Below are 288,358 nucleotides of genomic sequence, written 5' to 3'. Positions count from 1 at the left end.
TTAACATGGACATTGCAGAGCACTCAGTCATGGATGATCCAATTGCTATTGGTGGTGACTTGTATGTTGTAGAGAGTTTGGAATTTTTTGATGGAGATCTAGATATTGTTTTTGAAGTGGAGTTTTTGTTGGTGTAGATTCACTAATTACTGATGTGGATGTGGATTTACTGATGAAGCATTATGATCAATTTGTTCTTGGGAGTGAGCATGTTGATTAGATGAGTGAGATTCTAGTATTTGACATATAGATGTAGATGTGGATGATTTTCATGTTTGTTTTATTGTCTGTGATGGACTGGAAGCCTTTGTTGAAGATTAAGATGGTTACAGATATTTCTTTTGGCATCAAAGTGTGGGACACACTTTTCTATCTACCTTGGGAGTCTAATGCAAGAGCATCTTGCATCAGAAAATAAAGTGGGAAATATTTTTTATTTCTTTTTTAAAAAATAATTAGAGAGAAAAAAAACTTAAATTTTAAATTGAAAAAATTTGTGGAGAGAGAAAGTGATGAAAATTAGAAGAAATTTTTTTAATTAAAATAAATAAATAAATGGAGAAAAGAGGGAAAAGGCATTTAATAGGTGGCATTATTAAATGTAACTTGTGGCTAGAGGATCTATTTAATGTGAGGATTTATTTAATGTAACTTGCTAAGTTGACTTGTGGCTTAAGGTTTTACTTAATGTAACTTGCTAGTATCCAACTTGTGGCTTGGTTTGGTATAAGTAGAGGGCCTTGTCTTGTCATTATTAGTTATCTATCTTGGAGAAGAGGATGTGGAGGAGGAGAGAACTTTGAAGAGCTAGTAGTTGTGGCTTGGAAAATAAGGGGATTGCTTGGTGGGCTTGCAAGAACAAGTTTTGATCTTCCTTAGAGGTTTCTACTAGAGTACAAATTTAGACTAGCTAGTGTTTGGGTTGGATCTTGAGGGATCTTATAGAATTGTTATTGTAATTTCTTTTGTATTTTGATCATAACTGAGAGGGTCTTACAACCCAACACATTGCATGTAAATAGTTATTTTATGAATAAAGTGTTATGAATTGGTATCATACCTTGCATTTTTGTTGTGTTTTTGCTATGTGGTTTTTTTTGGGGGCTAGGACATCTCCTTTAGAGATTCTCCTTCCTTTCTATGCAGTAGAAAGTTAGACAACAATCTAGTAATTTTCTCTGTATTTTGATCAAATTCCCTTATATTATATGACATAATCCTTCTACATAGGAATAACATATTCTTGTACTCTTATTGTACTTAATGTTTATATCTACACATATGATTTTGAAAGAAAAATTTAATGTAATTAATGTGTATATTTGCAAAAATATTTGATGTGTTGTACTTAATGTTTATATCTACACATATGGCTTTGAAAGAAAAAATTGGTGTAATTAACATGTATATCTACAAAAATATTGGATGTCATACTTAATGCTTACATATACACATATGGTTTTGAAAGAAAAATGTGGTGTAATTAATGTGTATATCTGCAAAAATATTGGACATGTTATACTTAATGTTCATATCTGCATATATAGTTTTGGAAAAAAAATTGGTCACCTCACTCAAATTTACCATTATTCCTTTACAACATTCTACCTTTGCATTTCATCCCTACTCATCACATTTCTCACTCAATTATCAACCCATCACACCCCTATAAATATGCTCCATTCATATCTCCATCTACCATAATAGAACAACTCCAATTTCATATTGATTACTTATTTGGAATATCTTTCTCCCATTGATAAGTTTTGATAGTGGAAGAGAACTAATTATCTTAGTTGTTGACAAGATCCAATAGACATTATTGTTTAGCTTAGGGATATAACAAGAAGATACAGGAGCAATGAGGAAATGCCATAATTTGTGTTTCATTTATGCCTCTTCATTTTCATTTTTTCAAGGGAAGTTTGTCAATGCTAATAGAAAACAACAAAGAATTTTATAATAGTTTAAAATTGTTCAACAAAATAAATGTTTCAAAAGAAAATGCACCTGAAGAACTATTATCTCAAAAGCAAGAACACAATGTTGAAATAGTATAGAAAGTGATTGACATGAGAGGTTTGCAAGTGAGGGTGTTGACCAATCTTGAAAACTTGAATGCTAAAATGAAAGCTATTAAGGATCAAACACCTATGCCAGAGTTACAACACAATGTGAAGTTGATTTTAGATATGGTAGAGGCACATATTAATAATTTTGATCAAAATTTAAGGCATGAGAGAGAGTTTTTGGAAATACACGAGAAGGAGAAGGAGGGACTTTAGAAAGAGACTACATGGCTTAAACAATAGCTAGACAACATAGAGGATATTATGGGAACTGGATAAAATCCAAGAAAGTGTTGCAATAGGTACTATGAAAATGGAATCACTTGCAAGTTTCTTTGACAATTTACAGTCCAAATATCGAGAGGACTACAAGTTGTGCAATTTGTCATGTATTGCATCTACATTTTCTTTGTCATTTCTAATAAGAGTGTTTCAAGGTCTGGAACCACTCCAACATCCTTAGCATGGTTTAGAGGTAATGTCATTATTGCAAAGGCTTTTGCAAGAGAATGAGCCTCATGATTATGGAATTTACATAGAAGTAGAATATGCTTCTTCAATTCCTTACACTCAACTCTTCACTAAAGTTATTCTTCTAGTAGTGAGAATAACTGCTACAAACTCCCTAGAGCTAGGGGACCTTGAACCTATGCTATAATTTTTGGAGATATGGGAGAATTTACTACCATATTTAGTACTTCATAACATACTGGATCATATAGTGATGCCTAAATCAATAGTAGTAGTAGATACTTGGGATCCTTATAGAGAGAATGTGCCAATACATGCATGGTTACATCATTGGCTTCCATTGTTGGGCCAACATATGGAGCCTTTATATCCAACTATTCACAATAAGTTGGGGAATGTGCTTCATGCCTAGCATGCAAGTGATGCATCTGTATATGCAATTTTATTACCTTGGAAAACTATATTTGATCCTACTAGCTAAGAATAACTAATTGTTCATTTTATTGTACCTAATCTAATGACAATTCTACCAGAATTCCTAATCAACCTAGCTAATCAACTACTTGACCAATTTAACTAGTTTATGACTTGTTTCTTTCTAAAAATATCTACTATGATTTATTTTTGTAAAAAAATTGTGAACTTTACCCATTTTCCCTGGTCTACATTATTTTTGTATAGGATCTTGAGGTGAGTCACTTAGCACGGGTTGAGTGAGTTTTATTATTTTATTATTTAGATTCTAAAATATCTATGCAGTTGGATCAATTTTTCTATTGTGCTAATATGTACTAAGCACCTTTAAAAAGATCTCTTTGTATATATAAAGAGATACATGTTTAGAAGGAAAAGAAAAGAACATTTGCATAGGTACCTCTCCTCCCCTTGAAAAAAATCATAGAGCAAGGGCACAAAGATCACAAGGACATGACATGAAAATGAAATCATATAGGAAGGGCAATGCAACAAAATGTAGTGATCACAAGGGCACATAAATGAAATCTCCACTAATCTCCACCCTCATTCAGAGCTCTCCACCCTCTTTCATGTGCAGCTCTCCACAATCAAACAAAACAAATAATGAATTATTAGTGTCTAGTTTTTTTCTTATAATCACATTGACATCACAATTACGATGCTAATTTTGATATCATGATGATGTCGGGGATAATAAAAAATAGAAGACATGAAAATACTCAACATATTACATCATCATTACAAATTTGATCCCCACATGTTGTAGTGAATTTTTGAAAACTCACCAGGGTCTCATAGCTGGTAGGTCAGTATACAACCAATTTTGCTTGAAATGGTGCTTGTGGGTCAAAAAACCTACTAGAGCCATCAATCTCTCTCAAAATAACTCAAAAGCTCTCAAGAATCATAAAAGAAAAATTAATTGAAAATGACCCTTGGACCCCTTATATAGTCCTTTGACCTCAATTTGACCCTTTTTTTGAACTCCTCAAAATTTGACAAAAATTGTACCATTGGCTAATTTTGACATCCTATTTCTACTTTATAGATCAAAATTGAAATCCAAGTTCATCTTTATCGTTCAAATCATTGTTGGGGCATCTCCCTTTTTCCATCTCTTCATCATTTATACACTCTAAACTAACTTAAATTCACATCTTTCTCTTCTAGATCATCTTTCTACTTGAGTTGACCTAATTTTCATGCTTTATCACTCTTTGTCAACTCTAGTCAAACCAGGGCATCCTATCACTTGCTTATGGTCACTCTTTGGTTGCAATCACTTGTCTTTCATCTAGATCTTTATATATATATATATATATATATATATATCAATTTTCTCATATCTTGTCATCATCAACCTCTCCTAGTGTTTAGTTCTAGATCACTATCAGGTTGTACACTCAGGACTTATTATCTCATTCTATATTTTTGTTCTTCAAAATTAGATCTCTCTATATATTATTGCCTACTTGGCTTTTGTATTCATTGACATAATTTTTTCCCAAATTGATCACACATTACTCAAATAAGAGAAAATGTAATCACCTAAAAATGGTCATCTAGACTATTAGGCCCCTTCTCAACATTTTTGCTAAATTAATTAGTCATTTACCTAGACCAAATTGCTAAAAATAAATCTATTTGATTTTAACCTATAGTTTAAGTGTTATTTGATTAAAGGAAAATGTCCTCTTTTAATGAAATAAAAGACCAAATTCTTCTAACCCAGTCAATGTGCACACATAAATTCTTTTTTCCTATTTACAAATTTTTAAGAAAAACTATCTCGCATTAAAAGTCAACTCTCTCTTATTGTTAGACTTTATCGTACACATGGATCATGTCAAAAGTAAACCCCCACCCTTGGTCATCCATTTCTTGATCTTGATCTCAACCATCTATATAAATTTAAAAGAGAGCTCTCTCCTCCTCTAAGGATCCCCTTTTTGAGCTATTGTTATGTTGTAGGTTTCTTAATAGGTTTTTTTGGACCTTTGTGGAGAACTTCTTTGTTCTTGTCTCATTCTTGCATTATTATCCTCATTCTAGTTTAGATGCATTGCAAAAAGCTTATCTTTCTATTTACATTAGTGTAGATCATATGGCTTAATTAAAATGATTATAATACTCTCATCTTGCTTAGCCTAATTACATTGTGCATTTTATTATATTTTAGCTCATTTCTTGCATTGCATGTTTGAGAACCCCTTTGACATTTACACTCTTGCTCTTGTCTAAGGAATCTCCCATTTCATGGTTTAGTAACAAGGGTTGTATCTCTAAGGCTCAGCTAAGAGCTCTTTATATGCTTATGTACACAACTATGTACTCCATGGATAGGGAGTTCTAAGCCATAATTCAAGCATTCCAATCTATGGAATACCTTGGATAGAAGGGTGTAGAGTAGTGCACTTTCTTAGTGTACACATATCTCCTCCATAGCCTAAAAAAACTCAGGGACTTATCTATGCAAGAAGACCATTGTTAGGTGTAATAAATGGTGATGTGGATTCATTCTCCACTATTTCCTAATGTTTGATCCCAACCTCAAAAGTAAATACATCAACTCTTCCTATATCTTCATCAGCTCCTCCCATTTTAACAACTAAATAATGTGAACACTTGGAAATGTGTTTGAGGATTTTCCAACCCTCACAAAAGGTTAATTATTTTTAGATTGATACATCCTTGATTGGTTTTGATTTTTTCATGAAAGAATCCTCATATCATGCACCTATGAGTCTAGATATACAAACTGAAACATGCTTGGTCACAATAGAGATACAATCAAGATCAATGCTTATTATCTCCATTGTAACTATTTCTATAGATGAAAATTTTAGTTTGTATCCATGGTTGAGAAAGATTACAATGAAGAGAAGTGTAAAAATTTGGTATAGCTTTGATACCATATAAGAATTTTTCTTAAGGAAAAATTCACCTAAGACGAAGGAACTCAAGCACAAGCACAATAGTAGACCAAAAAAGTATGATCAGAATAACAATATAATATTCAATTTAATGTAATTGATATGAAAGTACACTAGAGTCACCTTTATATAAAGGCCTCTATGATGCATCTAGAATGCCTAGGAGTTAGCAATATGATAAGCTCCCCAACTAAACACACATCCATCGAGAGTGGGTTATCCTCCATTAAACACATGAGTTAGTACAATGATGAGAGGATAAGCCTACAAAGGTGTGTCATGTAAAATTATGTTGTAGACACCATGTACTTAATTAAGAGTGCAAACAAATATGTTGTCTACATGACAACTTAGTTAATTATGAAAACTTCAATGTTGTAGACACTATGTGTTGAATTAGAGTTGCTTACTCTAGTGTTGTCAACATGACAACTCATAAGAGTATGCAAACTCCTAAGTGTCTTACCTAATAAATAATAAAATAATGCATTGACCTAAGTAAACTTAAGTACAGTATAAATAGTAAATACTTATTTACACCAACACCCCCCCCCCCCCCTTAAGTGCAACTTAGGGGAATGCACTTAAGCTTACAAAAGCTAGGATGAAAGGCATGATGGGTCCTAGCTACTAGGCCATGTTAGGTACCCATGTACATAATGCAATGAAATCTCTCATAAAGTGGAGAAAGAGGGAAAACCTCATGGAAAAAACCTTCCCCCAAAAAGAGAGATGAAAAAATAAGATGCATGGATGGATGGAGTAATCAAAACCCCCCTCCCCATTACACCATATATCAAGTATATACAAAAGAGAAGTATGAGAATGACAAAACCCCATAAGAGGAAAAAATCCTTCCATAAAGAGAAGAAGAAGGAAACAAGGTATTGCCCCCCCTATATGTAGAGTGTTGATCAGTGATAGCTGCTCCAATGTAGAAGTTGATCCAATGTTACTGAATAATGTTCCTCCCCTTTGGAAGAAATAATGGTAGAGGTACAAATGAGATGCTTCCCCTATGGGTAGAAAGAATCTTGATGATGAATGGTGTCTTTGAAACTTGCTCAATTGTCCCTGTGTTGATGCTGATGGTCACCAATTCCAATACTGTAGAAAAGAACATGTGCAAATCAAGCAAGGATGGATGTAGAACATGCCCCAAAGAACCAACTATCTCCTTGAATGATAAAGATATCTTCTACAACTATTGTACATAGGGATCCACAATCACATTAACCTATGAAGACTGATCATATAGAGAACAAACAAGAGGGTCAAAGTGAGAACTCACAATAATTGAAGAAGGATCTACTTCATCAAAGAGAAGATGTAGATCATCAATGAAGTCTCCCAAATCTGCTATGTGTGACTCCATGAACAAACCTAAAATATATGTCAAGAAGTCATCCACTAATGTTGGAACTAGAAGACAAGGTGTACCCTGTTGTGCTAGACTATTCACTATGGAAATGGATGAAGTATTCACCTCAACAAAGAGAAGACAAATATCATTGATAATGTCTCCCACATCTTCAATGTGAGACTCCACAAATAGACCTACAATATTTGGAAGGAAGTCATCCCATGAAGCTGAAGTAGGAAGACATAGTGTATCCAACTGCATTAAATCAAAAGCATCTATGGCTAGAACTAGATCAATAGTAGCAATAGGAGTATCAGGAGGTGTGATCTCACCTAGAGTTGGAGGAACCATAGCTGAAGTGACTAATAACAGAATGTCTTCTAGAAAAGGAGGAACTGTGGGATTTCCATATTCTTTCGAAAGACCCATCCACATATCATAAGGGTGAATGTGCTTTTTAATGATAGGCCAACAATCTGAACTAATATTCAATATAATGATATCCAAGAGTCTATTAATAGGTGGTTGTTCTTTAGTGTCAAAGATTAGTTTTTTGGAACATAAATAAAGAAATATTTCCTTATGCTCACTTCGTAGATGATCAATGATTAAAGCACTCCATTTGTGATAGTTCCTTTTTGTCAACAGGGGTCTTATTCACTGACATGTGTGAAAAAACTCCTCCATGAGATCAATAAATGTATGCACCCCCCCAAAATATAGAAATAATCAATCAACCCCCTCAATGTATGATTTGGCACTTTATACTCAGTGTGTTTACAATAGCCAATTTAAGGCCTATTTCTGAAAGTAATATTTTTGTCCATAGAAGCCTATAATATAATTGTAGATCTAGAAAGTAGACAAAAAAATTATGCACTTTCAAAAAAATAGAACTTGATTATGTGTCTAGATGAGCCCGTATTAAGCATTTAAAGTGGGAAAAATTTGGATTTGCAACTTGTAGAAAAATTCAAGAATAGAGAGCTTGAACATCCTGCACCAATGTGTAGATCACAAAATTCTACTCCAAAACAAAAAAATTTCTCACAAAAAAGAGTCCATATGAGGGAGATATTGTTGTTTCAAAATCACCTCTATAATTATTTTTCCTAAATCACCATTGGCATGCCTCCAAAAATCAAATGATTCTAATTTTAACCTCAAATGTCCAATTTTGGTGAAACAAAAGTCAATTTGGGGGTTTTTTGACCTTCTAAATATGATGCCAATATAGGATTGGCACCATCAAGCTCCAATCTTCACCTAAAAAAAAATATTCTATTGGCCTGATGGCCAAAAAAAATTCGGACAAAATATAAAGATCCAAAAAATAATGTAGAGAAATTGTAGAGACTAAAATAATAAAATATGTAGATCTAAAACATAAATCAATAGACCTAATAGATGATCATACCAAATTTTTAAATTGGGCTTTCGGGTGCCTATTTGCAAAAACTTTTTCCCCAAAAATTGACTTTTGCCCAATATAGGCAAATTTATAGTCAATTTTCATCGAATTGATGCTCCAAATAGAATGGTGAGATCCACTTTGGCTCTAGATGCTCCCAATATCTGTGGATACTCTGGATCTGAGTCAAGGTGTCCTTAGAGAGATGAAGTAAGAATAGTTTCCAATGGCTATGAAATGATGCCTTTATGGCTTTGATAACATGTAAGAATTTGGTATAGCTCTGATAACATGTAAGAATTTTCCTTAGGGAAAAATTCATCCAAGACCATGGAACTCAAACAAAAGCACAACAATAGACCAAAAGAGTATGATCAGAATAATGATATAATATTCAATTCAATGTAATTGATGTAAAAGTACACTAGAGGTGTCTATATATAAAGGCCTCTATGATGCATCTAAAATGCCTAGGAGTTAGCAATATGATAAACTCCCCAACTAAGCACATGTCCACCCAAAGTGGGTTATCCTCCATTAAGCACAAAATTTAGTGTGATGATGAGAGGAAAAGCCTACAAAGGTGTGTTACATAAAATTATGTTGTAGATACCATGTACTTAATTAAGAGTGCGAACAACTATGTTGTCTACATGACAACTCAATTAATTATACAAACTCCAATGTTGTAGACACCATGTACTAAAGTAGAGTTGCTTACTATAGTGTTGTCAACATGAAAACTCATTAGAGTACACAAACTCCTAAGTGCCTTAGCTAAGAAATAACAAAATAATGCATTGACCTAAGTAAACTTAAGTAAGGTTTAAATAGTAAATACTTATTTACACCAATAAGAAGAAAGGTTTTTTACCCCTAGATGACCTTCTTATTAAGAAAACTAAACCCAAATATTTGAAAGATAAGATTTTTTCAAGGAGCTTAGTTGATTTTGAAAGGACTAATTTTTTAGAGATTGATGAGCCATTGGTGGGTAAACTAGTTGAAGAACTCACTCATTCTTATTTCAACTTCACTAAAGTAGAAATTGTTAAGCATTCATGACTAGGTTGTTTACAAAATACTCAACATGCACTTACCAATGTGTTAAAGAGAAATCATGAAATATGGGAAATGAAAAATCAGCTCAAGTGGGAGGTTTCTCACTTAAATGAGGTTATTTGACAACAATACTCACAATATGAAATTATTGTATCTAAAATGCCTAAAGAGAGAAGGATAGTAGAAGATACAAAGTCTTGGATAGGAGAAGCCATTTCTGAAGGGGTACATGCCACTATAGATATGATCAAATTTATTGGACATATCAAAGGTATTGAAGAATTGGTACATGATTTGATTACATCTTTAGCTTAGAAATTCTAAATGACGAGGATGAGATTTCCAAATCTGATCTAGATGCTATGGTAACACATGAGATTCTTCCATCTTATGAAATGTTCTACAGATGCCATGGACTCATGGGTTAAAAAGAAGACATGGTAAGAAATCTTGTAGAAAATTTATAGGAAAACTTAGAAGATTGTTAGAAAATAGAAACTGTAATCATGTGCAAATTGGAGCCAATGTGATGCCAAATTCTTGAAGAACATGGTAACTTGGTTGCAATAGAAGGGATAACTTCATAATATACAATAAGGATCAATGAGGATTTAGATTTAAAATATTTTGGTTCTCATACAATGAACATTTTTTCTTTATAATCTTTAAGAAAACACTTACAAGATTCTCTAGAGGCAAATTCCAATATTGTGAAATCAGCATATGTTGATGCAATAAGAATAGAAGCCATATCAAAGATAATGGAAATTTGTTATATTCTTATAGTGTGTGATGTCATTATCAAATTCAAGGCACTAAAGAACAATCTTTAAGATTGTTTCTTTGTTTTTATGTTTGTAGATTGAAGAGGATGTATTGCATGAAATTGTGTAATTACATGTAATATGATTTGCATGTGTAGTGACATGTAATCCAATAGTTTCTCTTTTAATTTGGACTAGGTCAAAGCTGGTTGAGTTGCTCCCACTTTTTCCTTCATCTTTTTCTCGACATCTTTGCTTAAATAAAGGAGTGCTCTCTCATTGTAAAATTCATCTTTTATTAAATGCAAGAGAGCTCAAGAGAAATTATGCAACAATAAGTTTGATTATGTAGCACCATTTTGAAAGAAAAGTGAATACAAAGAATCATTTGAAACTGAACTTTGATAGAGTGAAATTGTTAGTTTTTCAAGTTAGAAGCTTTGACTATGATTTAAATTTTTATCTTTGATTTGCATGTTGTTTTGAATTAGTGATGATTTAGTATAAAAATAATTAGGAAGAAATCAAAGCCAAAGCTTTGACTATGACCAGTTGTAGAGATATATAGACTTGAAGCTTATATATCTTTCTTGATTCACAAAATAGTTAGAATCCTTTTAATTCTTGCATTTTTTGTGCCCCAATAGTAAATATTATTCTTATAGAATATATTATGACAAGAATTAGAGCCAAATTTGTACACTTTTAGCTAACCTTAGACTTAATGTTAGTTTATTGACATCATTTTTTCTAGCTATTAGATAGAAGAGTAGTTAGAGATTTAATCATGCCCATTACTCACTCTATGGGTAAGTTAATTCTTTCCTAAAAGCTAAGAGGAAAGAATATTGGTAACGCCCCTTGAAAAATCTGTAAGTTTTTTTCTTACCTTGATTTGATACAAGGAACAGTGAGAATGAGGAGCCTTCCCTTTAAGGTAGGAGAGACTGTCTCACATGATGTGGTTGGTCATCTTATTTTGTGACTGGATTTTACCCAACACTATTGGTTACAAAATATCCATCCAATAGTTTTTTGATGACTCTATTGGGGATCAAACACATTTTAAAGCCTCTTGCTTTTGTTTGAAGTTTAATTTGTTGTTCTAATTAGCATTATGGGTTATCACACTAGCAAGTTTTGGGAATGTATATCCATGAAGAAAGATGGGTGATAGTTCATCACATTCGATGGGATTATTTTGGGCACAATGGGCTCATTTTGATTTTCGTACCAAAATTCCTTCTCTCTCATGTACTATAATATATCCTCTTTCTAAAGAGAAGGCTTCTATGTTTAGTGAAGATTCTCAATTTTTCTTTAAACACCTTGTTTTTGCTACATAGTTAAACCTTGCTAATCATACTATCCATACCCAAAATTTCAATGGATACTAGTTCATGGGGAGTATCTTTTGGTCCATTAAATCGTGCAGCACCCTTGCATGCCTCACCACAATTTTCTTGTAGGAATTTTCCTAAGTTCAATGGGGATGGAAAGTAACATCCAGATAAACACATTAAAGCCTTCTACATTGTTGTAGGAATATTTGGTATTGAACATGAAGACATATCTATAAGGGTTTTTATTGAGACCTTACAAGGTATAGCAACTCATTGGTTCTATAACTTGGAACCCAATTTCATCATAGATTGGACATCTTTGCACTTCGAGTTTCTTGAAAGGTTCAAGAATATGGAAGATGAGCATGCTCTCCTAGCACATCTTACATAGATGAAGAAAGAAGAAAATGACAAAATATGAGCATTTAGTGCTAAATTTAATAAATTAGCCAATCAAATTCATGTTGCTTCTTAACCTACTACTATAAATTTGAAGTGTTTCTTCATCAATACTTAATTTCCTAAAGAAATATTTTTACTGAGAAGAGTTTCCCTACAATTTTATCTCTTGCACAATCTATGGCAATTGAGATTGAAGATGATCTGATACCTGCGAGAAAATTTTGTAAAGATTCCAATTGATTTAAGAAAAATTATGTTCTGAAATCTTCTTCATCAAGTGCATCTAATTTACTAGTATAGAAGTTAGAAAATGAACTTCCTGCACTCAAAAGGAAACTATCTCAAGGCTTATTTGCAGCACCATACAAGGATATTCCAAGGTGACCATATCCTAATGCTACAAATAATTATGCAGCTCAAAATCAAAGTAAGCTTCCTCCCTTGGAGAGGTATGCACTTGAAGCACCATGAAGTATTTCAGCTACTAGTTACTCTAAAGTTGATCCAACTAATGATAATCTAGAATAATATCCTTCTAAGGATATTGCTGTTTTATATCATGAAGATCATCAAGAAATTGGTGACTCTACTATTGGGCACATATAGTACAAGGATGAAGATCATGAAATTGATTTTGCACAAGCTTATGTGGTTATGACACATTCACAAACTCAATTGGTTCAACAATAAGTAACTAAAAATAATTTGGATACTCCTCAAATGCATGTTACCATTGCAAAGAGAGGAACAACTTTACCTATCCTACTTAATGATCCAATTAGAAACCAAGTAAGTGCTAATCAAACTTCTACTACATCTAGTATTTCTAAGTTCAATATGCCTAATACTAGTATTAAGACCCATGCTTACAATTTCAATTCTTCTTTAGCTAATTCTCTCCAAGCTTTTGATATTATAGATCATGCTAAGAAGACTAAAATTTAGATTTCTAAGGTAGAATATTTACAAGCCTATCCAAATCAGCTAGATAGACTTACCAAATTTGTCAAAGAATCTCAGCCTACTCATACTCATGTAGTTACCCTTGAACCTAAAAGTATACCAAATAAACTAGTCACCATTCCATCCTTAGTCCCAAGAAGATTGAGCCTTTCCACCTTTCCCTACTAATTAATGGTTTCAAGTTAAGCAATTCTGTCATAGATTCTAATGCCTCTAGTAATGGTATGCTAGCCAAGGTTACAGATTCTTTAGGGTTGACTTTAACTAAGTCTTTTGGTAATTTATATTCTATGGAGAATAAACAAGTTCCTCTGAAAGGACAAATTAAAGAAACTCAATTTTTCTTTGTATATTTCCTAGACAAAAAGATAAAAATGATAGTTCTGGTTACAAATGTACTAGCTTCTTCTTGTATGTTACTTGGTCATAATTTTTGTAAAGATGTGGAAGGTGAACTCAATATGGATGTGACTAAAGCCGGGATACCAGATAAGGGTATTATGTAGAAGTTGTATCCTGGAAGAGAAACAAAGTATGTGGTGGTCAAGTCCAATGACCCACATGCTTAAATCTTGTTTGAGTCAGTCAAAATGGGTAACTACTACCTACATGTTAATGAAGTGTTTGAATTTGCCAAAGATTTGATTGATTTTGAGAGTTCTTCATTACTATTACACACTAAAAGGTTTTTTGTTTTTTTTGAAGTCATAGGAGAAGATATCATTCCTAATCAACTATCAATAAAGGCAAAGGAAGGAGTTATTCTTGAAGATGATCATGTGGATTGTCTTAAAGAAGAAGATTTTTTTCCTAAAAGTAATTACATTGATTCCCTTGAAGGAAAAATCATTCTTAATGATTGTTGAGCATGTTTAAATAGTTCTAGTGTTGTTTGGATTATGGAATTTGATGAAAGTTGTGCTTCCATGGGATTCGAGGTGGAGGATTTGTGTTTATCTCAACTAAAGGTGATTTTTTTCCTTTTTCTTACAATTTTTTATTTCTTAATACCAATAACATGGCTGAATATGAAGCCTTGATATTGGGTTTGAACATGGTCCAAGCCAAAGGAATCCAATATTTGCATGTAAAGGGAGATGTTGAGTTGGTAGTATGTCAAGTCAAAGTTCAATAGCAAGAAAGAAATTATCAACTTATGTTACTATGATTTAGCTTGGGATTACATCAAGTTGTTTAATGCTTTCAATATTTCAATAATCCCTAGAGAGATGAATGATAGAATTGATTCACTCATTGTTTTAGCTACCAAATAATTGTGAGAATTGGCAACTATTCAATGATGATACCTAGATCATCAATTTTAGTCAAACTAAGGAGGTTTTTGATGATATATACTTTGAAGGAAGTGAAAATGCCTTGAATGATTTAATTTTTGATATAGATCCTGAAACTAGTCATGAAGTCATTCAACTAAAAGGAAATAAGATTCTCAAAGGTCTAATTTCTTTTTTTTAAATGTGGGATCTAGAGATCCTTGGAACACAAGGATAAAAATGCACTAAATAACTTTTTTCTCAAGATAAGTTACTTAACAACAATTCATACAATAACAAAGCATAGGTATGAAACATCTATATAAGATAATAAAATAGGGAACACGAATAAACTCACATGTTCACTACACCAACAAAAGTCTTACAAACACTTCCAAAGATCCCCAAGCACTAAACCATAACTTATAACTACAAATACTATGAATCATGAGAATACACAAGGAGAGATGTTCTTTTTAAGTCCCAAAGAACAACTTCCTAGCATGGTTAAACATACAAGTTCATTTCGAACTAACCATAGCATAATCAAGAATTATAGTTAGAGACCATCAAATGGTCATGCACAAGATGAGAACTCATTATTACAACTACTCATCTACTAGACACCATGTTGAAAGATAGATGTTGAATCATGGAGTTGGCTAAGTTTAGATTCATGAAGCCCTAAAATCTAACTAAGTCTAAATTCCTAAAGCCCTAAAATTTTCTAGATTGAAATATTTTATATATAGGAAGCAAGAACCCCAAAAAGGGTACCCAAATCTCCTTCAAGACCACATCTAACAAGTTATCTGAAAGTGCTCATTGTTTTCCCAAGTAGAATTTTCCACAAACCTTGTATGATACTTCTTATTGTAGCCATGTGATAATTTTTACCCATGTGCTACTATATACTATAGACATGTGATACTTCTTACTATAGTCATGTGATATTGTAATGCCCCACTAGGGAACCAAAAACAAATCAACAAATCATGTCACTAAGTTTGCTAAACATTTTTTTTTTAAGATTACAACAAGAAAAGATAATATAGTAGAAGCAATAACTCACATACATACAAAAAATACATAAATAGATTTTTTCTCATAAGGGTTCCATGACATTGAATCACATACATAATTTTTATTAATAATTTTTTTTAAAGATTAAAACAACAAGAGACAATATAGCAGAAGTAATAACTCACATACATACATAAGCAATACATTAACAGTTACATTCCTTAAGGGTTCTATGGTGTTGAATCACATACATAAGTTTTATTAAGATTAAATATGATACATAACAAAGTCATGTTGTAGAATAACCATGTGTACAAAAACACACTTGAAAGAATATACAAGTACATAAGATGCCACACGGCAAAACTAGAATGCATAATCATCCTTTGTACATCACATGGTATGAGATGCTAAAATAATAAACTTCATGATAAGATATAACATCCCATAGGATCTCAAATAATCAATGTACAATAAATTAGAATATGACCATAGAACATAATCACAAGATCAGAAGAGTAGAACAACTATACAAGTACATCCACCAATGACATCCATCTATTAGATATCAATGGTATAAGAAACACTACTGGCTAACCTCATGGAACCTAAATGGCCCACTCCAATTGTGCTAAGGAGATAATCATATGTCCCATATAAATATCAATCCTAAAATTTATAATCAACATCTAGGTCAAGGAAACACTTGATAACAATCTATCTCAGAGGGTATGAAGACACAAATAATATCTAAACTCAGAGGTAGCAAAGACATGTAGGAAATATATTATGTAAGTGGGAAAGTGTCATTGCATCAGTCAACTCTAAGGTTACCCTAGCAGCCTCTTGGACTCTAATCCCCTAGTGAATCTATGTGGCATCAGTATCCTTTCGTATGGATAAGGCATATTAACTAGGCAAGGTCACAACCAAGCATCCTCTCTACTCCCATCGTAGTCTATACTAGCACTCGAGGTATGGTCAAGGTAAAACACTAACTCTTGTTAATTTATTTAAAACTCATTTAATGAAATGATATCACTTATTAATACAACTTACAATGGTTAACCAGGTAGCCTCTTTAGGGCTCTAGCCTCCATCGCATGTCACTTCCCACCATACATAAAGATTGTCATGCCCTAAATTTAACAAGACAAAACACAACCAACAATTTTTTGTTTTTTGTTTAAAGATGAACTAAAAGATAGCACATAAAATCTATTTTGTTATTAATATTCTATCAAACTATGGGGTGCTTTGTGGTATGTCAACTATTATTCCTCATGAGCATTAGAATGTTTATTTAATAGGTCATTAATTTTAGATGATGTCAAAGAATTTTGTTTAATCTAATTATTGTGTTTCAAGTTTCCAAGGGCAAGGGGGAACCGATTGGTTTCTAAAAATCATCGAAAGCATAAAAGGTAGATGATGTGTCATTCCAAGTTTCATATGTTATCCTTAAAATTTAAGACATCTAGTATGAATGTGAAGATATTTTGTAATTGTCCTAGATGTTCTATTTCAAGTCATCATGCCATATATGTGTTCCTATTCCTAACTCATTATATTCTATTCCCAGTTCCATTCTAATTTATCATTACAAGGGTATAACTGTTTAAATGCATTTTCTTACATTTTATCCTTTACTAAATTTAAACTTTGATGTATTTTGACCAGACACTACTAACTAACATTTCAAAACTACTACGATGTATTATCATATATCCTAACTACCATTCCTAATCAAATTAATAGCCAATGGTGTCAATTATACCACTTATTGTGACATTAATTTAGATTCTTTATGCCATCATGCCATATATGTGTTCATAATCCTAACTCATTATATTCTATTCCCAATTCCATTCTACTTTATCATTACAAGGGTATAACTGTTTAAATGCATTTTCTTACATTTTATCCTTTACTAAATTTTAACTTTGATGTCTTTCGACCAAATGTTATTAACTAACATTTCAAAAATACTATGATGTATTATCATATATCCTAACTACCATTCCTCATCAATCTAATAACCACTTATGGTGCCCTGCATTATTAATATAGACACATATCATTACAATATTAATGGTGTCAATTATACCACTTATTGTGTCCTTAATTTACATTCTTTCATATCCTAAACACATTTACGTAGCATTGGCATTATATAGATAATTTATTAGAATATGTAGTCCAAACATAATTGTTATACATACTACTCTTTATTTATTTTATTTTTTATTGTTATTTATATATTATTATTATTTTAAATTGTTTTATTTACTAATTACGCATTAATTATTAGTTTAAAAAAAGACTATCATATGTTCCTAATTCTACCATCCCAAGGCTAAACCTTTTCCCCACTAACACATGGGTTTAAATAATATTCTAACTTCCATATTACCAACCTCCTATTCATTTACGCTATGCTTAATCCCAACTACTATTTATCCTAATTCAAAATAAATAAAGAGCTTATACATCTACCTACACTTGACTCCACATAAAACCCAAAGTATTAATAATTATCCCTAATAATAATATGCCTTTCCCTTTCCATACAAAGTTCCCTCCCTCATGAATCATGTTCCCTTTATCATCTTTCCAAGGTGGGGTGACAAGGGTCCCATCCTTCCCTTGGATGCCTAGGAGACAACATGACAAGGAGGGAGCATGGATCCCAATGTGAGGTGACTAGTACTTCACAAATTAGACATGGAACACTTTCCAAAATTCTTATCTACTCCCTAGGTGTGAGCTGGTTGGGTGAAGTGCCAAAAACTTATACCCTTTCTCATTTCAAAAAGGTAGGTGCTTAGGAGAAGGTTTCTAACTTATGTAAGAACAAAAAGTCATTATTTTTTCCTTTTACCTAAGCCGAGGTGTGACTAAAGAAATGGGCTTCCTAGTGGGGACTACTACCTCTCTTTTTTCATGTTGAACATAGTATCTTCTCCCTCTAAAAGGTGACGCCTAGGTAATATGGATTGGTCAATATTTTAGTTTGGTATATATATATATATATATATATATATACATATATATGTACATACATATGTATGTACATATATATGTACATACATATGTATGTACATATATATGTACATACATATGTATGTATATATATATATATATATAATTCTTTATATATATATATATATATATATAATTCTTTATTTGGCTTTAGTTCAAGTGTTTTGAATTTATATTTTCTTTTATTTGGTTTACTTTAATTGTGAGACACACCTCTACTCATGTGACTACCCTTGGAGGGTGAAGTGTTTTGTAACATCCCAAGGTGAGTAGACATAGTTAAGGTACCTAGGTAGGTCCATAGGTTAGTTTAATATTATTATGTTTCTTTTTCTCCAAAGTGTTTATTTCTAATTGTACCATATAGAAAAGATTCTGGGTATATGCTTCTTGAATAAAATATTGGTCTGTAATAGGCATCAACACATTTTATTTTTCCTCATACAAATTCTAGAGATGTGAAGTGCACCTACAGCTAACTTTTCCTATTGATTTTTAAGCCAAGTCATACAAGGTGTTATTTTCTTTCACTTTAACTATGAAGCTAAGGTGATTGGTTGATGATGAAATTGATGTTATCCCCAAATCTATATAACCTTAGAGGTTTCAAAGTTTATCACTCCAATGTATAGGTTCTATTAGAACTTGAAAACCCAATGTATCCATTTCCATTCATGTACAAAAGAACTATAAAAAAAATTACTATAACTTTCTTTCATTGTATCAAATGCATATATATATATATATATATATATATATATATATATATATATATATATGATTTTATAATTCAATCACCTATGTTTTCAATTTAAACCAACTGTACCAATATGAATTTTACACACAACAACTATGAAATATTTATACCAAATAATTTATAGAAAAACATAAGGAGGAGTGTCTAATTCACATGACTTTGCCATATTACATCCAATCACATAATTGTGAACTTACAATGATTTATTCAATCTACCCTGCATGATTTTAACAAGAATTATCCTACATGAAGACCTCATAAGATTTAACTATAAACCAAATGCATAGATCTTCATATTTGAAAAAGCTTGATCATCTATTTTTATTATGCCTTTCCTTACAATGAACATTTCCATTCAAGGACAACTATACTCATTTTTCTCAAGACTTCACTTTATATAATTACAACAATATCCAATTAGAAGTAAATCTTTTATTTTTTCTTTGCATTAAAATGAAACAACAAAGAAGCTTAACATAACAACACACTGAGAGGTGACAATGGAAAATTTGTCTCTACACACACTTGACTTTCAACATTTCAAAAGTGAAACCCTAATATCTTCATAGGAACCATCCTTTCAAAACTTGCAAAACAACACAAATTTGGAACCATGGAATCTCACTTCCCATCCTAGGCTTCCATGAAGCCACCCATTGAGCAAGGGAAACAAGGTCCAAATAGGATACACACACTCATCACTTGCTAATGCATGAAACACACAACATAACACCAAATAATCCCTTCCATGGCTTGCACATTGAGTCACCATTGGAATCATAAAATTTTGGGTGAAGGTGGGCTCTTCAAAGAGGAGATTTGAGATGTCAATACAACTCACAGACATTAAATTTCACCACACCTCTACAATGCTTGCATCATACATGCTTCTCTCCACAATTTCTACTTATCACCCAAATCACAATATCAAGACAATGGCTTCAATGGAGCTAGTCCATACTCACTTCACCACCCCCACCACCTTCTCTCCAAGAGAAGAGACTCTCTACTACATTGTTGAGCCCAACTAACTCCTTCACCCAAGACTTCTCTTCCCTCCCAAGGGTGAGTGAATTCTTCACACCCATTAACTCTTGACATTTAAATCAATAAAAAACAAGAAGATCAAGAAGATAAGCCAAGAAAGTTACATGAACACAATATACCTTCACACTTGCTACTAAAATTATATACATGCTGAATTTTAGTTTAATAGAAAACATTACAAAAGGAAATATTCATTTTGTCATGCCCAAAACTTACGTGGCAAAAACACAACTATATATTTATTTATTTTTTATTTTTTATTTTTTTTTACAATATTTAAATCATACATCAAATATTTTCAGGGACAATGATAATCAGATAAAATGTTCATACTAACATTAGGTTAAGGTTATCTTAAGGGTAGGATTATTATGACTAAGTGTATAAGTATCAAGTTTCAAGGACACATCAGTCCTTGATCGACCCCCTGCTACGATTCACAGTTGTCTTGTATATCCATCTGGTGGTAAGGAACTTCATCGATACATCTCCAAATAATTTAATTCTTCATCAAATGTGGCGATCATGATAGGGTAATCTCGTATGTTTCTTTTTGAATCTAATCCCAAAGAGGATAGGTTCATTCACTATCATTAGTATCACTAACTTACCAATTATACCCTAACTTCACTGGGTAATGGTAGATTAATAGTTGTTCTCCAATGCTCATCAAATAAAGTTTGTATCCATAATCTACTATAATTGTATGTTATAGTTCTAGTAGTGGAATAATATAGATGACTTAGAATCTACAATTTAAGAAAGGATATATCTAGTTACATAATTAAATATCAATCAAGTACCTTAGCAACATGGTCTAATGCATATGTGTGAAATGACCCCTTTGGTGTATATACATTTTACATTAGATGAAATGTAGCATTAAGATAATACATATTAGTCTCCTAACATTAACATCTCTATACAAAGAACATAAATAATGTTCATAGATAGTAATATTTAGAAAATTTATAGTATTAGCCTTTATGCAAGTATCACAATACACTTTATATTAACTATTACTACTACCAGAATTGTTAATGTTAATCACCCATCAACCAATTTCATCCTTTCAACTATTACTAGATTTCTAAGATTGAACACAATAATCATCGATCAACTTCCTAGTGGAACACTTATCAATTTTACTGATCCTCCAACTTTAAACTCTAATAACATGAATTAGTTAAACATCTAATATGTAATTTAATACCTAAAATTCTTCGTCTTTTGACTCCTCTAGTCATGCTCTCTCTAACACTTATTATATTAATTGAATTTCCAAAACATATGTATACTTCTTATCTAATTATCTTGCTTGGCAATTCTACAATTTAATACCTTATTATAAGTTAACACTAATTACACATTGAACCTAGTTACTAACTAATTTAATTACAACATTCCTAATTAAGCAATTAATTAATTAGCTAATTATTCTATTAATTAATGTTACATGCTAACTACAATAGTTAAATAAATATGTTTATTCTAAATATTAACTATTTACTTGCTACTCACACAAGTATTACCATCCATCCTGTACTATCTAACTTTAACATTACTTATCCCCCCCATAAACAACTTCTCACTAGAACACATTTCCTAACTCTACTTACTAACTTACATCTAAAAAAATATTCAATACTTCTAACATCACACAATATCTAAATTTATAAGTTTATTAGTATTAACTAACACCCAACCCATATCTTTATCCTATCAACTAACACATATTAAATTAACAATATACTATGCACATGACATTTTCTACTAACCAAATCTACCCTATACTACTTCCATCCCATCCTACATGTCTCTCTAACCCAAGTACTACCCTTAATCCCTGCTAGGTGACATCATGGAAGATAGGCATACTTCCCAAGTGGGTCACCTTTACCATTCTCACAAGGCACAAGGAGGGAGGTCTGTCTAACATAAAGTCAGATCAAAGACAAGCTAAATACCTACCAATATATTAGGGAGTTTAAGGCACCTAGGCAAGAGCCAATATCCACATAGAAAACTATGCCTAGCACTCCCAAGCATGATGGAATGGTGGAATGGGGACCACTATCCTCCCAACAAATGAAAGCCCTTCTTCCTTTCTTAATCACTAGAAGATGGTCACCTAGTAAAAGGTAAGAGGTTCAAAATTTATTTCAGCATTTAAGTTCCCAAGTACCCCTTTTGTTACATGCCCAAGATGAGGGCGCTTAGCGATGATTAAAGATTTAGTTTTATTATTATTTATTTGCTTCTTTAATGCCATAAAAAGATGGCGCTTTAGCTCTCACAAGTCTATTTAGGGGTTAAGTGTAACATTTATATTTTAGTATTATTATATATATATGGTTATTTCTTGATCCCATGGTGATTTGACATACATGTCTCCTAGGAATTTGCTTTTTTTGAATTTGTTCCTAGCCTCATAGGTAGGGTGTTCATTTAATTAGAGTCCTAGGTATGTTTCTATTTAATAATATATTACTCTATAATTTAGAGGAAGATATTTTCTTAGTTTCCATACAAATTCCAGAGAGGTAAAATGAGAACCTACAGCAAGTTATTTCTTATGCTCTATACATTTTATATCTCCTATTTGATTTTCTTCTTCTATAGTCTAGAGTACCCATCCTAGATTATTGCAATGATACAATAGAGGCTACTGGATATGTTATGATAGTCAAAATCAATGTAATTATTGATTCATTTCACAATAAACTCAATACAAAGGCACATATAGAAAGCACGACAAAAGTCTTAGATGAACAAACTGATTTAATCTAATTTGTGAGTAATGACATGTGGTAAACCATCTTCTCAAGATCTAACATTGCATTCACATGCAAGGATCCAATACAATGATGCATATACACTTATTATTCAAGAGAGTTCAAATGGTAATATCATTACATGGAACTAATTCTCCTAATATGATTATTCTTCCATGATAATTAAATTCAATCTTGCAATTTGCATAGAAGTAAAAGAGCTCAATAACTTTAAGATCCAAGATAACTTATCTTCCTACACACAATACATGCTTACTCCAATCATTCTTACAATGCACAAAAGGTGGTGAAATCTTTATAGTATGACAACATAATGAAAATGCTATTCACTAAGCACAAATGTTTCACCAAATCTCCTTGTCAATGAGAAGCAACAATACTATTTTTGTAATACATTTAAATACCACAACAACATGGAGTTTGCTCATAGCCTCAACTCTAATACAAAAAAGAATGTCTTCATATCCTATGCACATGTAAAGACATTAAAAGCTCCAAGTTTTCAAGACCACCCAATAAGGACCTGAAAATGAGAGATAAAAATGATGAACCATGGATGCTCACCTCCCAACCTAGGCCTCAAGGAGACCACCCCTGCACTAGGGGAAACAAGGCTCAACCGGGACACATTCAAACAACATCACAACAATAAGAACTAACATGATCACAACATTTTGCAACACATTTACAACCCCAACCCAGGTTTGCACAATGATTCACAAACAGAATCATAAACATTGGGTAAATGTGGGCTTTCAATTAGGAGACTTTCCATATCATACCATTTCTGCAACAACAATTTTCATGCCCTTTCTTTCACAAATCAAAAACTTCCATGCGCTTTCAAGGCTTTCACAAAACAACAAATTCCATGCCCTTTCGAGGCTTTCATAAACTTCCTCTTGTATATGTGAAAATGCAGCCTATGCTAACACACACACTTCAACATGGTCCTTATTTGTGGATTCATCCCAGAATGAACATTGGATTGTTCATCCAAAAATCAGCCGGCAAGGTGACCTATTGCCTTCTATCTAAAGGGAATTGCTTGTTAGATATCCTCATATTTGAGGTGTTTAAGCAACCAGACCCATTAAGAATGAAGGATTTAAGAAATAATATAGAAATACCTATAGATAAGTGCAAAATAATCCAACATCACATAATTCGCATTAACATATACAATTAACTTTCATCTAATCATTTCCATTAAATATCCAAAACATTGAAATATCAAATATGTGTATCAACAGTTATCTTTCTTAACATAACCAATTATTATTCTAAATATTATCACAACTCTTTCCAATATAACAATGAAACTCTAAGGTCCTCTTTACTAAATCATGAAAACATATAAAATGGATCTTAGCATATATGCCCTAAGTGAAAATCACTAATATGCAGACTTGTTAGCTAGTATCCTTCAAATCAAGTTAAGCATAGTGACATTCCTAGCAATATTCCTTTATCACATTACGAGGGGTTTGTGTTTGAGTTTCTAGGGTTAATTCCTCAAATTGTTAGAATGTTCCCATAATTATGTCATAATAATTTAAAACAAATTTTTGAATACAACCATATGTCTTGTTGTCTTTATAACCTACATTCATTGTTGTTCTCACTAGAGTGAATGTTAGTTTATCTTTCCTAATAACCTTGTAGATCATACCTTGAATCGCGTGACCAGGTTCTCATCTTGAACATATTGAGTCTCATTTTCATGTGTTCTTATCTTATCGACCTAATGTTATTAAATGATTTTTCCACTTATATTAACCTAAATCTGCTTCAGTCTCTAATAGGATCTCATAAATCATTATTAGTAACAAAAATGTCCATCATAACTTAATTAACTCCTAATCATATTTATTCATCATCTATAATAGGTTACTAGTGTGGGCCTTACACATTTACATTTCATCTTTTTTTGAAATCATATAAAAATCATGAGCAAATGGAGAAATAATGTTCATTGTATAAATCATCACTGATATATACAATTTTCATTTTTTTAAAGTATGAAATGAATGGAAAAATGTTGGAAAATAAATATCTCACACAAGCTGTGAGTCTAACTACTATCTCTCATACATATTGAGAATAAGAAAAATACAACACAGGATGATAGAGTTAGAGGTAACCAGTCATTGCCTTTTCAGTGTTTGACTAGTTATGTGATCTTCAATGCTACTCCCGGTCTAGCCCTCAATCTAAAAACTCCAAGTCTTTGATCTCCTACATGGGAAAAAGTGGGGTTAGATCTTTTAAGATCTAAGCAAAGACTGATTATCTACAACTATGTACTCACACATGTGATATTCTTCCGATTCTGAATACATATAAAAAATAGCACAATGTATTCTAAGTGCTTTAATGCAAAAAAGTAGAAAATATAATGTTAAAGGGACATATTAATTATGATATAAAACCTTCCATTATAATCAAGAATGAGCTTGCAATCACAGAAGGGTAATTTATGAGTGTCACAAGCCTATGCTTGAACCTCATGGAATACACATTCAAATACCATAGAATCGAATAATTCAACACTCAATCAGTTGTTTTAGAATATGATGAAGAGTTTGAATATTTTATTGTAGGAAGGTTTATGAAAATAGAACTTTACTTATGAGTGAAAGTGGAAGGTCAAGGGAGAGATGTAGGAAGAATTAGGAATAACACTTCTAGATGAAGCAGTTGAATTACTCTTTGAGTTTCTTGACTATTCAGTTGCAAACAATGGCACCTATAATAATGAGTTTAATGATTTTTATTTGGTGACAACATTGGAACCAATTCCATTGAAAGCATTTACACTTTAGGATGAAGAACTTTTAGAAGTTTGATATGTTTCATGGAAAGAGCTTAAAGAGTTTTTGTTAAAGGAAAATGTAGCTTATGCTCCATATGACATAAAGGGAAACTATGGTCAGCTTTTTAGAATACTTGATGATAGGTACAAAGAAAGATTGCTAAGTCTACAAAAGATGCTCAATATATATGAACCAGTGAATCTTACTGTAGAGTTAATTGTACTTATCAAAGGAGACAAAGAGGCACTAGTATTTATAATTGAGGTTGCTAAGGTCTTGGACTGCATATTCTATCAACAAAAACATATCAAAGTTATTTGAAGGATGTAGCTGATTTACTCTGTAAAGTTGGAGATATTACTAATATGTCCAACCTAAAGCAATTGTTGAAAGCTAAGGTTGATGCTTTTCTTATAGATGACTACTAAAATTTAGATATTACCTGGCTAGACTTGTAGATATGACACTTATTGATCCAGATAGGACCATTATTAAAGATTAATATTGTTCAAAGGTGTTGTTGGATGTGATAAGGTCATGCAAGAGGTTGTAGTGGGCCTGGATCAAATGAATAGAATCTCATTAAAAGAGAGAGCACACCTAATCAATTACTTGTAGAGATGGATGAATTTGTAACAACTACAAGTGTTGTAGTTCTTGTAGGGGTCCGTTGGAGCTGATATCACAAATATTGTAATGAAGCAGCCTATATTGCTACAAGGCATGATGAGAAACAAATATCCATAAAATTCTTTGAATCTGCTATTGACCGAGTTATTAATGGATTGGAGAAATATGATAAGGGATGCAAACAATAAATACCAAAGTCAAGCAACAACATGCAAAAAAAGATTCTATAATAAACCAACTAAAAGAGGAATTGCTACTCCCTTGGAGTCTAAACCTTTTCTCCAGAAAGGTAGATGAATAAGTCTAGGAACTAAATCAAAAGGTTCTAAGTCAAAATGGGTTTTTGTAGCCATTGATAACATGGAGAATGTCAGTGGCAATCAAACTAATAGTTCATATGGAGAAGATGCACTAAAAGAATTGGGTGATGTTTTAGAACCACTAAATATTGGCAAGCTATTTTCAGCGAAGAAGCTTAAAATTTATGATAGAAGAATTTCTAGTATTTACAGTAATCATAGAAGAATAGATGGAAAACACTCTTGGTGCCATCAATAATCAACACAAACCCTCAATACCTAGGTTTGTCTAACCAAATGTTGGAAATGGTCATTGATGTTGTTCAAAACTTGAAACAACTACTTAAAGACCAAGGTTCTGATTTAATCATCAGTTATGGAAGAGTTGAAGACATCTTACTTGCATTATTAAAAGAGATTAATGCTACTCATATTATCAAAAAGAAGGTGGTAGAGTATGACTGGCCCAACTTAGTTCCTTCAGTCTCAAAATATCTCTTGCAATGGTTCTCTCTAACTCTAGTATATGATAATGATAGCTATCAACAAAATAACTAGCAAATCCTTTAAAATGTATAGCACAGTTACTGCCAGCAAAAGAGAAATTTGGAAAAACCTAGAAGAACACATGGTATATAGCTTTCAGTAGGTATAGCTATAATGAAAAGAAAAATTTCATGTTTCCAATAAGAGCATAAATCCATAGGTAAAAAATAGTGTAAATCTCTCATGGCATCTTCAAGATGGCCAAACTTTTAAAAAACAAAACAACAAACCTTCGAATGGTGGCATTACAAGATTACCAACAAAAAAAAACCAACAAATCCATGTTTTAGATTATGGTAAAAGAAAGTTTTGAAGGGACCCCGAAACCCTTTCACAAAAAGCAGAAAGATAAAGCATTATAGCCCAACCAGGAAAAAGAAACCTGCAACAAACTATAGCACAGTATCAAAATCAAGTTTTACAGGGACCTGAAACCACTAGAAAAGTCCAAAAACAAACTAACCCAGGTTTTATAGGGACCTAGAACCACAAATAGTCAAAATGATAAAATCCAAAGACCAAGACCAGAGACCCCAACTAGTAACCAAACCAGACAGAAACTAAACTAGGGAACCCGACCTAGAGCCACTATTGTAGCTCCAAGATCATTTTGGTAGCTTCCTTACCAATTTTTGTAGTCTCTTGAATGGTATAAGTAGTCGAAGTAGCAGCAACTTTCATTGCACTCTTCCTCGAACTTTGCCTATTCTTTTTCTCAGACCCTCAGTCGGAGTGATATCTTCATTAGCCCTTTTTCCCAGGCTTGCAGCAGCTGCACATATACTCGAGGTGACCTATTCCATCTTAGTGCCACTCTCCTTGATTAGCATTCTGAGGTTCTACTCATAGTTGTTAAGTTTGTTAGGGATGTCTCCCATCTGCCCTTCCAGTTGGCTAAGTTTGACATTGATTGTATCCAGGTTATGTTGGAGAATTTCCACCTTTTTCTTAAAACCCATCATTTCATTGTAGATCCAGGAATCTACTTTGAGCATGGTGTCAGCTTTATCCTTTGTAGAATGTAGGAAGGTGAGCATGGTATCCCTCTGATCCGGTGGGTATTTTTAGTGAAAATTGAAGTGTCTTCAAATCTCCAATTTTTTGCACCATCAGAAAGATCTCAGCATCCTGATTCCAACACAACTTGAATGGAGTAAAAAGGATTCTATTCATGCAAGTTATGTTTGGTCAAAGTTTGGTCAAATCGGGACTAGAGGCCATAAAAGGGTGAAAAAGTAATCATCTCAAAAGTATTTGAACATGCATTTCAAATGAAAGAGCTCATCAAAAGCTTTCCAATGGTGTTCATTTCATCAAGAACGGAGATTGGATGTAAAAGTTATGATGGTTTCAAATTCAGGTAAAAGTATGGATTTTGATGATGTCATCATGACATCACAAAATCATAAAGAGAGGGAAAACATTCAAATTCAAATTTAAATGGTTATTTAATTTGAATTAAAAGAATGAGATAATGGGAGTTGAACTCCTAACCATTGGCCTCCTAAAATTAAGGCCAACCAATGGGCTATTTATGGTACATGCAATATTAAGGGAAAAGTTGTTATCTATCCATAACAGATCTGCCCAATTTTATCTAAATAAGGGTATTTGTTGAAAACAAACCCTTAATTTTGGTATGAGATCATAACAAAATAATGGTAAAAGGGGCAAATTCGAAAATATGTAATCAAAATAGGGGATTATGTTTGTTAATTGTTTTAGCCCATTTTTGGCTAAATTTGATGTATAAAATGGGGGTAGTAGGCTTTGGAAAGACATTCAAGTGGTGAGAATAGGAGAATGTTTAAGAGATTTTTGAAGACTATTCTGCATGTCGAGGACATGTTATGTTGATGTGTTTAAGGGACTAAGTCTTGGTGCATTTGTAATTGATTTTGGAGAATAATCGGATCAATCATACTCTATTGGAGCCGACCTAAAGATGTAGTCACATTTGTGGAAAACTCTAAAATCAAACTTTGTTTGCACTCTCTATCTTCTTCTCTCTCAATTCTGTTTATTTTACCTTAAATTCTTAAGTTTTGATGCATAATTTCATTTATGTATGCATGTAATAAGAATTCCGCTAAAATTTGATTTTATTTAAGCATTCAATACTGCAATTAGTCTAGATCCGTTCATCAGATCAAGTGGTATCAGAGCCTAGTTGACTATTATTGCAATTTTTTTTTTTTTGAATGCTAACAAGGTCTAGGATTCAGAAGGGTGAAGGCAAGCTTGAAGAATTTAATCCTAAGATTGGGAAGCGAAGAACTTTTCCAAAGATGTCTATTTCTGGAATGGAGGTTCCTGATGAGATCAGTGAGAAGGAATTCTAAAGAGCATTCATCAAGATGAAGGCTAAGGTGAACATTCTTTTTCAGGAGAGACAAGAGCAAAAAGAATGTGAAGACAAGAAAGGGAAACATCATGGAGATGGTGAAAAGAAACCAGATCCACCCTCTTCTTCTTCTCCTCCCTCTCCTCTTTCTTCTCCATCTTCTCCTCATTCTACTTCTTCTAATCTGTTTAAGGGTGGATATAAGCCTAAGTTCAAACTGGATGTAAAATTTGACTTACCTAAGTATTGTGGTGAACTTAATGCTGAAAAATTAGATGATTGGATTCAGCAACTAGAAGTCTACTGTAGAGTCTAGAACCTATTAGATGATGTTGATAGGATTCAATTAGCTAATCTTAGGTTAGGGGGTACAGATTTAACCTAGTGGGAGAGTAAGACTAAGGCAGAAGTTTCACAACATGGTAAAGTTAGTTTAACTTGGGCAGGGTTTGTTAATGCTCTTAAGAAGCCGTTTTATCCCCTAGGACATATGTAACAGTTAATGATGGACTAGCAAATGTTTAGGCAAGGGAAAGATCAAACTGTCCAAGAGTGCACCCATGAATTTAGGAAAAGGGCTATTGCTTTAAATGTTCCTTTGTACACCCAGGATACATTGTTGAAGTACATAGGGGGTCTGTATTCCTACCTTAGACATTCTATTTTGGTATTGAACCCTTGTAATTTGGATGAAGTGTCTATTCAAGCTACACACTTAGAGTCAAGGGGTAAAGGATCTTTTATTGATAAGTTTGATGATGAAAACTCTGTAAAGAAATCTTCTAAGGTTGTAGAGATAGGGAAAGGAAAGAAGACAACTATAGTCAAGAAGGATGATAAACTTTCTTGCACTCATTGTGATAGGAAGGGTCATGATGAAGAGCATTGTTGGCAGTTGCATCATGAACTGAAGCCTGAGTGGGCTCAAAGACGTAATCAAAAATAGAAAGGTAAGGAGAAAGCTGCAAATGTTGTTATGGATCTTGGTTCAAATTTAGATGATGAGACTAAGATAACAGCTATGGGTTTGAAAGGTAAAGCTCCTATTTCCAGTGTTTTTGTTGCTAGTTGTGCTTCTACTTCTACAGTAAATGATTTCTCTGAAGATAAGAAAAGGAATGAGCTATTTCATTTAAGGGTTGTTGCTAAGAACACTAAAATTGATGCACTCATAGATGGTGGTTCTCAAGTGAACTTGATTTCTGAAAGTATTGTAAGAAACTTGGGATTGAAAACCACATTACATAAGAAACCTTATCCACTAGGCTAGATTTGTGAAAATGATAAGTTGCAAGTAACAAGACAATGCACCTTAAGATTCACAATCACTAGTAAATTTGTGGATGAAGTACAATTTGATGTGGTTCCACTAGATATCTGTGGGATAGTGCTTGGTAGCCCTTATCTTTATGATAGAAAAGCAATTTTCTACAGGAAAAAGAATCATTATCACTTATTTAAAGATAGCATTTAGTATATTGTACATTCTCACAGGATTAAGACTGATCATTCTTTTGCAAACACAAGGCAGTTAAAGAGGGTAATTGATGCAAGTAAAGAGTTAACTCTTATGTCTTTTAGTACAGGTCATTCTACACTTGAACTTGGAGTAGCTAACCAGGGTCAGATGTTGTAGGATGCACCCACAAAACAACATGAGGGAATGATGATTGAAAGCATTAATGGTTCCTTGGGTAAAAATGTTCCTGTTGTTAAGGATCGATATGTTGTTGACTTATTCTCTTTCATTTTTGCATTATTGTTCAGCTTGATGCTAGTCAATGTTTGTTGGTTAGTGGCTATGACAATTGATGTAGATGCTTATGGAAATGATAGAATAATGTTTATGATCAACAATGTTGTTGCAGTCTTTATTGTGCTTGTGAGCCAGGTATTCAGATGTATAGATGATACAGGACAAGTGGGGAGGCCAAGTCCTTACTTTATGTCAGAGTAAATGTCACTTTTGGAGGTCCAAAAGGTCTTCAATGGGGAGGCCTGATCCAATGGGTATTTTCAGTAAAAATTGAAGTGTCTTCAAATCTCCAATTTTTTGCACCATCAGAAAGATCTCAGCATCTTGATTCCAACGCAACTTGAATGGAGTGAAAAGGATTCTATTTGTGCAAGTTATGTTTGGTCAAATTTTGGTCAAATCAGGACTAGAGGCCGTAAAAGGGTGAAAAAGTAATCATCTCAAAAGTATTTGACCATAGATTTCAAATGAAAGAGCTAGTCAAAAGCTTTCCAATGGTTTTCATTTCATCAAGAACGGAGATTGGATGTAAAAGTTATGATGGTTTCAAATTCAGGTAAAAGTATGGATTTTGATTATGTCATCATGACATCACAAAATCATAAAGAGAGGGAAAACATTCAAATTCAAATTAAAATGGTTATTTAATTCGAATTAAAAGAATGAGATAATGGGAGTTGAACTCCTAACCATTGGCCTCCTAAAATTAAGGCCAACCAATGGGCTATTTATGGTACATGCAGTATTAGGGGAAGAGTTGTTATCTATCCATAACAGATCTGCCCAATCTTATCTAAATAAGGGTATTTGTTGAAAATAAACCCTTAATTTTGGTATGAGATCATAACAAAATAATAATAAAAGGGGCAAATTCGAAAATATGTAATCAAAATAGGGGATTATGTTTGTTAATTATTTTAGCCCATTTTTGGCTAAATTTGATGTATAAAATGGGGGTAGTAGGCTTTGGAAAGACATTCAGGTGGTGAGAACAGGAGAATGTTTAAGAGATTTTTGAATACTATTCTGCACATCGAGGGCATGTTATGCTGACGTGTTTAAGGGAATAAGTCTTGGTGCATTTGTAATTGATTTTGGAGAATAATCAGATTAGTCATACTCTATTGGAGCTGACCCAAAGATGTTGTCACATTTGTGGCAAACTCTGAAATCAAACTTTGTTTGCAATCTCTATCTTCTTCTCCCTCAATTCTATTTATTTTAACTTAAATTCTTAAGTTTTGATGCATAATTTCATTTATGTATGCATGTAATAAGACTTTCGCTAAAATTTGATTTTATTTAAGCATTTAATACTGCAATTAGTCTAGATCCGTTCATCAGATCACCCTCTGCATTGAATTGCTATCTTCTTCAACAGTCCCGTGTGGGGGGGAGCGGACATTGTCATAGTTTTTCTCAATTTCCATTTGATCCTCCTTTCAAACCCCAGCAAAGTCTTCTATGTGAGCAGAGTCCTTTTTTTCTTCCTCTATCCCGATGATAGGAGAAGCAGTCTTAGCCATATGGTCCTCCTTACTCTTCTCAATAGGGTTCCCAACAGTGTTATCTTCCGCTTTATCACCCCCACTAGATATAGCCTGGTTAGCCTCATTAACAGATTTACTTTGTTCAGAATTACCTTCACTACTAGCTTCCTCTTTCCCTTTTTCATTATTACCTTCAGTCTCTAGGTACCCGTCCAAATTAGAGCTTAAATCCTTGGTGTTAGTATCTTCCTCATCCTTAGGGTTAATATTCTCACAGCTTTCCAATTTCTTGATCTCAGACTCCTCATCCTCATGTTTTTGAGAAGCCGAGGGTTTCTAATTCAGGGATTTATCTTTACCTTTAATAGAGTCACCCTTCTTACTCTTAATGGAGTCCTTCTTCTTGTCCTTTGAGGGAGTAGAGGCAATATGTTTATTTTTACAATACCTCTCAATAAGAAGAATCAGCCCTTCATGTAAAATGGGTTTGGACTCCTTCTTATGAGCTTCTAAACTATGAAGTAAAGAAAACCACAAAAAGAAGGGGAAAGATATTCTATCTTTGTGTCTGAAGTGATTTAAAAAAACAAAGTGGCATTTATGAACTCTTTTATTTCTTCCATCAAGTATGAAATACTCACGGATACAACAAAGAACATCCCTCCAGATCTCCTTTATCTGATGCACATCGAAGAAATCACCACTCTTTTTTAGTTGCTTCTCCTCGTCTTCTATTTTCGAAAACTTTTTATAGGCTGCATTTGAAATACTAGTTTTCTTGGTGAATTTTATGCCCACCTTGGGGAGCCCCATGATCTCTACAATAAAATCCTCCATAAGTTTCACAGTAACACCATGGAGAGTGACTTTTTCATTGGATCAGTTCTTAAAGAAAGTCATAGTGATGTGTGGCTTAAAACCATTAAGTCGCTCCAAATAACAAGTCACATTTCCTTTCTACAAAATTTTCCATACATCCTCACGAGCCTTCCAGGCATCACAATTTTTTGGTTCCTACTTGTGCGGTTCGCCCCCCATCTGTAGAGAATAGAGAATGCACTCAAACCAGAGTAACCAGACGTAGAGAGTGAAAGGGTTAAAATGAAAACTATTTTTCATCCCATCAAAAGAGACTCCCTTTTTTGGAGATATGTGCGAAAACCACATCGCATTCATTTGAGTGTACTTCCTTAGGGAATAAAATTTGGCAATAATATGCTCACTCCACGAAATCATTAACTTTCTAATCTTTACAAATCTTTTCCACTTGCGCATGGATGGCTATATAATGAATAATTTCTTTGAGATCAACTTGGTCAGTTAAATCATCGGTCCACCTCACCATTTTCCCTGTTAGGATAGCATAGTTGACAATCCAATCAGCAACACCATTGGCCTCCCGAAAGGTATGGGATATGACAACTTTTTCAAATTTTTGAATAAGGTATTTGATCTCCTTGATTGTGGCCTCTATCGACCATGAGATAGAACTTTTATTATTTAGGATATTAACAATATTTAGAGAGTCACCTTCCAACCATAAATTCGAACATCCCAACTCCACGACAATTTTCATAGTATAAAGGGTAGTCGTTGCTTCAGCAATGTGACTATTAGTCCTGCATATAGGGATTGTTATAGCATCTTTAACATTTCCCATATGATCTCTCAACACACCTCCACAACTCGCACTTCCCGGGTTGCCCTTAACAGCACCATCAAAGTTTCCTTTAATCCAACCATAAGGGGGGGAACTCCAAGTGATGGTCAATCTTGGGTTATCAATTTGAAGTTTAGGATTTTCAGAATGCATTAAATTATCAACAGGAAAGGTTTTATCAGGGTTCTTCAGAGATCTAAAATTCTCCTTAAAAGCTCTAATAATATTCTGACCAAGTACCCATCCAAGAACCTCTCTATTTCTAAAAATTCTATTATTTCTTTCTTTCCAAATACCCCACCAGAGATGAGGAAGAGTAATTTTCCATGGGAATTGAACATCAAAATTCTTAGAAGGGCATTGCCAGCTTTTAAAAGAAGATTCCACATTGTTTTGATGAACCCGGGTCAAATTCCAATACATAAGGATCTCAGTCCAGACTTGCTGGGTATAAGAGCAGTTCAAAAATAGGTGGTCTCTATCTTCAAATCCATTCTTGCATAAAATACAACTATTCACCAAATTTATACCTCTTTTCTACAAGTTATCAAGGGTCAAAATTTTATTTTGAAGCAGGACCCAAAAGAAGATGTTAATTTTAGGAATGAGACCCTTAGTCCAAGCCTGAGACCAAAAGGGAAGATTTTCCTTCTCCTTAGAAACAAAGAAAGAAGAAACTTTGAATTTCCCACTAGGATCAGCATACCAAATAATATCATCCTCAAAAGAAGGATGGAGAGAAATAGCATTGAGAGATAATTGGATGTGATTGAAGCATTGATCAATGTCCTTCAAGTTCACCCAAGAGTCATTCTGCCAGTAATGACTAACAAGAGTGTCATATCTTTGCTTGCATAAGTCAACTTGAGTCATATCTTGAACATATTCAATCAAGAGGTAATCCTTAAGCCAGACATCTTCCCAAAATCTCACCCTAATCCCATTACCAATTTTCCAAGAGCACCCTTCTCCAAGAATTTTCTTTGTTCCCTGCACAGCTCCCCAAATGGAGGAAGGATGAGAAACATCAGAAGAGGAGAAGAAATTAGAAAGAGAAATAGAATTAAGAAGGTACTTGTGTTTCCAAATGGTACTCCACTCTTTGTTTTCATGGAAAACACGCCATCCTTGTTTAGCTAGAAGAGCTTTATTCATGCTTCTAATTTTTTAGATGCCCAGTCCACCTTCCCTGACCGGTTTACAAACTTGGTCCAAAGCAATTAAAAGCATTCTCTCTTTTTCTTCTGAACCAGTCCATAAAAAATTCCGTTAAATTTTGTCAATAGCCTTAGCAAATTTAGTGGGGATTTTAAAAAGACTTAAAGCATAAGTTGGTATACTTTGGAGAGAAGCTTTAAGAAGAATTAATTTCCCAAAGTTTCCCTTTCCAACCAGCCAACTTCTTGCTGAATTTGTTAATAAGGTCTTCCCAGAAGGAATCCGAAGCCTTCAAGCCTAAAGGAAGACCCAGATAGGAAGAAGGGAAAGAACCTATAGAACATCCAAGGATTTTGGCAATTTTATGTTGTCTAAGAATAGGGGTATTGAGAAAAAACATAGCACTTTTATTCCAATTAACCAGTTGGCCTAAGGCAGAAGAATAACGATTTATTGCTTGCTTCAAATTTTTGGCTTCCCTAACTTCAGATTTCCCCATAAAGATGGTATCATCAAAAAATTGGCCATGAGAACATATAAGAGGATGGGAAGAGGGTTGCAAACCCTTAATAACTCCTTTATGCACCAAATCCCCAATGTACCTCCCCAAACAATCAACCATAATAACAAAGAGGATGGGGGATAAAGGGTCCCCTTGTCTCAATCCCCAAGAGGGATTAAAAAAATGAGAAGAGCTACCATTAACCAGGATAGCAATAGAAGAAGTAGAGATCAACTGATGTATCAATCCAACTACCTTGTTGTCAAAGCCAAAGGCAATCAAAATGTTTGAGATGAAAGACCAATCAACTCTGTCATAAGCCTTAGCAACATCCACTTTCATTACAAATCCTTGATTGTTAGAACAAGATAAGGAATGAATATTCTCATGAGCAAAAATAATAGAATTGAGGATTTGTCTACCTGGAGTGAAGCCATTTTGTTGGTCAGCAATGATCAAAGGGGTCACCAGAAGCAATCTAGAAGTAAGCACTTTGGAGATAATTTTATAGAAAGAATTACAAAGGCTGATTGACCTAAACTGATCAGGTGAATCAGCTCCAATTTTCTTAGGAATCAGGCACAGGAAGGTGGAATTGACTTCCTTCAGCATTTTTTTTGCCCCAAAGAATTCCTTCACCGCATCACAAACATCTTTTCCAACAAGTTTCCAAAATTTTTGAAAGAAAAACATGGGAAAGCCATCAGGACCAAGAGCTTTCTCTCCTCCTAGAGAACAAACAACTTTGAAAATTTCATCATTCTTAGGAATTGAGCTTAAAAATTTGTTCTGATCCTTTAAAACCAGAGTGGGGATCACTCTGAGGAATTCAACCTGGTGTTCCATATTGATCTTGGGGTCAGCTATCATAAGACCAAAGAAAAAAGTCACCATTTCATCCACGATGTCCTTATCCTCCTCAATCTTCAAATTTCCCTTAATAAGATGTGACATGTGAGATTTGGCTCTACACTTCAAAATGGATAGATGGAAAAATTTGGTATTTTTATCTCCTTCAGTCAGCCATATCAATCTTGATCTTTGCCTCCAATAGATCTCTTCTTTAGTAATGATGTCATGATATTGAGTCAGCTTTTCATTTTCTTCTAAAAGAAGGTCTGGGGTATATCCCTCCTTCTAAATTATATCCTGGATTTTTTGGATATCCTCTTTCAAAATAGATTTATCCTCAAAAATGTTCCCAAAGTATTTTTTGTTCCAAATTTTGACTTTCTTTTTGACATTTTTAAGTTTAGAAGTCACTCTGAAGAGAGCAGTACCATCAATTTTGATGTTCTACCATTCTTCCATTTTTCTTTCAAACTGAGGGTGTTGCATCCACATCTTCTCAAATCTAAAAGGAAAATTCATCTTAAGACTAAGCTTATTAGCAGTGAAAATAAGGGGGAAATGATCAAAACCAATTTTCTGGTGGGCTTCCAACTTGTCGATGAAATCTTTTGTCCAATCAGAAGAGATAAGAGCATGGTCAAGCCTTGCCTGAATACAATCATTTCCAACTCTCTTATTACTCAAAGTAAACTAAATTCCTTGAAGATCCATATCCATTAGGCCCTCTTTTTTTATAAACTCCCTAAGGTCCATTCTTCCTTCAAGCTGGGTAGCAGTACCTCCCATTTTTTCATGGTCATAAAGAGGGACATTGAAGTCTCCCATGATTATCCACCGTCCAGAGTAATCCATACTTTTAAAATTGGATATAGAGTCCCAAACCTTCTTCCTTTGGCTTTTCATGTTGGGCGCATATATATTCACAATATACTAGTCCTCTTTTTGATTAGCACTAGTTATTTTAGCAATCATAAAGTATTTACTAGCACTCAAAATAGTCTCAGCGAAGCAATTTTTTTTCCATAGCATCAGGGTTCCCCCTGAAGCACCTTTTGAACTACTAGCATTTATAGAGTAATTTTTAAAATCTTTTATCTGCTTTGCTTTCTCTTTGTTCATCTTAGTTTCCTGTAGTAGAAGAAAATTAGGTTTATGTTCTCTAACAAAATTCCTAACAACATCTAGTTTATGGTAACTGTTCAGCCCCCTAATATTCCACGTAATAATTCTCATTTCCATATTTTAGGGGTATAATCCAGAATAGTTGCTTGACAAGCATCAGCAATATTCTGCAAGCTTTCTAACTCCCTATTTTTCTTAGAAGATTTCCTTCCACATCCATTCGGAGACCCAACATCTGGTTTCACCTTGGACTACTGGTCTATTTTTTTTCTAGGTTTTATCGGGGTTGAAGCTTTGGGATTCCCTTTAGTATGCAATTCTAATTTACTGCTTCGAGTCTCAACCCCCTTTATGTTATTCTTTTTTTAGCCCTTTTCCTTGAATTTGGTTTAAGCTTTGAGATTACTCCATCTTCTTTGACAGCTTCTAGGACAGGAGGGTCCTTAATAAGGGTATCCTGGGACAATAAAGGGGCAAAAACCTACATCTCCCTGGGCTGAGTTTCATCAGCCTCACTATGAGCTGCAGATTCAGCCAAGAATTCTCCTTCCTCAAGCTCTATCATCTCATCAAGATCACCCCATTTATCCTCCATCTTTTGATAAAGAACAATTTTCTTTGATAAATCTGGCAGGTCATCTATACCTTATTCAGGCAAGATGGGATCTAGTTGTAAGCCATTCACTTCTTTTTCTTCTCCATCTCAGGCATGAGCCTAGCCTCATCCTCAAGAAGAAGCTTGGAGACAATATCCACTACTACTAGTGGAGCTTTTGAGTTCTCATTCTCTTTCTTCTCTTTGAGATGAACGTCTTTAGGTTTCCAAACTTTCTTTTGCTTAACCTTAGTCTTTTTCACTTCCTTGTCACTACTCAAGTGGATTTTACTCTTGGAGGGGTAGTTTCTAACCAAATGATCCTATTTCTTACAAGCATAACAAGCATTAGGAATATCTTCAAAAATGATTACTTGGGTTTTCTTACCAAGCTTAGAAATTAAATCCACCTTTTCTGGGAGATGATTCAGATTCGCCAACTTCACATGCAGCCTAGCACTCTGGAGTTTGGATCTAGTCACAATAGCATTATCCAAAGCCACTAGTTCACCAAAAGAACTAGCTATACCCTTAAAAATTTCCTCATGCCAGAATTCAAGAGGGAGTCCAGGAAGTCTGGCCCAAATCGAGGTAGTTAGGAAAAAGGAATCTGATAAAACCATATTAGGCTCCCATTTTTTGATTGTAAGAGAACTTTTTCCAAAAGACCAAGGACCTCCATAGAGAACTAGATTCATATCTTCCTTACAGTTAAAAATAAATAGAAAGAAACCATTTAGCATGGGAGCTATGTCCACCTCCCCGCGTATAGCCCATTTCCTCTTAACCATTTTCCTTAAAGAATCTAGATCTAGTCTTGCCCCCAAAAATTTTCCCATCGGCATGAAATCCATGGAGGAAATAGAGAAATCCACTAAGGGTTCAGGGATAAAGACTTGGAACTCACCTTTCTCCCAACTAATCTTAGAAGTCACCGGTGGGAAAGAAGATTTTCCAGTTGGTTTCTTGTCAAAAAGTGAAGACCAGGTCTTCTGTTCTAAGGACCCTACCTTCTCTCCAATAAAGGAATTAACTTTATTAGATTCCACATTATCTTTCTTTTCCTCTTTGTCTTGACCCGACACAAGAGAAGCAAAGGCAAAATCCAAAGGCGGGTCACAGACCCCACAAAAAGTGTCTGAAACATGTCCAGACTTACCATCATGCCCAAAAGCCATGAAACTTGACCCAGCATTCTTCCCAGGTCCCCCCATAGTTCCTCTAGGGTCTGTAACTCCTACCAAGTTCTCCCCAACTAGTTTCTTGCCTAAATGTGAGCCTGCTAATTCAAAAACTGTTAGAGCGCCCATTTTGTCCTCACCAACAAATCCATGTTTCTAGCAAGATTCAACTAAAATAATCATGGCAAATGCTTCACAATAAATTTCTTACCATGCTTCCAACAAGTTCTAGCAGATGTATTTCATGGTGGCTTCATCAAAAAACCAATAAATCTTAATGGCATATACAGAAATCCTTGATATCAAATGCTCTAGCAACTCAAACATGGCAGCTTCAAAATCAACAGGGCTCATTCAATGGAACCCTCGACATCTCTTGAGGTTTCCAAATGCCATTGAAAGGGAAAAAAAAAACAAAAAATAAGACTTTAGGGTTGTGAAAGGGTATAATAAACTCTTTTCTATTTTCCATAAATTTTGAAGTCTGTAAGGTTTATGTGTGGGATTTTTAATCCCTTTGCAAATATTTATATTTGTATTGTGTAAAAGGGGTTTTTGTTAAGTTATTTCTTTTTTCATAATATTTATTGTAAAGAAGAATATTTAAATGATATGATTATGAATCATTTAACATTTTTCTATTTTTAATGCAAAAAGAGGTAAGTCATTATATGCATATGTCATGATCTTTTAAGTGAGAAATCAGTTGGAAACATCTGGAGGGAATATAGGCTTTTGGGGTCAAATTTGACTTCTCCCTGGTAGTTAAATAGCCTTTATTGATTGGTAGAGCATTTTTAGGGCCATTTTGAGTGATTCATGGGGTTCATTATGAGGTAGTGGGACTTTCTTAGGGATAGGACTTAATTTCATGTGTCTTTAAATCCTCTTTTTTATGTTATCTTTCTACACTCGACCCAAGGGTTGGGTTTGTGTTTAGTGAGTTTTTTCAACTCATTTGTGGAGTTTTGATTATGTAGAGGAGTTTTTGTGACTATTTTTTGAGTCCTCAACTTTATTTGTAGAATTTTGTCATTCATTTTGGAAATACAATACAGATGATAGCAGTTGTGATTATGCTATTTGTGTCAATTTTAAGCCTTCTTTCTTCTTCCAATTCTGTGTGTAGTATTAGAATGAGTTGATAGAATAATGTGTAAACTATCATTATTCCTTGTTATTTTGTCTCATTCTAGCACCTAGTTGTAGGAGAGTAAGTCTATTTGTAGGTTATAATTTGTATTTTAAATAGTGATATTGGTTAAAGAGAGGTGTCTATATTCCTCCTTTTACTAATTCATTCTTAAAGCCTTCTTATAAATTATTTATGCAGATCTTTACAGAAAGATGTGTTTTGTTGTACGTCAAGTAGCTTTATAATCCTTCTCTATCAAGTGTATCTGAATTTCCATTATCACTTTTGGTGTATCACCCATCTCTTAGTTTAGACTTTAGGTTTTTGGTTTATTTTTAGTAATTTCTCTCCTTTTTCCTACAAGTCTAAATTAAGTTCATGAAGATTTCACTAAATATTTAATAGGAGCCAGCTTAGAACCCAGAGGTCTCACTTTATTTGCATGTCCCATGTAGTGAAGTGGTTCCCATGTTAGGTCAAAATCAATGAACTTTTTCAATTCAGCACTAGGTGCAAATTCTGATACTTAATAGTTTTGGCATGCCCGATGGGACATGAAGGTCATAGTTCTCATAGTTCTTGTTGGTTTTTATATGCATCCAATAGGTTGTAGACCTTTGTGAGGTCCTTTTTTTGCATATCTGGCGACTCAGAGATCATATCTACTAGTTTTAAGTAGATTCAACACTTTAAATGGATTACCATCCTCCATTTCATGAAATTCTTCCTCCATTCTCTGAATTTTAGTCATCTCAAAATGGTTGTATTATTGGTTTCATGCCATAATTTGAAGGACAACATTCTTATCATGCTTACCATCCACCCATCCCTGGTGAAGGATTTTGGAAGCATTAACATGCATACCAGTAGCCTCATGAAGAGATGCATCACTTAGAAAAGCAACACAGATTTGATATGCAACAAAAAGAGCCTAGTTTTCAAGCTCATACCCAATAGCAAGAGATGTTGGTTATTCAGAAGAAACATAATAAAGAGATGGAAGAGCAAAGAAAATACTATGAAGAGCTATTGGAGACATAGAAAAAGCATATGTGAATGCAAGCTAAGGAGCAATTTGATGCCAGATGGAAGTAGTATGAAGAGGTCATTATAGGACAACAACAAAGTCAAGCAGACCTTACAACCACTCTCACAACATTGCAAAAATTTTATGAGGAAGAAATGATAAAGGTTACTAATACTATAGCTGCAAATGAAGAAGATTTTCAAAGAACATTAATAGCCAGTGAAGAGTTTTGTGCAATAGAGTTAGAAGCACAAAATTTGCAGCATGAAAAGAATGTTCACCAAGCATTAAGAGTTCATGAAGAATTTCATGATAAAAATCCAGAGGAGTGTAGTGAGAAAATGGAACTCCTAGTTAATGAATTCATGAAGAACAAGGAGGTGCAAGCTCATCGTGAAGAAGTACTTGCTCAGCAAATTTGAGAGAAGGAAGAGAAAATGAGATTGCTACTTGCACGAGTACAAGTGCTAAGGGCTCAATCAGTAGTCCATTTTCCTATTCATCTGGCTCATAGTTTAGCTAATCCAAGATAGCATCCCCTGAAAGAACCCTTGAGTGAGCATAGACATCCAAGCCATCAAGAACCTATTAGTAATCAAAGTGTCCAGCAAATATGTCATCTTTCATGGACTAGGTATCCTAGTTATGAAATGCCAAATCTTGTCAAGGATACTCCATATGAGCTAATCCAAAGTCAAGAGATTCAAAATGTGGTCACTAAAAGTCATGTTGAATAGCATAATGGAGACATAACTATGCAAGCTCAGTTGGAATAGTAAGTTTCTAAATAGCATGATGAAGAAGCTCTATTAGTTGCAGGAGAAGACATGGGTAAAGAAGAAACCATTATGTGTTTCTCTAATGAGTTGCCCCTATTTATAGAGCAAGAGGGGAGTATTGACTTTCAAAACATATTCATCCAATATTTTCAATAGGACATAAATGATGAAGTTATACCTGACAAAGTATCCACTCAAGATATAGAAGATGAAGAGTTTCTAGGAGAGGAGTGTTTTGATAGCATTATCAAAGATTTTTGTGAAAATTTTGGTGTTGAAATTTTAGGTTGTGAGCCTATTAACAAAATCCCTATATTGGAAAACACTCTTCTTGAAGATTTTATACCTGAGTTCAAATTTGAACCTATTGTCAAGAATGCTCTATAGGTTGATAGCTTATTGAACATTTTGATAGAAGATGGTGAACCTCTAACTCATGAGGAGGAGATGAAATGGAAAGAAATTATGCATGGGAGTCATGATGAACTGCAACAAGGAGCCAATAGGTTAAGTGCAAAGTTTTTCATCTCTAGAGGTTGTCCCATTAGGCACTTAGTAAGAATGGAAGCCAGCTAAGAAAAACCAGTCATGTTTGTGTTCAAACATGAATAGTCAAATGAAGCTAAAGCTGAAGGTCAACTCACTTATCTACCCTCAGACAATGGAAAGAAGAATCTATTGGTGGAGGTGAGTCAATTTGTTTATGTTTTTCAAGAGATAGTGCATCAGCTCTTTACACAACTACATGTACTTCATTTCTTATTAGCTATCCTCATGCATGTATAGTATTATATCCTAAAGAGGAAGGGTAGCTATTTTAACTATCCAATGAATGGATTTGTTTGATCATTTTTTGTGCTAGTTAGTTTAGGGTAGGTTAGGTGTTTTTTTTGTTTTTCCTAAGTGTTGTCGAAGTACATGTTAGTTTTTGTTTTTTGTCCTAGGTTAGTTTCTTGTTTTGTTTTCTAGTTTGAGATTAGTCAAGTTTCTAGTTTATGTTGTTAAGCAGTCATATTTTTCCCATTTCATTTATGCATACACAAATGTATGTGTTTGAATGCCTACTTGTATCTAGTACACACATACATATGCATATACATACTATTACAAATAAACATGTATGGCTACTAACCATACATACATGCATATCCATGTATTTGCTGCATACATTCATCCATTCAAACCCATAGATTCATTCACACATTAAAAAAAAATTGATCAAATAATGAAGGTTTTGACTCCTAAAGTTGATACTTGAATTTTGACCCTGCATACCCATCAACCCAATAAGAGTTTTAAGTCCTATTGAGCTCATGTGCATGCATTCAAAACTTAACCAGCAAGTTTAGAAGTCACTTTGTGTCAAGGCTAGGTCCTAGGGATGTATAATTTTAGACTTTATGACCAATGAATAAAGCAAACTGGTCATATGTCTAGCAAGCAAACATATAGCAGAGGTTGCCAAAAATGTTACTAAAATTCTATACATGTTGAATTTTAGTTTAATAGAAAACATTGCAGAAGGAAATATTCATTTTTTATTCATTTACATTTCATCATTTTTTACAATCATATAAAAATCATGAGCAAAAGGATAAATAATGTTCATTGTATAAATCATCACTAATATGTACAATTTTCATTTTTACAGAGTATTAAATGAATCAAAAAATGCTAGAAATGAAATATCTCACACAAGGTATGAGTCTAACTACCGTCTTTCATACATACTGAGAATAAGAAAAATACAACACAAGAAGATAGAGTTAGAGGTAACTAGTCATTGCCTTTTTAGCATTTGACTAGTTATGTGATCTTTGATGCTGCTCCTAGTCTGGCCCTCAATCTAACAAATCTGGGTCTTCGATCTCCCGCATGGAAAAAAGTGGGGTTAGATCTTTTAAGATCTAAGAAATGACTTATTATCTGCAACTATGTACCCACACATGTGATATTCTTCCTATTCTAAATACATATAAAAAATAGCACAATGTATTCTAAGTGCTCTAATGCAAAAAAGTAAAAAAATATAATTTTAAAGGGACATATTAATTCTGATATGAAACCTTTCAATATAATCAAGAACAAGCTTGCAATCATAGAAAGATAATTTATGAGTGTCACGAGCTCATGCTCAAACCTCATGGAATACTCTTTCAAATATCATAGAATGGGATAATTCAGCACTTAGTCAGTTGTTTCAGAATATGATGAAGAGTTTGCATATTTTGCTGTAGGAAGGTTTAATGTGAAAATAGAACTTTATTTATGAGTGAAAGTAGAAGGTCAGGGGAGAGATGCAAGAAGAATTAGGAATGACACTTCTAGATGAAGCATTTGAATTACTCTTTGAGTTTCTTGACTATTTAGTTACCAACAATGGCACCTATAATAATGAGTTTAATGATGTTTATTTGGTGACAACATTGGAGCCAATTCGATTGAAAGCATTTACACTTCAGGATGAAGAACTTTCAAAAGTTTGATATGTTTCATGGAAAGAGCTTAGAGAGTTTTTATTAAAGGAAAATGCAACCTATGTGCCATATGACATAAAAAGAAACTATCATCAACTTTGATGATAAGTACAAAGAAATATTTTTGAGTCTACAAAAGATGCTCAACAAATATGAACTATGTGAGCAATGTTTCTGGATTAGATTGTGTAAGTTTTTTTAGCATCAACGTTTCGGATCATACTACATGATCCATCATCAGGACAAGAGAACATCAGAATATGGAATGAGCAGACCAGGACACCACAAGCAGTCCTAAAAGGAGAGGGGGGGGAAGGCACAAAGACCAAGAGGACCAAAATTAAGACATAACCACCCAGAGAACCGGTACAGAATAACCAATCACATGAAAAAATGTGATTAGTTATTCTGTACCGGTTCTCTGGGTGGTTATGTCTTAATTTTGGTCCTCTTGGTCTTTGTGCCTTTCCCCCCCCCTCTCCTTTTAGGACTGCTTGTGGTGTCCTGGTCTGCTCATTCCATATTCTGATGTTCTCGTCCTGATGATGGATCATGTAGTATGATCCGAAACGTTGATGCTAAAAAAACTTACACAATCTAATCAAGAAACATTGCTCACATACTAATGGATTGTGGAAATCTGATTATGTTAATAAATATGAACTAGTGAATCTTACTGCAGAGTTAATTGTACTTATCAAAGGAGACAAAGAGGCACTAGTATTTATAATTGAGGTTGCTAAGGTCTTGGACTGCATATGCTATCAGCAAAAACATATCAAATTTATTTGAAGGATGTAGCTAATTTACTGTATAAAGTTGGAGATATTACTTATATGCCCAGCTTGAAAAAATTGTTGAAAGCTAAGGTTGATGCTTTCCTTACAGATGACTACTACAATTTAGATATTACCTGGCCAAACTTGCAGATATGATTCTTATTTATCCAAATAGAACAATTAATAAAGATAAATATTTTTCAAAGATGTTGCTAGATGTGATAAGGTCGTGCAAGAGGTTGTAGTGGGCCTTGATCAAATGAATAGAATCTCATTTAAAGAGAGAGTACACCTAATTAATTACTTGTACAGATGGATGAATTTGGAACAATTGTAGGTGTTGTAGTTCTTGCAGGGGTTTGTTGGAGTTGATATCACAAATATTGTAATGAAGCAGCCCTTATTGCTACAAGACACGATGAGAAACAAATATCCATGAATACTTTGAAGCTGATATTGATCAAGTTATTAATGGATTGGAGAAATATGATAAGGGACTCAAACAAGAAATACCAAAGTCAAGCAAGAGCATGCAAAACAAGAATCTATAATAAACCAACTAAAAGAGGAATTGCTAATCCCTTGGATTCTAAACCTTTTCTCCAAAAATGTAGAGGAATAAGTCTAGGAATTATATCAAAAGTTTTCGAGTCAAAATGGGCTTTTGCAACCATTGATAACATGGAGAATGTCAGTGGAAATCAAAGTAATAGTTCATATGGAGAATATGCGTTGAAAGAATTCAGTGATGTTTCAGAAAGATCAAATACGTGCAAGCTATTTTCAACAGAGAAGCTTAAAATTTGTGACAGAGGAATTTCCAGTATTTACAATAATCACAAAAGAATAGATGGAAAACACTCTTGGTGCCTTCAATAATCAACACAAACCCTCAATACCTAGGTTTGTTTAGCCAAATGCTAGAAATGCTCATTGATGTTGTTGAGAACTTGAAACAACTACTCAAAGACCAAATTTCTAATTTAATCATTAGATATGGAAGACCTGAAGACATCTTACTTGCATTAGTAAAAGAGGTTAATGCTACTCATATTATCACAAAGAAGGTGGTGGAGTATGATTGGCCCAACTTAGTTCATTCAGTCTCAAAATCTCTTGCAACGGTTCTCTCTAACTCCAGTATTTAACAATGATGGCTATCAAAAAAAAAAATAGAAAATCCTTCAAAATGTATAGCAAAGTTGTTGCCAGCAAAAGAGAAATTCGAAAAAACCCAGAAGAACACATGTTATACAGCTTTGAATAGGTATTACTGTAATGAATAGAAAAATTTCATGTTTCCAATCAAAGCATAAATCCATAGGTAAAAAAAGTGTAAATCTCTCATGGCATCCTCAAGATGGCCAAACTTTTAAAAAACAAACAAAAAACCTTCCAATGGTGGCATTACAAGATTGCCAATAGAAAAAAACCAACAAATCCATGTTTCTAGCAAGATTTAGCAAAAATAATCACGGCAATTGCTTCACAATAACTTTCTTACCATGCTTTTGGCAAGTTCTAGCAAATGTATTTCATGGTGGCTTCATCAAAAAACTAGTAAATCTTGACAGCATATACATAAACCCTTGATATCAAATGCTCCAGCAACTCAAACATGGAGGCTTCAAACAACCATGGTGGCTTCAAAATCAGCAAAGCTCATTCAATGGAACCCTCAACATCTCTTGAGGCTTCCAAATGCCAGTGAAAGGGAAAAAGAAAAAATGAAGACTTTAGGGTTACAACAGGGTATAATAGACTCTTTTCTATTTTCCATAAATTTTGAAGTCCGCAAGGTTTATGTGTGGGATTTTTAATCCCTTTGCAAATATTTATATTTGTATTTTGTAAAAGGGTTTTTTGTTAAGTTATTTCTTTTTGCATAATATTTATTGTAAAGAAGAATATTTAAATGATATGATTGTAATTTATTTAATATTTTTTTGGTTTTAATGCAAAAAGAGGTAACTCATTATATGCATATGTCATGATCTTTTAAGTGACGAATTAGTTGGAAACACTTTGAGGGAACATAGGCTTTTGGGGTCAAATTTGACTTCACCCTTGTAGTTAAATAGCCTTTATTGACTGGTAGAGCATTTTTAAGGCCATTTTGACTGAGTCATGGGGTTCATTATGAGGTAGTGGGACTTTCTTAGCGATAGGACTTAATTTCATGTGTCTTTAAGTCCTCTTTTTTATGTTATCTTTCTACATTCAACCCAAGGGTTAGGTTTGTATTTAGTGAGTTTTTTCAACTCATTTGTGGAGTTTTGATTATGCAGAGCAGTTTTTGTAACTATTTTCTAAGTCCTCAACTTTATTTGCATAAAATTTTGTAATTCATTTTGGAAATACAATACAGGTGACAAAAGTTGTGATTATGCTATTTTGTGTCAATTTTAAGGCTTATTTCTTCCTATAGTTTTGTGTGTAGTATCATAATGATTTCATAGAATAACTTGTGAACTATCATTATTCGTTGTTATTTCATCTCATTTCAACACCAAGTTGTAGGAGAGTAAGTCTATTTGCAAATTATAATTAGTGTTTTAAAAAGTGCTATTGGTTAAAGAGAGGTGTCTATATTCTTGCTTTTACTAATTCATTCTTAAAACCTTCTTATAAATTATTTATGCAGATCTTTACAAAAAGATGTTTTTTGTTGTACATCAACTAGCTATATAATATTTCTATATCAAGTGTATCTGAATTTCCATTATCACTTTTGGTGTATCACCCATCTCTTATTTTAGACTTTAGGGTTTTGGTTTATTTTTAGTAATTTATCTCCTTTTTGCTGCAAGTTTAGATTAAGTTCATTCAGATTTCATGAATATTTAATAGGAGCTATCCTAGAACCCAGAGGTCTCATTTTATTTGCATGTCCAACATAGTGAAGTGATTCCCATGTTAGGTCAAAATTATTGAACTTTTTTAGTTTAGTATTGAGTGCAAATTCTAATACTTAACAACACCATCACAACACAATGCCAAAATTTACAATACAAAGATTCACAATACAATGCATTTGATCCTATAGCAATTATTCCATACTTGCAAATTAATTATGCAATGCTAAAAGAAAGAAAATTGGCCATAGTTTGAACACCAACCTTGGTCTAAGCTAAAAGCAATGATAGTTGTTGTAGAGCTCCCTTGGTTTTCATTCCAAACCCTAACTATCTCTAAACTTAGAGAGTGGGTGAACAAAACACTAGTTTGTCCAAAACTCTCTAATAAGGCCTTCCCAGTAGCTATTTTAGCAAAGACACCAAGCCACTTCTTCTTACAAACTTGTATCCCTCTAATTTTTCTATATTTGACTTAGTGGAAACATTGGAGAGAACACATGTGACAACTCCATTTTCCAATTGGTAAAAGAATGCATGGGTAAAGGGGTGTCCTAGGCTATCTAGTCACTATCATGGTTAAAATTAGGTCCCTAACATGTTATACTATCATATGGGTAGCTCATTTTTACATCAAAGACACTTTGGGACCACCTGATGACCCCCTCAAAATCCTAGTCAAGTCTAAATTCGAATTTCCTTTGATTGTGACCCATCCTACCCTTTGTCAAGTGGGTTTACTTACTCATTAACAAGGTAATTAGTTTTAAGGTAAAATGCCACCAGGACCAAAACCCTAAATGACATGTCATTACACACAAAATCCACAAGTGTCAAGTGACACATAAAACCACATTCCACATCACCATGACATGTTCCTAATGTATCTTTATGATTAAAAATTTCCACATACAAGAAAACTTACATTTAAAAAATAAAATACATCACAATGAGGCTTTTGAATCTTCCAAAGATTCGCCTTGGTTAAACTATGTTCACATAGGTTTGGATCTTGTTTGCCCCAAAATTTCCATTTTTCCACTTCCTGCACATTAAACTCAAGCATTAGTAGTCTAAGGAGGTCATAATATGTATCAAACATGCATATAATTTCAAATGTTCTAAAATACATATCAACATAATTCAACTAAATTTCTTTTCTTAATCATTTCAAATAAATCATTCAAAATGTCAAACTATCAAACTTTGCATATCATGAATCATCATAATCAAATTAATATTTATCTACATATCACATTAAATCATAAATCATCATTATCAAATTAACATTTATCTACATATCACATTAAATCAAAATCATCATAATCAAATTAATGTTTCACGCCACATCATAATTGAATTTACATCCTATCATAAAGTTACATGCATATGTGTTTGATCATTACATTTCACAATATCAGGTTCTTAGTACATATCATAGATGCAAAATACTACTATAATGTCAAAATCAATAGATAAAACAAGCCACTTTCTGCCTAAGTCTGGAATATATTTCAAAATATTGAAGTCTTGAGTATCAAAATGCAACAATACATATGCTATGACAGGTTAGTGTGAGGCCTCACAAAGATAACCTACCCTAAGCTCAAAATAGTAGAAAGTCTCATAAGGTCACAATAACCACATCAATTCTATACACACAACTAGAAATCATAATATAATCACTAATCCATAACTCAAAGATCAATTCACAAAATCATGACATCACATATCACATCATAAAATAATAACTCCCAAGCCTCTAGTAAACATTCAAAACTAGTCAACATACTAAGTCAACCCCAAACCCAACACAAAGTAAAACATACATCACAACAAGTGTAGTTTCCTAATTTGTTTGGTTTTAAAAACATAAGATTTTGATTTAAAGATAGGGTTCAAGTTTTTATTTTCCAAGTGTCAGATTTGCTAAGGGTTTCAAGTCCACAAGAATCTCAAAAGACTCAACAATTCATTAAAAATCATCTAAATATAAAAACTATTTTTTAATATAAAAATGAACTACCACTTAGTAAATTTCAAACTTCATTAAAATTTCCCCAAATCAAACATTAAGTTATATTACAAATTTATTATAACTATAAAATTTAATTTCAAATAATAATTATTAAAATAATAACTATTCAATCATTAACAAATAATATTAATTTATTTATTACTAATCAATAATTACAAAAATTAATAATATAATAAATATTATTTAACATTAATAATATTATTAATTTTTAATTTTTAAAAATAAGTTAAATCATATTTCTATGTTTTAGGCCTGTCGGTTGGCTTTGACAAGCCACAATAGCACCATTGCTATAGCAGTAACAACAACATACTGCCTGATGACAATACGGTAGCAGGAGGCTGTCATGCAGATTGCAGAATGTAGCCATAGTGTGGGGTTCGAATTTGGTGGCCTCCGCCCCCCTTCAAACTTTTTCCTATATATATATATATATATATATATATATATATATATATATATATATATACATATATATATATATATATATATATACATATATATATATACACATATGTATATATATACACATGTATATATATACATATATATATATACACATATGTATATATACACATATGTATATATATACATATATATACATATGTATATATATACATATATATACATATGTATATACATATATATATATGTATATATATATATATAATTTAATTTTTATTAAAAACAAATAAAAAACAATACCCACTACATTTTTATATATAATATAATTATCATGGTAATTATTAATTATTGTGGTTATTATATTATATTATTTAATTTTATTAATAAATTTCCATAATATCTAATAGGGAGAATAATCACAACCAGTCAAATTTTTAAATCTAAATTCTGAATTTCTTTTCCAAACCCTATCTCAAATTCATACTTATCCTAAGTCAATCCAATTACAAATTACAAGATTCCTCACATAAGGGTTTCCAATTTGATTTTGTGCATAGATGTTTTTAATAACGAAGAACAGTAAATTTAATAAGGGTTGCAACTAGAATTATTTCTGAAAACATATCCATAACAAACATGGAGAAGATAAAAAAATTTGAAGGGAAATTAGTATGCAAAACTCAACTAGATCCTACCTCGATCTAATGCTAACCAAACAAATGCTCAGAACTCATAAGAATTCCTCTCTTCATGAAAACTCTCTTTATCAAAATTCGCTCCTCCAAACTTGTGTGTGGAGAAATGAGCTCTAATTTTTTAATAAAGAGCTTTCTCCTCTAAGGTTGCAGTTTTGCAAACATGCAAACCCCTTTTCTTTATTATTTTATTTTATTTTAGTTTCTTGTGCAAACTTTTTGCATTTTAATTAAAATAAAACTTATTAAATTTATTTTCTTTCTCTTTTATTAAATCATAAGAGGTCTTTAATAGTATATTTATCAATTTAACTAATAATAATATTTAGAGTTTCTTACAAAAATGAAACTCGTAAATCAATTATTATTAAATTAAATAAATATAATTAAGTCAAAATTAGAACTTTAATTAAATCTTTTAAATTTAATTCTTCTATTTAATTAATTTCTCAATTAATTAAATTAATTAATTTTCTTTATAAAAAAATCATTAAATTAAATCATTTAACATTATCTTAATTTGATTTAATTATAACTAAAAATACAATAGACCCACAAAACTGAATATGAAAACCCATTTTAAAGACAAGCACCGAAACAAGCTCAAGGGTCAAAATCTTGAATTCTCATCATCTGGTGAACTTGAAAGGTTAACTAACTCAATTTCTTGCCTTATTTTCTAGGAAAATTGGCTTAGGGTTAGGATTTGGACTCAAGGACTATCTCCTCTCTTTACTATTGAGATATTATGATAGGGGACATTCATCCTTGCAATTCAGGGAATTTGATGCCTAGTACCTACAATCTACATAAAATTCAAGCATGTACATATACAAATAAATCTAAATTAAATAGGCAATGGTGTGGAGTGGTGCATCATGTAGATCCCGACTAGTAGGTGACTATAACTCCCTCCCTCAACCACATTAGAAATGTCAAACATAAAATAAAACATACATGTACCCATACACATGCAAGTATGGGGTAAATATCCATAGAATCTGCATATAAATCATCCATCTAACTATCATCATGAAATAATTAAAATCACTATAAGAATCATCATTGAATAAGTAATTATGAACATATGAAATAACTAAGTATCAAGTAGCTCATCACATATACCAATGGAGTATGAATTAACATCCACTCAAATCAAGTAACCAAGTAAGACTAATCATAAACATAACCATAAAGCTTGTCTAAAATAATTCGGCAATATAACATGAAAAGTAAACTAGGGGTAGACACTGTAGATACTTTCTACTATGGCCATGTGATAATTTACCAATATCATACGATATTGTTCACTACTATAGTGTAATACTTTTTAGTATTGTCCAATGTTGAACAAGTATCACCTAGGTTTTGAACATAAGGCCAATTATCCATTTCAGAGGTAAATTAGGGTTAGAACCTCTACATCAAGGAGTATCAGAACCACCAAGCTCAAGGAATGATCACTCGAGATCATCAAAATCATAGAGAAGATCTAGGTAACTCACATAAACAACATGCTACTTTAAACCATGATAAATAACATTACAATGAAGTAAAACAACATCCTCAAAGGATACATGTACATAATCAACATCCCAAGAAGGAAAATACAAGAAAATAAGCCACTAAACTAAAAACAATTGTCCTCATTTCCTCCCTACCATAATGGTATCATGAGACCTAAAATGCCCTAACCATACCCCCCAGCATGAATCTCAAATTACCAATAAGATAGTTGGAGTTATCTCATGAGATCATTCTTACCAATAACCAACAAATAACATCGTAAGAACAAGTATATCCAACATGCTAATCTACTAACAACATCACTAATCCAAGGTAGTAATAGGAAACATCATCTAGAAATATGATACAACATCGTGATAAAGGAGCGCATAAAGTAAAAAAAGTAAACATCATATAAAACATGATATCAATGCACCCAAGATAAACCATAAATCACAAGAGAACATACTCCAGATACATTGAAGTGCTAAGTGAATATCCACTACCAACCTCAAATTAGAAGTAGACCATCTTTGCACACCATTCCCTAGCAATCGTATAGGTAGCTACACCTCCAAACCATGTGATACCTATAGTATACACCCACCATGCTCATGGAGATAATGATCTTACCACAACCACATGTCATATAGTCATCCAAGGCTAACACTCACTCCAAATAGCACAGAGGACTAGAACCAAGATCATGAGACAATGCAATACAAAAGGTCTTGATTAGATGCTCTTTGAGTCTACTATGTAGGTACTCTAGTGGAGTGTAAGTTTCTTAGCATCAGAAAGCCCAAGCTAAACATCATGTAGAAACTCTCCCTCACAAGGCCATCGCATTGTATCCTAGGTAAACCCATACAAACACTTACCCTCAAAAATCCCATAGAGGCACATAACCTTATATCAATATATATGAGTATTCTCTTATCTTATCTTGATTTTATTACCCATTAATTCATTTATTTATCACTTATTAGAGTATAGGGTAAAATATGGATGAAAAGGATTTTAGAATAATGCACATAAAAGAGACCCTAAACCCATATTTTATACATAAATTTAAATTATTATGATATGAGATGTAAATATAGTAGATTAATATTGAAATGAAGAAATAAAATGTACTTACCTCCGAAAAAGAATTGGCTAAAAATCTTGTAAAACAATCTCAAAAACTGTCAATTTTTGCATGCCTGAACTGAAATTGTGAGTTCTACTAAACCCAAAAATACTTTCCTTTTCTGAGGGTAGATCAACCTTGACCCAAATAGTGGGGCACAATTTTCCCCAAAAATTTGATCTTGACCTGCACTACTCCAATGAAATTTCTATTCGTGGATCCTGCAAGTTTGACGAAAAGGGTATCCAAATCTATAGTGATATTTGTTGTTCTGCACCTGTACCTACAAGAAAAATGGTTTTTTTTGTTTGATGGGAGCTTTGCCTTAGTCAAACCCTAGTTTGGAATTAACCTTGAAATTGAATTGTGTAAGAATTTGGTGTAGTTCTGATACCATATAAGAATTTTCCTAAGGCAAGAATGATATGCCAAGATCTAGAAGCTCAACAGATAGCACAAGAGAGACAAGATATGAGAAAATGAGAATGGATTAATTAGATAATTGGATGAATACAACATAGAAGTGCCTTGTATATAAAGGTAACTAATATGACTAGGAATCAACAAAGAGATAAGCATTCCAACTAAGCACATGTCCACCAAGAATGGATTATCCTCCATTGTGCATAAATGTAAGTGCAACAATGAGAGGATAGGAATGTAAAGGTATATCTCATAAAGAGATGTAGTAGACAACATGTGCTCAATTGGAGTGAAAACTACTATGTTGTCAACATGAAAACTTGTATGAATATGCAAACTTCTAGGTGTCTACATGACAACTAATATGAATATACATTAACATAAGTAAACTTAAGTAAAGTGTAAATAGTAAATACTTATTTACACCAACAACCCCCATTAAGTGCAACTTAGGAAAATTTACTTAAGCTCACAATAGCTATATAATAATGCAAGATGGGTCCCAACTACTAGGCCATGTTAGGTACCCATGGACAATATGCAAGTGCAAAAGATAGATGCAATGCAATCTCTCATGAAGTGGAGAAAGAGGGAAAACCACATGGGAAAAAACCCCCTCCAAAAAGAGAGATAAGTAAAATAAAATAAAATGAGAGATAAGAATACCTTACATGAGGAAAAGCCCCCCCCCCCCCGCCCCCCCCACCCCCGCACCCCCCCACCATAAGAGAGAAGAAGAAGAAGATAGACCAAGTAACCACCCCTCAATGTAGAATGTAACCTATGGTAGATGCAAAAAGGCTCAATGTAGAAACTCCTCCATGAGTGTAGAACAACATTCCTCCCCTTAGGAAGAAAAAAAACCAAAGGTGTATCAATGAAGCCTCTCCCATCTATGGAAGAAACCTCAAAATTTATGAAATCTCTAAAACTTGCTCAAGTGTCCCCATGTCAATACTAAAAGGTGCCTCCTCCAAATCATGTGTACTATGTCACTCTACTGAAGAAGATAACTTAGGCTCAACTAAGGATAAATGTAGAACGTGTATCAAAGACTCAAATATCTTCTCTAAAAATAAAGTAACCTCCTCTAACTACTGTATCAAAGGATCTACAATCATGCCAACTTTGAAAGATTGATCAAGTAGAGAATAAAGATGAGGTTTAGCATGCTCCCTCACAACAACTAAAGAAGGATCATCTTCACCAATGAGAAGATGAATGTCATCAATAATGTCTCCCAAATCTGTAATGTAGGCTTGAGACAAGAAGAAAATGAATATCTTACGGCACTGACTCACTTGAATCCATGTCTATGTGAATACAAATATCATTAGGAACAATAGTAGATGGAATATCAGTAGGAGGAGAAGAAATGGAAGGCTTAAGAACTTGATCATATGTGAGAACACCTAAGTTCAAGTAGCAGAATTTCTCCTCAAAGTTTGAATCAACAATAGAAGTGTAATCAAAATATGCTAAATAATCATTGTCATCATCATGACCAAAGATTGAAAAGTAGTATAACTAAGATGCATGATCAACCACCCCTATAGAAATGATTTTTATAGTCTCTAAGTCTTTGAGAAAAGCTAAATTAGGTGTGAATTCCATAGTCCTTCTTCTATCTCCATGAGTGAGCTAATAGATAGAAAGAAGATTATGACTTAGGTGAGGTACACACAACACATCTTTGAAGTATCCCTCCCCCTTATCAATAGTTCCTTTCCCAATCACATTCATGTAAGTATTATTTCCCATCAAAATAGGTGGAGTATGACAAGGATCAAATGATGAAAACATAGACCTTGACCTTTGCCTATGTGATCCTTTCCTTTATTAAAATCTGAATGTGAAGAAGATGATGAAGTAGTCATTCTTGATGGTAGACCAATTTGATACTTCTTAAGATGATTCTTGAATTCATCTATCTCCTTCTTATAATAGTGATGTTCGTCATGTCTACTCTTCTTGCAATATACACAAGTAAGAAACTCCTTCTTGAATGTTTTACTTGTATTGTTGGAGTTTTCTTGTGGTGAGGAGGTTAATCTTTCTTTCTCTTCTTGTGAATTTTGTTGCTATGATTTATGCTTATTGTTAGACCCTTTTTCTTGATTCTCTTTACTAGCCACCAATGCTTTGGACTTTGAAGACTTGAGAATACTCTTGCTCATCAAATTTGATTATTCTACCATAAACATATCTATGAAGGAATCAAATGAAGACATGGTGTAGGAAGAACCTAAGGTCAGCTTATGAGTGTTGAAGCTTGAAACAAATGATGCATGCTCTAGAGGAATTTTTCTCATCAAATTATAGATCAATTTTTCATCCTCTACAATAATTCCACAATCCTTAACCATTGACCTTATCTCATGTGCCTTGGTGATATAGTCTTGAATTGTGTCAAACTCCTATGGATCTAATGACATGATATTTTCATCGAGTTCAAAACCCCTAGCTTTATCTACTTTTACATACAAGCGAGCAAACATATCCCATGCTTCCTTTACTATTTTACAATTATCAATATGGAAGATAAGATCTTCATGTACATAATTCCTCAAAGTACCAATAGAAACCTTATTGTTATGATTCCATTCATTTAGTTTGTTAGGATGAGATGGTGCAACCATGGTTCCATCAACATAATCAATTAAACCTTTTTCCAGCATTTTACTCCATTCTCTAATTCTCCATGTGGCATAATTATGTGGAGTTAAAAGTGGAAACCTAGGAGAACCCATGATGCAAAATAAAAGAACACAAGAGAAAGATAAGTGCAAACACTCAAGACACCCCCTCCTCAAATCACTCAATCAAAGAAACACCCAAAATAGATGATTTTGGCACTTTATACTTAGTGCGTATACAACTTCCACTGAACCAAAGTGGACTTCTAATTTTGATGGCTACAACAACAAATATGAAGCTATATTAGACTCAACAAGATAAGACATAAGACATCTTGTGGATCTAATCAATTACAAGTGTCCATAGGCCAAAATGACCAAATGTTGAACGTATTGTGTCTACTAAAAATTACTCCAAACTAATACCAAATCTGGAATGTAAAAAAAAAATGCACTTTTAAAAAAAATAGCACTTCAATATGTGTCCATATGAGCCCAAATGAAGCCTTTGAAGTTGCAAAAATTGGGATTTGTGATTTTCAAAAATATTCAGGAACAACTATTGCAAACAACATGCAACAATGTGTAGATCACAAAAGTCTAACCCAAAACCAAAAAAAATTGCTCAAAAAAAGGAATCCGTATGAGGGAGATATCATTGTTTGAAAATCACCTCTCTAATTATTATTTTTGAATCACTGTCATTCCATTTCCAAAAATCAAATGACTCTATATTTCACCTCAGATGTCCAATTTTGATGAAACAAGAGTCAATTTGAGGGTTTTTTGACCTTCTAAATGTGATGCCAATATCTGATTTGCACCAACAAGCTCTAATCTTGACCTACAAAAAAAAGTCTCTAATGGCTATGCAATGAAAATCCTATGGTTATGATACCATGTAAGAATTTAGTATAGATCTGATACCATGTAAGAATTGCCTAAGGCAAGAATGAAATGCCAAGTTCTAGAAGCTCAAGAGATAGCACAAGAGAGACAAGATATGATCAAATGATAATGGATTAATTAGATAATTGGATGAATACAACATAGAAGTGTCTTGTATATAAAGGTAACTAATATGACTAGGACTCAGAAAAGAGATAAGCATACCAACTAGGTACATGTCCACCAAGAGTGGATTATCCTCCATTGTGCATAAATGTATGTGCAAAAATGAGAGGATAAGAATGTAAAGGTGTATCTCATAAAGAGATGTAGTAGACAACATGTGCTCAATTGGAGTGAAAACTACTCTATTGTCAACATGACAACTCATATGAATATGCAAACTCCTAGGTGTCTACATCACAACTAATATGAATATGCATTAACCTAAGTAAACTTAAGTAAAGTGTAAATAGTAAATACTTATTTACACCAACAAATTGAAATTGTAATATGAATAAACAAAGTAAATGGAACTATTCATCTTGCTTATGTAGAAATCCTTGTGGAGGATTCGAATCCTTGAATCCACAAATATGGATGCTCCAAATGAATGTAGAATTGAATGTAGGATGTCTCAAATCAATTTTCTTAGATCTTCAACACCGATCATTAATGGATCTTAGATTAGGAAAAGGCTTGAATGGAAATGGATAAATCTTCAATAAGAGGGCTCCATAGAGCTTGAATCCTTCAATGGCTACTAATGGATCTCCTTGATAAATTGAATGCTTAAAGATGGATGCTTTCTTGAATGCTTGATCATGAAAGAGTATAACTTTTTCTCATCTCCTTATGCCTTGTTATTCATCCATAGGTTTGTCTTATCATCATATGCCTTAGAGAAAATGAGAGGAGGAGGCTTCCATATATAGAGATCTAGAGCACAAAGTTCTAGAGAAGGCTAACATGGGAGCATTAAATCCTAATTAACCTTAACCCTTAGAAATGGATATATATTAAATGTAATTTATGAGTTTACCATTTTGGATACCAAAATTGCCAACCTAGAAGTAGGAAAACAATTCTTTCTAAAACATAACATCCAAAAATCATGAAACCTTGAAATTTGAACCTAGGGTCAAGGGTGAGGTCAACCCTAACCTAAGTTAGGGTCAAGGTCATCCTTGATCTAGGTTAGGGTTGAGGTTGACCTTGACCTAAAAGGTCATCCTTGGCCCTAAGGTCAAAAATCTCAAGATCCTAGTCCAAAATGCTTGAAAAGTGTAGAAAGAAAGTGGAAAAGGGAGAAGAATAGGAGAAAAAGCTAGATCCAATTCAAAGACCCATTAAAAGCACTTGACATGACCCTAGACCACTTACTCAAAGGGATAAACTCTCTTAACATGGAAGTGCTTCCATTTTAAGATGATACAATTAGAAACTTCTTCACATTTATGTTTTCAGAGATGTTACTTGGGGTAACAAGAGAAATCACTCCACACATCTACCCTACATACCCATGCTCATCACATGATGAATGCCCAAAGGAAATACAAGTTCCAAACCCATCCCCCAAATGAACAATCTCTCAACCGACCTATATCCAAGAGTTTGGGTCTCACAAGATCTTGTCATATATATGGGTATTTTCTCATGTGTGAGCTCAACCAACTTCACAAATATAACCAGTAAAATCAAAATAAGGGTTGGATATGAGAAATGCAATAATAAAACAAGGATAAAAATCATACTCAACCAGCCTATATTTGAATGTATGGATTCCATACAAATCCTAATGAAGCAACAAAACATCCCAACCTCATGAACACACTCAACTAGCCTAAATTTGGGAGTATGGATTCCACATGAATCCTAATATCCATGAATTAGAAGCATAACATACAAGGAAACATGGAACACAGTCCATTTACACAATCCAAGAAAATGATGCCAAAACCCCAACCAAGTATGGGTGGCACACAAAATGAGGCAAGAATAAAAGCCCAAAATACTAACTTCTCAAAAAGAGATGAAATTGAAATCCCAAATCAAGAATAAGGTTAGAAGATCAAGGGTCCAATCAAATTCACAAAATAGTCTCAAATTCATAATCTGGTAAATTGGCAAAAGATAGAAGTCCATAAAATCCACTATGGAAGAATGAGTTTGGATTGGAAAATAAAATATCCCAAAATGTCATGTAATCATTCTAATTCCACAATCCTAATCATTGAGGTAAGGACTACAAGATCTAACCTCTAACTAGGCCAAATAGAGAAATGGGCAAAAATTGCATAGCATGCAAAAAGAGACAATGTCAAAACACTCAAAATTCAAATGTCAAATAAATTGATGAGATTAAAACCCATTGGTCTAAATCTACCCAAGACGACACTTTTTAATAAAATCATGGACCAAGACACTTCATAGAAACCCAACAACATAACAATAGCAAAACCCCCCAATCCCACATTCTAAAAACCTCAAATTCTCACACCTATCAAATTGGATGATTGAATTGCATAAAAATTGATGGGAACATTAGTTCTCCACTCCCTAACATTTAACAACAAGAATCAAAATCTAAAATGGAGTAGAACCATTAAACCAGAAGGCCCTACCTCACAGCCAAAAGGACTAAAACAAGAAATGATGCCATGAAATAATAAACCCATTAAATGTACCAAAATGCATATGATAACAACACCTCCTAGCTATGAAACAAACAAGACCAACCTCATGATGACCCATCAAGCCAATCTCACCCAACAAGCAACAAAAGAAAATGCCATGAAGGGTTTTGTGAATTTTCTCTCCAAGCATGAAATAACATAGTGAAAAGTGAACAATAAAGTTCCTTTTTGCCATTATAAGCACTTTTCCAAAGTGACTCATAAATTAAGTTATTAAATTGACTTAATAAAAAACTAGCCCCTTAATCCATATATATTAGGAAATTGCATTGCTTCGAATTTAACTACAAAAAATTAGCCAGCAATAAAATAAAGATTAAATCAACTAATTAAAATCCCTCTAACCCATTAAACATTAATTAATTTAATCTTTTCTGAGACCACTGTAAAATCCTAAATGAATAGACACACTCATAAGTCTAATCACATAAGTTGCTAACTCATGTGTTGTCAACAAGACAACTCATATGACTATGCATATTCCTAAGCGTCTACATGAAAACTACTATAAAAATGCATTATCCTAAGTAAACTTAAGTAAAGTATACTAATAATTAATTAATTACACTAACAATCCTAGGGATGTTCTAGAGCTCAGAGACATACAAGGCATGGAGAAAAGAAGTGCCCAAGTAGACAATTTTGTAGAGGTAATGAAAGAAATTCACCAAAATGCATTATGAACCTGGATTTACCAATTACCAGAGAGTTAAAATAATAGTAAAAGATACATCACCCATATAGGGATGATATTGGCTCAACATGAAAGGTTTGATCAATCACTTCATGTGCTAATGGTGAGGATATAAATCCTACACAATAAACAACCCAATTAAGTATAGATACACAAAAATAATAGCCAAAGCAATATTTACATCAAATCATGTAATTAAATAATTTTATTAATTTTATATAAATAATCATTTAAATAGTCCATTTTGCTTAAATTGTTGAAATGAACAAGGTGAATATCCAAAGCACATAATTCCAATAGTCTATTTTGCATAAATTGTTGAAATGAACAAGGTGAATATCCAAAGCACATAATTCCAATAGTCTATTTTGCATAAATTGTTGAAATGAACAAGGTGAATATCCAAAGCACATAATTCCATGAATCTAATACGAATAGATCATTCTCTAATTCATTAAGCATTCAATAATGGAATTAATAGTATTTACTCAACAATGGAAAAAGGTACCATAAACATATAGGTTAACTTGGTCCAATAAATGAGTAAAAATTGATGTAGGAACCTAGTAAGTGCAACAAGATAATAATGCACCATGAAATCAATGTACACATCTCAGGGTAATCACATAACAACATCATGATACTACAACATTCTAGGTAACCACTAGTACAAACCTTAGTGCAACTATCAAATACGTCATAATCTCATAAATCACCAAAAGAATATTTGACTAGCTAATGAAACAATATAAATCAAATCATGCCAATGTTAGGAACAAGGTGTCTCAACCTTGGATAATTCCTATTCTTATTATTTGTTTTTTAAATTTTTTTTTGCAAATAATGTAATTAAGTGTGAGTGTACATGTCTAGTTGGCATGTTGATGTAGCACTCCACTTGCATGTGTTGGCATCTTGAATTGTGTGTAAGGAAATCATGACTGAAACAATTATGATAGATTCCTATGATGCGTAAGAGTTATCTTTGGAGGATTTAATTGTATGTAAGAAAATCATGACTAAAGTGGTTATGATGGATTCCTATGGCATGTAAGAGTTATCTTTGGAAGATTCCCTAATAATGGAAAGAACATTATATAAGCACTTTGATGGCTGTAGATAGTAAGAGTGTGTGAGTAGTGTATTATTGGTTGCTACTAGATAAGTCTTCCATGTCTTTAAAGAACTTGCACTATAAGTGTGTTGTAACCTTTGAGTTGATGATAATACATTGTGCAGGTTTTGGCAGGGTGGGGTTGGTTTACCAAAAAAAATTTCCCTATTGGCATATCTTTGTGTTTATGTGTTACTAGATTCCTCTATCTATTTTTTGTATTCATGGTTGATTACAATATTGTTGTTCTACCAAAAGTGAATCTAAAATTGTAAGGATTTAAAAATAATTTGCACAATACTATCCTTAAGGGATTAGTGTAGGAAGTTGTTTCCGCACTTGAGTTTCCTTACAAGTGGTATTAGAGCTTGATCAACTTTTGATCCTAGTTGTTGGGTAGGGTTTTTTGAGCTAATCTCAAGTTGAGTAGGATTTTTGTGTAGAGCATTCTAAATCTTATTTGTAGATTGAGATAGCTACTTCATCATATGAAAAAATGGAGGTGGAGAAATTTAATGTTAGTAATTTTGAGTTGTGGAAACTCAAGATGGAAGACTTGCTTGAAGATCATGATCTATGGGAGGCGACTTCACTTGATGTGAGACCCACAACAATATCTCAAGCAAATTGGGATCTCAACTATTGGAAAGCTAAGGGTATCATTAGACTCTATCTAGTTGATTTGGTTCTCTTGAATGTTCTTGATGAGAAGATTACAAACAGTTTGTGGACATGGCTTGGGTCTATGTATTAGGCCAAATCTCTAGTGAACAAGTTGTTCCTAAGGAAGAATTTATATTCTCTAAGAATGGAGGAAGGAGGATCTATTATAGATCATCTAAATGCTTTTAATTTACTAATTACATAGTTGACATCATCTGGTGTGAAGATAGAGGAGGCGGATCAATGTATGACCTTGTTATGTTCCTTGCCAGATTTATGGGACCATCTTGTAATGGCTCTTGGAAGTACTTTAGTCACTTTTAGAATGGATGAGGTGGTGTCTTCATTGTTATCTGAGGAGACAAGGAGAAAGTCATTAGATTTAGCTAAGGAAGTTGTTCGCAATAGATCCAATGATAGAGGCAAGCAAAATGACAACAAGTATGGAAAGGGTAGATCCAAATCCTATAGAAAATCAAACACTCCTAGAAAGTCCAAGGCAAAATACTAGAATTGTGATAAGACTAGGAACTTCCATAAAATCTGTAAAGAGCCAAAGAATAAGAAAAAGGCTTTAGATTTAGGTTTAGAAAAATCTCAAGAAGATGGTGATGCTTTCATTATAGCCTTAGTAACATATGCATCTAATGATGTGTTGTTGATAAACTCATGTGCTTCTTTCCACATGATCTCTCATTAAAGTTGGTTCTCAAAGTATGAAGTTTTTGATGGTGGAAAGGTATACTTGGATGATGATTCTCACCTAAAGATAGTTGGACAAGGAAGGGTCACTATCAGATTCCCTGATGGATGAGTAAAGGGGATCAACAGGGTAATGCACATCCCTAGTTTGGCATAGAACCTATTATCTGTAAGTATGTTGAATGATATAGGTGTGCAAGTTGTTTTTTCTAAAGATGGATGTAAGATGATGAGAGGAGCTATGGTGCTTGCTAAGGGAACTAGGAGAGGTACTCTATTTTAGTTGGATGTATGCATTTCTCAATATAATAGTTCTTCTATTTTAAAGAAGAGAGTAGTTATCTCTTCATCCCCACCATTTGAACGAGTAGTAAAGAAGATTGTGGTTATTGGTACTGATGGTAGTGCAACATGTGTACCTAAGAGTGCAAACACATTGGAAGGAAAAATTCCTATAGAAAAGACAATATTGTGGCATATGAGATTTGGCCACATTGGTGAGAAGGGTCTCAGAACCTGAAAAACAAGAACTTCACTAAGGGGTTAAATTATTGTAATCTCGAGTTTGACTTATGTGAACATTGTGTCTACGATAAACAAAATTGTGTTCAATTTTACTCTAGTTCTCACAAATCTTCTGATGTTTTGGATCTTATTCATTTCAATGTATTTGGTCCTTTAAAAGTTCCTTCAATCTCCAAGTCTATATTTTTTGTATCTTTCATAGATGATTACAATAGAAGGACATGGATTTATTTCTTGAAAAGTAAGACATGGGTCTTTAGTTGGTTCAAGGAATTTAAAGCCCTTGTAGATAATTTGACTAGTACAAAGATTAAGTGTGTAAGAACTGACAATGATGGTGAGTTTTGCTCAATAGAGTTTGAACATTATGTAAAGAACAAGGTATCGAGAGGCATAAGACAACTCCTTATACCGCAAAGCAAAATGGATTTGTAGAAAGAATGAACATGACACTAATGGAGAAGGCTAGGAGTATGCTTAGTGGAGTTGTTCTTGAACAAAGGTTTTGGGCTAAAGCTATGGCCACTACTTGCTATCTGGTTAACATATCTCCTACATCAACTCTTGTTGGTAAGACACCCATGGAGGTGTGGTTTGGTAAGAAGCCTTCAATTAGACATCTTCATGTTTTTTTTTGTAAAGATTATGCACATGTTTGAAAAGAGAAAAGATCTAAATTTGAAAAAAAGCTATCAAATGTATTTTCATTAGATATAGTGTCAGTGTGAAGGGATACAAGCTTTGGGACCCTATGAATAGTAAGGTGTTACATAGCCAAAATGTTGTTTTTAGAGAGCTAACATCTTCTCCTATTGTGCTACAACCAAATGTAAAAGAAAAGAAGGAAGATATTGTTTAGTTGCCTCCTACCCTTGAGAAGCCTAAACAAAAAGACCATGTTGGGTCTAATGATAAGGAGACCTCTAGTAGCTCTGATAGTTCAAAAGAAGAGGAAGAACAACCTCAACCTCAGCCCTTGAGGAGATCCATGAGAGTAAGAAAGTAGCCAGAAAGGTTTGGTTATTCTATGTTAGATTTTCACTGTGCATTTTATTTGATTACTAACACTGATGAGCCTAGATCTGTGAAAGAAGCTTTGGATATGGAAGATGTAGCTTCCTAGATTAAGGCCATGGATGATAAGATGGCTTCATTGGATTGAAAAAAAACTAGGGACCTTGTACCTTTTCCTAAAGGATGGAAACATGTTGGTAGCAAATGGGAGTTCAAGAAGAAATTATGTGTAGATGGTAGTGTTGAAAGGTACAAAGCTAGATTGGTTATGAAGGGGTATTCATAGGTAGAGGGAATAGATTATGGTAAAATATTCTCTCTTGTTACAAATTTGACATCCATTAGATTTCTATTATCTCTTGCTACATCATACGATTTAGAGATAGAATAGATGGATGTGAAGAAAACTTTCCTTCATGGTGATTTGGAGGAAGAGATTTATATGTCACAGCCTAAGCACTACATTGTTAAAGGTAAAGAATCTTTGGTTTGTAGATTAAAGAAGTCTTTGTATGGTTTGAAATAATCTCCTAGGATGTGGTACGTTAAGTTTGATGCCTTTGTGTTGTCAATTGGATTTGTAAGATTGAAATCAAATCATTCTATTTCTTTAAGATTTGAAAATGATTTCCTTCTTATTATTGCATTATATGTTGATGATATGTTGCTACTTGGGAATGGTAAGGCTATGATTTCTGATTTTAAATCTTAGTTGTTAGCACAGTTTGAGATGAAAGATCTTGGGATAGCAAGTACATCTTTAGTATGGAAATCAGTAGAGATAGGTCTAATAGAAAACTTTGGTTGAGTTAGAATAAGTATGTGAAGTCTATGTTGGAAAGGTTCAGCATGGTAGATTGTAGAGCATTGTGTGTTCCTATTTCTATGGGAACAAAGTTATCTATAGATGATTGTCCAAAATCTTCTAGAGAGGTAGAGGACATGAGTAGAGTACCTTATGCTAGTATAGTTGGCAGTCTTATGTATGCTATGGTCTATACTAGACCAAACATTAGCCAAGTAGTGGGAGTTCTAAGCTAGTTTATGGCTAATCATGGATAGGTACATTGGGATGTAGTTAAGCAAGTATTCAAATATTTGAGGGGTACATCATATTACTCCATTTGTTATCATGGTAACTCTTATGGATCTCTGCATTCAATTTGTATTCATGGGTTTGTGTATTTAGATTGGGCAGGTGATATTGATAGCAGGAGATCCACCAGTGCTTATGTGTTCACTATGTTTGATGGTGCCATCAATTGGATGAGTAAGCGACAACATGTAGTTGCTTTGTCCACTATAGAAGATGAGTACATGGCTGCTACTCATGCTTGTAAGAAAGTCATTTGGCTTAGGAGATTATGATTTGGTATTGGTGTTGATGCAAGACAGATTACTATTTGTTGTGACATTCAGAGTGTTATTTACCTTGCAAAGAATCCAACTTTCCATGCTAGAACAAAGCACATTGACATTGAGTTTCACTTTGTGAGAGATATGGTGGAAGATGGAAAGGTAAATTTGGAGAAGGTAGATAGTATAAAGAATGTTGCAGATGCATTGATGAAAATAGTGGGCTCATAGAAGTTTAGATGGTGTTTCAAGTCTATGGGCCTTTTGACCTATAGTGGTTACGTCTTGCTATGTTCTTGTTGCTCTTATAGGGTGTTCGACAAGTGGGAGAATGCTAGGAATAAGGTGTCTCAACCTTAGATAATTCGTATTCTTATTACTTGTTTTGTAAATGTATATTTTGCAAATAATGTAATTAAGTGTGTACATGTCTTTTTGGCATGTCAATGTGGCGCTCCACTTACATGTGTTGGCATCTTGAATTGTGTGTAAGGAAATCATGACTAAAATGGTTATGATGGTTCCTATAATGCGTAAGAGCTATCTTTGGAAGATTTAATTATGTGTAAGGAAATCATGACTGCAACTATTATGATAGATTCATATGACACATGAGAGCTATCTTTAGAAGATTCCCTAACAATGGAAAACGTATTATAGAAGCACTTTGAGGGCTATAGATAGTAAGAGTGTGTGAGTAGTGTATTTTTGGTTGCTATTGGTTAAGTCTTCCATGTTAGAAAGACCTTGCACTATAAGTGTGTTGTAACCTTTGATTTGAAGATAATACATTGTGCATGTTTTGGAGGGGTGGGGTTGTTTTATCGAAAGGTTTTTCCCCACCAGCATATCTTTGTGTTTGTGTTATTATTTCTCTAGCTATTTTCTATATTCATGGTTGATTGCAATATTGTTGTTCTACCAAAAGTGAATCTGAAATTGTAAGGATTTAAAAATAATTTGCACAATACTTTCCTTAAGAGATTAGTGTAAGAAGTTGTTTCCACACCTGAGTTTCCTTACACCCAAGGGTGTAGACCACTCACGATCCCAATCATGATCACTCACAAAGAAAGATCATCAAAGTTGCATCCATCAAGATTACTTATAGAAAAAAAATGGGAGAGGCGCTACATTTGAAAAGCATGATAGATACATTAAGGAACAACAAAAAAAGAGGACAAGATCTTTGGAGCAATATGAGAAATACATTGGAACTAAAGAAGATCCAAAGTTGGTTAACATTTGTAATTGTTAAATGAAGGATGAGAACAAAAAGTTCATCACTTTGCTTTGTGAATGTAGTGATGCCTTATCTTATTCTTATAGAGATCTAAAGTCTTTCCATCCATAAAAAGTACAACATGATATTCCTCTTAAGTTTAGCGCAGTTCCTTTTCATCAAAAGCAGAGACAATACAATTCCAAGTTTTTAGACCTGTGTCATTCTAGCTAAAATTAAAAAAATGCTTGAAGCATAAATTAGTTTTCCTATCCATCATTCATCATGGGTAGCTAATATAGTTCCTATTAGAAAGAATAATGGAGATATTTTCATAGGTGTGGATTTTTGTAATCTCAATTAGGCATCTCTTAACTATAACTATCTGCTACTAGTCATGATCATATTATAGGTTGTTACTAGTTCATAAATGTTATCCATGTTAGAAGGTGTCTCAGGTTACAATAAAATTGAGTTTTGTGAAGATTATCAGTATAAGATAGCATTTACTACCCCATGGGGAACTTTTGCATATCAATACATGCCTTTGGTCTTATCAATGCTAGAGAAAGTTTTCAATGAGTAATGGATCTTACATTTGATAGTTTTATTAATGACAATATTGTTGTATAATTAGATGATTTGACTGTTTATTTTAAAGAGCATCAAGATCTTTTGTTTCATCTCTAACAAGTCTTACAATATGGTGTTTCATTAAATACTAATAAAAAAATTTAGCTTGATTGAAGGTAAGTTGTTAGGACATATTGTGTCAAAAGAAGGTATTGAGATTGATCTAGAAAGGGTGCAAGCAATACAAAATTTATCTTGACCAGAAAAATTGCAATTCATTCTTTCTTTGGAAAGGTGAATTTCTAAGAATACTTATACCATATTTTTCTAAAAATACTCATCACATTGTTGAAATGATGAAAGGAAAGAATGTTTTCCATTGGAATCTAGAAGGAAGAAAAGCATTTACAGAAATCAAAGATAAAATAGCATATGCTCCTATTTTAGTATGTTTTGATTATACAAAAAGCTTCATTGTGTATGGTTATGCTTTAGAACATACTCTTTCTGCTATTCTAGTGCAAAAAAATGTTGAAGCTAATAAATTACCAATTTTGTTCATGACTTGTCCACTAAAGGATCATGAATTGAAATATAGTCAAATGGAGAAGCATGCTTATGCTTTTGTTAAAGTAGTGAAACATTTTAGATTCTATATTTTGAATTCTCATATCATTGCTTTAGTTTCAAATGCTACTATTAAGACTATTTTGACATAGCAAGATTTTGGTACTAAAAGAGGAAATTGGATTGCAAAGATTCAGGAATATGATATGGAAATATGACCTACCAAGTTAGTTCGTGGTAAAGGACTCTTTCATCTTATGGCTGAAAATGATCTCTTACAAGTGGAAGATGAGAATTATTTTTCTCTTCCTATGTATTGTTTGTTAGCACTACAGATGATTGGTACACTGATATTACATACTATTTGAGCTATGGAAAATGTCCTCCACATTTTACATACAAAGAATGAAGGATGCTCAAGTTAAAAGCTTCAAGTTTCATTATTTGGGGAAATGGTCTCTACAAGTGTGTGATGGATGGAAATTTCCTTAGATGTGTTGATAAAATTTAGCAAATGCAAATTTTGGGTTCTTTCCATAATCAGGCATGTGATGGACATTTCTCAACAATTGTGGCTATATATAAGATTTTGAGAGTATAATACTATTGGCCCACACTTTTTTGAGATGCTTATCAGTGGATGAAGAAATACAATTTTTTTAAGTAATTTGTTCGCAAGCAAAAACTTGATGCTCTTTCATTAAAGCCAGTTGTGATTGATGAACCTTTTCAACAATGGGGAATTGATTTCATTGGTATTATTAATCCATCATCAAGAAAGGGTCATAAACATATCCTACCAGCAATAGACTACTTCACTAAATGTGTCGAAGTAATTTTGATGAAGGGTTCTACATCCAAAATAATTTGTGACTTCCTAAAGTAGAACATCATTTCATTTTTTGGTGTTTCGAATAAACTTGTTTTAGATAATGTAGTTTTTTTCTCATATAGTGAAGTGATTGAAATTTATTTTAATCATTAGATAAATCAGGCACTTGCAACTAATTATTACCCACTAGGTAATGGCCAAGCATAATCAAGCAACAAGAATTCAGTGACTATCGTTAAAAAGTTGGTTCAATCATATCAAATAACCTCGCACAAGGCATTGTTTGATGCTTTGTGGTTCAATTAGGTTACTCCTAAATGGGCAATTGGAATGTCTCCCTTTCAATTTCTATATGGGATAAATATTGAGATTCTAATAATGTTAGAGCTTCCTACCAAAGACTTATTCAAATGCCCTAGATAAGAGGATTATGTTTCTATAGCAAAGAGAGGAGCAAAGGAAAGAGGTGGTTAACACACTTACTACTCATCTGCAACAAGTAAAATTTCTTTTTGATAAAAAACCCAATTATAAAGAGTTTTAAATTGGTGATCTTTTTCTACTCTGGGACAAAAGAAGATATCCAAAAGGAGTGCATGGAAAGTTTGATTCTCTTAGGTGAGCACCCTTCACAATTCATCAAATTGCAGGTGAAAAAAGCTTTTGGCATGCATATCGTGATGAAACACCAATGTCACTACCCTACAATAGACAACATCTAAAACATTACTTTCAATAATTATCAAATGAGTACCTCTTGTAAATATTTTTGTTCTAGGCCATAGATTTTCTTTTTCTTTTTATTTTGTCTCCTAAGTCTATTTCCCAATAGAATGGATGAAGGCACTTAAAGAACTAGATTCTATGTCACTCTTTGTTTCCAAGAAAAATAAGTAGCATTCCCCAAACAGAGATAGTTGAACTATCCTACATTTTGTCACCATTAAATGTAGGTTATAGTATGAAACTTTTTTAACTTAGTTTCACATTTCTCTGAGTTTAGCTCTTAATTTAATTGGTTAGTATTGATCTGTCAATCAACCCCAATTGATAAAGTGAATCATTTTATTAAAGGCTTTTGTCAAGTCTTTTATGTTTTTTTGTTTGTTGAGCCTATGCTTGCTTTTTGAAGCCTTCAATGTCCATATTTTAATTTTTGACTATGTGTTTGTTAGCTTTGGTCTTTTAGTTTTGCTTAAGTCATTTCTTTTGGTTTTCTCTTCACTTTGATCTATCATAGGGCTTTATCAAAGTAGGAAATCAAAAGATATGACCATTTTAGTGCTCAAAAAGTGGAGCTTTTAGGTCCAACTGCACAAATTAAAATATCATGTTATGTTTTGGTGTTGACATTCATTTTTTGAAAAATATGACATAATTTTACTTTAAGTTATGTTTTTTAGTTACTTTATCATTTTGATTTTTCACTTAAAGTAACTATAGAGAACTTTATGTTATATTTTTCAATTGAGATGCTTTTTAATTTTTTAATTAAGTAACTATATTAACTATATAGTTTGATTGATTGGTTTCAGTTTCATATTTTCTCCTTAATGGCTCATGTTAGAGTAAGATCTAATCATTATCTCATTCTTCTTTTGGCTGACCCTGTCTCTATTAAAAAGAGCTTTCCTTTCCATTTTTAAAAATGTGGATTTTACACTCTAGGCTAGAAAATCTTATAAAAGATTGGTGGAGAGTTAAGGTTGAGGAAACTACAATGTTTAAAGTTGCAAAGAAGCTAAGAAATGTCAAGGATTATATTAAAATATGGAATAGAGAAACTTTCAAGAATATCTTCGAAAGCAAAAGAATGGTTCTTGAGGAATTGAAAGTGATACAGGAAAACATTCAGGTTGAGGGATATGAGAAAGTTTCTAGAGAGGTGGAGGATTCCAAGTTGATTGATTTACAAGATATTATCACCAAGGAGGAGATTTACTGGAGGCGACAATCTAGGAAAGATTTTATCAAAGAAGGGGACAAGAACATGTAGTATTTTTATATGACCACTATGAAACATAGAATGGTTAACAAAATTTCTAGATTAAAAGTAAATTCTACTATTGTTGAGGATTATGTGAATATCAAAAGAGAAGCTATTAGATTTTTTAGTGGACTTCTAGGTGGAGAACCTCAACTTGATAAGGAGAAACAAAAGGAGTTCCTCCACTGTATTCCCAAGAGCATTAGTGAAGATTGGAATAAAGGCCTCATTGTTATTCCTTATAAAGAGGAAAATACAAAGGTTGTATTTTCCTTTGATGGAGACAAGGCACTTGGCCTAGGTGGTTTCCCCTTTCTTCTTTTCCAAACTTATTCGCACATCATTTAGGAGGACATTATCAAAGGGGTTAAAGAGTTATTTGGTTCTAGAAAACTTCTAAAAGAACTTAATGGTACTTTTACTATCCTAATTCCCAAAAATTCAAGGTAGATAGTATGGATTAGTTTAGACCCATTAGTTTATGTAAATCTTTTTATAAGATGATTTCCAAAGTCCTCACTCTTAGGATTTTGACTCTTTTACCTTCTCTGATTTTGAGACAGCGGAATGGTTTCATTCCAAGAAGGAAAATTTTGGACTCTATTATCTTAGTCCATAAAAATAATCACTCCCTTACCAAATCAAAAAAAGAAGGATTTTTATTGAAGCTTGATTTCTCTAAGGCCTATGATAGGGTGCATTGGGATTTTTTGAGGTGTAGACTAGAAGCCTTTAGTTTCAATCACCAACTCCTTTATTTTGTGCTTCCCGAGGCTTGAGACAAGGGGGCCCTTTATCCCCTATTTTATTTATTTTAATGGTTGAATTTTTGGGAAGATATGTGGAGAAAAGGTTCAAAAGGGGAGATTTTGTGGGGTTAAGAGCTTCATCAAAGGAACAAGCTTTCTCACACCAACAAGTCATGGATGACTTAACTGTGATGGGAGAAGCCTCAATTAAAATTGCTAGGAATATTAAAAAGGCACTTGAAGATTATGAGCATGCCATGGGACAGATTTTAAATTGGAATAAAAGCTCTATTTATTTCATTAATGTTAATGTGAAAAGACAAGGCTAAATCCAAAGAATTATGGGGTGTGAGGTGGGTAGCCTTCTGGGGTTTTATCTTGGCTTACCTCTTTGCCTTTACCCTCCTAAGTCTTTTGGGAGTTCTTTGATTGATAATCCATACCAAGTTTCCTAGATAGAGAGGCTCCCTCCTTTGTCAAGCTAGTACGATAATTGTGCTAAAATCTACTATTCAAAACATTTCACTGTATGCTTTGAGTGTTTTTAAGATACCCAAAAAATATGTTGCAGCTATAGGAAGAATCTACAGAAACTTCTTATGGACTGGTGTGGAAAACAAAAGAATGGCCCTTATTGCCTGGGATAAGGTCTACAAGCCCATTAAAAAGGTGATCTTGGGTTAAGAAAGATAAATAATATGAATTATTTCTTAATTTCTAAGCTCATTTTGAGACTCTATAATGACATTGGAGAATGGAAAGACTTGTGGAATAAGAAATATAATATGGAGAACAAAAGCTTCTACTATTTCCTTAGCAGTGATGATGCTCAAGGTGGTTCATCTATTTAGAAACAAGCCTAGAAAAATAAGTAGATAATCAATAAAGGGGTGAGATGGAAGGTGGGTAATGGTAGGACTATTCAATTCTAGGATGATATTTGGATTCTTGATCATGCCTTTAGTTCTAATGAGCAGTGGAATGGCTATATGATGCAATACAAGACTACCTTTGGGTCATCTATTGCCAACTACTAGGAAGGAGAAAAATGGGTGGATCTTACTAAAGTGGATGACTCTTTGAATGACCTTAACAAAATATTGAATGTTGTCTTTTTAGTTAATAAGAAGGACTCTCTCATTTGGAAGTTTAATCCTAATGGATTGCTTTTTGTCTCCACTCAATATAGTGATACCTTTGATGATTTCCATGAACCTTGTTGGGCTAAAGCCTAGTTCAAGGGCATGACCCCTAAAGTTAACATCTTTTTTGGATCTTATTGTAGGATAAAATTTTGACTACTAACAATTTTACAAAAAGGAATTTGTCTTGTTAACATATGTTATCTCTACAAGGATGAGGAGGAGTCGATAAATAATTTGACGATACATTGTTCCTACACTAGAAACTTATGGGAAATGATCTTTAGACTACAAGAAATGGAGTGGGTTCTCCCTTATAGTATTCAAGATTTTTTATTAATATGGAAGTTTCCATCCTGTAATGCGTTGATTAACAACTTGTGGAATTAAATTCTACTTTATTTATGCTGGGGTGTCTAGAAGGAAGGAATGATAGGGTCTTTAGGGTTAAGGAGTCAAATTCCAATTAGATATTTCATAAGATATAGAGAATGGTGACTAAGAATGTCAAGCCAAGTGGTAAATTCCAAGAGCCTAAAGATGAGTGGGAAACCAAAGTCATTAAGAATGACAATGTGGAAGGGGCTAGTTATCCTCAAATTGAGAGAAGTCTTAGAAGTTATGCTAGATGGTACTGTCCACCCAATAGCTGGTGGTATAAGATAAATTTTGATGGGGCCTCAAAGGGAAACCCTAGGATTGTGGGTTGTGGTATTACTATCAGAAATGATAATGGATATAGTATTGGTGCAATGGCAATCCCTATTAGAAATCAAACTAATCACATAGAAGAAGTTAGTGTTGCCCTTTATGGACACTTATATGCTAAGAGTATGAATATGGAGAAAATATGGCTAGAAGGGGATTCTTTAAATATCATCAATTGTCTTAACAAGGTCACTACCCCCTCATGGACTATAAATAATATTATATAAAAAGCTATAAATTTGACCAATGCCTCCATCAAATGTGTTGTTACTAATAATTAATTATAGATAAGCTAATAAAGTGGTTGATTGGATTGAAAAAATGGCTTCTAAAAGTCACATTAAGATGATATGGAATAATAGCAATGACATCCCAATTGACCACCTATCTCTGATGGAGTATGATAGGATTGGAAGTAGACAATTTTGATTGAATAATGAAGGTAACAACAATGAGGAGTAATTATGAGATGCAGTGGAGAGGATATTTGTGGATGATGATTAAATATGATGTGACTAATCACTTATTACCACATAAATGTGGGTATTTTTACAAAAAGGAAAATCCCACTATGACTTCAAAGCTGAGAATTTGAACCAACTCAAGATCTTTGGAAAGATTAGAAATTTTTGTAGAACTAGGAACATGGGAGGTAGGAGAAAGAGATGTGATCCCAATAATTGTTAGGAACGGAATAAAAAACTATAGATATGGGACATCTTGGATCAGGGCAATTTTATGGGCTATCTAGAGAAACTAAAGGGAAGTAACCCATCCATCACTAGGAAGTTTCTCAAAACTAGTTGGAAATCAAAGAATGGAGGTCATAGAGGAAATCATTGCCAAATCCATAGGCCTGGACATGGAAGGAATTAAATTCTATAGGGATAGGAAGATGTTTGATAGAGCTATGGATAAATTTGCAAAGTCGGCCAGCAATAGAAATAGGTTGGTTAAAATTGAAAATTCCTACTTTTTCCCTACTTCTATTTCTAGAGCTTGGAGGTCCATTTTGTTTGTTTTGATTAAGTGTGATACTCTAGATGGCAGTTTACCAAGATTTATGGCTACTATTTCATGTTGGTTAATCACTTTAGGCATAAGGTTAGGATAAACTTCCCCTTCTATCTTTGGCAATCTCTAGATAGTACCATTTTAACCCTTCAAAATGACCTAGAAGGGGATCATGCTTGTCATTAAGAACTGATGGTTTTGATTGTGGGTTTGTTAAAATCAAAGAAAGTAGACAAACCCTGTTTAAGTAAAAATTAATGTGAAACTAAGGGGAGTGAATCAAAAGAGGCATATGAAGAAGAAACTAAGGAGGAGGAAGTTGAGCTAGTAGAGAAAAAGAGAAAGAATATAACCCCTAGGGGCTCATCCTCTAAGAGCAAGAAAAGAAATGAGGCAGACTATGAGATGGAGACTAGAGTCGATGGGGAGACTGCAAACGAAAAAGGTAAGAAGAGTAAGGGTAAAAGAACTATCACAGGATCAATTGGTAGCAGAATTAAAACCAAAAATAAAATGCAAAAAATTGAGAGATGCATGAGCATCCCCTTGGATGATGATCCCCTATCTCAAAAGAAGGAGAAGGATATGAGAGGTAAGAAGAATACACCTCAAGGGGATGTTGAGGACAAATATAATAATGATGTTGACACAAAGAAAGATAAACTAGACTTGGATGAGGATAATCTAAATCAGAGTTTTGTCCTAGATGAACATGGGTATATGAAGGGTGTCTTTGGAAAACCTAGTGCAAACTATTAAGGAACAAATATAGGATCTCAAAAGGAAGTTTGATCATCTAAGAAAAACCAATAAGGGTGAGAAGACTATAGGCTAGCATCTGGACAGGCTCTTAGATGTGATTGGGAATGCTAAAAATGTCACTAACATGATAAATACAGTCCCACATCTTGAAGTTAAAACTAGAGTTGTGGATCAAATGATAAAGGATATGCAAAATAAGGTTGATATTTTGAATAGCAGAGTTGAGGACACTGAGAATGTTTTGAAAAAGGTTGCTGATTAGAGTTGTTCCATTTTGAAAGTTATTGCTGAAAATATCAAGGTTCTATTTGATAAGATGGAGCAAGGGAGAAAGAACCAAGGTACAAAGGAGATGAAGGATGATCATCATTCTAGCAAGCAAACAAGGGAAAACTTGAAGAAGATAGAGGTCATGGCTAATAAAGAGATCGATGAGATGAGGGCTTCTTCTATGAACATAAACATTTTTGTTGATTAGGCTACTAACCTACTAAAGACTTTATAGTTTTCATGTTGTTGTATTTCTGCTAATTTTTTGTTGTCTTTATTATCTTCCTGTTGTTGTAGGGCATTTTATGTTGGCTTTTTTATCTTTTTGGTATTGATGCACAGCTTCTCTAGGACTTTTATCGATGCTTTGCTTTTCTCTTTGTAAATATTAACTTTTTTGAATGATATTTGCACATTATATATTTTTCTATATAGTGTAAATATTATTTATGGCCCATTTAAGTAATATTTCTTCAAAAATTCAATTGACATTGTTGGAAACATACAATTGGACTAATTGTTGTTTTGTCCTTGATGTTAAATCTATTGATAAGATTCTATGTTGCTACCTAATCTAAATGTCATAGCTATTTTGATTGATGAAGAGGATTTGAGAAATTTCTCATAACAATAGCACCTAGAGGAAAAGTTGAGTTATTAAAGAAAATTGCAAATGGATACTTGATTAGATAGATTTTGATGAGACAAAGTGATTATTTATAACAAGAAAGTTAAGCAAAGCCGAGAAATAGAGTAAAAAGTTAAGAAATGCTACATGATGCTAGTGTCAACTAAGGCACAATAAGTTTCAAAAAAATTTGGTGTTGACTGAGCATCAATATCAACCGAGCAAGATAGTTGATGTCAAGCCAAATGTTTTACAATGAGTGTCAGAACTTAGCGATTATTGAGGAATGAATTTGAGGAAATCATGATTCTTAGCTAACTCACTTGATTCCTTGGGAGATGTAAACCACATTGAAGATAATATTAAGGATTTGGATTATTTAATTAAAGGTGAGGATTAGGTAAAGACCTAATGATGGATTGTAGAGAAGTTTAAAGAGGAAGATCAAGAAGATGGATAGATACAATGAATCGTATTAAACCTAATCATAAACCCTAAGATCTATAGTGATTGTGGAAAATGGTAAAGCAAGTATCTCCTACTTAAGGAGGTATAGAGCCAAATGAAGATGGTAAAGTGTGTGTGCGAGCATGTATGAGGAAAGTATAGAAGAAGGTTGATCAGAGATGCATAAGTGTTAGTGAATGTGAAGCACAAGGAGATTGCTTATGTAGGTGCTATTGATGTTGATAAGTGAATCTAAGAAGAAGGATTAAGTGTTGTTGAAAGGGGGAGACTGATTGCTTGAAGGGCTACCAAGTGACTCAACAAATGAGCCGAACAGTGATATTAACTTGCAAAGTGAGTTGTAATCATATAGATCAAAACCTATTGTTTTATTTCTAATCACTGTAAATAGTTTGTATTGAAATCCTTTTAATAGAGGTTGACCTAATAGTTATTTGAAGGACTTAACAATCTATGTAAATCCTTTAACTAGGTGACATTCTAAGTGGAATGATCAAAGTCCTCTAATAAGGCCACTCCTAATAGGGTGATTATATCCTCTAACTAGGTCAAATTTAATAGTGTGTATTCTAAACCTTTAACAAGGTTGACTCCTAATAGAGCTCACTTTGAAAGAGTGAAAAGTAGTGACATGTTGCTAGTGGTTTTTCCCAAAATGGGTTTCTACATAAAAGCCTAGTGTTGAAACTTGTGTTGAATGCTTTACATGCTTTACATTTTATATTTAGCAAAGTATGTTATGTTTGGGGTGATAGGACAATAATTTTAGTTTATACAGTAGAGATTGATCGACAACAGGATAAGAAGAATAGTGAATGTTTATGTTTAATTGTTCAAATAGTACATATGGACCTTGAGTAACTAATTCACCTCCCCCCCAACCTTGATTATTGTAAACATTTCTAATAGACATGTGCTTTATTCATCAATTTAAGTTGTGCTAACATGTCTACAAGAACATTTGCATCCAAATATGTAATTGAATCTAAAAGGTGTGATTTTGATTAAAATGCAATTTTAAAACACATGAAACATGTCATTACATGTGTTTTAAAATATGCAATGATTCCCAAAATGTGAGATATTCATATTTGTGTGTTTTCAAAATATGCATTTGCATCCAAAATGTGTGATTTTGCACTAAGGATCATTCATGAGCATATTTTAAAACATGTAATGCACTCCAAAAGTTGTGATTTTTCTCTTGGACTCTATTTCATGATTTTCTTAAAACATGCAGTGACCTCCAAAAGGTGTAATTTTGCACTAAAAGTCATTTAAGAGAAAAATTTAAAACATGCACTTGCACCCTAACGGTGTGATTTTTCTTATAGACTTTATTTCATGTATTTTTAAAAATTAAAATTTGCACCCAAAAGGTATGATTTTGTTAAGGAGTCATTTTTGAACTTTTTAAAACATGCAATTGCTCCCAAAAGGTGTGATTTTTCTTCATATGCATGTGTATGTCTTCAAGAAACCCAATTTGGAAGATTGAAGAGAAATTTCCATGCACTTCCCCTTCAAGAACACATTTTAGCTTGGCATCTCCAAATTTCTTCATTCCAAATCAAGAAAATCTTCTACCTAGGGTCATTTTTGCATTTGAATGCATTCCCATGAATTAGATGTCCAAATCCATGAAGAAATCATTGCATATCAAGAAGATTTGACACCACATTTTTGACAAAAGGTTAATTCTTGAGTGATTTTGATCACATTTTTAGCTAAGGAAGGGGTACTTTGGAGTTTCCCTACATGACCTTGCTATTGGAAAACACATTTTTGCCCATCATATACAAAAATGATTCACTTTGTGGCAGATTGGAAACACTTTTTTTATATTAAAAAAATCCCATGAGCTTGCTTTTATTTAAAATGTTTGTGTTTTGATGGATTATAGGGCATGTTTTGGGTATTCTTATCAAAAATTGCCTCATTGGATGCTCTTTTCAAGTTCATCATTGCAAGGTTGAAGAGGTCCAAGTTTGTTTGAGAATATTTTGAAGTCGGGACTTCTTCCCCTTCATTCTTGGCACATTAATCTTCAAGTAAGTGGAAATTTTCCATTTTACTAATTAATTCATGCTTATATTGTTGTTTTGATGCATGTTTTAGCTTGATGTTATAGATTTGTTGATGTAGATGCCATGAAAAGTGTAGTTTATCTTTTAAAATGATCAAAAGTCTCATTTTTCCCAAATTCTAGATTCAAGTTTGCATGGTGAAGTATCTTTCAAATTGACATTTTTGTGTCTAATATCATAGGTGTGTTTTTCTTTTGTGCTTGTTTTCATTGTTTGTTTGCTTATTTTTTTCCTTCACTTGGAAGAAGTTGTGAATTATTTCCCAATAACTTGAGCATGTTTCACTTCACTCCACCTTCCATCATCGCATGCAAGTGAAAATTTTCATTCCATGTTTGACATCACATCCCAAGGTACATTGCATCCATTCCTTTCATATGCAATTACATTTCATGAGCAATTACATGTAATTCTAGTTTTCATGACATAACACATTGTGTCTCATTCTCTACATGCAATTATATGTAAACTCACCTTCCATTCACATTTACATGCAATCTCACTTTTTATTTCCAATTGCATGTCACATATGCATGTAATTAACTTTTCATGCAATCATATCTTGAGAACCCATGTTTGACTTAAAGTCACTCTTTAAAAGTCAAAAATTTTCATTTATAAGCATTCTCGTGCATTCAATTTTCATTCCTTAAAGCATATTCATAAAAGCTCACTTCTACCTCATGCTTCCATCTTCCCAAGTCATATTTCAGCCTTTAAATATATGAATTTTATTTCCTCACCATTACATTAGATCCCTGAAGCATCTAATCGATACTCCAAACCTTTCTTGTTGATCAAGAATTAACGTTTGTATGGAAGCAATATCCTTGGATGATGTGTTCACATTTTGGAATTTTCATGTTGCAGCACAAGTACAAGGAATGCCTTCATCTACAAAATTGAAAGACAAAATGAAAAATAAATATGATATAGAGTTGGCTCATACAACTCCATCCCACGTCATGTCTATTTTTGATAGTGTATCAGGTACAAAGATTGAGCATGTGGATATGATTTCTTTTTTGTGAAGGATATATAGAAGCTCCTGCTAATCATGAAATGAAACACATCAAAAAGAGTAATATTCATTTGTTGTCTTCATTCCCTATGGCTACTCTGGAAAAAAATTTGTGTAGGATGTGCAAAGAATTTCAGTGCAATGTCTAAAATGATCACGGATGTAGATGATAATGTCATAATTATCCTTGGTTTTGAGGTTATTTATCATATTTTCAAAGTGTTGTAGAGTGCAGAGCATGTGGATTTGACAAAAGATGCATCATTAGAGATATGGAATGCAAAAAACGAAAATTATCATAAATATATTAATTTGTATTGGTTGGATTCCAAGAGAATTAATTTCTCAAGATGTCCTAAAACCATTCTCAGATCAAATTTTTAAGACAGAATACAAAGATTTGATTATCCTTCTTAGTAGAATATGCAGTCTCAAGGATTGAAGTAATTTTGAACAAAAAATGTATAAGTTTATTTTCCAAATCATTAATAATAAAGAACATATCTTTTGGGGAGAGCTTATCATAATTGCACTTTGTGAGCACCTACTCAATGTAGGAACATCAACCCCATTCTACATGAATTCTTATCTTGTCTATATTGTTATGACCATGGGATCTTTTTTAGGACTTTCAACCAAAGGAGAATGTCTTCAAGTTCCAGTTTGGGAGTATCATGATCAAATTACTTTGACAAATAGTAAGTATCACTATAGGAGAGTTCAAGATGCATTCTTTGGACATTTTTGGTGCTTATTTGATAAGAAATTTTCTGTCAAAAGAGTGTTCGGTGAGGCTTGGTACAAGGTTAATCAATATGGTTGTATCTTTATTTAGTTTCCAACTTTTACATATTTGAGAGTTGGGTATTTCAAAGGAGAACCATATATCTTACCTTGGCATGCTACTGACAAATCATTCTAATGAAATTGACTAGAAAACTCATGGAAGTTCAATATGATCAACATACTATGCATATAACAGGATTTGGTATTTCTTCTGCCAAACTCTTAGAGATCGGTCATTATATGATCATTTCTATACACAAAGAAAAATATATGGAAGGAAAAATTTAATTGATTACACTAAAGAATTTTAAAGCATGGTATGATTTTGATTACAGATAGATGAATTCAAAAATTAAGAGAACATTTACTCATGTTCATCATATAGAAGACATATGGATTGATATGTAGATAGAGTTGGATATTATGAAATGAAATACTACAAGTTAATATTGCAACAAATTATTGATCTTAATATTCTTGAGATGCCATATGATTTTGAAGTTGAAGATGATGATAATATTTTTGATATAGAATATCATCAGGATGGTTTTGATCAATGATGTCCTTTCCCTATTCAATAGCAACAAAGGAAAGGAAATCCTATCCTTTATCGGTTTTAGTCTATTCTTGAAAACACCAACAAGTGGTTGTAAATCAAAGGTCTCAAAAGGGTCAATCCAAAGTTGGGTTTGGATTGCACATGTTTTGTTCTACCTAGAAGGAAGTCACAATTAGAAATTGTAGATAAAGATTATGTATCTTCCTCTGATATAAATAAATCCTTCAAATTAAAATTGAAAAGTGGAAAGGGATTTAATTTATCTCAGACATCTAAAAACATTCAAGAGTTAGAAGGAGAATCAGAAGAAGGACTTGATAAGGAAGATGAGGAGGAAGAAGAAGTCATGTGCATATCTCCTCCATGGCCTTCACAAACTCATAGATTATCTATGTAGGAAGTACCTTTTTTGGGTTTAATAGATGATGATGTGGATTCATTCTCCACTATTTTTACACCTTCTATCCCAACCTCAAAAGTAAATACATTGGATCTTCCTGTATCTTTAGCATCTCCTCCCATTTTAATAGCTTAGTAATGCAAATAGTACCTAGGGAATGTATTTGAGGATTTTCCAATCCTCACAAAAGGTCAAGTTTCTCAACTTGATACATCCTTGATTGGTTTTGAGTTATTCATGACAAAATCCTCCTATCATGTACCTATGAATTCAGATGTACAAACTAAATCATGCTTGGTCACAATAGAGATATAATCAAGATTAATGCCAATGGCCTCCACTATACCAATTTCTGCAGATGAAAATTTTAATTTTCTTGCATGGTTGAGCAAGATTACAATGAAGAGAAGAAAGATTTTTGTACCCCTAGATGACCTTCCTATTAAGAAAACTAAGTCCAAATCTTTGAAAGATAAGATTGTTTCAAGAATCTTAGTTGATTATAAAAGGACTAAGCTTGTAGATATTGTTGATCCATTGGTGAACAAGCCAATTGAAGAACTTACTCATTCTAATTTTAAGTTCACTAAAGTAGAAATTGGAAAGTAGCTTCAACTGGGTTTTTTACAAGATGCTCAAGATGCACTTTCCAATGTGTCAAAGATAAATCATGAATTATGGATAAAGAAAAATCAGCTCAAGCAGGAGGTTTCTCACTTAAATGAGGTTATTCGACAACAATACTCACAATAGACAGTTGTTGTATCTCAGACACCTAAAGAGAGAACAATAGTAGAAGTTGCAAAGTCTTGGATGGGAGAAGTCATTTATGAAGGAGTACATGCCATTGTAGATACAACCAAATTTCTTGGATGCATCAAAGGTGTTGAAGAAATGAGATGTGATTTGATTGCATCTTTGACTCAAGAGGCTAAAATTTTGAAAGAAATTATGAATGACTGGGATGAGATTGCCAAATTTGATCTAGATGTCATGGTCATGTGTGATGTTCTTCCATCTTGTGAAATATTCTACAGATGTCATGGACTCATGGGTCACAAAGAAGAGACACGAGGAAAACTCCTAGCAAAGTTGTTGGCAAACTTAGAAGATTGTCAAGCAATAGAAACTAGAATCATGTGTGAATTGGAGCAAATGGGATACCAAATTATTGATGAACATGGTAAATTTTGACACAGAAGTCTACACCCTTTCTTAAGGTATGACCCTCAAGCAACTGTGTGTAACATGGAAATGACCTCCAAGTGTGGGACTTGCGCTCTAAGGTCATATCTCTAGAGAAGACTGGCTTCCTTACTATTAGGATGAATCTAAACTATTGCTTGAGAGGAAAAGGGAGAGAGATTGAAAAACATAAAGTGTTTAAGGGAAAGGTGGTGATGCACAAGATATAAATGGTTACAACTCTGTCCACAACTACACAAAACATCACTGAAACACTCTAGATACACAGATCTCAACTATATCCTATTTTCTAAGAATTCACATGTAGGTTTGGAATTGATTAAATGTTGAAAGGAAGGATAAACCTCATAACACAACATGCAAACCTTAAAAACTAGAAAATAAACATTCACTACAAGGCAATAGACATGCAAAAATAATGAGTAGCAAGAAGAGGTAAGAAATAGAGCTATTTCATTAATGGAAGACAAAATTTGCAAAGCATAATGTTTTTAAAAAATAAAAGCACAGAAGAACCCTTGGGAAATATTTACAATTGTGTTTTAAAGAGTTTAATCATAACTCCAATCTAACTTGAAGTTCAAACCAGAACTAGGTGGATTTGGATTGCAAAGGAGAGAAATTATTGAGAATCAGAAAGAAATATGATCATGAAGTGCAATCTGCTGCTAGAAGTGAAAGGAAGAGACCAAAACAAGTGCACCTAGCTACTAGAGATCAAATATCTAAAAATATGATCATTTCATGCATTAAAGAGGCATGGAGTGCAATGGTGTCATGTCAAAAAGGCCCAAGAAGTTGCTTAGCATTAAAGACCTAGCCCTGATAGCATGTCATGGCTCTAAGAAGAAAAATCATGCCACTATAGAAAGTCATGGGAAGGGAATCAAATTTCTCCAAAAAAAAATAATGGTCATTAATATAGATATTCCCTTAAAATGGACGGCCCAAATGCAACAAAAATCTCCCCAACAATAGATTAAGTTGCCTCTATTGATGGAGACCTTCCCCTCAAGATGAATAGCCTAGATGCATTGAGAAAACCCTCCAAGATGTGTTAGATCTAATGATTATCGCCTAATTCTAGGCTTTGAAGCCTTATAGAGACTTCATAGTATGTAGAAACATCAGAATGATGATATGTGGTATCATCTCATGTTTTCACGAGCCTGAGTTGATACTCCACAAAAACATGAGAGGCATCGATGTGTTTTGTTGTTTGACAAAATGGATGGTGATCTTTTAATCTTTCATTGAATCTCTATTGTCAATCTACACATGTGCATGTTGGGCTAACCTAAGCACTAGAGATGGGAGCCTCTGCCACATGGCAGAATTTTGGGCTTCAGAGCCCTCTTGAAATATTTCAACATGAAGAAATGTCAATATGGCAATGCGTGGTAGCATCTCTCACTTTTGTAAGGATGAGAAGACGTATCACAAAAAAAATGAGAGCCATTAGAACTCATAGCTAGAATCAATCCGACCAAGAATAAACTGAGCTAACCAGCGAAAGAAGAAACTGCAACTCACTCGATCAATGAACAAACTGAGCCAGCTCAGTCAAAGAAAAAACTGAACCAACATGAAATGTTAGCCACCAACTTTAGCATGATGTTATCCCCCTATGAGGAATTCAGTCCACTGAAGATCTCTCAAATCGATTATCAATGATGGGTTGAATGGGGGGGAAAATGGCCAACAATAGTTACATTGTTGTGGTTGAAGGGATAACTTCATATTATATAATCAAGATCAATGCTGATTTATATTCTAAAGATTTTGTTTCTCATATAATGAATAGGTTTTCTTTGTACAAATATTTAGCAAAGCCCTTACAAGATTCTCTATTGGAAAGTTCCAAGATTGTGAGATCAACGTATGTCAATGTAGTAAGTATATAAGTCATATTAAAGACAATGGAGATTTATGATCTTCTTATAGTGCATGATGGCATCATCAAATTCAAGGCACTAAAAAATAATATTTAAGATTTTTATTTTGTTTTTTATGTTTCTAGATTGAAGAGAATGTATTGCATGAAATTGTGTAATTAAATGTAATATGATTTGCATGTGTATTGACATTTAATCCAGTAATTTTTCTTTTTAGTTAGACTAGGTGAAATTTGGTTGAGTTGCTCCCACTTTTTTGTCTATCCTTTTCTCAACTTCTTTGCCTATATAAAGGAGTGTTCTCTCATTGTAAAATCCATCTTTTATTGTATGCAAGAGAGCTTTGGAGAAATTGTGCAAGCATAACTTTTATTGTGTAGTGCCATTTTGAAAGACAAGTGAATACAAAGAATAAATTAAAACTGAACTTTGATTGAGTGAAATTTTTACTTTTGCAAGTTGGAATCTTTGACTATGATTTGCATTTGTCATCTTTGATTCATGTGTTGTTTTCCATTCTTGATAATTGAATATAAAAAGAATTAGAAAGCAATCAGAGCCAAATCTTTGATTGTATGTGGTTGTAGAGATATATAGACTAGAAGCTTATATCTCTTTCTTGATTCACAAAATAGTTAGAATCCTTTACTTCTAGAAGTTTTTCTGCCCCTATAGTAAAGGTTATTCTTATAGAATAGATTATGACCAAACTTAGAGCCAAATCGATACACTTTCAACTAGCCTTTGAGTTAGTGCTAGTTTATTGATATCATAGTTTCCAGGTACTAGATAGAAGTGTATTTAGAGATTTAATCTTTCCCATTACTTGCTCCATGGGTAAGTGATTTTTTTCTTGAAAGCTGAGAGGAAAGAATATAGATAACACTCCTTACAAAATCTCCCAACTTCTTTCTTATCTTGAGTTGATCCAAAGAACGATGAGAAGGGGGAGCCTTCCTTTTAAGGTAGGAGAGACTTTGTCTCACACGTTGTGGCTAGTCATCCTATTTTGTGACTGGATTTTACCCAAAACTATTGGTTGCAAAATATCCACCCAACACTTTTGATAACTCTCCATTAGAAAAACATATCCTCTACCACCCAATTTTTATATGTTTACTACTAATACATTGATATATTTATAGTATTCAATAGTAACTAGTGTTTGGTATCTTCATCCATATAACATTGTTGATTAACTCACACCAGCTACCACAATAGTCTCATATTGCTAGAAAAATCAATATTGAACTTAACAATACTTTAAAACATTTTTAACTTAAATTGTATTTTTTAGGATAAAAAATAGTTTTGTAGAGTAAAGCTTTTAATGATTCAAATTAGACCCACTCATCAATGGATTCACAAATATCAAAAATAGATCAAACATGAAGAAACAATAGATAACTACATTCTATTTGGTTTAGGATTCCTCCTTACAAAAAATTTGAATGGTAACTAAATATACTTAAACATAAAATATCTAGCTTATTAACAAGTTTCTATCATTTGTTGGAATTGTATAGAGAATTTTTTTATATACTTCACACATACTTCTCTTCTTGCTAGATTTCATTTCAGAGAGGATATGGACATTTATGTAAACTAATTTGACAAATCTTTTAAACCAAATGAACATTTTCCTTTGATTGTAAAGTGTCTCCTACTATCTTTATATTTAGCCTAAATATAAAGATGGATTTGGAGATATGAATCTTATGAAAGATAGAAAATATTTAATTTCCACATAGATCATTAGAGTTACTAAAAGAGATGATATATAATTTTTTAATTGGACATAAAATGATTATTGCTATTACTAAAGGAGTGATAAAGTATTTAACTTAATGGAAACATTTCATGACATATCTTCAAATTAAAAGGGCTTCTCTTCAAGCCATTTAAAAAATGTGTCAATTTAAAAAATCCTTGATATAACATTATTTTAGTTTTCCTTGCTCCTCTTTTTTATAAAATAAGCATATCCACATGTAGAAAGGCATTCACCATTTGTATTGTTAAGCTTATCATCTTTATTATCAAGCTTACATATATTCAAGAAATCAATCAAATAGTTCAATGATGTATGAGACTTTTCCATGTTGCAATGATCTTCTTGGATTAAATTTAATTACATTATTTTCTTACATTCCTTGTAATTTCTTCAAATATTGACATTAATTTTTTCCCTTGTGTCAAATGTTTATTTATTTTTTTCTTCCCACAATGTCCCTAAACATGCAACTTTAATCAAATAGTGGGCCAATGCAAGAGCACAACTTTATAAGTCCAAAGCTGACGTAAATTCTCAAATGCTTGAAAAATATAATGATATAAATTATTTTAGACTAGAGTTGCTAGCTAAGCCAGTCAACCAAATAAACAATTGGGGTTTGGAATGGTTATTTAGTTAACGCCAATCATGAGAGACAAGATCTAGTCTTTCATCTACACATGTTACAGAATCGAATCAATTAGATTCTCTACTCTATGTACCTAACATGGGTGGAAAAGTTCACAGTTTAGAATAGTTTTCCCCCTTATCACTCCCATGCCCCTTCCCCTTTCAACCTTAAAATGGTAGGACAATTAATCTACCTTTATCTAGAATAATAAGGCCCATTCCTTTCTAAAGGAAATGAACCCTACAATCAAATTTGTTTAAATCATATATGCTAATATTAAGTTGCTCTAGTCATGTTTGTTTACCTTCAATAAGTGTTGAGTTGTTTTGGATCTATAATTGTTGTTGATTTTAGTATCTAATTTATCTAAATTCAAATTTATATTTACTAATTTATTGAAGAATCTAGATGACCCCTAATTCTCTTTTGATTAGAATCTCAAATTAACATAAATCATGTTTATATATATATATATATATATATATCACATCAGATTCAAACAAGTATGTTGATGTAACTTTACTCTCTGCAAGATGTCAGTACTTTAACCTATGTAATTGATAGTACTCTTAGTTGAATGCATTTGACAATCATAGTCAACCAATAACTTCATATGAGGAACCCTAGAAAATTTGACATGATCTATGTGTCCTTGATTTGATGACTGGTCAATATTAAATGACTTTGTAACTTCAATGTTATTGCTCAATGATTATGTACAATATTAGGTTTCAATCTGATGGGAATAACAATTGTCAATGATGGAGACAATGATTTGATGACTATTGAAGGATTGTTGATGAATATGTGTGGACCTGCGAAGATAATAGAATGTGTGAAATATTAAGTTTTAAGCATGTTAAATCAAATGTGTTTGTAGTAAATATAAATGAGTATGAGTAATGTTTGATAGACGTGACTTGGGAGTCACAACCTATCAAACGTGACTCTCAGTCACATCATGAGTACACAAAATAAACTAATATTAACTCAACCAAATCAACTAATATTGTCGATTACAAACAATTTGCTAATGCAAGATTTAATCAGCGTCCAACATAGTATACATTATATACACATTTTAACTTTAATTTTAAAGTGTGTGTGTAAATAAATATTATATCAACTCATAAATATTTAATGTGCAATAATAATAAACTAACAATAAAAGAAATACATTACATCAACATTATGTTCTAATATTATAATTATCCAACTAAACTATATAGTTACACTCCCTCTTAGTTTAGAAGGTTAAATACACAAGTGAATATTACATCATTCATTGTATTTAGTAATGACACATAAGAAGAATCTTTGATTAGAAGATTTCCACTATATTTTGATATGAGTGTTGGTCTACAAAATATCAAAACAAGATATTCATCAATTACTCAATAAGGTTTGATATCTTGTCAAATATCATGAGTATTGGTCTCCCATTATATCGATTTGGTATTCACCAAGTGGTCAAATAATGTTTAAATATCATATTTGATATTAAGAGTATTGGTCTCCTAGAACATCAATGATATTCACCAAATACTCTTTTAAATAATGGCCTTCTAGAATGTTGAGATGCGGGATATTCACCAAGTACTATGAAATGGCCTTTGAGAACATCAAGTCGTGTGATATTCACTAAGTACTTTGTGAGTAATGGTCTACTAGAACATCAAGTCACATTATATTCACACCAAGTACTCTGTGTAATGGCCTTCCAGAATATCAATATGCATAACATTCAACATGTACTAAAAAATGTTTATAAGGTATGTGCACATGCTATCTCATAATGCTTACCATATAAACATCCAATATGCAAAGTACAATCTAGCATGATCTGTATAGACATCATAGTAATAGAAAATTAAGTTTTTGTAAGATTGTTACCTTTTAATAACTTATGCAAATAGAAGTGATGATCATTTGGAAGTTGTTACTTCCCCATGATGTACACAAGGGGTAGGCCCATTAAAATCACATAGTCACTAGATATGTTCATGAATTATAGTCCTCATGACTACTATAATTTATTGATCACTGTAGATTCCATCTCAATATAGTTTACTCCCTTTGAATCAATATGATTGAGGTCACCGAACTTTGATTGAATCATATCCTTTATCTACTCGCTTGCTTTCAAGGTTACCTCTAATGAAATGCCAGGCTCCTTCTAAATCTCAATCTCCCTCTTCCTACAATAACATTCTTGGAGGGAAAGATCAAGGTACATAACTCTTCAATAGTATGTACAAACAAATAAATGTGATTTTTAGGTTTACATATAAAAACATATTACAATAAGTTGGTATTCTATGACTCTATCTTAAAATTGTTACCAAGCCAAATTCATTTTTAAAAACATTTCACATTTATTTTGTAGTTTCATGAATATGATAAGAAAATAGAGAACTCCCCCTTAATCCTAATATTTCATCTGTTAAGGATATTTAGAGTTCTTTAAAATGGACATCTTTCTAGATATATATCTAAATTGTTGGCTTTGACAAAGGATGCTTGATGTTTTAATCTATCAGGACATTGAAATGCAAAGTGACCATAGTTGTCACATCTAAAGCATTGTATTTTAGAGTAATCTTTTTGTTTCTTTTTTCCTTTGAATTTAGGTTTTTTTTCTTTTATTAACTTGGGTTGTGCCCATTGGAAGTATCATCTTAAGACATTAACATGCACTCCTCTTGTATGCAATCATTCTTAAGTCAAACAAGTTTAGGAAGCTTGGATCAAGTGCATACTCTTTATCTAAAAGTTTTCCATGATGGCGATAGTCCCTTTGGAGGAATCATGGCTAATTCTTTCTCATCATAGATCTCACCAATCGTAGAAAGTTGGTTTCTTAGTTCTATTATCCTCATGAAATATAAAGCGATAGATTCTCCTTTGTTCATCTTAATGTTGGAGAGATTCTCTTTTAGAGTTAGAATTCTAGTGGAATTGTTTATCTCAAACATTTCTCGAAGTGCTTTAAACATTTTATGTGTTGTGTCTAATTCAAAAATAATAGGAAGTAGATGATCCTTAACACCCTCCACAATCAATTTCATGGCTCTAGTATTATCTGTAATGTTTTGAAGTCAATCTTTATCCGAAGGTGATCTTTGTCTAGAGGTTTGTCTATTTAGAGGTATTTTATGTTCGGAGGTGATTTCGTCTAGAGATGTTTTCTATCTAGAGGTGATTTCTATCTTGAGGTGATTTATGTTTGGAGGTGTCTTCTGTCTAGAGGTGACTTTTTTCTGAAGGTGTTTTCTATCCAGAGGTGACTTATGTCCAAAGGTGTTTACTATCTAGAGGTGATCTCTACCTGGAGATGTTTCTGTCATGCGATGTGTGGTGTTCGTGCAACATGTAGTGTGTAGTGAGGGACATTGGCATGCAATGTGTAGTGCGGTGTTTGTGTAGTGTGTTGTTGTTGCGCATGCGGTGTGGTGCTTGCATGGTGTGTTGTTGTCAGGCATGTGGTGTGCGATGAGCGATGAGGGTGGAGTACGAAAGGAGGTAGAATGATAGATGGAGGGAGGTGTTGCATGGAGATTGGAAAGAGAATACCAACTTATATGCAAATAATATTAGAACACTAAATCCATCAAATAAATGCCAAACATGAATAGATATTGAATACAGATAACCTCCAATTAATACTCGCATACAAAGATGGTGCTCTAATGTGCCAGATCCGAGCAAAGTATTACAGGCAATGAAATAGACTGAGGGTTGAATCTCACAGAAACTAAAATAGCCAAGTAGGGAAGATCTTCCACTTCCGAAATGGTGAACAATCCAGAGCTTCAACAGGAATTTACAAATACAAAGAAATGATCAAAATCACATACTAACCACTTACTACATGCCACACATGGCAAATGCCTACTGATAATTAATAAAATTTGGGCCCCATATTTAATTAAACCAATTAATTAAATAAGTCTTTGTGATATTATTTAAATTTTAGGACCATTTGTTTAATTAACCTAATTAAAATATTTTATTTAAAAATGGGGACATTGTATTATCCTTCTCCCGTTTATTCAATTCATCACTTCCCTTTGGTGGTAGGTTAGACTTTTCAATAAATTGCTTTAGGTCATTCATGTTTAAGATTAACTTCATTCGTAATTTCCACCCTTCGTAGTTCAAGTCACTGTCGAGTCTATCCTCTACCTTCATACCGCTTACCATTTTGATAGATAAGGAATTTGAGGATATTTGAGAGCACTAGATAAATCTGATCATGTTTGTCTCTTAACTTGTCTCTGATATCATGTCGATTTCAGTATCAAATTTATCTAAATTCAAATTTGTATTTACTGATTTATTGAATATTATAGATGACCCCTAATTCCCTTTTGATTAGAATCTCATATTAACTTAAATCATGTTTTTATATATATTTATGATTCTATGAATCACTTAAGATTCAAATAAGTTCGTTGATGTAACTTTACTCTCTGCAAGATGTTAGTACTTTGTCTTGTGTGATTGACGGTACTCTTAGTTGCATGCAGTTGACAATAGGTGCAGTCAATCGATAACTTCTAACGAGGAACCCTAGAAATTTGACATGATCTATGTGTCCTTGATTCGATGATTGATCAAAATTAAACGACTTTGCAACTTCAATGTTATCATTCAGTGATTCTGTACAACATCAAGTTTCAATCTAACAAGACTGACAATTGTCAGTGATGGAGACAATGATTTGATGACAACTGAAAGATTGCAAATGAATATGTGTGGACTTGCGAGGATAACATATGGTGTAAGTAATAAGTTTTAAGCATGTTAAATCAAATGTGTTTTCAATAAATATAAATGAATATGAGTCATGTTTGATAGTCGTGACTTGGGAGTCACAACTTATCAAACGTGACTCTTAATCACATCATGATATCACAAAATAAACTAATATTAACTCAGCCAAATCAATGATATAGTTGATTACAAACAATTTGTTAATGCAAAGTTTAATCATCCTTCAACATGGTATATATTGTATGCACATTATAACTTGCACGCACACACACACACACACACACACACACACACACACACACACACACGTATATGTATATGTATATACATATGTGCACACACACACACACACACACACACACACACACATATATGTACACATATGTACACATGTATATATATAGGTGTGTGTGTGTGTATATATATATATATATATATATATATGTGCACACACACACACACACACACACACACACACATATATATATACACATACATATGTATGCATATATATATATGTGTGTGTGTGTGTGTGTGTGTGTGTGTGTGTGTACAAATGTGTATATATACATGTTTATATATACATATATACATATATGTGTGTATATGTATATACTAACAATAAAAGAAATACATTACACCAACATATTTTCTAATATTATAACTATCCAACTAAACTATACATTAACAATTTTAACAAAATCTTCAGTGTTATCTGTTGTTTATCTCTGATAATTTTTTGTTCAAGTTGTTTTCGAAAATATTGCTTCAATTCAGTCTTATCTCGATGTCATTATTGTAATTGTATGCACTTCTAGAGTTATAATCTTACATTTTATTTTGGGACTATTTTATTGTCGGTGTTTTATTGTTCTCTCTAAAAATTAGTTTGGTAGTTTTTTTTTACTGCTTATTTCAATTCATTGTAATTTACTTTGTTCAATACGTATTGTTGTGTTTTATTGTTATTTCAAAGATGTGGCTTTCACCTCCAAATACTAAAAATTGAAATGATCTTTATAAGAGACCTTTTTATATGGAACAAAGTTTTCGAACCTTGCACTCAGCAAGACTTGATCCCTAATGGGCTCTTTGTGAGCCATTCAACTTCATCAGTAAACCAAGGTCCATTGACTTGGACATATTTTCAAGATAGTAACAAATTGAATTTGAAAAAGAGAAACCAAAAAGAAAATCTATAAAAAATAAATTTGGTCAGGTCTATTGCATAGAGAACATAAAGACAGCGAAGGGTTTTTTTTTATAGGAATGGCATTGAAGGGCAGAGTTTTCTTTATATTTCAGACATTGAGACTCTGTATTTTAATATTCTGGACTGTAATGCTGGCTTTCAGACTCTGAGGCTGCGGATTGTTTCAGCTGTTTCTAATCTGAACTGTGGCTCCGTTGTTTGACTGTTAAAACATGTAAATTGTCTATTCTTTTCTTAATCCAATATTTTTTTTTAAATACATTGTTTATATAAAAATTTGAGTACATTGCAAATGAATTGTGCTGCACGTATACACCCCTTAATTTAACCCATGGGTATTATGGTTAATATTCAGACTTGAACAATCATTTGATTGGTAAGATTCTTAAAATAATATAGATTGTGTAACTTTTACTACTTCTATTCACCTTTAAGCAAGTGAAAAATTTGACAAAACTTGCATTTTCTTTTTCAACTTGATGCATCTCTTTTTGTTGAGATTAAGTTTCTTAATTGCGATTACATGAGAACAAAATCTTACTCGATTTTATTACCAATCTCCATATTTATTACATTCCATGTGGAAAATGGGAAGTCGGTCATTTTAAGATCATTTTCTGGTGAGTTTTCACTTTAATCAAGAATGCATATCAATTAAAGGGAAAATCAAGCCCCGTGATTTCCAAGATTTTGAACGATGGTGTTATGCCAAGGATTTGATAGGTGGGTGACAAGATTGTCAATAGGACCAGTATGCGTCACAGAAGCTTGTACCATAATTCCAACCATAGCAACCATAGCCAGCCGACCTGCACTAGCCACATGTTTGGATTAACTATATGAAAATTGAATCATCTCTACTAGACTTGCAAAAATGTTGAATTAAAATATCTAAAAGGTGAAGATATACCATTTTTTATCTCTTTTAGCTTTAAAAGTTGGGACTTTCTAATATCTCGTGCCAAACCAATAGGATTGAAAAGAGGTCCACCTGGGTACCTATTATTTAAAAAATAATTCGAAATTGAATGAGTTACATACTATGAAATATCACTTTGGAAAGTTCGTGCAACAATTATTTATTCAACGAAAGTCTGCACACCCACCCACACAGCCCAGTCATGTCACCCGTATGACCAATAATCAGTGCAACTCACCCGATTTCAAGACCCTCAAGAGCTGGTTCCAAACCAAAAAATGTGCCTTCCATAGCTTGAGAACCAGGATCGAGAAAATCCATGTATCTTTTGGTTTCTACAAATCTGCAACGGATCGATTGGAAGGTAAATACCAGAATGCAATCTTAGTTTTCTCTGATCAAGACAGATATGTATATTAGAAAGTGAAAAAAAAATTGTGTTATACTGGCTAAGTCTTTGAACAGGACAAAACAAAAAGAGGAGTATTAGCATAATATTAGGAAAAATGCAAAACTATAAATACATCTATAGACTAGAAAGATCATAGTTTGCAGACTCAGACTTGGAGAAAACTGGGCAAGTCCAAAATTTCAAATCGGCAAAAACTTGAACATGAGAAAAAAAAAAGACTATTGGCATAATATCAGAAAGAATGGAAGACTATAAATACATTGATAAACTAGAAAGATCATAGTTTGCAGACTCAGCCTCGGAGGGTACCCAGCAAGCCCAAAATTTCAAACCAGCAAAAACTCGGAGAAAACTCGACAAAATTTTGACAATTCAGAAAGAACTAAAAATTAAAATCTTTCAAAAAAACATAATTCTTTTGCAAAATTCAACTACAAAATGCGTAAGTTAAATATTGACATCTTGAAAGAGAAAATGCATGGTTTTATAGCAAAAAACATGTTGAAAACACATTTCTAAACCAGTGTTTTACCTGCATCAGCATTTTTACCCATAGTTTTTTTGTGTCTATTAAAACACAAGTTAAACTTGTCAGTGCATGCCCAGCTAAAAAAAAAAGAGTACTCGACAACTTGGGGAATACTCGGAAAGTTCGCGAACTATGAGAAAAATAATAATCTGAACAATCTGAAGCATGAAATAACAGGCATTTATGGACAATTTGGAGCAAAATTGTCCAGCGGATCATGTTGAATACATTCTCAAACTCACCAAACCTTATCACAATTTCCAATCCTGGATTGAGTTGCCACATCTTGTTTGTTACGTAGTATTTCTCAAGTAGACGGGACAGGTGATAACCGCTTTGTGTATTACATAGAAAACTGAAATAGAAGAGATTATATGCAGAACATCAATGATTTAATTTAACAGCCCTTTTCCTAAATTTAATGAATACACGTCCCATAAGGGGATATTAGACTATTTTCTTGTAAGCTTTAAATGTTTCCTTTTCCTTGAACTACTACTGTCATGCTTTAAGAAACGATAAGCTATTTGAGACTATCAGGAATCTGAAGTGACATAAAAGTTCTAGAGAAAACCATAATCTGAAGAGATGTAGTAGCCTACCCCATCAAAATGAGTTGAACAATAAAGAGGGTCTCTGTATTAGCAAACTCAAACTTTGTAGCACCTGCCTCATACCATAGAGGTATGTTTTTCAATCCAGCCAGACGTAGTAACTGTACAGCAAGTGCAAAAAGAAGACCGGTACCTTAAATTCTCAAATATTCTGGTAGGCATGATCAAAAATCCTAAGTTTTATCAGTAAAAATTACTTACTAAATTACATGTTAAATAATTATATTATTTCATCCTATACTGCAATTATACTATGGGAAAATTTAGGAAACTAGGTCTTATGCTCTTCAATTGTAAAAGTACTCATAATCAACGTATCCAGAGACTTGCACAACTTTTTATTATATTTGTTTCAATCCTTCTCAACTTATATAACTCGTATTAAAATGATGAAAAATATATATTTCAAATTACCAATGCATAGCAGTCAACTAGCTTCATCGATTACATGAACAAAATTAGCAGAAATGATTGATAGGGCTGGCTCAAAAAAAATGAACATATATCCCAATCCCTAACTTCTAAGTATGGAAAAACATTAGACCAGTAATCTTGTATAGGACATGTTTTTGAAATAAAAAGTGACCAAAAACAAGGGGGTCGGCCCTTACAACCAAAAAGCTGGTAACCAGCACATTACCAACAGAGTCCAACTGAGAACCTTAACAAATAAAACTGAAGTTCCACATTGTTGTCCTGCATTTTGTCACCACAAAATGTTGGTAACAGCACGAAACTTTTCCAAGCTAGTTTCGTGTCTCTCTAAGCTTGAATTTGATATTCAATTGCTTAATGTTGATCGATTGATCCATTTCAATTTGAATATCAAATTATTTTACTGAAGGCCTTCGTCAAGTCGTTTTTGTTTTTCTTTCTGTCAAGCTTTTGCTTGATTTTTGAAGCCTTCAGAGTCCGTTCTTTGCTTTTGAGTTTGTGTTTGCTTTTGGTCTTTTGAATTCGCTCATCTTATGCCTTTCGTTTTCCCTTTCGATTCGGTCTAACCTAGAGGTCAATCGGAGTTGTCAGTCAAGAGATATGGTCATTTTAGTGTCTCAAAAGTGGACATTTTAGGTGCAACAACATGAATTAAAAATATGATGTTATATTTTTATTTTGACACTCACTTTTTGAAAATATAACATTTTACTCACTTATTGTTATGTTTTAAAGTTACTTTTCATTTAAATTTATAACTTAAAGTGATTATAGTGCACTTTATGTTATAATTTTAAGTTGAGTTACTTTTTAATTTTTCACTTAAAGTGACTATAGAACTATATAGTTACTTTTTAAATTTTTTATTTTTAAATCAAATACTTATATAAATGTCACTTTAACTTAATGTTTATGACATATTGATTAATATAATACATAAATATTATTTTTGACCCATATTGTTGACATTTTTATAAAAATAAGTGAAATGCATAACTTAAAAGTCTAAAAGTGGGCATTTTATATGCATATGCATGTAAAAAACTATGAAAAGTGGAAACTTTTCATGCTAATGCATATAAGAATTCATTTTGAGGACCTTTTTGATGCAATGACATGAAAAGTTGAATTTTCATGCTTGTGCATGAAAAAGGTGAGATATGTTTATAAAATATGTAAGTGACTCCAAAAAGTGAAATTTTGGAAACTTGCACATTTTAAAATATGTAATGGGTTTCAAAAAGTGAGATTATAACCAAAGACATATTTTAAAACATGCAATTGCATCAAAAAGGTCCTATTTTACCTTATTACATTTTTTAAAATATGCAATGAACACAAAAATGTCCTATTATGTGAAGAAAACATGTTCTTGCTCCAAAAACCTCCTATTTTGATCATAACTTTTGATTCTCTTCATGGATTTGAATGAAATCAATTGCATTCATCATGTTTTGGAGAGGTGATCATTTTGCCATCATCAAAAATCAAGTTATTGCACCCAAAAACGTGTTTGAAACTTCAAGCTAGGGCACTTTTTTTGCATAAAAATCCATAAATCTGCCAAATTTGATCACGTTTTTGCATGAGATCAAGTCGTTTTTACCTTTTTAGGTGATTACATTGGTTGAGGATCATTATTTTGGTGTTAAATCATCAAAATACTTTACTTTGAAGATCACGTTTTTTGCTTGTTTTAACAAAAACGGCTCAAGAACATTCAATCTTTAAAACGTGGCCATGAGGAGCTAATTTAGGGCACGTTTTGTGATCTTGCATAATAATCTCCTTGTTTGCTGCCCTCTATCATTCGGATTTTGGAGATTTGACAAATTCTCATCATTTTTGAAGAAAATTTCAAAGAAAGAGCATCTTTTCTTTCATTTTTGGCACATATTCATCAAGTAAGTGGACTTCTTTTTTCTTGCGTTTTAATTCATGCTTATCCTTGCTGATTTGATGCTTGAAATCATTGGATGGATGCTATTTGTGAAAATCTTTGCCTTAGAATATGCATTTTTTCGTTAAATATGAATTTCTTCGTCATTTTGATGTCTTTGGTTCTTCCCCAAGTTCCAAATTCGAATTTCATCTTTGCGAGTGCATTACATCTTGGCATGTTTTGAGTTGTTTTCAAAGGTATGTTTTTCTCTTGTTTTGATTTTGTGTGCTTGTTGCCGGTTTTTCTCCATTTTGGAGAAGTTGCAAGTTTTTTCCCAAAAACTTGTTTTTCCTTCACTACATGTGAAAGCATTATCATTTCATTTCACATTCCGTTTCCATGTCATTACATCTCACATTTCATCCGACAAATGCGATTACATGTTTTTCACTTCATTCGCCATCCGCACATGCATGTAATCTCATTTTCCATTTCCATTTTCATCCATCTCATTTTTCACTTCCATTTGCAAGACACGATTCCACGAAATGTCTTACATGTAATTGCATCCAAAAGGTCTGATTTTGATCAAAAGTCATATTTTGAAAAGACAAAAAACATGTTATTTTCGCTTTCCGTGAATTTTAACTTCTTTCTTCCTCCAAAAGTGACTATATAATTCATTATCTCACCTCCATTGTTTCATTCCATCTTCGTATACGCATTTGCACTTACATGAATAAATACATGTTTGCACCTCATAACATATTTTACATGTTACCCTCCATCCGCATCCGCATATACATGTAAAGTATACACATTCGCACTTACACCTCATTTTATTTTTTCACCTTCTATACATATATTGCATTTACATATATGCATGCTTCATTCAATAAAGCTTTGAAAACATTTAAGTCACTTTTGAAAATCAGCAATTTCCATTTACACGCATTCCCATTCGCCAAGCACTTTACTTAATAAAAATAAATAAAAAAATAAAAAAAAGGAGTTAAAGGTGCTGATGGAAAATTGTTCCGAGTGTACATCCAAACATCGTCAAGAAGGTTTTCAAAGTGTCAAAAACTCCAGTTTGTGCTAATCTACAAAAGAGAATTCACGACAACTTGAGCGAGAAAAGATGGATCACATCAAGTTTTCACATGATAATGGACAATTCATCAGAGAGAGCTAGAGGTTGTCAAAAGACGCAACACTATGGTTATCAACATGAATGCAACAGTACAAGGTACAGGAACTTCCAATCCTATTATCATCTAGGATTGCATCGTCAAGTACAAGGCCTTTGAGAATTGTTCTTTTCTCTTCCGTCTTCTTTCTTCTTCTTTCATATTTGTAGTTGGAGAAGATGCATTACATGAAAAAGTGTAATTACATGTAATGCGAGTTACATGTGTATGCAAACAATGTAATGCGAGTTGCACGTGCAGTTGCATGTAATCCATTAGTTTCTGTAGTTAGACTTGGTCAGTTGAGTTGCTCCCACTTTTTTCTCCCCCTTTCTCTCAACTTCTTTGCCTATATAAAGGAGTGCCCCCCTCATTGTAAAATCATCATTATCTTTATACAAGAGAGCTCTGGAGAAATTGTGCCAGCAAAACTTTGTTTGTGTAGCACTATTTTGAGAGAAAGTGAATACAAAGGAGCATTTAAGACTTAACTTTGATTAAGTGAGATTGTTATTTGTGTGAATTGTAAGCTTTCTCTATAATTCATTCAAGTTACCTTTGATTCACACTATCTTTTGTCATTGATATTGTATCTTGTGATTGATAGAAAAGAGTTAAGAAACAATTGAATCCCGAGCTTTGACCAGGAACAGTTGTGAAAATCCATAGCTAGAAGCTTGTATTTTCATCTTAATTCGCAAAATAGTTAGATTGTTATTACTTTTAGGAGTCTTTGTACCCTAATTGTAAAGATTTTACCACATAGAAGTACAACAGGACTTAGAGCCAAACTGGTACGTTTTGGCTAGCCTTTGAGTTAGTTAAAATTTATCGGTATCACTATTTCCAGCTCATGATAGAAGTGTAATTAGAGATTCCCCTTGCCCATTATTCGCTTTACGAATAAGTGGATCCTTTCTTGAAAGTTAAGAAGAAAGGATAATAGTAACACCCTCTTTATAAATCTCTCAATTTCTTGCTTACCTTTAATTGATCCAAGGAATAGTGAGAAGGGAGAGCCTTCCCTTTAAGGTAGGAGAGACTCTGTCTCACACGCTGTGGCTGGTCATCCTATTTTGCGACTGAATTTTTATCCAAAACTGTCGGTTGCAAAATATCCACCCAACACACAAACACAGTAAAACTTATGCATGTTACCAATTGGTATAATACTATGAACAAAATCATCCAAACTATAGTAGCAGTCTAAAAAGTCTATCAAACTACAAGAGTTCATCATAAAAACTGTTCACATAACCATGCCAACCCAAGTCTGAGCAACAGCTAGAAACCAGCAAAACCAAAAACAGCATATAAACATAAAAATTTGGATCCAAGGATCCACAAAAACTAAAAAACTTAATTCACAGTTTTCTCCTTTCCCTCCGCAGCCAACAGAATCACACAATTTCTTCATGAGACATATGTTTCAACAAGAGCATCACACAATTTCTTCATGAGACATATGTTTCATGAAAAACACTGTAGACGCAACTTGATTTGGTAATTTGAATACATAACCTACTGGACCAATCTTCACAGTAATCTGGAAGGCTCATAAAAATTGAATCTCCAGGCAATCTACTTCAATGAAACTTGTTCATACTGCAGAAGACATACATGGACCCATTCTCTTTTCAGCTCTCCCTTTGCTAATTAATTAGCTACTAAATCAATTGCAAGCATATCATATTTTTCTTGGGGATGCAGAATATCTTTTGAAACTCTTCTATATGATTTTTAAATGTTAGTAAATTGATACCTCTGCTGGATGAGAAATATTTTCAAATGCAAGCATCATTTCAATTTTTAATGATTCAGACGTTCCTTTTGCAAAGAGACTTTTCCCATTCCAAGGTTTGTGTTCCTTTGTCAAAGGTGTTTGTGTAAACAGTTCATTAAATGACACCTAACTCAAAAGGGATTCTGGATACGTCAATATTTCTCCTGTCAATACATTTAATTACCACTTTGGGTTGTTTGACCCGGGGGGAACAAGTCTTCCCGCAGCTATATTGGCTAATTTTTATTCTTCAATTAATGTAGCAGTACCATTATGCCACTACATAGAATCTTTCCAACTGTCAATGATGAATCTTCTCAAACTAGAAAGAATATCATTTTTCTTGGCTACATTACAAGTTTGTCACTATGCCTACTTGTTTGTGCATGCAACCATATCAGCAACACAAAGCTGTTTAGAGTCTAGACCATAAGAATTCTCAGGTTACAAGTTGAAACTAAAATAAATAAACATCAATTTGAAACTATTAACCACACAACTTTGAAACTTAACTTTGTGCAAATAAAAATCAAAGGAAAGAAAGGCAAGAGAATAAGATTCATTTTTCAGACAAATCCATTCACAGATTTAAAAACATGCAATTCCACACAACTTTTACAAACCTAAGCTGCAACTGTTAGCATTTCTGAAAATGATACAGGAATGATGCAAAGTTTTAAACAAGATTTGCAGTACTTTTAAAACATGAAACCATCAGACAACCACAAATATGGATATATCTTTCATGAATTTCATGAAGATCAAACAGTTTGTGAAAAAAAAAATTTATTTAACACACAACTGCCCATCTGTGAAATTTTCCTGAACAGTAAACAAGTAAAGCATGCGTCTACTATGTTATACCCCTACAAACTCTCTTTGGAAGGCTATTTCATGTTTTATCATGTTCGCTGGTGAAAACTGTTGCCAATTAGAACTATGTGTCATGATTATATCTTTAAGGTTTGATCAATGTGCTGATTTTGTCTTTCAGAGGTATCTGCAAAGAAAAAAAAGAAAGTTGTGATCTCCACGTGTTCTTGGTCTAAGAGAAGTTGAAAGGAAAAAAAATGCCTTTGGAAGAAATAAGAATCCTTGAGGAGCAGCACTTTGAGCAATTTGTCATGGCAAAAGATAGGGTTTAGCACTTTGCAGATGAAAACCATGAGTTAATGGCAGTAACATATGAAGTGGCATCAAACTTGAATTGCACAAGGTGTTTATACCAAATGTGAGAAAGATGTCTGCCTGGTAAAAGAATAGCATGGTTTAAGTGACAAGGAATGCCCATAATACATGCCTACGAAAGAGTTTTAAAATGTGAGTGGTAGATGCAATGTTCAGGCATGCTTGGAGCAATGAAAACAAACACCTAAAAGGTAGACATGACAGGAAAGCATACCTAGGACTGTTGATAACTAATATGAGCCTACATAAAGCATACCCAAACAGAGTTTAGTGAAATGGATGAGGAAAACAGGCACTCTTCCATGTTATAAGTGGCTATAAGATCCTTTAAGTGTTCCTAAGTAGTATGAGTTTTAAGTGACAATGGTAAAGAGAATGTGCACCGAGCATATTATAGCTAATTTTAAGTGACATATGTTATTAGCTACGTTCCCCGGGGACGAGTCCCTGCCCAAAATGGCCAAGTTTGGGAAACAGGGTCGTCCCGGGGATAGGTAGAGGACATCCCCATGCCATCCCCATTTTCTGAAAATTCCCAGCAAATGTCCTGGAAACTTGGGGACCTCAGGAAATTTTATGGGGGACATCCGCACATCCCAGGGACAGCTGGGGATGCCTTGGAAGTCACTGGGATGGATTGTCACCCCCAATTTTATAAACAACATCAGCACTTATAAGATTTTTTTTTATAAAACATTTTTTTTAAAATTTTAAAGTGGGCCCCTCCTTCCAAGTTCACCCTAACATGCTTATTACTGTTTGGTAGTTCATTCCTGCAATTTGCAGTCCTCCGATTAGTATTTGACAACATTACCTTAAGAATCATGGAATTTATATTGCTGTTACAGTCATGCTAAATGCTCAGATTTATATAGCAGATTGTTTGCAAGGTGTTCGGAAAGTTTGAAAAGTGCATTATAGACCTAGAACATGCATCCTTATGTCATTTTTTGGTAATACATCGGTGCTTGGTTGGCCTTGGGTTGATATGGGTCCTTTGTGGAAGATATGGTGAATATTGAAAGTTGCATCAAGATACTGTCTTACTGTAACAAACCTATATCATGATCAGAACTGTATAGAGGACCTTTGTGTATTCATTTCAGCCAGCTTACAATGAGTTGAAAGTGTGGTTTCAGAATTAAATGATAGTAGTGCGTTTCAATTTGGAAGGTGGGTTATTCTTCTTGTTGCTATTGAAAATGAATTCTAAATTATGTTCTTGGGTATATTTCAAATTTTTATGTTATTAGTTTAATATGACATGCACATTGACAATAATTCCAAATTATGAATGCATTATAGCATATTGAGCATTGAGTTTGATTATTGAAATGTTGTATGTGTTAAACTTCTAACATCGATACTCATATTGGTCTAAGTGTGTAGACCGCACATTACTCCTCTCTTAGAATACCATTCTAAAGGCATTTAAATACATTACACTTGGCTAAAGAATGAGCGACGATCCTTGGCAATGATTTTTGTTCTGGATTAACTATAACTATTTAGTTATGTTGGTTAACCATTAGTCATCTCCTTGAGCGCCAATTTCAAGAAGGTAGTGTGGGCCGACCTAGAGAGGGTCATGTCCCTTTAGGGGACATGCCCTTTGGTTATGGTATAAGAGGTGGTTGTGATTGAAGTTTAAGGACACACAACACGTAGAAGTCTGCTCCTTAATCAATACTGCCCTAAGATGACTTGCAGAAATTATAAGCATTTCCAGAATTATATTCCTTCATTCAAATAAGACTGACTATTGAAGATTATCTACAACAGGTTAAGAAAGGTAGAATTTAAGTCTAATTCGCTTCAGAATTTGCAGAAACTTTACATGGTATCAAAACTAGGTTGTCAAACCTAGGCTCTACAAATTAAATAATCAAACTTGATATATATCTACCATCATTCTCCTATCTTCAATGGCATACACAATCAAACCCAAGGACAAGTTTGATGGGAAAGAGCACTTTGATGCTTGGAAATTCAGAATCATGATGATTCTTGAAGAAAATGATGTAAAACAATTTGTTGACTAGCATCCAAACAACCTACTGTTGAACCTCATAAATCTATCTAGAGTAAAGGAAATAAGAAAGCCATTCAGACCATATTAGATGGAGTGAAAAATGATATAGTACCCATGCTAACGAAACATCAAACAACATTTGATATGACGAATGCATATGAGATTAGCAACTAGAATTCTCGCACTAAAAAGGAAACTAAATCACATACAAATAAAGAAGGAAGAATTGATGAATTCTTACTTCCTAATGGTTGCCAGCCTAAGAGATGAACTTGCAAGTATAGGGACCATCATTAATGACACAAAACTAATACTAATGGCTATAGATGGATTACCAGATTCATGGGAAACATTCGCACAAGGAGTAAGTGCCAGAGATAATCTTCCTGACTTCAATAGACTTAAGGGAGATTGTCTTCAGGAAGAATCCATAAAATTTAAGAAAGGAGGAAAATTAAAAACGGAAGATGAAGAACTTCATGTTCTTAATACAAATTCCTATAAAGGCAAGAAGAAGCATTTCAAGAAGAAAAGGGGTAATCAAAAGAATGACAAACCTAAGAAAGATCTATCCAAAATAAAATGCTTCAAATGCGAAAAGTTTGGACATTACATATCTAATTGCCTTGAGAATTCTAAACAACAAGCACACTATACAAACATTACTAAGGAAGAAGATAACTATGATCCTGAGAATCGTGTATTGTATTCCGCACTATCAAATGAAGTCTCAAGTAAAGCGTGGGTGATTGATAGTGGATCATCTCAACATATTACAGGATACAAAGAAGCACTAGACTCTATATCAGAAAAGGTTAATGGCAAAGTCACCATTGGTGATAATTCAACACATTTCATCAAAGGAATTGGAAATTGCTCCTTGAAACTAAAGTTGCGTAGTTCTCTTCATCTCAAAGGAATACTTTATGTACCAAGAATAAAAAGGAATTTAATCTCAGTTACAACACTTGAAGATGATGGACATAACGTTGCATTCATGGACGACAAAGTCATAACCTGGGCTAAGAACTCTTCATTGAAGAAAGCAAAATTGATTGGTCAAAGAAAAGGGTATTTGTATGAGTTAAATTCAAAACCTAGTCAACCTATTCAAGCCTTAATTCACGAAGCTACTGATATAAACCAAATATGGCATAGAAGATTAGGACATCTAAAGTTCAAAACCCTATCAACCATGAAGAAGATGGTTACTGGTTTACCTAAACTGAAAAAAGATCATTCAAGCATACGCAAAAGATACGCTCTAGGTAAGAACATCAAAAGTTCATTTCATGATAGCACTAGAAAAACTAACAATTTTTTTGGAATTAATCACTCAGATTTATGTGGACCTATGTCTGTTACTTCTCTTTGAGGATTTTGGTACTATATACTTTCTATAGATGACTTCTCAAGGAAAACTTGGATTTATTTCTTAAAATGCAAAGAATCTAAAGAAATCCTGAAGAGATTTAAAGAATTTAAAACCTTAACTAAAAACTCATCAGGACATAAAATTAAAACTCTTAGGATTGATAATGGAGGGGAATACACCTCAGATTTGTTTAAAAGATTTTGTAAAGAAACAGGAATTAAGAAAGAGTATACCATTCCTTATAACCCGTAACAAAACGGGGTAGCAGAAAGGAAGAATAGAACAATTATAGAAGTTGCAAGAGCTATGATATTTGATCAAAAATTATAATATTATCTTTGGGTAGAAGCCTCTTGTACTGCTGTCTATATGCAAAACATAAGTCTTCACTCCTACCTTAGAGAAAAAACTCCTTTACAAAGAAGCTATGGACGAAACTTTGTGAGATGCATTAAAATAAATATTTAGTGACCAAGTTATTCTTGTGAAAGAAATTGTATTATTGGATAATGGAAGAGGATGGATGAAATAAAAATTGGCTAGAAGAAAGCGATATATTGGTGGCTCAATTGGTATCTATTGGTGTAAAGATGGATGGAGAAGAGAAATGCCAGATCTTCCTTTGTTCATTTTTTGATTTGTGATATTCTCTTGTTATGGATATTTGTAGTACTTCATGTAGTTTGAAGACTAAAGATGTGATTTCTTTACTTTTGGAGGAGATGAGGAGGAAGGTATTCTTAAATGTCGTGGATGACCTAAATTTATGTGGAAAATAAAGAAAATTTAAGAAGAATGAGGATTGTGATAAATCTCAGTCCAACAGGATCAAAATCCCCATAGAAAGTCCAAAGTTATTTTCTAGAACTACAAGAATTTTAATACTTATGCAAGAAGTTTGAAGAAGTCTTTACTAAAGTTAAACCCAATATAAGTCATCTTAGGATTTTGGGGTGTCTAGTATATATGCATGTTCCAAAAGAAAAGAGAACTAAGTTAGAACCCTCCGGCAAGAAAGGTATTTTTGTAGGGTATAGTGAAACATCTATAGCATATAGGATTTTCATACCCGGTCAGAAAAATATTGAACTTAGTAGGGATGTAATTTTTGAAGAAGATTTAGCATTCAAAAGAACCCTAAGTTCTGAAGAACCCTCTCCATGACCTAGCTCTGAAAGAAATACTGAATCTGAGTCTTAGAGGGAGAACATTAGAGAGATTGAAGATGAAATTCAAAATCTTAATCTTGAAGAAACTCAAAATTCTAAGAAAAGACCACTTTGGGCCATTAAGACAGTAGAGGAAGCACAAGACTACGCTACACCATTCGGAACAATTAGAGAAAGAAAAAGACCCAAAAGATTTTCTAGTTATACAACAAACATGAATGATTTGTCTAAATTAGAACTAACCAATGTTTCAAATGCTATTAAACATAGAGCTTAGAAGGGTGGTATGACGGAAAAATACCAATCCATTATGAAGAATGATGTTTGAGAAATTGTTCCTAGACCTGAAAGAAAATCTGTTGTCTCTTCCAAGTGGATATTTAAAATAAAGCATGTTGCTAACAGTAGCATTGAAAAATATAAAGTCAGATTTGTAGCTAGGGGATTCTCTCAGAAATAAAGAATTGATTATGAAGAAACCTTTGCTCCTATTGCTAGATACACCTTTGTAAGAGAAGTCCTAGCTATTGCAGCATTGAAGGGATGGAAAGTACATCAGATGGGTGTAAAAACAACATTCTTGAATGGAAAGATTATAGAAGAGGTATATTTGGAGCAACTTGAAGGATTTGAAACTCATGATCCTAAAGTTTTTGTTTGCAGGCTCAAGAAAGCTCCCTATGGGCTTAAACAGGCTCCAAGGGCTTGGTATGAAAGAATTGATAAATATCTCACCGGCTTAAGATTCTCCAAAAATGACGCTGATCCAAATCTATATTATAAAAGGGATAAAGATGATATGGTAATTTTGATACTGTGTGTTGATGATTTACTAATAACAGGTGATGATAATCTCATAGATCAATGCAAGAAATATCTAATTAGAGAATTCAATATGAAAGATTTGAGACTCCTTCATTACTTCCTAGGACTGGAAGTAAGGCAAAATTCTGACAGCATTATACTTAATCAAGGGAAGAATACATTAGATATTTTGAAGAGATTTGGAATGTGGAACTGCAAGTCTATGTCTTCTCCAATGGAGACTAATCTACATAAACTTAAAGAAGCGGCAGCCGAATGACCTCCCATACATTCTACTCTCTACAGACAGATGATTAGGTCCCTTATGTACTTGCTAAATGCAAGACCTAATATTTGCTATGTTGTTAACGCCTTAAGTCAGTTTATGTGTGAGCCAAAGGAGATTCACCTAGTTGCAGTCAAACACATTATGAGATATTTACAAGGCACTCGTAACCTTGGGCTCAACTATGAGAAAGTTGACTTGGATTTATATGGATTCATAGACATAGATTGGGGTGGAAGTGTTAAGGATAGAAAAAGTACTTCTAGATGTTGTTTAAGTTTAGGATCGACAATGATATCATGGATATACAAAAAAAGTCTTCAATAGCACAAAGTTCCACAAAAGCTGAATACATTGCAGCAACGATGGGCTCTCGGGAAGCAATTTGGCTTAGGAAGTTACTTGTGGGACTATTTGGTCAAGCCATGAATCCTACAATTATTCATTGTGATAATCAAAGTTCCATCAAGCTTTCTGTGAATCTAGTTTTTCATAACAGATCCAAGCATATTGAAATTCCTTACCATTATGTACGAGATATGGTAGATAAGAATATTGTAAAATTAGAATACATTTGTACAGTAGATCAGATAGCAGATATTCTTAACCAAACTTCTCTCGAGTGAAGATAGATCACTTTAGGAAAAGACTTGGTATGATTGAATTATAAAATTTTGTATTCTTTAAATTATTAATAAAATAATTTTATTGTCAGCCAACTAACTATTATGGGCTCCACCATCTGTATTCATTATTTAAGAGGTGACAATCTCTAAGATAATAAATACTTGTATAAAAGACTTTATGAGAGATGACGATCTCTTAGATAATGTGTTGAACAGTAGAAAACTATTGTTAGATCTAGATGAGTTCAAGATCATTTGTGACATAGACATTTCTATGCCTATGAATCACAACTTGGATAAAGGAAGAATTTATTCTTAAGAATTTATCCTGTGTTATGGTAGATCTTAACTCAAGATCAAGTTGTGATATAGGATTGCCAGTACCTATGAGTCACAACCTGGATAAATGAAGAATCTAATCATTCTTCGGATTTTATCTTGTGTGTGTTGCGTTACATGCAATACTGACATCACTAGTATAAGTGATAAGTCATTTCACAAGATGGTTATACGACGTCGTATCATGTGTTCCATAATACCACTTGCTCAAAAGATTCAGATAGATATAAAGTATCAGTCTATGCTTATTCATCATAATTGATGATGCTAGATATGTTATCTCTTAGTATGATTATCGAGTTATGAGGGAGTGTTAAACTTCTAATATCGATACTCATACTGATCTGAGTGTGCAGACCACACATTACTCTTCTCTCTTCGAATACCATTCTAAAGGCATTTAAATACATTACACTTGGCTAAAGAATGAGCGGCAATCCTTGGCAATGATTTTTGTTATGCACTAACTATAACTATTTAGTTATGTTGGTTAACCATTAGTCATCTCCTTGATTGCCAATTTCAAGAAGGTGGTGCGTGCTGACCTAGAGAGGGTCATGTCTCTTTAGGGGACATGCCTTTTGGTTATGGTATAAGAGGTGGGTGTGATTGAAGTTTAAGGACACACAACACAGAAGTCTGATCCTTAATCAATACTACCCTAAGACGACTTGTGTAAATTATAAGCATTTCCAGAATTATATTTCTTCATTCAAACAAGACTGTGTATTGAAGATTATCTATAGCAGGTTAAGAAAGGTACAACCTAAGTCTGATTCACTTCAGAATTTGCAAAAACTTTACAGTATGTTAAGGTTCTGTGATGTTTAAATGGCATGGTTTATCCATTTCTTCATATGAATGTAATGCATATATGCAAATTTCCCTATATTTATATAACCATCCCTGTTTGCCGCCCTGCTTCTATCCCCAAAATTAGCAAAATAAATTTCTGTCCCAAAAACCCATCTCACTATCCCCTACCTTCCTTGTCTCGAACACTCAGGGGAACATAGGTTATTAGAATAGGAAACTGGTTGCCATTTAAATGAGAAAGGCATAGGGATTGAGCATCTAGGAGGACAAGATACTTGTTTAGTAGCATAAATGAAGAAAATTGGGCCTAAAAGAGAGATCGGCCTTTAAGTGGCAGGAATATTATAAAAAAGGACCTAGGCCCATATAATGGAAACACACAAATGAGTTTCACTTTCAATGTGTCAAAGCTTGTCAAAAATGGCACTTGGATGTGTTTCACTAATTGTTAAAGGTAGGAATGACTGAGATGTGCTTTAAGACTTAATGGAGTGATATTAAGTGGTACAATTGCCTGAAAGGCATTGCTTTAGTTGTCAAGACAACATTTAAGTGACATATGCAAGAAAAGCTTGCTAAACTGTTTTTAATTTTCAACAAGTCTAACTAGTTTAAGTGACAATAATGTATGCCTAGGTTGTTTTCCCATGTGTTAAGAAGCCAAGATAGTTTATAATAAGCACTTAACTTGGTATTTCATGGCAGAATTGAAGCATTGGAAGGTATAATCCAAAAGATGGTTAGTTCCTCTTGTGGCATCTCTATGATCAACACACTTTACATGACTAATTCAAAAATCAACTAACCAACTTATGCCTCTGCCATCAAAAACTAGAATCATATCACCAATACTTACCCTCCAAGTGTTATGGGAAACAACTAGAGTATGCAAAGAAACCCAACTCTTTGCAATCAACCAATAATCATCCAAAAGCATGCATAATAACATAATATGGTGATTGTGGTGACCCAAGTCTCCCAAGTGGAAGTGGAAAATAACTGAACTATACCCAAAGAATCTCCCAAAACAAATTGCCCAAACAGTAAGGTCACTAAGCTCAATGTGAAAATGTAAGGACAACAATAAAAATTCTGAAATCTTAATCGATACATGGAAGTCATGAATGTGGAAATAGCTGAGAAGCCACCTCCAATGATCAAATCTCCTTTTCCATCAATCCTCAGCCAAGAAGTACTCATTTGTTGGACTAAGAAATCATCCAACTCATCTGCAAATTAAAATTTGAACTCGTGTAAGCTGTTTGAAAAATGGACACAAATGCTAACATTCATTATTATAACTCCAAGGCCCTCTAAAAGATGAACTTGTGTCATTAAAAGGTTCATTGACTAGGACTGAATCCAAGGTTAAACTATCAAAGCTTACAACACAAACCTTCATAAAATGAACTCCTGTAATGTCCCCTTTTTGACAGGCACCAGCTACTTGCTTTTTTAGCCTTTAATTTTCCCTGGAGGCTAAAAAGGGAAGAAATAAAGGGGAAAAATATATTAGATTAATTACTTATAAGGTTATTAAAAATAAAAAATTAAAAAATAACCTTATATTTAATTAATTTAATATTAAAGTGACTAAAGTAATAAAATATCAAAAAGTCACTTAAAAGAATAAAGTAATAGATTATTCTAGAAGTTAGTTATGAATTCTTTATAAGGAGCTTTTGGGGGGGGCATTTGAGACATCTTGAGTTGCATAATCATCTATTGTGCTGAAAGCTTTAGTGCTTTCAGGTTTGCTTGAGGGTTTGAAGACTCTAAGGTGCCATTTCGGTTGTGAGATATCAACCCTAGTTGGAGGAGTGGAATTGGTTTTCAGCCAATTCATTCGAACTTCATTTGGAGTTAATTTTTGCAGGGTTTGCCTCAGATTGGGCATCAAAGATTTGACATCATTTTTGCAAGGTGAAGGGCAGAGCTTAGTTCGAAATTTGGACTAGGAAAGGGGTTCAAATTTGGTGAAGTGAATCAAGGAAGAGTACTTCGAAAGTTTGGAGGAAATCCATGTTCATTGGTGGCATCAATTTCAAGTCTTTTTGCAGGAGTTTAAGGCTGTACGGCTGGGCCTGGGAAGGCATTTTCGGCACCCATAAAAAATCACAAAAATTGCTACATCAAAATTGCAATGTAGCTGGGTTGATGTGATTTTATCCTGGGCATATAACGTCACTTCCTAGCAATGATTATAATAGGTTGAAGAGGTGAAGGGTGACTCAGTTTGATGCAGCTATACATAGCAGAAGTTTCCAGCCTCATAGTGGATAACAAGAAGGTACAAGTCTATACTAGTTTAGTTCAGCATTAGAGATACAACAGTGAAAGGAAGTAATGCACAGTTCGAACTAGAAGACAAAGTGTGTAGAAGCAAATCCAGGGACAGCTAGTACTGTTGGTGGCTTTCCAAACTCAAGGGAGACTACTCAGCCATAAGCATCTTCAATACTATTCCAGGTTCTCTCCTTGTTTTACAATTGTGAAAGGAGGTTCATTTTGATAAGAATATATTGTCTTGGCAAGTATTTGTGCTAAACATTCAGTCATTTAAGGAAATCAGTTGAAATTAGTTGTTCAGTTTGTATGCCAAATGTTCGATAAAATGCCTCATTACATATTCATTCATGGGATGCATGCCAAGTATTTGTGAAAATACCTCTTGGCTGTAGGAGTACTTTTCGTATCAGAATTTCATGTATTTGCATTGAAAAAAGAAATAAAAAGAAGTTGCATATCATTAGCATTTCAAGCAGTTACTTTGCAATCATTTGTCTTTACCAAAACATCATTGGCATCAAAAACCAAAACAAAACAAGCAAACATCAGCAAACCCAGGTTGCAAGGAAAGTGTTTGACAAAATTACCAAGGCAGAAAACAAGGATAAAACTTCAAATTTGTCAAAGCACTTTACAACTCCACGAGTATGGATAATATGAAATTGTTGGGTGGATATTTTGCAACCGACAGTTTTGGGTAAAAATTCAGTCGCAAAATAGCATGACCAGCCACAGCGTGTGAGATAGAGTCTCTCCTACCTTAAAGGGAAGGCTCCCCCTTCTCACCGTTCCTTGGATCAACTCAAGGTAAGCAAGAAGTCGAGAGATCTTAAACAGGGTGTTACTAATATCCTTTCTTTTTAACTTTCAAGAAAGGATCCACTTACTCGTAGAATGAATAATGGGCAAGGTAAATCTCTAACTACACTTCTATCAAGAGCTGGAAACAGTGATACCAATAAATCTTCACTAACTCAAAGGCTAGCTAAAACATACCGGTTTGGCTCTAAGTCCGATCGTACTTCTATATGGTAAAAGTTTTACAATTAGGGCACAAAGACTCCTAAAAGTAAGAACAATCTAACTATTTTGCGAATTAAGATGAAAATATAAACCACAGATAAAGCTTCTAGCTATGGATTTTCACAATTGTTCTAGGTCAAAGCTCGGGCTTCAATTGTTTCTTAACTCTCTATGCTCTTTTATTGAACACACAATAATAACATGAATCAAGACAATAGGCACAAATTATAGTCAAAGCTTTTAATTTGTTCTATCATAATTGCTTCCAGTCAAAGCTTCGAATCCAAATGCTTCTTTTATTCACTTTTCTCCCAAATTCATACTACACAATCAAAGTTATGCTTGCACAAATGTGGCAGAGCTTTCTTGCATACAACAAAAGATAATTTTTACAATGAGGGGGCACTCCTTTATATAGGCAAAGAAGTTGAGAAAAAGGAGGAGGAAAAAGTGGGAGCAACTCAACCAATTTTGACCAAGTCTAACTACAGAAAATAAAAGGTTACATGCAACTGCACGTGCAACTCGCATTACATCGTTTTACATACGTGTAACTCGCATTACATGTAATTACACTTTTTCATGTAATGCATCTTCTCCAACTACAAACATGAAAGAAGAAGAAAGAAGACAGAAGAGAAAAGAACAATTCTGAAAGGCCCTGTACTTGACGATGCAATCCTAGATGATAACAGGATTGGGAGTTCCTGTACCTTGTACTGCTGCATTCACGTTGATAACCATAGTGTTGCGTCTTTTGATAACCTCTAGCTATCTTTAATGAATTGTCCATTATCATGTGAAAATTTGATGTGATCCATCTTTTCTCGCTCAAGTTGTCGTAAATTCTCCTTTGTAGATCAGCACAAACTAGAGTCTTTGATACTTTGAAAACCTTCTTGACGATGTTCAGATGTACACTCGAAACAACTTTCCATCAGCACCTTTAACTCTTTTTCTTTTCTTTTTTTTCTTTTTTTCTTTTTTGAAGTAAAGTGCTTGGTGCATGGGAATGCGTGTAAATGGAGATTGCCGATTTTCAAAAAGTGACTTGGGCTTTCAAGATGTCACTGCACGGAAAATGGATTACATGTAAATGCAACATGTAACGGAAGGTGAAGGGTGAAATGAGATGCAAGTGTGAGTGAAAGATACGCTTTACATGCATATGCAAATGAAGGCTAAGATGAAAAGCATGGAAAGATATGGAAACATGTATTTTCTCATGGAGGTGTGAATGCATGTGGAGAGGAGAAAATAACATCTTTTTGACTTTTCAAAAAATGACTTTTAGTCAAAATTGGACCTTTTAGATGCAATTACACATAAGACATTTTGTGTAATCGTGTCTTGCAAATGGAAGTGAAAAATGAGATGGATGAAAATGGAAACGAAAAATGAGATTACATGCATGTGCGGATGGCGAATGAAGTGAAAAACATGTAATCACATTTCATTGAGTGAGAGATGAAGTGTTGTGACATGGAAATGGAAAGTGGAGTGAAGTGAAACGTGCTCAAGTTCTTGGGAAAGAACTTGCAATTTCTTCCAAATGGAGAAAAAACCGAAATGCAAACAAGCAAAACATAAAAACAAACACAAAATAAACACATGCTTTTGGCAAAATACTCAAACATGTCAAGATGTAATGCACTTCAATATGCAAATTCGAATTTGGAGTTTGGGGAAATTCCAAAAGTGTGAAAATGAGAGTTTTCATCCTTTTTAAAGGCAAAATGCACTTTTCATGGCATGTATATGAACAAATGGGCAATTTCAAGCTAAAATATGCATGAAAATAGCAAGATTAGCACAAATTAAATAGCAAGAAAGAAAGAGTCCACTTGTATGAAGATTAAATGCCAAAAATGAAGGAGAATGAGCCAAAATAGCAAGTTTTGTAGACTTAAAACAAATTCTCCCTTAAATCCAGATTTTCAAACAATCTTTTGACTTTTTCCGCACTTGTATGTAATGGACATTCCATGGTCGGATTTGACATGAAAGTGCCAAATAAATGGTCTCTAAAGACAATATCATGCATTTAAAACTCAAAAACAATTCCCTCTTGATCACAGGTATGGGCTGGAAATGCATTTTTTGAATTTTTTGAACAAAAATGACTTTTAAATTTCAAAAATCTGGGTTGTTTTTGCAAAAACGTGACTAAAAAAATGCATGTTTTAAAATCATTTTTGACTTGTGAATGCAAAAACGACTTTCCCAAATGGATATACATGGATCAAAATGCAAAAAAGTGGCTTCAAAACACATAAAAGTGGATTAAAACTCCAATTTTTCGGGTATTTTAAGCAAAAACGTGTTTCTCCAAGCAAAAAATGTGATCTTCCAAACAAAACGATTTGATGTTTAAACACAAAAATGGTGATCACTATGTGATGTAATCAGCAAATAGGCCCAAAATGATTTGATTCCATACAAAAATGTGATCAAACTTTGAAGATTTATGGAGTTTTATACAAACAACGTGCCCTAGCTTGGGAGTTTCAAACACGTTTTTGGGTGCAATAACTTGATTTTTGATGAGGGCAAAATGATCACCTCTCCAAAACATGATGAATGCAATTGATTTCATTCAAATCCATGGAGAAAATCAAAAGTTATGATCAAAATAGGAGGTTTTTGGAGCAAGAACATGTTTTCTTCACATAATAGGACATTTTTATGTTCATTACATATTTTAAAACATGTTGGAAGGCAAAAGAGGACCTTTTTGAGTCCAATGCATGTTTTAAAATATGTCTTGAGATATAATCTCACTTTTGAAGCCCATTTCATATTTTAAAATGTGCAAGTCTCCAAAGTCTCACTTTTTGGAGTCACTTACATATTTTATAAACATATCTCACCTTTTTCATGCATAAGCATGAAAACTCAACTTTTCATGTCATTGCATCAAAAAGGTCCACTTTTACAAGCTTTTGATGTAATGGCATGAAAATTTTACACTTTTCATGGTTTTATACATGCATATGCACATAAAATGTCCACTTTTAGACTTTTAAGTTATGCATTTCACTTATTTTTATAAAAATGTCAACAATATGGGTCAAAAATAATATTTATGCATCATATTAATCAATATAATACATAAACATTATATTAAAGTGACATTTATATAAGTATTTGATTTAAAAATAAAAAATTTAAAAAGTAACTATATAGTTCTATAGTCACTTTAAGTGAAAAATTAAAAAGTAACTCAACTTAAAATTATAACATAAAGTGCACTATAGTCACTTTAAGTTATAAATTTAAATGAAAAGTAACTTCAAAACATAACAAAAAGTGAATAAAATGTTATATTTTCAGAAAGTGAATGTCAAAATGAAAATATAACATCATTTTTTTTTAATTCGTGCTGTTGTACCTAAAATGTCCACTTTTGAGGCACTAAAATGACCATATCTCTTGACTGACAACTCCGATTGACCTCTAGGTTAGACCAAATCAAAGGGAAAAACGAAAGGCATGACATGAGCAACACCAAAGGACTAAAATCAAACAAACGCAAACTCAAAAGAAAAGAACGTACTGTGAAAGCTTCAAAAATTAAGCAAAGGCTTGACAGAAAGCAAAACAAAAATGACTTGACGAAGGCTTTCAGTAAAAAATTCATTGTATCAATTGGTACCGATTGGTTAATCAATACTAACCAATTAAATAATGAAATAAACTCAGAGAAATGCGAAACTAATTTGAAAAAGTTTCGTACTGTTACTTGCATTTTGTGGTGACAAAATGCAGGACAACAGAAATAAACAATAACTATTGTTGTTCATGACTATAATCAGCAAAGTGTTATCTGATTCAAATGCTCTACACAATCTACACAAAGGACAACAACTCCACCAATGGAATCTCCAAGAATAAGCATGAAAGTTAAGTGTTGCAACACTCAAAATTAACTTGGAAGTGGTTGGAAAATACCTGTCATTCCCATATATTATCATATTGCCAATTAGTGTCAAAAAGCCAACTGACAAAGAGCATAGTAACCGAGTTACTGTACTAACCGAGCGATGATGGAGGAAATGAATGAGTTTAACAGTTATACTTGAGCTCGGTACTTACCAAACAGAAGACATAACCGAGTTAGACGACTTTACCAAGCTAGACAGAGTATACCGAGCTACACAATTGTAACCGAGTAGAGTATTCACCGAGCGACAACATGAAGAACATAGTATTTGTCGAGTAACACATAAGCTACATCAAAGTTTGATTTGGCACAAAATCTTATGAGACACGATCATATCGAGTGGAAAAATGGTTTACATAGTTCAAGGCAAAGAATTAAAAAAATTTCTTGAAGAATGTGAACTGATTATTTGATGATTTCAAGGTATTGAAGACCAATGAAAATAAAGAATGGAGAATGAATGAAATGTTGGATGGTTCTAGATCATTGATTTCGAACAAGAGAAGTATTTTGGAAAATTCGTAAACCCTAATTAGGTTATAGCTTGAAAAGGCAAAAGAAAGCTATAGAAGGACCTATTAAGAACAGTTTTAAGGTGGTTGTTGATGTTGTTGTTGCTGCTGAGAAAAGTATTAAAGCGAGAAAGAATATCAGAGGTCAAAGCAAAGTAAAGAGGATATTAGAAGTCAAAGATCAAAGATAAAGACCAAATTGTGAAGGAATGACAGATCAATCATAGAAGGTGATATCAATGAGCAGAAGAAGGATCTAATCAGCCAAAGTAAGTTGTTATTTAAGAGATCATTTGCTGCTACTTTCTCATCATTGTAGTAGTTTCTAATTCCTTGTAAAAGGTGGACCTAACAATCTTTTATGTAAATCTCTTAACCAAGTACACACTTAAAGAGTGTTCTAAAATCTTTGAGAAAGGTAGATCATAGCATATCTAATTGTATATTCCTAATAGAGTAAGTCACCAGAAGTGACAAAACATTGTAGCCCTAACCAGGCACCCTCTTACTGTAGTAGTGATGGATTTGTGGGTACCATCCCCACAATAATTTTCCCTCTGTCCAAGGGTTTCAACGATGTCAAATGATTGTGATGTGCTATGTTTTATGTGTTTATGAGTTTCTAGTCCATGAATGTTGAATTTGTTATGTAACTTTCATTTACAAGTAATGTGGTAAAAGTTTAATGATTACCAAGTGACAAAGAAAGCAAGGAGAACATTAAGCTATGTTTAAGTTTAAAAGTTTTGAGGATACTGATTCAACCACACCCCCCCCCCAGCATCTTACCCTTCCTAATATTCCAACAATTGGTATCAAAGTTTAGTTCTCTTGTTGAAGGTTTTACCACCTAAGAGTAGAAGATCTAAGTCATGGAAAGGTACAAGCTTGATAGGACTATTGAAAATTAGACACTAGGATGACCATGAGTCAAATCAATGAGATGAAAGATGCACTGAGACAATCATTGAAAAGGAGGAAGGAAATAGCTTAGCAAACAAATGAAACAACATATCAAGAAGAAGTTATTAAAGAATTATTTGATGGAAAGATGTATAATGAATCAGATGCTGCCATAACTGATCTACTAGAGAAGAATCAAAGCCTCACTGAGCTGGTTAAATCACTGAAAAGAGAACAAGAGTTGCAATATGCTAGGATGTGTGAAGTAATAGAGCAAAAGAGGAAGGTTGAGGATGACAAGCAAATGATGGAAGAAGACAAGAGAAAAATCATTGCAAGACTGGATGCAAAAGATGAAGATATCACAAGGTTGACATAGAATCATTATGATATGGTAAATCAGGTTCTCAATGCTAATTATGAGATTGGTAAAAAGATGCAAGAAATTGTTGAGTTAAGAACTGAGAATGAAAAGCTGAAAAGTGAACTGAAATTTGAAAAGGAAATCATTGAGAGAATGAAAAGATTAGAAGAAAATGTCAAGATACTGGATAAACAGGGTCTTGGAGAAGGCTAATACTGATTTTCAGAAGAGACTGGAGAGTCTAGAGGCCAGAATGGGTAGTTTGAAAAAATGATTAAGAAGATGGCTGATCAGAACAATAACATTTTAAAGGCAGTGGCGGATAATGTTAGCAGTCTTATGAAAAAGGTTGAGCAGGATAAAGGGCACGATTCACCTACTGTGACTGAGAACTAGGGACCAAGTAAGCGCACAAGGGCTCATTCCAAGAAGGTTAGTGATGCGAACAAGATGGGGGAAATGAAGGCTACTACAGAGAACATGCACATTCTAGCGGATCAAGCTGCTGACCTACTGCGGACTACATAGTTGTTCGAGTGCTGGCTTTTTGCTGTCCTTTTGCTGTTTTTTTCAGCTTTGTTTATGGTTGGCCTCCTGTTTATTGTTTGTATTTAATCTCTATGAGGCCTTTAATCCGCGTACTATGTTGTTAGACTATCTATGTTTCGTTTTAGACTTCTCATGTCCTATTGTTATAATTTCTTGATACTTTGTTAAAGGTTTCAGGTCCTTTAAAACCTGCTTTTACTTAATCAAAACTTAAAGGATAGAGGAGACCGAGAGATACATCTAAACTAGGCTATACTAAGCATTCTAGTATCTAGCAAGGAGAGTCATGAAAGCAAGATGAACAGAGGAATGTGTACACCAATCAAAAGCCAAAGAAGCCTACATGCTATCATTGTGGAAAGCTTGGACACACAACAAATGTCTGTAGGATCAAAACTGGTAAGATCAATGTTACTCCTAATTTTGATGGTTATTATTATAATTACAATAAGTATAGACATCAAGCATATGAATGTAGATCTATGTTCTGTCAATTTGCTAAGAAGTATGCATTCAATGGGTACTGCTATATTTGCAACAAGTTTGGACATAAGTTACAAGAATGTAGATCACAGATGAAGTCTAACCGGACACTAAGAAAGAAAGGTAATGCGATCAATTGGGACTACAATACATGGTACTCTTGCACTACATGTGGAAAGTATGGTCATATTGCTTCAAATTGCATGAAATTACATTTTGGAGGTAGATTTGGCAATTTGAGGAACTCGGGAATGGCATGTTATCATTGCCACAAGGTCGGTCATTTAACAAAGAACTGTAGAAACCAAGTGTCAACACCTAAAGAGGAATATCCAAAAGGTAAAGGAAAATTCAATGTGGATGAAATTCATGAATAGATGAATAGGACATGGAGGAAGAAGTCAGAAGAGAATGCGACATCAAATGCACCTAATGGTGACACCTCATCCAATGGATTAGGTGAAGCCTCCACTTCCAACTAAACCTTAGAAGGAGGTAAGGAACTATGCTACTAATGACATATCTTACATCAATTCCTAGAAAGAAATGGAAGAAAATCCATATCTATATATTATATGATGCACAAGGACAATCCTTGAAGTTTAAAAATTTAGCATTATTAGTGAGTCACACCGAGCTGATCGGTAACAAAGAGCTAACAGGGTTGACTAAGCAAGTAATGATGAAAGGCATGATGATGTTTTACCTGAGTTTGAGACAACCCTACTACTTTAATAGAGTAAGGAATGGAAATGGGATATGACCAAGTAGTCAGTGGTAATCGAGTTCATTAAAGACGGCAGAACATGGAGTACGATGCATTTAATGTGTCCCAATGCGCAGTTAAAGGTAACTTTATCGTATATATTGGGGTTTTCAATGTTTATTGTTTTACCTTGCATTTCAAGAGCATAGAGAAAACTTGTGCAATTTGTGTGAGTTGAAGAATTTAGAAGCTTGTGCATGAGAATTTGTTTGAGAGTCATAGTACTAAGAGGAATCTATTGTGAACTGAGTAAGATGTGAAAAGCTTTATTTGTCAAAACCGTAAATTGCAAAAATGGCTTCAAGCTTTGCAACTGCAAAAATGAATTCAAAGACAAATTTAGTGAAGCTAATTCAAAATGAGGCATGCGGAGAACCAATATACAAATTATACCTAGAAGGTGTTGCGAAAATTGATAAGATGGGTGCATTATCTTCTGCACCACCTAGGGTTTTGTTGGTAAGTGATATTCATTCATTCTACCATTGCAAAATTGGTGAAATTGGCGATTTCGAGCTCCGAGAAGCGTATAATGAACTGTGTGTGGATGGGAAACTAAAGGATGAGCACAAACATTTGGAGACCAAGGGTCTCACACATGCACTACATTTCTCTAAGGAATTCAAAATTGATTGGATTCATGTTGTTTTGAGCCGTGTTCATGACATGAAGATGTGGTTAGATGAGCCGATCAAAATCACAAGGGATGTAATACATATGGTGACTAGATACCCAATTACAGACAAAGTGAAGACATTTTGAATTGCACCAAGAACAGAAATTGAGGAAAATACCAAGGCACAATCGGACAACTGAGGTTTGAAAGTGAGCACAATTACAGATTCAGAAATAAAATTTGGTGCTTATGTTATTGCACACAAGATATTTTTGTTGAGCAGACCCAAAAACTTTCCCTGCATCGCAATTGATTTAGGTTGTAAAATTGTGAAGGGTCATAAGTATGACATTGTCGAGTTATAGTTGAGGCAACTAGCAAAAAACATGAGGACTATTCGGGTTGCAAGGTCTAATACTTGCAAATTTGGTTCACTACTGGTATGCATTTTCTTTTATTTACAAAATTATTTTCCCTATATTGGTCAAGTAAACTAGAGAATAGACACTCCTATCATTCATCAAATCAATGAGTATATCCGAACATTAGGAGATAACTTTGATACTGTGATGACCGAGTATTTTGAGAATTTCAAAGATAGGATGCATCAAAGGGTCAGGATTCCCCCAGAGCTGGTGGAAAAATATCATGATGATATATGCTTTCTGGTTGATATTGACAACACACTAATGAAAGAAGTTGTTCCTAGGGTTGCATGGTTAGCACCTATGGACTATGAGATCAATATAGATCAGGCCACTAAATCTATTGAAGCTCTATTGAATGAGCCGGTTAATAAGAATGCACAACCATTTGGAACCTATGAAGAGGCTAAGGAAAAGATTAAAATGGCTATTGTTGCACCTAAGATATTCAAGAAAACTAAGAAAAGGATTGACAATTTGGAGAGCAAACTCGGTACAGGAGATCATAATCAGCCTTTAACGATCATCAAAGGAAAAGGTGAAGATATTAATGATGAAGAGAATAAAGGAAAAGCTATTGTTGTTGTCGAGCCACAAAACAAGAAAGGTAAGAAGAGACCTTTGGAACACCAATAAGCCCAAAGAACACAAGGTCAAGGACCCGTGTAGCACAAACTATTACACCCCCATTGAGAAAGGGTACAATAAAGATTACCAAACCCTCACAACCACAAATAAAGACTTATCAAAAGAGGAAAGAGGCACCTGAGTCTTCAAGAAAACCTGAAAAGAGACCCACTCAAAGGAGAAGAAATTTGATTTTTAAATATGATGATCAAGATGAGGACAGTGAGAAGACAAACTCAGATGAGCAAGGATATTTAAGAGTCTTTGTGCCTAAAAGACCCAAGACCATTGATGAAATAACTAAAAGCATCAATAATGGTACACATTTCTCTAGATTCAAATACTACAAGTATAATCCATGAGTGAAGAGGACAAGAAAAAGGTTAAAGATGTTGTAATTGTCATGATGACAAGGACAAATTATACATTGCTAGAAATTTGCATTCAAATCCCTGATGACTTATATCAAAGAATTGACAGTCGGTAGAAATATGCCTTAAAGGATTGAAAAGGAAATGCAAGGAAGAACTTTGGCTGCTTTTAAGCCAAATTTTGGTCTTGAGAACATAAATGAAGCATTGGAACATTATAAGAATAGATTTGCTCAAAAGAAAAGAGCCATTTATGTTTTGTCTACTAATTTGAAATTAGTTGATGAGGATTCTGAAATTATTTGGAAACAAGTGTACAACATCAAGGATCTACAAGAAGTAATTCAGTAGATAATATCGAGCTCGAGCAGAAAGTGGAACTTGACAACAAAGAAGAAGAATATGTTAATATTACATTACAAGAATGGGTAGATTTGGTGCATAAACCAAGCAAAAAGATGAAGGTCCTGTGCCTACCGAGCCTACATTAGCACATATATTGGGTTATGCACCTGTCATTGAGAAAATCAAACCATAGCCGATTTTTGAGCTAGAGGAGAACCCATAGAATAAAGATGACATATCTATTGGGTCATTGTTTACACATGCCGATACTACTCCAATGTTAACCAGGGAAGACCAGAAGGATGTAAACACCGAGCAACAGGGTCAAGACGCACAAAAAGAACAAGGGGAGATACAACTGATACTACCAACAAAAAAAAAAGGACACAAATATTGATGTCGAATATGCTCAAACTAGAGGAAACTCCACCTAGCACAAAGCAGATACTTCTACTATAGGCGATACAACACCAGCCCATGGACCTCCAAGCGAGGGAATTATTGGGCATGGATACCAAGTTTCTACAATTGTAAGCCAGACTATCTGCCTACACACAGGATATTGTATATAATCCGATGTTATATCTGTTCTCTACACAACCGTTAGAAGATCAGAACAAAATGGAAAAACAGGATAATGTTACACCGAGTCAATTTGAGGAAAAGCCTCACTTGCCACAATTACATTGCTATAGTTCCCACTATTGCACAAGATGAACAGAATGAGGAGAAGGATGAGGATCCAAAACAAACAAATAAAGAGACTATAGCTCTCGTGCCATTACATGTCTCATCGAGCACCAATCATATTGACCTAAAAGGGAAGAAGATGAAAAAGAAGGAAACTCAAGCATTTAGGTCTATGACATTGGAGGAGGAGATTGTCATACCTAACTGGGATCCAAACATGTTGGATGACAAGCAAATGGCAATATATACCGAGCTTTATGAAAGGAAGAAAGAGCAAGCAAGATTGAGGAAAGAGCACAAATAGAGACAAGTGCTTCATGATCTAAAAGATATGCTACTAGAAGTTGTGCCAAATATTGCTCTAAATGAAAAGGCACCTATATTGGATTAACTTCTACAAATAGTTGATAAGCTTAACAATCCAAATATAGATACTCAACCCATATTGCTGCAAAGAAATGAGAAGAAATTTGAGAATAAGGTATTGGAGAAAGTTTCTACTAACATTGCTATTCAACAAATGGCATTAACCACTAATGTTACTGATTTGGAAGAGATTGTACAAAATGTTTTATTATTGTTTCATTGTGATACTCCCTCTCTTACCAATGAAGTCAAGGATAAACTGCAAAAGATCAATGAGGATATGAAGGCCAGTTTTGATGCACTCAAAGCAGAGCCAAGCACCACTTCAACACATTATTCCCAAGTGAAATACCTCACAGGACTTCAACGAGACATATTACAAGAAGAGAGCAATCTACAGGCTGAGATCAATGAAATTCAAGCATTATTATTACCTCATCTAGAGCTTATGCAAGAACATCTCAAGATTGCTAAAGAGCTCATAGCTGTCCCAAGTCTTTCTATTGCAAAACACATGACTGAGTTAGCAGTGAAGTTACTAATTGACAAGAAAACACTTGAGCTAATCCGAACAAATTTGAACAACACCATGACAATCATGTTGACCAATCACAAGGAATTTCTTGATCACTTTGGATTACATCCAAAGTAAGTATTTTTCATATTTTAAGATATTTTGACATCAGTGCCAGAAGAGCAGGATAACATGTTTTTGTCTATATGTTTGTTTATATTTATTGAGTTATAAGGAGTTGATATAATATAAACAAAAGAAATTTGAAAAAGATTTTGAAAAGTAATGTCTGTCGAGGAAGTATATGTATAGGCAGAGTTGTATTTATTCTAGATATAATGTTTTTGCCACTAATGTCAAACGGGGAGAATGTTATTCTCATATGTTATCATATTGTCAATTAGTGTCAACAAGCCAAGTGACAAAGAGCATAGCAATTGAGCTACTATACTAACCAAGCAATGAAGGAGGAAATGACTGGGTTTAACAGTTATACCCAAGCTCAGTACTTACCGAGCAGGAGACATAACCGAGTCAAAAGACTTTACTGAGCTAGACAAAGTATACCGAGAAAAGAGACTACGGAGCTACACATTTTTAACCGCGTAGAGTATTCATTGAGTGACAACATCAAGAACATAGTATTTGCGGAGTGACACAGAAGCTACATCAAAGTTTGATTTGGCACAACATCTTATGAGACATAATCATACCGAATGGAAAGACGGTTTACATAGTTTATAGCAAAGATTTGCAAAGATTTCTTGAAGAATGTGAACTGATTATTTAATGATTTCAAGGTAGTGAACACCAATAAAAATAAAGAATGGAAAAGGAATGAAATGTTGGATAGTTCTAGGTCATTGATTTCGAATAAGAGAAGTATTTTGGAAAGTTCCTAAACCCTAATTAGGTCACAAATCGAAAAGGCAAAATAAAACTATAAAAGGACCTATTAAGAACATTTTTAAGGTTGTTTTTGATAAAAAAGCAGCCAAAAACTAAGGGGCTGGCCCTTTACAACAGAGATGGAACAATCATCAAAACCAACACAGAACCAACTGGCAATCAGCACAAAACTGCACAGTCCCCCTAACGGATCATATCAAAAACATCATAAACAATATACCAGAATATAGAGTTAATAGTATTCTTGCTATTAAAACTAGCAAAGTTTAAGTTAACAAATTGCATGTAGGTGGTCATCGCATTGTACCACCTACAACCCATAAACAAGTTAAACATAAAAAACAAAACCATCAACAACAGATGGGGCGATACCAAAAGAGTACCAAAAAAATAACAAAAACCAGAAAGTCATTAACTAGCCTCCTTTTTCTTTCCCTTCCCAGCCATGAGAACCTTGGCCCAGTCGTCGGCAAGGAAGCTGTAAAGGAGCTTTGTGTCCTTACCAAGGTTCTCCTCCTCCGAATTATTAGCCAACAACTGAAGAGTGGTAGCCGTTGCATGCATCACTTTGAGGGTGAACTTGGAGAAAAGGTTGAATCCCTCTTCCACTGCCATGCACTTGTTCATCAACTCCTTGTGTTCCTTGTGGGTAACAAGTTCATTCTCCTTGGTTTCCAGCTTTAGGGTCCTGCTACAATTCACCGAGGGGTTTTGCTTAACCTCAACATCAGAAATATTAGCATGGCCCTTCAGGCTCTCCTGGCCGGCTGGCCCTCTTTACCAACCGGGGAGGAAATAGTGTCGGGGGAGGTATTAGTGATACTGGGGTGCTCCCGGTTGACAACAAAAGGCAAGGTGATGGTGGCAAAGACATGCACGGGGTCGAGGGAGGGGTCCTTGTAGTATTGTCTGCCTCAAAGTCCCAGGTACCATCAAGGATATCATCCCATTTCTCGACATCTTTTTCTATCTCCTCTTTCCCCTTATCCATATCGTCCCCCGAATTCCAATCACTCTCCTCAAAGTTGGTATCATCCTCCTCTTCTTGAGAGCGATTGGCCATTTGTTTGTACCAACCCCAGCTCTTAGCAATTCTTCCCAAACTTCTTCTACCCCCACAAATTTCCTCATCAAAGTCACCAATTTCAACCTCCATCTTCTTGTCCATATTACTTCTTTTATTGGGCTCCGGCTCAAGGCTTGGAATTTTGTTTTGCCTTCCCTTAGTAGGGGCTTGGTTGGGCTAGGGCTGAGGAGTGGGGCCTTGGCTACCACTAGTAAATTCCAAATGCAAGGGAGCCCAAAAAGGAGGATGTTATCGATGGAAATCACACGAGGGCATAGGGCCAGGTGAAATTGGAAGAGGCAGAACATGAGCCCTTGGTGGAGAATGGTGAAATTTGCTCCTTTTTTCCTTTTCTCTAACATCAAATGGCAATGTCCCCTAGGGCATGCAACAGGAAGAAAGGAATACTAACAAATTCCCTATTGAGAAAATGGTTAAGTAGGGGGAAATGATAAAAGTAATACACATCGTGCCTACCCTCCAGTGTCAAATACTTCATTATCATCAAACAGACATCATCCTAGGGCTCCGGAAGTTTGTCTCCCCTAAATCCTCCTTGGTACCGATCAAGCACCTCATGCTCTCTGAAGAAACTGGACATGCTCACCTCGTCCGCCACCTTCGTGATTTTTTGCCATTTCCTTCCCTTCATCTCTAAACCTGTCCCCATAGCAATAGATTATTCGTTCACCTAAAAAGAGATGTCATTGATGGTCACCCGTCTATCCTTCTAGGTAGCGACAAACTATTGCGAACAATTTTTATCATACCCCACCATGGCCTACATGTAGGGGACAAACCCTCCATCCTTAAGAAAAATCCAAGTGGCCTGCCTCTTTGAGAAGTCCTCCACTTTTGTGGGCTCCAACCTATTTAGATCCCCACCCATGACAACTTTCTCCTGAACCAAATCTCCTTCCACAATCTCAATAATTCTCATTTGCACCTAGAATTTAAGGTTGTTGTTTATGTTGCTGCTGAGAAAAGTATTGAAACGAGAAAGAATATAATAGGTCAGAGAAAAGTAAAGAGGATTTCAGAAGTCAGAGATCAGAGATAAAGACAATATTGTAAAGGAATGAGAGATCAATCACCGAAGGTGACATTAGTGAGTAAAAGAAGGATCTAATCAACCAAAGTAAGCTGCTATTTAAGAGACCATTTGCTGCTAATTTCTCATCATTGTAGTAGTTTCTAAATCCTTGTAAAAGGTGGACGACCTAATAGTCCTTTATGTAAATCTCTTAACCGAGTACACACTTAAAAAGTGTTGAAAAATCTTTAAGAAAGGTAGATCCTAGCAGATCTAATTGCATACTCCTAATAGAGTAAGTCACCAAAAGTGACAAAATATTGTAGCTCTAACTAGGCATCCTCTTACTACAGTAATGATGGATTTGTAGGTACCATCCCCACCACAGTTTTCCCTCTGACCAAGGGTTTCTGCAAAACCAAATGGTTGTGTTATGTGTTTATGAGTTTCTATTTGATGAATATTGAATTAGTTATGTTACTTTCATTAACAAGTAATGTGGTAAAGCAAGGAGAACATTAAGTTATGTTTAAGTGGAAAAAATCAGAGGATATTGATTCACCCGCCCCCCTCACCCCCACCTCTCAGCATCCTATCTTTCCTAATATTCCAACAATACCTCCAAGTAGTATCCAATTGATAACTTTCACTTCCTTCACTTTGGTTTTGCATCTCTTGCTCTCTGTCATCCTGATGGTGTGATTCGAAACATTGATGGTAAAAATCTTAACACAATCGAATCCAGAAACAAATCAATGTAAAGAATAATGTACTAACTTCCCTGAATGAGAGCCAACCATGATGTAAAGTGACTGACCTGCAACCAATCAGCAAGCTCAAAACCGAAAATCTGGTCCAATCTTTGCTAAGAAACACACCCAAGAGTGGCCCTACTTTCAATGCTCCCATTGTTGCTTAAATATCTCTCCACTACATTTGTAAATGAATAATTGGAATCATAATATGGCTAGTACAAAATATATCAGCACTATTAATTTTGAAATTTTAATCACTGTAACTCCAAAGCTCACTCCTATGACTCTTAATAATCTCCTTTATTTCTTGTTGAGAATCCCAAGGACTGATACCCAACTGAAAATGGTCACTGACATACCTAGGAAATTGTTCAACATAACTCCGAGTATCATTTGATTTTGGTAGTCTAGCCTGAAGTTAACCAATTATTTCATAATGTGAACATAGATCAACAATAGGCTGGAAAGCATACTCCAATTTAGATTTTGAATCTTCTCCTAGATCTCACACCTTGCTATTCACCCAGTTCAATACTAGAACCTATAGTTGTTCCATTATCCAACTTAAAAAGAGAATTGTCAATTATCTTCTCTGTTGTCCTTACTTTTGACATCACAAAAGTGAGGCAACCCTAAACAATTTTTATCATGAATTGGTAGGCTTTCCCTCAAAGTTTCAGTGTTCAGAATGGTGTCACAAAGACAATTCATTATCCCTTGAACTGGTCCAAGTTTCACATCTTTTGAACATTGTTTGGGAAGATTTTTGTCAGGAATTAATCATCTTATTGCTAATCAAAACGAGTTTTTCTTCTCTAGGTGTCGTGCCTTGACAAAGTTCAAAACTTAATCACTTCGAGAAACATGAAAACACTCCTAGGTAGTGGGTTTCCCAAAATTGGAGTGAATCTTTGGATTCTAGGCTGGTGCCTACAAGATACTTCACCTCAAAACTAATGCACAATTGTAAAATACTTGGCTGGAAAAAGGGATAAGAAGCATTTCTTGCATGAGCTTTGAATACTGAAATAAGAAAACTTAAATAAAACTTAGGCTGATGCACCGAACCTGAAGATGAGAAGGATACTGACTTGACACAATGAAGCCATCCTAAAAGAAGTTCAATATTGGCACAGTATTGATATCAGAATACTCACACATAAGCACTTTATAAGAAGGATTGACCTCAATTAAATGTTCACATGAATGATAACCTTCGTGATTAATAATCTGAAATAAAATAAAACCCACAACTCACAACCTATATGAGTATCAAATATTCACTTGCAGATGCTAAAAACTAAAACATTCATATTCAAGCTGAATCACAAAATGACATCAAATCAGTAACTTACAGCAAACTGAACCCAATAATGGCCTTTAAACTGTTCTTTATTCAAGTTTCAATGTTGATATAGTAACACCCTCATAAAACTGAGTTACAAAGCAATCTGCAAATATTTACTATGAAGGCCTCGAGAAAGATCACTCCAAAAGTTGCATCTGCATAAAACTAGAACTCACTTACAAATGGAGCCCTCAACTCATACTTATGCTTTTTTGAACCAAATGCATTTAGGAGAGCAATGACTCCCAGGTCCAATTTAGTCTGGTAATTCATCTCATCAATTGTCAGTCCTAGAAGTCACCCGTAGGGTGTGTGGGAAGCATTACCAGGAGTTACCAGTATGGCACACATTATTTTTAAATCAAAAACTACAGTTCTCAGCCTGCTATGAATTTTCTTGTAATGTTGTGAAGATTATAGCAATAGCTAGTTTCTGCAAATAAGTGAGAATTTTGAATTGTGTGACTTCAGACCTTTCAGTATTTATCCAAGTTTTCCTGGTACGATTTTGTATGTTACATTGCCTTGACAGAAATAGATACTTTTCTTTCAGAATAGTAATTTCAATCACAGTTATTTGTTTCTGAGATTCAGTATTAGTAGAAGTTATCTCTTATTTTTCATCATCATTTAATAAATCAAAATAAAATTGAAAAAACATTCAAATGCTAAAAAAATGAGAAAAATGGAAAACCAAAAATTATATCATAAGGAGCTGGCCAAAGATTTGTGAGAGAAACAAAGACTTCCGATTTCAAAGATAGAATCCTAGATGGCCTCTTTCATTTTAATACAAAACTCGTAAGTTTTATAGGACAAAAACTGTCATGAGTTTTCAGGTGAGTAACCTGCCTATGTATTTTGACTCTGAACTACTCACGTGTCAACAGAGATTTTAGCTACTTTTGCAACACTGGTTTCACAATCTTAAATACATCAACAACATCAAGAAAGTGAAAAGAAAAGGGGAAGAACATAAGGGGAGATAAATGGTCCTGATTAAGATAGCCTTTTCAAGAAAGAAGCAATGCATGCGTAATGATTTATTCACTTGATTTGACATTTGAACAAGCAGTTCTACTTTATCATCATTCTTTCTAGAGCCAATCCTCAGTGGACATTGGTCTATTATTGGGACAGTTTCTTCTCATTTTTACTCGTCCAAACAGACATGTTCATTCACAAGCATTGCTCTACTTGCAGCCAATCCTCCATAGCTGCAGTGGAGTTCTTTCCAATTCCCTCACAACATTTCTCTGCTACAAATGAAGTACTTACGGACATTGTAGAAGTCACCAAATTTAACCCAAAATATTTTTTGTATATTTATAGATATGGCATATCCCCTTTTACTTATTTTTCTCATTTTAAGTATCCTCTATGGTTGGGAACCTCCATTGCTTTCTAAGGATCAGTCTATGGGAGTGGAAAACTAGACTGTTTAAGGTGGAATCTCCATTAGATGTTTGTATGTCAAATTGCCTTTTCTAACAGGTTATTCCATGCTAGTAATCACTTACTCAATCTGCCTATACCCTGAGGTCCTATGCTTCTATGATGCCATTATGTATTCAAGAAATCATCTAGAAATACAAAACTCTGACAACTCACCACATCAGACACTTTTCAAAGGCCAAATTGTCACCACACTTGAAATCTGCCCATTTTGTCTCTAATGTTGATTAGACTAAGGCTTTGTGCTCTTTTATTTATTTCAAACGAACCTAACACAGGGAAACTATCCTGAAGGATCAAAGATCAAACAAAACCAAAACAATAAGTGAATATGATGAAGCGACTGTACATGAAGTAGATAATTAATTTTTTGAATGAAATTATAACAAGTACAGTTGTCTTTAATTTTCCAGTCCACTCCCATAATGTAAAAAACAACTTCACACTAGGTTGAGAAACTACTTCACAAATCAAATTATTGATAATTGATCTCTGCAAAACATGGAAAGCAAAAGACAACTAATCCAAACTAGAATATATCGAACGATACAAAAACGTTATATTTTAGGAAAGGTTGCTGAAAAGTGAAACATGCGTTTTTACAGTGATTTTTGGGATTTAGAAGTATTAAATTTTATTTTTTTAAATTTGATTGGTAAATATCTCTTATGGGTTAATCTCCTGCTTAGATGCCAGTAATAAACAGTATGGGTGTCTCTTTGGTCAAATTTGCCTATTAATTGCACCCAGTAACATCTGTTGGGGTAAATTGCACTCAGCAAGATGACTATGCCCATATTTCACCAAATTTCTAACACTTAATTATCCCTCTTTGAATTCGAACCTAGAGCTCCCTTATGAAAGCTCTTAAGAGTTTACACACTTGAGCTCATCATGTCTGATGATTGTCATGAGAAAATAAATTAAAACATGTAAGCAATAATATTTAAGATTCTACTTACATCAGTAAAAAGAATGCCTGCTACACCAGCCATTGCAAAGCGGGCATGAATAAGTTCTGCCTGTACATACCATCTTAGGTTTTTTGGGTCTTTTCCAAGCTCTAAGGGATCAAAACCAAAATCACCTGCAAGACTGTAGTCATGGCTTGTCAATTGTGCAAAGAACATGAAGTGTACAAAGATGTTCTATAACATAACTTTTACAAGGAAAATTTATTTTTTGTGAACTATTACAATTGAGAGGAAAAGATATACAAATGACAAGTCACAACACATTCTAGACTTAAGAACATTGATTCTATCCTAGGTAATGTCATCAAATGGGATAAATTATTAACTATCTAGCAATTTAAAAGATTTATGGGAAATCACTTATGCTTTAGGCAATCCATTAATTATGTTATAATTAGATAAAATCATGTGCTGTATTGTTTAACTTATAGAATTTCAAATGAGGTTATTGCACTAAATTGTAAATTGAAGAATATATTGATAACTAAACTTAACTATCTCATCATGGAAAAAGGGTGATTTGAGAGGATCATTACCAAGTTCTGGTAAAAACTTAAACAAGTAGCAACAAAACCTATTTGAAAGTCACAATCAACAAGCTAGTCAAAATAGGGAGCCATGCAGCAATTATAACTTTAGACTACCCAATCAGAATAAAATGAATCATTATATGAAAGTTTCTATCACTCTTAACACGTATTTTCATCAGGTTTTGAATCAGAGATTCAATGTTTGACACATGTTCCCTTGTTTTTCTTAGGCAGGTGGTGTTCATCTTTTCACAGTTTACCTACAAATTTGTTAGCTTGTTGACAACTGGGGGTTCTCCCATACTTGCCTGCTCAAACATAAATGTTTTTCGTCTTTGCTTTTATCCTTTCAATGCAAGTACTAAGACCAATTTTAGAGTGATAATTATGCCTGAATGAATTAACAGCTTTCCTTTGTTCCAAACAATGTAATTTTCCTTTATCGACATGAAATTAACTCTTCGTGATGCAAGTCTGAACCTTGCGAATGAACTCTTCTAAGCTCATTTTTTGTTAAAAAAACTCATGCAAAAAATGCATTAGAGGACTCCTCACATCTCCTTTCTTTCATGGTGAAGCTACCGGTGTGAAAGACCACTCTACCTCATTTTCTCACTGAGCCTGATGTCTTCTTTTCATGACTGTTTACCGCATAGGTTAATTAAGAATTGCACACAGATAATGAACACAAACACGAACAGCAGAACTCTTCTTATTATTATTCGCATATGCCAAAACATTACATTATGCTTGAATGATAAGATCTGATGAATACAATGCTTCTCGAAGGGGTTATAAAAACTTTCCGAAGAACATTCCCGAAGGAGTCCGTCGGCCACATACAACATGTCGCTACATAACAAAAATCTTTCCAAAGGAACCCGTCGGCTACATAACAAGAACCTTTCCGAAGGGACCCGTCGGCTGATACACAATTTCTATCGACGACATCATCCCCCCCAAAAAGAAAAGTCATCTCCTGACGACTACAGAACAAAACTCAAACAACTAATACAACAATATTGATCTGCCACATCACTTTCACATTCATCTCGTTGCATCTATAGCCTTTGCTAACACAATACTGACTCCTCAAGCTGACCTTGATAGCCACCTGTGCTGCTTTCTTTGCTTCCAACTCCTCGGTACCCTGAGCCAAGTGTCGCTGCACTGCCTCCAACTGGATGATCAACTCCTCCCGAGCTCTCTACGCATCCACCAAGACAGCCTCACGGCCAACACCTACTCTCAGTGCCTCTAGTACACAGACACTCCATGCCTACAGCAGCTCCAAGTCTTCTCAACTGGTCAGACTCCCACAACTGATATCTGCAACGACTGGGGGTCCCCGACGGGGTCGAGGGGCAACGCCCCTCACTGCCAAGACCAAATTAGCACTCTGAAACCCACACAAAACTGCATGGAACACACCATTTCTGTCATTTTCTACCGATTCTACACTCTTTCTGGCAATCATTGGTTCTTCCTCTACCCTGTGGCATCATCTGTTACTCATTTTGAGCATTCTTGATTTGTTGACGTTTTTTTTTTTGGAAAACTTCCTGCCACCCTCTGTTACATTACATCTTTAACTTTGTACGCCAATTCCTTATGCAATAACATGTAGAAGCCGTATGCCCCAAACCATGAAATCCGTACACCAAGTTTTGCCTGAGAAATTTGTATAGAAATTGCAAGCTACAAGCCTTCCCAAATCTGTACGCCGGAGAAAAAACGTGTAGGATAAATTGCAAACCCCTGGTAATGTTCCTACAATCCGTACAGGAACTATCAAATGCGTATGGCGGCAAGGGTAAATGTTTCACACAATCCGCATTAAGTCATCCAAAAACCGCACCCCAATCTTCAGAATCTGTGATCTTGCAATCCAAATCTGTACACAAGATATGCTTGAAAAATCCATACAATCACCTCGCATTCCCAACTGCAATTTCCGTACGCTGCTTTCCTTAAAAAATTCGTATAGGAAAATGGCTCTAAAATCCGTACGCTGTGAATGATTTAACAAACCGTACAATGCCCTTCAGAGTTTAGTATGGTAACTTGATCCTTCCTCTACTTATAAAATCCATACAACATTACCTATTCAAAAACTTTAAAATCCGTACACCATATCTGATGGAAACCCATACACTAGCTACCTTAATATATTTTCTTGAAAATCTGTACGAAACACAAGCTTATAACAAGCCGTACAGTATCTTCCTCTAAAAAATCCGTACAGCAGCCTCTTGAGAAACCGTACATTGCATTATTGTTATAAAATCCGTACATCACATATTAAAATCCGTACTATTCCAAACTCCAGAAACATCCGTACATTGCCTTCACTTCAGCTTCTTCCAAAATCCGTACACCGTACGGATGCAAATTGATGAAATATGTACTGCATAAAAATCCGTACACTTGCCAGGAAATCCGTACAGGAAAAGCTGTACATTCTCAGACTTTATAATATGCAAAAACCATACACTTCCTCCAAAACCTTACAGTGAACAGTTAAGAATCCGTACGGTGCTTTGTTTCCAAAATCCGTACAATAGCTTTTTCATCACTCTTTTTTTTTTTCCTTCATTTATTATTATTATTTTTTTCATTTTCATTTTTTTTTTTGAATAGCAAAGTCAGTTTTCTCTTCAATCGTCGGCATTGTCGGTCTGCAACAACGAAGGGGTCGCCCGAAGGCCATTCTCTGACGCAGAAGTCTTCCGGCTGTGGTATACCTTCAGCTTCAAGCCATTCACCGCCTAAGGCACTTCCTGTCCATCCAAAGTTCATAATTTTATTGCTCCATTGTCTCCTACTTCTCGGATTTGATACGGCCCAACCCACTTAACTTTGAACTTGCCTGGTTTGATCTCATTTCGGTCGTCACACTTCAACACCCACTATCCGAGTTGAAACCTGCTACACCTGTTCTGTGTCATCTCCATATCGCCCAATTTGTTCCCGAAGCTCGCTACCATGGACTCCGTCAGCTGCCCCTTCTGTCCGTCAATAACACATTCACTCTGTACTGCTACAACTTTTATTGAACCCTTCCTCTTTGTTTCCTGTGTAGACCGTATCTTGTGTCTTCCTTGCTGCCGGTACCTTTCTGCTATATCTGTGGTTCGGCATAATACTTTCTTCCTACGCAGTCGTACAGTAGAATCTTTCCTTCTTTTGGGTTCGTACTATATGTTCTGTCCTTCAGCTTCAGTCATACCCGCATTTCCTTCTTCGGCTTCTCTGTGTTGCTTCGAACATTCATTTCCTCCTTCAGCTTGTCCATGTTCCTTCAAACATTCATTTCCTCCGTCAGCTTCTCTATGTTCCTTCGGACATTCATTTCCTCCTTCGGCTTCTCTGTCTTCCTTCGGAAATTCATTTCCTCCTTCGGCTTCTCTGTGTTCCTTCGGACATTCATTTCCTCCTTCAGCTTCTCTGTGTTCCTTCGGACATTCATTTCCTTCTTTTGCTTCTCTGTGTTCCTTCGGACATTCATTTCCTCCTTCGGCTTCTTTGTGTTCCTTCGAACATTCATTTCTTTCTTTCTGACCTTCGTTGATCCTTAGCATATTACAACTTGGAAAGAGCTCGTAATCCTCTATCTGCCAGTGGTAAAGACCATTTACTGAATCCAGATCGTCATCTCCTTCTAATCGTAGGACTCCCTCCTGATCGGGTTCCATACTCTGCCTCCTCTCATCATCTTCTCCTTTGGAATCCGACGATAGAGCTTCTTCTCCAACCATCTGAGTGTGTAGATCGATGAAATACTTCCAGCCTTTGCTTTCCAGTGATAAAGTATTTTTCTTCCAATCGTGCTTTGCCTTGGCTTGTATCAGCCACCCCCGGCCCAGAATGGCATCATATCCTCTCCACTTCAGTGGGATCATGACAAAGTCCAACAGGAACGGTTGTGTTCCAATCGTCACTGGTTGCGCTGTGAGTACTCCCAATGGCTTAATTCTATGTTGATCGGCTGTTAACAACTGGAAGGTAGGTGGCCACAATGTTGGTTGTCCCAACTTTTTCCAGGTATCCTCTGGCAACACATTGACACTGGACCCTCCATTTACGATCGTGTCTGTTAGCACAGTCCCGAGAATGCCCATTTCAACAACTGCCAGATAGCGTTTGGATGAAAGAGCTAACAGCATCGGATCTTCTGCACTTGCGCCACTTTCCTTCTTTTTGTCCACTGTACTTGCTCCACTTTCCTGCTTCCTTCCATGTTCTCCTGGTAGTTGAGCAGCGGGAAGGATGTTTGTGAGTGTCGATCAGAGCTAAGGCATAGTGAGCAACAGATCACTTATCCTGACGGGTATCTCGGCTTGCAATATTTTCCGTACAATGTTATGTTCTGCGCAGTTCTGTACGGAGGTACTCGACGTTTCCTTCAGGTGTGCCATTTTTATTTGCGTTGCTCTCTGGATCTCTGCCCGTGCTTCCTCTAGTCTCTTATTTTCCTCCGTCGGATCAAGGTATAGCTTCGCCTGCTTCCGAGTGATTGCCAGAACTTCTTCCTCGTCTGTCCCGACGGTAATCAAGTTTACTCCAGACTTCGGGCACTTAGCATCCTCATGATCGCCAAGTCCACACCATCGACATAGCAACTTCGGTGTGTTCGCCGTTGTGCACTCTCGGGCAAAGTGACCCCATAGATTGCATGCGCGGCATTGAACTACCAGTCGACCATTTGCATCATACTGAATTCGACTCCTTCCGCCTGTATTGTTGTTGCTGCTATTGTTGTTGTTTTGACCGTGCCGGTTGTTTCTGTATCCGCCCGATGTGGCACCTTCCGTACTGGTGTTCTCGTTCCCTCCTGACGGGGATGCCTCCTGTGTGAGGAACACTTGCTGTGGTGTTCTTGATTTCAGGTTGAAAGGACAGTCCTTTACCAAGTGTCCTAGAATCTGGCAAATCTCACAAAATTGATCTTTTGGGCAGGATCCCTTCGTATGGCCTTCTTTCTTGCACTCTGTACCCCATAGGTCATTGCCCTTAGTCTCCTTGTTCATGTTTTTGAACTCTTTCATCATCCGAAGCATGTCCTTCTGAAGAGAACGAACTTTCTTACTACTGCCTTCATCGTCGCTGCTATCTTCTCCTGAAGGCTCATCGTTATCTAAATCGAATGAGCTGATCTTCTTCTTCTTCCTTGTGTTCTGTTCACTTTCGAGGTTCAATGCCCAATTGTATGCTTCAATATATGTCGATGGTGGCACGATCTTCATCTTTTTCCGTAGCTTCGAGTGAAGGCCTTCAATGAACCATCTTTTCTAGAGCCCATCTGTCGGCTTATTCTCCATTTTACTAATTAAGTCCTTCAATCTCCTGGCAAAGACCCGTACTATTTCATTCTTCTTTTGCTTGGTATTGAATATCTCCGCTACAATTTCATTATCGTCACGCAGAAGTTGAAATTCTGCGATGAACTCCTTAATGTTATCCCAACTGTTTAACTTTTGTGGATTAGTATCAGTAAACCAATCAATCGCAACACCCCGTAGGGTAGCGGGAAATTTTCGGATCCATTTGTTTGTATCTGTTATGCCATTTGCCCTCCAGATCGTTTCACATGTTTTACAATGTCGAATGGGATCAATTGCTTCATCACCATCAAATTTAGGCAACTTTTCTTTCGGACCTGCCATTATCACTGTATGTTGGGGGTTTTGTTGTGTACCTGCGCTGTTTTGCACTCCCGCGTTGTTTTGAGCACTCGCGCTGTTCTGAGCTCCCGCATTGTTTTGAACACTCACGCTGTTCTGCACACCTACGTTGTTTCCAACACCCGTGCTTTTTCCAACACCCGCGCTATTTCCAGCTTCCGCGCCGTTCTCAACACCCGCGCTGTTTTCGACTTCCACGCTGTTTGGTGAAGAAGAGGGTTCATCAACCGAAGCTGTTCGTTCCGGAAGTATATCTTGGACGAAGAGGTCACTCCACGCTCGTGCTCCTTCGGCACTTTGAGCTGTGCGAGTCGATCTCCTTCCGTCAGGATTCTCTTCCCGTGGCATATGCAGTTTCAAAAACTCCTCCCTCGCTTCTTCCACCAAATCGAGCCGCTGTCGAGTCTCTTTCAACAATGTTCCAGTGCTTTTGTGCCTGTCGGTAACTTGCTGAAATCTCCGTCTGCGTTCAGCTTGTTGTGCCAAAATTAAATTTTCCTGTGCTGCGCGTAATTCATCCTTTTCCTTTAATTTATTCTTATTCTTGTTCAACTGATTCGACATTTAATTGTCATTTGCCTGTCATCGTACTAGGTCCATCGGGCAACGGCGCCAAATGTTTATCGCATAGGTTAATTAAGAATTGCACACAGATAATGAACACGAACACGAACAGCAGAACTCTTCTTATTATTATTCGCATATGCCAGAACATTACACTATGCTTGAATGATAAGATCTGATGAATACAATGCTTCTCGAAGGGGTTATAAATACTTTCCGAAGAACATTCCCGAAGGAGTCTGTCGGCCACATATAGCATGTCGCTACATAACAAAATCTTTCCAAAGGGACCCGCTGGCTACATAACAAGAACCTTTCCGAAAGGACCTTTCCAAAGGGACCCGTCGGCTGATACACAATTTCTAACGACGACACTGACATCAAGATGTTCTTGCTGCTCCACTCCTTTATTATGCTTGGCTGCCTTTTCCATTATAGATTTTTTGGATAAAAGAGAAATTACATTGAAGGCCAAAAAAGAAGCATTTGCAAAATCGATAATTATTTATATTTTAGGTTAAAAGGCAATAAATAATACCATTTTTACAAAACTGAGATGGGCAATATAGGTTTAAGCTTCTATAATATAATAAGATGCTAAGGTCACTTGAAAAATATACAAAAAACACCTAGAGACCGATTCATCCTCAGCAACCCTGGATGCGGAATCTGGTGCATGCGGATACCCCATGCGTTTGGAAGCCCTATGGATGCCACCCACAGGCACCTAGATGCGGACACATCCAGGCAAAGATTTTTGTGCATTTCTACTTGAGCACCTAAAGAGGGAAAATATGAGATACTGTGCAAATATGTCCAGGCAAACTGTGATTGATTTGTATATGATATTGTGGCTGGCCAAACTATTAATACGTCTAAACTTTCCTTCTTTGGTTGGGCGTCTAGTTCGCTATTGCAATTGACAGTTATGGGCAGGTATGTACATGTTATCCAGTGATACTTACAGCCCAAATGCACATGAGTTACATATTAATATACATCTTGGTTCTATTTGTTGTTTGAACTGTATTTAGATGTTTTGGTTTAAGGTGGCATTGCTGTTAATAAACAAATTAGTTAGTAATCAACCTTTTTTGGGCATTGGCATAAGGTCATTTCAAAAGTTATTGCTAATAGGGTAAAGTTGGTTCTACCCTCTATCATCTCAAGTGAGCAAAGTGGATTTTGTAATGTCCCCATTTTTGGCAAGTCGGTGCAATTGATAGAGTTAGCTCATCATAGCAACCCTCATGAGCTGACAGGATGTTTTGGGGGTCCCAACCGTAGATTTACTATTTTTAGTAGGTCTATTTTTGGCAGTGCAGTGGTTGCCTTCGGTAGTTGGTCATCACCTGCAGTAAATTAAGTTAATAATTGCATGAGCTCTTATTTATTCTTTAATTATTAAGTTGTATTATTATAATAATATTTATATTATTATAATAATGACATTAAGTGATATTTCTATAATGTGTGTTGGAAAGTTTCAAGTGTTGAATTCTTTTGGGAAACTTCAACAATTTTTGAAATGGAGTTTTTTAGGAAACTTTGGCCAACAAAAGATTATAAATGAGAGCTCATTTCATTGGGAAATGCATGCTTGAAAATTTATTTATTTTTTATGTCTGTGTTGTTTTCCTAAGTTCTGAACTGTGAGCCCTTGCTGAAGTATAAGGGTTTCTGAGTTTTTGAAGATTGTCTAGAGTCACCACTGATGTATAGTGATTTCATTCATTAAATCTCCTATCTATGATTATCTGTGTCTGGGAGATTGGCATTATCATTCTAAGAAGCTTTTCTAAAGATTGTTCCTGAGGTATTGTAATATGTTGCTGAGATATAGCAGATATACAAATTCTCTCACTGTTTACACTGTGGCTTGGAGATTGGGTTTGATCCTTGTTGAATTGAGAAACAAATCGAATTGTTTCATTATACTACTGTGATTGCCATCTATGAATTTGTAGATTGTGGCATCTAAAAATGTTGGTTGACACTGGAATGCAATGTCAAAGGTTGTAATAGTTGTTGGCGAATTTTGAATTGAACACAAGTCATTTCAGAGCTAGACGATAGACATATTGAAGACTAGTGTTTTCTGCTAGTCGTGTAAGAGTTCAGTTATCAATCACATGAATCAAGCCAAGCATAGCATCCAACAAAAAGGTAGACTTGCGGCTGGATTGGTGTGGCATGATTTGTTCCCAACATTGACTGATTGTGTTTTACTATCAAAGTTTGGCATTGACATGGGACAAGGTGAAGCTAATCAACTACACGCAATTTTCTCCCTTTCCAGATGTCCTCCACCCATCAGCCGATTATCCCAGAACTGGAAATGCAACTGCATATTGGAGGCCACGTGCATTGAAGGGAAAGGCAATTATTGCATGGGAGTGTTGATCTGAATTGGGCCAGTAAAATTACTGCCATCAGGAATATTGAGCACTTCATAGGGTCTCCAGCTGCATTTCTGGGCAAGTCCTTAGCATCATACAGGCCTACAATTCAATATTATTTTGCAGACGCCTTCTTGGAGATTGTAAACTCATTGGCAAGTGAACTATACATCCTGTAGGAGTCATTATTTATGTTGGAAGTTGCATCGGTGATTCAGAGTTATAATTGATGCAAGAGAGTGCCACATATAGCCGCCAAGTTCTAAAACATATGTACTGATTTTAGAATTTAATTAATATAATCTTGATAAAGATTTAATGAATGTTTATTATCTCATGTAGTAAGGAAATTGAAATTTTTGTTTATGTTTAAAAAATTGAAAACACATTTTCAAAGTAAAACAAAGAAATTGGAAAAAAACAAAAACCAAAAGAGAACCTTTACTCATTTATAATTAGTAAAATGGTATAAGGTTAGCAGGGTTTTTACAGTGGTATCAAAGCAGTTTCCTGCCAGCCTGTAGGAATTGGGCTCAATTACTATTTTGATTGGTGCTGACTTTGAAAATTTTCAAATTGAATTTGTGATTTGGTTACCAGCATTATGGACAGTTATAGAAGATTTATTTTAAGTAGATATTATACTCGCAGAGGGTGTACTTCTTCGCCTAGGGATGTAGTGGTAATGGGGGTAAGTGTGCGCAATGATATATCTACAGCTACTTCTGTGATCAATGAGCCATCTAGTGAGGCACTTAGTAGTAGTACCTTAGATGTTTAAGTGTGTGTTGTTGATAGTATGCATGTTATTGATTTTGAGGTTGACAATGATCACTCACCTAAGTGCAGTTGGGCTAAATTTACATCATCTGTAGATACAATGGAGGTGAGTGCATTTGTTGACAGCAATAGAGAACCATATACTTCACCTAGTTCTCCTGTGGCTTCATCTTTTACAGGGGTTAGTAGAGATGTGCAGGATTCATATGTTGTGCAAAGATTGTGTTACATCCCAATTTTTGACCTAGCTTGAAATATAGCCGTTGAGTTTCTCATGAAGTCAGTTGGAAGTTTAATTTGCTATAATCTGGCAAAATGGTAAGATAGTTAGTCGTTAAGTGAAGATGACATGTTAATTGATCATTAATCACGATTCATGGAATTGAGATGAAGGTTAATCATTATGATTATTTATGATTAAATAATTTATAATTTAATTATGGAGAATTTTCTTGCAGGAAACATGTTGAAGGTGGAAAACATTGTCAGAAAGGAATCAGGCACAAGAGCATCACCATCACTGAGCAGATGGATAGAAGACCTAACGACTTGGAACAGAATACATATGCAGAACCCGCATGAGTTATTTAATAAATAATTTAATCAAAATAACTGGGTTAAAATATATAAACATATCTCTAAGGATTTTAATATATCTTTCATTATATTATTTTAATTAATATTTATAAACATTTATATATGTATAAATGATGACACGATTATAATTTAATAATTAATAAAGTAATGTTACTTGTACATATAAGATTTTAATAACATTTCAATTATTATAATTCTCGAATTATAACTTTTCACCTCTATTCTTTCCGATTTAATATTCTTTGCTTTTTAACGATAACACTTGGCATGGAGATCGATTTAATTTGTGACAATTTGAATTGTATAATTATTTTCAACTTTATTTTTCTTTTAAAATATTCGATTTGTTTTGCATTCGATGGTTTTCTTGTAACGGTAGGAAGTCGTAGAGTCTAGCTTATTCTATAATATGGATTTCTTCATTGACTGTTGGTATCCATCCCTTCACCTTCGGCATCCATATCATTTTGGTAATCGAATTCCATGTTGAAGATATCCTCATAACTTGCAGAGTCATTCCGACTTCATACTGTGTTGCATCAACTGAGTTCTATCAAAAGCCGTGGGTCTTAGAGCCGAATGGCTGATTCAATTCAAACGCAAGGTTCATTTCCAGACTTTCGGGCAAAGTCACATAAGAGATTTGATATAACTTGCAGCCTTCTTTGCACCTTCTTTTGATTATTTATGGAATCAAAATCTGTACCTTAAACCGTCAGCAAATAGGCACTGATTTAAGAATAAAGATTATCGTTTTCCTCTTTTAATGTCTATGGTTTCTCTTTTAAGATATTATGACACTGCTTAAAACAATCTGTCGATTTCCATGTGATCATGTAACACTGACCTATGTATAAAAGTTTGTCATGCTTCTTATCCATATACAACCGAATATGTGAGACGATAAATTAGAAATTCTCTTAATTCATTTAAGGTTCTAGGCAATAAAGTTATCATCTAGTTGGATATCAATTACAAGATATTAGGTCACCAAATATGTTCATATCGTTAATTGTCCCTTTAACCATAAATATCTCAAAATGATGAATGGAAATGCTACGAAGTTTAGAAACTAAATTCTTCCATTTATACTCAATCTGGGATGAATAAGAAATCATGAAAAAATCCAATGTACTGGAACTAATATAGTCACAGACTGAATCATGGTGGACAATAATAGATTTCTAGTTATTGGTAACTGTACTTTTATCATAGATGTTTCTTAATTCATAAGGGTGTATCAATCATGCATATAAGAGATTGAATTGCAATGAAAGTTGTGAGCAATTAAATTTAGCTTAGAATGTTATACATTCATTCAACACATACAAAGATGAAAATATTATCATAAATCCGAATACCATGGAACTCACCAAGTAATTTGGTGAAGAGGTGGAGTTAATTAATTAGACATTCAATTTTGAGATCTTTAGAGAACATAATTATGTAATCACAGTTATTGAAATGCTGAAGGCATGTTTAATTGATAGAACCGGTTGTTCTGAGAATTCCTATCACTTGGGATCCACTTGACTGTGTAGCAAAGAAGATGGGTGATGAGGTGTGAGAAAGGAATCATCAATAATATGAATCAGTATCAGTTATGATATTTCAATATTTATCATTTAATATGAATTAATTAAGAGCTCACGTATATTACTGTTATTGTGATCTCCTGCTACCAAGTCGTATAGTGAGTTAATTACCAAGAAGCCCAGAGGATGGCATGATGACCCCTGCCTATTCCGGGTAGGGAGGGCCTTTCTCGTTAGAGATCATGTGGGGATATGTTGTGGTCCGAGGTTGGGTGGTTAAGCCCCTGACAATGTTTCACCTCTCTCACGATGTCGGACATGCGTCAGACAGATATAAGCTATGCATTCAATTGTTTATCAAAAACAAGTATTATCATTTTTATTTATGAGGAGGTAAGATTAAATTGAGTTAATTTATTGTTACCATTATTTTACACCTAGATGCGAGATATAGAATTGTAGATCATTTTTCATTTATATGGATATCAAATATAAGTATATTTCTAATCTTGAGTTACAATCACAGTTAAGAGATAGGAAGGAAAGGAATCTGAAGCCCTATTTCATTCTGTTGTCGCAGAAGCCCTAAATTGAATCCGTCATCGCGGAAGCCCTAAATTGAATCCATCGTCACGGAAGCTCTAAATTGAATCTGTGGTAGCGAAAGCCCTAAGTGATATAGCGGTGTCAGAAGCTCTAAATGAACCGATGGTAAATGATGCCCTAATTAATACAGTGGTATGTGATGCCCTAATTTAAAATAGTGGTATTTAATTGTAATTATTATTTGATTTTGAGATAGCGGTTTTAGATGATAGTCATGTGAAATTGTTATAGTGTATTTGTGGACTAACCAAGGTGGATGCAGAAGCATCCCTAGTTGATTTCAATCTCAGTTTTTCCAAGGTATGTAGTTTTCAATTTCTGTAATAATTTCATTTGATTGTACTTCAAGTTTTTAAGTTAAGAAATTTTGTCTGACTGATTTTAATGGTAAATCTTATTCACATGAACATGAAATGATATAACTATCTTCCTATGAAACAAAGTAATAACTGTATTCTTTGAGTAAGATAGATGTTAATCTAGACTTGAAAAATCGGGATGTTACATATGGTATCAGAGCGCTGGGTTCAACATTGAAACCTTGGGTCCAACACTATTTCTGAGAAACTGAAATGTATATGTTGAAAAAGATTTATTTTGCATAACGGATATTGCAATCAAAACTTGGAAAATCACACTGGAAAATCATTCAGAATAGCCAGCAAGGCTGAAATGATATAAAGTGGACAAATGTATAAACTATTAAAAAGATAAAAAGGATTGGCAAGTTGAGTGGTGTAGATCGGGTTTGATGACCCACATTTTGAAATCCTTGGCCAAGGTGGAATTAGGTTGATTTGTTGAACAAGTATTGTCTAGACGCTTCAGTTATTTTGTTGAATAACTATTGGGACTTCAATTAGGCTGATTTGCCAGAACAATTGATCTTTGTTGATTGTCCAGACGCTTCAGTTATTTTTTCGAATAACTGTTGGGACTTCAACCCACCTGAATACTCAGATGGCAGGACCAAAATGATACATATGCCTTATCCCTGGAGGGAGGGCCATTATTTGTCAAGAATGAAAAAGGTTTAAATGGGTCCAGATGCCGAGACTTACGCAATCCAAACACAGTTTATATAATTTTGATAAAATGTTATCTAAATCCATCATGATCGGGTTTGTCAACCCAAAATAATGACAGAAATAAATTGTTACCCATTTGAACTTGAACTGAAAACAAAACTATGAACCATGATCCTTTCTGATGTTGGTTAAATGACAAGATCATTATGTGCTCCAGTAAGGAGTAAACACACTTGCATAATTGGAACTATCAATGCTTGTTTACAGATGTAAACTTGAACGAAATGGGCATGGAAGCCTAAATCATAGAAATGGAAAAGATGAATTTCCAAGTATTTACAAAAGAATGATGAAAATCTTATGAATTGTTTCAGATGCTGATGATCTTGATTTGATGATCTTGCATAGTATATCATGTTTTTACCCTTGAGCACATTGTTATACATGTATAATACACATGCGATGTTGACTTTACTTATTGAGCTGTTGTATATTGTTTTGGAGATATCCTATCATGAAATGATTGTTCTAATGAAATATTGGGCATGAAGGCCAAGGTTACAATGGAAAAGCATGGATTCACTAACCTATTACAGGTAATCTATAAGTTTGCAAGGATGATCTACCCATTAATAAGTGCCTTATGCCAAATGGTATGTATAAGTGATTTAAGAACTTGCTAGTTAAAGAATTTCAATTTTACTTACTTTCAATCATTGAACCCTGAAAATCCTCTTAAATGAAGATATCAATATGGAATTAAACTAATGATATGGTGAGTGTCTACATAAGTATGATAGGAATATGAAATAGAATCAACTCAACCGATGCTAAGATGACCACCATTACGGTAAAGTGAGCTCAAGTGAGTATGTGTTCAATTTTATGTTACCATGCAAGTATCTTTCTGGGAACTTTAAAGTAAAAATGGATCTTGAGTTTCAATTATGATTTTCATTCTGACCCAATTGAGAAAAAAAATGATATCAATGATATATATATATATATATATATATATATATATATATATATCTTGTATGTGGAATATTCTTTTAGTGTCTAAATTGCAGAGGTCATCGAAGACGATGAACCACAAGGGGAATGGTATGTTACATCCCAATTTTTGACCTAGCTTGAAATATAGCCGTTGAGGTTCACATGAAGTTAGTTGGCAATTTAATTTGTTATAATCTAGCGAAATGGTAAGATAGTTAGTCGTTAAGTGAAGATGACATGTTAATTGATCGTTAATCACAAATTCATAGAATTGAGATGAAGGTTAATCGTTATAATTAAATAATTTATAATTTAATTATGGAGAATTTCCTTGCAGGAAACATGTTGAAGGGGGGAAATATTGTCACAAAGGAATTAGGCACAGAAGCATCACCGTCACTGAGCAAATGGGTAGAGGACCTAACGACTTGGAACGAAATACATCTACAAGACCCGCATGAGTTATTTAATAAATAATTTAATCACAATAATTGGGTAAAAATATATAAACATATCTCTAAGGATTTTAATATATCTTTCATCATATTATTTTAATTAATATTCATAAACATTGGCACCATTATAATTTAATAATTAATAAAGTAATGTTGCTAGTACATATAAGATTTTAATAATGTTCTAATTATAATAACATTTCAATTATTATAATTCTCGAATTATAACTTTTCAACTCTATTCTTACCGATTTAATATTCTTTTCTTTTTAATGATAACACTTTGCATGGAGATTGATTTAATTTGTGACAATTTGAATTTTATAATTACTTTCAACTTTATTTTTCTTTTAAAATATTCAATTTGTTTTGCATTCGATGGTTTCTTGTAACGGTAGGAAGCCGTAGAGTCTAGCTTATTCTATAATATGGATTTCTTCATTGACTATTGGTATCCATCCCTTCACCTTCGGCATCCATATCTTTTTGGTAATCGAATTCCATGTTGAAGATATCCTCATAACTTGCAGAGTCATTCTGACTTCATACTGTGCTGCATCGACTGAGTTCTATCAAAAGCCGTGGGTCTCACAACTGGATGGCTGATTCAATTCAAACGCAAGATTCATTTCCATACTTTCAGGTAGAGTCGCATAAGAGATTTGATATAACCCATAGCCTTCTTTGCACCTTCTTTTGATTATTTATGGAATCAAAATTTGTACCTTAAACCGTCAGCAAATAGGCACCAATTTAAGAATAAAGATTATCGTTTTCCTCTTTTAATGTCTATGGTTTCTCTTTTAAGATATTATGACATTGCTTGAAACAGTATGCCGATTTCCATGTGATCATGTAACACTGACCTATCTATAAAAGTCTGTCATGCTTCTTATCCATATACAACCGAATATGTGAGAAGATAAATTAGAAATTCTCTAAATTCATTTGAGGTTCTAGGCAATAAAGTTATCATCCAATTGGATATCAATTACAAGATATTAGGTCGCCAAATATGTTCATATCGTTGATTGTCCCTTTAACCATAAACTGTCTCAAAATGATGAATGGAAATGCTATGAAGTTTAGAAACTAAATTCTTCCATTTATACTCAATCTGGGATGAATAAGAAATCATGAAAAATTCCAATGTACTAGAACTAATATAATCATAGACTAAATCATGGTGGACAGTAATACATTTCTAGTTATTGGAAACTGTACTTTTATCATAGATGTTTCTTAATTCATAAGAGTGTATCAATCATGCATATAAGAGATTAAAATGCAATGAAAGCTGTGAGCAATTAAATTTAGCTTAGAATGTTATACATTCATTCAACACATACAAAGATGAAAATATTATCATAAATCCAAATACCATGGAACTCACCAAGTAATATGGTGAAGAGGCGGAGTTAATTAATTAGACATTCAATTTTGAGATCTTTAGAGAACATAATTATGTAATCATAGTTAGTGAAATGTTGGATGCATGTTTAATTGATAGAACCGGTTGTTCTAAGAATTCCTATCACCTGGGATCCACATGGTTGTGTAGCCAAGAAGATGGGTGATGAGGTGTGAGAAAGGAATCATCAATAATATGAATTAGTATTAGTTGTAACATTTCAATATTTATCATTTAATATGAATTAATTAATAGCTCATGTATATTCCTGCTATTGTGATCTCCTGCTGCCAAGTCGTATAGTTAGTTAATTACTAGGAAGCCCAGAGGATGGCATGATGACCCCTACCTATTTCGGGGTAGGGAGGGCCTTTCTTGTTAGAGATTGTGTAGGGATATGTTGTGGTCTAAGGTTGGGTGGTTAAGCCCCTGACAATGTTTCACCTCTCTCAAGATGTCAGACATGCGTCAGACAGATATAAGCTATGCATTCAATTGTTTATTGAAAACAGGTATTATCATTTTTATTTATGAGGAGGTAAGATTAAATTGAGTTAATTTATTGTTACCATTATTTTACACCTAGATGCAAGATATAGAATCGTGGATCATTTTTAATTTATATGGATATCAAATATAGGTATATTTCTAATCTTGAGTTACTGTCACAGTTAAGAGATCGGAAGGAAAGGAATCTGAAGCCCTATTTGATTCCGTTGTTGCGGAAGCCCTAAATTGAATCCGTCGTCATAGAAGCCCTAAATTGAATCCGTTGTCGCAGAAGCCCTAAATTGAATATGTCGTCATGGAAGCCCTAAATTGAATCCGTCGTCGCGAAAGCCCTAAATTGAATCTGTGGTAGCAAAAGCTCTAAGTGATATAGCAGTATCAGAAGCCCTAGCTAAACCGATGGTAAATGATGCCCTAATTAATTCAGTGGTATGTGATGCCCTAATTTAAAATATAGTGGTATTTAATTGTAATTATTTTTTAATTTTGAGATAGCGGTTTTAGATGAGAGTCATGTGAAATTGTTATAGTGTATTTGTTGACTAACCCGAGTGGATGCAGAAGCATCCCTAGTTGATTTCAATTTCAGTTTTTTCGAGGCCTGTAGTTTTCAATTTCTGTAATAATTTCATTTGATGGTACTTCAAGTTTTTAAATTAAGAAATTTTGTCTGATTGATTTTAACGGTAAATCTTATTCACATGAACATGAAATGATATAACTGTCTTCCTATGAAATGAAGTAATAACTGTATTCTTTGAGTAAGATAGATGTTAATCTAGACCCAGAAAATCAGGATGTTACAGATTGTTTGTACCTACGTCCGATGATTGGCAAAATGATTGGGTTAGTGCAGAGAACATACTAGGACCTTCTATGGATCTGACCACATGTGACACTTTGGCATCAATATCAACGGCACAAGTGTTCGGTGCTATATTGTAGGTCATGTTATTGGTTCTATTGTTGGTATTGGCATTCTATTGGTTCAGTGAGGACAGCGACATCGCATACTTCTTATGGGGTCCCAGTGGAGGTTTTTGTATGATGCCAGATTGCTTGAGGACAGGCAATTTTGCATAGGGAGGACTATAATGTCCCGATTTTGGCAAGTCGGTGCAGTTGATGGAGTTAGCTCATCATAGCGACCCTTGTGAGCTGACAAGGTGTTTTGGGCGTCCCAACTATAGATTTACTATATTTAGTAGGTCTATTTTTGGCAGTGCAATGGGTGGCTTTAGCAGTTGGTCGTCACCTGCAGTAAATTAAGTTAATAATCGCATGAGCTCTTATTTATTCTTTAATTATTAAGTTGCATTATTATAATAATGTTTATATTATCATAATGATGGCATTAAGTGATATTTCTAAAAAGTATGTTGGAAAGTTTCAAGTGTTGAGTTCTTTTGATAAACTTCCACAATTTCTGAAGTGGAGTTTTTTAGGAAACTTTGGCCAACGAAAGATTATAAATGAGAGCTCATTTCATTAGGAAAAGCACGCTTGAAAATATATTTTCCTTCTGTGCCTTTGTGGCTTTTTCTTGAGTTCTAAACTGTGAGCCCTTGTTGAAGTATAAGAGTTTTTGAGTTTCTGAAGATTGTTTGGAGTCATTGCTGATGTATACTATTTCATTCATTAAATCGCCTATCTGTGATTATCTGTGTCTAGGAGATTAGCATTATCATTCTGAGAAGTTTTTCTGAGGATTGTTCCTGAGGTATTGTAATTTGTTCCTGAGGTATAGAAGATATACAAATTCTCCTATTGTTTACACTGTGGCTTGGAGATTGGGTTTGATCCTTGTTGAATTGAGAAAGGAATCAAATTTTTTCATTATATTGTTGTGATTGCCATCTATGAATTCATAGATTGTGGCATCTAAAAATGTTGGTTGACTTGGAATGCAACATCAAAGGTTGTAATAGTTTCTTGCAGATTTCAAATTGAACACAAACCATTTCAGAGCTGTACAACAAACATATTGAAGACCTATATTTTCTGCTAGTCATGTAAGGGTTCATCTATCAATCACGTGAATCAATCCAAGCATAGCGTCCAACAAAAAGGTAGACTTGCAGCTGGATTGGTGTGGCATGATTTGTTCCCAGCATTGACTGATTGCATTTTGCTATCGGAGTTTGGCATTAACATGGGACAAGGTGAAGCTAATCAGCTACATGCAATTTTCCCCCTTTCCAAATGTCCTCCATCCATCAACAAATTATCCTAGAACTGGAAACACAACTGCATATTGGAGGCCACGTGTGTTGAAGGGAAAGGCAATCATTGCATGGGAGTTGCGATCTGAATAGGGCCAGTAAAATTATTGCCATCAGGAATATTGAGCACTTCATAGGGTCTGCGGCTGCATTTCTGGGCAAGTCATTAGCATCGTACAAGCCTGCAATTCAATATTATTTTGCGAGAGCCTTCTTGGAGATTGGAAACTCATTGGCAGGCGGACTATACATTCTGTAGGAGCCATTATTTATGTTGGAAGTTGCACTGGCAATTGAGAGTTATCATTGATGCAAGGGAGTGCCACATATAGCCACTAGGTTCTAAAACATATATATTGATTTTAGAATTTAATTGATATAATCTTGATAAAGGTTTAATGAATGTTTATTATTTCATGTAGTAAGGAAATTGAAATCGTTGTCTATGTTTAAAAAATTGAAAACATATTTTCAAAGTAAAGCAAAGGAATTGGAAAAAACAAAAACCAAAAGAGAACCTTTACTCATTTATAATCAGTAAATTGGTATAAGGTTAGCAAGGTTTTTACATTCATCCTCAGCAACCCTGGATGTAGAATTTGGTGCGTGCAAATGCCTTGTGCGTTTGGAAGCCCTGTGGATGCCACCCACATGCACCTAGATGTGGACACGTCTAAGCAAAGATTTATGTGCATTTCTGTTTGAGCGTCTAAAGAGGGAAAATATGGGATACTGTGCAAATACATCTAGGCAAACTGTGATCGATTTGTATATGATATTGTGGCTGGCCAAACTATTAATACTTTTGAACTTTTCTTCTTTGGTTGGGTGTCTAGTTCTCTATTGCAGTTGACAGTTCTGGGCAAGTATTTACATGTTATCCAGTGATACTTACAGCTCAGATGCACATGAGTTACATATTAATATACATCTTGGTTCTATTTGTTGTTTGAACTGTATTTGGATGTTTTAGTTTAAGGTGGCATTGCTGTTAATAAACAGATTAGTTAGTAATCAACCTTTTTTGGGCATTGAAATAAAGTCATTTCAAAAGTTATTGCTAATAGGCTAAAATTGGTTCTACCCTCTATCATCTCAGGTGAGAAAAGTGGATTTGCCCCATTAAGGTCTATTTTTGAAGGCATCATTGTAGTACATGAAGCTATTCAATCTATTAAGATGGCAAAGGAGGCAGCGATGATGATAAAATTGGATATTAAGAAAGCATATGACAATGTGAATAGGAGACTCTTAGTGGAAGTGTTGAATAGGTTTGGTTTTGCTAAGTCTTGGTGTGATTGGGTTTTCAGTTGTATTTCTACTTTTCGCCTCTCTATATTGGTTAATGGCAGCCCTCCAGGCTTCATTGAGACTTGTACGGGCATTAGAAAAGGTGATCCCTTATCCCCTTTTCAGATTTTCTATTCATAATTATGGCTGAAGTTTTGAGTAGATCCATTAATGGATCAAAGAGGAATGGTGATTAGAAGGGTTTGAAAATTGCAAGAGGTATTGATCCGGCAACACATTTACAGTTTGTTGATGATAATTATTTAATGGGTGAAGCCTCAACACATGAAGCTAATAGTATTAAATTTGTTTTAGAGGAGTATACCAGAGCTTCTAGTCAATATATTAATTGGAATAAGTCTGAGATTTTCATTTATTATACATCTCCTCTAGTGCAAGAACATATTTGTAGAATACTCGGTATGAAGGCTTGCTTTGCCAAATAAATATCTTGGGATACCTCTATTTGGAGGTGCAAATAGAGCAAGTCTTCGGAAAGACCTGATCGACAGTTGTGTGAAAAGGCTAGAAAGGTGGAAGGGTAGATGGCTGACTTATGTAGGAAGAATTATGTTATTGCAATTGGTTATCTCTTCTATCCCCATTGTTTCAATGAGTTGCTTGGAAATTCCTATTAAAATTTTAAAATATATTGATCAAAGGATGTGGAAGTTTTTCTGGAATGGGGCACAAGATGAAGATAAATTACCTCTTGTAGCATGGGATTCAATTTGTCAATCCAAGAAGAATGGTCGGGTAGGTCTTAGAAGATGGAAGATGGTTAATAAGGCTTTAGGAGCAAAGTTGGTCTGGGATATGTATACAAATCCATCTCAGTTATGGTTGCGTATTTTATAAGCTAAATATTTAGATTCAGAGGACGGTACTATGATTTTTACTGTTAGGGACGCACCAATGGGGTCAGTGGTGTGGAACTTTATCATTGATTGCAAACTGGTGATGACCAATCATCTTTCATGGTAAATAAGAGATGGTAGTAATGCATCCTTTTGGGAAGAATCTTGGAATAGTGGAAGTGTGCTTTTGGATAACAATAATGTTCAAGAAGTTATGAACATTATGAAATGACTGTGGGGGGCCAAAGTCAAGGATTACATGGATAGGAGATGAACCTCGTTAGGATATCAATGGTGCTGGAAGGATGTTTCCTCTTGTGACTTATCTGAAGACCAAAAATAATGAGCAACATTTTTAAGGAGTGTATCTTTGTTGGAAGGCAAGGATAAGGTTATATGGGTGTGCAGCAAAAAGTGGTAAATATTCTGCAAAACTGGGTTTACCATCTCTTAACTAGGGTAGAAGCTAATGATGAATAACCCTATAAACTATGTTGGGATAAGGATTGTTTACAAAAAGCTGGAGCTTTCACATGGTTACCTATTCAGAAAAAATATTGAAATGCGAAAGGAGGAAAAAGTATGGTTTTATTGGCCCAACAATGTGTATGATGTGTAAAAATGCCATAGAGGAGGTTTATCATTTCCTAGTCCAATGTGATGTGGCACAAGTATGCTGGGATATGTTAAAAAGAAAATTGAATCTGGTTGGTCCCCTTCCAAATAAGCTGTGGAGTCTATTTCAATATTGGCCTACTTATTTTCAAAAGTCAATTATGTCGAAGATGTGGATTATTAGTCAATCAATAGTCATTTGGGAGCTATGCAAGGAGCATAATAGAAGGATATTTCAGAATGAATTTGAATTAGTAGATAATATTCTTAATAGAATTAATATAGCTATTGAAGAAGTTATGTGCACGGTTACGAGCAATTTGAATTCAAACGAAACTTTTTCTTCTTAGGACAGTATGATACAAAAGCATTGGCCTGGTATTAAGGTGAGGTGGAAAGGGGATGGTTATAGCTCTTCGAAGCAAAAGGCTTGTAGGAAAGAGGTTGTTTGGTGTCCACTGGAATCAGATTGGATTAAAATAAACTTGGATGGTTCTTTTAAAGGAAATACAGAGGTGTCTAATGCAGGGGCTATAGCAAGATATTCGAAAGGGGAGATTGTAGCCATGGCTTCTTTTCAATTACAAAAAGGGACAATTATGGCTAAAGTGCAGGCAACTTTGCTAGCAATTAGACTAGGGTGTAAACTTGGTCAGGATTCTATTCACCTAGAAGGGGATTCAAAAATAATCGTGGAGGCCTTAAAGTCAAATCAATCTCAAACTTGGTGTATTCAAAATTTAATTGATGAAGAGGTGGGTGAATTGAAAAATTATGCTGATTATAAGATTTGTCATATTTTTAGAGAAGGCAACAAAGAAGCGGATAAGTTTACAAATTGGGTTGCATCCTTTAAAGATATTGGAGAGACTACCTTTGAAGATTTCAGAGATCTAAATTTGGAGGAGTAGAGATAACGGTCATTTTTTGCCTTCAATCTTAACTTAGTTGAGACAGTTGTTTTTATGAATAATGTTGGAGGTGATGGTGTAATGACTAAATTTGTACGACAGCGTTGTGCTAATTGACAAGGAAGGGTGGCATATTAATTGTTGGCCAAAAAGGTGAAGATTGAAATTTGCGGGTGGATATGACGAGATAGCCCGCGCATGAGTGGAGTTGGAGTGCTTATCAAGATATTTGCAAATGCAATGAATTCCATTAAATGTGACGCTCCTTTCTAAACAACTGAAGAAGGCCAAAGTTCGGAAAAAGTGGTGCTTTGTGTTTGAAGTTTTTTGAGTGAGAGGAAATGAAGGCATCCTTTTCAGTAGATTCAGATAGGCAAATGAAATTGTTCAAAGGCCATGCATGTAGGGAGTGTGTGAGAGGCTTACTGAAGATCAAAACGGAGGAAATGATCTCTACAGTTATTAGGGTTTTGGGTGCCCAGTTCCACAAGATAAAAGTTAAAATAAGCACCAATTTGGATGTCATTACAATATTGTAGCATGGGGTTTGGAATTGAATGAAAGCACCCAAGAGGTGGGGAGAATAACACATTCTTTGTTTGAAGATGACTTGCTTGGAGGGCTTGCTTCAAGTCTGAAGTGGGCAGTCCTAGGAATTGGAGCTGATATGAGCGAGTGTTTTGAAGATGAGGAGGGTCGATACTTCAGATGTGTCATTTTTGTGTTGGAGGGCAAAGGTAGATAAGCCTCTCATGTTTAAGAATGCAACAGCAGCCTGGCAAAGAGTAAAGGAACAGAAGGAGAGGCATGAGCTGATTGAGAATGAAGGTGTTGGAGCATTGTTAAGACATGTTTCTCGTCGAAGTCGAAGCTGTTGTGGGAAGAAGGGCCACAAAAGTGGAGGAATGAGATGGGGGGTGGTTTTGAGGGTTTTGAATGTAAATGGTAGGCCCAACGATGGCATGATTGAATATCAAATTGGCTTGCAGGTTGTTGTGGTTGTCGCGAAGTAGGAAACAAAATGTTTTGTAGGTTTTTGGAGTGAACTACATACAAGAAGAATGCAAGTTGAAGGAAAGTCAAAGCCCTGGTAAAAGTGCTCTAATCTCAAGATGGAATATAGGATTTCACGTAACACTTAATGTGAACCTCTCAGTAGACATAGTTTGTATGTATCAGTGTTATGATTTTTAGGTTATATGTTCTATGAACACAAATATATGTAAAGTTTTAAGATCTTCAAGGGATGCTAGGATAGTAGAGTAGCTAGTTATTGGACAGTTTGTTTTAGTAGAATAGTCGCAAAGAGAGTTTTTTTACATTGTTATGAATGATGGCTGACGATGTATCATTTTACTTTTAGCAATAAAAATACCTATTACTAACCTATATATATATATATACATGCATGCATCCATACGCATCCTCGTCCCTCCCCCCCACCAAAAAAAAAATCCTACATCTGAATTGGTAACTTAGATGAGAAGGAAACAAAATGTGCATATTCATGTTTGGTCAAATAAAATTAAGACTGTCCATACCTTGGCTAGTTCCCCAAAGGATTATGATCAATTATTAATAATCACTGATATGTTTTCCGTAAAGTAGAGGATTCAAAAATTGAATATTGAGAACACCCACATTACTAGCTTAATTATAAACAAACAAAGAAGTCAACAAGAAATGATAAAAGAGGTTTTACAAAATAATGTTGCCATAAAAAATGTGTTGAGGTCTGCAGCTTCATCGCTTGTTTACCGTAGTGAATTTTTTCAAAGCTTGATCAAGTCTAAGAAGAAATGTGGAATGGATATAGGTGCTGACTTTCTGAGATCTGCGAACTAAGATTTGCTTGACAACAATGAGAACTTTTGAAGACCAATCATTATATTAATCCACTGATGGGTTCTACTCTAAAAAAGCTTAATTTTTCCTATCAAAATGACAACCCCTTCAAACCTATTGTTATGATATTATCAAACGATGATCACAAATGTCACGTCCTCGCCAAAAACCATGTCACAAAACAAACTACACCTATAAATAGATCTATATCTTTTTTGAATAAACCCTAGCCTACTTTTGAAAAAGAGTTTTAAATTGTTTTCTACATTTTTTTAATATACATTCCCAAGAGGGACGGCCTTTCGATAGTTTCCCTTGGCCAATGGCCCTGTGATAGATGGTACTCCTTTGTAAGAGTAAATAAAATTAATCGAAACCCTATAGTTTGCCTTGGCTAACCTCTTAGGGAGGAGGACCCATCCTTGGGCAAAGAAGTTTATAAAATCCCTTTTAATGCTAAATATTAAATAATTAAGCAATATTAAGGGCCGACACCTTCAGGAGAGACAAGTTCCTTGGAGAAAGGTTACACTTGGTAGGGTATAAAATAAGGTTAGAGATGTGAAAAGAAATAAAAAAGATTATTCCATTCATCAAGGGAGATAAGTAGTGTTAAGTCCTAAAGACATCAGCACAACTGCAGAAATAAATGTATATGCAGCAAAGAGATCTATGAAATTAAATTTTAAGTTGTGGTGGACAAATTATAAGGTAAACCAGAAAAGGGCATCGAGCAGATCGACCGAGGCCTAAGTTTAATTAAGGAAAGAAGATGAATATACGAATCGTTTGGTATAAGACATCAAAAATCATATAAAGGTTGTGTAACCCAAGGACTCGCACCCACCTCCCAAACCTAGAAGTACCCGTACCCAAGACGTCCCCGGACCGGGTGCTTGCGCACCCAAGTACCCCCACCTCCGCCATTCCAAAACAATGTTTCTGCTGTATTGGTACTTGGATTTCTATTTGAATTTTGTTTTTTTAATTTTACTATTGGGTATGTGATATGTTACTGTGTTAAATGTTCAATTGTTCTAGTTCATGTTGTAATTTAGATATGTTCAAGTATTTTAATTTGGTATGTTTTGCTGAAACTACATTTCACAATGAGCATTTCAAGTTCTATATGTATATTATATAACACCCCTTCCTGCTCCATCCTCCCCTTGCCACCATCCCCTAGTCATCCCCTATCATCCTGAAAATGAGACCCATTTTCTCCCCATCCTAGAGGTTCGTCTTGACATCCCCCTATAAGATAGAAGCATGATGGTTGTGATGGAACTCTAAATATTTGCAAAATTTAGAGTCCCAAATGCCATGCCAAGGGGAGAATTTTCATATTCACTAGGAACAAAGAAGCGTTTTTATCATAACAAGATAGCAATGTAAATATATGTATCATTCACTTTTACCCATTGAGAAATTAGTATCAGGGTTACAGGTTCAAATTGTTCAAAGCGTTATGACCTGGGGATACTTATGTATATATTGGAGTCCATGATTAAATTAAATGAAGTGACAGTAATGGTGTAATAAGTGTGAACAGAGCAGCGAATAGAAATTGACCATTATAGAAGCAGCAGTGGTATGTATGTACAATGAGGGCAGTATATATTGTGTATATTTTTTAAAACAATGATGGTTTCAGAGATAAGGGTCAATCAGTAAGTATAAGACAATGACTTCAAAAGTGATAGTCAACAATGCCAAGGATAATTTACAAACCACATCAACTATGGAAGGAGACATGGATGTACAAGATTGGAATCATTCCTCCGAACTCAGAGTTTTACATTGACACTATGGAAGTGGTTTGCAAAGATTTGAATATTTCATTCTGATGCAATAGGATCTGCATAGAGGAATTCAGAATATGCATCTCTATTTTCAAAACATAAAACAAATGATGTACAACTAGATAGCATAAGCACAAACTATGTCAAAGATGATTTCTTCCAGCGATACCAAGTTCCAGTTGAGCAAAGGAAATAACTATATTTTCTATGCCACCCGATAACCTAGAGTGTTTATACAGCAACATCAATTAGAGTGCATACATATTTGAATAAAGTCAATGGGAAAGGATGGTTTTGTGAAGTATATATTTTATTTTCGTTAAGAAATTTGAGGAATCTCAAGTAAAGAAATGATTCTGGACAAACATCAAAAATAGAAGAGATTGAAAATACAAAGCCGCACATGTGTTTTTAGGTTCTAGCTCAACCTATTTTCAAAACGCAGTGAAAATTGTTTGGAAGTTTCAATGTATCAGAAAGTCTTTATACAACTTCAAGCACGAACAATGAATTAGTGTGGAAGAGTCTTTGAGTGTGCAAATGTCTCAGAAAATTCGAACATGGGACATTTAGTGTGACCTTTCACATTGTAGGTAGAACCAGAAAGTCTTGAGTGAAAAGCATAATCCGCACAGGCAGAAACCACCGTGAGAGCATTAACGCTCAAGAGTATAGCCGAAAAATCACCAACACTTGCACCATTCCTGTCGAATGATTTTGTTTTGGAACATTAGGGATTTTATATCACCTGTTTCCACTTACCAATTCATTCATTTAAATAATTCATATCTCAAAATTCTTTGTCTTGTTGCAGGTATTATGAATACATGTTTGGAGGAGGGTCGCATCTAATGAATCATAAAGCCACCAAAGACCACTCGCAACACACAAGTGCGGAAGTATTTAAGCCCAGTGATTAACGGAGAGATCCAAGCATTCGAGTCTCTATGCCTTCCATAGGAAAATCTTCACTTTAGAGATTTAATTTTCTCGGACTATAGTCTTGGCTAGAGTTTGAGGATGATACAAGCCCGATAAAATACAATGCGTAAAAATTATTAAACCACCAATTGTTTTAGTCAAGATTTTATTTTTAACTGGTGGTTATTTGTTATAAACAGGTGCAATGTTTTATGAACACCTTTCAAAATTTTTAAAAATAGATGTAAATCAAAAGTGTTTACCCTACAGGTAAAGGAAATGAACGCATACAAACAATGAACACGAACAGCAGAATTATATTCGCAATAGTAGATGAATGATGCTTTACAATGATCCTAGACGGGATATAAATTCTACCGCTGAACCTTCCCGAAGGAGTCCATCGACCACACTTATTCTATCCGCTACAAACTATTTACCGACGACGTCGGCTACAGAATACAGAAACACCGCCGGACCGTCGGCTACAAAATAGAAAATACCGTCGAAACCATCCAGTCGGCTAACACCATCCCCCCCAAAAAAATCAGTCGTCTCCTGATGACTAACAAAATTAGGAGACAACTTACAAACCACAGAAGAAACTAGAGAGAAGGGGGCGTCCCAGAAGTGTGCTGTTGGCAACGTAACTCATACACCTGCTCTGTCCTGATGCGAAGATCTGTCTGAATCTGAGAATTAACTTTGATGGCCTCCTTTAGAAGAAGTGCCGCATCCATGGCCTGCGTCCTGGCTAACTACATCTCGTGCTCAGCCGCATCCTTATCTCGAACCGTTGCCTTCGTACCTTGCTTAGCCACGTCCCTCTCCTGCACCGCTGCTGCCAAATCTGCCAGTAGTGCTGCCCGCTCGGCGGCCCATGCTGCCTGCTGGTCGGCCAAGTCGACGGCTATCCTCTGTCTAGCCTCGGTCTCAGCTGCCAATGATCTCTCCGCTGCAACCCTATTCGCCTCCGCACGCCGACGACCGTAGTAAACATCTTTGTATAGTCCCACAATCTCATGTGCCAGCTTCATCATAGGGGTGTCACTAGGTCCCAATTCTAGCTCAGTGACCCAATCTGCCAACATCTCAGCTGTCTCCATTGCCGGCCAGCCCCTGTCTATAAAGAAAGTCTGAAATTGCCGAGGACAAATCCCACGGATATACGCTCTGATCAAGTGCCACTCCCTCCGCCGAGTCAGGGCCTGAATTGCCACATCGTGCCCCTTCTTCAATGTAGACTTCATAGTCCTGAGGTAATCCTAGCACCTGTCCTCATCCAACCCATAGTCCTCCTTGGCGAAGGCCTCCAACGACCATTCCGCCTCACTGTTCTCCTCATCAGCGGGAACCATGCCCACATCAGGTGTCGCCCTCTTTGCTGTTGGCGCAACCACGGCATGTGGCATTCCCTCCTGAAGCTGAGGCTCTGGTACCACTGGCCATGTTCCTGAACGCCTAGGAGACTTAATGGACGGACCTCGCTTGGCAGGAGTGAGTCAGAACTGCTGCCTCAAAAACTCACTAGCTCTATCCGTCACCTCCGGTTGGTCGAACTGTGCAAGCTCCATGTTCGTCTCTGGTACTGGCTAGGCTGACTTGGCCTCTGCTAAAAAGGATGATGAAACGATGACCACTGCATCACAATCACTGACCTCTAACCGAACCTGCGGCTCAAACTGTGGCGGTGGCAACTGTGCTCTCGGTGTGACTGGGACGGTGACATCTACTGGTACAACTGGAATTACCTCCGCTACAGCCGTCGGCAATGACTCGGCGACTATTCGTGGGACGACATCCGTCACTGTCTGTGGAACCACCTCCGTCATTGTCATAAGAACCGGGGCACGGCGCTGACCAAATGCCGGAATGACTGTCGAGAAGGTAGACAAGTGCGCTGAAGTTGACAGCTGAGGAGGGGTAAAGAATGTGGGCCCACTACCTGCTGCCTCACCATCAACTTCCGTTGATGTGCTCACCTCTTCTTCCACGGACTCAACCTCGTCACTCATGGAAGTACCCTCCCGTTCGCTATCTGTCTCTCCGGAAGGAGCCAATTCGCGGAGTACTTTCTTGTGACCTGCTGCTGATCCTCCTGTATCTAAGTGTCGCCAGTAGAATATGGGAGGCTCCCCGTCTGCCAACTTGCCCCTTAGAGGAGCCTCAAAGCCATCCATTGGAATCTAGCTAGCTGTAGCCTCTAGAAACAACCTGATGGCATGGTGCGGCATAAAAATTGTTCGATGTTGAAGCGTCATGAATTCCTCCATCCTGTCGGCAAGTACTGAGGCCCAATCATATACCACTCCCTGCATGATACCATTCATAAACACAATCTACGGCAATGCGATATCTGAGGCTCGGGTGGCGCCTGTCAACCTACTCTTGATGACTTCCATGATACAACGCCAATGACCCTCCCGAATAAAGTCTCTGCGAAGCCCTCTGCACTTTGTCCCCTGAACTGCTGTCTCCCTCTCCACGGGTGTAAGATCCCTGCATACTAGAGGTATCCAATGCTCCTTCTGTTCCCGTGACAGTTTATGATTCCTGATTTCCACTTTCCTCCCATCGGGGCCAGGGATGCCGAAAACCCTAGTGAAATCCCTAGGTTTAAAAGACACTGTCATCTGATGCTGCTTGTACAGGAATGTACTCGTTCTGTTCGGAGTGCTATATGTCTTTATCATGGTGCGCAATACTGATTCAAACAACCGGATGGAAAAAATGGGAAGCTGAATAGCCCAATGTACCTGTGCCCGCACCAAAATTTGTTTAATTTGGTCTACCTCAGGGGTCTCCTGCCACCACTTCCGGCATTCGCTTCCACTAAGACTCTCAAACTGGACAGTGAGGTAGGTGAGTTCCTCCTTGGTCTTCTGTTTCTTGCTACTTGAATTGGAGGGGCCTGCAACTCGAATTCCCGATGCCAAAACTCTTGAATTCTTTTCCATGCTGGCTACCAAATGACTCTTCCACGGCTTCCGCTTGCCTGCCAATTCCATATGAAGGTGGCCTCTTATTTGCTATTTCTTATATAGTTCCACTTACCCCCGCGACAACCCAATGAATTTTTACGGAAGACTACCTGTCCAATCCCGCAGGCCGAGAAGAAGAGAAATATGTGCAAAAGTGTATTAGGGTATCTGACAAGGAATCCCGTCTGGAGAAGAATGTGGACTTCACAATTTTATTGCTGTTGTGATGAGTGCAAAATCTCCCTGCATTGTCACAAAACCGGCCGCACGAGAAACAACCAAACACAACCGTGATGGCACTGTTATCTACTGGCAGCTATCAACAGGGAAACCTATGCATACTCTAAAAAAAAATGGCGCCCATAGCAGCAAAGAAGCCCGTGGAGAAGAAGCAAAACTGGCGCCCACAGCAGCAAAGAAGCCTGGTGAGAAGCCCGTGGTGGATATTTTCAGCGCAACATGTTTTGCTTTAGCGGAGGCATTATAAGTTTGGAAGGACCGAATTTAAGCCCGCGAGGGCTTCTTGTTTCCGCCAGAGGATTGAGCGACTTATGCCCGCGAACAACTGCCCGCGGGGCTTTTAACAGCCCACGGACAGACTGTCCGCAGGACCTTCCGCTACACTCCCACGGGGTCTTCTGCCCGTGGGACTTTCACTGCCCGCGGACAGGCAGTTGCCCGCGGGACTTTTCAGTCCGCGGGGCCCGTTGTTTTTTTTTTTTCATTTATGAATTTTTATTTTTTTTTCAAATTCGAATACATCAAATAACAGCGGTACCTCTGGATGACGTCGCCGCCAGAGAGTGCTATAATGATGACAATGGAGGATTCAATGACGGCGAGAACTTTCTTGCACGATATGGTTTCAACTTAGATCCGTTAACTAAGTCATCTCCTGTCCGTCCAAGGTCGCCAGTTTGATTGCCCCATTATCGCCAATTTCTCGAATCTTATATGGTCCAACCCATCGCACTTTGAATTTTACCGGCTTGATTTCATTACGGCCATCATACTTCAGTACTAACTGTCCCGACTGGAATCTGCTACATTTCAAATGCTTATCATACCAGAGCTTGCGTCTGTTCTGTGCCACTTCCGTCGCCCGCTGTGCCAACAACCGTTTCTCCTCCAGTTTATTCAAATTATTCAATCGCTCTTATAAGCTTCTATCGTCATCCAATTTTTTTTCCAATGCTATTCGGAGACTCGGAATCATGAATTCCGCTGGGACCACTGCTTCTTGTCCAAACATTAACTAGAATGGTGTGTGTCCTGTCATCACCTTGTACGCCGTGCGGTAAGCCCACAGGGCAGCGGGTAAGTTCTCTTCCCAATCGGCACCTTCCACTGCGCAGGATTTGTAGATGATGGATACTAGAATTTTATTGGTGGCTTCTGCCTGCCCATTTGCTCTTGGATAGTACGGACTCGACAGTGAATGATAAATCTTGAACTGAGTGGTGAGCAGTCGAATAACATGATTAACAAAATGACCTCCCCTATCACTTGTTAATTGTAACGGGATTCCATACCTTGTGATGATCTGTTCATAAATAAATTTCACGGTGCTAATGGCTGAGTTATCTGGTAACGCACGGGCCTCCACCCACTTGGTCAGGTACTCCGTTGCAACAATGATGTAGCGGCATCGTCGAGTCTTGCTCACCCTCAGTGGTCCAATGAAATCTAGTCCCCATCTCTCAAAAAATTCCTGCGCATGAAGATAATGCCAGCTTCCAGCATCCGGTTGATTTCCTTCGTAACTCATGCAGCATAGTTCTTGTTCATCCTGTAGGGTCGCTTTCGTACAGGTACAGCTCCGTCCACCAGCAGGATGCGGTGCACACACAATTCCGGCAGTACTCCTTTGAGGTCCTTGTATGTCCATGCAAACACATCCTTGTAGTCCATAAATATCTTGAATGCCGCAGCCTTGAGTACTAGATCCCAATTATCTTCGACTACTATGTTCTTCGGCTCTGCCTCGTCCCCCAAATTCATTGTTTGCAGCGGAGCTTCGTTGTACTTGATTGTCTCTCCTTTACTGAATGCATGGGCGGGTGTAACATCCAACGGTGCCTCCCCCTCCTTTACTTCAGTAAACTCCTTCGGATAGTCGTTCTCAATTGACAGAACATTACAGTTGTGAAATAATTCATAGTCCCCTATTTGCCAGTGGTAGAGACCGTTGACGGAATCCAAGTCATCATCCGTTGTTCCCCCGTCCAATCGGAGGACACCCTCCTGATCCGGTTCCATCCGTCGTCTACCTTCATCCTCCTCTCCCTCAGAATCTGACGATAGGGCCTCTTCCCCTACCATTTGGGTATGCAGATCAATGACAAATCGGCGGCCTTTACTTTCGAGGGATAAAGTGTTCTTCTTCCAGTCGTGTCGAGCTCTTGCTTCGATAAGCCACCCGCGGCCCAAGATGGCATCATAGCCTTTCCTTTTCAATGGAATCACCACAAAATCCATCAGGAACGGCTAGGTGCCAATGGTTACCGGCTGTGCCATGAGAATGCCCAGTGGTTTAATACCATGTTGATCGGCGGTCAGTAGCTGAAACCTTGGAGGCCACAATGTCAGCTGTCCAAGTTTCCTCCAAGTTTCTTCTGGCAATACATTTACGCCAGACCCTCCGTCCACTATGGTGTCTGTGAGAACCTATCCAAGTATCCCCATCTCGACAACTGCAGGGTGCCGTCAGGATGTCAGCGCCAGCAACATCTGATCTTCTCCTCCCGTAACAATTTCCTTTTCTTTTCTTTGACTCGGTTCTCCCGGTGACTTTCCCTTCTCGAGGCTTGATTCTCCTGCCATATTTGAAAGAGCAGATCGAAGTTGGGGCAGGGTGAAAAGCAAATCGCTTACCTTTACTTGCACCTCCGTTTGCAAAATTTGTCGTACTATGTTTTGCTCGGCGGAATTCCTTGCTGAAGTGCCGACGGTGTCCGAAGGTGTTACTGCTTGAGATACTTTTCCAACCTCCGCTTGTGCTGCCGCAAATTTCTTCTTTTCTTCGGTGGGGTCCGGGTATTCTTTTGCCTGTTGCCGCGTAATTGCCAGAACTTCTTCCTCATTGGTTCCAATAGTGATCAAGTTCACTCCAGATTTTGGACATTTTGAGTCGTCGTGATCGCCGGATCCGCACCATCGGCACAATAGTTGAGGTGTATTTGCTGTTGGACATTCCCGCGCAAAATGCCCCCACAAGTTACATGCTCGGCATTGAATAATCGGTCCTCCGTTTGCATCATACTGAATCTAGCTTCTGCTCGTATTGGTATTGTTATTGTTGTTATTTTGTTCACACCGATTATTCCTATATCCTCCAGATGTAGCGCCGGCGGCATTCGTGTTTCCGTTACCACCTAACGGGGAAGCCTCCTGTGTGAGAAGCACCTGCGGAGATCCTCTTGTTTTCATATTAAAAGGGCAGTCTTTTGTCGAATGTCCCATGATCTAACAGATGTCACAGAATTGGTTCTTCGGACATGATCCTTTAGTATGACCGTCGGTCTTACGTTCCGTGCACCACAATTCACTACCTTTTGGCTCTTTCTGCATAGTTTTAAACTCCTTCATCATTCGAACCATATCCTTCTGTAAAGCACGAACCTTTTTGCTACTACCTTCGTCGTCACTGCTATCATCTCCAGCAGATTCGTCGTCATCAGAGTCAGAGGAGCTAGTTTTCTTCTTCTTTGTCTTGTGCGCACTTTCAAGGTCCAGTGCTCTATTATAAGCATCCACATATGATGACGGTGGCACAATTTTCATTTTCCTCCGCAACTGCGAGCGTAGGTCGTCCACAAACCACCTTTTCTGCAATCCATCCTCCGTCTTGCTTTCCATTTTGTTTATTAAGTCTTTTAATCTCCTAGTGTAGACGCGGATAGTTTCGTGCTTCCCCTGTTTCATATTGAAAATCTCTGCTACGATTTCATTATCGTCCCGTAAGAGTTTAAATTCCGCCAGGAACTCCTTTTTAATCTTATCCCAGGTATCCAGCTTTTGCGGATCCATATCCGGAAACCAATCAATCGCGACACCCCGTAGGGTTGCCGAAAATTGCCTGGCCCATTCGTCGGCATCTGTGATTCCATTTGCCCGCCAGATCGTCTCACATGTCTTACAATGTCGGATGGGGTCGGCTGTACCATCGCCTTCAAATTTCAACAGCTTCTCTTTGGATCCCGCTATCGCAACACTAGAGGTCTGCACTGTCACACCGGAGGTCTGCACTCCTACACTGGCAATCGGCACTCCCACACTGGCGGTCGGCACTCCCACACTGGTAGTCTGAACTCCCACACCGGCGGTCAGCACTCCCACACCGACAGTCTGTACTCCGGCGGACTAATCTCCCACACCGGCGATCTGCACTCCCGCACCGAAGGTGTCGACAGCTGCAAACCTTGGTGAAGAAGGATCCTCTGAAATCGTTTCCCACGGAAGTTTATCCTGGACAAAGAGGTCACTCCACGCTCGTGCTCCGTCGGCACTGCGAGCCGTGCGAGTTGATGCTCTTCCGTCTGAATTTTCTTCCCTCGGCGAACACAAATTCAAGAACTCCTCCCGTGCTTCTTCCACCAATTCCACCCGCTGCCAAGTCTCCTCCAACAATTCTTCCGCGCTACGGTTTCCGTTGGCAATCTTCTGAAATCTCTGTCGGCGTTCGGCTTGCTGTGCCAGAATTAAATTCTCTTGCGCAGTACGGATTCCATCTTTTCCCTTGACCTTATTGTGATCCTTGTTAAGCTGATTTGGCATTAATCTCATTCCTCCCACCTTCCAGATTCATAAGGCAACGGCGCCAAATGTTTACCGTACAAGTAAAAGAAATGAATGCATACAGACAATGAACACGAACAGCAGAATTATATTCGCAATAGTAGATGAATGATGCTTTACAATGATCCCAGACGGGATATAAATACTACCGCCGAACCTTCCCGAAGGAGTCTGTCGGCCACACTTATTCTATCCGCTACAAACTATTTACCGACGATGTCGGCTACAGAATACAGAAACACCACCAAACCGTCGGCTACAAAATAGAAAATACCGCCGGAACCATCCAGTCGGCTAACAAAAAGCACGATATAGATATACTCTTCCTAATTTTTTTATATTATGATGCACTTATGATGTATTATATTCTCCAATTGGCGAAAAAATGAATTCTTGAACAAAGCCCATGGATTGAATTATTGGGCGAATTTTGTGCGATCCGAATAAATTCGCAATAGATGGATCATCTGTAAGGAGTGTCTTTATTGTGATTTTATTTTCTGGCATAATTATTTATTTTAAATTTCAGAGTTGAAATATTATTAAGTTGTGTCCTTTATAAATATTTCATTTAATTTCTACAAACATTTTAAAATTTGGACAAGTGGACTGGGTCATTAATGCATTTTAAACTTGATAAACATATATATTGTGAAATATTTAATTGTTTCCATATTTATGTCTAGTTTGTCTCCATATCACAGGAGTTAAAGTGCATCCTAGACTAGTTTATAATTGCATTCATATAATTGATTAGTCGCGTTTGAATTGTTAAAATTGTTTATAGTTTAGATACATTGAACTTTATAAAGTTGTACATCTCAACTTATAATATTGACTCTGATCGCCCATTTAATTAAGCACTAGTCTTTATATTACTCTTGATTCATAATCCATATGCTGGCAACTATTTCATTTCTTTCTATTGAGGAATTAATTTATTCATTTGTTGTGTTCATTCTTTATTTAAAACATTATCGCATTTATTTATTAATTCATAATTTTCAAGTTTGAAGTTTCTAATAATTCTTGCCATTTTGGAAGCTTTCATAACATTCGCATTCTAATCAATCTGCTATAAGCGTCTTAGATCTAAGTGTTTTGTCTAGGATCAGGTACACCACCTTGGTTTTGCAAAGTCAGAAGTGCAAGGAATTTGGATCGCATCGATCAATCCCGTCAAGTTGGCCTTAACCGGTTGGATATCCCAACATCGGGCAGGCAAGGCTCATATGATTCCAATCTATGGTTTTAGGAACCAATAGGTTGGCCCTTCCAACGTGAACATGGCAAAGCATTGGGTCTAATAGAACTCTAACAAGAGGAAACTTCTAAAATCGCGAATCTACGCAAATCTAACAAAAAAAGTGACTTTATAGTTGCAAAGAAATTTAATTTAGATAATTTTATTAATGTTCAACAAGAGACTAAGGGACTGTTAGAACATAATAAGAGAAGCCAGCCATCGGCGAGAACACCAAGCGGTGCATTGGGAAAAGAAGAGCCAACTACAAACAAGAACCTGAGGCAACCACAACCCATAAGCTAGGCATGCCCCACCAAAACCAAAGGATACAACCCAAGGCAAGAGGAATCCCTGTGCCATTGCTGAGAACTGCTGGAAGTTGAGAGTTGTTGTCATGAGTAACTCCAAGCAACTCATGGAGGTACAAGCCTATCAATCTAACTTGCACAAACCAAGAGTGGGAATTTCCTCAAGAAATCCTTTGAAGATTGGTGGATATTGTATAAACACTCTACTTAAAGACAAGAACATTGAATTCGAACTTCAAACAATCACTCTAAAGAAGTTTATCACAAGGAGTTTTTTTGACTGGAGGGGACTGAATGACAAATGAGGAAGCAATTCGTACATGTATATCGCCTAGAAGATTTATGGATTGATGTGTGTACTAAGGTGGACATCCAGCGTTTGGACTATAGCTGGTTGACATTAAAACAAATAGTAGACTTCAACATTGCATCAATTTTTGATGGGGTTGAAGATGATGATCAGATTTTGAATCCTAACTATATTCAACATTGGATAGATAAGTTGCCTATCCTTCCTCCTACATGTTCAACTAAGGAAAACACCTCCATCTAGGACTTGTTTTCAGCCTATCCTTGCTAACACCAATATTTGGTTAAAGAGGAGAAGCCTCAAGTGTATCAAGATCAAATTTGGAAAAGATTTTGATTTTGCTGGCCCAATTGCTATGATGTCAAAGATAAGGGTTAAAGGGAAAGATGGAACTTCATCTTCAACAATTGAGCCTCTTGTCCAGTGTCTACCAAAGCTTACAACAAAGGAAGAGAGACCATTGGTAGAATACTCAAGATAAAAGAAATTGGATCTTGAGCAATTCAGATTGATCCCAATGATGATGGCAAAGAAAGCGAAGGAACTCACAGTCTAAGTTCCATGTTCCATAGAGGTTGACATGACTGCAACTCTCCCAGACTCAACACCTGTATCAGATGAATCCCCTTATTTACCTTTGAGCATAGTTGTGGATGCATTCTCCATCGAACATCCATCCTTTGAAGATCATGTGATAGTAACTCCAGCATTGCCCATGTCCTCGACTACACCTGCACTAGAAACAAAAGATGACCAATATAACTACAAGAATGTATTTGATACATATTCTATGTTGATCCCCTCTACATCAACTCAATCCATGGCATTGATTGATGTAACCTCATCTTAGTTCGAACGATTGATGACTGAGGTTACACATAGTAGTCCTGTAACTATGGCTATTCAAACTAAGACACCTGCTATAGTCACAACTATCATGCAAAATAATTCAATATGAACCATGGTGATTACTACTACAGCTGACACTTCTTTCAGCCTTCCCCCATGGTTGAGCGCCATCACGCAAAAGAGGAAGAACAAAGAAATCTCAGCAGAGGAGTTTGATAGGCAAGTTGTCACACCAAAGGCTTCTCAGATCAAGAAAGCTAAAATTGTTTCTCGAATCGTAATGATAATAACATCAAATATGCTGAACTTGTTGAACCTCTTGTTGAGAAACCATCAAAAGAAATGTAGGCTGATGATTACAAGTTCCCTAGCATTGAGCTTGGGAAACAAACTCGTTTGAGTTGCCAACAAGATGCCCAAGATGCAGTTACCTTGTTAACTCGAAAGAATGACAAGTAATGTGAAGAGAAAATAGACTGAAGAAGGAAAATGCGCATCTTTTGAAAACCATTAAAAAGATAAAGAAATCTTCTTCAAGTGTTAAACTTGTTTCTTCTGAGTGCACAGAAAGAATAAAGTGAAAGGCGTGAACTGTAAATGAATGGGCCATCGACATTGAATAACAGGGAGTTCAAGTCATTCAAAATGTTTACAGGATGCTAAGAAAACTGCTGCTAAATTGAATGATATTCAAAAATCACTTGATCATCAACTAGAGTTGTTGGATGGGGGGACATTGGTGCCTAGAACAACATGATGAAATCTATCTGGATGTCTTATGCAAGATGAATTCATCTCATCTCTCAAAATGTATCATGATCACATGCATCTAATGAATAGTAAAGAACAAGCCTCGCAACAACTCGTAAAAGATGCAAAGGCAATAGTGATTAAGATAAATAACCAAGAAGACATGACCAATGAATGTTACAAAAAGTTTTCATGTAGAGTTATCACCGAAAAAAATGAACTCAAGAAAGAAGAAGACATCCTTACAGGGTTCACTCAAGCAATTCGTTTATAGCTTGAAGCATTTGACTTCAATATCAGTGTAATGAATACATTTGCAAGCTGTAAGTGTTCACTAGATGATCTACAAAGCAAAATGGAGGTTAATGGAAAAGAGATTTCAGAAGTAGCAAGTTCATTTTGAAAGATCAAAATGGTTGCAAAATACACCGATGAACTAGATGCCGCAGTTGTGTGTGTCACTGTGAAAGTTTGGGAAGCTAGTTGAGACTATGTGAATGAAATGTTCCTATGTCCGATTTACCTTCAGGAGTTAGGTTGCCCGTGTGTGAGCCTCTGAATCACCAAAATCCAATTCCAAACAATGCATACACTAGGTCCCAATAGCTGTACAGAGCAGCCTAACTGGGTTGTATGGTGGACAATGAGCGATGTATGAACTGACTAATGAATGGAGTACGGTGTTTTAGCTCTAGTCGTACGATAGTTGTTGGAGGTCGTACGATGCTTATGTAGAGGTCATACGACAATAGTTTGGAGGCTATATGGTGAGTGTGGGGTGGTGGTAGTGTAATGGATTAGAGGTCGTAAGGTGATTGTTTGATGTTTGTACGGTAATGTCTTGGGGCGAGGACAATTAACCACTTCCTATGCAGAAATATTCCGAATGCAATCTTGTCAATACATAGAACAATGATAGATATAAATGTAGTCTAGACACAAAGATATTCCAGAAATAATGTTACATGTAAACAATAATGATGCTCCAATTTGCCAAATCCGAGCTAGGAATCTTGAACGGAATATGGCAAGGGTTGAGTCCCACCAAAATTAGAAAGCCAAGTAGGGAAGATCTCTCAGTTCCGAAATGGCAAACAATTTAGAACTCCAACAGGAATTCGCAGTACAAAGAAATAATCCAAATTGCATACCAACTACTACCTACATGTTGTGCTTAAATACCTTTTGGAGGAACTTTTCGAAAGTTTACAAAGATAGCCGACGGCCACACCTATGGAAACAATTAAATAAAAATGGGTCCGAGATATACTAATTCAATCAGCCCATATACAAAGGTTTGATTAATTATTTATTTTATGAAGGGAACATTATAGTGAACACTTCAAAAATTTCATATGCTTTAAAGTAGAATAACAATAGAAAGATTACATGTAAAGAGCATTATGTTGTAAGTACATGATAACATGTACCTATACAATCAAATCATATAGTCAAGTTGCAATCGCATTAGGCATGCAACTTTGAATAAGTCAAATTAGTTAGACGTTTGTTAGAGAATAAGTCAAGTTGGTTGAAGATTTCCTCTTTTCCCTCCACCTTTCTCTCTCTGATTTTCCTATATAAAGGATAGAGCTCACTATAAATAATCATCTTATGCTTTATACAAGAGGGATAGGCTTGTAACTTGAAAACTTTGTGTTTCTTGATACAAATTTCAGAATTGAATAAAGAAGCAAGTTTTCCCAAGCTTTGCATTATGAGGCTTGAAATTGATCATTTTTTTTTATGTTGCATTGATCAACTTATCTTTGTTCTATTTTATAATCATCTTTGTGAAGCATTTGTGCATTTGGTTTTGTTCTTGAAGACTTTGAGCTTTCGGAAACAAGATTGTTGTAGTTTAGTAAGTAAAGTTTAGTAGTGGCTACAAGTACTAAGAGTTAAAGACTTTGTGTTTTAATTCATATTATATCATCTCAAATTGGATAGTTGATAAGAGACTCTATGCCTTGTTAACTATTCACCTTTTACTCAAAAGGATTGATCGTAAGAAACTGTGGGTTCTTATTATCAATCACATAAGTTAAGTTGTAACTGCTGCCTTTTAATTGTTCTTATGTCAACTTCTAAGCCACCGGTATTATCATAGCAGTAGATGCCTTTTGTTAATTTACAAATAGTAGTTGTTAGCGTAAAATCATTCCTAAAAAAAGAGGAATTGATTCAGAGAACCACCCATTTGTCAATTCCAATTGAGTTTCTATTGTAGCCACCTATGATAAGAAGGGATCCTCCCCTATTGCTGAAAGGAGAGATTTATCTCGCTAAATCGTTGCCTAAAGTTCTCATTTTGTAAGTTGCAGTTCTAGTGACTTACAAAAATCTTAGCCAACAATTTATACAATAAAATAGGAAAATATAGACAAATCTGGAATTTACAGACTAACAACTAACTACTAGAAACTAAAATGATTTTTGTGACTTCAATTTGGGCTGAAGTTTGAGGGTGCAAAATGTTTCAAATGCTTTGTACTTGGAAAAAAAATGTTTTAGGCATTCTACACCTAATACTTTTTTCGTTGAAATTTGTAGGGTATCTCCAATAGCTCTTGATCTTCCTAGAAAAGTTCCAACAATTTCTCACCTTTTCCTGCACATAGAAAAATAGGGAAAAGGTTGGGTAAAAGGGGTTTGCCTTGGTCAAACCCCTATTTAGTAATCAACTTTGAAAATGAAAGGGAAATGCATAAAGGAATGCATGAAAAAAGATAAATGCTTAATTCACCTTGCATAAACCCTCATGAACAGATTAGAAATCACTCATTTCATGAAGATGACTAAGTTTTGCTTGAATTGACAGTGTTCACTTGGAATGTAGAAAGGAATCAAAGATGCCCTTACAAACACATGGATCTATGAATATGACTTCTATATTTTCACTATAGATATGCTTGATGATCACTTGCAATGAAGGAAGAAAGATCGTGAATGGAAAGAAGAATCTCCTTGCTTGATTGTGAACTCTACTTCGCATTCAGGAGAAAGAAGTTTCCTACAATGGAGAAGGTTGCCTTGATTTTTCCTTGGATGCTTTGAAGAAACATTAGATCTTGGATACTTGCCTTCAAATCTTAAATCCAATTTGCTTGAATGCTTGATTGCTTGATCTCTTGAAATGCTTTGATTGCTTGCAATTGTTCATGAATGGATATGACCGCTTGTCAAAATGATGAGATAAGGTGTTTATATATCTCATCCTAAATTTTGGGATTCAAAAATAAGCTAGGTCGATCATGAGATCCAATTGAGCCAAAACAAGCAGAAACATAATGTCTCAAACATACCTAGGAAAACCAACCCAAATTTGAACTAGGTGTCCGGATGATAGGGTAGATGCGAGAAAATAAAATCCGATTGTGAGGATCAAGCATAACGGACATCAGATCTCAAAATCACCAAAATCGGGCCTTGTAGAGGATCTCATTATGGGTGTGAAATTTTTAGGATGGTACAATTTGTAATAATGAAATAATGGAATTATGCGCCAGCACATTCTACACTTCCTCACGGTTCTTCTAAAGGGCTTATGCATTGTGTCTCCATTTCAAGGGCTACATATCCAATTACTCCAGAAACATCTATGCTTGACTTTATAGTATATTATATTCACTAAGAAAGATCATATAATGCATTTGCATTGATTGATCTCCCCCAAATTTCATAAAAATCAATCTACATCATCACTTATTTAGAATCTTGGGCATTCAGCTTCAAAACAAATTAATTCCTCTCAGTGTAGCCACCGTCAAGACATGATTGTTAGTACATTTATGAATCAACTCAATGAGCCATCTTATTTGTTGCCAGATCAATTCATTAATTTGTTGCAAAATTGGAAGGGGCATCCTTATCTAGATATTTTTTGTGTTTTCTCTTTTAATTTCCTTACATTGTTTGCAGTAGCTAAAACAAGGAACAAAATAACTAGCAATGACAATTGTAGATGAAACCAAACGTTCTATTGCAATTTACCACCTGTAACAGCATTGCAGAATTTCAATTTATATTTTGTGTCTAATATACACTGTACTGATTTATCATTGATTACACCTATTTGTATGCAATACATGACTTGCAATATTATAAATGGCATACCAAGTTCACTGTCCCAATTCTGTTTAGTCCCAGATGACCCCTTTTCAGCATTGAACAACACCTAGTGCTATTGCAAACCCATTTGACACTCTTCTCAGTCATTTGCAGGATCATGTAGTTGTTATCAGTCCAACATGGCACCTCAACGTGTAGTTCAGATTAGTCTCTGACCATTATAGACAGCAATACGCACTTATAAATCCTACAGCAGCTCGAGATGATTAAAGACCTTGGACGGCTCCTTTTCAACAATAACAAATCACAATTTGGTTATTCAGATCTCTACACCTCCTCTTGGTATATTCAAGACCTGTACAAAGCTCTGAGAGAGTTCCGAAGACTGGTTTGGCAATTACAAATGATTCTCAGGTTCAGACGGCTACTTCCCAGGATAATGTGTTTCACATAAACCAATGTTATGGACTGCTAGGTACGACCAACAAATGTTAATATCCAGGAATTACAACTACTTGATCTTCAGCTTTCTAATCTCCTAAATCATTCCCTTGAATACTTCTCCAATGGAAATTCAAGAAATTCTAAACATAAGCTTGTTGTGCATAAGAAATTATTGATTCACAACTAAACCTCCAAATTGTGTCTATCAACAGTGTGAATTGTCAGCGAAGAGGGTTTTTGTCCTCCAAGCTCAAGAATACAGATCCTCTAGACAGTCTCATAGATTTCATACATTTCCAAGCATGTTGAAAGAGAGCTCTTCAATCTCTTATATAACACTTTGTAAGAGTTCAACCACTCACCTTGTCAAAGTGGAATAAACAAAATCACCTTTTCGCCCTTTCCCATTTTATGGGGATTTTGCGTTTTTGATCCTATTTTTTTGCAATTGTTCTTCCTTTAATATTTCCCATACCATTTAACATGATTTTCCTTCAACTTAAGTCCCCAAACACTTTTTTATGTCTCCAATGTAATATAAAATAAAGGGGGGCATTTAATTTAGAAATTTCCCACAAACTATTGACAATGCATCAATAAAGTTAAATATCTAAATTTAACTTTATAAAATATTTTTATTAGTGCGCAATAAATTATATCAATGATAAAAAAAACTTCTTGTTGATTTTAATCAATTACCATTGACATGTCATTGCCATTGGAAGTCAAGTCATGCCAGCATGACTTATTATAAATAGTAAGTATGCCCAATATTATCTCAAAACCCCTCAAAATGGTCTGCAGCTGAAACTGCATAGGCCAAACAGCCTTTAAGTCCCTTCATTGTCTTGGCTAGCCTACGAAATTATGGGGAAATGGGCTCACGACACACCATGTCATGAATGCTAAAAGGGGACATTACAGTCTGCTCTTTCCAAAATTGCTTGCCCTCAAACAATTTCATGTTGCAACTCTGGATGCTACAAGATCCAGTCACTCTCCCACGTGGCATCTTCAGCTAGCGGGTTCCTCCACTTAACCCAATATTCCTTAGTTATCCTCCTCCATAGTGTCCTCTCCCTATTATCAATGGTTGCATTAGGAACCAATATCAATTTCTCCTCTTCATCCAAGAGTGGAAATTCTGCTGATGGATCTGCATTATGGCCTAAAGCCTTTTAAGCCTAGAGATATAAAATACATTGTGCACTTTTCTACTGGCTGGCAACTCTAGCTCATAGGCCACCTCCCCAATGCATTTAGTGGTGCTGAATAGACCATAAAATAATGGCTTAAGTTTCTCAGCACCACTCTTCTTCAGCACAGACTTAATGTGAGTGGAGTCTGAAATAAATCTATCACCAATCTCAAAATTGCACTGGACCCTAGGTTGATCAACATATAACTTATGTTGTCTTTGCATTTGTTGGATGTTCTCCTTGAGTGCCTTTAAGATAGCCCGACTCTCTTGCAACAAATAATTTTCCTTAGGCACCCTATTGTCCCCTACGAATAAGTCCATTAAGTTTGGGTCTTTATACCCATACAACGCCATAAATGGAATCATCCTAATAGTCATGTGGTTTGTGGTATGTAGCAATACTCATCCAAATGTAACCATCTATCTATTACCCTAACACAATTCCGCAAATAACCCTCTACCCATTTGTTACTTGGGCTGCTATGTAGGTGGTTGCAATGGCAAAAAATGTGCAAATTTCATAAAAATCTGCCATCACATAGATGCAGTCCTTACAATGTAACATGGGCAATCCTACAAGAAGTCCATCAAAATACTTTCCCACATTTGATGAGGGATTGGTAAGGGTTGGAGTAAACCAGATAGAAATGTATGTTCGTTCTTATTTTGTTGGCATAATAGGCACTCTCTAACATACTTCAAGACTTATTTTTTTAGACCCTCTCATGTGAAACTCTCTCTCATTTGCTTATGAGCCTTGCAGAAACTCAAGTGACTAGACAATGGAACATCATGAAATGTTCTCAGGATCCATTCCTTACTACATGAGGAAAGCACCAAATAGATATTGTTTTATAGAATATGAGATCATCATTTACCACGTACTTGTCATCTTGAGTTGTGCCCTCAATTAAACCTATTGCCTACTGGTCCTTGGCATACTCTAGAACAATCATCTCTCTCCAATCAGTTGATATCTCTATTAAAGAGCGTATGTGTGATCTACATGAGAGTGGAACTCCTACTACATTTTTCTTTCCTTTGATATATTCAATGTCAAAGCCATAAGCATGTGGTTTAGTCATCAATTTCTACTACTTAGTCATTAATATCTTTCTAGCTCATGAAATACTTAACACAATTACGATTTGTGTTAATCACAAATCTACCCCCACAAGATAAGACCTCAGATTGGCCAATACATGCATGGTGGCCGACATCACTTTGTCATAAATAGAATAACTCTTCTCCACCCCTTTTAATTTTCTGCTCTCCAAAGCTATGGGGTGTTTCTCCTACATCAACACAACACAAAAATGTCATCACCTAAAGCGCCACACTAGAACTCAAATGGTTTTGTGAAGTCTAGAAGAAAAAAAAATGGACAAGATGACATCACCTTCTTAAAATGCTCAAAACATTGTTGTGTTAAATCAAACTACTCAGAAGCTCCCTTTTTGGTGAGATTTGTCAATGGAGCTACTATCTATGAAAATCCCTTCACAAATCTCTTGTGAAAGCAACACAAACCAAGGAACCCCTTTAGCTATGAGAGGCTAGTTAGAGTTGGCCATTCAATGAATGCTTTAATCTTTTATGGATCTGTCATCCCATCAACACTGAAGATATGCCTAAGATATAACAGCTTAGTCATGCCAAATTCAAACTTTGATTCCTTAGTGAACAACGATTCACTCTCCAAGTTGGTCAAAACCTCCTCCAAGTGTTGTGTGCGCTTCTCTCAGGTCCTTTTGAATTTTAGAATGTCGTCAAAGAAAAATAACACGATTTTCTTCAACTACCTCCTAAATACTCAGCTCACGCAATTCTGAAATGTGCCAAGGGAATTTGTAAGCCCAAACAACATCACACCAAAAACTCAAAATGGTTGTAGTGACAACTAAAAGTGGTCTTCTCAATATCATTAGCCCTCATCTTGATCCGATGGTAATTTAACCTAAAATCTCTCTTCATAAGAGGGTGGATCTCATGCAACTCATCTATCAATGCATCTATCCTAGATATGGGGTACTTGTTCTTAATTGTCTTTTTGTTCAAATCCCTATAATTGATACACATCTGTATAGTCCCATTTTTTTCCTTCACCCAAACCATTACTAATGTAAATGGATTCTTCTTAGGTATGATGGGACCCATCTCCAACAACTCCTTTATTGTTTTCTCAATGTCATTCTTGTATTTCTTTAAATGTTCGTATGGAGTGGTGATGACAGGTTTTTTCCCCATCCTCTAGTTTTATCACATGCTCAATACCTCTCTCAGGTGGGACTCCATGTGGAATGCTATCAAACACCTTAGTGTGTTTGGATATGACCTTTGGAACATTCAGGTGATAACTCTTAATATTCTACTCTAAACCTATAGACATAATAAGGCACTCTGCTTCCCACTCCACCTCATTGTGTCTACATGATTGCTCCATCCTCCTAAGTGAGACCTCCCTAAGTCCACCATCTCATAAGCCACTAAGCACCACTTTCCTAACTTGGTGTTCAAACTGCATCTCCATTTTCTCTATTTTAGAAATGAACTCCACCATTGACTTCATCCAAGTCATGTTGAAAATAACATCATAATCTCCCATATCCACTACATAAAAATTGTCCACGATGTCATAATCACCCATCTGCATGTTAAGAATGGTCATCATGCTAGTACTCTTTAGTGTACACCAACTAGCACAATGACTCTAAAGCCCTCATGCTCCTCTGTCATAAGACCTTTTTTCTTCACCTGACTCTTGAGATTGAATTATGAGTAGCCCCTATGTTAATCAATTTAACAACTCATTGCCCCTATATCATACTTCTCACCTGAAAAGTTATAGTCAACTAAGTACCAATAAGTCATGCAATAGATTTTTCACTACCTAACTCATCTCTTGTTTTTTTCTTCATCACTGCCCCTTGAATCAGATATTGTTCTGCATCCTCTAATGCTGACTGCTCGGTTGAAAAGTACTCAATCTATGTTTCTTTTTTATTTGAAACTTGCATGAAGGGTCCCAAGGCACTCTGCAATGGAAACACAGTTTCCTCCTAAGATCATTTAACTAGTCACTATCTAGATGGTTTGAATCTTCTTTTGCTGATAAGAATCCTTTTGGAAATGTGTTGGCTAAAAAATGTGTAAGTCACTAAGACTACAACTTACCAAATTGTAATTTTAGGCAATGGTATAATGAGATAAATCTCTCCTCTCAACAATTGGGGAGGTTTCCTTCTTACTATAGGTGGCTTCAATAGGATTTTAACAAAAATTATACAAAGGGGTGGTTCTCTCAATCTTTTCCTTTTTTCCAAAAATGATTCACAAGTACAACTTTTAATTCCACAAAAATCTCCTATTGATATGATAATATTGGTGGCTCGGTGGTCGATGTAAGAGCAACTCCTAAAACAGCAGGTGACTATAATACTTTGGTGGAATATCAACATAAACCCAAAGTCTCCTGCAATTAGCCCGAATTTCTGATTTAACTAAAATGCTTAGCAAGGCACAAAATCTCTTACTAATGTTTTCCAAATAAAAATATTTAAAACTAAAGCTCTAAGTCTTTAGCCTTTAGTAATTTAAATCTACTATTAACTATAGCAACTTTTTCTCTTGAAGCTCAAAATCTTCAAGAGCCTAAATCGAAAGCTCGAATGATTCACACAAGAGAAACTATAACTTGAAACAAAGAAAGATCAACTGATGCAACAAAAGAAAACACCAATTTATCCCAAGATCCAAAATGTGAATTTGGAGAACTCTTGCTTCCTTTATTCAAATCAGAAAATTCGTATCATGAAACACAAAGTTTTCAAGACACGAGAGATCATAGCATAGTATTCTTGCCTAAAACCAAAAGATGAAAATATACGATGAGCTCTCTCCTTTATATAGGAAAAGATGAGAGAGAAAAGAGGAAACCCTCCACCACCTTGACTTATTCAACAACTAACTATGACTTATTCAATGTTGCAATGCCTAATGCACTTGCAACCTAATTGCATGAAGCGACCATACAAGTACATGTTTTTCTGTATTTACAAAGTGCTTTGCTTCTACATCCAATCTAAAATCTACAACTATTCTAAAAAGCGTAGAAAAGAAGTGTCTAGGACATTTGAAAGATGTCTTCACAGAGTATCAACGAGTTTCCCAAACTTCTGCAGAGACTCATACAACTGCAGCATCCGGTTCACTTGTATGTTGTGCAATGATGATCACTTTTAGTAGTGTGCTTGCACCTTCTGAAATAACATTGTTACATTCCCTCAGCTTACTTTGGAAGATACTCAATGAAGATCTCCGCTTGTTAGTATGTCAATCATGCTGAAATTGAAGTCATTTGCCTCAAGCTATAGACAAATAGCTTCTATAAATTGTGTTAGGATATCTTCTCCATTGATCAACTCACCATTCTCAGCAAAAATTTGCATGATAGTTCTTGGAAACATTTGTTGATCGTCCTTTCTTGGTTATCAGCTTGTTTTATTTCTACTTTGATCTCAAGCACTAGTCCTTGCATGACTTGTTCTTTGTCAACCATCAAAATGTCAATAATCATAGTACATCTTTACAAAATAGATGACCTCATACCCACACAAGGCATTGAGGTCAACCTCTTTCATGCTTCTCTAGACCTTGAGATCTTCATCCAATAGACTGAGTTGATGACTGCATGACAAGACAAGGTCATTCAATCCAGTTGTTGACTCCTTTCCATTCTTCAACACTCTATACGCATCTTGAATCACTTGCACACCTTGTGACTCTATGCCTCATTCATCTAGGGCCTTTGCCTTACGTTCCACTAGTTCAACATGAAACACGATTAGATGACGGAGGAGAGTTCTTCGTCTTTTCTATGATATCTAGAAGTTGTGCATTCTCCTCCTTCAACTTACTCTTCTTTTCCCACAACTTATCATTCTTTTGAGTGAGCATGTTGAGCACATCTTGTGCATTTTTTTGACAACTCAGGCATGTTTATTTACCAAGTTCAACTCTGGTGAACTTGTAATCGATGGACTACATCTCCTCTGTATGTCTATCAACTAGAGGCTCGGCTACCTCTACATACTTGACTACATTGTTTCCAACCACAACCCTTGAAACCATTTTTTTCTTTTTTTTCCCTTTGGGGTCTTGGATCTAGCAACTTTTCTAAACTCAAAGTCTTTAGGTGGGATTTCTTCCTCTTCTATGTTATTGCACTTAGCCATAGAGGTAGAGAGAAAGAGGATGATCCTATTGCAGACATAGTAACCAATGTAGTTACTAAGTCAACTTGTGTGACTGTGGTCACAATGGGAGGAGTCTCTATCTAAATGGCCACTCGAATAGGACTGCTATGAGTGACTTCAGCCATGAACTACTCGAACTACATTGAGGTAGTATCCAGAAATCCCATGGATGGATCTTGCATGGAGGGGATAGACATTGACTATGACTCAACACTCAAAACTTTGGTACTGATCCTCTAACATAATTGCAAGAGCACCAAAGGAGATGAGCAAAGCTGGTATTATCATGACTCAATCTATAGTAGGTGCTTGTTCCATGGAGAATTCATCCATAGCTATGTCCAACGGTGAATTTTGGGACTCATCTGACACGGGTGTAGAGTTCTGAAGTGTTGTTGCAACCGATGCATCCAAAAGAGTTGTTGTAGGGATATAGTTCTTCAGCTTTGTTGGCATCTCTTCATCACTGGAATCAATTTGGATCTTTTGAGGTTTCATGCCCTTCACCTCAAGGATCCTTCCTGTAGCCTTACCTCCTTTAATAGTGAGTTTTGGAATGGATGGAACCAAAGGCCCTAAAGCTGAGATTGATGTATTGTCCTTACCCTTGCCTTTAATTTCTGACCTTGAACCAATCAGACCAGCAAGATCAAATTTGTTGCCTACCCTGATCTTGATACATTTAAGGCCTCTTCCTTTTAGCCAAATATTAGTATTAGAAAGGGTTGATTGAAACAGATCCCATTTAGACATACTTTCCTTGGATGATCAAGTAGGTGGAAGAATGGATGATCTTCAATGTCAATTAGGAATCTCCACAAGTTTGAAGTCAATGATCTGCTTGATGGTTACCCTACTATAGTCCACCCTTTGAATGTCCACCTTGGTTCTCAAGGCTATGCACATGCAAGAACTGTCTCCTCATTTTTTCATTAAGATCTCTCCAATCAAAACAACTGCTGGCCATGAACTTCTTCGATGTGATCCTTTGGAGTTCAAACTCCATGTTCTTATCCTTGGGCACTGTATCCAAAGAGCATCCACCAATCCTTAATGGATTTTGTAAGCGAATCCCCACCTCTAATCTATGCAATGTAGATTGGTACGCTTGCACTACCATGAGATGTCTCACCAACTCCATCAATATGATCATGTCAATCAGATATTGTAGCAACATATATGGTTCACCTTTAAAATACTCAACTTGCAGATATGTGAAGTTGGGGAATTGTAGGTGTAGGAACAGGCAGCCATATTCAATTACCTTGATCCAGGCTTTATCGGATACAAGCTTCTTTAGAAGCTCCTTGTCAAACAAGAACATGTAATGCCCAAAAAAAACTTGTAATGCATATGACTAGCCCTCAAAGGAGAATGATCATAGTACTTCCAAACTGGAATCAATGCCCTATCTCCCTTGGTGGAAAGTTCTGAAAAAGATCACAAGGCAGCAGCAATGCACACGAAATAAGAATTCCTGCAACATTTCCAGTAGCAGTGACCTGGACAACTTCTCACGGAGGATATAACTAATCATCTCTCCCCAGAATATCTTCTTTTGCTGGATCTAACAACCACAGTGATGTATTTATACATCCAAGGCTCAAAAGTGCTGGATCCTTTGAGTCCTTCAATGCGGCTAAGTAGAGCAATGAGATCATTGATCTCCTCCTTGAATTTTATATGGCATACACCCTTTGGCCATCTCGTGTTGTTAGGCCTTTTATTGATCAACTAGTTGTCATTGATGTTTATTGTTATAGCTGCTACAGGAAACTGACTATCTAGAAAGATTATAAGTCTGCATTTCATGTGTTTCTGAGGTACCAATCCAGTCCTCTATTCTTGTTGGTAAAGACTGGATGGAGCTGGAGCAGTTCGAAGGGTTTGGGAGTGTAGTGTGACACCAAATATATGTTCACGCTCTTCCAAATCATGCGATAAATTTTGTAACAGGTCTGCATAACATTTATTTGTATTAAGAACATAACCACGTCTGCTACATTATTATTATCAGTTTGATGCTTGAAAATCAAATTTAATAAAGGCTGAAAGAGTTTTTTTTATGCATTGCATCTCTATATCTGTTATATTGCAAGCTTTGTTATGTATTGTTTTTTATAATCAGCAAAATCAGGAAGTTACACTTAGCATTTCAGAACCAAACACAGAAAGAAAAAAATTTAATTACCAAGCACAACCAGGCAGCCCATTACAAATTTCCATGGATCAAAGCAATTGAGTTACGTAGTGCAAACATATATAGATACGATCATGCTTAGGTCCTCTATGAAGAAATACATTAAAAAAGGAGTTAGCTCATCTTGGAATTACATATTTTGTAACAAGTTTTATCATATTTCAATATTTTCTTTAGCCAATGGCTACCCGAAAGCAAATGTTTGTTGGTGAGGAGTGGTCTCCATCTTCATATGCTAAGACTGCGGCAAGGGTTGACATAGCTAAGTGGGTACTCAATAAGCAAAAACTCTAGCTTCCAATGAAAAAGATTGTAGATGTAAGTTCTTATTGTGGTTTTCTAAATAATTTGAATAGTTTATAATTTCTTGTACTTATATTTGTTTAGAACTTTAGGTTTCCTTATTTAATCCATTATCTAAGTACTTTTTGATGTTGTTGTTTGGTAACAAGTGATAGAGCATTTAGTTGTCTTCCTCCATTTGTTGATGGGAAGGAGTCCGCATTGGGCCATGTGTATGACAGAGTAGATAGGACCAATAACTCTAGTAGATACATCCATGGCCATCTTGAGTAGATATACTGCCCCATATGGGACATCATTGATCGGCGATGGCACCGTCAACTTCACAGGCCTTTAAATATAATGGTTAATTTTATTATTCCGATATTCCATTTTTTCTAACATCTCGAAATCGTTGAGGAGACATGCAATTTGAATGAACTCTTCACAATCATAGGGAAGGCAATAATTGATTCTTGCCTTCAAGTTAGGATCATCTTTAAGATTGAGATCTTTAGATTTGTGCAAGAGAATTTCCTTACACGAGATATATTTAAGGCAACTCAACAGCATTCTAACCAAATAAAATATATTAAAAGCATACTTAAAGTTTAAAATGTTTACCTTTTTTATGTTAATGTTAAACAACACAATTGATTACCCTTTTTTTATCATTTCAAGTGCATGGTGTTAACTTTAAAATGTCAAATCAATAGAGACTGGTCATCCACATTTTGAACCAGCCATGTAAGATTTCAGGATTTGAGCACATACACTCCAATAGGTTCAATTGCTTGTTACTGTAAAGGTAAATCTTGCCTATGTTTGTTACAACCCTTGCCTCTATTACAAGCAAACCAAAGACACTAATTTATCAAACACCGTATTATAGGATCTTGATCCACAATCAATTTGGTTTACTAAAACTAAGGACAATGTCTTACTAATGATGACATTCCATGGGTTGATCAGGGTGATCTCGACCTAGAGTAGTGGTTGTAGAAGACAAGAGGAAGAGAGCATGGCCAAATCTCTTGGGTGTTGATGTCACTAAAAAACACTCAAATGTCATGGTTACATCAACACTAAGGACTTACCTAAAATGGTAGTGCAAAACTATCCACAGAGCTATAGATGTCGATTCAAGTGATACGAGCTCCTCCAAGTCATAATTATAGTTTTGATTTTGTTTTTATGTCATGGATTTTATAATTCATGAGTTTTCCTTAGACTTCTTATAGAAATCATATTCCTCTGAATGTGTTGATTTCAATTCCAAAAATAACTCTCCAGAAACTTAGATACCAATTCTCTCCCAAAATCCCAGGGTGTTGATGCTGATGTTGGTGTGTTAGGATGCGTTGATGCTTTTGGATGCTACACCAGTGCTCTCAAGAAGCACGCCCAGCATCTGTGGATGCACACGGGATGCTTTCAAGCGCACCCAGGCAACATTTGGGTACATCTAGAGAGCACCCGTGACTTTTTCAATGCCCAATCACTTAAGTGACTTTAAAAAGCATGTGTTAATTGATTTTTTAATCCCATTTTTGCACCTTTTTTCTCCTAAACCGTAAAACGGCCCTAAAAGAGGCCATTCATTGCTCTTTCTTCCCATTTTGTTTGTAGCTCACCTTATTTCAATTTGAACTATCAATGGTGAAGTATCATGCTATTGAATGGAATGGTTTATTTTTGTATATCTCTTGAATTTCTTTGCATGCTATATATATATGTATGCACCCAAAAGCATCTAAAATCTCCCAAGAAAAAAATTCGTGCACCAGCACCCCACATTTGCATCAACATACCACATTCGCATCAACATCAGAACTAGCATCGATAACTTAGTTCAGAAATAATAATGCCTAGAACTAATATTTTATTTCTTTGAAAACTTCAGTAGGAGCCAATTTTGATGAAATCTATTAGTAATTTGCCTTTGATAAAAACTTTTACAAGCTAGCAGGATTTGTAGCTCTGATACCACTGTGATATCCTACCTAGATATCCCTTTCCAAATGATAACCAACAAATACTCCAGAATTCATTATTGCATTATAAATCAGCAATACAATAACAATCCAATCATATAAACAGTGATGATAGTCAAATTGGATTAATCAGAAATGAACCTAAAATGCAATTGTGAACTCTGTCATGAATTCACCACAACTGATGAATCAGGGCTACGTCCAATCCACCAAGAAGAACCTGAGGGTTTGCATCCTCCAATTCTAAAAAGAAGTTGAAGCTTCCCTAACTTCTCCAAGAAAAATCTCAAACTAAATCAATATCCAAGCATGCTCTAAATGAATGAGCCCTTCCCTTATTGCCCAAAGTTGAGACCCTTCAACTCCCTTTTCTTGGCTTTCCGTCTTATTCCTCCTTTGTCACTTTTATTTGCCCACTTTGTAATATTAAATTTTATAAATTTGTATTATACTTTCATAAGTCAATATTAATATTAAATGGACATGTCCTTAATCTCCTAATGTCCCCCAAAAGGAACATTACACCTTGTATCATCTCATTAGTAGTGACTTGTATGTGAGTCTTAGGATGATTAAATAGAGTTGAGATTTGTGAATTTTGTGTAAGAAACGGTTTTTCATAACAAAAACAAAGACAGTTTATAAAGAGACTATCCAACATTCATTGAATAGATAACTGAAATCCTTTTCATATGACATTAACTATTTTAACTATTAACAATTAACTGAAATAACCATGTTCAACTAAAATAACCATATCAATGATCATCTAAAAATAACTAGTTTAACGATTAACTGAAAATAACTGTGTCCATGATCATCTAAAATAACTAGATTAACTATTAACTGAAAATAACTATAGCAATGATCAACTAGATTAACGATTAATTGAAAATAATTGTATTAATGATCAACTAAAATAACGAGATTAACGATTAACTGAAATAGTTGTATCAATGATCAACTAAAACAACTAAATTAACGATTAACTATCTTTTCTACATACAAGTAAATGCTTATCATGAAAAGAAGAAAAGAAACATACAAGTATCATTCGGTGGGTCTTTGGCTAGTTGTGCAAGCCTCGGCTTTCGGTAAGGGGAGAAGCATTAACTTAGGCTTAACCTCCCAACCTCGGACCACACTTATCCCCACACAATCTATTGAATTAGAAAGGCCCTCCCTACCTCAGGATCGGGCTTGGAATATTCTTAGTCCAACCACCTAAGCAACCTAGTGTTTAGAATGTCCACACAGTTATGGACGGGCATTTCTGCATAACTAGCACTACTGACATCAAGTGTTCATTAGCTGGAAAACATGCCTTTAAACTACCTTGGCTAAGGTTTTCTGATGAGTTCAATGAGCCGATCACCACCACTTGACTTGACGACAGGAAACATTATTAGGGACGAGCATGAGCTATTAAGTAATATTTATTTAATTAGAGTTAATGTATCAAGTCTAATTTCACATTTTTTATCCTTGCAGATTTCATCTCACCTCTTCGCCTTTTCCATGGCTAAACAGCCGGTGAGTCCTTGGTGTTCGGAAATTTAGAGCAACTGGCTCTTATTGATTCATGAAGATTATATACTTCCAGCATTTCACAATCTATGATTACATAATTATGTTTAAAAAAAATTGCAAAAATAACTATCATGTGATTCCAAGGTCTATTGGCAAAGATAACTTATGATTCCATGTTATAGACACTTCACTATGCTTATTGGTAAGCAACTCCCTAGAGTTATTTAGTTATAAATGAGGACAATCTACAACTGTAGCTATGGAAATCGGTTTGTAAAAGCATTGGAATAACATTAATTGGAAATGATTATCACATGACCTGATATAAATTCGGAACTATTTGAAGTCTTGCAAATCGATTTGTAATCAGCTCTTCTTTGGTTGCTTGTAGACGTAACTACAGTGTATAAATACTTATATCCTCAACAAGAAAAGAGCATATACGGTAGAGAATATTAGAATGGCGCTGCTATGAAAAAGGTTTTTAACGGTCTTGCAGATATCTGATAGGTTTGTAGTAAAGTTTCGACTGTGAATGGAGCCGCAATAAGCAAGGAAGAATGCGATATTAAAAGGGAAAGAAATGGGAATGTGTGCTCTTGCGACTTTGTCTCTCCCGAATCAAGATATAAAAAGGTTTAAAAACACTCTTTGGCTTCCTTTTCTTAAAGAATATTTGTCAAATAAAAACGCCAAGTGTTCAATCGGTTTCAAAAGAAAAAAAAGAATAAAAGATGGAAAAAGAGTTGGAAGGTTATTGTTGATGCGTGTTTTATGACTCACCAAACAATAGAACAAAATACCAAAATATCTTATCCTCTCTTGAATAAAGTCTTGCGTATGCTAAGATTGCTAGAAGATCATACAATGACTTCAAGGTTCCTTTAATGTCAGGTCTTGACTGTGGATAAGATCGGTGGTTGATGTGATTTGCTGATGATCACAAGGGGCCTTACGTGTCTATTCATATTCATTTCAAGCCATACTGGATGTGGGAGCTATCTTAAGGTTTTGCAATGAAGTGCTTTTGGAATTTTCACAAAATATGCAGAAATTCAATAGGATGGGGTTTAGGAATTCTATTCTAATCCTAAGGGTAGTGATAACAACAAATAGTATTCCAGTGGACAAATTCCTCAATTTACCAAATTCCGCTTCGCCAAGTTATACTACAACTATGCGTGAACTGGTGCAATCTTCAAGGGTTATGCCAAAGATTTTCATATCACTGCATACACCATCATAAAGAACAATGTATACGAATAATAGAAGTTGAGCATATGCATGAAAAGGTTCAGGCTAACTTTACACAACGAATTAGAATCACTAAAACATCAAAAGTATGAACCAAAGGAATTCATCAATACACCGTCATATTCTCCATTGTAATCACCACACATTGACTATGCTAAACTTAATCTAATTGAAGAAATTTAGGAGAACAAGCAAGAACTAAGATACGTCAAGTATTCACCAAACTCCAATGAAAACTTTATTATCTCAGTAACTCATAGCAAGAATCTCATAAAAATCTCCCCTTACAAATGAGAAATGAGGCCTTTATATAGGTCCTCGATTACAACGGGTGGCCCAGATGATCACAATAACCGATGGCCAAGATCATGCCACATCAGCCCTAATTAGGGTTAGGGCAATGGAAAGGAATCTACATTAATGCCACAAGGAATCTACTACCATAGTGGGTAATAAATGCCCACTATGCATGCTCGTTTAAGGAGTGGGGTGTAATAAATGATCCCTATGCACACCCACTATGCATTTAATGCATCTATACTTAATTTCTTCGCCTGAAAGATCGAAATCGATCTAACACTATTTCCAACTCCTCTGTACTGATGCTTGGTGCAGATTCTTGCTTGAATTCTAAAACTGCAATTGCTCTTTCTGCTTTTCCTAAGCTTTCATCCCAATCTGGTAGTAAGTCCTTAGTAGTGTGCATTGTATTTGAGAAGATGGAGAAGTTCTCAAAATCATCTCTTCCATATACATTTAGCTAAAAGAATTCTTCTAACTTGACTTTCAGATTATCAGTTGTCATTTCTTCTTCCCCCAATCTTTGTGATAACAAGGATGCAACTACATTTGATATTCCTTGCTTGATGTTATCAACAATCTTTTTCCATCGACTGGATTCCCTGGTAAAGCTCTCAAACATTTCCTTAGCCATGATCACTGCACTGTACCATCGAATAAAATCATAGACATCCCCCTCGCTGATAACTCGACCATTAATCAATTCTTTCTTTGGGGTATCCATCAGATTCTGAATGTCGGCAATCACCTCTTCTTGGTAAATATGCTCATCCACCCATGATTCCTCCATGCACTAGATCCTAGAGATTGCAGCCAATGCCCTATTGTGCACTTGCACTAACTCTTCTGCATGTTTGAAGGCTACCTCCTGAATTCCTTTGATCCAAATCTTTGCACTCTGAGCAATCCACTTGATTCTGTCAATATCACCTACCACTTCACTGGAAACACCTGTTGGAGGGACAAATGATGGACCTTCCTCTCTTACTAGATGAGGCAAGTTATTGATGTACTGACATAAGGCCCGAATTTCTCTTTTCTGCTTTTCATACCCTTCTACTTTCTTCAGCCTATCCTTCAAAGCCTGTGTAGAGTCATCAAATTCTTCCAATATTTGCTCTCGGGAGGCCCGACCAAGATTTACTTCTGTAACATGATATTCATCTGGAGCAATCTGATTTTTCCCTTTGTCAACTGTGGGAGTCGCAATCTGCAAGATTCTGGATCTTGATTCTCCTCTGATGAATTTAGTATATCTTTTTGCTTTCCCTTGTTCTTCTAATCGGTTTGATCGGTCCAAAATTTCTTGTAATTCAATTGCTGGATCAACCTCCCTTTGTTGACGCAATTGAATTCATTGCCTCAACCATTCCGGAATGGGTATACTTTGGTCCCCCGGAATTACCAATTTTTCTTTCCTTTGGACCGCTCGAATGTCAATCTCCTCTTCACCTCCTAGACTATACATTGTAACCTCAAGAACTACGGCTTCAGCACTTGGAAGATGTATTGCTACTCCTGGAGTTTCTTCCTCTAGTGGACCATCTCCATCATTAATCATTTCTCGCTCTAAGATCGTAGCAAGACTTTCTTCTGTAGCAATATCTTGATCTCTCCCTCTTTCTTGCATGGACTTTTCATAGGCATTTATACTCAGCCTATCATGAATTGGCCTATCCAAATTCTCTTCTTGCTCAAACCTCCTTATACTTGTCCCTACATCCTGCCTTTCAAAAGTTTCTATCTCTTGGACACTTGGAGTTCGACTCGAAGAAGAGGGAGCATCTCCATGTTTCTGCTTCTTATTTTGAGGTTCCTGGATGACTTCCTCAATCCTAGGACGATTTTCTCGAGGTACCTCCTTCCCTTTCTTGGTTCCTACATCTTCGGAAGGAGTTCCCCTTTCTTCAACAGTCCCTTCAGATATTTGTCTTGATCTTTCATCCCTAAGTGGTCTATGGCCAAGCAACCTATATGTGAATCCATTAGCTGGTGCAACTAATTTTTCAAGCTTACACTCGATCCACCACTTTGTAAAATCTTAGACTGGTTTTGAAAGAGCTTCGAGATCTGTAATTTCTTTCTTCTTCCAATCAAATGGTTGAGCTGTCATTTCGGGATTGAATCCCTTTCGCATCATGTTTGGGTCCTCCTCCATCTGATCAAGAACCTTGAATATGTTGCATGCTCTAGTAATTCTCAATGGTAGTCTTGAATGCAATCTTTTTCTAATCTCGTTCTCATCTGCTGCATTTGCCCAAAAGTCTTCAAGGTGAACCTTTTGTTGGTACTTTGATCCTCTTGCTGATTAGCTTTGGATAAAGTGGACGGCGAAAGAAGTGGAGCTCATCTGATGATTTCTCTGCAGCTTTTAGACATGGGCATACCTCAGTTTTCCCTTCTCCTATGGAAATTGGAAACTGCAATCCCAACTTCTTCCCTTTCTGAATCTTGTCATAGGCTGTAAGTTGTCGAGTAAGCTCTAACAAGACCATCTTGTCCGTTGGATACCTGGGAAGTTTGTATGGTTCTGTGGAGAATCCTTGAACTCGGATGTATGAAAAGGTAGGAAACTAAATGAACCAGGTGCCATATTCCTCAACCAACTTCATTGCACCCATTGACATTCTTATATGTGGCCTCTTTTGTAGTGTTCTTGCTACACGCATGGCAAATATATCATTAACCCTCATGTAATCATCGTTTGAATACAAATGCAACTGTGGGTAACATTCATGGACTTTGAGGTGTTGGGTTCCGCTTCCAATCAATCCTTTGCATCGTAGTCCATCATAATTTGTCCTCCATGCTAGCATGTAGATGACATAGGACCTCATGTAAAATTTCCTTGTATGCTCTAGATTCATCAACTGTTCATTTAGATTATCACTTGTGAGCCCAGCCTAATCTATTTTGTCGCCTTCCTCCATCACCTACTCAACAAAATACCACATCCAAGATTCAAACCTATAAGAATAAGGCATGCCAAATATGCAACTCAACATCATGACCATATCACTATATTCCCTCTACAAGTCGAGCCATACTTTTTCTTTAGGAATCTTGGAATGATGCAGTCTATTCTTTTTCAACCATCTTTTGTTGATTATTTCTTCACAAAAATTGATTCCAGATGTGTAGATTCTTAGTGCTTGCTCTTGTGTTTTTGTGACCATCCTTGGATTTGAAGGAATTCCAAATGCTTCAGAAATGAATGTCGGAGAAAAATCTACTAGAATATTTCGTTCAGAATCCCGGATGGTTCTGTCTCTAGGACTGTAGTGCTTGGTACATTCCACGATTAACTCTGGATGCTGAAAAGGAGGGAAACCAGCTGCAACAAAAATTCCACTTCTCACAATTCTTGTGGCTAGGTGTGTCAGGTGATAGTCATTGTATCTGAGCATTCTCCGATTGAAATCTTTCAAATCAAGGCCGTCGAGGCTTGTATCTCCAATTTCTGCCCACTTTGACACAATTTTGGATTCAGGATAGAATCCTCTCCTTTCATTCTTTATCAATTGTCCTCGCGTTTCTCCTGTTCCCCTGGGCTCTGCCATTTTCCTTTCTCCTTTGAAGATTCACTTTTCAACACTTCCGCGAAAAATATGAAATTTCACAACTCACTGCAAAGAAAATTCCTTTCTAATAGGATTCAAAATCTTCTGTCGTGAATTCCCAGAAAACTCCTCAACAATTTCAGAAAAATTCTCAAAAAATCCGCTTCCTTGAACTCCTCAAATCTTACTCCTATTCTCGATTTGCTCTTCAAATTTTTGTGTGAGGCTGAATAAGTGAGAGGGTATCTTATATAAATCATTCTTCAAAAAGATGCCTTTAAAGTTGCAGACTAAAATTAGGCAGTTGCTTCACTTGACCATCAAGGTTTCCATCTTTTGTGCCACTAGTCGCTTTTTTGCTGTTTGATTCAAAAAGTTGCTATTTTTGATGCTCTTAGCTTCATGATGAAGCTAAGTATTCTTCTATTTTGATTTTTTTAGTTTTATTAATTAAATATCAATTTAAAAAAATCAATATTTAATTAACTTCCATTTTTTAATGAAAAAAAATCAAATTTATTTGCAACTTTTTCTAATCTCATTCTTAGTTTTTGGATTATTATTCAAAAGATATCAAATTAAATATTAGTTTTACCAATATTTAATTTTTAATGTAAATCCAAAAAAAACTTTTTGAAGGAAAATCATTTTTTCGCTTTTTTTCCTCTGAACTTGGCTTTTTACTTCATAAGGAATTTCATTCCTTTGCCTTAAATTCTCGGATTTTATTTTTTTCAAAATTTTCCACTATTCTGGCTTTTCACAATTTTATGACAAATTTTGTGCTTCAATCAATTTAGGGAGCGGGCTTTTTATCAAACAGAAGATTCTATCCTTTGCAACATATTTCCTTTTATCAATAGGCTTCTTGGGCTCCACCACAATTGCAGGGTGAACTTTTGTTTCCTCTGCGTTCTCTTTCCCAGGAAGACAAAAGAAACCGCTATCATTCTTAGCCCCATTTGTTTCCACTATTATTTCAGTCAGAGGAAGATTTTCTATCAAACCCCCTGGCAGTGCATGTCCTTTGATTTCAATTGACTATTTGGGCTCCTCCATAAAACCAACAGGAAATGCATGTTGCTGCTGCTCATTTGGTTTCTCTCCATTACTCGTTCCACCACAGTCTTGGTGCCCATTTGTTTTCATTTCACTCTTCCTCCCAAATAGATAGGTACCCTTGTGCTCATTTGCCTTCATTGTCTTAAAACTACGCTCCACGCTTTATGAAAGCGGGATTTTCAAGGAATGAAGGATAAAATCCTTCACCAAAACATTCCTCCATTTCCTCAAATTGCGCTCTGAAATTTTAGGGAAAGGGCTTTTTATGGAAAGAAAGATTTTGTCTTTTTCAAAATATTCCTTACTCCCTTAAACTGTGCTCTACACTTTATAAAAGCGGGATTTTCATGGAGTGGAGGATTTTATCCTTCATTGAATATTCCATGGCAAAAGCAAATCTGCGCTCCTAAATTTGTGGAGTCGAGCTTTTACTCAAATGAAGGATTTTATGAAATAGTGGGTCCATTATATTCATCACTAGGGTTTATGTACCCATTAGGATCTATGCCATTTGAGGAACAATACGCTATTGCCTGCTGCAAAAGCTGCTCCCATTTCTTGCTTATGATGTGACCATGTTGAGCTATTCATGCTCTTTTGCAAATTGAACTGGTGATTAGCTATTGACATTAAATCTGTCAGGGCTAGAATTGGCTTATTGTCAGCAATTAGTAATGCCCACCTTAGGTTTTCTGCAAGCATTGCATTCTCCCATTGTTGTGCATTGTTGAAAAGAGAGCTATGATCATAGAAGGAAGGGACAGTAGAGAGATCCAAAAGGTCTGCTCTTCTTATGTGTTTTACAGGATCGATTCCCATCTGCATCAAACGTTTCTTCAAGTGGGTGCAATTTTGCTTTTGTGGCAACCTTTTGCATTTTGTCTATCAATTGTCTGAGCGTCGAGCAGTCTTGATCTAGTCGTCATTATATATCAGATCTTGCATTCCTTAGCTTTTCCAACTTCTTCTTGATATCTGCGTTAGTGAAGTAACATGCGGCATGTGCCCAAGCCATTATTTCTATTGCGTAGAAACCTTCTTCAACTGATTTTTCTTTTGAATTTATATTAGCCCTGACCACTCAACCAAAGGTGATATCTAGTCCCTTTTTAATTTCCCCTATAGATGTGTTCCTATCCATATCTATGCTTAGATTGGAGATAAAATTTACAATCCCTAAGTCTGGGCTCGAAATTTGCTGGAGCAGGCTTTTAGTGGAATGAAGGATTTTATCCTTTGTGAAATGTTTCCATGACTCCTTCAAGCTTGCGCCCCACACTTTATAGAAAGCGGAATTTTCAAGGAATGAAGGATTTTATCCTTGACCAAAACATTCCTCCATTTTCTCAAAATTGCGCTCTGAAATTTTAGGGAAAGGGCTTTTTATGGAATGAAGGATTTTATCCTTTTCCCTCACTGATTGAAAACTGCGCTCTACGCTTTTATGGAAAGCGGAGTTTTGAAGGAATGAAGGAATTTGTCTTTTCCGTGACTCCTTCAAACTTGCGCTCCAGAATTTTAGAGAGCGGGCTTTTTCTAAACTAGCAGATTTTGTTCTTTGCATAATATTTCCTTCCAAAACTGTGCTCCATGCTGTAAGGAAAGCGGGATTTTTGAATGATGAAGGATTCTATTCTCTGTCTTCGCTGATATGCGCTCTACAGAATAAGCAAACAGCTAGCAAATTTTTAAAAAAACAAAAAAGGGATCCCAGACTTGGGCGATGGTGACTGGCGGTCACAACAGTTATAATTCAAAAATTATTATGATTTATATTTATATACGTGCATGTAAATATATTGGAGAGGTGGCATCATTTTATTATAAGAAAATAATATGATGGTGTCACTTCATTTTTATATATACGTGTACATACATAGATATATATTGTAATAATATAGTGAAAGATCATTTAAAATCCTTTGAGGTATGTATTATATTTTAATTAAATTATTTTATGTTTCTTGAATTAATTATTTAATAGCTCATGTGGGTTCTACAGATGTATCTTGAGTTCAAGTCGTTAGATCCTTACTAAAGAAGTTTAAGGTCTGTCAATCCTGTTGACTGAACTAAGCAAGTATCTCATTCTGATAATCCCGTTTAGCAATGCTTGCCCCCTTCATCTTTTCTTGCAATCATCTATGAAACACTTCCACCATAATAACAGTTCCATAATAATTTTCATATAAACATTTAAAAGACTTTAAATTATTAACCATAATTCCAAAATCAAGCAACTGCTAAACATCATATAACAAATAATGGTTAACGACCATCTTCGTTAACAATTGATACAACGGATATAAATAACTACCTACTTCACATGATCATGAAAGAAATATCCGTTAAATCCAACGACTATGAGCAATTTTAAAACTAGGTCAAAATTTGGGATGTAACATACCCTCCCCCTTAAATTTTTCATCGTCCCTAATGAATATCACAACAAAACTTTAAACAATATCTATTCAAATTATTTCAAGAAAAGAAATGTTCAAGTTCTAGCCTTGGAGAAAAGATGAGGGTATTTTTGAAAGATTTCGTGATAATCTTCCCAGTTAGCATTATCCTCTACATACTGATCCCACTGGACCTTGCATTGAGTCACCTCTTGATTTCTTAAGCATAGCTTACGCACCTTGAGTATTCTGAGTGATTCTATTTTTAACACCCCGGGCTCTTGCACCTATAATAGGTTCCAATCAATTATATGATTATGATGAGTAATGTATTTCTTAAGGTATGATACATGGAAGACGTCATGCATCCTAGCAAGGGCTAGTGGTAAGGCAATTCTGTAGGCTACTGGGTTCACAACTAATATTTCAAAAGGTCACACATACCTTGGGGCTAACTTGGCATTCTTACCAAACTTTATAGTACTCTTCCGAAGTTTTACCATTAATAACACCTTTTCTCCCACCAAAAATTCCCTAGGTGTTCTTTTTGCATCTTCACAACTTTTCTGTCTGTCATTAGCTTCCTTCAATCTTTGACAAATCTGGATTATGTGTTCTTCCATTTCCTTAAACATTTCAGGCCCAACAATAATTCTATCTTCCAATTGATTCCACCCTCATCGGAGTTCTACATTTGCGGCCATATAGAGCCTCAAAGGGGGCCATTTTAATGGTGGATTGATAGGAAATGTTATAAGCAAATTCTACCAAAGGTAAATATGTTTCCCATTGATATTGCCGATCTACACAGTAAACTCTCAAAAATCTTCTAATACTTAGTTTACTCTTTCTATTTGACCATCTGTCTCAAAATGATAAACTGAACTGATGTTGAGTTTAGTACCTATGCTAAAAATAATGTTTTCCAAAATTTGGAAGTTATCCTAGCATCCCTAGCTAAAATAATTTTCTCTAGAATTCCATGCAATCTGAAAAATTTCTTTTTATGAATTTATGAGCAATTTCTGGTGCTCTGTCAATTAGATTTCCTAGTATAAAATGAGCAACTTTTGTCAGTCTATCTATTACTACCAGAATGGTATTGTGTTGATTTCGTGTCATAGGTAATCCTTGTACAAAATCCATGAAAATTATCTGTCATTTCCATTCTGCTACTTCATTTGGGTGCAAAAGATCAACTGGGTATCAATGTTTTGCTTTTACTCTTTGGCATTCTAAGCATCCTGCCACAAATTCTAATATCTCCCTTTCCATTTCTTTCCAAAAATATAGAGGTTTTATATCTGACAACATTTTAGTTACCCTAGGGTGTCCTGAATATGAAGTTGAATGAGATTCTTCCAGAATCACTCTTCGAAGTTTAGTTTTGTTGGGTACATAACTCCTATTATAATATCTTAACAATCCATCCTCTTCTATCCTAAATTATGAATACTTGGAATCCTATGAGTCCCTGATGAGAGCTAGGCCAATCTCTGAATAAAATTCATCATGCTTTAGATGTTGTAAAATATGGTCCTTTAAACTTAAATTTATATTAGCCATTGCAGAAATGTGTCTTCTCCTACTGAAGGCATTTGCCACTTTGTTTTCCTTGCCCTTAATATAACATATGTCAAATTCATAGTCTGCTAAAAATTCCAGCCATCTTCTTTGTCTAACATTTAGATTTGGTTGAGCGAAAATATATTTTAGGCCGTGATGGTTGGATCATAGATCAAAAAGTTTTACAATCAAGTAATGTCTCCACATTTGAAGAGCATGAACAATAGCTGCTAATTCCATATCATGAGGGGCATAATTCTGCTTATAATTCTTCAATTCCCTAGATTCCTATGCAATTACTTGCTTGTCCTACATTAGCACACCTCCTACTCCTCCCGATGCATTAGTTATAACAACAAATTTCTTTTGTGGGTCAAGTACTCTTAGTATGGGTGTTGTGGTTAACTTTTCCTTCAAGTATTCAAATGCTGATTGACATTTTTCTGTCTATATGAATTTCCTTGCCTTTCTCTGAAGTGATGTAATCAGGTAAGCTATTTTGGAGAAATTCTTGAAAAACTTTCTATAGAACCCTGCCAATCCCATGAAACTTCCAACTTCTATCACATTCTTAGATATAGGCCATTCCTTAATTGTTTTGATTTTTGACAGATCTACAAGTTATTCCCTGAGCTGATATAATTGCCCTAAATACTGAATTTCCTTTTGATAGAAAGTGCATTTAGACAATTTTCCATATAAATTATGTTCTCTTAACTTTTGTAAAAAAATTTCTAGATGTTCTTCTTTGTTTTTTGAATAGATTAGAATATCATCTATAAAGACCAACACAAACTTATCTAGGCAATCTTGGAATATGCTATTTATTAAGTTCATAAAAAGTTGTTGGACCATTGGTTAACCCGAAAGGTAACACTATAAATTCATAATGCCCATACTTGGTTCTAAATGCAGTTTTGTGAATATATTCATCCTTAATACGAAGCTGGTGATATCCTGACCTCAAATCAATTTTTGAAAATATTGGTGCACCTTTCATTTGATCAAAAAGTTCATCAATTCTAGAAAGTGGATACTAGTTCTTGATGGTAACCTTATTGAGCATTCTGTAACCTATGCATAATCTCATGGTTCCATCCTTCTTCCTGACAAACAATACTGGGGCTCCACATGGTGAAACACTGGGCCAAATCAGTTTGTTGTTTAACATATCCTGTAAGTGTATTTGCTACTCCATTAATTTTGTCATAGTCATTTGATATGGTGCTCAAGAAATGGGTTCTACTCCTGATATCAAATCTATGGTAAAATCAAAGACTTGAGATGGTGGTAGACCGGGAAGTTCTTCGAGAAATACATCTTGATAATTCTTTAGAAAAGGATATTTTTCTTCGAAAGATTCCTTTAACTTTTCTCTAATTTCCCCATCTTCAAAAATGTAATCATCTCCATAAATGGTGTTTATAGGATCTCTCATGTCTTCAACTCTTACTGCAAAAATCTCACAGCCTTTTCTTCCATATTTCTTAAGTTGCATGGCAAATATCTGTTTTGATTTAATTTCATGTTTAATCCCTATAATGCTTGTAGGTTTGCCTTAATCATCCAAACAATACAGTTTTGGCAAGACAATCCACCTTGGCTTTATGCTCACTGAGCCAATTAATGTCTGTAATAATATCATAAGACCCAAGAGGTACTACATACAAATTCAATTCAGTGGAGAAATTTGGAAAATCAACCTAAGCCTCAAACAGACACTGCTCTATCTTAGCCCTTAACTGGTTTGCATACTCGACTGTCCATGGTTTTTCCATAAAACTAGATCTCTTTCAAAATCTACTTAATAGTTTAGGCAATATAAAACATACAGAAGCTCCAGTATCAATTAAAATAGAGACAGGGTTCCCATAGATCTTACCTAGAGTTTCAATCGGGCCTATCTGTTGTTCTACTTGTCTATTATCCAAGGCTGCATAGATTCTTTGTTGATAAACATGTTGTGGAACAGGTGGTCGATGCTGAATAGTGTTGGGTTTGATAGGGCATTTACTAGCATAATGATCTCCCCCACAACTGTAACATCCTGAAGGTGGCCCCTTCTTTTCATTACTCTTATTATTTTTACTTGTACTGAAATTATTTTTAAAATCATTGATTTCATTTCTTTTTTATTCTGCCTTGCTATACTTGAAATGCTTAAATTGTTTTTTCTAAGATCCAGTATCTACACCTTCCGTATTCCAGTTTGTTTTCCTTTTATTATCCTGAATGGAGTCATCCCTCTTGATTTTGTATTCCTGTCGGACAACTTTCTCTAAAGCTTCTTCCATAGTTTGAGGAGTGAGAACATCAACTGCGCCTCCTATTCTGTTATTCAAACCCATAATGAATTTCCTCACCTTCAGATTTCTATCTTGTTGATATGGTGGTACATACTTTAGTAGTCGGGTAAATTTCACCCCTTGCTTTAGGTTTTGGAAGTCCAGTAATTTTTGGTCATAAAAGGTTTGGGGTTACCAATGATTCATAAAAATGGTTACAAATTTTTCCCAAGTAATTTCAATAGTTTTAATGTTTTGCTAAACTTTGGTGTTTCCCCACCATGTAGCAGCTTTTCCAGTAAAGTGGTCTATTCCCCAAACCGCCTTTGAGGTTTCTAAAATGCTTATAATTTCAAAATACTATTCCATTTCAGTTGACCAAACCTCTACATCCTCTCCAGATTCAAAACCGGCAAATTTGGGTGGTTTGATTTTCTTAATATCTACTAACAGCTCAGCCACTATTTCTTGTTTCTTTTGTTTTTCAGTTTGAGTGGGTGAAGAGATTTTCTTATTCTATCCGGAGACTTCTATCTTTGTTCTAAGAGGAGGTGATGATTGTGTTTCCTCATGGTTATGCCCCATCTGGGCTGCCATCTCATTCATTCTCTTTTCCATATTATCCAACTTCAATTGCATTTCTTGCAAAATCTAAAGTAACAAATCAATGGATGATTGTGTGTTTTCACGGACCATATCATGATTTGCAACATTCTTATTGCTGCTCATTTTGTTTGTTTACTAGTTTAACCTGTGAATTTACAAAATTTAGGTCAATTTATTGTATATATATATATATATATATATATATTTTTTTTTTTTTTTAAATTTTAAAAGTGTACCTACAACAATTAAAAGAGTTTTGCAAGTGCATATATCACATGAATAAACCAATTTATTTACTTAAATACTTTGTTGTTGCATTCATGGCAGCCTTATTTACAAAAATTTCCTCTACTGAGGATATTTACATTATGGAATCTAATTTTGCTTCTCAGCATTCAATTCTAATTTAGATTTGTACATATCTCGCACCATCCAGGATCTGTGGAAGTGTAGAAGAGAGTTGTCCTGACGAGCATTCCAGTTTTGAATTAGTTTGTTCCTATATACTGCTTTACTAGCAGGAGTCCACTTGACTCTTTCTTTCTTCATCCGTTGCAAGGCTTAGTTCAGGGTTTCATTGTCTTGGGCCATAGAGCAGCAAGTGTACTCAAATTTTGGCATATTTTTAATTAAATATGAGAAGATGGGATGTCGAGCCTTCTTGCAAGGTGTTTTATGTACTTGCATCTTGTACAATTATTCTAAGAATTTTTCAAGTTTACATGGAAGGTAGTGTTCCCTAGGTTCAGTGTTGAACCTAGCACTTTGATACCATATATAACAAATGGTTTTTCATAACAAAAATAAAGATAGTTTATAAAGAGATTTTCCAACATTCATTGAATAGATAACTGAAATCCTTTTCATATGACATTAACTATTTTAACTATCAACAATTAATTGAAATAACCATGTTCAACTAAAATAACCATATCAATGATCATATGAAAATAATTAGTTTAACGATTAACTGAAAATAACTATGTCCATGATCATCTAAAATAATTAGATTAAAGATTAACTGAAAATAACTATATTAATGATCAACTAGATTCACGATTAACTAAAAACAGCTATATTAATGATCAAATGAAATAACTAGATTAACGATTAACCGAAAATAATTGTATCAATGATCAACTGAAATAACTAAATTAACGATTAACTATCTAAAAGAAGAAAAAAAAAACATACAAGTATTATCCGGTGGGTCTTTGGCTGGTTGTGCGAGCCTCGGCTTTCCGTATGAGGAGAAGCATTGACTTAGGCTTAACCTCCCACCTTCGGACCATACTTTATCCCCACACAATCTATTGAATTAAAAAGGCCCTCCCTACCTCAGGATCACGCTTGAGATATTCTTAGTCCAGCCACCTGAACATCCTGGTGTTTAGAATGTCCACACAATTATAAACGGACATGTCTACATAACTGACACCACTAACATCAAGTGATCATTAGATGGAAAACATGTCTTTAAACTACCTTAGCCAAGGTTTTCTAATGGGTTCAACTACCCGATCACCACTGCTTGACTTGACAATAGGAAACATTATTAGGGACGAGCATGAGCTATTAAGTAATATTTATTTAATTAGATTTAATGTATCAAGTCTGATTTCACTTTCTTTATCCTTGTAGATTTCATCTCACCTTTTCACCTTTTCCATGGCTAAACAGTCGGTGAGTCCTTAGTGTTCACAAATTCAAAGCAACTAGCTCTTATAGGTTCATGAAGATTGTATACTCCCAACATTTCACAATCTGTGATTACATAATTATGTTCTTAAAAAAAATTTGCAAAAATAACTATCATCTGATCCCAAGGTCTATTAGCAAAGATAACTTATGATTCCATGTTATAGACCCTTCACTATGCTTATTGGTAAGCAACACCCTAGAGTTATTTAGTTATAAATGAGGATTATCTACAGCTGTAGCTATGGAAATCGATTTGTAAACACATTGGAATAACATCAATTGGAAATGATTATCACATGACCTGATATAAATTTGGAACTGTCTGAAGTCTTGCAAATCGATTTGTAATCAGCTCTTCTTTGGTTGCTTGTAGATGTAACTACAGTGTATAAATACTTATATCCTCAGCAAGAAAAGAGCATATACGGCAGAGTATTAGAATGACACTACTATGAAAAAGGTTTTTAATGGTCTTGCAGATATCTGATAGGTTTGTAGCAGAGTATCGGCTATGAATGGAGCCACAATAAGCAAGGAAGAATGAGATATTAAAAGGGAAAGAAACGAGAATGTGTGCTCTTGCAACTTTGTATCTCCTAACTCATGATATAAAAAGGTTTTAAAAGACTATTTGCTTCTGCAACTTAATGAATATTTGTCAAATAAAAATGCCAAGTGTTCAATCAGTTTCAAAAGAAAAAAGGAAAAAAAGATGGAAAAAGAGTTGGAAGGTTATAATTTGAAAATTATTATGATTTATATTTATACACGTGCATGTAAATATATTGGTGAGGTGGCATCATTTTATTATAAGTAAATAATATGATGGTGTCACTTCATTTTTATATCTATGTGTACGTACATAGATATATATTATAATAATATGGTAAAAGATCATTTAAAATCTTTTGAGGTACGTATTATATTTTAATTAAATTATTTTATATTTCTTGAATTAATTATTTAATAGCTCATGCAAGTCCTACAGATGTATCCTGAGTTCAAGTCATTAGGTCCTTACCAAAGACATTTGAGATCATACCTGTTAATCCTGTTGATTGGACTAAGCAAGTATCCCATTCCGATGATCCCATTTAGCAATGCCTCCCCCCTTCATTTTCTCCTGCAATCACCCGTGAAACACTTCCACCATAATAATAGTTCCATAATAATTTACATATAAACATTTTAAAGACTTTAAATTATTAACCATAATTCTAAAATCAAGCGACTGCTAAACATCATATAACAAATAATGGTTAACGACCATAGTCATTAACAGTTAATACAACGGATATAAATAACTACCTACTTCACATGATCATGAAAGAAAAATCCGTTAAATCCAACGGCTATGAGCAATTTTAAAACTAGGTCAAAATTTGGGATGTAATAGTTTGGAATCTTTTATTAATGTCATGTGGTACTAGAGGCAATGAATCATAATTTCAATCTGGTGCATCACCCCCTTCTCTTTCAACATTTAATTTCATGCAATCCTTCTCCCTTTTCCCTTAAGTTTTAGTTTAGGTGCATCCTAATTGTAAGGAAGCTAACCTTCTCCAAAGATTCAACCTCATATCGCAAGTGCCACATTTGGAGGTTGTTTCCATGTTATACGAGGTTGCCTGAGGATAGCATGTCGGGCATGGGTGCAGACTTTTGTGTCAACAGTTTTTCGCATACCAAGTGGGACAATTTCAGCTACATAAGTCTATTGGTAGCCATTTTAATCTTCATTCATTTAAGAATTTGGCTATTATTCTCAGTGTCATTAGCCTTTGGAGGCATTTCATCAAACACCATGGCGACCCTAAGTGGAAATCTACTGGTTCAAACAAAAATAGTGCTAGTATGTAAAGATCACTCTTGATCTTTTGTGATTTTCAAGTTTTCTATGAATTTGCAACTTATATGAAGTTCTAACCATGGATCCATTTCAAAGAAACAATTACTATTCCCCAATATCATGAAATTGTTATTCCTCAGCCCTCATACTATCAATTTCAGTCTCAACCTCAAGCTGGCTATAGCCAATATGCTCAAAATCATCACTACCCTCCTACCCCTACTCCACAAGTCCTAACAACCCCATATCAAAAGCTTAAAGACATGATGTTGGATTTCCAAAAGAAGATTGACTAGAAGTTTCATGAACAGAATGAGAATTTGTTGGGCCTTGAGAGACAAAGATATGAGCGAAGTAGGCAAATGGACATGAGCTTTAAAAGATCCCAAAAGGATCCTTTCATTGAACTTCTGTAAAATTTAATTAAAATAATAGATTTTCCTTTGCTTTCCTTGTGGTTGTAGAGAATTAGATAGAAGTTGCAGAAATATTGTTTCTTCTTTTTTTGTATTTTTTAGATATAAGTAAAACAATAATTAACAACAAGCAAATAATATAATATTCAATCAACCAAAATAGCTACAAATTGTACGTAGCAGGCAAGATATGTAATCAGTATGCCAGCAAAGGTGTTTACAAACAAGGAATAAAGACGTCAGCTGCAAGAATGGATTAGCCATGCACCAAAAGAGTAGAGATGGCTGACATAAGCCAACCAACAAATCACGTACTAGCTGAAATGCAGTCATGTGGCTGCTATAGTCATGCCAAGGCAGCAAGAAGATCCCAACGTGCTAAACAAGACCCTCAACGTGCAATGCACAAGCACCCCCAAATGTTGAACTTAACAATCTTTGTCAACTATTGAAACAATACTATAGATTGTTGTTGAAACCATCTATTGGGGTTTGCATCCCAATAGTCAGGCTCTAGGGTTTGCATCCCAGTCCTCTAGAATTGCTCCTCAGAGAAAAATCGTCAATACTAAGAATGCAGATGTAAAAGATAATGAAAGAATGAGCCAACATCTTCTTTTATCTCCCTCTCAAAGCCAATCAAACCCTAAAGGGAGAATATGCCTTTCCCTTTATTATAAAATGGCATCTTCTCAATTAAAAGGCCTTTATGTATAGGAAAAACACTCGTTTCCTCAAATAACATAACTCTAAGTGTACAAAGCTCTCCGGATGATGAAAATAAGTTATAATAATTCAAGACCTTTCCAACGAGCTATAACACATAGGCCTGCCTAATCAGAAGAAGCCAAAATCCCCTTATTACTCCAATTAGCTATATAAATAACTTTATTTAAATTTATTTAATCACGAACTCAGGAAATATTAAAATATTTCGTTTTATTCAACTAGAAAGCCAAACCAACCAAATAAGCAATGAACAGGTCCTGTCACCTGCCTATGATTGATTGCGGGCAAAGTGGGCCAACTAGCAGTCTCATCCCTAAAAACTAGGGATGCTCCTAGAAACTAGGGAATACACCCTGTCACCCTGAAACTGAAACCGTATACTGGTCCCGAGGAGCCTCAAATCTTATCGCTACCAAAACCTCCTAAATTTTAGGGAAAACCCTAAAATTAAGGAATTGCTCCGCTGTAGAACCAACTTTGGTCACTGAGTATCCAGTATGAGTCTCTATCCACTATTGCTAGCATATGAGACTCCAATAATAGGCCAACTCTCATGACTCTGCTAGTCAAACTAGAGAGGGAACATGACAGTCCTCCCTTCTCAGAAATGCTTGCCCACAAGCAACTATAATGCTGGATGCTGCAAAGTGAACTCACCCTCTCGGGTGGCATCCTCTATGGATAGACCTCTCCAGCTCACCAAGTACTCCCGAATCACCCTACTCCTCAATCGTCTCTCCCTAACCTCTAGAATCTCTTCAGGGACAAAGTCAATTTACCCTCTTCATCAAAAGGAGGTAAATCATGTGATGTTGTAATATGCTACCCCAGTGCCTTCTTCAAGCATGACACACAAAACACATTATGAACCTTACTATCTGGTGGTAACTCGATCTTATAGGCCACCTCTCCAACTCGCCTGAGTACTCTGTAAGGTCCATAAAAATGAGGCTTGAGCTTTTCAACTCATCCCCATTTAAGGGTGCTATGTCTGTAAGGCTGTAGATAAAGGAAAATCATGTCACCCACCTCAAATGCTCTCTCCATCCTGTGCCGATCAGCATACATCTTCTATTGATTTTGAGCATGTTGCAAGCTCTCCCTGAGAGATCTCATGATATCTTGGTTCTCCTACAAGCAATCCTATGCCAACGGAACTTTGTTGTCATTGAAAACTAAATCAACAAAAGATAATGCCTCATAGCCATAAAGAGCTATGAAGGGAATCATGTCGATGGACATGTGATGCATAGTATTATAACAATATTTGCCCAAATACGGCCAATGCCTGCCTTGACACATAGTTGTGCAGATACCCCTCCATCCACTTATTAACTACCTCAGTTTGTCCATCTGTCTGAGGATGGTAGCTAGTGTTGGGGTTCAACTCTGTGCCTGCTAGCTTGAAAAGTTCCTGCCAGAAGGAACTCATGAACCTACTGTCCCTATCACTCACTATGGTCTTGGGGAGACCATGGAGTCTAAATATATTTTTGAAAACCAACTCGACTACCTGTGAAGCTATGAAGTCTGCTGCAATAGGAAAGAAGTGGGCATACTTAATCAATTTGTCCACCACAACATAAATACAGTCCTTCCCTTGAACTCGAGGAAGATCTATAATTAAGTCCATAGATATTCCTGTCCACTTCTACTCCGATATAGGTAGAGGTTGTAACAATCCAACTGGAAAAGTATGCCCTGACTTGTTTTGCTGACAAGTCATGCATTCACAAACATGGCATAAGACATCATCCTTGAGACCCTTCCAAGAGAATCTCTCCTATATCACCCTATAGGTCTTACCATAACCCAGATGTCTTGCTATAGGAGTATCATGGTAAGCATGCAAAACGTGCTCCTTCAACTGTGATTCAGGAACAAGGTAGACCCTGCCCTTGTAGTAGATGACATCATCCACTACACTATATCTGTCATCATGTCTCAACCCATCCATGATCTCACAAGCATGCTGATTTTTGGATTACTCAACTAAAAGTTGAGCCTTCCAATCTACCAAAATCTCACTCAATGAACATAGGGCAGCAAGTGATGGCTTCCTAGAAAGTGCATCAGCAATAGTATTGTTCTTCCCCTTGATGAACTCTATGTCAAAATCATACGCCTGCACCTTGCTAACCCACTTTTGTTGCCTATCATTAAGCTCTATCTGATCAAAGAAATATTTGAGACTATATGGTCCATCCTCACCACAAATTTGCTGCCAACAAGATAATGTCTGAATTTGGCTAATGCATGCATGATAGCCAACATTTCCTTGTTATATGTGGAATACAACCTCTTATTAACCCACAGTTTTCTACTCTCATAGGCAATGGGGTGTCTGTTCTACATCAACACCGCCCCTATGCCTTCACCTAAAGCATCACACTCAAGTACAAATGGTTGCAAGAAATCAGGGAGTGCCAAAACTAGACAAGTGGTCATAACCTCCTTGAGTCTCTCAAAGACCTCCTATACCGGCTTTGTCCAACTGAAGGCTCCCTTCTTCGTGAGATCTGTTAAAGGTTCTACTAACTGAGAGAATCCCCTTATGAACCTCCTATAATAGGCACATAAACCAAGGAACCCATGCAACTCAATAATGTTCCTGGGAGAGGGCCAATCAAGAATTGCCTAAATCTTCTCCTCATGCACTTTCACTCCCTCTGCACTAATCACGTAACCCAAGTATAAAATCTCTCTAAGTCCAAATTCACATTTGGACAACTTAGCAAATAGAGACTGACTCTCCATGATGCTAAGAACCTCCTCAATGTGTCTAAGATGATCCTATTATGTTCAGTTGTAAATCAATATGCCATCAAAAAATACCAGAACCGATTTTCTCAACTACTTGTTGAAGATGTGGTTTATACAAGATTGGAAGGTGGCAAGTGCATTAGTGAGGCCAAAAGGCATCACTAGAAACTCATAGTGCCCATAGTGACAACATAAAGAAGTCTTGTGCACATCCTCATCTCGCACACGAATCTGATGACAGCCTGAACGGAGATCAATCTTCGAAAAGTAGATAGCTCCATGTAGCTCATCTAACAACTCATCAATGCGTGGAATGGGGTGTCTATTCTTGATTGTCTTTTTATTCAAGGCTTTGTAATCAATACACATCTGCAAAGTCTCATCCTTCTTAACAAGCACCACTGAAGAAGCAAAAGGGCTAGAGCTAGGGCGAATGAATCCCATATATCTAGTAACTCATGGATGGTCCTCTCAATCTCATCCTTGTATGCTCTAGAATGACGATATAGGGTAGTAATCATGGGTTTAAACCCATCCTCCATCTCTATCGCATGTTCAAAACCTCTATTAGGAGGTACACCAACAGGTATGTCACCAAAGACACGACCATGCCGGTCCAACACTAATTGTATGTCTACATGAAAGGCCCTGCAATCCTAAGGTGTAGGTATTTGGACTTCACAAAACGTGTAGCACAAAGTATGTCATCATGACAAATGACAGTCTCCATCCTACGAGAAGTTACCTCCTCAAGACCATCATTTGAAGCCGCCATCAAGATAGTCTTCTTCCTTCCAGAAAGAAACTCCATCTGCATGCAATGGTGGTCAATGATGTATCACCCAATACCCTATAACCATTGCATGCTCAAAACTACATCATAATCCTCCAACGGTAGCACATAAAAATCATCTCTCAGAGTATAGTCCCCCATCTGGATGCTAAGCTGAGGAATCCTTCGAGTACAGCTCAAAATGACACCATCAGCAACCTTCACTCCAAAACTAACAAACTCCTTGGACTAGAACCCACGCCTGTCAACTAGCTTCTGGTCAATAAAGTTGTGTGTGGCACCTGTGTCTACTAAGCTCATAACCCGCTGGCCTCTCAATGTACCTTTCAAACGAAAGGCATGAAATTTGGGATAACTAGAGAGAGTAGCCATAGTCACTTTAGTTGATGCCAAAGGTTCTAGAATGTCTAGCTCTAACTGTGGGTTTTCTTGGTCAACCTCCTCTGGACTATCCTTATTATCAGCATGAAGTATCTCCTCATCGCCTATCTTAGATGTCAACTCTATCAAATGAACCTTGCATTTACCAAGGCAACAATGTCCAGGCTCCCATGGCTCCTTATAGGAGAAGCATATTTTCTTCCTCAGCTCATTCCTCATCTCTTGGTCCATCCTGGGTGGTCTAGAAGGTGGTCCCCCTCTGCCCTGGGAAGTGTTGGCCTTCTAGGGAGGCCAAGAATCCCTAAAAGGTTTCTCATCTGCCTAATAAGGAATAGGAGGGATGTCCAGTCTAAATGTAACATCAATGACCTCCTTGAGGATGGCTGGCTTGAATGCTCGCACCAGTCCCTTGAGCTTGTCCTGCAAACCCTCTATGAACAACATCACACAACGACTATGAGACATGTTCGAAACCATGACTACAATACACTGGAACTCATTCACAAAAGACTCCACGGTCCATGTCTACCTAATATGTGCCAACTCTCGGTAGTAAAGCTCTGTGTCTTTACAATCAAACCTAGCAATGAGTCACTCAATGAATTCAGCATAGGATTGAACCATGGTGTGATCCTAGGTGACCAATCCATGGTGCCACCAATCATAGGCAACCCAGTCTAAATGCAAAAATTCAAACTATATAGCCTCTCTCAGGCATAGGTCTCAGTGACAAATAGATATCCAACTTGTGCACCCAAGCTCGTGCACTCGTATCACCCATGCCATCATAGGTAGCCAATGTGATCTTCCCAGTGGCTCTACTAAGGTCATTGTTCTGTTGTGGTCTGTAGCCCATGTCTCCTTTGAACCTGGTGTTATCCCTATGCTATGCACAATACTATGGAAATGGAAAAACATCCCTAACCTTTGGGGGAAGGGCTCTCCACTCAATTGTAGCTGTCATGACTAAATCCTGGAATTCAACCTCAGGTGGCTCCACCTGTGCCGGTTGCTCAACTTGCCCCAACTGAGGCAATAATGGTCTATCCAAAGCAGGAATATGTGGACATTCCTTCCTATGGGAATAAAGGGATCTCTTTGCTGAGACATGAGATTGATAACTACATTGGCTTTCTGCAACAGAAACCGACCTGCTCCTTCCCTATCTTTCCTGTCTACCTCGACGCCTATCCAATTCCATCTGCTCTAGGTATGTAATCTATCCAGCATCTGGACTATCCTGCGTTGTGAAACAATCAAAGTTCTTATGAACTCTCTCCTCTGCCTCTGTAGGCATACCGTCACTAGCAGCACCCTGTGCCTCACCCATAGTTGGTGTCTTTGCGTCTCTAGCGGCCTCTACTCACCACTAGTTTCTCCTGTGCTCATAAAACCTGTGTATTTCTCCACCAAGATGAATAGAAGATAGATAAAATTAGATGCCAAATGTTGAAATGAATTATCAAACCCTGTTTTGTAACCTATTGTGATAATTTCACTAAAACCATACAGGTTGGCAGATTCAGGCTTTAATACCACTGAAAGATCCCAAAAGGATCTTTTCACTGAAATTCTATAAATTTAAATTTTAATAATAAATTTTCCTGTGCTTTTCTTGTGGTTTCAAAGAATTAGACAGAAGTTACAGAAAGATTGTTTCTTCTTTTTTTGTATTTTCCAGATATAAGTAAAACAATAATTACCAACAACAACAAATAATATAATATTCAATCAACCAGAATAGCTACAAATCATACCAAGCAAGATATGTAATTAGTATGCCAACAAAGGTGTTTACAAACAAGGAATGAAGACTCCAACTACAAGAATGGATCAGCCACGCACTGAAAGGGTAGAGATGGCTAACATAAGCCAGCCAAAAAATCACGTACCAACTGAAAGGCAGTCGTACGACTGCTATAGTCACGCCAAGGCAGCAAGAAGATCCCAACATACCAAACAAGACCCTCAATGTGCAACGCACAAGCACCCCCAATCGTTGAACTAAACAATCTTTGTCAACTACTGAAACAATACTATAGAATGTTGCTTAAACCATCTATTGGGGTTTGCATCCCAATAGCCAGGCTCTAGGGTTTGCGTCCCAATCCTCTAGAATCACTCCTCAGAGCAAAATCACAAATACCAAGAATGAAGATGTAAACAATAATGAAAGAATGAGCCAACATCTCCTTTTATCTCTCTCTCAAAGCCAATCAAACCCTAAAGGGAGAATATACCTTTCCCTTTATAATAAAATGAAATCTTCTTAATTAAAAGACCTTTACATATAGGAAAAACATCCCTTTCCTCAAATAACATAACTCTAGGTGCTTGAAGCTCTTCGGATGATGAAAATAAGTTATAATAATTCAAGACCTTTCCAACGAGCTATAACACATAGACCTACCTAACCAAATGAAGCCAAAATCCCCTTATTACTCCAATTAGCTATATAAATAACTTTATTTTAATTTATTTAGACGAAAACTTAAGAAATATTAAAAATATTTCCTTTTATTCAACTGGAAAGCCAAACCAACCAAATAATCAGTGAATAGGTCTATCACCTACCTGTGACTGATGTTGGGCAATGTGGACCAATTGGCAATCCCATCCCTAAAAACTAGGGATGCTCCTAGAAACTAGGGAATATACCGTGTCACCCTAAAACTGAAACCCTATATTGGTCCCAATGAGCCTCAAATTTGATCACTGTCACAACCTCCTAAATTTTAGGAAAATCCCAAAAATTAAGGAACTGCCCTGACTAGCTCTCAAACTAATTGTAGAACCAACTCTGGTCACTGAATATCCAGTATGAGTCTCTATCCACCACTGCTAGCCTACGGGACTACAATAATAGGCCAATTCTCATGACTCTGCTAATCAGACTAGAGAGGGGACATGACAAGGTTTCACAAACAAAATGAGCGATTGTTGGCCTATGATAGGTAGCTTGATGAGATTCAGAGGCAGCAAGAGTTGGACCGACAACAGGGGGAAATGGCATACCAAGCCTATCTCGAAGAAGAGGAAGAGGGGGAGAAAAAGAGACATTTTGAAGAGAAACTTGCAAAGCAAGTTGCTATAGTAGAAGAAAAGGAAATGAGGCTCAAGTTAGCTCATTTTCAGGCCAAGGAAGAAGAGGTAGCCCCTTCTCCAAAATATGACATTCCAAGCTTTGAGAAGCCCCCTCCATTACAAGACCATGTTGCTGTAACTTCTCCACTCCCCGTGCAATAAATATGGCCCTTTTAGCCTTCTATTCCTATTACCATTTCACTCTTTGAGGATGGACGAGTTGTATGGACTCCTAATGGTCCTAACATGTCATTTTGGAAGAGTAAAACAAAGCCAAAAAAGCTACAATGGGAGGAGTTGCATCTTGTTGAGGACAAAGAGCTAGAGATGGAACAAAAAGAAGTGGATCCAGTCCTCTTATTTGAAGATCTTCCCTCTTTTATTGAGCAAGAAGAAGAAAAAAAGGTTGTTCCTACTCTTGAGGAACAAATGTTAGCTTTTGAGCCTTTAGAAAAATCAAAGGCTCTGCTACAAGCTAAAGAAGAAGAAAATCTTTTGTTGCAGCAGACAGTTCTCCATGATATGGAGGATGAAAAAGAGGAACCCAAGGATAGCTCTGTCCTTCGGAAAGAACATGCTGATATACATGAAGTGTCCCTTCAACCTATGCATATTACTGCAACAAAGCAAAAAGAGACTGATGAAGATAACGTTTGGGATGAACTGGGATTGTTTTGCTCATCCATGGAGATCAAGAAATCTGCTCCTTCATCAAAAGATAATGAGTTACAACAGCAACAAATGGAGATCCACACCGTACCCGTAGCTCCCAAGAGAGTGGTTCATGAGCAGCATGAAGAGGTGGAGATCATTTCTTCACAAAATAAAGCCAAGCCACTTTCAGACCAGCAGGATACCACCATTGCAGAGCACAACAACACAGTCAAGGTTGATTGCTTAGACCCAACACCATCAAGAGGATGCCCCACAAGGCATCTAGCTCTGCAACAAATCAGCATGTTGCCCTCTGTCATGCTCACTTTTGAGCATGAGGAAGAGTATAACAAAGAGGAGCAACTATGTCTTGCTCAAGAAGATATGCCCCAATGTCGGAGACTTTCTTTGTTCTCAGCATTGGGAAGGTATTTCACATTGCTGCAGTATGCCTGTCATGCTGGTTGTTCTATCTAGTTGTCCATGTGCATGAAAGGAACAAAAGACTTGTAAGGAATGGAAGCTACTTCAACAAGCCAGTAAATGGATTTGTTTAATTTATTGTTTGTAAATACTTGTACATAGTAGATTAGGTGTTTTCAACTTTCCAAGAAGTGTATGTGCACAGTTGTTCCCTCCTGAAGTTGTCAAGAGCTTTTTCTTTTTTGTTGAGGTTGCAGATTTTGTGAAGTTACAATTGGGCTAATGCGTCCTTCTCTGTTGGTGACTCCATGCCCAATAGATTTCTTAAGGCCACCAATCCTATGCTTAGCAAGAAAGCATCCCCTTGAGTTGCCAGAAATGTTGGCTATTTTTGCCCCCATTCATCCCATCACAGATAACTGATCTGAGAAATATTCAATGAGTTGGATTCTTTCACAATGGGTTAACACGTCAAATTTGCGGCTAACATTTGTGTTGTTCTGCATTTTGTTATTTCGCAGGGGTCACTTTTCTGCCTTGGTGAAATAGCGAACCTTCCATGTTAGGCATGTTTCACTATTGTGCAGGAGTCTTTCTGGACCCTTTGCGAAATAGTGACACCAGTTCAATTTGAATATTCCACATGTTCTCCTTATGTTTGACCGATGGGTTATGTCACGTGGCGAGGGGTTAACCTTTGTTTTAACCTATTTTGTAGGAAGTCATTTTGGCAATGTTTTGTTGGTTCTTCTACCATTTATAGGGAATTGTGCCAATCATCAGATTCACAGTTTTTCTTCATCAACGTTTGTGATTTAATTATTTATTGGGAGAACTTTTTCTATATCTGGGCCGTTCATTTAAAATAGAAAGATCTTCATCAATGGTTCACCCTTTTTCCTAGTAGATCAAATATTTTTTCACATGGATCAACTCTACAGGGGTACGCAAGTGGGTTTTAACACTTCGTGTTATCCCTTCCTGCATTGTTTGATAGTAGCACAATCTAATTTCTTGCATCCACAACACACTTCCAAGGCCAATTCTTTATTGTTGAGCAACTTTTGGGGCCTAATTCCACTATGTCAATGTATCTCCAGGCTTGTTTATTTCTTGTAAGGATCAAATCTATCAAATAGATCCTTTTATTTGCTAGATGCATTCCTTTTGGCTCTTTGTTGTCACTTCAAATGGACAAGTTGCATTATGAGATCAGATTTCTTTCTAATCTTTCTTTATTGCTCTCCTCTATAATTTAACTCCACTGTGGTTGGAGTTTGTACTTCAAGTTACATTTGAGTTATCCCTGATCTATAAAGGCAATTTTGTAAATACTTGTATAGGTTCTTTTATTTCTTTTGCAAAAATCTTTGCTCTACAATTGTAACTTTGTCTTGCCATGCATTAATAGAAATTTCAGTTCTATCTTTTCTCACATTCAATTGTATATGCATATTTCTTGCCTTATGTAGATGTTTCTCTTTTGTCTTCCTAGTTTATATGTTGTGTCAAATTCTCTCACGCATGGTACATTGTGAAAGTTGTTTTCCTTGTATCATCTCATTAGTTCTGACCTGTATGTGAGTCTTAGGATGATTAAATAGAGTTGAGATCTGTGTAGTTTGGTGTCTTCTATTGATGTCATGTGTTGCTACAGGCAAGGAAGAATCATAATTTCAATATGGTGCTTCACCCCCTTTCCTTTTCAGCATTTAATTTCACGCAATCCTTCTCCCTTTTCCCTTAAAGTTTTAGTTTAGGTGCATCTTGATTGTAAGGAAGTCGGCCTTCTCTAGAGATTCAACCTTAGAGTGCAAGTCCCACACTTGGAGGTTGTTTCCATATTAAATGAGGTAGCTTGGGGATAACACGTCGGGCGTGGGTGCAAACCTTTGAGTCAAAAGTTACTTGGAAGAGGGTTGATTCACTATTAACATTGCTTTTCAGTGTTTATTACAAGTATTGAACTAAATGTTTATGCTTAGAAGTTGATTGAGAGATTATCAGAACAAGTTGCTTCTTATATAAAACCCTAAAATGTAATAGTTGAGACTAAATCAAACTTCATTGTCTTCGATGTGTGTAACGAGCCTTCTTCCTAGTTATGGAAGGCAAGTGATGCCATTGAGAATTTACATGGTCGTGTGCCACATGATTAAACATCTTGTGGGCCCACTACAAGGCTTTATTGCAGCAAAATGTAATGGGGAGAGAACCATGATGACTGATTCATGATGTAGCCGATACTGTGTACATGGACTGGATGTCATGAAATCTATATGCAGTTATTAGTGCTGAGAACATGGACTGGTTCATTCTAGTTCTCAGTGCTAGATATTAGGTATGCTTAGAATAAGGATCTTTTGCAGTAACTAAGATACGAAATAATACAGAGAGAATATTAGAATAGCATTGAATGATTACAGCCAGATATGAACAGTTGTTGATTACGTAATCAATAAGCCTATGAGGTAAGATTTTCTGTAAAGATACATCAATAAGCCTAAGCTGATCTATTGTCTTAGAAGCGGTGGAAATGGGTGTACACCTAAGTTTTAAAAGAAAATTGTTACAATGAAATCCACTAATGGTGAGTGTAAAATATGAGACTAATTTCACAATGGTAAGGGAAAATGATGCAACGCCTCCTTAACCCAGAACTCAACCACTTCTTTAAACAACAAGAGTGGTTTGGGCGCCAAGGTGTTTGGAAGTGCCTTGTGTCGATTGACTTGTCTTTCTTTGTATTTCAGTCTCTTCTTGTTTCATTACATGTAGGAAACTGTATCCAATCAGTCTTAGAACATAAGCAAACACAATTCTTAGACAACTTCTTGTTTCCTTAAACAAATTACTAAGTCAACAACAGTATAATCAGTAAGCTAATTTATAATGAGATAAGTTTTGTGTTGGCAAATCAGCTGTGAAATATTTGTGGTGAATTAAGGTACACTATTGAAAACTCGTCATCCTGACATTGCAGCAAGCATTCCTTTAGTAATGAAATGAGACAGTTTTGTGAATGGCGACTTACGAGCCATCCAGGTATGGAGGTGGGTCCAAACCAGGCAGCCATGTCTGTCTGGAAACAGCATCTGCTCTTATCATTCTCTTGTTTCTGGGTCGTCGTGTGTTTAGGCGAGGGGATCTCCCGCCCTTGCAATTTCCTTTGACCCACTTACATGAATGTGAAGAGAAATTACCCCGCGGAAAGCAGGAGGAAGAGTAGGAGACAACTCTGAGCAGGGCAGCCATTGGCAGCAGCCACACACGCTTACACTGGATAAGCCTTTGGCTCAACCAGTTTTACTACTTCGACGTGTCCTCGCATTTTAACACGATCTAATCTCTGCAGGGTGCCACTCATAAATTTTATCATTTCAACTTTTTATTAATTTTTTTTCCAATTAGAACAAATACTTGCATATTTATTGCATGAACAATAATTCAACACAATATATTTAATAATAATATATGAACAATAATTTAACACAATATACTTACAATATATTTATTGATACTTTGATGGATTGTTTTTGTTAAGTAGGAAGTGTAATTTTTCATAGTGTCCAATTAGAATAGTTTATTTTTCCAATTACTTTTTGGAACTACAAAAGTTTGAAAAGAAAATTGTAACTATAGATTTTTGTTGAAATTTTTAACATTTTATTTTTAGCATTTTTTTAAAGTATGTAGTTTTATTTTGATTTTTTTATAATCTGAAGAAGTTATTTTCTATAGCATGTTCATAAAATAAATCTATCCTCAATATTTGGTACCTACTATAAATCTATAACATTTATTTTAATTGTTAAACAACACTTGACATAATATCACTTTTTTCGATAGAACTCGACAAAACTCAAAAATACTATAGACAGGAACTAGATGCATTGTGTCCTTGTTTTAGTTTCAAAAATTTATTTTATAAATGAAATATTCAAAAGGGAAAACAAAATTTACGAAATACTTTCTTATTTCTTATTTTTGTTTAATTTCTTTATATTTGAAATAATTTTTTTTAATGATTATATAAATAAAGTAGAATAAAAAAAATTAAATAGAAATAACTTATATGTTTTTTATTTTTATTTTTTTTAAAGTGTACTATTTGCTTATAATAAAATCTTACAATAATAATAATTTGAAATTCTAATAATTAAGATTATCATAAAATATTTTTATTACAATTAATATTTTTTAAATTATTGTGTAAATAAAGTAGAATAAAATTTTATTTTATTTTAAATAGCAATAACTTATATTTTTTGAATTTTGATTTTTTTAAAGTGTAAATTTATAATAAAATTTTTAATAACAATAATTTAAAATTATAATAATTAAGATTACCAATAAATATTTGTATTGCAATTTTATAAGTACTTTCATTAATATATTTGTTATTGGAAATGAATTAGATATATAAGTTTCAATAATTTTTTGAAATAAATATAATTTATATTGTCTTATTTTTTAAAAAGGTTTACTAGTTTATAAAATAATTTTAAAATGATAATATTTCATCATGGTGGGTGATAGATGCTAGAAACAATTAATTTATTATGAAAGAGTTGTCAGTTGATATAGAAAATGTTTCTCATTAGAACATATTACTATTCATTATCAAAAGTTGCATGTTCTAGATCAGGTATCAAGGCAGATAATAGCACACTCACATGGTAGATTAGGGCAAAGCCCTCTCATCTCTTTGGGTAGCAAATTAAAATATTCCTAGAGGAAGTGTGGTCCATGATCAAACAATTGGATTGTACTTATTGACCCTGTTGTGGATGTCAACCCTATCATGGACGACCATGTTGCTTCTTCATTAATTAATTCTCCAATTTTGTAAGCCCCTCTAAAGCCTGTCAACTACACAACCTAATGATACTCTAAAAGAAAAGCTCATTTCTTGTTCTCCTTCTCAATTTCATAACGAGTGGACAAAGTAAAGAAAATTGAAATCTTATCAAAAGCCAAGCACGAAATGATTCCAAGGTCAACAAATAAAATGAAAAGCTCTATTGGAAGTAGAGAACTAGAACCTTCTCCTCCCATGAGTGAATGTATTTATGAATTATGGGTCTTGTTTAACATTTTAGAGTATCATTCTTAATAGGTTGGTCTTCTTTCAAAGTAAGACATGTTGTAGTCATGAAAGCCTAGTTAAGATAGTTGGGTCATCTATTAATATGTGTTGTAGAATGATTAGGTACTTTTGAAGATAATGAGTTCAAATCTTTTTTGTTAATTTAATTCAGGATGCAACCCCTCTACCTATCAAAATATTATTATTACAACACTATAAAGAGAGGTACTCTCATTGTGTGGAACTTGTTAATTTTAAATATTTTTACAGCGTTAAGATATTATTTTTGAAGTATTGATTTTTTTTAAATGAATTAGATATTTTCAATATATATATATATATATGATAACATTTTAAGTTAGTTTATTCATTCAAAGAATTATTTATTTCTTCACTCTTTTGTACTAAGAGGCATTCTATACAATCATAATGTGGAGTATATATTTGGTATTGTTTGTGTAAAGAAAAAAGATAGGATAAAAGTTGTTGGAATTATAGATGGAGTAACTGAGGGGGGGGTGAATCAGTTACTAAAAAAACAAATCCACAGATCCCTTAGATGTCTTAAATAACTAGTTACTATTGATACTTGGTAATCACTTCACAAAATGTTGTAACTCGGTAGATTAATTTGTTACTGGTCTTCAAGCATTTATTATTATTAACATGCATGCAAAAGTAAATAACATGAACACAAAGGACACAAGATTTAATGTGGAAACCCAAGATGGGAAAAACCACCAAGTAACTAGCTACCAATTTTCACTCTTCTGAAGTGAGCCCTGTAAGGAGCCAACCCGATTAAAGGTTACAAAACACACTGTTAGGTGTGACCCTATTAGAGGATTTTTATCACCCTATTAAGAGTGGTCTTGCTAGAGGTGTTTAGAACAATTCAACTGAACTGTCACCTTGTTAGAGGATTTACAAAATGGCTATTAAACTAACTCTTGAGGTGTTTAGAACAATTCAACTGAACTATCACCTTGTTAGAGGATTTACAAAATGGCTATTAAACTAACTCTGTTAAGAGATTTTGAAATCACTGCTACAATGGTTAGAAAGTAACAATGAATTGACCTGAATAAGATGCAACCAAATTTGTTGATTACATATCTCTATTCTGCACTATTAGATCCTTCTCGATCAAATATAGCTTTGTTGTTCCTCAATGATCTCTAATCATCCTTCAAAATTTTCCCTCACAATAATCAATCCTCCTTCACATTACATCAAATCCACCACACACACTTAGAATTCGCAACTTGACGTCTTATATATACCATTCAGATTATCAAGTTAGCTCATTCACAAGTCACATTTACCAATAAACCATACATCAGTCAATTTCATATATTATATTAAACAAATAAACTTTATTTCACAAAAAAATGAAATCCTTCATTGGCCGACCCTGCTTGGTAAGTATTGCTCCAGAAATAATTTCTTGAGTTAACCAACTCAACTCGGTTAATACTACCAAATCTGCAAAATCCTTCGGTTGCCAACTAAACTCGATAAGAACTGAATTTCCTTCACTGACCATGAGAGCTCGGTAAGAGCTGTCTCTGCCATATTTCTCTTTGATGATCGAGTGAGCTCGGTAACAACTGAATTTCCTTGTTTAACCTTGAAAGCTCGATAACAACTGTCTGTACAAGGTAAAGCCTGAGAATGCTTGGTAGACACTGTAAACTTTCTTTGCTAACCTTCTAAACTCGATAGACTCTTTCTTTTTCCTTGTTGACCAACTAAGATTAGTAGATTCTGACTGATAACTGATATGACATTTGTATAACATCAAAGATAACACACAATTGAGCAATTGTATCAACAATCTCCTTCTTTGGCATTGATGGCAACACAACATGTCATAGTAGAATGAAATTTGAAAACAAGTCTTTTTTGACAAAATGCTTCTCCTTCTTACATTTCATTCCAAAAACTATAGTAATCTTCCTCTTTGATAGTAATCTCTCCCTCTTACATAAACTCTATTTTTCTTGCAAATTTCAGAAAGATATGATAGTAAACTCTCTCTCTTTAACAACACATGCCAAAGACAACACAACTTAAATGAAATTCAATGTACCTTAAGTATTGATTCATATGCAATGTCTTCATTACTTTGTTGCATCAATTGATAAATCTTCAATTCTATACCTATTGATGCATCACTAAAACTATATTTTAGTGAGCTTCAGATAGGGGAATGACCCCTAACTTACCTCTTAAATACAAGAATTCATCCTTAGGTAAAGGCTTTGTGAATATGTCAGCAATTTGTTCCTTTGTATGGACATATTCCAATCTGATTTCCTTATCCTGCACCAATTCTCTGACAAAGTGATACTTTATAGCAATATGCTTGGTTTTAGAATGCATCACTAGATTTTTGGATATGTCAATTGCACTTGTATTGTCACAAAACATAACAACAGGTTCTTTGATTTCTTCCTTCATAACTTCCAATAATTGTTTGAACCAAACAATGCTTGAGCAGTTTACTGCTGCAGCAACATATTCAGCCTCTACTATGGATTGGGAAGTATAGATCTTCTTTTTACTTGTCCAAGAAACCAACCTCTTTCCAAGAAAGAAAGCTCCTCCACTTGTACTTTTTCTGTCATCAATGTTCTCTACCCAATCTGCATCAGTAAACACTTTTAAATCCAGATTTCCTCCAAGTTTATACCATAATCCATAATCTCTAGTTCCTTTCAAGTATCTCATGATCCTTTTGATCGTCATCATGTGATTTTCTTTTGGTTTTTCTGAGAATCTTGCTACAATTCCTATTGCAAGGGCAATGTCTAGACTTTCCAATCATAGATCTATACAATGCCTGATACACTTTCCTTTGATTCATCATCTTTGGTCAGTTTCAATCCAGTACACATAGGAGTCCCAATTGGTTTGCAGTCTTTCATACCAAAATTTTTCAGTATCTCCTTGATGTATTTAGATTGAGTGATGTAGATGTCATTCTTATTCTATAGAATTTGAAGACCAACAAAGAATTCGATCTCACCAAACATTGACATTTCAAATTCCTTGTTCATTTGTTCTAAAAATTCTTTGCAAAGATCATCATTTTCTATGAACAAAGTATCATCTACAAATATTTCTGCCAAAACAATCTTATTATTTGGTCCTTCCTTGATATTCAAGCTACTATTATCATTAGTTCTTTGAAAACCAGTCTGAATAAGATAGTTATGTAGTCTTTCATACCATGCTCTAGGGGCTTGTTTCAGACCATACAAAGCTTTATGCAATTTTCAAACCATGTCCCTTTTTCCTGAATCAACAAAACCTTCAGGTTGTTCAATGTAAACCTCTTCATCCACTATACCATTGAGGAATGCTGACTTGACATCTATTTGATAAACTTTGAATCCCGTGTATGCAACATATGCAAGTAAGGTTCTGACACCTTCCAATCTTGCAACAGGAGAAAAAGTCCCTCCATAATCTACACCTATTTCTTGAGAGTATCCTTTGTATACCAGTCTAGCTTTGTTCCTTGACACCTTACCATCTTCATTTAACTTGTTTCTAAATACCCACTTAGTTCAAAACACATTTTTGTCTTTAGGCCTAGGTACAAGAGTCCATTGTCTCATTTTTCTCTATCTACTCTATCTCTTCATTCATAGCTTAAATTCAACTATCATTTTATAATGCATCTTTGACATTTATTGGTTCAAAATTAGCAAGTAAACAAGTTCCTTTCAACTTACTTCTTTTCATAGTTCCTTCAGATTTATCTCGAATGATCTGATCTGGTGCATGATGCCTCCTGACATACTTGGCTAAAATAGGTTCCTTGCCTTTTGAATGCTTTGCATTCTCATCCTCTTGCAATTCAGCTTTAGGTTTTGGTTGCTCGGGCTTGATAGCTATTGATGCAATAGCTTTTGTTTGCAACTCGAGTTCTTGTAGCTTAGTAGGTATTGGCTCGGTTTGAACTTCCTGCAACTCGGTTACTGAAGACTTAGGAGTTGAAGATTCATTTGGTTTGTAGCCATACCATAACTCATAGGGGGTTTTGAATGAGTCCTTCTTCAGTTGTACTTGGTTCAAGGTATGAACTACAGTGTTGATAGCTTCCTTCAAGTATTTGATGGTAATGATCTTTTCAATCATTAAGGTTCTTGCATAGTCCATGATAGATCTATTCCTTCTTTCAATTATTCCATTTCATTTAGGGGTTCCAGGTGCTGAAACCTGTCTTTTGATTCCCCTTTCAATGCAAAAGTTATTGAACTCATGTGAAATGAATTCACCACCTCTGTCTGACCTTAAAAATTTTAGTCTTTTACCTGTTTCCTTTTCTACTCTGGCCAAATACCATTTAAACTTTTCAAATGCTTCTGATTTCTCTCTAAGGTACATAACAGTCATCATTCTTGAGTAATCATCAAAAAAAAGAATGAAGAACTTTTCACTAGTATAACTTTCAATTCCAATAGGTCCACATAAATTAGTATGCACAATTTCTAAAACTTCTTCAGACTGATAGTTTTTGCGTTTAAATCTTGTCTTTCCCATCTTTCCAATTTGACAATTCTTGCATAGACCAACCTCGGGTTTCTTTATGTTAGGAATGCCTCTTACTTTTCTAAATTTAGTTATTTTTACCAAGTTATCAAAGTTCACATGACATAACCTCCTATGCCATAACCAACTTTCTTCAACTTGAGCAATAAAACATGAACATTCACCAAGTTCAAGATAAAACAAGTTACATTTTCTTTGAGTGCCTGATCCAATCAACTTTCCTTTACCATCTAGCAGTCTTGCTTTTTCATGCATGAATTCCACTTTGAATCCATTATTGAGTAGCTATGCCACACTCAACAGATTGTGTTTTAGTCCTTCTACCCAATATGCATTATCACATAAAAGTTCTTTGGTTAGAGAGATTCTTCTTTTTCCTTTTATGCAACAAGGTTCATTATTGCCAAATCTCACACTGCCACCATCATAATCTTCAAAATGTTCAAACTTAGTTTTATCACCAATCATGTGATGAGAGAAACCACTATCTATAATCCATGTATCATTTTTTCTCACATGAGAAATAAGTGTCATTTCCTCATCATTATCAGATTCATCCTTTACAGCAATGTAAACAATTTCATCTTCTTTTTCTTCATCAGAATAATTAGAATCTTTAGCTATGAAACATGTTTTCTTACCTTTATCCTTGAATGATTTGAAGTCTTTCTTTCCATTGCACTTTTGACTTTTCTTCTCATCCTTGTTCTTCTTATTTGGGCACCTAGCAGCAATATGTCCAATTTCTTCACAAGAAAAATATATTAGAGGTATCTTACCTTTGTATTTCCCTTTGCCTCTTGAATATTTCCTTGCTAGCAGAGCTTCAACCACCTCAAGATCACTGTTTGAACTCTGTTTTGATTCTTCATCACTATTTGACTGAGGATCCTTTGTCTTCTTGCCTTTCTCCTTGAGTGAAAGCTTGGCTTCAAATGCTAATTCAATGTTCTTGGTAGCTGAAACATAATTGTCATAGTTATCTAGCTCAAATGCAGTCAATCTTCCAACTATGGCTTCTAAATTTATCTTGTGGTTTGCTTCACATCTTCTTTCTTGAATTGCAGAAACTTTGATTGCATAAATAGGAAGTAGAGTTCTAAGAACTCTAGTTATAACTGTTTCCTCCTTGATATCTCCTCTAGATGCTTTGAGTGCACTAACACATGTTTTAACTCTTTCAACATATTTTGCAATGTTTTCATCCTCTCTCATCCTCATTTGATCAAATTGTCCTCTCAAACTTTCTGCCTTGGCTCTTCTTACATTGTCATCACCTCCATAGATCTCTTTCAGCTTGTTCCACATTTCAAAAGCAATTTTGCAATCTTTGATATCATCAAATTCTTCATAACTTAGGGCAGAAGCAATATCTATCATCATGTTGTTGTGAGTCTTCTTTTCAGCAATATCATTGACATATAATGTACCAACAGGTTCTACATATTTTTCATCAAGGTACTTTAGCCATGTATCACCAATAGAATCTAGATGAAGTCTCATCAACCCCTGCCATGTTGAGAAGTTGTCCCTGTTAAGTCTTCAAATTTCCCTCTTATAAGACATCCTAACCTTTGGCATAGATCCTTGAAATCTTTTCCTACAAGTACCAAAAGGTCTAATACCAATTGTTGGAATTATAGATGGAGTAATTGAGAGTTGGGGGGGGGGGAGGGGTGAATTAGTTACCACAAAAACAAATCCACAAATCCCTTAGATGTCTTAAATAACTAGTTACTGTTGATACTTAGTAATAACTTCACAAAACGTTGTAATTGGGTAGATTAATTTGTTACTAGTCTTCAAGCATTTATTATTATTAACATGCATGCAAAAGTAAATAAAATGAACACAAAGGACACCAGATTTAATGTGGAAACTCAATATAGGAACAACCATCAAGTAACTAGCTACTAAGTTTCACTCTTCTGAAGTGAGCCCTGTTAGGAGCCAACCCGGTTAAAGGTTACAAAACACACAGTTAGGTGTGACCCTATTAGAGGATTTAATCACCCTGTTAAGAGTGGCCTTGCTAGAGGTGTTTAGAACAATTCAACTGAACTATCACCTTGTTAGAGGATTTACAAAATGGATGTTAAACCAACTCTGTTAAGCGATTTTGAAATCATTGCTCCAATGGTTAGAAAGTAACAATGAATTGACCTAAATAAGATGCAAATGAATTTGCTAATTATAGATCTCTATTCTGCACTATTAGATCCTTCTCGATCAAATATAGCTTTGCTACTCCTCAATGATCTCTAATCATCCTTCAAAATTTTCCCTCACAATAATTAGTCCTCCTTCACATTACATCAAATCCACCACACACACTTAGAATTCACAACTTGACCTCTTATATATACCATTCAGATTATCAAGTTGGCTCATTCACAAGTCACATTTAGCAATAAACCATACATCAGTCGACTACATATATTATATTAAACAAATAAACTTTATTTCACAAAACAATGAAATCCTTCATTAGCTAACCCTACTTGGTAAGTACTGATCTAGAAATAATTTCCTGAGTTAACCAACTCAACTCGATTAATCCTACAATATCTACAAAATTCTTCGGCTATCAAGTAAACTCGATAACAACTGAATTTCCTTTGCTGACCACGAGAGCTCAGTAAGAACTGTCTCTACCATATTTCCCTTTGATGACCAAGTGAGCTCGATAACAACTAAATTTCCTTGTTTAACCTTGAAAGCTCAGTAACAATTGTCTATACAAGGTAAAGCCTAAGAACGCTCGGTAGACACTATAAACTTTCTTTGCTAACCTTCTGAACTCGGTGGACTCTATCTTTTTCTTTGTTGACCAACTGAGCTCAATAGATTCTGACTGATAACTGATATGATATTTGTGTAACATCAAAGAAAACACACAATTGAACAATTGTATCAACAAAAAGTTACATAATAAATGCTAAATGATATTCTGATGAAGTTAACAAATTTTAAAAAAAAACACACACAAAAACTCGAATTGAACTCAGTGCGCCACTCGACATAGCAGTTAAAAAAATTAATTATTTGTAATAGTGGGGGACCTTGGGACCTACCTAACACAACCCTACATGGGATTCCCACCATCGAGGATCTCCCCACACTAATGAGATACCCTATGGGGCCTGTGTTAGTGGGGGATCCCCATTAGTTGTGACAATTCTCAACTACACTATATGTTAGACACAACTGATGTTGATGAGTCAAGGGATGTTGGTGAGGAACAAGGTGTAATACCCCACCCGAAGATCCTTGGAACAAGGATAAATAAAATCCAATACATTTTTTTAAGGTATTAAGCATGGATTCTACAACATCAACATGTAATTGATCACAAGATCTCAACGGAAGACTTAACCAAAAAATCCAAGCAACCAATGATCAAGTGTCACTACTTACCAACACATTCATTAACCAAATATGTGAGTTAAACATACAATGATATACTTTATATCCTAACTATCAAGATCTAGGAAGGTGTGTAACCCAATAGGGTATCCAAAACTCCAAATCTTGTGTTCTTAAAAGTGCAAAAAAATGCTCATTGTCTATCATGCAAAGAAGTACAACATGTCAGATTTGCATGAGTGAATACATGCTTGCGAGAGTAAGTATCACACTTCACGTGAGAGAATGCTCAACCATTCATGAGAATACTTTGTCATATAAGTAAACACCTTAAGCATGAGCTAGTATTGGCTCGCACAAGTAAATGCCAAGCTGCGTGAGAGTACACACTCTCACACGAACATCTACCACACCTTGTGCAAGAGAGTGATTTCACTGTGTAAGGAAATGCATCTTTGACACAATAGTGGCTGATAGCATTGATAAAATGCACAAAGGGAAGTATAGTAAGAATAAATCCTCCACACCAAGGGGGTAACAGAAACACAAATGTCGAAGCTCAAACACTTGAGAACAAAGGAATATATACAATGTGCTAATAAAGGAGAATCAAACATCTAATCATCCAATCTATAACATCTAATGTAATCATGCAAAAAAGAAACATCATAGTGAACATACATGTCCACAAATCAACTATCTCAAGAAGGAAAGCACAAGAAAAGAAGCCACCAAACTAACAACAACTATACTCATTTCATCCCAACCATAATGGCATCATAAGACCTCAAAGGACCTAAGGATACCCCCGAGGATGAATCTCAAATTGCTAACAAGATAGTTGGAGTTGTCTCATGAGTTCATTATTACCAACAACCATCAAATAACATCATAAGAACACGTATGTACAACTTGCTAATCTACCAATAACATCTCTAATCCAAGGTAGTGGTAAGAAGTTCAACATCTAGAAATATGATACAACATCATGATAAAGGAATGCATAAAGTAAACATACTAAACAGCATATAAAACATGATATCAATGCATCAAGATAAATCATAAATCAAAAGAGAACGTACTTCAGATACACCAAAGTACCAAGTGAATATCTAGTGCCAATCTCAAACTAAAGTAGACCATCTCTATATGTTAGTCCCTAGTAGTGGTATAGGTAGCTATGCCTCCCAACCACATGATACTCACAGGCCCACTCCCACCATGCTGATGGAGATAATGATTTGACTACAAAAACACCACACAATTATCCATGGCTAACACTCACACCAAATAGTACAAAGGACTAAAACCAAGATCATAATACAATGAAATTCAACAGGTTTTGGTCAGACACTCTATGCATCTACTATGTAGGGACTCTAGTGGAGAGTAGATTGCTTGGCATCGCAAAGCCCAAGCTATACATTGTGTGGAAACTCTCCCTCAAGAGATCATCACATTATGTCCTCGGATAAACCATACAAACACTTGCCCTCGTAAAACTTGTACAAGCACATACCCTTGAATCAACCTGTACAAGTATTCTCTTATCTTATCTTAGTTTTATTGCCCATTAATTCATTTAGCTATCACTTATTAGAAACTTATTCACATTTACCTTGTTGGGAACATCACCTAGGGTCATGAGAGAAGCCCCTCCACTTGTCTACCCTAACATACCCATGCTCATCACATGATGAGTTCCCATAGGCAATGCAATTTCCCAACCCAACCCCCAATGAGCATAACTCTATTGATATCAACTGAGAGTTTAGGCCTCATAAGAACCTGACAAGTGCATGCTCACATGCTCGTGTGTGGGCACACCAACTACATGAAGATCATAAACACCAAGGATTAGGTGAAAACCAATAAAAATACCAAGTATAACAAGATCACTCAACCGGCCTATATCCAAGAGTATAGATTTGACATGAATCCCAATAAACAATAAATCACCAAGCATCATGAACTCACTCAATTGGCCTAAATCTAGAAGTATTGATTCTACACAAACCCCAATGTCCATGAAGTGGAAACATAACATGAAAGGATGAAAGGAGTACAATCCATTTCCACAATCCAAGAAGACACTACCATAACCTCAACCAAATATGAGTGGCACACAAAATGAGGCAAGAATAAAAAGACCAAAACTCAAGGTTCTCAAATAATAATGAAATTGAAACCCCAACTCCAAAATAGGGTCATAAGACCAAGGGTTTGATACAATTCACCAAATAAGTTCATATTCCCAATCTGGAAAATTTGGCAAAAGACACAAGTCCACAAAATCCACTATGGAAACACAAGTTTAGATTGAAAGATAAAATACTTGGGAATGTCTTATACCCATTTTGATTCTACAGTCCTAATCATTAAGGTGAGGGATATAAGATCCAATCTCTAAATAAGCCAAACAAAGAAATGAGTGAAAAACCAAATGGCATGCAAAACAAGACAATGCCAAAAAAAAAAAGCCCACTAATCAAATAGTCCCAAATTAAGGAATATCAAATAAAATTTAACTTCCAAGCAACCACATAAAAACTAGTAGCATAACAACACTTAAACTTGCATTTCTAATTTCCTACGAAATAGAAATGCTCACCCCCATCCAATTGGGTTTTATGAAGGCATAAAAAAGGAGGGGAACACTAGTTTACCACTCCCTAATATTTAGGAACAAGAATCAAAAGCTAAAACAGAGAAAAACCAATAAAACTCGAAAGCCCTACCTCGCAACCAAAAGGGAAAAACAAGAATTATCATCATAAAATAATGGGGATGTCGAATTGGATGAAACTATCGGCATAGTAGAGCAATCCCAACATGAATCCAACGAGACTAATCTTGCAATGATCCGTCAAGCCAAACTCCTGCAATGAGAAAAACACTAATTCTTACAAAAGGGTTTGGAGGAATTTTTCCCAAAACCATAAAATACCAAAGTGAGAAGTGAGAATAAACTCACTATTAGCCAATATATGCACTTTTGAAAAGTGGCATATAAATTAGATTATTTAAATTAAATAATCTAATTGGCTCCCTTAACACAAGTTAAATCAGACAATTCCAATTGAATCATAATTCAACTATGACAAATTAGTTGGCAATAAAATAAAGATTAAATAAAATAATTAAACCCTTCTAACCCATTAAAGAACATTTAATTTATTAGATGTGATTAAGCTAATTATGTAGATGGTTTCTACCACCTCTATTGTTGTATTAGTCAATGGGAGATCCTCAGATTTTTTTAAACCTTCTAGGGGTTGAGGCAGGGTGATCCTTTATCTTCGATTCTCTTTACTATTATGGTTGATTGTTTGGGAAAATATATTGGGAAGTTGGTTTCTAAAGAGGAAATTCAAGGTTTGAGACCTTCTTCTCATCCTCTAATTTTTCTTCACAAACAATTTGTGGATGACACTATTTCTCTAGGTAAAGCTGAAGTTAGGGAGGCTAGAAATCTTAAAAAGGCTCTTAATCTTTATTCCTCTACCTTTGGGCAACTGATTAATTGGAATAAGAGCTTTCTATTTTTTATTAACACTCTTGATTTCAGATAGAAAAAGATTGCTATTATTCTTGGTTGTTCTATAGGATCTCTTCTGTAGACCTATCTCGGTCTACCCTTGGGGCTTAATCCTACAAATACTTTTTGGAAGGATCTTGTTAAGAAATTCAATAAGAAACTTGCAAGGTGGAAAGGTAATATGCTAACTCAAGCTGGTAAAGTTACTCTTGTCAAAGCTTGTCTTGAAAGTATTCCTACTTGTGTTTTGAGCATTTTTAGGATCCCAGCTAAATTTGTTGATGTTATTGATAATATTTAAAGGAATATTTTATGGTCTAGAAGTAAGGAAAAGAAGAGAATGACCTTGATTGCTTGGGAAAAGATCTATAAACCCAAGATGGAAGGTGGGTTAGGTATTAGAACTATTAGAAGAATGAAACAAGCCTTATTAGCTAAACAAGGATGGAGAGTTGATCACGACAATAAGGAATGGAGTTCCATTTGGAAACAAAAGTACCTTTATGAGGCTTCTTCTATTTCATATTTCCCATCCTACCCTAACATTCCTTCCTCTTCTACTATATGGAATGCAGTCTATTGGTAAATAGATTGTTCTTTTTAATTCTAACTTTTAAATGCCCAAATTAGGAACAATATCTGATTACAAATAGTTGAAAAGCTGCTTCTAAAAAGATTAAATTTTCTTTGAATTAATAGGTGCATCTCCCTATTGTGGATTTGCAATGAATTATGTTTTATTCCTAAAAACTTATATGGGGTGTGTGTTTGACCTAAGAATAGGAGAAGTAAAACTGAGTCAGGCCTAAATAGGATCTAACTCAAGAAGAAAGTGATTTTTGAAGAATTGATTAAGTTCATGAACCCACACAACTTATGAACTCACAAAGCTTAACTACCTAAAATAGCATAACAACTAATACTGAACTAATTTAGCTAGAATCTAAATATATAGAAAGAAAGGTTAACTAAAGGGAAAAACATCTAAGAGACTTCTCTTTGAGCATGCAATGACACTACTTATCACATCCATTCACTACTTTGAAATAGGGGAATGAAACTTCGTTCTTTCCTTGCTTAAATTTAGATAAAAGAGAAAACATGTAATTAACAACTAATAGAAATGGAACAAAAAATAATTGATACAAAATTCCATTCAATTGACTCTACAACATCAAGTACTTCATACCAAAAATTAGCCAACCTTTTATTAATCTTTCAATTTCATACATATAGGGTTCTAAGATGACTGTTACAATAGAAGCTCAATCAGTTCATCTCCTCAAAAGAATAAAAAATTGCAAGAAACCAGTTTGTCATATTACAATGATTACATAAGAAAGTGAAAAGGGGGTAGAATATGAATCACTTCACCTTCTTTCCCCTTTTCTACTTTTGTCCTATAGGCCATAGTAGCAACAATGATTGGGATTAGCTCTTCATGCTTAGGCACATGTATGTTGGTGTATCTTAAGAGCCACTTAGAATGTTCCCTGGCCAACTCCTTCACAACATTCAATCGATCTTGCAATTCCTTCATGGCCACATGTATGTATTCACTGAGTTTCTGGAGTTTCACAACTCTATTTTGATTACTGGAGGATACATCCATTAGACTATCTATGAATTTGGAGAAATTCTCCTACATGACAGTTATTCCAATGAGTCCTTTCCCTTGGCCACTAGTCTGTAAATCTATATGCAGTCCCCTCATGATTTCAAAACCTCTATCTTGGTCCTTCTTCACTTTATCCTCTGTCTCCTTAAGTCCTTTTTCTACTAACAAGATCATTTCTGATTTGAACTGAATGCTCTAAAGCCATTTGAACAAAGGTTCATCTCCCTTTGGCAAGGTCTTTGCTTCAATAGCTTCCTTTGCCTTCATTTGAATGATCATCTTTAGAAGAGAGATACAATCATCATTCTTCACTCTTTCTTCAGCCAAAGTATTTCTATTTTCCAAGATGTTATCTTTCTCTATTTCTAATCTTAAGATAACATTACCAATTTTCTCTATAATAGAGACTCCCTCCAATTTGAGCTTCCTAGTTTAGTCCTTACCAATTTGGCCAAAGTGCCTATCTTCCTGAAGCTGAGAGATAAGGGCTTGAACTTCAGTAGTAGTAGGATTACTCATTACTAACATTCCAAAGATACTTGCCAATGGAGTGACCAATTGTCTAATAAATCTATTCAGCTCTTCTATCTCAGCCTTCATACAATTTGAGGCTTTCTAGTTGTCCTTCAATTACTTCATTGGTTGACTTCCACAAGCCAACCTTGGTGTTGTTTCTGGCCTCTCCAAGATCCACCTAGTGTAGAATGAAATCATTTGCGATCATATCATGTATCTATCCATCCTTGGTGAGCTTCACAATCTCCATTGTTGGGTGCCCAGTTTTAGGATCTTGTCCAAGTATAGAAAAGGTCTTTTGCTTCTTGACCTTACTCAAAGTAGACCTAGAGAAAATTGCAAGAGATAAGGCATCCTTATTTGGAGTACCTTCATCCTTCCTCTTTCTCTTCTTCTCTAGAGTGTCCTCCAACCAAGAATCTGTGCTTATCACCTTGGAGGCCATCCCAAGTGAATCTATGCTAAACATCTTCTTCTTGACTAGAGTAATTACCATCACATTTGAAGAGAAGGGGTTCTTCAGGGCCTGAGAAATGAGCTTGGAAGAGGTCTGGCCTTTCTCCACCTCTAAGGTTTTCTTTGTTGTCTCATTAGATTTAGTAGATTCACTGCTACTACTCCTTCTATCTCCCAAATCCACTATCTGCACTGGGGAGCTACTTGGTTGCATAAGTGTAGCATTTACTTGTAGAACTGGACTATGATGAGGTGAGAGAACTGGAGTGACATGAAGAGAGGAAATTGGGGTGGCATGAGGAGAGGGAACTAGTGATGGCACTATCTTCTGGCTCCTCTGTCTTCTTCTTCTTCTTCTTAGCATCAGTTTAGGTTCCAATAACCGAGAGGGAACCATCATGACAAGTCTTAGCCATAGGGATGTTCTTATTTGGAGGCTGGTCACCTCCACCTAATGGTTGAGCCGGTCCTTGAGTAATGACCAAGGTTACACTAGTTGTGCCACCTTGAGAGGAGGAAGGAGTTGCAACTATTGGAGAAGCTTGAGCTGAGGTGCTTTTACTTCTACTTCTACTTCTCCTTGTAGTAGTCCATTTGAGCCACTTTCTAATTCTTTTGATGATTTGGGCCATCATGATATCTAAGTCCTCCTCAGCATCCTTGTAAGGCTTCGAATTGATAGGAGTGTCTCTTAATTTAGTTAGATATGTATTACTATACATATGGTGCCCATCATCCTCCAATCCTTCAACATCAAGATTGATATTATATGTTTTTATTTTCTCCACTATGAGCCTGATGAAAGCATGATCTCGACTTTCAAATCCATACAATTTTCCCAATAATCCTCAATAGTGGTAATGTGTTTGATCACATTCCCAATCTACAACACCTCCCTAGCATATCCATTCAGATCAAACATAGGTCTCAGGACCTCATACATCTCCAATTTGTACCTCATCTTGAACACTTTAAGCATAATCTTTACATTAGATCGAGACTCGCAAATCTCCTAATTTCATAGGGAACTCATATCCCTTCTTCTTTAAGCTCTTTCTTAGCATGTTCACTTTAATTGCCTATCTCACAATGTCTATCAATACAATCATGTTGCTCAAATATCTGGGCAGCTTCAAGTGGAATCCATTGAAAGCTGCAAGGCGCAAATACAAGAAATATGAGAACTGGATAAAATAACTTTCGAATTGGCTAATAGCCACCATTGCTTCCAGGCTGAATCTCCTCTCTGGGCATCCTTGGAGCTCCCTACAAATTCTCATAGTGAATGCATCATTAACTTTGGCATACTCCACATAACTATTTTGCAATTGCAAACATGGATAGAACTCATAACACTTCACATCATCGGGAAAATTTTCTATTCTTAGGAGGCTCAACCATAACTATAGAGATGCTAGCATGTAAATTAGAAAGGAAGACATATAAAAAGTGTTGTAGAACTTCATGATGCTGAGAGCATTGAAAATGTTTTCACTTACCTCATGATCCCATTCAATATATTGCATATCTGAACAAATAACTTGTACTAGAAAGAAATATTGTTCAATGAAATTTAGAACTTCTACCTAACCTTTTAGTTTGTGTAGGAGAACTAGAATGTCTACAATCTCAAGTTTGAGATTAGTGCCAAATATAGTTTTGGGGACCTTACTCTTGGTGCTTCGTAGCTTTTGAAAGTAGGACTACATAATCTCCTTCCTCTAGACCATCTTCTTTGTAGAGAACTCAAAGACTACTCCTCCCACTATCAAATTTGAAAACTACTCCCATTCTGAAACTTGGAGGCAATTCACCATAGTTTGCCTATTTATGGAGATCAATACTGTATCATCTGGTAACAAAATCTATTTGGTATCCAAATTGTAGTGATTTATGCATTCATAAATCAATTCTGGAGCTTGGACTACCACCGAGAAACTAGCTGCTTCCACCAGTCCACATCCTCAAAGCTTCTCAGTTATGGGATGAATCGGCTTTGATTTCAAACTCTTTTGGAAATCTTGCATATCATAAAAATAGAGTGAAGTATCCATAAAATTCTACAAAGTGGACTTGATTCCATTCAGCCCATCAAAACCCACAAACCTAGTTGCCATTCTGTTTGAGAATGAAATGAATTGAAATTTTGAATCTAGAAGAAGAATAGGATATTGAATTCGCAAATAAAGGCTATTTGAAAAAGTTGTGCAATTCAATAGAATAACAGTTCAAGAAAAAGTAGTAGTTTGAATAACTGTTATGTTTCCATCTATATAGGAGTCTCAATTCATCTGTTGATCTTCAAGATTCGTGCCACATGAATGAATTAAAGGATAAATCTATTGAAACAATAAATGTGGGAGCTCTAATAGATATTTGGGTGTCTTTTCACCATTTTCGTTGGCCCAATGATAACTTTCCATTCTTTCATACTTACTTTCCCATTTCCCATTATGTTTTAGGAAATTATGAACATAGTACCCCGTAAGGAAATATCTGCCTAATGAAATTCTGCTCAGTATACCTTTTTTGCAATGGTTAGATTGTTTCCATTATCATCTTAAGATGTTTTGTGTACAATTTTTGGGTCCAATCCACTTACAAAGTTGATTTTCTTTTGAATGCAGAAAATCGTCCTCATGGGTTGAAAACTCTTCGAGGAGAAGACAATTTTCATTTCTCCACCCATGCTTTCCTTTAAAATTTATATTTTGAGTTATTATTTCCTTTTAATTCAAAGAAGTTTAAAAGGATTGCGAAAGTCGAAAGGGACCCACTTCCTTGTTTCTTTTCCTTTACAATTACCTTTGGTGGAAAACAGACTTCATGGGTTGAAAGCCGATCGAGGAGAAGTCAATTTTGATTTTTCTATTTAAGATGATTCTAAGCATTATGATGAATCCTGAATGTTTCCCAAGGTAGTATATCATAGTGGAAATAGGAATTTTCTATAAGATATATCATTATCTTCTTAAATAGATCTATAAGCGTCATTTGTTGCTCTTTGCAGGAAATTGCCTTCATGGGTTGAAAACCTGTTGAGGAGAAGGCGATGCTCAATTTTCCACAAGCTTCTTCTTTTCATTGAAAATATGATAAGCCACGAGCAAGCACAACTTTGTGAATAATTTTTACATGTTACAAGAATCTCCATCGGATTAGGTACTAAGCTACCCGTACGACTCACAACATAAAGGAAAACCACTCGGCCATGAAATGTGGGGAAAGGGAAAGATGAAAAATCTAATAAAGACTCTTTTCACCTAAGGGAACTTAAAACTAGCCTCAGGCATACCTAGGGTTAACTATGACACACAATTGTCCACTTTTGCAAAATGGTTACAAGGTGAAAAGTGAGGCAAAAACTAGCTCTAATTGGGGACTTGGGTAGGCTATACCCACACAAGGAACTCAAAATCTCTAGTTTCACAAAAATAAAAGGTGGCAACACAATAAAACTAAAGCGAGGAAAAATAAGGAAGTAAAGGCAAGAAAGGAAAACTAACTAGGAAAACATGGAAAGGAACTAAATGTAAGTATATAATACAATACAAGGGTTACCTGTTCTCAGTTTGAAATTTGATAAAGCTTCAGATCCTGACCATTATAGGTCAAAGGTAGTAGTTCACCATCTTGGTAAGCCAATTTGAAAGAATTATTCTTGAATTCTTGATGAATTATGAATGGACCTTTCCACAAGGTATCAAACCTTTTATGCATACCCTTTGGAGCTCTTCACTTATCCCATAGTAACACATTGTCTCCTACCATGAATTTATGTGGTCTCACCATCTTATTGAACAGACTCTTCACTCACATCTGGTGTTGTGTGATGCGATCCACAATTTCTTCTCTTTCCTCTTCAAGCTTTCTCAAGTACAAAATCCTCTTTTCTAAGCCATCTTTATAGATATCATCTTCAATCATTGTTCTAAGTTTGTTCGTAGAAAATTCCAAAGGTAATGGGAGATTAGCGTCAGTTCCATAGACTAATTCAAAAGTAGATATACCAATCACCCTCTTAGGTTTTACCCTATCTGCCCACAGTGCCTAATGAATTTTCTTGTGCTAAGTTTTCTGATTATTTGACATCAATTTCTTGACAATATTCATCAAATTTTTGCTACTAGACTCGACTTGACCATTTTCGTATGGGAAATAATTAGACGAATGACTGACTATAATTCCATCCTTAAAGCAAAAATTGGTAATCTCAATTGAAGAGAAATATGTTGCGTTGTCCATCACCAATTTGATGGGAACACCAAACCTAACCAGTATGTTTTCCTTAATGAATTCACATACTACTTCAGAAGTAGTTTCTTATTTGCTTTGGCTTTCACCCACTTAGTGAAATAATCAATTGCACTTATCACATACTGGTGACCAGCATTGGATGTTGGGTTAATCCGACGAATGAAATCAAAACCCCATTGTTCAAAAGGCCCCTTGATGATGACAGGCCTTAGAGACAACGCGACTAATTGAGGACACCCAGTGAACATCTTACATTTTTCATATTTTGCCACCTAGGAATAGGCATCCTTGAACATTCCGGGCCAATAATAACACTGTCTTAATATTTTGAAAGCCGTGACTGAGGATGAAAAATGCCCTCCACAGGCTTCATTATGAAATATTTTCAACAACTTTTCTTCTTGTTGTTTGTTTACACACCTAAGGAAAGTGCCATCTATGGCCTTTTTAAACAATTTTCCATCCCAAATTACATACTTAGCTGCTTTCAATTTAAGATCTCTCCTTTGTCTTGCAATTAGGCCCTCTGGAAATTCTTTGTAGGTCAATAAATAAGTGATATTCTCAAACTAGGAATATTGCATGCCTACAGCCAAAACTAATTGCTTTTCTCCCAATTCTTCTAATTCTTCAACGATCTTGTTTTCTGCAATTGCTTTGCACAAGGCATTACCCCTTACTAGCTTGGTAGGCTTAATTTCTATATCATACTCTTGTGTCTTTGCTATCCATGTTCCTCTAGCATTACACCCTACATCCTACTGTGTTGACATACTTTTTACTGCTACATCCAAGACATAGACCATGAAATGAGAATGCAAGATGTAAAATCAAAAAAATTTAAGTGCTTTGACAACTGCAAAAGCATGTTTCTCATTCTGTGAGTACTTCAACTCATGATTTTACAGGGGTATGCTCATGAAAGCTATTGGGGCTTGTATCCCTTCATCATTATCTTGCATTAGTATTGCCAATAAAGTGTGTTCAGAGGCATAACAGTAAATGATGAAATCTCGCTTATAATTTAGGTGTCATAATACTAGAGCATTGGCAATAGCAATTTTTATATTATGAAAGTCTTGCTTTCCTGCCTCATTACATTTAAAATTTGAATTTCTTTTCATCATGTCCACAATACACTTAGTGGATTTTGCAAAATCCAGTACAAACCTTGTGAGGAAATTAACTTGCCCAAAGAATGATTTAACTCTCATTTTATTTGATGGTAGGCTCAATCTTTGAATGGATTTGACTCATTTAGGATCAATTCTAATACTCTCTTGAGAAACTATATGACCAAGGAGCTTTCCCTCTATCACACAAAAAATGGATTTTTTGGGATTAAGTGAGATTCCATGTTCTCGACACCTTTGCAATACCTTCTTCAAATATTCTATGTGATCTTTTCTCTTCTTTGAAAACACAATGAGGTCATCCAGATATATAACTATAATCCAATCCTTTAGATCAGCAAACATTTTACTCATATACCTTTGAAATGTAGCACCAACATTAATGAGCCCAAAGGGCATTCTATGATATGCAAACATACCCCAAGGAGTGGTGAATGATGTCTTATGTTGATCCTTTTCTTCCACTTCAACTTGATTGTAACTTGAGAACCCATCAAGGATGGACATCATTTTGGCTCCAACCACTATTTGTAGTAAGTAATTCATATTAGGGAGAGAAAAATTATCCTTCAGAGATGCCTGGTTCAAATTTTGGAAATTGACATAGATCCTTATATTTTTGTTCTTCTTTCTCACTAGTTCTATATTAGCTACCCAAGTGGAGTGATGGATGGGATAGATGATATTTTTTCTTCAGCATCTTGTCTACTTCCTAAAATATAGCATCTTCTACCTTAGGATTGTAATTCCTTTGTTTCTGCCAAAAAGGGATTGCATCAGGTTTGAGGGGAATCTGATGTTTTATCTTCCTAGCTCTATAACTTTTCAAGTCTTCATAACTCTAGGCAAAAACATCCTGGTATTCTATGAAGAGTTGTTTTTTACCTTCTTTCTCTTCAAGGGAACAATATTTTCCAATATTAATCATTTTGGGATCATGAGTATCTCCAATATTCACCCCTTCATACTCACCAGCAGTAGGACCTTTTTCTATCCTCTTTTGTTTTATGTAAGCATCATTTCTATTGAAATTTTTTTCTAAAGACAAAAAGTATGGGGGAATGATATTACCTTGCAATTGGACTTCATCATTTCAATTCAGTTTCCTCTCAACATCAAAGTTTTCATGATTATCATCGTTGGATTCATGTCCAGAATTAGATAGTGTCATTTTCTAGGAACAATTACAAACTTCTATCATCTTCAAAGACTTGCCAAGACTCCACATTTTCAAGGACAGAGGCTCAATATATGATTTCTATCTGATACTTCTTGTCTTTTAATTTTAGATGCAGAAGTAACAAGGAAGTGAAAATAGCTAATGAATCTGCTTTGGTATTCATCTCTCTCAGTATTGATTCAATAGAAAAAGCATCAAGACCTTCTATTTTATCCCAAACTCTATTTAAGTAATTCTTCAACTTGTGATTCTTCATAGAGTATTACCCCTTTATTTGTCTTTCGATGAGCTCTACATCACCTTGAGCTTTCAGGATCTTTATTCCTTTTTCTTTCATAGTCACTATCCCTAGTAGTAGGGCTTTGTACTCTGTAGTGTTGTTTGTATTTCCAAACTCTAATTTGAAAGCCATGGGTTCGGGTTCTCCTTCAGGGGGTATTAACACTACAGCTGTGCCAGATCCTGATGAGGAACAACTTCTATCGAACTCCAATGCCCATATAGATGATGATTCTTTCTCTTCGCTTAAGGTTTTCATTTTTGGGTCTTTAGTTTCTTGCTCATTTAGAATGTCTTCAGTAAATAACATGTAATTGCCAAACTCTAGCTCTTGGTAGAGGATCTAAACTTTAGGATCATCTAACTTTAGCACAGTGAATTTTTCCTTTTCTTTAGGTTCCAATTTAACTTTCTTATTCCCTATGGGTATTACTACTTGGGACTAGTCTAGTCTTATTTATCCTCCTATGTCTTAGCAAAAAATCCTGCTTAAGAGAAGCCCATAGCTTATTGGAATATCCACCACTAGAATAGTCAATAAGAGTTTCTTTTTTGGATGAGAAGCTAAGGTTACTTGAGCATCTTTAATTTGTCTAAGCAAGGAAACCTATTTGGCATCCATAGAGGAACATCTCCCATGGACTTTAGTAAGGTTGAGACCTAGGGCTTTAGCTATAGAATAAGGCATAACATTGTCTGACGCACTTGAATCTATTATGAAATTTCTCAATTTGCATCCATTGATGTACAATGAAATATAGAACAGGTTAGGTTTTTTCCCAGGAGAGGTTGCTAGGATAGTATAATCTTCTTGATTAAATAGGTTAGATGTCAAAGTTTCATCTCTTTCTTCCACGGTCACATTATGATTTAAATTTGAAGTATTCCTTTTACAATGATCTACCAGTCTTTCCAACTTAGAGGGATGAGACTTAAAATAATCTATGGGGGAAATTTGGATTTTTTATTCTTCACATAATTGAATAAAATCAAAGGGCATTTTGTCCTTACCTGTTTGGGATGTGGATACTCCTTGATCAACATTAATATTATTCACTGAAGGACTAGGATCATTCCTATGAGCATGATTGGATGATTGATTCTTTTGCCTTTGACCTTGAGTAAAAACTGTGTATGAAGTTCCATCAATAGTTGCATAGCATTTTCCTTTTGGTTTATAATTTGACTCATACTCCAATCTGACTCATACTCCAAAAATAAACTTCCAGAGTCATCATTTGAGTACAAATTTGACTTAGAACAAGGAGTTGCAGTGTTCAACTCATTGGTGGATAATAGCTGCATCATACGAGCAGTTTCCAGATAGCTCTCACTATCATGATCTATTGTCAAATGAAACACACACATATTTCGTTTCTTTGGTGCCACTTGAGTTGCCAACTTGGGTTGTGAGCATGTGGGCTACAAGAATTTTCCATCATTATTCCTTCCTGGCAAATTTTGATAATTTTTTTGGTAAGAATTATTGAATTTGGGTAATTGCCTTTTTACTGCTAGCAACTAATTTGATAGTTTCTGAATCATTTCATAAGATGATGTGGTGTTATTGGAACTTCCTTTAGTTTGAAGTTCTTGCTTCCATTTTCCTATGGAAATCAAGTCGTTTTCAAATTCAATTGCCTTCTTTTGTGCATCTACTAAATCTGTGGGATGTGCCTTTCTCAAGTTATAATTGATATCTGAGGGCATCATACTTATGAAGAAGGTTTTTAGATTATTGATAGTGGGCCTATTAGTAGTTGGAATTCTACTAGTAATCTTATTGAAAGTAGCAACAAAATCCCTCATACTCATGGTAGGTTTCTTTTTAATAGATTTCAATTGTGTTAACAAGACATGTTCATCTTCCATAGTTTTAAATCTTGTCTCAAAGGCCATTCTCATTGTATCCCAATTAGTGATTGAGCCATCATCTAGATGATAGAACTAGTCTGTTGTACTTTCTATCAAGGTTTTCACAAATAATCTTATGGCAACATCCTCATCTGCAACTCCTAAGATGTGAGTAGCTACAAAGAAGGCCTTAATGTGTTCATCTATGGTAACCTTCTCATCACTTGAAAATTTAGGGAATTTCTTCCTTGAACCAGCAGGGAGTGGGTGATAAGTTGTTAGTGCTAATGGTCCTATTGTTGCAACCCATGGAGCAACCATAATTGTTCTAGCAAGGTATGGTGGAAAATTGACAACTAGGGGAGCAATGATTCCATGCAGGGTGAATACCTAGCAGGTAGTATGTGAAGTGCTTTGATTCCTAATAGGGGAAGGTGGTCTACTTTGGCTCTTCTTTTCACCTTTCCGTGTTGGAATGTCTAGGATGGGAAAACCAAGTCTTATAAGTTTATCAAAACTAGGGTCTTGCCCACCCTGTTCTTTGTTACTTCTGAGGAACCTTGTTTGTTCTAGGGTGCTAGGTTAGTTTTGTCTTTGAGCTTCACATCTCAATTGTCTTTTTTCTCTTCAGATGTCTCTCCTTTGAATAACTCTTTCTAAAGCTTCGACTCTTAATTCTTCCTCTTCCAACACTTGGCTAATGTTCTTGTAATGTTTAGTGTTCCTCCTATTTCTCCAAAAAAATCTATTAAGGGATGAAATTATGTCTTCTTGATTGTCATGGAAACCAAGGCTAGGCTGGAAAACTAGAAAAATGTTCTCATGACATAGTACCATCTTCCCTCATGATATAGGCTTATTAGTCAAGTGACTATTCATATTCCCTAGCAAAGCCACCAAAAATCTATTGGTAAATAGATTGTTCTTTTTAATTTTGACTATTAAATGCCCATATTATGAACAATATCTAATTACAAACAATTGAAAAGATGCTTATGAAAAGACTAACTTTTCTCTGAATTAATAGGTACAACTCCCTATTGTGGATTTACAATGAATTATGTTTTATTCCTAAAACTTATATGAGGGTTTGTTCTTGACCCAAGAACATGAGAGGTAAAATCGAGTCAGGCCTAAATAGGATCTCACTCAGGTAGAAAGTAATTTTTAAAGAATTGATTAAGTTCATGAACCCACACATCTTATGAACTCACAAAGCTTAATGACCTAAAATAGCATTACAACTAATACTAAACTGATTTAGCTAGAATCTAAGCTATAGAGAAGGAAAGGTTAACTGAAGGGAAAAACATCTAAGATACTTCTCTTTGAACATGCAATGGTGCTACTTATCACATCCATTCAATACTTCAAAACATGGGAATGAAACTCCGTTCTTTCCTTGCTTCAATTTAGATAAAAGAGAAAACATGTAATTAACAACTAATAGTAATTGAACAAAAAATAATTGATACAAAATACCATTCAATTGACTCTACAACATCGAGTACTTCACACCAAAAATTAGTTGACCTTTTATTAATCTTTCAATTTCATACATATAGGATTCTGAGATTATCATTACAATAGAAGTTCAATCAGTTCATCTCCTCAAAAAAATGACAAATGGTAAGAAACCAATTTTTTGTATTACAATGATTACATAAGAAAGTGAAAAGGGGGAAAAATATGAATCACTTTGTCTTCTTTCCCTTTTATACTTTTCTTCTATAGGCCTTAGTAGCAACAATGATTGGGATTAGCTCTACTTGCCTAGGCACGTGTATGTTGGTGTATCTCAAGAGCCACTTAGAATGCTCCCTGGCCAACTCCTTCACAACATTCAATCAATATTGCAATTCCTTCATGGGGACATGTATGCATTCACTAAGTTTCTCAAGTTTTGCAACTCTATTTTGATTACTGGAGGATACATCTGTTAGACTATCTATGAATTTGGAGAAATTCTCCTAGATGATTGTTATTCCAATGAGTCCTTTCCCTTGGCCGCTAGTTTGTGAATCTGTATGCAGTCCCCTAATGAGTTCAAAACCCCTGTCTTGGTCCTTCTTCACTTTATCCTTTGTCTCCTTAAGTCATTTTTTTGCTAAAAGGATCATTTCTGATTTGAACTACATGCTCTAAAGCCATTCGAACAAAGGTTCATCTTCCTTTGGTAAGATCTTTGCTTTGGCATCTTCCTTTGTCTTCATTTGAATGATCATCTTCATAAGAGAGATAGAATCGTCACTCTTCACTCTTTCTCTGGCCAAAGTATTTCTATTTGCTGAGATGTTACCTTTCTCTATTTCTAATCTTAAGATAACATTACTAATTTGCTCTATAATAAAAACTCCCTCAAATTCAAGCTTCCAAGTCCAATCCTTACCAATTTGGCCAAAGCTCCTGTAACGCCTCGCTAAGGGATCTAAAAGAAATAACCTAAAGTTTGCCTAAGTTTGATAGCGTTTTTCTTTTTTCTAAAATTTTAAACATGAAAGATACACCATTCACATCAAACACATAATAACGAAAGCAATATCATACATAATAGGTTACATTCTTTAAAGATCCCATGATGTTGAGTCACATTTAAATCTAATCTAAAACTAAGTCCATCAATTACCACATCCATATGAAAGAATAATGAAAAGTCCAATGTCCATTTAATGTACATTTGTTCCGAATGCCTCTTGGCAAATTAATTCAGAACGCTCATTCATCCACTGTACAAGTCACAGGGTATGAAAGGCTTAAAAGAATATCCATATGTAAAAATAGAAATACATCATCCTCTTCGGATCCATGATATGAATAACAAAATAAATGAAATCATCCACCGTACATAATACATCCATACATCAAAAGATATAACATCCATCATAAAATATAACCATCCATCATAATGATCCATGAATAGAATGAAGGTAAATGCCAACAAAGAAAGATCCAACCACGATGACCATGAACAAATCTCAATGGTAAGAGTAAAAAGCACTACCACCCGACCGCGTAGAACCTAAATGGCCCAGTCCCACTACACTGAGGAGATAGTCTCAAATCCCAAATAGGATATCAAAACACATAACACAAAAACTCTCTAAGTCCATGAAATCCTAAAAGTAAACTAACTCAAAGGTTCCAACACATAGATTGACATCTAGACCTAGAGGCACACAAAGACATGTAGGTATCTACTATGTAAGCAAGAAAGTGTCATCGCACAAATCACGTTCAGAATTACTTGAGTAGTCCCTTAGGACTCCCGGGTCCCTAGTAATCCCTATGGCCACTAGTATCCTCTCTTACTGACAAGGCATACTACGAGATGCTTGATGTAACCAAGCGTTCTCTCTATCCCATCCTAGTCTGTACTAGCACTCAAGGCATGGGTGAGAACATACAATTATCTCATATTAGGTTCATTTAAGTTAGTATTAAGTGTAAAGTTATCACTTATTAAACAACTTACAATGGGTTACCCCTAGGACCATTTAGGGTCCCTAGCCCCCATTGCAATAACCTACCCTAAGCTCATGAAATCACAAATCACTGAATCATAGGAAAATCACCTCAGTCCAATACAAGTGACTGGGAAGTATCATAAAGATAATCATAGTAATCACATAAGTTCTCTATGAGCAATTAGAAAACAAAAAGATAAATCACAATATCCATCAGTTCTCAATGGGCAACTAGAAAGTAATCCAACAATACTGATCAATGACTCTGAATGGTTAATCAAGTACCTCATAGCATATATCCTGCTATCCCACAAAGACACTGAAACATAGTAACCAATAATAAAATATACTCATCATAAGCATACCATCACATACATGGTTGAGCAATAATGATCGAGATCGAGTCAATGTGATACCACACTCACAAAACCCCCGAGCCTCTAATAGATGTCCTATAACTGGTCAACAATCTAGTCAACCCAAAAACCCCAAACATAAATAGCATAAAGAAAACAAGATACAAGCACATGTTTTAGTTTGTTGAAAGCACATAGTTAAGTTAAATGTGGGGTTTCAATTTCCATTTCAAAGTTCTCTAACAAGTGAAGAAATATTTCCTTCATTTTTCTTATAATAAATTCAAGTATTAGCTTAAGTAAAAAAAAATTTACCACATGATTTAAAAATCAATTTTCTAAATTTACTAAGGTAAATATTATATTTGCTTTTAAGTTTGCTAATGGTAAGATTCCTGTTGATTCACATTAATCAAGACTTATATTAAATATTAACATAATTTAAAGCAATTAATTAATTTAATAATAATAATTTATTAAAACATAATTTTAAATCATTATAATAACTCATCATTATTTAATTAATTTAAAAACTGGTTAACACATATTAATTAGTATTTTCATAATTATTAAATAACATATATAATACTTAATAAATATATATATACTATTTAATAAATACTATTAACAAACTTAATAACAATTAAACTTTATAAAATAAAATTTTTAAAAAAACTTAAAATGAACAAAGCGATTGTAATTATCGCTAAGGCTTATTTAAAAAGTTGTGCGGCTCTACCCTCTCTCGCAGGGCCTGCAACGGTAGTCGCAATACCTGTGAAAGCAGGTACGACTACAATCGATGCAAGATAAAGGGGATGGGGTGGGGTAAAATCCCCCTCCCAATATATATATATATATATTAAAAAACATTAAAACCAACATTTTTTTGAATTAAATGTTTCTACATTCCTTGCAAATATCAATGTTCTTTTAATAATTTTGAGATAATTAATTTGGTTTTAACTAAATTTATTTTAAATGAACATATATTTATTTGTATGTATATATATTTTTCAAAACTCAAAAATAAATTTGATAGACAAATACTAGGTACCCATTCTTTATTTCTTTATTTATTATTATTATTATTATTTATCTCTAAGAAGATTTTCTAATAAAATTCAACCCTTCTTGGTAAGTTTTCTCAATCTATAATCTATAGGAGAGAAATTATATTGAACAATTAAAACATTTCATGTACAGAATAATTTCCCAATATCTAGAATCCACACTATGATATATATTCTTCACCAGAATTATCTAGACAATCATCTAACAAACACGAAGAAGACAAAAATTAAAAGAACGTATTTAAATTATGAAAATTTTCACAACCATCTGCCTAGACACTAATGCTAATTTGCTACGCTCTAGAAATCTGTAGAGAACAATTCCCCTTTCAGAACTTTCTCTTTCTCTAAAAATTGTCTCCTCCAAAATTCCCAGTCCCTTGAAAATGAACCCCCAAATTGTGAAAAGGAGTTCTCTTCCTAAAATTGGGGCACTAATTGTGTGTTCACCCTAGAGAACTCTTTGCTCACACCTTCTAACTCATTATTAACTTTTATTTGTCTTTCTTTTATCTTTTCCATGCACATACAATAATGAATTAAATTACTTTATTTAATTTTTTACTTGACCTCTTTTAAATTGATTTGTTTAATTTCATCTCATGCACGTATTATGCAATTATGAAACTTTTAATAAATTAATTTCTTTGCTCACTTCTAAATTTATTTTTGAACATTAATTTTGATAACTATCTATTAATTTAAATAATATTATTATTTAACATTTATTTAAAAATGCACTCCAAATATATATATATTATTATTAAATTAACTAAATATTATCACATCCCAAATTTAAACTTATAAATTTATCCTCAAATTAATTTTAATTCTTTAAAAAAAATTAATTTCTCAATTAATTAAATAAAATATTAACATAACATATAATTTTCCATTTAATTAAATCTTTTTAATTAGACTTAATTAACAAAAAATTCACCAAAAACTCATAAAGTAAAATACGAAAACCCATCACACTAAAACACATACAAAATCAAACTAAGGGTTTAAAATCATGAATTAATGTCATCCAACACATTTGGAAGGTACATAACTCAGATACTTGTCCTAATTGTCAATTAGGATAAATGGCTCAAAGGTTTAGGATTTGGACTTAAGAATTTATCTCCCCTCTCTTACCATTGAGATAATGCGATAGAGTATGCTCATCCTGGCAATTTAGGAAAGTCGATACTCGGTACTTGTAACCTGCATAAAATTCACGCATGTACATACACAATATATACTAAGCTAAATAGGCAATGACAGAAAGTGGTGCATCATGTAGATCCCAACTAGCAGGTGACTATGACTCCCTTCCTTAACCACATCATAAACATCATACATAAAGAAAAAAAACATGCACACCATACACATGCAGTATGGGGTAAGTATCCATAAGAAAACACATATGATAATCTATCTAACTAAACATCATCAATAATTTAACAACATTGTAATAGTCATCATGCACAATGAAGTATAGAGTACCAAGTAATCTCATCATATATCAACTAAGTTTGAAACAATATCTAATAATCTCAAGAAAATGCTGCTAATCATCAACATAAAACTGGCCTAAAAGAGTTTGCCAGCAATAGTAGAAATGTAAACTAGGAAAATGTAGACTAGGGGCAGACACTACATCCACCCCTCCAGGATTAGGCTTACTCCTGGAAGCCTATAAGCAAGTAGGGATATAAATCGCGCAGTCTAGATGCATCCTCCCATGTAGCTGAAGAGTCGTCAGTAGGGTCCCATTAGACCCTTACCTGCTCTATGGTTCGACCCCTGAGGTCAACTCCCACTACTCCAAATGCGAACTAGCTCCAAAGCTAGTTGCCCATCCTCTACTTGCAACGTATTCCAATCAAGAATATGTATAAAATTAGGGATATACTATCTAAGTACTGAAACATGAAAAACATCATGAATGCGAGCTAGGCTAAGCAGTAAAGCAAGACATTAGGTATCTAGACCAATCCTCTCAATAATCTCAAATGGTCCCACAAAACGAGGTGCTAGCTTCGAGCCCTTTCCATAACGGATCGGACTCTTCCACAAATACACTCTCAAGAAAAATTTCTCCCACAAAAAACTGCTTATCTGTTCTATGTGCATCAACATACTTTTTTTTGCCTATCTTGTGCCATAGTCAAGTGCTCTTGGATACACACTACCTATTGCTCCATATCACGAAGCATATCAAGACCCAACAGGATGCGAGCCTCAAGACTATCCCAACTCAAAGGTGTATGACAAGGACGTCCATATAAGGCTTGGAAAGGTGCCATGCCAATAGAACTGTGATACCTGTTGTTGTAAGTGAACTCCACTAGGTAGAGATAGTCCTCCCAATGAGTCTACCTATCCATCACATACATCCTCAACATATCCTCCAGAACTTGATTCACTCTCTCTGTTTATCCATCTGTCTCTGGGTGATATGCCGAATTGGAATTCAACTGCACTCCAAGATCATTTTGCAGTGATGTCCAAAATGTGGAAGTGAAAATAGGATCCCTATCTGAAATGATCTTTCGAGGAATACCATGTAGTCTCATGATGTCACGCATAAAGACATTAGCTACGGAAGCTGTAGTGTAGGAAGACCTGATTGGTGAAAAATGTGTCACCTTAGTCAACTGATCAATGTTGACCATGATAGCATCATGACAATGAGAAGTCATAGGTAATCATACTATGAAGTCCATAGAGATGATGTCCCACTTCCAAGAAGGAATTAAATTTGGCTGCAAAAGTGCTGTCGGATGTTGGTGTTCTACCTTGACTCTTTGACACTCAAGACATCTAGCCGCAAAATCAACAATTTCGTGCTTCATCCTAGACCAATAGAATAAATGTTGCAAGTCTGCATGCATCTTCTTGACACTTAGATGTGCCGAGTAAGGTGCACGATGGGCCTTTGATAGGATCAATATGCGAAGTTCATCTAGTAGCAGCACATAGATCCTTCCTAAATGTCTCAAAAGGTCATCTGACTCTAGGAAATAGTCTAAAAACTTACCCTCCAAAGGTCTCCCTGAATCCATCTCTCTTCACAACTCTTGATACCAAAATCGATAGAGAGTGCATGAAGTATCTGACTCCTCAAATCAACGCTAAGAGTCATATATGATATCACGTGTTTCTTATGACTCAAAGCATCTACCACTACGTTCTCCTTCACCTCGAAGTCATACTTGCATAAAAACTCCATCCAATGCCACTGCCTCGCATTTAGATTAGGCTATGTGAATATGTACTGAAGATTGTAATGATCACTATGTAGTTCAAATCTATGCCCCAACAAGAAATGTCTCCATCTCACTAAGGCATGAACTATTGCTGCTAACTGAAGATCATGCATAGGATAATTCAACTCGTGATCCTTGAGTTTGCGTGATTCATATGCAATCACCCATCCATTCTGCATAAGAATTGCTCCAATCCCCTCAAGGGAAGCATCTCTACACACCATGAAATTAGCTGCTGGATCAGGTATTACTAAGGTTAGTGCATTGGTCAAAAGCTCCTTGAGCTTCTGGAATGCTTCCTCACATTTTTCCATCCATAGAAACTTCTTTCCTTTCTTCTAAAGGGAGGTAATAGGATGTGCTATTTTGGAGAAGTTTTGGATGAATCTGTGATAATAACTAGCTAGACCCATGAAACTACAAATCTCTAACACAATAGTGGGTGCAGGCCAATCTACTATTGCCTGGATCTTCGTGGGGTCTACAAAGATACCCTCACTTGAAATGATGTTCCCTAAATACTGTATCTCTAATTGAAAGAAATCACACTTTGCCACATTGGCATAAAGTTGATTATCTCTGAAGCATTGCAAAACCAACCATAGATGTTCCTCATGCTCCTTCTGGGACTTAGAATATCAGTATATCATCAAGGAACACAAGAAGAAATCTGTCAAGATAGGAATAGAACACTCCATTCATCAAGCTCATGAAAACTGATGGAGCATTCGTTAGCCCAAAGGGTACAACTGTGAACTCATAATGCCCATAGCGAGTTTGGAAGGCAGTCTTATGAATATCAGCTTCCTTGATGCAAAGCTAATGGTATCCTGACTTAAGCTCGATCTTGGAGAACATTGTAGCTCCCTTGATTTGATCAAATAAATCATCAATTCTTGGTAGAGGATACCTATTCTTTATTCTCACCTTGTTTAGCTATCTATAATCAATGCAAAGGTGCAAAAAACCATCCTTCTTCTTCACAAAGAGCACTGGAGCTCCCCATGGTGATACATTAGGTTGGATACTACCCTTGGCCAAAAGTTCCTCTAGCTGTAAGAGAAACTCACTCAACTCCTGAGTTGTCATACGGTAAGGAGCTCTAGAGACAGGCTCCACCCTTGGAGTGAGCTCAATGCTAAAATTAATGTCTCTCTTCAGGGGCATGCTTAAAATCTCACTCGAAAAAACATCTGCATAATCTTATAAAATAGGGTGATCTAGAGTCTTCCATGTAGGGTCTTCATCTAGCTCATTTACTATAATAGCAAATACCTGACATCCCTTATGAAAGCTTCACTTCAATTGCATAGCATAAAATCATCCATAGAGATATAGGCCTCGGTATCCCCACAATCTCTATATCTTTCCCTTGGTCATCTTGACACATAATGGTCTTCTTTCTACAGTCTATACTTGCTCTATGAGAGCCAAGCCAATCCATACCTAAGACCACATCATAGGAGCCAAGAGGAATAAATCAAAGGTCAATTGAAGTCTCAAACCCTCCTATGCTAAGCCCATACTTATGAACTATAGAATCTATGGAAGCTTTAGTGTTTGAGGCTAGTTCCACTTGCCAAACATGATCTTGCTTAATTGCTTCTAGCTTACACTTAAAAACTAGAGATGGTGAAATAAAATAATCTGTAGCACCTAAATCAAACAATATAGAGAGAGGTGTACCTCAGATAGCTCCTGTAGTCTCAACTACTATCTCCTGATGGTTTGCTTGACGGTGATCCACTGCTACAAATACTCTATGAGCTCTACCTGCATCTTTGACTGTAGGCTCAGATGCTGCTAGCCTAGGCCCTAAATACTAAGGTGCTCGCTATGGACAGTGAGTTGCAATGTGTCCAATTTACCCACACGTATAACATCCTGTGCCTCTGCCAGATCCTCTCCCTATAAGTGGTGCATTCGACCACTAGTGGCTATGTCTGCTAGCAAAAGACTAGCTGCTCTGTGTAGGCTGAGCTTACTAATTTTTTTTATTGCGATTGTTCCTAGATTTAGAACCACCACCACCACTCTATGCTTGAGGGTAAGATCCCTTCTACTGTTGTGACTGTTGCTAAGACTCATTCCCCTTAGGGAAAGGAGGCTTCCTATTCCCACTTGAGTTGTGGTTTCCCTTAGATCCTACTGCTATAGGCACACCCACAAAACCCCCATGTCTAAGGTTGACACTCTACTCTACAAGGATGGCTTGATGTACCACATCCTTGAGGGTTTTGGGCTCAAATACCTTAACACCCCCAACTAAATAGTTGGTCAAGCCTTTGATGAAATTTTGTGCCAACTATGCTGGGTTGTCACTAAATTTTGAAAAGGGCATGAGCTCATAGAACTTGTGCTCATACTCTACAACGGTCATAGTGTACTATCTCAAGTTGTGGAACTCATCTGATCTATGCTACTTCCATTCCTCTAGTAGGAATCGCTCATGGAAGCTCTCCAAGAATATCTCCCAAGTGACACTATTCATGTTTATGCCCAACTTCTTTTCCTCAATAGTCCACCAGGTGGCCCCAAAGAACTCCAGGTTGGTAATAGCAAACCTCTCTTTGACATTACTATTAAAGTCTTGCATAGCAAAAATCCTATCAAGGGCAATAAGCCACTACTCAGATACATATCCAGAACACTACCTGTTAAGGGCTTGATCTTGGACCTCTGAAGGTCCTTCATCTGAGAAGATATAATAGATCTATGTCAATCCCTCTGAGGGCTCCTAGATCTATGTCTATGCTCATGTCCTGCTTGATGTGCTCTATCCTAATCATGAACATGAGGTAGGCGATCAATGATGGTTCACATCATTTATCTTAGATCAACCTCCTCAGAGTCTGCATGGTCCTCTCTATGGTTCTCTTCCTAATGCTCACTAACATGCTCTTCCCTATTCCCTTCCTGAATGGGGCTGTTGTGGACAGACTCATAAACACTAATAGCTCTACCTCATCCACGATCTCTGCCATGGCCAAGGCTACACCCTCTAATAGAAGATCTCATCCCAGATACCATCCTACAATAATATCCTAGATACAAAATACTATAACAACCATAAAGCATAATACTATAAAGCATATATATAAAAGACACACATTTTGCAAATAGTAAAAGTGTCATTTTTAGTTTGAAGTCTAAGTGTTGAAGTATGAAAAATATACAATTAAGAGTTTAAGTTCTATTTCAATTCAACTAGTTCAACACTAATGGCATTCCAATATACCTAGAGCTCCCAATGTAGAAACTCGAGCTCTAATACTAGATGTAATGCCTCGCCAAGGGATCCAAAAGAAATAACCTAAAGTTTTCCTAAATTTGATAGCATTTAAAAAAAAAAAAAAAACATGAAAGATACACCATTCACATCAAACACATAATAGAAAAAGCAATAACATATATAACAGGTTACATTCCTTAAAGATCCCATGAAGTTGAGTCACATTTAAATCTAATCTAAAACTAAGTCCATCAATTACCACATCCATATGAAAGAATAATGAAAAGTCCAATGTCCATTTAATATACATTTGTTGTGAATTCCTCTTGGCAAATTAATTCGGAATGCTCATTCATCCATTGTACAAGTCATAAGGTATGAAAGGCTTAAAAGAATATACATATATTAAAATAGAAATACATCATCCTCTTCGGATCCATGATACGAACAATAAAATAAATGAAATCATCCATACATCAAAAGATATAACATCCATCATAAAATATAACCATACATCGTAATGATCGATGAATAGAATGAAGGTAAATGCCAACAAAGAAAGCTCCAACCACGGTGACCACAGACAAATCTCAATGGTAAGAGTAAAAAGCACTACCACCCGACCGTGTGGAACCTAAATGGCCCACTCCCACCACACTGAGGAGATAGTCTCAAGTCCCAAATAGGATATCAAAATACATAACACAAAAACTCTCTAAGTCCAGGAAATCCTAAAAGTAAACTAACTCAAAGGTTCCAACACATAGATCGACATCTAGACCCAGAGGCACACAAAGACACGTAGGTATCTACTATGTAAGTGGGAAAGTGTCATCGCACAAATCATGTTCAGAGTTACTTGAGCAGTCCCTTAGGACTCTTGGGTCCCTAGTGATCCTTGCAGCCACTAGTATCCTCTCTTACTGAGAAGGCATACTACAAGATGCTTGATGTAACCAAGCGTTCTCTCTACTCCCATCCTAGTCTGTAATAGCACTCAAGGAATGGGTGAGAACATACAATTATCTCATATTAGGTTCATTTAAGTTAGTATTAAGTGTAAAGTTATCACTTATTAAACAACTTACAATGGGTTACCCCCAGGACCACTTAGGGTCCCTGGCCCCCATTGCAAGCCACTTCCAGACACTGCATACGGATAACCTACCCTAAGCTCATGAAATCACAAATCATTGAATCATAGTAAAATCACCTCAGTCCTATACAAGTGGCTGGGAAGTATCATAAAGATAATCATAGTAATCACATCAATTCTCTACAAGCTATTGGAAACCAACAAGATAAATCACAATATCTATCGGTTCTCAACAAGCAACCGAAAAGTTATCCAACAATGCTGATCAATGACTCAAAATGGTTAATCAGGTATGTCATAGCATATATCTCACTATCCCAAAAAGACATTGAAACATAGTAACAAACAATAAAACATACTCATCATAAGCATACCATCACATACATGGTTGAGCAATAATGATCGAGATCGAGTCAACATGGTACCACACTCACAAAACCCCTGAGCCTCTGGTAGACGTCCTATTACTGGTCAACAATCTAGTCAACCCAAAAACCCCAAACATAAATAGCATAAAGAAAACAAGATATAAGCACATGTTTCAGTTTGTTGAAAGCACATAGTTAAGTTAAATGTGGGATTTCAATTTTCATTTCAAAGTTAGCTAACAAGTGAAGAAATATTCCTTCGTTTTTCTTATAATAAATTCAAGTATTAGCTTAAGTAAAAAAAATATTTACCCCATGATTTAAAAATCAATTTTCTAAATTTACTGAGGTAAATATTATATTTGCTTTTAAGTTTGCTAATGCTAAGATTCCTGTTGATTCACATTAATCAAGACTTATATTAAATATTAACATAATTTAAAATAATTAATTAATTTAATAATAATAATTTATTAAAAAATAATTTTAAATCATTATAATAACTTATCATTATTTAATTAATTTAAAAACTGGTTAACACATATTAATTAGTAATTTCATAATTATTAAAAAACATATAATACTTAATAAATAAATATATATATATATATATATACTATTTAATAAATACTATTAACAAACTTAATAACAATTAAACTTTATAAAATAAAATTTAAAAAAAACTTAAAATGAACAAAGCAATTTTAATTATTGTTGAGGCTTATTTAAAAAGCCATGTGGCCCTGCCCTCTGTCGCAGGGCCTGCGACGGCAATCGCAGTACCTACGACAGTGGGTACGGCTACCGCCAGCGCAGGATAAAGGGGATGAGGTGGAGTAAAACCCACCCTCCCAATATATATATATATATATATATATTTAAAAACATTAAGACCAACATTTTTTTGAATTAAATGTTTCTACATTCCTTGCAAATATTAATTTTCTTTTAATAATTTTGAGATAATGAATTTGGTTTTAACTAAATTTATTTTAAATGAACATATATTTATTTGTATGTATATATTTTTTTCAAAACTCAAAAATAAATCTGATAGATTAATACTAGGTACCCATTATTTATTTATTTATTTATTATTATTATTTTTTATCTCTAAGAAGATTTTTCAATAAAATTCAACCCTTCCTGGTAAGTTTTCTCAATCTATAATCTACAAGAGAGAAATTATATTGAACAATTAAAACATTCCATGTACAGAATAATTTCCCAATATCCAGAATCCACAGCATGATATATATTCTTAACCAGAATTATCCAGACAATCATGTAACAAACACGAAGAAGATAGGAATTAAAAGAACTTATTTAAATTATGCAAATTTTCACAAGCGTCTACCTGGACACTGATGCTAATTTGCTTCGCTCCAGAAATCTGTAGATAAGAATTCCCCTTTCAGAACTTTCTCCTATGAAAATTTCCTCCTCCTACAAAATTCCTAGTCCCTTGAAAATGAACCCCCAAATAGTGAAAAGGAGTTCTTTCCCTAAAATCGGGGCACTAATTGTGTGTTCACCCCAGAGAACTCTGTGGTCACACCTTCTAACTCATTATTAACTTTTATTTGTCTTTCTTTTATCTTTTCCATGCACATACAATAATGAATTAAATTACTTTATTTTTTTTTTTACTTGACCTCTTTTAAATTGATTTATTTAATTTAGTCTCATGCATGTATTATGCAATTATGAAACTTTTAATAAATTAATTTCTTTTCCCACTTCTAAATTTATTTTTGAACATTAATTTTGATAACTATCTATTAATTTAAATAATATTATTATTTAGCAATTATTATAAAAATGCACTCCAAATATATATATATATATTATTAAATTAACTAAATATTATCACATCTTAAATTTAAACTTATAAATTTATCCTCAAATTATTTTTAATTCTTTAAATTTTTTTTTAATTTCTCAATTAATTAAATAAAATATTAACATAACATATAATTTTCCATTTAATTAAATCTTTTTAATTAGACTTAATTAACAAAAAATTCACCAAAAAATCATAAAGTAAAATACGAAAGCCCATCATAGTAAAACACATACAAAATCAAACTAAGGGTTTAAAATCACAAATTAACATCATCCGATGCATTCGGAAGGTACACGACTCAGATACTTGTCCTAATTATTAATTAGGACGAATGGCTCAAAGGTTTAGGATTTGGACTTAAGAATTTATCTCCCCTCTCTTACCATTGAGATAATGCGATAGGGTACGCTCATCCTGGCAATTCAGGGAAGTCAATACCCGGTACCTACAACCTGCATAAAATCCACACATGTACATACACAATATTTACTAAGCTAAACAAGCAATGGAAGGATGTGGTGCATCATGTAGATCCTAACTAGCAGGTGACTATGACTCCCTTCCTTAACCACATCATAAACATCATACATAAAGAAAGAAAACACACACACCATACACATGCAATATGGGGTAAGTATCCACAAGAAAACACATATTATAATCCATCTAACTAAAAATCATCAATAATCTAACAACATTGTAATAATCATCATGCACACATTAAGTATAGAGTACCAAGTAATCTCATCATATATCGACAAGTAATCTCATCATATATTAACTAAGTCTGAAACAATATCTAATAATCTCAAGATAATACTACTAATCATCAACATAAAACTAGGCTAAAAGAGTTTGGCAATAATAGCAGAAATGTAAACTAGGAAAATGTAGACTAGGGGCAGACACTACAACTCCTATCTTCCTGAAGCTGAGAGATAAGGGCTTGAACTTTGGCAATAGTAGGATTACTTGTTATAGATATTTTGGAGATACTTGCCAGTGGAGTGACCAATTGTCTAATAAATCTATTTAGCTCTTCTATCTCAGCCTTCATCCTAACCTTTGACAACTTGAGGCTTTCTAGTTGTCCTTCAATTACTTCATTGGTTGACTTCCACAAGCCAACCTTGGTGTTGTTTCTAGCCTCTCCAATATCCATCGAGTGCAAAGTGAAATCATTTGCCATCATATCTTCCATTCATCCATCCTTGGTGGGCTTCACAATCTCTATTATTAGGTGCCTAGTTTTAGGATCTTGTCCAAGGATAGACAAGGTCTTTTGCTTCTTGACCTTACTCAAAGTAGACCTAGAGAAAATTGCAACAACTAATGCATCCTTGTTTGGAGCAATTTCATCCTTCCTCTTTCTCTTCCTCTCTAAAGTGTCCTCCAACTAAGAATCTGTGCCTATCACCTTTGAGGCTATCCCAAGTGAGTCTATGCTAAACATCTTCTTCTTAACTGGAGTAATTTCCATTGTAGTTGAAGAGAAGGAGTTCTTCAGGGCTTGAGAAATGAGCTTGGAAGAGCTCTAGCCTTTCTCCACCTTTGAGGTTTTCTTAGCCACCTCATCAAATTCAGTAGATTCACTACTACTGTTCCTTTCATCTCCAAAATCTACTATCTGTGTTGGGGAGCTACTTGGTCGTAGAAGTGTAGCACTTACTTGTAGAACTGGACTATGATGAGGTGAGGGAACTGGAGTAACACGAGGAGAGGAAACTAGGGTGGTACAAGGAGAGGGAACTAGGGTAATGGCACTATCTTTTGGCTCCTCTGTCTTCTTCTTCTCAACATCAGTTTGGATTCCAATAACTAGGAGGGAGCCATCATAACAAGTCTTAGGCATAGGGATGTTCTTATCTTGAGGTTGGTCACCTCCCCTTGATGGTTGAGCTAGTCCTTGAGTAATGGCCAATGTTACACCGGTTGTGCCACCTTTAGAGAAGGAAGCAACTACAGCTGCTAGAGAAGCTTGAGCTGAGGTGCTTTTACTTCTACTCTAACTCCTTGCAGTAGTCCATTCAACCCACTTTCTAGTTCTTTTGATGATTCAAGCCATCATGATATCTAAGTCCTCCTTAGCATCCTCATAAGGCTCCAAACTAATAGGAGTGTCTCTTAATTTAGTTAGATATGTATTACTATACATATGGTGCCCATCATCCTCCAGTTCTTCAACATCAAGATTGATATTATATATTTTTATTTGCTCCACTGTGAGTCTGGTGGAAGCACAATCTCAACTTTCAAATTCATATGTACAATCTGCCCAATAATCCTCAATAGTGGTAATGTGTTTGATCACACTCCCAATCTATAACACCTGCCTAGCATATCTATTCAGATCAAACATAGGTCTTAGGAACTCATACATCTCCAATTTGTACCTCATCTTGCACACTTTAAGCATATTTTTGCATCAGATCAGGACTTGTAACTGAAAGCTCCTACTTTCATAGGGAACTCATATCCCTTCTTCTTCAAGCTCCTGCTCAACATTTTTACTTGGATTTCTTGCCTCATAATGTCTATCATCACAATCATGTTACTCATATATTTGGGTAGCTACAAGAGGAATCCATTGAAAGCTGCAAGGCACAAATACAAGAAAGATGAGAACTAGATAAAATAACTTTCAAATTGGCTAATAGTTGCCATTGCTTCTGGGCTGAATCTCCTCTTTGGGCATCCCTGGAGCTCCCTGCAAATTCTCATAGTGAATGCATCATTAACTTTGACATACTTCACATAACTATTTTGTAATTGCAAACATGGATAGAACTCATAACACTTCACATCATTGGGAAAATTTTCTATTCCTGGGAGGCTTGACCATAACTGTAGAGATGCTAGCATGTAAATCAGAAAAGGAAGACATATAGAAAGTGTTGTAGAACTTTGCAATGCTAAGAGAATTGGAAAGATTTTCACTTACTTCATGAGATCATTCAATATATTACGTATTTGAACAAATAAATTTTACTAGAAAGCAATATTGTTCAATGAAATTTAGAGCTTCTACCTCACCTTTCAGTCTATGTAGGTAAACTACAATGTCTACAATCTCAGTTTTGAGATTAGTACCAAATAGAGTTTTTGGGACCTTACTCTTGGCACTTTGTGGCTTTTGAAACCAAGACTACATAATCTCCTTTCTCCAGACCATCTTCTATGGAGAACTTAGAGACTGCTCCTCCCACTGTCAAATTTGAAAACTCCTCCCATTCTAGAATTTGGAGGCAGTTAACCATAGTTTGCCTATTAATGGAGATCAATACTATATCATCTGGTAACACAATCTATCTGGTATTCAAATTGCAGTGATTTATGCATTCATAAATTAATTTTGGAGCTTGGACTGCCACTGGGAAACTAGCTAGTTCCACTAGCCGACATCCTCAGAACTTCTTAGTTATGGGATGAATCGGCTTTGATTTTAGCTTCTTTTGGAAATCTTGCATATCATAAAAATGGAGTGAAGTATCTATGAAATTTTGCAATGTGGACTTGATTCTATTTAGCCCATCAAAGCCCGCAAACCTAGTTGCCATTCTATCTGAGAATGAAATGAATTGAAATTTTGGGTCTAGAAGAAGAATAGGATATTGAATTCACAAATATAGGCTATTTAAAAAATTTGTGCAATTTAATAGAATAAAAAATTCAAGAAAAAGTGGTAGTTTGAATAACTGTTATGCTTCCATCTATATAGGAGTCTCAATTCATTTGTTGATCTTTAGGATTAGCACCACATGAATGAATCAAAGGATAAATCCATTGAAATAGTAAATATGGGAGCTCTAATGGATATTTCAATGTCTTTTCACAATTTCCATTGGCCCAATGGTAACTTTCTATTCTTTCATACTTACTTTCCCATTTCCCATTAAGTTTCAATAAATTATGAACAAGGTATCCTGTAAGGAAATATATGCCTAATCGAATTCTACTTAGTATGCCTTTCCCACAATGGTTAGATTGTTTCCATTATCATCTTAAGATGTTTTGTGTACAATTTGTGGGTCCAATCTACTTACAAAGTTGATTTTCTTCTGAATGCAAAAAATCATCCTCATGGGTTGAAAACCCGCCGAGGAGAAGACAATTTTCATTTCTTCGCCTAGGCTTTCCTTTAAACTTTATCTTTTGAGTTAATATTTCCTTTGGGTTCAGAGAATTTTTAAAGGATTTCAAAAGTTGAAAGGGACCCACTTTCTTGTCTCTTTTCCTTTACAATTACCTTTGGCGAAAAACAAACTTCATGGGTTGAAAACCCGTCGAGGAGAAGTTAGTTTTGAGTTTTTCACTTAAGATGATTCTGAGCACTATGATGAATCCTAAATGTTTCCCAAGGTAGTATATCATAGTGGAAATATGAATTTTCCATAAGATATCTCATTATCTTCTTACATAGATCCATAAGGATTATTTGTTGCTCTTCGTGAGAAATCACCTTCATGGGTTAAAAACCTGCCATGGAGAAGGCGATGCTCAATTTCTTGCAAGCTTCTTCTTTTCATTGAAAATATGATGAGCCACGAGAAATCTCAACTTTTTGAATGATTTTTGCATGTTACAAGAATCTCCATCTGATTAGGTACTAAGCTACCCGTATGACTCACAACATAAAGGAAAACCACCTGACCATGAAATGTGGGGGAAGGGAAAGATTAAAAATATGATGAAGACTCTTTTCACCTAAGGGAACCTAAAACTAGACTCAGGCATGTTGGTGTCTTAAAATGGAATAAAACTACTAAGCAACAAAATGCTTAATACCAAGATGACAGTACTCATACAATCTAAAGACTAACCAATTCTTGTTAACAATTGCATGTGCAAAGCATTTGGGCCCAACTTCAACAAAACCAAAGGTGGTTTTCTACTCTTCTGGCTCTACAAAACCAGGGTGGGTATACCTAGGGATGATTCAAGACTGGGAAAACTGTATGAGGATTATTTCCAATTTCATTCTGATTCTCATCTCAAATCCTCGAATACATACACAATTCTTGATAACTTGATAAACACATCCCATATAATAGATATGGCCAAAAATTCTTCTATAGATCTGCAGATGTTCTCAACAATAGTGGCTAACTGAAGCTGAAACATTCCATGTAGACAAGTACAAGCCAACTTTTAAGATCTACAGGAAATAAAAGTAAAATTGATTTAATTCTGCATTTTCGACAACCATTTTTAATATATTCCTCTTTCAGTTGGATCAAATTTGATCAGTGCCTAATCCATTGGGGTTCAAAGTCTACAAAAAATCCTTAGATCTAATTTTTTGCCTTACAAAAAATTTTATCAACAATTCTTATCAGAATTTTATCATTCAAAACCCTTTCCACTACTATAGCAACCTTACCACATTCACCAAAACTTTTACTTAATCCATTGAATTAACAATAGTGATAAACAGATATACAACCTAACTTGATTGCATTCAATTGCACAAGCCTTTACCTATACAACATCAAGATAACCAAGTAATCAAAAGGAGACAAAGTTCAGAAAGAACTGATATGGGGATAGTTCAAAATTTGCATTCATTTTCCTTGAAAATTGTATACAATTTACAACAGACTTAGAATGACCTTCAAAAAGAAACACGTATTATTTTGTATTCATGTATTCTTAGAGAAATGACAGAGAAAATACATCACAAACTTGCTTTCAAAATATTGGACCAAAGACAGACTAAGCATATCACTTAGAAAAATAGAATTCAGACCATTCTTTAGCCTTGGAATCTCACTTAAATAGTGTGAGATGCAACAAGCTTTAGGCTAAGAGAAAGTGATAGGTGTCTTTTACAAAAGGAAGACACATACATCTATCAAAAAGACTAATAGGAAGTTATGCCAATCACACATTCTCTTGCAGGCTTCTGCCAATCACCTTCTTTCATTGATTTTGCTCCAACGGTGATTTTGTTGTATATGTAACTGCTAAGCTTGTCCCTGACAAAATCTATTCTGATGATTTCACTCTATCCTCGACTCATGGGTTTTGTCAAGATAACTACTTTGTGAAATTCATTCTTACTTCCCACTCTTCTTTGATCATGTCAGGCTTTAGAAATAGTGGAAAAGTCACTTAGTGCGCAACCTTGGAGCAGTGAGACGATGTGGCTATCAAATATAACAAAATGGGTAACTTCTATTCCGCAACCACGTCTGCTTTGTTAAACACCCTTTGACCAAAATTTTCCATCCACTGATACAACAAGGGTGTAGGCTAACAAAAAGTGAGAAAGATCATACCCATGAGTATGAAATCTTCCTCATCTTCCTCAAAAACTATGCATAGGACCCCACACATTTTTGCTACCTTGGCGTCAGGCTATGATATCTTGAAAATTTGTTTAAAGGATGATGTTATCCCTGAGAGGGTTGTTATTTAACTAGGTTCATTCATTATCCTGCTCAAAACCTTGGTTATTTGGCTACGACATCCTACCATAATTTCAAAGAGATGAAACTTTAAGAAAACACTCAGGATTACTAGTTTTCCTCTATGAAAAATCCAAATATTTCTACACGGGACCAAACACTTCTTTTTTGCAAACCAATTCAAATTGGTATGTGGGATATTACAATCCCAGGCCCAAGTATTTTTGCCTAGTAATCCCTCCACTATCCACAACCTAGGATGTAGTGAACTCTTTGGAACCATCCTTTGATTAAACCATACAAGACTGAATTTTTTTTCGAAAACTATGGCATGAGAACTTACTTGGAGTTTTTTGCTCTTCGTAATTCTACAATTTATCTTTGAACCAATTGCTTCATACTCATGCTAGATTTATCTCAGTCCTTGCAGTAATTATCTCCATTCAGAAAAGATTTCAAAATCTTCGTTTGTGCAAGGTGAAACTGAGAAAATCTTACCTGTTATACTCTGTTATTAACTTCACATGTGAAAATTTTCACATCTTATTAATGTGTAGAATGCCACCACCTTCAGTATTTAAAACTTTGCTATCAATCTTAAAATTATACGATCGTGGGGTACAGAGAGAGACAACTAGGTATCGCACTTGACAAGTTGGCCCTCTTATCCAATGAGAATCTCCCACGTACACAACTCTTTCCTTGATGGAGCTTCTATCTGGATCCACTGGCAACTGAGGACATGTGTCAGTAGGTCGCTACTTTACTATGTATAAAGAACGAGCACCTTGCCATAGCGAAGCAGTGAAAGCCATCGATCTGATCTCAATCTAGTAGATGGTATGTTACTATACTTGTTTAGAAAGATGGTGGTGGACCCTTATTTGCTATGTTTCTATACATATCTCCCTAGCAACTCTTCATGGTGAGAAGACGAGGATCGTTGATTGAAACTTGATCTAGCAATTGGGATCTTTCAAATGCTTTTACGGGTCCAAGACATTGCTAACATAGGAGAAATTGCACTGCTGGAAATCAAAAAAACCTTGCTTTGAGCCTAGTCAGCCATCCACATTTCCTCAGGTTCCATCAGCCATTAGTTTTTACAGTGCCTCGCTACTTTGCTAACGGCAAGGAATCAAGTTTTTTCGATAGTGAGGTAGCGAGCTCTGATGACTTGAAAAAACTCAACATCGTGAAATACAAGGACCTATCAAATCATTATCGTTCATGCCAACTATTTTTGACAACAATTATTGCTTGTCATGCCACCTGGTCATACCATAATTACAGATAAATTTTGAGGCCACTGTGCTTTTGATTTTGCGGCACCTTGCTACTTCGCTAACTATGATATGGTAAACTTTTCTGATAGTGAGATAGCAAGATATTAAAGAAATCATCATTCCGACGCCAATTTTTGATTGTTTCCAACTGGGTCCCTTTTCCTAATTTGACAATATTTTCTAGGTGTACGTGACTGAATGATTAGTTAAAATTTTTTGCTTGCTGTGTCTTCATCTTGCGGTCTCGTTTTACATTTTTAGGCACTCGCTACCTTGCTATACATAAAAGGTGCCCATGTTTTCATAGCGAGGTAACGACAATGGTGGATCTACTTAGATCAGACGGTTGGGGAATCTGAGAGGAAAGGTAGCTCAGAGGCAAGAAAGATAAAAAGATAACAGAATATTTGCCCTATTTGAAATTTCAAATATTTCATGTCTGACAATTTATGAATGGAATGAAACGTAGGGTTTTCACAAAAAATTTCAAAGGCTAGCAAACAGATGAATTATCTAGAAACCCTATTATCCATTAATGGGTACAATCTAAATTTTCTATTCCTAGAAAAAGGAATTTTATTAGGAAAAAATTTGGACCAACAAGGCATACCTAGGCTTAACTACGATACACAATTCTCCACTTTTGCAAAATGGTTATAGGGTGAAAAGCAAGGCAATAGCTAGTTCTAACTGGGGACTTGGGTAGGCTATACCCAAGCAAGGAACACAAAATCTTTGGTTTCACAAAAATAAAAGGTGGCAACACAACAAAACTGAAGTGGGGAAAAACAAGGAAGCAAAGGTAAGAAAGGAAAAGAAACTAGGAAAACATAGAAAGGAACTAAATGTAACTATAATATATAATATACGGGTTACCTATTCTTAGTTTAAAATTTGATAAAGCATTAGATCTTGACCATTGTAGGTCAGAGGTAGAACTTCACCATCTTATTAAGCCAATTTGAAAGAATTATTCTCAAATTCCTGATGAATTATGAATGGACCTTTCCACAAGGTATCAAATTTTTTATGCATACTCTTTGGAGCTCTTTGCTTATCCCACAGTAACACACTATCTCCTACCATGAATTTATGTGGTCTCCCCCTCTTATCAAATAGACTCTACACTCACATCTAGTGTTGTGTGATGTGATCCATGATTTCTTCTCTTTCCTCTTCAAGCTTGCTCAAGTACAAAATCCTCTTTTCTAAGCCATCTTTATAGATATCATCTTCAATCACTATTCTAAGTTTGTTCATAGCCAATTCCAAAGGTAATGGGAGATTAGTTTCAGTTCCATAGACTAATTCAAAAGGAGATATACCAATCACCCTCTTAGGTGTTACCCTATCTGCCCACATTGCCTCATGAATTTTCTTGGGCCAAGTTTTCTGATTATTTGAAACCAATTTATTCACAATATTCATCAAATTTTTGTTACTAGACTTAGCTTGACCATTTTCTTTTGGAAAATGATCAGATGAATGATTGATTATAATTCCATGCTCAAAACAAAAATTGGTAATCTCAATTGAAGAGAAATATGTTGTGTTGTCCATCACCAATTTGATGGGAACACCAAACCTAACCAGTATGTTTTCCTTAATGAATTCACATACTACTTTAGAAGTAGTTTTCTTAGTTTCTTTGGCTTCCACCCACTTAGTCAAATAATCAGTTGCAGTTATCACATATTGGTGACCAACACTAGATGTTGGGTTAATCAAACCAATGAAATCAAGACCCCATTGTTAAAAAGGCCCCTTATTGATGACAGGCCTTAGCGATAGCATGGCTAATTGAGGATGCCAAATGAACATCTTACATTTTTCACATTTTTCCACCTAGGAATAGGCATCGTTGAACATTCTAGCCAGAAATAACACTGTCTTAATATTTTGAAAGCCATGATTGAGGATGAGAAATGCTCTCCACAGGCTTCATTATGAAATGTTTTCAATAGATTTTCTTGCTGTTGTTTGTGTACACACCTAAGTAAAGTGTCATCTATGGCCTTTTAAAATAATTTTCCATCCCAAATTACATACTTAGCTACTTTCAATTTGAGATCTCTCCTTTGTCTTGCAATTAGGCCCTCTGGACATTCTTCGTAGGTCAATAAATAAGTGATATTCTCAAACTAGGAATATTGCATGCCTACAGCCAAAACTAATTTCTTTTCTCCCAATTCTTCTAATTTTTCAACAATCTTGTTTTCTGTAATTGCTTTGCACAAGGCATTACCCATTACTAGCTTGGTAGGCTTAATTTCTATATCATACTCTTGTGTCTTTGCTATCCATGTTCCTCTAGCATTACACCCTACATCTTGTTGTGTTAACACACTTTTTACTGCTACATCTAGGACATAGACCATGAAATGAGAATACAAGATGTAAAATCAAAAAAATTTAAGTGCTTTGACTACTGCAAAAGCATGTTTCTGAATCTGTGAGTACTTCAACTCATGATTTTTCAAGGGTATGCTCATGAAAGCTATTGAGGCTTGTATCCCATCATCATTATCTCAAGCATAAGTATTGCTGATAAATTGTGTTCAGAGGCATAATTGTAAATGATGAAATCTCACTTATAATTCGGGTGGCATAATACTGGAGCATTAGCAATAGAAATTTTTATATTTTGAAAGGCCTTCTTTCCTACCTCATTCCATTTAATATTTGAATTTCCTTTCATTATGTCTAAAATACACTTAGTGGTTTCTATAAAATTTGGTACAAACCTAGTGAGGAAATTCACCTGCCTAAGGAATGATTTAACTCTTGTTTTATTTGATGGTAGGCTCAATCTTTGAATGGTTTTGACTCATTCAGGATCAATTCTAATACCCTCTTGAGAAACTATATGACCAAGGAGCTTTCCCTTTGTCACACAAAAAATGATTTTTTTGGGATTAAGTGAGATTCCATGTTCCTGACACCTTTGCAATACCTTCTTCAAATCTTCTATGTGATCTTTTCTCTACTTTGAAAACAAGGTGAGGTCATCCAAATATATAACTATAATCTGGTCCTTTAGATCAGCAAACATTTTACTCATACACCTTTCAAATGTGGCACTAGCATTAATGAGCCCAAAGGGCATTCTATGATATGTAAACGTACCCCAAGGAGTGGTGAATGATGTCTTATGCTCATCCTTTCTTCCACTTCAACTTGATTGTAACTTGAGAATCTGTCAAGCATGGACATCATTTCGGCTCTAGCCACTATTTGTAGTAAGTAATCCATATTGGGGAAAGCAAAATTATCCTTCAAAGATGCCTAGTTAAAATTTTGAAAATTGATGCAAATCCTTATTTCTCCATTCTTCTTTCTGACTGGTACTATATTAGCTACCCAGGTGGAGTGATGGATGGGATAGATGATTTTTTCCTTCAGCATCTTGTCTACTTCTCTAAATATAGCATCTTCTACCTTAGGATTGTAATTCCTTTGTTTTTTCCAAAAGGGGACTACATCAGGTTTGAGGGGAATCTAGTGTTTTATCTTCCCACCTCTATAGCTTTTCAAGCCTTTGTAACTCCAGGAAAAAACATCCTAGTATTCTATGAAAAGTTTTTTTGTAGCTTGTTCTCTTTAGGAAAACAACATTTTCCAATATTAATCATTTTACGATCATAAGTATCTCCAATATTTCACCCTTTCATATTCACCAGTAGTAGGATCTTTTTCTATCCTCTTTTGTTTTATGTAAGCATCATGTCTATTGAACAATTTTTGTAAAGATACAAAATATGGGGGAATAATATTACCTCATAGTTGGACTTCATCATTTCGATTCCCTTTCTTCTCAACATCAGATTTTTCATGATTATCATCATTGGATTCATGTCTAGAACTAGATTTATAATTTTCTAGGAACAACAACAAACTTCTATCATCTTCAAAGACTTGCTAAGACTCTACATTGTTAGGGACAGAGGCTCGATATATGATTTCTATCTAATACTTCTTGTCTTTGAATTCTGGATGGGGGAGTAACAAGGAAGCATAAACAACTAATGAATCTTCTTTGGTATTCATCCCTCTCGGTATTGATTCAATAGAAAAAGAATTAAGATGTTCTATTTTATTCCAAACTCTATTTTTGTAAATCTTCAACTTGTTATTCTTCATAGAGTATTGCCCCTTTATTTGTCTTATGATGAACTCTACATCACCTCGAGCTTTCAAGATGTTTATTCCTTTTTCTTTTGTAGTCACTATCCCTAGTAGTAGGGCTTCATACTCTATAGTGTTTTTTGTATTTCCAAACTCCAATTTGAAAGCCATGGGTTTGGGTTCTCCTTCAGGGGGTATTAACACTACACCTATGCTAGATCTTGACAAGGAACAACTTCCATCAAACTCCAATGTCCATATAGATGATGATTCTTTCTCTTCACTTAAGGATTTCATTTTTAGGTCTTCAATTTCTTGCTGATTCAGAATGTCTTTAGTAAATAACATGTAATTGCCAAACTCTAGCTCTTGGTAGAGGATTTGAGCTTCAGGGTCATTTGACTTTAGCATAGTGAATTTTTCCTTTTCTTTAGGTTCCAATTTAACTTTCTTATTCCCTATGGGTATTACTACTTGGAACCAGTTTAGTTTTATTTCTCCTCCTAAGTCTCGAAAAAAACTCTTGCTTAAGAGAAGCCCATAGCTTGCTAGAATATCTACCACTAGAATAGTCACTAAGAGTTTCTTTTCTGAATGAGAAGCTAATGCTTCTTTAGCATCTTTAATCTATCCAAGAAAGGGAACTTTTTTGGCATCCATAGAGTAACATCTCCCATGAACTTTAGTAAGGTTGAGACCAAGGGCTTTAGTTACAAAATATGGCACAACATTATCTGATGCACCTGAATCTATTATGCAATTGCTCAATTTGCATCCATTGATGTACAGTGAAATATAGAATGGGTTAGGTTTTTGACTAGGAGAGGTTGCTAGGATAGTAGAATCTTCTTGATTAAACATGTTAGATGTCAAAGTTTCATCTCTTTCTTCCATGGTCGCATTGTGATTTAAATCTGAATTATTGCCTTTACAACGATCTACCGGTCTTTTCAACTTACAGGGATGAGACTTCAAATAATCTATTGGGGAAATTTTGATTTTTGATTCTTCATAGAATTGAATGAAATCAAAGGGCATCCTTAGCTATTTGAGATGTAGATACTCCTTGATCAACATGAATTTTATTCACTGAAGGATTGGAATCATTCCTGTGAGCATGACTAGAGGATTGATTCTTTTTCGTTTGACCTCGAGTCAAAACTGTATATGAAGTTCCATTAATAGTTGCATAGCATTTGCCTTTTGGTTCAGAATCTAACTCATACTCCAAAAATAAATTTCCAAAGTTACCATTTGAGTATGAATCTGACTTAGAACAAAGAGTTATAGTATTCAACTCATTTGTGGATAATAATTGCATCATATGAGTATTTTCTGGACAACTCTCACTATCATGATTTGTTGTCGAATGAAACACACACATATTTCCTTTCTTTGGTGTTGCTTCAATTGCCAACCTCAATTGTGAGCCTATGGGCAGCAATAATTTTCCATCATTATTCCTTCTTGGTAGATTTTGATAATTATGTTGGTAAGAATTATTAAATCCAGGTAGTTGACTAAAAAGGATGTGGATATTGGTTTTCTTAGGAAGATATCTCTTCCCCATATTTGGTGGGGTATCTAGAAAGAGAGGAACAATAGAATTTTTAGAAATAAGGAAACTCCTAATTGGGTTTTGGGTCAAAATATTATCAGACCTATCAAAGGGAATCTCAAATCTTGGAGAAAAATGTTTGATGAAACCCAAATAAGTAATCCTATGAATGGTAAAGGTATAAAAATTAAACAAGATGATCAAAAATAGTATGTGAAGTGGAGATCTCCACCTTTAGGATTGGTTAAAGGCAATTTTGATGGTTCAACTAAAGGGAATCCTTGAAAAGTAGGATGCAGTGGTGTATTGAGATACCACTATAATAGAGTAGTGGATGTTATTGTAATACCTATAGGCCAGTCCACTAGTCATAAAGTTTAGGCTACGACTACTTTATTCATGGTGAGGATGGTTGTGGAATCTAGATTTCAAAATTTGTGGTTGGAAGGAGATTCTCTTAATATTGTCAACATGTTGAATAATAAGAGTTTGATAACTTGGAGTATTGAGAATAGTATAATGGAAATAAAAGAACTGGTGAAAATATTTGATAATATTTTTATTACTCATAGTTTTTGCGAAGGTAATAAAGCCGCTGACTAGACTGTGAATCAAGCGGTCTATAGGGAGACAAAGATGAGTTGGCAAGATGACCTAAGAAAGGAATGTGAGATGATGAAATTTGTTAATTATGATATGGCATATGTTATTGAAGGAAATATCACACAAGATTGAGAAATTTATGATGAGAAGTGATGGGTTTATGGAAAATTATTTGCGTATCCCAAGGAGGTACCATAGTGCAATTATGGAATGTACTTGGCACGTATACAGGGTTAAAAGTTTCTTGGAAATCAAATACACTTTACTTTTCTTGTTGGTTTCCATTTCTTAGATTAGTTGTTGGTGTAGAGTCAAATATGAGATGGGAGGGGAACCTAGAAAGAAAGAGTCAAATAATTACAAGAAAGGGAAGGTGAATTTGGCTGTGTAGGATATTCTACAAAAAGGAAAAGTTATGGTGTATATTGAGAAGCTTCATGGGTATAAGCCCAACATTACAGAATATTTTTTCAAAAAATAGATTGAAAATAAGGTGATGATGCATGGGGTTACTATGAAATTATTTGAGGAGTTTATTGTTGTGATTACAAGTCTTCAAATGGAGGGACTTAATTTTAGTAAGGAGACCAACATTTTGAATGTTTCCTTCAAGAAATTCTCAAAAAATGATAAAGAGGAGAAAAAGGTGGAGAAGAGTGCCGAATTCTATGACTTGAGCTAGATTAAGGTTATTTAGAGGGATTTTTTATTGTGCATTCGTGAGTATTTCATCCTTGATGGTAGATCTAAGAGGGTGCACAAGTTTTATTTTGTGTTTTTAAATCACTTTAAATACAAATATAGAGTTTCTTTCCTATTTTATTTGAAATTCTCTTTAATTCAAAGCCTCCAAGCCCATAGGAAGAAGGAGCCACGTCTCGTGCTCCATGAGGGGTTAATTTTACTTATTGAAAAGTATTGTAAAAACAAGGTTGTTAAACCCTCTCTAGTTGTGGAGAAGAAGCAGAAATTGATTGGTAATGACCCTCACTCAAAGAAAATTAAGGTTAAAAGTGAGGAAGGAAATAGAAATAGTAAGGGTACCAAAAAGGGCAACAAAAGGGAGATAAAGAAGAAAAATGTGGAGGAAGTTATGAAGTCTAACAAAATTTCCTAGAGATGATGATAAAACAGAAATGGAGGACCTCAGTTCAAATTTGGATGATTACTTTGGGAGCAAAGGCATGTCTACTGGAAAGGATTATGTGGATGGCAATATATATAGGCAAATAGAGTCTAATGTAGGGTCAGAAGCTTTAGGGGATGAAGAAGGGAATCAAAATGCTCACCCTACTTCTACTAAAAGGAATTCCAATAGGATAACATGGACATGGATACCAAAAATAACTATGAGGGAAAAGCCCTTGTCATGAAAGAGCATAACCTGGGTAAGGAGAATAAAGAGGAGCTTAATGAGAAGTAGGATGTAAACACCGAGATCCAAGTTAATATAAAGGAGAATAAGGATATGACTATTGCCTCTATGAGTAAGGCTGATGATAGGTGTAGGGATGATTATCATTAGGCTAATTTATCTTTCCTTCATACTACCAAGCTTAAAGCTTATGTGTCTCTTCAAGGTGATTCATGGCTCTACAATGAGATTATGGTGCTAAAGACAAAAGTTGGGGATATGTAGAAAGAGTTGGAACATGAACGTCTTATGAGAGGCAATTTGGAAAGCCAAGTTGGTAATATTCTCAACAAACTTAAGGAGTATGAGTTGGAACTCCATCAATTAATCAAGGATAGTGGGCAAAGGATGGAGCTTGTTACCTCCAGTTTATGTGTTGCGATGGCCAATCTGGGAAACAAAAGCAATGAGGAGATTATGTCTCTAGATATTGTTGGGGTGAAGAGTTTAGGAGGTCCAAGTAAGAGGACTAGGTAGAGTATGAAGAAAAAGGCTATTGAGGCTTCTCAGGCTCCTATTTCTTCCATGACTAATATTATCCAGAGTATTGTAGAGGTAGACAAGGAGGTAGCGAAGATCTTTAAAGAGATGTTGTAGGTGTTGGTCAGGGTTATTGGTATGCTAGTTATTGGTCTATGATGTGTTGCTAGTTCTATGTTTTTATTTCTAGCTTTTTGTTTAAACTTTAGGTTCTAGGTCCTTGTAAAACCTAGGCTTATTTTTGTTTGGTTTACTCTTGAGGTTTCTGGTCCTTGTAAAACCTAGTTTTTTGATGTTTGTTGGTAATCTTTAGGTTTTAGGTCCTTGTAAAACCTGACAGTGGTTAATGCTGATCTTTAGGTTTTGTTAAAGAGTTTCAAGTCCCTTAAAAACCCATTTTTGCATTAATCTAAACAACATTTAATTTAATCTTTTATGTGACCATTGCAGAATCCTAAATGCACAAACATGCTCATGAGTCTAATCACATAATGTATTATGAATCTTGATTTACCAATTACCAAAGGATTAAAACAACAATAAAAGATAAATCACCCATACAGGGATGATATTGGCTCAACATGAAAAGTCTAATCACTAACTCCACATGTCACTACTGAGGATATAAGTCTTGCACAATAAACAAACACAATTGAGTGTAGATACATAATAATAATAGTTGAAGTGACACTTACATGAAATCATGTAATTAAAAAATCTAATTAATTTCGTTTACATAATCATTTAAATAGCCTAGTTTGCATAAATTAATAAAATGAACAAGGTACTTATTCGTAGCACTATAACCATTGAATCCAACATGGAAAATTCATTTCTAATTATTTAAGTATTTAATGATGGAATCAATAATAGTTATTCAACAACTTAAATGACATTATGCACATTTAAGTCAACATGGTCAAACACATGAGGAAACACTACTGCAAGAACCTAGTCAAATACAGTAGGACTAAAAGACACAATGCAACCATTGTTCACATCTCAGGGTAATCACAGAACAACATCATGATACCAAATCAATCCAGGTAACCACTAGCACAAATATTAGTGAACCATCTAGTACATCATAATATCATAAATCATCCATAATCATAATCAATCCAATTGATATAGTAACATAAATCCAAACGCCCCAAGGGTGTAGACCAATCATGGTCCCAATCATGATCACTCACAAAGAAAGATCATCAAGGTTGCATCCATCAGGATGACTTATAGAAATCAAGTGGGAGAGGCACTACACAAGGTCAAATAATCAAGATATGAATTGTATGTAGAAGAGTTGGATCAATTGTTAGGTTTTCATTGATGTCAAGATGGTTGAAAATATTGATTCATTTAAGTTACAAATCATCTGAAGAATGTGGTGTTGAATAGAGAAGTGGATGGTAAAGTTAGAAGATGGAATAAAGAAGTGATCTAACTATGTGAGCCGAATTGGATAACTAATGAATTGGTATATGACAAGTAATATTGATTTGATTGGTTTACATGATTCGATGAAGTGTTAAGATGATGCACACGTGAGTTATTTTAGTCACTAAGAAAGGAATGAAGTTATAAAGTGAAAAGTTACAAAATTAGTGAGTTGCACTGAGATGGAAATGGTGGTTGGTAAAAGAAGAAGAAGGAAGGTTAAGTAAGTTGGAGAAAAATGTTAAATGAGCAGGAGATGTTACCAAGAAATGATGGTTACCAAGTGAGTATAATGTTGACTGACTGTAATGTTAACCAAGTGACAAAGGTGTTTGGTGAAGCAAGAACAAAGTTTGGTAAAGAAGAGATCGAAAAGAATCGATTAAGGGATGACATAAAGAGAAGGTCTAGACTATTCTAGAAGATTCTAAGATAAGGACAAAGTTAGTTAGCAAGATCAACAGGTGAAATTTGCAAGGAAAGAACACATGGTGAAGATTCAAGATGTGTTGTAAGATCAAATAAAAGTTTAATTTCCAATGTGAAGATACAATTGGTATGATTCGTAAAATATTTCACCTAGTGGCTGATTCAATAAATGTGAGTTGGTAATTGATCATGTGGATGAGAGAAATTCATGGAAACTCTAAAAAATTTAACTAAGCAACAAAAGTATATCTATATAAGGACTAAGCAAAAAAGTTAAAGGTTTTGGTTAGGTGTTGGTCAAGGTGTTGAATGAATCGATAGTCAAACAATGCAGAAGGGAATATTGAGTAGATCTAAAGTGTAAAGTGAAGTGAATTAATGGAGTTAGTGTGATGACCAGTTACTAAAGGAAATATTTGAGCTAAATTAAGACACAAACAAGAAAAGGTAGTTGCATATTTATTAGATTATTCCATTGTTATTGTAGCCTTTGTAGCAAAAAATCTCTTAACCAAGTGGAACTAATAGTCCTATTTATAAATCCTTTTTCATGTTGACATTCCAATGAATGTTTCTAATTGTCTTTGGTGTAAATCCCCTAATAGGGTCACATCTAGAAAATGTGTATGTAACCTTTGATAGGGTTGGCTCTTAACCAAGCTCACTTAGAAAAATGAATTATTTTTGGGTAACAAGTGTTGGAAATCTGATTGACAATCTCATTGTTGAAGATCAAAGAGGGAGATTGTTGCAAAGAAGGAAGAATGTTGTTTTCAATCATTTTTTTGTCATTGATGTCAAACCTGCTATTTGTAGGAATGATATTTTATTATAAGATTCAAGTACTATCACTTAGTTGATTGATGACAAGGATTTGATCAACAAGATGTAACAAGAGTACTTAAAGGAAAGGTTGAGTTATGATGTTGTAATGAAGTGAAAGGATCAGTTAAGACAATGGTTAAATGATGTATTGCTAACATACTAAAAGATACAGAGGTTGGTCACACTTAGAAACATTGGAGGAAGAAGTTGTAACAAGGTTGACTGCAAAGCTTAAACTAAGATCATTAGTGGGTGCTGAGCAAGTTAGTTGAAGCCCAGCAAATTCTTAGTTGGAGCTGAGTAACAGGAAATTCTAGTGTGAGCTGAGTAATCTTTAGGTGTTGAGTGAAGATCAGGTGCTAAGCATCAAAAAATCTTAGTTGGTGTTGAGTGATCTTTAGGTGTCGAGCATCAAGAAAAACACAATTGATGCCAAGTAACATAGTATGTGCTAAGCACTCATATTTCAATAGTGTCGAGCTACTGCATTATTTTAAATGACAAGATTTGCCAAATCTAAGCTGACAAAGTGGTTGTCTTGAATTTTGTGAATGAGTTAGAAGATAAGGATGATAAGCTGGTGGCACAAAATTCTATCTAAACCATTTTTGGGTGAATTCTAAAAGATTATTCAATAAGTTTCTAGAGGAAACAAAATACGGGTTAGATGCAATGAATCCTACCTAATCCATGTGAATTGAAATTAAAGAATGGAAGAATTGAGTGGGAAAAGAACTCCAAAAATTCTATTTAAGGAGTCATAGACCAAGAAGCAAAGAGCTATTGATACTATTGCTACTGAAGAGCCCAAACTATGAAGTGGTTGAAGGGTGTCAAGGAGAAGACATCTAGAAGAAGGAAGAGCATAGAGGCTCTACTTCTACACATGGTTATGAAGAGATGATTGCACTGGTACATTGAGCATGGGGACTCAAGTAGACTAAGTTTGAAAGGAGAGAAAGCTAACAGAGTTGCAGTGATTTAAGGCCAGGCAAGGGTATGAGTTGAGAAGTTATCTGAGATCTACAAGATAAGTTGTATGTTGTAGTTAGGTCAAAGATTTTCTAATACTCTCTAGCAATTGTATTAGATCTAAAAATCCTATGGACTTAGGTTGGTTTAATAGCCATTTGTAAATCCTTTAATAGGGTGGCATTCCAAGTGAATGTTCTAAAGTCCTCTAACCAGGCCCACTTCTAATAGGGTGGTTAAATCCTCTAACAAGGTTACATTTGATAGTGTGTTGTAAGCCTTTAACAGGGCAGGCCTTTCACAGGGTATCACTTCAGAAGAGTGAGAATTGAGTAGCATGTTACTGGTGGTTTTTCCCAAATTGAGTTTCTATGTAAAACACTATGTTATGTGTTGATTTCTTATGTGTTATGCTTTCATGTTGATTTACAGTAACTTGCTGATTAGAAAAGTTAAAGCTTGAATGAATGAATAGTTGAATGGGCTCACTATACTTAGTGAAAAGTTTGAATAGGACATTTGGACCTTGAATAACTGATTCACCACCCCCCCTCTCAATTATTCTAAAGAATTTCTAACAACAAGTCCCACATGGCTTTTACCCTAATCAGATTTCCACATTAAAAATACTGGTGTTTATGTGTGTTTGAATGTTTTACATGTTATTTCATGCTTACATGTAAACCTTGTTCTTTGCTTTTTTGTTTTAGTTAATGAAGGTTAATCTATTTATCAAGTGGATTTATGGATAAATTTAAGTTGAGAAAAGTTATATTGAGAATTTTTTCAAAGGACCTGAGGATAAATGATTCACCTCCCTCTCAATTAACTAACAATTAGTATCAGAGCACAGGTGTTTAGAGGAATAAGTTTGAAATACTTTGTAACACCCCACCAGAGAACCCAAAAGAAATTAACCTAGTGTTTCACTAAGTTTGTCAAACATTTTGTTTTGAAAGATAATAAATTAACAATAATAGATATAGATATAGTGGAAGTAATAACATACACATAAGCACATACGAAAAAATAGATTACAATTCTTTAGGGTCCCATGACATTGAATCACATTTAAGTTTAATTAATACTAAAAGCAAAATATAACACATCCACATTAAAGAATAACTACAAGTATGGATCCATTTAAATAATATACAATTATCCTGAATGCCACTTGGAAATAATCAAAATGCACAATCATCCACTATACATGTCATAGGGTATGAAAGGTTGAAAGAATATACATCATAAGATAGATTACATCATCTTTTAAGATCCATGAAATAAAATACAATGTATAGGTATAACCATCCACCATAGTACACAAGAATAGAATGAAAGGAAATGCAAAATAAGGAACTCTAGCCACGAAATTGAACTGTCAAATCTAAATGGTAAAAGTAAAAAGTACTACCACCTGACCTCATGGTACCCTAGAAAGGGTCCACTGCCACCATGTTTAGGAGATAGTATCAAGTCCCAAACAAGATAAAAAACTCAAAATTCAAAACCAACATCTAGGTACAAGGAATCACCTAAAAGCAAACTATCTCAAAGGGTACCAAGACACAAGTATCAACTAACCCTAGAGGCAACATAGACACGTAGGAAACCTACTATGCAAGTGGGTAAGTGTTATTGCATGATCCAACTTTAAGGTTACCCTAGTAGCCACTATGGACTTCAAACCCCTTAGTGTCTCTATGTAGATTCGGTATCCTTTCATATAGATTAGGCATACTAACAAGTCATCTCTAAGGTTGCCCTGGTAGTCCCTTAAGACTCCACACCCCTAGTGACTTTATGAAGCACTTTATCTTATTAATTTATTTTAACCCATTTAATGAAATATTATTACTTATTAACATAACCTACAATGGGTTACCTGCCAGCCTCTTTAGGGCCTCAAACTCCATTGCAAGCCACTTCCCAACATGAAATATAGATAACCTACCCTAAGCTCAAGAAAATGAAAAGATCTCAAATGACCATAAATTGCACATCAATTCTCAAACAAGCAACTAGAACACACTAAAATATTACTGACCATGATCATAGATTCCACCAATACGATCATCCTAATAGGATTGATCCCAAAACAAGTACACATATACAAAACTATGACATCACATGACATCACCAAAAAAAATCACATAATCACTTCAGTCTATTCAAGCAACTAGGAAGCAATCTAAAGATAACTAATAAAAAATGCAAAGGTTATATCATAAAATTCACACCATTCACTTTAGTTCTACATAAGAGAAACTAAAGGCAATAAAAAAATATTTGATCAACTCAACATAGAGCACACATGACACATCACCATGGTTGGGTATAAAAGATCATAACCAAAATAAGCCATAACATCATCACGGAACAAAATTCTCAAACCTTTGGTAAAAATCTTGATTTGGTCAAAGAATTAAGTCAACCTCGAAACCCAACATGAAATACCATGCATCATATAAAGCACACACCAAAATATCTTTCATAATCCATTTAGTTTTGAAAACATAATAGTTCAATGTTCACTAAAAGTTTTCAGTTTTCCATGTTTCGTACTCTATTAAGAATGTATCCCTAAAATTCATCATGTTCATTTAGATAAATCAACATTAGTTTTAAAACAATTATTTTAAATTAAACTCGGTTGATGTAATACTAAAATCTCATTTCTAAACCACTTGTAATTACCATCTAAAAATAATAATTATCATTTTAAAATAAATATTAATAAAACTAGCAGTTAATATTAGTTTTTGATTAGATAAACAGGTTTTGCAGGGAACCTGAAACCCAAAATTTAGTACATAAGAAGGCTGATAATAAGCATGACAGCCCAACCCAAAAAGTTTAAGTTCAAAGGCTGATAATAAGCATTAAGCCCAGCCAAAGGAAAAAGTTCTAAGAAAAGACCAGGAAAGGGAAACAGACAAAGCCATGGCCAAAAGCCAGCACAAAAAGCCAAAATACAGTGAAAAAAAAAGGAACAGGCAAGAGTTATTCCTCATTCTTTCACTCCAGGTCCTGCATCACCTGAGCAGCCTTAAAGGCCTGTTGATTCTCCTCCATTTCCATCTATTGCCCTCTTTGATTCCCCTGGTCCTGTGTAGGAGTGGAGTTGTCCTTTGCAGAGTCGTCCTCCGTTCTGGCCTCATCTCTGTCATTTCCATCCTCATCCTCGTGCGTTTCTCTATCTTTGATCTAGCCCATGAGAGAGACGATGTTGTTGTTGATGGATCTTAACAAGGTAAACATTTGGTTGGCAAGGTTGTGATTGTAGTTTTCCAGATTGTGTATCCTCTGTTCTGCCAGAGTGAGCCTATCGGCCGAGTCTATCCTCCTATTGGCATCCTTTCCTTCCCTTGTTGCCTTAATGTGTTTCACCTGGTCTTTAACCTCTTCGAGCTCATGGAAGAGCCATTTGATTGATCTGGAATTATCAATCATGATGTTGCAAGCATTATTTAAGAGATTCATCCTTGTCTCCCTGGCTTTGTCTGAAATAGCCACAATCGCCAGATCAATTAATTCTTCCAGCCACTGCTCTTCTTGATTATCCACTAGGATTTGGGGATTCATGGCCTCCCTAAAGATTCCCATTTTGGTAGTCTTGACATTGAAATTAATCCACGCTTTCCTCCTATCATTGGTTTGCACTTCCCCTTCTGCATACCCAACTTTCTCCTCTTTTTGATCCTCAGGGTGGAGATGGACAGGAGAAAGAGGCAGTGCAGACATCTCCTCATAATGAGAGCGCACATCCTCCAGGCTCTCCCTCTTGTGCTTCTTCCTTCCACTATCGATCTTTATTTCCTCCTGCATCTCCTTCACCACCTCCTTAGACTCTGAATCCTCCTCATCATCACTGCTACCCTCCTTAGCCTTGTCAGCTTGCTTCTGCTCAAGATCCCTAGGGCTTTTTCTACTTGGGGTTATGGGGGAGGGGGATTTTTTAATAGTCACAACTTTCCTTGAGGAGGAGACTCTGCCTTTCTCAAAATCGAGGCTCTAAATGTCATCCAATTTTGAGAAGTAACTGGAACTTCCAGACTCCACAGTCTCAGTCTGAGGGGGGGCATTACTAATGGTCTAGGCTTTGAAGTGCTCATGGATAAGAAGCAACGACCCTTCATGCAGAGCCGAGTTTGCAATGGGCTTCTTTTTGAAGCTGTCCATTGCCTTACTCATAGAGGTTAATAGATAAAAAGGAAAAGAAATTCTGGCTTTCTTCCGAAAATGATTTAAAATAACAAAGTGGTGGGTGTGGGCTCTATCAAATCTAGGGTCCAAAGTAATATATTCAATGACAACTTTCAGCACATACCTCCATCGTTTCTTCATGGAGTCGGGGACATAGTAGGTGTCGAGCTTTTTTAATGCCTTCAATTCCTTCTCACTCTCCACAAAATCCCTTAGCACATTGGCTGAGAGCTTCTTGTCCCTAAAGAATTTGAAACCCTCGATTGGGATCTCTGTGACAGCTGCGATAACCTCCTCCGTTATCCAGAAGTTGATGCTATTCACCTTAACCCTGCCTTCTTTCCATGACCCCACCATACTGTTAGTCACCTCTTGATCATAACCGTGTAGCTTCATGAGATACTTGGTTACCCCACCCTCTTCCAACTTTTCACAAACTTTTGGCCTGCTTCTCCATTTCTCAAAGTCCCTTGCCGGCTCCTTTCTACATCTCTCACCCACCATCTCCTCGCTCTGCGCACCCATTTTACTCATAAGCTCTTTACTATGAGACTGGAAAGGATTGCCAATATTAAGCAAGGAGCAAAGAAAAATAACTCTATTGTTGCCCCTAAAATGAATGCAATGAAGAACCCACAAAGCGTGGAAATTAATCATAGTAAGATATCTGCATTTATGAATACCCATTTTTCTATTATGAAAAGTACCCATATATCTTAACCCTTTCATATTCATAATTACATCTTGATATCCTTCGTACTTCCTTAGATTTTCTCCAAGTTGATCAGACACCTGACATCCACTGGTAAAGAAGTTTTGGGAAGCCATGTCATTTTTTGGTCTATGCCAACCCCTATATTTGCCAATCTGTCGGCAACTAGGTTTGCTTTCTTGTCTCATTGATAAGATTTGCAATCATCCAAGAAGGATACAAATTGCCATTAATGCACTTAATAATGTTACTTGAGTCCACCTCCAACCATAAATTGGGGACCCCAATTTCAAAAGCCATCTTAACTACATTGCACGCAGCGTTGGCTTCCGCAAAATGATTTGTTTGGAAACCCAATGGAAGAGCGAAAGCCGCAATACTATCACCATTTTCATTTCTAACCACACCTCCACTACCCAAGGATCTAGGGTTGCCCTTGGAGGCTCAGTCGAAGTTGGCTTTGTGGCAGCCTTCAGGGGGGAGGTGCCATTTGGCTTCCTTTCTTTTTCTCATTTTGTCTTTTACCTTCTCCTTGTTCCTACCTCCTATCTCAAAAGCTCCCCCCTTTCTCACAAAAATATTTTCCTTTATGTTACTAAAGATCTTCCTTCCAACAACCAAAGCCGACTCCTCCCTGTCTCTGAAAATGTAGTTGTTTCTCTCATTCCATATGCTCCAACAAAAATGGGGTAGGAGCCAGGAGCTGATTTCCTTCAAGGTAGTCCCATTGAACATTCCCTTCCATTGGTAGAAGAAGTCCAGGAGGTTGGAAGGAATGCACCAGCTATGGTCAAGGTCCTAGGTGAGGAAGTCCTAGACTGTTCTCGAATAAGAGCAATGAACGAACAAATGGTTGCCTGTCTCTAACTCGTCTTTGCATAAAACACATCTGTTGGGCATGATATGACCTCTTTTAATGAGATTTTCCTAGGTGAGATTTTTGTCCTGAAGTGCCAACCAAAAAAACATGTTGACTTTTGGCATTAGGCCCGGGAGCCAGGCCCTCGACCAAGGGGGGGATGCATTTGTACTCCATAAAGCAGAGTACCCAGAGGCAACCGAATAGAGGCCATTGGCATTATCCCTCCAAACAAGTTCATCCTTGTTGGTGCTGAGGGATAAGGAGTTAAGCATGATCATAATTGGTTTGAGTTCCTCTGAGATGATAGAAAGGTCCTTCCATCCCTAATCAGTCTTGTAGTTACTAACTTTGTGCCCAAAAAGGTTGATGCAATGATTAGCCCAAACACCATAGGTGGGGTTATTAATGAGTGGGCCCTGAGAAAGCCAGCTGTCTGACCAGAAAAGAATGTTCTCCCCATTTCCCAGCTTCCAGGAGACCTTAGAGCTAGCCAAATCCTTGGCTTTTAAGAAGCCATTCCAAACAATTGAGCCTCTGGGTAAATCCTCACTGAAAAGAGTGAACTAAAATGAGGGCCTTTTTATATACTTGTTCACCACAGTGTCTCTCCATTCCCCTGTGCTACTAAAGATGCACTAGATTTTCTTTTCTAGGAGGGCCTTGTTGATATGAGTGATCTTCCTGATCCCTAGACCCCTGTTCTTTTTAGGGAGACAAACTTTGTCCCAAGCAACAAGGGGGTACCTTTTATTTCTATCAGTTTCCATCCCCATTCTCTCGACATATTTTCCAAGTATGGTGAAAAGGCTCAGGGCATATATAGGCAGGTTTTGAAGGATGGATTTAACTAGTTGACATTTTCCAGCTTGGCTGAGAGAGGATCCTTTCCAGCCAGCCAACTTCTTATTGAACCTATCCAAAATGCCATTCCAGAAGGAATTAGAAGGGGCCATGCCCAAGGGGAGACCAAGGTAGGAAGAAGGAAGCTTCCCCACCTGACAACCCAAGATTCTAGAGATTCTTTGTTGTCTTCCCTCCAGAGTGTTGATAAAGAAAATAGAGCTTTTGTCCCAATTTATAAGCTACCTCGCCCTTTGGAATAGGTGTCCAAAGTGTCTTTCAAAGCCTTGGCTTCCCTGACTGAAGCCTCTCCTCCCATAATGGTGTCATCAAAAAATTACTGATGCGTGAAGGGAGTGCATTTGGAAGAAGGTTTAAAGCCTTTGATCCTCCCATCTTTCTTTTTCTTCTCCATAAGTCTACCAATACATTTCACCAGGATGATGAAGAGAATCAGTGATAGAGGATCTCCCTGACGAAGGCCTCTAGTGGGTTTGAAGAAATTAGAGGGGGATCCATTCACTAAAACAGCTAGTGAGGGGGTGGTGACCAGCTGGGAAATTAGCTTTAGACATGTCAAGTTTGAGTAACATCCCTTCTCTCTTTACAACTTTCATAGAGTGAATCACTTCATGCACCATGATAATTGAGTCTAAAATCTGTCTGCCTGGGACAAAACTGGATTGTTGTAGAGAGATGATCAGGGGGAGGAGCTTAAGTAGCCTCAAAGTGAGCACCCTCGAGATGATCTTATAAAACGAGTTGCATAAGCTAATGGGTCTGAAGTTATCCAGAGTGTCAGCCCTTGGCACTTCGGGAATAAGAACTAAGAAAGTGGAGTTGATTTCCTTTAGGATGCATCTAGCTCCAAAGAACTCCTAAACCACCTTAACAACATCCTTCATAATGACAGGTCAGTACATTTGGAAAAAGAAGGTATGAAAATTATTAGGTCCAGGTGACTTGTTCGTCAGAAGAGAAAAAAGAGCTTCTCTCACTTTAGAATCAAAAGGAATGGCCCAGATCATATTATTATGGTACAGTTGGAGGATCCGAGGGATGCAAGAGACAATATCATCCTGATCCACCTTAGAGAGAAAAGGATCCCAAGAAAGAAGGGAGGAGAAGAAAGAGACAGCTTCAAGTGAAGTATCATCTTCCTTAGTCAACACACCCTGGTCTTTTTTCAGGCCAGAAATCCTGTTGTTAGCTCTATGTTTAAGTGTGGATAAATGGAAGAACTTTGTGTTCTTGTCTCCTTCCATGAGCCAGTTGATTCTAGATCTCTGCCTCCAGAACTTTTCCTCTTTACTAATGATGTCATGTAAATCAGACAGGATGGATAGCTCTGCATCTCTACTCAAGGCATCATACCCATTTTGCTGAATGGAGGCTTGAATGGAAGAGAGATTAGAAGAAAGATCCTCTTTCATAGAGAATAAATGAACAAAATCTGACTTATTCCAAGCTTTTAACATCCTTTTAACATTACTAAGTTTCCTTGCTACCTTGAACATAGCAGTGCCTTCCACATCTATGCTCCACCAACCCTTTAATCTCTTTAGAAGGTCAGGGTGAGAGGTCCACATTTTCTCGAAATGGAAAGGAGGAGGTCTACAAGGGTCAAAAGGGACAATCGAGAGGGAAGTGGAGGAGTGGTCAGACCCAATTCTAGGCAAAAGAGCTAATTTGCAGGAAGAGGACTGCAACCAATCAGGAGAAATGAGGGCTCTATCCAGTCTAACCTGAATACACTCCTTACCTAAGTGTTTATTGGACCAAGTAAAGTTACCACCCATGAGGTCCAGATCCAAAAAGGCCAAATCATTGATGAAGTTTGAAATTTCATGCTTGCTATCCCAATCCTGAGGCAGACTGCCTTTCTTCTCCTTATCTAGAAGAGGGGTATTGAAGTCTCCCGTAATGATGCCTTTTTTCAAGTTGCTATTCTGAACCATCCCTACTACTCTGGACTAGTAGGAATTTCTTTCTCTCTTGTTGTTGGGGGCATAAATGTTGAGCAAGAACCAGAATTCATTGGAATGAATATTTTACACTTTACAAAATAGAATGTTACCAACATTGGAAACCAATTCCACCCTGAAAAGATTTGACTTGTATAAAGTTAGTAGTCCCCCAAAGGCTCTATCAGAGTCTACAGCCTCTCCGCTCATCATGTTGGTGAACTCTATGTTTCTCAAAGTATCCTTTTTCATTTTTGTTTCTTGGATCATCAAAATATCTAGTCTCTGGTCTCTGATCAAATTCCTAATGATTTCTTGTTTATGGGTGCCATTTAGGCCCCTGATATTCCAAGAGATGATCTTCATTTTTTACTCTTGGAAAAGTCCTTCAGGGTGCTTTGGCACCCATTCGCAAAACATGTTCTAGTCTCTTCTTCTCTAGACTCCCTTTCTGATTTCTTGCCTGCTTTGGTTGTAGAGCCCACATCTGGTTTGCAACTGCTCCTGGTCATTGCTAGAGAAGCCTTGGATGGATCTTTGCTTTGATTCTTCCTTAGTATCTCTTCCTTCTTTGTGAACTTCAGGGATCTAGAATCCTTATTAGCATTCCTTGGGGTGATGTGAAGATCAACCCTTTGGTTTTGATCTATCTCCTTATCCTCCTTATTTCCTATTTAGATCGGTGCATAAATGGTGGAGACCAAGTTTTCCTCTGGATCCTAGAAGACGGTAATTTCTCTATTATCTCTTTCCTTGATCTCCTCCATGGAGCCTAGAATTGGCTACTCCTCTCTAGGGGGAAGGTCCAAACCATCCTCTTGAAGATCATTCTGTGAGACACCCTTAACTTCCTCTTCTCCAGGCTTGAGGGTCCTTTCCTTGACCTGATCATCCACTAACGGCTGGGGTTCAGTTAAAGGTAGAGAGGAATTGGGAAACTCTCCTTCCTCACTAGTCTTTCCCTTAGGTGCTTGGTCTGACCTCTTTGGGGCTTCTACTGCAACCTAGGTCCCCGAAGATAGGTCCTTCTAGCCTTGAGCCATGGTCTTTTTTTTCCAAACTTTCTTCAATCTCTATTGAGAAGAAGAAGGGGGATTCTTCTTACTAGTCATCTTAGCTTTCAGGCATTAAAATGCCTTATGACCGGCTTTTAGACAGTGAAAACACCCAAAAGGAACACTTTCAAAGTCCAGTTGCTGGATATGGGTACCAAGTTTGGACTGGAAACAAACCACTTTGGGCATATCCTCCCCTTCCCTTACTCCAATGCATATCCTTGCATAAGTCAGCCTACTCTTCGAAGCAGTGATTGAGTCAATGGAGAGAAGCTCTCCGAAAGAGCTAGCCACTCCCTTGAAGACGTCCTCATTCTAGAAATCCAAAGGTAGCTCTGAGAGTCTAACCCATACCAGAGCTCGCTGGAGGAAAGATTCATTTAAGTCCAATTGGGACGACCATCTCTGAAGCATGAGGGTGGCGCTTCCAAAGCTCCAGGGACTATCACACAGAATCTTAGCCATATCCTCATGACAGGAGAACTCAAAAGAAAGGAAACCCTTAGCCATTGCAGTGACAGAGACCTGACCTTTCAAGCTCCATTTTTTTAGAGTATAGGCCCAGACCAAATCAATATTTGGTCTAGGGCCAATAAAATTTCTGATGAGTGTTGAGGCCATAGAGGCAATGTTGTGATCAACAATCTCGTCTGGAATAGCGATCGTGCAAGATCCCTTTTCTAGACCTAACACAACCTTAACTAGAGGGAAAGAGGATTTACCTGATGGCTTGACTCCAAAGAGTGAGGCCCAACACTTTGGGAGAATCCCTAGAATGTCCTCACGTGGGTCCCCATCGCCTGACTCCTCCCCGATGCCTGCCTGGATCCCCTCCTGCGTGCTTGGTGATCGAGGTCCGCCTCCCTGTGAATTATCGCCTATCTCCAGATTTAAAATTTGAACTTGTGCTCCCGCTGTAATGCCCCACCAAGGGATCCAAAGAATTAACCTAAAATTTTCACTAAGTTTAGTAGCATTTTTTTTTAAAAACATGAAAGTAAATACCACATATAACTCATGCACAATGATGGAAGCAATAGCAATGTCCATCTGAAATTAAACATAACATACATATCAGATTACATTCTTTAAGATCCCTTAACGTTGAATTACATACATGAATCCATCTAGTAAAACGTCCACATGAAATAATAATGATAAGTCCAATGTTATTACATTTCAAATGCTTATTCATCCTCTGTACATGTCACAGGGTATGACAAGCTCAAAGAATATACATACATAAAATAAGGTACATCATCCTATTCTAATCCATGATATACATGATACACCATCATAGAAGAAATATACATCCATCATAAAGATCAAACATAATAAACTAAGTGCACGGTTCCTC

At 35.4% G+C, this 288,358-nt stretch overlaps 1 protein-coding gene and 1 long non-coding RNA gene across 2 annotated transcripts; one reads left to right on the top strand and one right to left on the bottom strand.

Moving 5' to 3' along the window:
- Positions 1 to 95,480: 95,480 nt before the first annotated feature.
- Positions 95,481 to 218,540, bottom strand: LHCA5 (photosystem I light harvesting complex protein 5). Its single transcript, XM_089805038.1, has 6 exons — positions 218,320 to 218,540; positions 133,670 to 133,802; positions 97,419 to 97,531; positions 96,114 to 96,218; positions 95,867 to 95,955; positions 95,481 to 95,765 (listed from the first exon to the last, which is right to left on the bottom strand). Exons 1-6 carry the CDS (start codon positions 218,538 to 218,540, stop codon positions 95,623 to 95,625), a joined length of 804 nt encoding a protein of 267 aa, XP_089661164.1. The 3' UTR covers positions 95,481 to 95,622.
- LOC149535041 (uncharacterized) lies at positions 96,104 to 218,780 on the top strand. The gene is made up of 2 exons (XR_016357168.1): positions 96,104 to 96,239; positions 218,269 to 218,780. It is a non-coding gene; the product is annotated as an uncharacterized LOC149535041 (long non-coding RNA).
- Positions 218,781 to 288,358: the final 69,578 nt, after the last annotated feature.

The sequence above is a fragment of the Cupressus sempervirens genome, chromosome 10 (genome assembly GCF_028749045.1).
Source record: "Cupressus sempervirens isolate cs-2001-9-10 chromosome 10, ASM2874904v1, whole genome shotgun sequence".
In the NCBI taxonomy this organism is placed as follows: Eukaryota; Viridiplantae; Streptophyta; class Pinopsida; order Cupressales; family Cupressaceae; genus Cupressus; species Cupressus sempervirens.
This window is presented reverse-complemented; position numbering and strand designations above follow the sequence as displayed.

Excerpts from the sequence above, each read along its gene's own strand:
- LHCA5 (XM_089805038.1), bottom strand. The coding sequence starts at position 218,540 with ATGGCTGCCCTGCTCAGAGTTGTCTCCTACTCTTCCTCCTGCTTTCCG. Across the intron at positions 96,219-97,418 it reads GTTCAACTCATTTTGATGGG|ATTTGTAGAAACCAAAAGAT; the intron begins GTAGGCTACTAC and ends GATCCGTTGCAG. Across the intron at positions 95,766-95,866 it reads GCTAAAAGAGATAAAAAATG|GTCGGCTGGCTATGGTTGCT; the intron begins GTATATCTTCAC and ends TGGCTAGTGCAG.